The sequence below is a fragment of the Rhinatrema bivittatum genome, chromosome 2 (assembly GCF_901001135.1).
Source record: "Rhinatrema bivittatum chromosome 2, aRhiBiv1.1, whole genome shotgun sequence".
Classification (NCBI taxonomy): Eukaryota; Metazoa; Chordata; class Amphibia; order Gymnophiona; family Rhinatrematidae; genus Rhinatrema; species Rhinatrema bivittatum.
Genome location: NC_042616.1, coordinates 37,193,424 through 37,429,618, shown reverse-complemented (window position 1 = coordinate 37,429,618; position 236,195 = coordinate 37,193,424). Strand labels below are relative to the sequence as shown.

At 45.0% G+C, this 236,195-nt stretch overlaps 3 protein-coding genes and 5 non-coding genes across 10 annotated transcripts; 4 read left to right on the top strand and 4 right to left on the bottom strand.

The window, feature by feature from the left end:
* Positions 1-12,379: 12,379 nt before the first annotated feature.
* Positions 12,380-21,367, bottom strand: LOC115083842 (oocyte zinc finger protein XlCOF6-like). Of its 2 annotated transcripts, XM_029587872.1 has the most exons (3): positions 21,115-21,367; positions 20,841-20,967; positions 12,380-15,386 (listed from the first exon to the last, which is right to left on the bottom strand). In XM_029587872.1, the coding sequence occupies exons 1-3, from the start codon at positions 21,136-21,138 to the stop codon at positions 13,210-13,212; spliced, it is 2,328 nt and encodes a 775-aa protein (XP_029443732.1). In that variant the 5' UTR covers positions 21,139-21,367; the 3' UTR covers positions 12,380-13,209. The 2 variants fall into 2 exon arrangements, with proteins under 2 accessions (XP_029443732.1, XP_029443731.1); XM_029587871.1 differs by having other exon boundaries at positions 20,841-21,367.
* Positions 21,368-67,445: 46,078 nt separating this feature from the next.
* On the bottom strand, positions 67,446-85,792 carry LOC115083841 (oocyte zinc finger protein XlCOF6-like). 2 transcript variants are annotated; one of them, XM_029587868.1, is made up of 4 exons: positions 85,555-85,792; positions 85,083-85,209; positions 76,150-76,269; positions 67,446-70,221 (listed from the first exon to the last, which is right to left on the bottom strand). In XM_029587868.1, the coding sequence occupies exons 1-4, from the start codon at positions 85,576-85,578 to the stop codon at positions 67,808-67,810; spliced, it is 2,685 nt and encodes an 894-aa protein (XP_029443728.1). In that variant the 5' UTR covers positions 85,579-85,792; the 3' UTR covers positions 67,446-67,807. The 2 variants fall into 2 exon arrangements, with proteins under 2 accessions (XP_029443728.1, XP_029443730.1); XM_029587870.1 differs by lacking the exon at positions 85,555-85,792 and having other exon boundaries at positions 85,064-85,186.
* A 14,938-nt stretch (positions 85,793-100,730) lies between these two features.
* LOC115083187 (zinc finger protein 268-like) lies at positions 100,731-228,271 on the bottom strand. Its single transcript, XM_029586994.1, has 8 exons — positions 228,016-228,271; positions 225,889-226,015; positions 222,841-222,960; positions 216,247-218,171; positions 150,106-150,258; positions 149,635-149,761; positions 140,889-141,008; positions 100,731-103,546 (listed from the first exon to the last, which is right to left on the bottom strand). Exons 1-8 carry the CDS (start codon positions 228,037-228,039, stop codon positions 101,034-101,036), a joined length of 5,109 nt encoding a protein of 1,702 aa, XP_029442854.1. The 5' UTR covers positions 228,040-228,271; the 3' UTR covers positions 100,731-101,033.
* TRNAV-UAC lies at positions 188,109-188,181 on the top strand. Its single transcript has one exon. It is a non-coding gene; the product is annotated as a tRNA-Val (tRNA).
* TRNAV-UAC lies at positions 202,954-203,026 on the top strand. The gene has a single exon. It is a non-coding gene; the product is annotated as a tRNA-Val (tRNA).
* TRNAV-UAC lies at positions 207,955-208,027 on the top strand. Its single transcript has one exon. It is a non-coding gene; the product is annotated as a tRNA-Val (tRNA).
* On the top strand, positions 208,538-208,610 carry TRNAV-CAC. The gene has a single exon. It is a non-coding gene; the product is annotated as a tRNA-Val (tRNA).
* A 2,923-nt stretch (positions 228,272-231,194) lies between the features above and the next one.
* TRNAV-UAC lies at positions 231,195-231,267 on the bottom strand. Its single transcript has one exon. It is a non-coding gene; the product is annotated as a tRNA-Val (tRNA).
* Positions 231,268-236,195: the final 4,928 nt, after the last annotated feature.

Genomic DNA, 236,195 nt, shown 5'->3' with positions numbered 1-236,195 from the left:
GTTAGCTGCTGGGACAAACCAGGCAGGGCAAGGCACTGGGTGTTACATTAAATGTTTACTGATTCTGAATTAAAGTCCATTTTCCAAAAAAAAAAAAAAAAAGATAAAATTACAGCTCACTGATGTACAAAGGCGTTTTTCTCTTCTCTGTAGGTGTACCATTATCTCAGGTAACTGGGTAAAGCTTCCCAGATGGTGATTTTAAAGTGCACAAAGCTTTCCCAGCAGGCCAAACTGGAATCCTATTGGAGGGGTCCTGTCAAACATGGAAAAATCCTGAGTCCGGTTTATTCACGATCACTGAGCCTGTCCTGGTCCCAGGGGGTGGAGATCCGAGCGGGAACTCCCAGAATCCCGATCCTTCTTTTCGATGTTGGTGCCGATGACGTCTCTTGCAGGTAGAGTCCTTAGAAGGTGGGAACCAGGCTATGCCAACCCTGGAACCCTGTGGTAGAAGGTAAGTCAAAACCAAAATCCAAATATACTTGCTTTCTAGAAATTCTCTCAGTGACTGCTGCTTTACTATCACTGCTGCTTGCCCCATCTAGGGTGTAGAGTAAGGCCCGCAGGTTTTTAGCCCTTGTCCTTTGTGTCAGGGGCGGGATCCTTCTCCAAAGGGTGCAAGGTTTAAACAGGAATCCCTTCTGAATAAAAGTCTGGATACATCTTGGCCATCACAAATCTCACACAGGATCTGTCACTAGTGCTTGCCTCACCTAGGGCATAGAGTGGGCTCACAGGTCTTCAGGTCTCTGGGTTGAAAGCCCTTTTGCCCTAAAGGGAATCCAGCAAAAATCTCTCTCACTGCAACTAAATACAGGACAACCCTCTGGCAGGATGTGCACAAAGAGGAGCTCCTTAAAAAATATAAAGTTCCTGATGATGTAGGGAGGCCTCACCAGAGAGTGGAAAAAGCTAAATCCTCACTGCTCTGAAGCTAAATCAAAATGACTCCAAGGAGCACTACAATGGTGGACTAAATAGGAGCAGGCAACCAATTTAGACCTTCCAGGTTGGAAGGGGCAGAAGGGGATGGAAGGCTCATCCTTGTAAAGTTCTAAGCAGGGACTTAGTGACATCTGGTGGCCTGCCCATAGGGGTGCCGCAGATTCAATACTGAGTCCATATAACTAGGAAAGTGTGATATTATAGAGTCCCTGCCCAAGTCTGCTCTTTGGCACACGGAGGGGGTGGGGGGAGTGAGGATACTGCACCAGAATGTTAGGTCCCTGGGCCTTCTCCTAACTCAGATGAAATGAAAATCACGCCCGAGTTTACTGCACTAAGTATTACTGCTTTATTGATGAGTGCATATCAAGAGAACCTCCTGCCATAAACAAGTCTCGCCAGAGTTCTAAAAAATCACAGGAACAGCATTTCTCTTAAACCCTAATCGTTAGCATGAATTACAGATCTCAGCATTCTTAGCTCATCCTGACCTGTAAAATTTCCATTTCTCTTTTTTTATTTTAAACAAACATACATATTTACTTTTTGGCATATATTTTATCTTTCCATTGGTAAGCCTGTCAGAATATCTCTCCTCTGTAATCTTTCACTGTTTTTCCTCTTATCATCCTGTCCAAGACATCTGATGTTAAAAGCCTTCCTGTACAGCCGTAAGAAATCAGACGCGCTAAATATCTTCTACTGATTGCTTCTCTCTACATTGTGCAATCACTGACCTCTGGCCCACTTCTGGTAACTAAAACTGAGCAAACTGAAAACATGGCTTGGCTAATCATGACAATTCCTCCCTGGTGTGGATATCAGAAGTGAGTCAGCAGTTACACTCTAAAGGTTTCTACATCAAGACCTTCCATAGTAAGTTCATCTAATTCTTCTATCTGAGGATAGAAGATGGTAGGTGAAGCCGTAGGCAATTCAAAAATGTGTTAGTACCATAATAGTAGACACAGTGGACAGGTTTCTTCTTGTTAGGGAAAAAAATAAATTGCCCACACATGCAAAAAAAGTAATATGCTCACTAGAAAGACTTCTATTTCTAATAGCCAATCTGCGACCCGCTTGCCTAACCCCCATACCTTGATCCTATTCCCAAGACGTCCCAGTTTCATTTTCCCATTCATATAAAATATTTCTGGAATACTAATCCCAGCATGGCCATTGTGTTGCTTGGATGAGTAGGGGGATACGCAGCCCATTCATACTTAAATTATTCATAGCACTGTAGACAAATAAGAAGCATAAGTCATGAATGTTCAGCAGGCGAGCAATTACATGTTGGTACAATTGTATTTGGTAAGGCTAAATAATTCCCAGAAGGAATATTGACCGTAAGCTTCCTTATGTGAGTATACATTAACAAAAGTATCACTATAATATATGTTCACTGGCAAAAGTAGCCCACTAGTACTTACAGCTGTTTCCAATGAACCAGAGTAGAGGAAGTATAAAGGGAAGCTTCATCTGCTCATTCCTTAACTTGGCAACGTCTCTTGTAGTGCTGTTTAGTCTGCTTGCTTCGGTGAGTCTTCTAGTGCTTTGGATCCTTGTTCCTGTCTCGTCTTCGTGTTCCTGGTTCCTGACTTCGGACTGGCAAGCAGCGATCCCTTGATGTGTGACCTCAGACAGGTAAGCGACGACCCTCTGGCACTTGACCTTGGACTTCTTCTGGACCATCGTCTCCAAGGGCCCACCTAAGTCCCAGCGGCCCGGGTCCCTACGGGCTCCTCCCGGGGGGACCATGGGCTTCCAGGGGTGAAGCTCCAGTTAGCCCTTGCACCAATCTCTCGACTCCTTGACCTCTCAAAGGTCCACCTAAGTCCCAGCGGTCCAGGTCCCTACGGGCTCCTCCTGGGTGGACCGTGGGCTTCCAGTGGTGAAGACACAGTTCCTCTCCTTGACATCACGACTCTTCGTCTGCCTCAATCTCCAGTGCAGAGGGTCAGCTGGCCACCTCTTCTGTTCTGCCTCGCCACCCGATGAGAGAACCTACGGATCTTCTCCTAAGGTATACCATCCTCCCGTCGGCCCAAGGGTTCACAAGCCTGAGCATAACACCTGCAAATGTTTAGTAACATTCAAGGGTATTTTGAATGGCTTCTATTTGCCATCTCAATTGTCTCAGTTCTTGTGTGACAAAGTAGCACAGCAACCAGAGGGTGTAAGTGTTTTCTCATCAGATTCACTTAGGACTGGCTGATTGTTCTCAATAATAATTGAAATCTCCATTTATAACTACTATTTCCTTAATTTTCCTTTGGGATGTTCTTAAAATTGTGTAAAGGGATCTCCTTTTGTGGACTTTGGAATTTTTTTTTTTTAAATTTTATTTTTATTAAACTTTATAATATTTCAAAAAGATATACACAGATATATGCAGAAAATATTCAAAATGAGAATTAAATTTACAAATCTAATTGCATATTATCTGTGAAACCTAAGAATAAGACAACAAGTAATACAGAACCTGTCTGATAGAAAAAGAGCAGTATATTACCAGAAATTATCATATAGATATAAATAAATGTGTCTGAACCGTATATAATTGCATTTCCTCCTTATTACTAAGGTGTAAGATGGATATTAGGAGTCAAGGTATGCCCGTAGTTGATCTGGATAATTAAATACATATCTCGTATTTTGACATATTAATACACATTTACAAGGAAAGCGTAATAAAATTTTTGCTCCTCTTTGTATAGCCCTTTCTCTCATAGTCAAAAACTTTTCTCCTCAATTGTTATTTAAAGATACATCTGGGAAAATTCTAATTGGAAAGCCATGAAACTGAGAATTCTGATTTTTAAAATATAATCTAAGTACAAGATCTCTTTGAGAGATATCTGCAAACTGAACAATTAGAGTGGCACGAGTTTTTATTTCCATATCAGATGACTTTTCAAGGAGCTCAGACAAATTTGTATCATCTTTTAAATCTCTTTGACTTTGTTCTAACATATCTGCACCCACTGCTATTTGAGTAATATAATATATTCTAGATATTATAGGCAGTGTTTCTTCTGAGTATTTCAAAATTTCTATGAGATAACTTTTAAATAATTCTCTAGGAGACAATAAGTGAGTCCTGGGAAAATTAAGAATTCTCAAATTAGCTCTTCTAATTTGGTTTTCTAACTGCTCAATTTTGTTTGATTGTAATTTTTCTGATTTAATTAAGTTTAATTGCACTTTTTCTATCTCATCAGTTTTTTGTTCTAAATTAATCACTGACTTCTCTAACTTCTCAGTTTTTATCTGTAGCATTTTATTATTATCCAAACTTTGTTGAACTGTCTTAGCCAGATCATTAATAGACTTTTGAATTGAGAGAATCATAACACCAATTTCTTCCATAGTGAATTTTGTAGGAACAATAACAGGTATACCAGTTAGTATACCTCCCTGCCCTCCTTCCATCTCTTTCACCTTAGAGTCCAATACGGTACTAATTTCCTGATTTTGGTTTGCCACCGCCCGAGACTCGTGGGTCTGTTGTGGGAGATCTAATCTCACTACTCCCCCCTTCTCTGGAGATGACAAAGAAACCAAAGTCTGGTTGGGATCCTCGAATGTAAATTCACCTCCTCCTCTTCCCGTTGGTGGATCAGGTGTTAAAGGGGCTCCAGGACTTAATGATGTTTCACAAGTCAAGGAGTTGAGTCCCTGCTCCTGGACTACAACTCCAGCGACTTCTACTCCTGGTGTTAATACAGTTCTGCCAAAGATATCCTGAATTCGAGGTTGATTACTATCAACAACTGGTGTCAAAGTTGTTATTTTCCTCTTCCTCTTAGTGTGTGGCATTACCAAGAGGAGAGGGCAACACAGTACAAAAGAAAAGAAAAGAGGAAATCGTTCCTATCGAAAATAGGATCCTTTGGGGGGACAGTCTATATTTCAGACAAATTCCGCTGGCTGCCGTTGATAAGAAGAAAATTTTTAACTATACCTCCATGCCTCTAAGATCTTCTGCTTATACTCCTGCGATCTCCGGCTGTGAACCGCAAGCACACTAACCAAACCACCCATGCTTCCAATCTGTTGATGTTCCTCTACTGCTCCTTTGCATTCCAGCGACCTTGAACCATTAACTCCTGACAGTGAGACCCCAGTCCAGAAGGCTTGCATCTGTCATGAGAACTAACCAATCTGGCATCTCCAGGAAAACTCTGTTCCCGAGATGACCCGCCTGTAACCACCAGTTCAACTGACACCTCACCTCTAATGGTAGGAGCAGCCTCAGTGCATAGTTCTGTGATTGTGGGTTTCAGTGGCAAAGAAACACACACTGAAGAGGTCGCCTATGTGTCCTTGCTCAGGGAATTTCTTCCAAAGCGGCAGCCATCAACCCAAGGACCTGCAGATAAGACCGCACGGTTAGGCAAATGGCATTCATCAGGGTTCAAACTCGAGCTATCAACTGTTGGATTCAAGTCTCCACCAGAAATACTCTGCCCTACTTTGTAATGAAGCGAACCCCGAGATACTCCAAAGTCTGAGATGGCTGCAAATTGCTTTTGGCCAGATTCACCACCCAGCCTAGGTCCTGTAGTAATGAAACCACCTTGCAAGAAGAGCAAAGACTCTCTTCAACACTTCTGACTCAAATCAACCAGTCGTCCAAATAGGGGTGAACTAGAATGCCGTCTTTGCATAGGGCCGCTGCTTTCACCACCATGACTTTGGAAAAAGTCCTGGGCACCATGACCAGCCTGAAAGGCAAGGCCTGAAACTTGTAATGAAGATCCAGAATGGCAAACCTAAAAAATCATTGATGTTCTCGTTAAATGGGAATATGCAGATATGCCTCAGTCAGATACAGAGACATCAAGTATTCCCCTACTTGAACTGCCATGATGATAGATCACACTGTTTCCATTCTGAAATGTGTGACTCATAAATGACAATTGATGCCCTTCAGATCCAGTATGGGTCACAAGGACACTTCCTTCTTGGGTAAGACAAAATAAATGGAATAATGGCCCGTATTTTGCTGTGATTCTGGAACAGGATCATTACAAAAGTCTTTGTAATGTAGCTTCCATATTCTATCCTCTTCTCAGGGGAGTTGCATGAAGATATCATAAAGGCATCTGGAGGAATGCAAAGAAATTCTAGAGCACACCCATTTCAAACTACTTCGAGGACCCATTGATCCAAAGTAATCTGGATCCACTTGTGATAAAAGTGAGATAGGCAGCCACCTATCTCCTGCACCAACAGGTGAGCCCACAAATCCTCATTGAGCAGATCGAGGGGCTCCACTTCTGGTGCCCACATCCTTTCGAGGCCCTCGGGGGCAAAAGAACCGATATCTATGGTAGGGACAGATCTCTGGGAAGAACCTCTCCTATAAGATCAAAAATGCTGGTAGTCTCGAGGGTGGCCAGTCACTCAAAAGGTCTGGGAAACCAGCCTCTTGTCCTCTGGTAAGCGAGGAACCTAAGTTTCTCCCCATTTTCTCCAAGTCACTGCTAAATAAAAGGGAACTCTTGAAGGGCAGCTTAGTAAGAATGGACTTTGAAATAGTACCTGCTGACCAATTCGCAGCCACAGCAGTCGTCTGGTCGCAGTAACAGAAGTAGCTCCTCTGGCAGCTATGCAAACCAGGTCACAGCCCACATCAGCTAAGAAGGTAGCCCCAGCTCTACTATAAGTCCGTTATTGGAAGCAGCTCTGCCAGATTCTTGAGAAAGATGCAAAGTAGCCTGAGCTACCAGGGCATGACAAGAAGCAATTTGTAATTTCATTGCCACTGCCTCAAAGGCTTAAGGATAGCCTTAATTCTTCTATCCTGAGCATCCTTCAGTGTTGCACCCCTCTTTACCGGAATGGTGGTTTGTTTCGTGACAGAACACACCAAAGCATCCACCTTAGGGAAATGCAACTGCTCTCTGGCCTGTGGATCCAAGGGATATTTATTTATTTAAACCCGGCAAGGCACGCCCTCCTTTAAAGGACGCCTCTGACGTGGTCCATTCCAGATCAAATCTTGAATTGCATCCAGGAGGGGAAAGAAACATAAAGCCTTACATAGGGTGGCCAAAATGGGACCCCTTCTTCTGCACCCTAGAGGAGTCAGTGCCATCCACTCTGAGTGTCTTCACAGTTTGAGAGATCAAGCTCATCAATTCATCTCTATGAAAGAAACGGAGAAGAATTCTATGCAGCTCCCAATCTGGGGGAATCTTTCCGTCCTCATCAGGGGAGCTACCAGTGTCATCGGTGTCATCTTGATCCACCTGCATTCAAACACTGTCAGGCTGTGCTACACCATGGCACTTGACTCTGGTAGCAGACACAGGAGAACTCGGAGCACATGGACCTAATCTAGTAGGTAATGTCAACTCAGAAGACCACCTCTGAGGAAATGTCTGTAATTCCTGGATGAAATCCAGCCAGGAAAAGTATGAGGAGTCCAACCTAGACCCCACAGGCCCAAATCTGACATCCTGTAAGTGAGTTTCGCCTGACAACTTAGCCCGTAGATCAACCAAAGGAGAGGACATCTGTGTCGTGTCACCCTCAGTCCCACACCCCTCAGAACAAGGAGATGGACTATCGTCAGCAAAATCAGAAGGGGGTAGATCTCCATGAGTATCCAGGCAGCGCTGACACAGGCTTGAAGAAAGCTCTGGCTGCATTGACCTGATGTGGCATGCAGCACAAACAGATAAGCGCTTAGATTTCTTTGCTGGCAGCACCATGGTTGTACTGCACTCAGGCAGGTACAGACATGTATCCAGCTAGATGCACTAAAAAAAACGGTCAGGTACCCACACGTAAAAGCCACGCAGAAAAAAATGTGCATCCAGGTACACGCTCTTAGAACACTTCTGCAAAGTAGACATCCAAACCCAGCATCCAGGTCAATCTAGGTGCACAAGGTGTGCGTCCAGAAGGAAGGACCCCCAAGATGTGCGTCCAAGGGACCATCCAGTCACACACACGCACCCAAACAGGAGATGCGGCTGGAGCATGCCGACGGCACACAATGAAAAACATGCAAAATTCTCCTTGCGGCCTACCACGTGCCAAACAAGGAGAAGCCTGAGTGGGGCCTAACCAAAAGGCTGCTCAACCCGCCACGCCTGAACTACCTCCATACCTCATAAAACCCCCCAGAGAAATGAGCGGGAAGGTCAAATGTTGAGGAAAAATGGATCCAGAAGGAAAACTCCTCTCTGTCTTCTCTGACAATTTTTTTTTTTTAATAAAGTAAAACTTTTACCTGAGCTCAGCCCTCCCTGGCTGAGAACAGGAACAGGTCCTGACTACGGGGGGAGAGGGTGAAAGCCTTCACTGCCGAGACTCTCTCAGCCTGCAACCACTAATTAAATTTTAAATCCACTCCACCCAAGGCTACCAGACTGAAGGCACTCTACTGAGGGAGGGACCAAACGTATCACCTCAGGAAGCAAGTGGTACTATATAAATGACTCATCCTGCTAGCTCCTTTAGTAATTCTTTCTTCCCTTCTTCTTTAATTTCTTGCTCACAAGCAATCCCCCATAGGGAAATGCATGTCCACCATCTACTGTAGATGGAGCATACTGACTGACTGTTGTTGGGGCGGGGCTAAATACCCGTGACATCAGCTTTTGCTCTGTCACCATCTGCTGGCAGAAGTGCATAATACACTGGTAGGGACTGATCTGCCAGAATGCAGAGGAATGGTACTTTAGTGAAATTTGAACGAACTTGGGATCCATTTATAGTACGGAAGACTTCTCACTTCTGAATAGATAGAGGTTTTGGATATGCTCTTTAGATATATTGTTTAATATTAAGCAAGGTGTTGAATATATTTAGACAGACTTATGATTATCAGATTTCCTATAAATAAGATTATGAAGTTCAAAATGCTATCCATTGAAGTAATGGTTTTTGCTCTAATGCATTTATATAGCAGATGTGTGTATTTGAGATTGTCTTATCATTACTTGTGTTGTTATTGATGTTGTATATTGAGGGTATGGGAGGTTTGAGGAGGGTTGAGAGAGTGGGATTATGCAGTGTATTGAAAATCGTTTTGCTCAACAAGTATGATGCATGATATTGTATTTTTGAGTTGATGTTTTGTGCTGTTGTCGACACAATAAACTTTAATTTACAAAAAATATGTTCTTGCAATGGATGATTTTGATGCACCCCATTGTATTTCTCTCTCAAGACCCAGGGAATGAAGTGTATTAGGGTGAGAGGATGTAAAGTTATTTTGATGTTACATGAGATGGTCAGAAAGCCCCAAAATGAGAGAGAAATTCAGCATAGCGGTCTGACCTGATCCGAGAAATGACAGCAGCACCACATTATAATAGTGAGTTTCAGCTGAGTCCCTCTGTTGCAACAAGATTATATATATATAAAAAAAAAAAAAAAGCTGCAAAGTCCCTAGCAGCTCCATTGCAGGTTAAAGAATTAGGAACTCCTTTGAATGGAAGAAACCCTGTAGGTTAAAGATAAGAAACTCTCTTGAAATATTATATCTAAATTACAGAAACTGTTAAATATATATTTTAGGAGAAAATGCTTTGCTTAAGTTGTAAGAGGAAGTAGCTACTGTAGCTGAGAATGAGGAACTATCTTCTTGTGCCTCAGCAAAGAAAAATATATTAAAAATGTGTATATGACTTCTAACATGTAGTTGCTTGAATCCTGTCTTCCCTCCCTCTCCCATATTTTATGATTGGGGTGGTGGCTTGATGGCCCTGAGAACAAAGAAATAAGACTGTGCAAGCCAGATCTGGACTGGAAAGCACAAAAAGGGGATCACTGCAACACCAAAGCAGCACATGTCAAGCACTGATCACAAGACTGCTTGAGTTGAAACCTGTGCTCCAGAGCATGGACCATCCCCCACCAAGACCATTCTTTCCAAAGATATTGCTGATGGATCCAGGGAGATAACTGATCTTTTTATTCTCATGTGCTAGCATATACATATTTAGTTATTGACTAAGCTATTATCTGATGCTTTCCTATTACATTGCTAGTTATATTACTTCGGATTTTGGGACATGTTTATTGTGGCAGTCACGATCCAGGAAGGGGGGGGGGGGGGGGGGAGCGCAAACCAGCACCATTGGCTTTCAGTCCCTCTCCGCTACTAGGGCCCAAGCAAAATACAGGGCACCAATCTCCTGCTCAGTCCTACAACACCAGGGGAGTGGTCCCATTCCAGGACCTAACATCCCAGGGAGCAATATCACTCTTCCAATCTGACTGCAGGTTCTGCACCTCTTCTATCTGCTGGAGACTTAAGAGGTCCACATTCAGAAGCGTTTAGCTGGCTAAGTCATACATGCTCCTGTCAAGTATAACTGTACAATCCCCTTTATCAGCAGGCTTAATAAAAATGTTTCTATCAGCTGCCAACATTCAAACAGCCGGATTTTAAATGCCCTGCGCGCGTAAATCCAGCCGGATTTACACGCGCAGGGCCCTCGCGCGCCGGTGCGCCTATTTTGCAAAGGCCACCGGCGCACGCAGAGCCCCGGGACGCGCGTAAGTCCTGTGGCTTTGTAAAAGGGGCATGTCGGGGGCGTGTCCTAAAATGACGCGGCGTGATGCGGCGTTGCGGGGGCGGGCCCGGGGGTGTGGTGCTGGCCCGGGGGCGTGGTCGAGGACCAGCCCCTGGGTTGGGTGATGGCGCGCCAGCAGCCTGCTGGCGCACGCAGATTTATGTCTACTTTTAGCAGGCGTAAATCGTGCAACAAAGCTAAGGGGGGGTTTAGTTAGGGCCGGGGGGGGTGGGTAAGGGAGGGGAAGGTGGGGGGAGGGCGAGGGAACAGGCAGCGCGCGCTGGGCTCAGTGCACTCAGGTTGCACAAATGCGCACCCCCTTGCGCGCGCCAACCCCGGATTTTATAAGATACGCGCGGCTACGTGCATATCTTATAAAATCCAGCGTACTTTTGTTCGCGCCTTGTGCGTGAACAAAAGTACACACTCGCGCAATTTTATAAAATCCGGCCTAATGAGCATAGCGTGCATTCTAAGATAAATTCATTGATCCAAAATGTGAACTCTAAGGTCTTCAATTCCTTCTCCACTAAACATTCAAATGCTAACACCAATGGATCACCAGGGCACAGTTATCAGACTTATCCTGAAAAAAACCCCTTAAATTTAAAGTCCTTATATATTTTAAGGGAACGGTGCACAATGTGAATGGCTCATGTAAGGAAGTTGATATAAATGATAGATCCTTATTAAGTATCTGCAATTCATGTGGGAGATAGGTTGAGAAAATAAATTCATGAGAGACCAGAGACCACAAATCTTCATTGTTATTCCCTCTCTTGTATGTTTCATAAAATTCTTTTGCCTCATGTTCTTTCTAAAAAAAAAGAACCAGTCCCAATTTCACACCAGGAGATAATGTTTCAGCGCTAAAGAAGGTGCACTGGCCAGATGCAGTCTCTCTGCATAAGGGAGAACTGATTAATGCCTTTATTTAAATGGGATTTCTATGGGAGTGCATTAAGCAGTACTCCTGTTAAGGAATGTACATTTTCTGCATGCAAAACTCCTTGCTGCATTGGTAGTAAGTTTTGCGCCCAGAAAATGTGCGCTCCAGTGCAAGCAAAAAGGTGCATTATTTATTTATTTATTTAGCATTTTTTTTATATACCGAGGTAGAGCAGAGTAGCCTTCACTCCGGTTTACAATTATAACAACCTGTTACATAAAACTATTGAAGACATTGAAGAAAAACAACATTTAACAATCTGCCTCAGCCTGTCAGAGTTGTGTTCCTAGTGTGTTTCTGCTAAAGTGATATTACACATTTTACTCAATTTACAGTGGATTAGATGTGCAACTTCACTATGCCATCCTATATTTGTGGTGCTTGAAGAGTGGAGTTGGCCACTCCTGTGCTATAGTACTGTTTAAGTATTTTTTCTCAGTAGCTTGTGCTGAATGGGGTAGATTTTCAAAGGAGTAGGCACGTAAGATACGCATGTACCCCCCGAAAACCTACTCCAAACCCCCCCTGCGCGTGCCAAGCCTATTTTGCATAGGTTTGGCGGCGCGCGTAAGTCCCGGGGCTTGCATGGAGGGGCGTGTCAGGGGGCATGTTTCCGGCCCAGGGGCGTGACAGCGGCCCTTGGACCAGCCCCTGGACCCAAAATTGGAGCGCGGCAGCAGGCCCGGCGCGTGTAAAGTTACGCCTGCTTCCAGCAGGCATAACTTTTGGGATAAAGGTAGAGGGGAAGTTTAGATAGGGCCGGGGGGGGGGGGGGGTTAGGTAGGGGAAGGGAGGGGAGGGTGAAGGAAAGTTCCCTCCGAGGCCGTTCCGATTTCGGAGGGCCTCGGAGGGAACGGAGGCAGGCTGCGCGGCTCGGCGTGTGCAGGCTGCCGATTTTGGGCAGCCTTGCGCGCGCCGACCCCAGATTTTAATGGATACGCGTGTATCTATTGAAATCCCGCGTACTCTTCTTCGCGCCTGGTGCGCGAACAAAAGTACACGTGTGCGCAGATTTATAAAATCTGCCCCAATTTGAGCACCTTCATCAACCCCTATATATTTGAATATGCTGCTCAAATTATTTTATGCTATAATCCTCAGTCAGAGAGAGTTTTTTGAGTTTTGCTTATTTTTCATTTATGGAGCATCATCTTTGTGTAGAATCTCTGGAGGCTCTTGCTTTTTGTTTTCTCAATGAAGCTTTTACTCCGGTATGGTATTTTGAGGTAAATTTTTAGAATGGACACGACTGAAGCTTTCACAACCCTCAGGGCATATTAATAATTTCACTTAACTGTGGATTGTGTGAAATATTGGCTTTACCACAGTCAATACTTGTAAATGGTTTCTTTCCAATATAGATTCTGATGGATAGTTAAATCACTTTTGTAACTATACCACACTCACTGAATGTAAATAGTGTTATTCCTATGTGGATTATAAGATTGATCTTCTGTCTAAAGCTGCTACCACATTCGGTACATATAAATGGTTTTACTCTACTGTAAATTCTCTGGTGGATTGTGATATTTCCTGTGTGACTAAAGCTTTTACCATAATCAGTGCCTGCCTTTCCAGTCCATTATTAATTCTCTGGTGATTTTACAGAGATTTTGTGTATCGGAATCATTCACCATACTCAGCACATACAAATGGGTTCATATTACTGTATATTCTCTGATCTACTGTGGTTTGCTTTCAAAATGAAGCCTTTACAACATTCACAAGTTAATACAATAACCTGACCTTTAGCTTCCTATATGCTGAATTTCAGTGCACAGTTTTAACACATAGATTAAAACTGTGGTTTGTGAGATAGCTCTTCCGACTGAAGCCTTTACCACACTCAGTACATGTAAATGGTTTCACACCAGTGTGTATTCTCTGATGGCTTGTAAGAGATGCCTTCCAAGTAAATGTCTTACTACACTCAGTACATATAAATGGTTTCACTCCCATGTGAATTCTCTGGTGCACTGTGAGGTTTGCCTTACAAGCTAAGTTTTTACCACACTCTTTACATGTAAATTGTTTCATTTCAGTGTGGTTTTTCTCATGGATTGCAAGGTATGGCTTACAAGTGAAATGTTTACCACACTTATTACATATAAATGGGTTCACTCCTGTGTGGATTCTCTGGTGCTTTGAGAAGTCTGTCCTATGACTAAAGCTTTTATCACATTCAGTACATGTATATGGTTTCACTCCAGTGTGGATTCTCTGGTGGGATTTTAGGTATGCTTTACAACTAAATGTTTTACCACACTCAGTACATTTAAATGGTTTCTCTCCACTGTGTATTCTCTGATGGATTGTGAAGTCCGACTTATGGCTAAAACCTTTACCACACTCAGTACATGTAAATGGTTTTACTCCAGTATGTATTCTCTGGTGGGATGTTAGGCATGTCTTCCGATTAAAGCTTTTATCACACTCTGTACATGTAAATGGTTTCAATCCACTATGGATTCTCTGGTGGCCTATGAGGTTTTCCTTTTGACTAAACCTCTTACCACACTCACTACATATAAATGGCTTCAATCCAGTGTGGGTTCTCTGGTGGACTGTCAGGTTTGCCTTATAAGTGAAGCTTTTACCACATTCTTTACAGGTAAGTGGTTTAATTTCTGTGTGGATTCTCTGATGGACTGTCAGATTTGCCTGCCAAATAAAGCTTTTATTACATTCACTACATGTAAATGGTTTTACTCCAGTGTGGATTCTCTGGTGGTTTATAAGGCTTGCCTTCCAATTGAACCTTTTTCCACAATCAGTACATTTAAATGGTTTTATTTCAGTGTGGATTCTTTGGTGGACTTTGAAGTTTGCCTTCCAATTGAAGCTTTTACCACACTCAGCACATGTAAATGGTTTTACTCCAGTATGTATTCTCTGATGGCTTGTGAAATGAGTCTTATGATTAAAATTTTTACCACACTCAATACATGTAAATGGCTTTACTCCAGTGTGGATTCTCTGATGGATTAACAAATTTCCCTTCCGACTAAAGCTTTTACCACATTCAGTACATGGAAATCTGTTTATTCTATAGTTGATTCTCTGCTGATTTGAGTGCTTTGTATTCTGCTCCAACCTTGTATCATGTTCTGTAGATGTAATTTGTCTTTTTCCTTTGTGAACTGTCTGTTGTGGGAAATCTGCCTTCATGCAGAAGTGTATTTCAGACTGAGTACTGGACAATTGTGTCACATCAGTATGGGTTTTTGTTTGCTTTGAAAAAGCTTTCCTCCTATTGAAGCTTTTATTCATTTCAATAATTGCATTTTGTCTCGTCCCATTACAGAATTCTGGGTGTTTTGTGATGTTTTCTTTCTGATTGAAGATTTTGTCACTATCAGTAGAAGAAATTGTTCTTTCTTCTGTGCAGCTTTTCTTGTATTTTGTGAGGCATGCTTTAGTAATAAAGCTTTTTGAATGCTCTGCTCTTATACACTGTCTTTCTCCTTTGTTTATTTCCTGGTGTTGCATTAGTTCTTGCTTACTACTGAAATCTCTTCCACACTCAGAACAGGTAAAAAGTGTCCCTCCTGTGCATGTTTTCTGTTGTACTTGTACCTTCTGACAGATGTCTGCAGATGTAGATGGTCTCTCTTCAGTGTGAGATCCCTGCTCTGATTTCAGAGTCACAGGATCCCTGAGGAATATCCCACATGCATCACATACACATCTTTCTTCTGTTGTCAGGTTTCTCTGCTCTTCCCCTGTATGTGGGATATTTCTGACATTTTGCTCACTCAGAGCCGAATCTAGTGTTGAATTTCTTTGCTTCTTTTCTTTGATGGATTGACTCCTGCATTTTTTACCCCACTCAGAACAGGAAGACATAGTCTCTGCATCTCTTTCTGATAAAATCTTGTTCGCCTCTGGATTCTCATTGAGCTCTCCATGATGTGTCTCTGTGTTATCGTATCTGGGATAATCAGTTTCTAGATAAAACATAAACAGTGGGTATTACAGCAGAAGGACAGTTTAATGAGTTCAGTAACACAATAATATTTCTTTATTCTTGTTGTGTTATTGCTATCCTATTGAAGAGGAACAGTGTGAAAGTTTTATAAGTATTCTGTCCTAACATTGGCCTGTAAAGTTATATCTTGTCCTCTTGCATGTGAAAGGAAGGAACAGGATGCAGAAATATTTTCTATCTCAGGTGACCATGGTTGACAATTTTCAAGGCAATTCACCCAGGTAAGACACAATTTAGACAAATTGGATGTTTGTACATTTCCCTCTCTCTGTGTATATAAATGTATGTGCAGACTGAGCAGAAGCATTCCTAGAGGTGGTTTTAGATTGGGAAAAGGCATTTTAAAATCTTTGGACATTATTATCCATTCCAAAACTGCTCGCACTGGGTGCAAGGGCAAAAAAACATCTACAGGAAAGCTCCAGAACTCAATGACGTCCATATTCAGACACAGTCCGGCTAGCAAAGTTAGCCAGATACATTTATCTGGCTAACTTTGGAGGCATATTCCTAAGCTACTCTGCCTCCTCGGACTTACCAGAGGTACCCGCTCCTTGGGGGCCTCATCTTTCTTTACTTTCAGATTACAGATAGGAACTGGTACTCGCTCGAGGGCCCATGTTCCTGGACACTCTGAAGATTCTCTACTGCCTGGAAGCTATTGCAGATACAGACACTTGTGAGTTACCATCGCTCTCTCAGAGCTTTCCCTGGAACCAGGTACTCGCTCCTCGAGGGCCTAAACCTTCTAGTTGGATGAGAATGTGAAGATACACCTCGGTCAGATCCAAAGAGGTCAGAAATTCCCCCGACAGCATAGCCATTATCACAGACGCAATGTCGCCTTGAGAAAATGCTTCACTAGTAGATGATGGTTGACGCCTTTGAGGTGCAGGATGGGACAAAAAGAGCCTTCCTTCTTTGGCACAATGAAATAAATGGAATATCGCCCCATATTTTCTTGAGATGTGGCCACTGGGACCACAGTCCTCAGACTGAGGAGCCTTGCCAATGTACCCTCCACTGCCTGCTTCTTCTGCAGGGAGTGGCAGAGATTCAATCAACACATCCCAAGGAACACTGCGAAACTCTATCATCTACCCTTCACCTCCAGGACCCACTGATCCAATGTGCTTTCGATCCACCTCTGATAAAAGAGAGAGAGGTGTCCCCCTATCTCCTGTTCCCAGGGGTGGGTTGGCAAACCTTCATTGGGAGGTTCCACCACCTGAGCCTGCCCCTCTTCTGGGTTGTAGGGGACAAAAGGACTGAGACCTATCGAAGGGTCGAGTCCTCTGAAAGGTCGCTCCTCTATAGGGTCAAAAACATTTGGATCCTCTAGCATGACCTCTCAAGTTAAGGGAGCGCTGCGCCTGCTTCTTATCCTCCAGCAAAAGAGGAACCAGAGATTTGCCCCACCTACTGGCCAGTTTCTCCAACTCGCTGCCAAACAAAAGTGAGCTGTTAAAGGGCAATTTGGTGAGGTTAGCCTTGGAGGTCACATTGGCCGACCAATTTCTCAACCATAACTGACGCCTGGCCGCTAATATCGAAGCCACCCCTCTGGTTGAAGTGCGGACCAAATCATAGCCCGCATCTGCCAAGAAGGCAGCAGCTGGTTCCAAGGAACAAAAAGAAGCCGCCAAGGAACAACAGGATAGTCCCAATCTTTTAATCATGAGCATCCTTCAAGACTGCTCCTCCTTCCATGAGAATAGTGGTCCGCTTGGAGCCTGCGCACACAAGTGCATCTACCTTCGGAAAAACATAAGCGATCTCTTACCACTGGATCGAGAGGGTACAGGCCTTCTAAAACCCAACCTCCTTTGAAATTAGCCTCTGGGGTGCCCCACTCAAGCTCAGTTAATTCCTGAATGGCCTCCATCACAGGGAAAAACAAGAAGCTTTACGCAGAGAAACCAAAATGGGATTTCTCTTTGACTCAGACACTGAATCTGCTCCAGGGACTCCCAGCATTTTCAAGGTTTGGGAAATCAGAGCTGGCAGTTCATCTCTATGAAAGAACAGTAACATAGTTTTATACGGTTCTAATCCAGGGGGAATTTCTCCATCCTCAAGAGAGGCAGGATCGGTGTCATCATCTGTGCCATCCTGATCTCCATCCAGAGGTTCTGCTGCTGCTCTAGAAGTACTCCAGTGCTTAACAGAAGGCCCAGGCAAGGTTCCTACCTGCACCTCTGCTCTAGGAGCATTGGACAGGGTTGAGGACTGCGCCTGAAGAAAGGATTGCAACCCCTGAAATTATTTTACCCATGAAAAAGGAGAAGTATCCAGACCAGGAGGTGTCTGAGGCATACTCACTGAGCTACCTTCCCTTGCTGAGGAACCAGTTAGGGGAGCTCCAAAATCAGGCGACCCCACCAGAGTCGTCGTTACCCAGCTCCACATCCAGCTGGGAAGAACTAGGCTTAGTGAAATCAAAGGAAGACAGTTTTCCCTGAGCCTCCAAACAGCGCTGGCACAAATCAGTGGGCACTCCTGGCTGAGATGCCCGAATATGACAAGCAGTGGAAACAGAAAGACACTTAGGCTTCTTAGGTATAGGCGCCATTATGGCCAACAATGTGCTAAGCGGTGGCCAGAGGCGTGCGTCTAGCTGTCTTACTATTTTCTATATGCGCTCAACTAGGCACCCAAAAATTATCCATCCAACATTTAGGAGCACACACCCAGGCACTTACCTAGGCAATAAAAAATAAGCACACAAAAAACTTAAGTACACAGTACCACTTGAGCACAGAGATAAGCATGCGGCCACCACAGTGTCGCTTTACATGGGCGCATAGACTATAAGCCTTGACTGTGTGTCCAAAAACTGGGCCGCAACCTGGACACACAGCTAGATGCTCACGCAAGACCGACAATCTTGCATGAAGGCAGCCTTAGAAAGCATGCAAAATGCCGTTGCAGCTTAGTACATGGTCTGCAGCAAAAAGACTCAGAGCGGGGCCTAGCTCAATCCGCTAGGCTGCCCATGTCCCTTGACTTCCCCCGGAGCGGGATGAACATCGGACCGGCACGCCAAGCTTGGAGACCGGGGGAGGAGGAAGTCTTGCACAACAAAAAAACCCCTCCTTCTAAGTCTCTGTATTTTTTTTTAAACTTACCAGAGCTCAGCCTTACCTGGCTGAGTATAGAGACAGTCTCCAACTACAGGCGGGGGAGGGCGTCTGCCGACACCGCCACGCTCTGCTTTCTGCACCTGCTGCCTTTCACCTGCTCAAGCAGCTAAGTCCATGCCAGCTGAAAAATCAGCTAACGGGCCAAGGCACTCGTCCGAAGGACCATGGAAATCACCTCAGGAATTCTCGACTGGGGGAGGGACCTTTTGGTATCATCGCAGGAAAGCGGGGCTTTCTTTTCTTTAAGACAAATTTCAGATTTCTCCTTCAAAAAAATACGAAGCAATCCCCATAGAGAGATGCACATCCACCATCTGCTGGAGACGGAGAATACTGGCAGACTGGGGTCATTGCAGGGTTATGTATACTGTGACGTCAGCTTGCTCCGTCTCCATCTGCAGGCAGGGAAGCATAACTCAGTGGTCCTGAGCCCATCTGTCTACACACTAGGATACGATATAATAAAAACAGCAAAAATTAAAATAAAAGGACCCAAACTTATCTAATAGATCTAATTAATCATGAGTAGTATTTAAATGTTATAACTGATACGCTTGTGTAAATAAATAGGCCTTTTACACCTGTAAAGTAGAAGACTGGGGCAAATAAGGAGAAAAGAGGGAGAACAGATCCAAAGCATCCCCAGCACCCACTGCTATTGAGGCAGGACAAGACTAGATTTGGCCAGGAGATTGGAGAGAGGAAATACCCTGCCTAGGATCTGACAGTGGCACGAAGTCTGAGACAGCCAAGAGCGGAGAGAAGTCCGGCAGCTCAGCCAGTACCAGACCAGGAAGTAAGCCTTCTCCTTCAGACGGTTCTCCAGAACTTGTCAAAACCTGCTTCAGAGATAAACAGAGGGAAACCGCCTGAAGTTGGGGCTGGGGATAATAAGCTAGCCATAACTATTAATCTAACGTGCAGGCTAAGGACCATGGCATGTTTAAACCGCTAACAGTAAAGAGCTGTATTTAGAATAAACTGGTGTCCAGTAGCAAGGATGTTAGGGACATGTGCTGTTATCTTCTAAATACTAATCCTGCAAACTCTAATAAATAAATGTCTAATTCTGTGGATAAAAACTTTGTCTTTTTCTGAACTTAGGGTCGTGAGGTGACATAGGAGGAAAGAGGGAGAACTGTCTGTAGCAGGAGTAAACCGAAGTGCCCTGTAGCAGACAGGTTCCTGAACTCCTAAACTTACCTACAATATGAAAGAAAAACAAAAATTGTCTTCATTTTTCATTATCATTTTCCAAAGAAAAACAGGCAGTAGCAGCCAGCCCTGGGACCCTCCACCATGGAGATCCTCTCAGCCCCAAAAATATTTGCATGTCCCCATCGCCACTGTCTCCACCACTTTGCACCTCCTCCTTGTTATCCAGCTCCATTGGTCACTCCTCTGCTGCAGAATCTTAAATGACTTTGGCTGACCCGAGGCCTGCACCATTATCAGCTTCTTCCATATAAGGAAATGGCGCTAGTGGGGGAAGAGAGACTGGGAATCACTCCTGTGCCATGCAGACCCCATGGAGGGGGGAAGACACTGAGCAGGAGATCTGGATGCATGCGGGGAGGATGAAGGGAGGGTGGGTGCATGGTCCCAGAACTCCTCTTTCCCCACTCTCCATTTTTACATTCATTTTATTTTTTTGGTTCTTTTTTAAAATTTAATTTTGTTTGGGAGAGATCAGAGAGGGGAAGGATTAGAAATGGCTGAAAGAGGAAGACTGGGTCTGTGGCAACTGAATACTCATTTGCTGGCCAGTCTCATTTGCTGGCCAGTTGGGGAATGTGGACATGGCCATCACAAGCCATCAAGGGGCTGGGAGTGGAGGGGTTCAACAGCAGCATGTGGGCACTTTAAGATCATGATCGATTGCACATTCTTGCGAGCAACAGCAGTGCCAGATTTAGAAATGTGTAGCACTCAAGCTCTACAGTTTAGTAAAATCCACAGGAATGTTCTGTTTTACCACAGCTTAAAATGGCCCCAGTGTGATCACAGCAGCACTCGCACATTTTTCACCCAAATCTCATCAGGAAACTGTCTCATTCAGAACTGTCTTTATCCTGATGTCCCAAGCTGCTAATACACATTTAGTTGGATTTATTACCCATGCCTTAGAATAAGAAATTCACCCAAATCAGAGTACAACATACTAAAATGGCAACATACAGTCACAGACTAAACTTGAAAATAAACATCTCAGCACAAGAATAGGCTGCAGCAGCAAGCTCGAGGCACTCATAGATAAAATTGTCCCTTACCCAGTGATCTGAGCATCTGATAATTCTCCTTCATCACTTTCTTGTGAAGCTCCTTCTGCCATTGTTCTAAATCCTCCCACTCCTCCTGGGAGAAATAGACAGCGATGTCCTCAAAGGTTATTGGGACCTGAAACACAAACACACTCGGCACCTTCTGCATCTCATCCATCAGGAGACCCCCTAGTGCTGGGGCTCAGCACGACAGGGAGAGTTTTCTGGGTAGAAATAGCTCACATAAAACAGCGCAGGCAGGAAATTGGGGGCAATCTCCTACCTGAGCAGAAGCTCTTGCTGGCATTTTCCTCTCTGCTTTTTGCTGCTTTCAAGATTAGTAATAAATTGGGGGCTCTTTCTCGGGTTGGGGAAGAGCTGAGTGTTTGCCTTTTGCAGTGCAGCTCAGGGGCGGGAGAAGGGATAAAGACAGGCAGAAGCTGAGATTTAGGGCAGAGGGTTTCTGATTTCCAGCTCTAAATCTGGTAATAAAAGAATGAAAGGGGGGGGGGGAAAGACTCTGCATCTCTCCTGCCTCCAACATCACACGGAAGCCCCGCCTCCTACTGGGCGCAGCTTGATGACATCACACAGGAGCGAGAGAAGCTTTACACTAAGCCCCGTCAGTGCCATTTCTGATTCTTTATGAATATTCATTGGCTCATTCTTCCATCTGGGCTTTTACATAAAGTTACTAAATCACATTCTGCTCCCCCGTCTTTAATATTAAACCTTTCCTTGCCTGCAAGCAACAGCATCTTAATCATTTATTTGTCTCAAGCTTTTCCAGCAGAAGCTTTCAACGCATGTTATAGCATAGTACAGCATGGCATGAGGTCTACGACAGACACAACCTACGTCTATAATACAATACTGAGTCTTTATAAAAGAGTGGTAAATATGTAATCCCTGTCCTGGTCAGCTTTTTGGCACAGGACAGTGGCGAACCGAGAGTCTCTGGCACCTGGGGGCCAATGTATTTGTGTGCTTCTCCAGCGCCCCTTCTTGTATTAATACTAGTTGCATCTCTAGACAGAAGAATTTGAGGGTGGAGGGAGCCAAAATAAAATGTCCTCATATTACACTCACCTCCATTTCATGGACCCCTGCTTTAAAATTGACTATAAAAAAAAGTCTCCATAAGAAAGTCCAAAGGGTCTTCTGCGTAATTTTAAAAAGCTGACCAGTTTCACACTTCTAGTAAAACTACTCTTAAAATTATTTGATGGCTATGAAAGTGAAGTCTGAAATGTATATAGGAAGGGACAGAATGTCAATATAAATCTTGCACTTCCAGTTCTGTAATACATTGTGCATCCACGAAAATTCCTCCAACAACGGAACTTGCATGTTTCCCTTACAACACATCATACAAAAAAATATTTTCAAATTCTAGTGTCACCTCACAATAATAGCAGACACATAACGCCCGAATTTTCAAAGCCCGTCGTGCATAAAATCTGGGAGAAACGCCCGTGGCCGAGCCAAGCACATTTTAGAAACAACCCAGCCATGCACATATCTCCTGGTACGTATAGACGTGCCGGGCCATCGAAAAGGGGCAGGGCGGGGCAAAGGAGCAGTAGGTAAGAAAACAAAAAAATTTACGCTAGCTCGGTAGGGGTTAGGGAGAAGAGGGGAAAAGAGAGGCAGAGTAAGAAGGGGAATAGGAAACTGGGAAAACCCTATTTGCGACGCCGCTCATATTTTTGTAAAATCGCCCCCGTTGCGCGCGTGCGAGGTTATCTGCCCGCACATGTACGCCGATATTAAAATCGGACACTATCAAGCTAGGTCGAGAGTACATTGTACAAATCTTATTTTTGTGTACCTTTCTTCACTCCAAATCACATCAAATCTTTCCTGATGTATATTGTGCCGTTCGTACTTCTGACTGTGCATGTAAAACTGGCCACTAAAACCTAGGCCACCACCAGACCCTCACCTCGAGTTACTAGTTGCCCCTCCTACAGTGGTATAAAAAGTTGACTAATATCTGTGGCACCCCAGAGGCTCGCTCTCTCTCCCCCTCCAGCCATCATGGATGCAAAATTTATAGCAAAATAATAAATCTAGGTCTAAGTGTGTAACAATGGAAAAACAGAACCACCATTCCTCATGAAATCAAGAAACATAAGGCATCATTTATAATAGTAGAACCATTCTAATAAAAGGATATTCTAAAAGTACTGACAAATAGAATAACTTCTTTTAATTAAAATCATATATCTTTTTTTTAAATTTCCCAAGCATCAATAAAATATTTCAAAACAGTACACATTTCAAATAAAACCCAATAATTAAAACTGATAAGGATTTTAAAAAGCCTCTTCTGTCCATGCCTGGGAACTCTTGATTTCCAATCACCCTGAGATTGTTGAGGATTAGGGGGTAAGGAGATAAGGAGGGGGGGGGGGGGGGCGCACAAACTTTATCCTCTCTCTCTCACACATACTCGCATGTCCATTCTCTCTCACACATACACTGTCACATATACATACACACATGGCTGCCCATAGTGAAACGCATAGAATACAAATTACTTACCATAATACACAAAACCATATATTTATTTATTTATTTATTTAGAGATTCTTATATACCGCGGTACGTATAGTTATACATCACCTCGGTTTACAGTAAACATTAATTTTAGCAACAGGCTTTACATTAAACAGTTTATACAATAAGTAAACAGTAAAGTAAATATAAGTTAGTAACAACTTTACATATAACAGTTTATAGAGTAAGTAAAAAATTCGCAGCTTGAGGCTTTATATGAATAATGTTTCCATAGACCAAGATATAATTACTGTAACTATAATCAACCATGTGTGTTTCATTTAAGTAATTAAACGCAAGAGTAACTTAAGCCATTAATCTGTTGGAGGTAACATTAAAGTCAAGTTCAAGTTGTTTCACAGAAATTGTAAACATGGGAAGGAAGGGGAAAGGGGAACAGTGGGAATCTCAGGGTAACACAAACATAGGGAGTGGGAAGAACATGATCAGAACATGGATCAGGTGAGAAATAATACAAGGAAACTGAATTTTAACAATTTTACAACAATTTTACAACAATTTTACAACAATGAAAAAGACTGAAAAAGAAATTTTACAACAATGAAAAAGAATGCTTAAATTCTATATTCCAGAAACATATCCCACAGCACAACACCAGATCAGCTAATAAGGCTCTGCTCACCATACCATCAGTAACAACTGCTAGCCTAACTACAACTAGAGAAAGAGCTGTTTACAGTGCTCCTGCTGATTTTTCCCCTCATCCATCCCCGGTTGAGGAACAGTCGTTCCCTGTAAATAGTTACCCAGTTTCCATATGTTCATGTTTTTCTCTTGTATGCATAGTTTACTGTTCTATGTAATGTAATGGCACTGCCAAAAAGTTCTATGTAATGACACTGCCAAAAGGTTTTAAGTTATCTGTAAACCGACACGATGTGCAAACGGTTGTCGGTATATAAAAATCTATAAATAAATAAATAGATAGATAGAGAAAGAGCAGCTTCAATAGCCGGACCTCGCCTATGGAACTCACTACCTGAAAACCTCAGGTTACAAAACGACACGAAACTATTCAATAAACAACTCAAAAAAACATTCCTATTTAAACAAACTTACAAAGACGGCATCTGTTAATAAAATCACCACCAAATATTCACATCAAGATTAGAAACCTTAGCACTGAAAAAAACTCGGACAAATAAATATTATCAATGCACAACAGTAACCATCAACTACCTAAACTGCTAGTACAGTTAAATGTATCCAATAACTACCCTGACTGTTTGCAAAGTTAAATGAAACCAAGCTACCTTTAACAAATCAAAATATCACCATGTTACTTATAGTAAAGTTAAATCTTAACTAGTGTACCTGTTTTTAACTGCTATGACACCCTTTCGGGCTGATACAGTAAAGCGCGGCTGTAGTTACCCTATTTTTAACCCGCTTTGAACGCATATTTTGGACGCGTAAAGCGGACCCCGCAATTCAGTATCCAGTTTTAAGTGTCCTTACTCCTTGCCGAAATGGACGCGAATCCATCTCCGCCCGCCGCATGTTTATGATATGTTAATGATCGATTTAGCTATTCCCTCCGATACAGTAACATGCGCCCAGATTACCGCCTCTTTAACCTGAATATTTACCGCCTACCCTGACCCTGGCGTTAGTGTGGCGTTTAGTCAGCTTCGCCCGGCCGAAGGTCCAAGCTGCGACCTTGGACGTCTGACCTTGAACATCCGGCCGGGTGCTCAAGGCAGCGGGGCCTACAGGCGGGAAGGTCCATGGAAGGAAGCCACGCCTCGGACTTCCAAGGTCGCGGCGTCCGTTCATGGATCTTCCCACCTGTATCCGGGCATCCATGATCGGAGGCCCCGCTGCCTTGAGTGCCCGGCTGGACGTCCAAGGTCGCGGCTTGGACGTCCGGCTGGGCGCTCAAGGCAGCGAGGCATGTAGAAAAGAACTATCCACTTACCTGGTGGAATGACATTTCAAATGACAGGTACCAGCGCACCCTGGATACTGTATAGGCGCTGCATACCGCTCTATACAGTAAAACTGATTGCGAACACCTACCGCTTCATTGACGCACTTTGGATGCTGCTTGGATTTGCGTCTAATTTGAATACCGAATCGAGCGGCTTGTGAACCAAAATGTGCGCGCGGCAAACGAGCGGGCGCCCGGCCCTGCCGCACTGTTTCTTACTACGCGTCCTTACTGTATCGGCCCGACTGTAAGAAGTTGTTATATTTATATTTGCTGTTATATCTGTTATGACATTCATTGTAATAAGTTGTTTTACTTGTAAACCGGAGTGAAGGCATGTACCAAACTTCGGTATATAAACACACACAAATAAATAAAATAAATAAACATGCTCTTATACATACCCAGAGCCTCTCTTTCTCACAGACACAGACACACTCTCAGGCTCTAAGACCTTCTTTCTTCCCCCAATGCCCACAAACATGCTCTTACCCCCCCCCCCCCCCGATTCTCTCATACACCCACACACAAGCTCTCAATCTCACTGGCTCCTTCATAAACACACACACATTCTCTCTCTCTCTCTCATACTCTCACACACACACACACACACACACACACACACACCCCTATTCTCACACAAACTCTAGGAAGGCACCCATTCATTCTCATATACAGACACACCCCCAGGCAGACTCCCATTCATACACATGCACACACAGAAGGCAGACCCCCTCCTCTTTCTTTTGCCAGCAACCTCAGAGCCTCTCTCATTCCTCTGCTGCTGCTGTCACTGTTGCCGTGTGTATATTTGGGGAAGTGCCAATCGCTGTTACTGGCATTGAAGGTAGGAGAAATGGTATTGTATTGGAAACTTGTAAAACAACCAAACATCGTACAAAAAGCTACGGAGAAATTCAAGACCAGTGCCAACAGGAGATGTGCCCCGGGCTTCAATTTCAACCAGGGATAAAAAGTGTGGTTGAGCACAAAAAAAACATTCATTTAAAACAGATTCCACAAAGTTCATGTCCAACTTTATAGGACCTTACCCTGTCACCTGACAGTTGGGACCAGTGACTAACCACTTATGTCTACCTCCATCTCTCCAAATACACAACTCCTTTCATGTGTCACTCTTAAAACCTGTGGTCCTAAAATGAAAACAAAAGAAACCACCCACTTCTACTCCTGTAACCATGGAAGGGACAACAGAGTTCAAAGTACAGAGAATCCTGGACTCCAAGCGCTCCCAGGGGAGGATTATTTACTCGACACATTGGAAGGGCTATAGCCTTGAAGAGAGCAATGTGTGGAGCAAGATGAAGAAATAGCAGAAATATTAAATATTTCAGTTCAGTGTTTGCCAAAGATGACCCTGGAGAACGACCGTTGCTGGTTGTCCAGAGCATGGATATGAGTGGGGTAGATGCAAGCCCATTTACAGAATAGAATGAATGGGAAGAGCTAGGAAAACTGAAAGTGGACAAGGTCATGGGGCCGGATGAGAAGTATCCCAGGATACTAAGGGAGCTCGGGGGTAAGCTGGTAGGTCCGCTGAAAGACCTGTTCAATAGATCCCTGGAAATTGGAGTGGAGCAGCAAGATTGGAGAAGAGAAGTTGTGGTCCCACTTCACAAAAGGTGATAGCGGGGAAGAGGTTGGAAACTGCAATCCAGTCATCCTCACCTCGGTGATGGGAAAATTAATGGAGACTCCGCTAAAGGAGAGTGCAGTGAACTAAAATCCAGTGCGTTTCTGGATCTGAGGCAGTATGGATTCACCAGGAGGAGGACCTGTCAGACAAATCTAATTGATTTTTTTCATTGGGTGACTAGAGAATTGGATCAAGGAAGAGCACACAATGTGATTTACTTGGATTCAGCAAAGTTTTAATACGGTCTCACACAGGAGGCTCAAGAAAAAAATTGAGAAGATTGGCTGTTGGCACCAAGGTGGTAGAATGGACTACAAACTGCTAAACTGACAGGAGACAATGTATAATGGTAAATGGAACCTGCTGTGAAGAAAAAACAGTGTTAAGGAGAGTGTCTCAAGTATTCTTTTAGGACTGGTTCTGTTCAATATCTTCATGGAACGTCATCGCGGAAGGTTTTAGACGGAAAAGTTTAAATTTTGTGTGGATGATACTAAGATCTGCAATAGAGTGGACAAGCCCGAAGGAGTAGAGTGAAGGAAGTGTGATTTATGAAAGCTTGAAGAATGGTTGAATATTTGGCAGCTGGGATTCAATGCCAAGAATTGTAGAGTCAGGCACCTGGGGTGCAGTAATCCAAAAGAGCTGTATGCTATAGGGGAGTGAAAGACTAATATGCACGGACCAGGAGAGGGACCTTGAGGTGATTATGTCAGGTGATCTGAAGCCAGCAAAGCAATGTGACAAGGTGATAGCTAAAGCCAGAATTATGCTGGGCAGCAGAGAGAAATAACCACCAGCAGTAAAAAGGAGATAATGCCTTTGTACATTGTCCTTGGTGAGGACTCACCTGGAGTACTGTGTTTAGTTCTGGAGACCCTATCTCAAAAAGGAATGAGACAGGATGGCAGTGGTCCAGAGGAAGGCAACCAAAACAGTAGACAGGAGGTGCAGGGGAGATATGATACAGACCTTCAGATACCTCAAGTGTACTAATGATGCACACACATCAAATCTTTTCCATTGGAAAGGAAACTGTACAACTAGGGGTCATGATATTTATTTATTTAAAAGTATTTCTACACCATTTTTACAAATAAAATTTTATCAAAATGGTTCACAAGGGTAATATTAAAAATCAAATCAAAATAAAAAGAATAAAAATTACACAAAACAGGTATAATAAACAAAGTAAGCAAATTTACAAAATTAAACTACTCTTAAAAAAGCAAAAGAGAAAGGAGACAAAAAGACAAGTGCCATTAAATTACCCTAAAAATAGGGAAGTATGAGGGGTAAATTGGTATAATGAAAAAATAAAGAAGCAGAGGGGAGGGGGAGGGGATATGAAACTCAGAACCAAAATAAGGAAATATTTCTTCACAGAGAGGGTGGTGTACATCTGGAATGCCCTCCTGAAAGAAGTGGTGAGGACAAGAACAATAAATGAATTAGAAAGGGCATGGGACAAACACTGAAGATCCTTAACATGTTGAGTTTGGAAATGAAGAAAAGGAGCAACCTTTGTTATCATTAGGTGTTACATTTCTGCAGGGGGATAACCTGCATAGAATGGCATTTATTACCCTTAATGGAATCTATAAAAGTAAACTCCATGAAGCAGCTTACTATCATCAGTAGTTACCTCAATAAGCAACTTGCTGGGTAAACTGGATGGACCATTTGGTCTTTATCTGCCATCATTGCTATGGTTACTATGAATTCTGGGTAAAACATAAACAGAGTACCCTAGGAGAATCTGCAGCCAAAAACGTTGCCTCCTTATCAGTGATGAAACTTTGCATAAGAGCTGACAAAAGCAATGATGAAATTTCTTTCATTAGAATTGGAATTATTCAAACACTATTATTCAATTGATGACAGACCACCATCACTATCGGGCACCCTGCAGCACCCACATCCAGGAGAAAAAAAGAAAAACAAAGTAAGAATTCACCTGGAACTGAAAAGGAAGGGCCATGTAAGAACCCCGATTGGGAGACCCGCCCCCCCCTGACATCACTGATGACAGCGCTGGACCGTTAAACGGCACCGGAACACCAGGCGTCCCGTGCCGTGCGTCGCGCGCCGAAGGGACACCCCCCCTTTGTGCCCCCCTTCGTGCAATCCATAGTGCTAGTTCTAGTTAATATCTTTGTAATCGGAGGTCTCTCATGTGTGTTTAATATGCATCCTGTTATACTTTTTGCTCAATTGTTAAATGTATTGCAAGTTGAACCTTGTAAACCGTTATGATGGCTTTTCTGAATGACGGTATATAAAACTCAACAAATAAATAAGTTCAATTGATGACAGACCTCAACTTTATACATGCTCTTGTCAAGTAAAACTGTACAACCTCTTTTATCAGTTTGCTTAATAATGAAGTTTCTATTAGCTGCCAATATTCAAAAAGTATAGCATTCATCCCGACATAAATTCATTGACCAAAATTAACATGATCACCGGGGGCCAGAGGGCCCCAAGGGAAGCATTTACATGCCACCGACTGATCTGCCTCAACCAAAGTATCAGACTTATCCTGAAAAAAATAATTATGTAAGGACTTTTAAGTTAAGAGAAAGGTGCAAAATGTGAATGGATCATGTAAAGAGTTAGCATAAATGATGGACCCTTATTAAGTACCTGCAATTCATAAGGGTTGATAAATCGAGAAGTTAAATTCACAACAGACTAGGAGATCCACGAACCTACCGAGGATGAGTCCTCAGGTATACCGGACTCCAAATTCTCCATCGCTGTACCCTCTTTTGTGTTTCTTAAGCCTCTTTTGCCTTACGTACCTTCTAAAGAGGAGCCAAACCCAAGTCCTCACCACAGAAATTGTCAGAAGAGAAAGAGTCAAAGGTCACAGTTTGTTTACCATGTCGATTAGACATCCAAGGATATACAAAACCTTGGCAATAATCATCTTCATCTCTTCTAATTTAATTTTTTAACGTCAGTTGTTTTAATTCATTACGGAAAAGATTCATGGAATGAGTGAACTCAACAAACTTTAAATTAAACGCATCCTCATCAAAACCCAATTTCAAGGATTCCATACAGTTATCGCTGTTACTTTTGGTCTCAACCATGGAAGCCTGGGTGATTTCAATTAATAAAACCATTAAATCCATCCCACACCAAAAAAACTGAATACATTTATCTAAACATTAAAAAATAAGACAAACTAAAGCAAATACAAAATTTAATAAATCTCATATTATACAAACACGGAAGCACCTGCAAAGAAATAAACACAAAAACACCACAAACATCAAAAGTCAAACAGAAAAAACCATCTAAAAAATAATGGTATTGCCAAAAAGGGGTCATAATGAAGACCTCAACAAATGTAGAGATCATTGTGGCTTAGTAAAAACCCTATAGTCAGCCCCAATTTAAAAAAAAAAAAAAAAATAATAGAGGAATCGTTCAATTCACCATTCTCAAGGGATTCACACATTTCCCAGTTCTTGACATGCAATTGCCCATGGATCTCTCTCATATTATATTAGGTGGAAGACATCATTTAAGAAAATAAGCAATGACCTCATTCAAGTAGGTGAGCAGCAATTATATTAACCTAAAATGCTTCACTCCAAGCTTCATAGAAAATTAATAAACAATTCCTGAAGAGAATTAGGGTGGGAAGCTCACCGAGACCTCATATATCGTATACCCTGTGTCAGGGTTTAATGAGAGCTTATAATGATGCAAGCTGCTGATAGTTCATTCACGGCACAGCGACTGACCACAGCTTTTTGACAAGAGTGTTCACAGAGACGCCATCCGGTTCAGCAAATTGTGTCAACGTTTTGCACACATAAGCAAAGTATCTGCGGTAAGAAATACAAAGCAGTCACCAGTGGTACCCGACCCCCTGAGGAAGGAGGTTTCCTCCGAAACACGTCGTGTCGGTAATAAAGTCGGATTCGACCACTTTATCACCTTCATCTTCAGCTTTCTACAACTTCATGCCGGATATCAAAGCTGCAAGTTGCAAGTTAAGTACAACTCTCCAGCACATTTAGAGACCTTAAGTGCGTCGGGACAGCTCTCCTCACAGCGTCCCACAATAATTAGCCCACTGAGACCTATGATTATAATATTACGAGAAGCTTGCATCATTATAAGCTCTCATTAAACCCTGACACAGGGTATACGATATATGAGGTCTCGGTGAGCTTCCCACCCTAATTCTCTTCAGGAATTGTTTATTAATTTTCTATATTGGTTGTTTCCTGGCATTAGTGGATTTTGCAATTTTTTGTATTCACTCCAAGCTTCTTCAGGGGAAGAAAACACTGCCACATTTTCATGGTCTCTAATTGCATCATTTGATATTTGAGGATCTTCTCTCTCTCCATATGATACACAGAATAGTTTCCTGGTACTGACATCTCTATCAGCAATGACATTCTTGTGGTTTTCTCCTCTATCACAATATCCAGTTTTGTTGCATCAAGCTGCTTATTTATTGAGATGCGGGAAGTCCCAGATCACAACTTCTTTATTCTCTACAATTCTCTCAGGGTTGTGTTCCCAGTGCTTTTCTGGCTCAGTGTTACAATATTTACACAAATTCCAGTGGATTAGATGTGCCACTTCATTATGCCATCTTGTATACAAGCCTTCTGACAGCAACACTAAACATAAGGTGTGTCACTGGTAAACAAAGTTTTTGTTTCCTTCAGGCTTTTTGTTGTTCCAAAAAGTGTTTTTTATGCTGATCACAGATATTACTTCGAAATTTGTACATCACGTAAGGTTTTTGAGAAACAGTCAATTTTGTGTTACAATAATTGTGAAATTTTAAAACATAATCTCGCGTACATATATTTTCTTGCTAGACAGTAGTTTTTATGATTTTTAACATTGTCGTATTTTTGACGACCATAAGTAACGTAACATGTAACAGAGACTAACCTTTTAAAAAATACACCAAGAAACTCTGCCTGATCATGCCAGAACTTGCTCAGCCAAGCCCCAGCTCGGCTGCAAGATTCCAACTGGTTTCCATGACGAAGCAGTCTTATGTAAGCAGCAGCAATGAGTCGTCTCCTATGCAACATCTGTGTGAATGAGCGAATCGTATTGCTAAAACTGTTGAGTTTAAAGCTCGTGGATTTAATTTCATATACTTTATGAAATGTCGCGCCAATGTCGTAATAGCCGTGACACGTTTTGTTACATCTGTGGTGAATTTACTCTGAAAGCACAGAAAAGGAGTATGATTGTACTCATTAAGAAGGCATACGAGGCAGCTGTTTGGATTTAATCACGCCTGCATTGCCAGAGAAAAGAACTTTTACCGTGCCTGTGGATACAGAGTAAAGAACTTTTTCCTTGGTCCCTGGACCCCGTGACGCTTGGAGGAGGAGACCGCCTATAAAACTGGCGGGGCTGTAGCAGGAAGCTGCAGCTGTTTGGATTTAATCACGCCTGCATTGCCAGAGAAAAGAACTTTTACCGTGCCTGTGGATACAGAGTAAAGAACTTTTTCCTTGGTCCCTGGACCCCGTGACGCTCGGAGGAGGAGACCGCCTATAAAATAGGCGGGGCCGCGGCGCATCATCGCCACCGGCACTTCGCCTAAGGGGCGCGTGCGGCTTTGTCCGGCTTAGTCCGAGCGTGGACGGAGTGGAGGCGGAGAATATAGGTCCTCTCAGCTGTCCTAGAACCAAAACGTGAGTTTAATTTCGAGGGAATAATTACCTGGGAATTTTCTTGAGACTTATGCCCCATACAAAGAGAAAGGGGAAAGTCAGAGGGGACCCTCCAATCCCTCCGACCAGTACCCCCTCGCAACTTACCATAGGAAAATTTTTCCCACGAACTGGTTCCACATATCCAGGAGAGATGCCAGATGTTGGTGAAAGTATAGAGCAAATACGATCACCTCTGGATTTTAACATCTCATTGAGCCCTGGAGAACCCGTGACCCCTCCACCGCCTAGCCTTGCACAAGCTCCGCTTTTGGGAGGTGGTTCTCTACCTACTGGGTTGAGTGAATCTACCCCTAATGGAGGAGAAACGGAGAGAGAAGGTGCGAGGCCCAAAATTGGGGGGAGTATAAAGGAACCCCTCACAATTTTACCATCACTAGCGTTGGAAGGGAGGGCAGAGGATTTGGAGGAGAGAAGTAGACTCTGCCCTTTAGGATCAGTAAGTTTAAATAACCCTTTAGGTTCACAGTCACACCCGATAACGCTGGAGACTATTTGGTCCACCCTAACTGATTTGAAAGTATTAATTTTGTCCTTAAATGCATCCGTTAATGGAACAAAAGATCAGATATCTAAAGTTGAACCCTTAGTGGTACAACATGAGGAGAAACTAGTTAGTATCTCCACAAAATTAGAACAAGTGGAGAAAATTCAGACTACTCTGATACAGGGAGACCCCATAAATACAAAGAAAATAGAAAATATTGAAAACCTTTTGAGGTATAACAATCTGAGAATACTAAACTTCCCTAAAGTGAAGTTAATTTCCCCTTATGAGCAGTATAAACAATATCTTATGGAAAATTTGAATTTAAAAATAGGTGAAATTCCAATTATTGAAAAAATCTTCTTTGTTGTAATGGGGAAAAAGAAAAATGAAGTAAGTCAACATAATGTGCAACAATTAGAAGCAGGTAATTTGACTGCTTTTCTGGAACAGTCAATGACTGAACAAGTAGAATATCGAGGCACATTGTGTGTGAAATTTCAGAATAGTGGAGATAGAGATAAGATATTAAAACTTGCATTAATAAATAGGGAAAAATTATATTTAAATCAAAAAATCTGGACATATCCTGATATAACCAGGATGACTCAGTTACGTAGAAAGCATTTCCTTCAAATGAATCCTGAATTAAATTCTATTGGTGCTCAGCATATGTTATACTATCCCAGTACGTGTGTGGTAAAATACCAGCAGGAAAGGTTTGTGTTCTTTGAACCCCTAGAGTTACGTAAGTTTCTTGATGCCAGATTACCTGTTACTGTACCCTGTCCGAGTTGAATTATTATAAAAATAGGAACCATAAATATTTCTTACAAATAATTTACTTTATTTTGCTCATATTATTAACACGCAATGGTTCTATTTTCTTTATAACAGGGATAATACTGTATACGTAGAGTGGTAAAATAATACTATCTCTTGTTTTGTTCTACTTATTTCCTGTACCTGTTTCAAATGGCAAGTGGATATTGCTGTCTGTATTGTTTAAAAATTGTATAAATAAAGAATTAAAAAAAAACAAAACAAGAAGGCATATGAGCTATTCTTTGGGTGCAAAATTGGTGACCAGGACAGAGAATGGGCTCCTCATATATGTTGCGCATCTTGCGCCAGTAGTCTGCGAGCTTGGCTGAAAGGTGTGTGACCATCCATGCCGTTTGCCATCCCAATGCTATGGATTGCCATTATAGCTTATGTCACTACAGACCAGTAACAATGCTTAATGTGTATCGCACTTTTCTGGCAAACGGTACGTGATACAGACATAATAAATGCATATTTGTGTTCAGCTTGTTAAAATCTACTTGTTTCACCGAAGGTTGTGGAGGAAACAAAATGTTCCCAGAAATTTGTTTATCAAATCCCACAAGAGTGCAATAAACTCATAGGTCACTTAAGTCAGACTAAACCAGTTCGCTTTCAGGACCCTCATTTCCTCACCCTCATTTCCAGACATCTACGCGCAAGGCACCAGAAAGATATGCGCACAAATCGAGACTAAACCAGTTCGCTTTCAGGACCCTCATAGCGAACTGGTTTAGTCTGACTTAAGTGAGCAATGGAGTTGCCGTTTTGGATTTAAAATAAACTTTTCTGGATGAGAATTTAAAGGAATTTTGGACCTATGAGTTTATTGCACTCTTGTGGGATTTGATATTGCTATATCTGGAGTGTTTATCCTGCTCCTTCTTGTGTGATTGGATTTCCCCAGAAATTTGTTTACCAGTTTCTTGTTCTGTTTTACAGAATCTAAATTAATCTGTTTTATCAATTGTTTCTATGCTGGCTGTAAACCATTTCGTCTGTAATCTGTTATCTTGTGCAGCAATTATTAATCTTTCATCTTCAGATGTAAGATTACCTCTCCTTAACCATTCATGAGTCTGATCTTGAACATTGTGGTGTCTCTGAAGCAACTCTCTGTATTTCCTACTGCAGGATGGCCCATGGAAAACATAGCCTGCCTCCAATGCACTAGTATTGGAGGCGGGCTACTTTTCCATGGGCCACCCTGTATAATGTACCTCATTCTAATCTACCTCATTGTAATGTAATGCACCTCCCTCTAATCTACCTCACTATAATATAATGTGCCTCACTCTAATCTGCCTCTCTGTAATGTGCCTCACTCTAATGAAATGCACCTTCCTCTAATCTACCTCTCTGTAATGTAATGCACCTCATTCTAATCTACCTCTATAATGTACCTCACTCTAATTCACCTCACTGTAATGTAATGTGCCTCCCTCTAATCTACCTCTCCATAATGTAATGTACCTCATTATTATATTTATGTACTTGCCAATTGATTTTCATTGGCAGCCATCATTTTAAAGAGTTTATCTTGTTTTGAAAATTCCGTTGCCTCTTTCCCAACATGAGCTAGTAAATTCTCACTCATTCCTTCCTCTTGCTGAAATGATCATCCAAGTTAAAGGAAGGACACTAGTATTGGCCATTTACTTTTGTACTTCAGTACTTTTTGAGTACTGGGATCTGATGATGCTGTTAGGTATGCTTGAAGGTCTAAAGTATGAAACAGATTTGCATGTACTGCCTCTGTTGTATACAAATCTCATGCATATCCTTAAAACCAGGCCTACTTGTGGCTCTTGTGGACTGGAATTGGCCACTCCTGCTATAGAAGACTAAAACTGATTTTGAAAAATGCTTTTAACACAAAATAATTTATAAGCTATTGATCAACTTGCAAATCCTTCACTGTCCTATAATTTTGAAATACTGTACTAGATTGACCAGATAAACAATTTAAAACATTGGATGTAAGAACAAGAATATTTCTTCATACACATCATATAATTTGTAAGAATAAGCATATGCTGAGATTGTATATCCCCAGAGTTGAAGGCAGTATGGACCTTATAGAAATAGATTATACATATAGAACTGCTCATATTCATTACAGATCTCCTGAAAAACCCAGTGTACTTGTGAATCTTGAGGACTGGAGTTGGCCACCATTATTCTATAGTGCTCTTTACTAGATTTTTGTCTTAGTTACTTGTGCACCTACATCCACCCTTAGATATTTGTCTGCACTACTCAAGTTCTTTTATGCTACAGTCCTCAGTCCAAGAGAGATTTTTTAGCTTTGCTTCATTTTTTTTTTTTTACGGAAAGTCGCCTTTCAGTCCTGTGTAGAATTTCTGGAAACTCTTGAATTATTACTCTCAGTGAAAGCTTTTACTCCAGTATGGTTTCTTAGGTGAATTTTGAGATATGACACTTGAGTAAAGCTTTTCCCGTTGATAGCAGGGCAGAATTAGCCATGCTGTCATGGGATCTGTCAATCAGGCCCAGGAGGCGGAGCTTTACCAAGCAGAGATTAGATTTTAGCTCTCTGCGGCTGCGCGTGTGTTTCCGCGCAGGAAAGTAGCAGATTCTCCTCAGCTGTTTTTTCCACAAGCGGGATCACACGCGGAGCTGACTTCTCCTCAACGTTTTCTCAAAAATCTAAAATGTCTAAGAAATCGGGGTTTAAACCCTGCACTTGCGGCAAGGTAATGTCAGTCACGGATGGCCATGATTGATGTTACCGATGCCTAGGGCCAGATCACGATCTCCAAGCCTGTCAGTTCTGTGCCCGAATGTCACCGAGAGCCCAGAAACAACAGGCCTATCGAATGAAAGAACTTTTTAGCCCATCACAGCCATCGGAGGCTCATTCATCGCCTGGCCCTTCAAAAACAATGCCTCCAACACAGAAACGGGCATCTTCGTGGAATCCTCACTCCTCCACAGTAGGAGATAAGGACTCGCCACAAAGGCATTGGCCATCGGATTCGAATGAACCAACAGTGCCAGAAGTATCGGTGCAGGAAGCAACGGTGCCTAAAATTCCAGTGCCTAAAATGTATGCGTCTAAGATGCCTTCTGCACCTAAATCGCCATTGGTGCACACAACTTCTGCGCCCAAGACTTTATTGGCGCACAAGATGTCTGCGCGCACGGTGCCATCGGTGCGCACGTCGGATGTGCGCACGGCGTGGGATGTGCACACAGCACCGGAATCAACGGCAATGCAGACATCTACATGCAAGGCGCCAGAAAGATATGCGCACAAGTCAAAATCTGCATGCAGAGCGCCGGAAACATCGGCGCACATGGCGCAGAAGACATCAGGTACAGTATACAAGATGGCACAGCATCGAGAAGTCCGACGCCTATACAACACGTTACAGGCCTAACGATGCATAAGCTTACGGTGTCGCAAGAAACACCACAAGAAGCTGGAGACAAATCCAAACAACCATCTCATTCAATAAAGCATGGCCTAAAACAACGACATGAGTCCTCAGAAAGGTCTCGTTGCACCTCTCCAGCTGTAACATCATACTGCTCGAGCTCTTCCTACTCTTCGAGCTTGACAACAAAACATAGGAAATGATCGCCTTCGTCACGTAAGGACCATACAGGATCTTCATCACACCATCATAATAGACATACACATCACTCACACCATAGGAAACCTATGAAGACGAGTGAAACATGGCAAGTAAGCCCTTCTACTTCTGCGTCGTTGCATGCACAAGCTGCAACACCCTTATCTCATAGAGAAATAATACAGGTCACTTCCTCTGATGCTTCTACTATCTCAGATGATTCCATGGGAACAGTAGACAACAAGATGGAGAGAGAATACAACATGCCAAGTACTTTACCTCAAATACCTATGATGCACCCCAAAACATGTGACTTACCAAAACCATCTATTCGTTTAACAATGCCTCCTCACACAAAAGAGGCATTTCTACAATTATCACAATCATTGGCAGGATTTTATGAAACTCTTCAATCATCCTTTAAGATGCCTAATGATCATTCTATGAGTTCCCCAGAACATAATAATCATACCTCTAGGGGTCAGTGGAGCCTCCGGCATCCCCAATAACAAAACGACCAGTTTCACCAATTCAAAACCAAACTACACCTATCGATACCCCATCTCCACAAACCTCCCCATCATCATCTACTCTGTTTCCATCGGACCCACAGGAACCACCGAAAGAACCATATTCCCCTCCAGAGGACCTTGCGTACCCCAAATGTTTGGAGAAATTGGGTACCATATTACACCTAGAGGTCCAAAAGGAGACAGACCCTAGATTAGAGACCTTTGGTCTTCTGACAATGTTCGATACTCCAGGAGAACCTACATCTCTTCCACCACAAGAAATTCTACATACAGTCTTAAAGAAATCGTGGGAAACACCTTACTCTCTGTCAGCGGTCTCAAGGAAAACGGATATAAAATTTCGCATGCAGAGAGGAGGTCACGTGATGCGGTGAACCAGGCAGTTCGTGTACTGCTCAGCTCCGGGTACCACTCCCCCTAAAATCGGGCCTCCCCGCTTACAAACCGAAGATTGTGCGGTGCCGACGACGGGATCCGACCTCCAAACTGCGGCGGATCAGTTCAGGCACGGTGCCGAAGCCGGTGATGTCCAGTAAAGCGGTGCGCAAAGACAAAACAAAATCCACCGAAGCTGAAAACAAAATGGCGGCTGTGCGGGGAGGCCCGGAGGCCAGAGGGCTGGACGAACAAGCTATATCCTGTCTAACCACGGCGGTTATCACGGGGCTGGAGCCTAAATTCGCTGGGATTAATGAAAACCTTCAAGCCCTGAAAGAATCGATGGGAGAGGTGGGACGCCGGCTGGACATTGCAGAAGGGAGGCTTTCTGCGGCGGAAGATGACAATATGGCGCTGGCTTCACGAGTCTCAACGATTGAGAAGGCGATCACAGCGGCAGAAAGTAAGCTGGAAGACCTCGAAAACCAAGCCCGTAGGAACAATTTAAAGTTTATGGGACTCCCTGAACTTATTCCTGACAGTGACCTTAAAAGTATACTGGAAGAATGGCTTCCCCGGGCTCTCCACCAGCCCTGGAAGGAAAGCTGATTGTGGAGCGGGCCCACAGACTAGGTCCCAGGAGAGAATCCACTAACCGACCGCGCCTGGTGATCGCCAGATTCCTTGATTGGGCACATAAAACCCAAATCCTAGCAGCATTTAGAAAGCTGAAGGAACTTGTCTATAAAGAAGACAAGGTAATAATTTTTCAAGATTTCTCCGCGGCAGTGGCAGCTAAAAGAAAACTTTTTACGTCTACATGTAATGTTCTATTTGCAAAGAACATTCGCTTCGCGCTCCAATTCCCAGCAATGGAGGGATGGGAAGATCCTGCAATTTGAAGCTCCAGAGCAGGCGGGAATTTGGCTGAATAGTTTGAACAGGTGACTTAACTTGAAAGCACCTTAGACACAGTTACTGGAAAAAGGATGCCCGCTGTCGGGAAGACGACCGGAATGGGATGGAGGATGGCCTGGGAGCGGTTAGCATTGTACTAGGGCTCTAATGGACCGTCCTCAAATATAAAAATCTTTTTGTTTCATGTGGGCACTACTGTTAGTTCATAAGTGCCGGATAAATGTTTTTGATGTTAATGTTGAGGATATTCTTCTAAGAAAGAGGGGGTGGTACCCGAATGCATAATTCCACTGACCTCGAGCCCCAAATGGTTTGGAGTGGGACAATTATTTCTATTTGGGGGAGAGTTGATAAGGGGAAGGAGGGAGGTTGGGGTGTTTCTGGGAAAGCAGGGAGGGCAATAGGGGGATGAGTGGTTAAGGAGTGGCTGAAGGTTTTGTATGTGGCACGAAGAGCGCTACAAGGGGAAGGACAACAAGTGCTAAATGAGTGTTGGTGGGGAAGAGTACATGCTAGAGGCCTAGGCTGGGGGGCCTTCCAGCAGGCATTAAAATCTCTGTTATGGAAACAAAACTTCGCTAAAGGAATAGGATGGGTCACCTACGCATTGGTACTTGGAATGAGGGAGGCTTAGGCAACCCAGTAAAGAGGCAAAAGATTCTGAGCACCCTGCAGAGAAACAAGATTGAGGTAGCTGCTATTCAGGAAACCCACCTCACTACAGTGGAAAGTGAAAAATTAAAGAGGGGGTGAGTAGGGCACTGTTTCTTTTCACCGGCAATAGGGCGGAAGGCAGGTACAGCGATATTGATCCATAAAAATATACGGTTCAAACTCATTCAACAAACCGTCGATACTGAGGGACGGATTATTATAGTTATGGGAAAGCTGCAAGGCCATGAGGTCACTATATGTTCTGTGTATGCTCCTAACAATTATTCACATTTGTTTTTCCAAGACCTGGTTGGCAAGATATTGCCTGTGCTGAAAGGCCCTCTTATCCTACTGGGTGATTTTAATGGTGTTCATGATCCACTTTTGGACAGGTCTCATGCTAATGTTATGGGGGGATATGTAGAACATAGGGGGGTTCCGTATGTCTGTCAAGAGCTCCAGGCAATTGATATCTGGAGATTCCTGCATCCTACAGAGCGTGACTATACCCACGTGTCTAGGGCACATGCGACCATGTCGCGGATAGATTACATCTTGATCTCTGACTTTCTTTTTTCAAGGGTGACTGAAGCTCGGATAAGGGCTATAGCGGTCTCCAATCATGCTGTTTGGATGGACTTGCTAGATAGGAACTTAGAGCCAGGGGAAAAAGCTGTGGCGCTTTCCAGGTCATTTAGCAGAAGACAAGGACTTTCAAAACTTTTTACAAGAACGTTGGACGGAGTATGACAGGCATAACAAGGCACACCTCACCACTCTGGGGCTTTATTGGGAAGCCAGTAAAGCTATTATGCGGGGAGAAATCACGTCCTACATGATAGCTAAATCCAAAGCGCTACACAAAACCATATTGTCTTTAGAATACCAATTAGGGGTGGCAAAACAAAGATTAGCCCAAAAGAATGATAGCATGAACCGCACTGCATACTATGATATTTTACGGGCTTTAAATGCCCTCTTACACACTAGAGCCCAAAAGATGTTGAGAACCGGTGCTCACAAACTTTTCAGATTTGGAAACAAAGCAGGTAGGCTCTTAGCTAATATGGTCCTTATACACAGAGGCAAAACCTATATATCTAAATTACAGGATGGGAAAGGCTGACCACTTACCTCTGGTAAAGATATCTGTGCCCGCTTCCGGACATTCTATGAAGCGTTATACCAGGAAGATAGGGCGGGGGGTATGCCAGAAGAGGAGGAATTCTTTAAGGAATTACAGATTCCACGTATCTCAGGGGAACAGCTTGAACATCTAAATGCTTCCATTAGACTGGAGGAATTAACTTCGGTTATAAAAGTTAGTAAAAATAGCAAAGCTCCCGGTCCAGATGGTATGACGGCCGAATATTATAAGATACTACTTCCACAGGCAGGAGAGAGAAGTGGATCAACAGTGGACCAATCTAAAAGGAGCAATTGCCAAGTCAACTAATCTATATGTTAGAAAAGTAAAGAAAAGCAAAAGAAAAATGAAACCTATCTGGTTCTCAAAGGAGGTGGCTGACAAAATAAAGGCTAAAAGAACAGCGTTCAACAAATACAAAAGATCCCAAAGAGAGGAGCACAAAGAAGAATATCTGGTAGAACTGAGGGAGACGAAGAAATTAATCAAGAGAGCAAAAAGTCAAGCAGAAGAGAGGATTGCCAAGGAAGTAAAGAGAGGTGACAAAACATTTTTCAGATACATCAGTGAAAAGAGAAAAGTTCAAAGTAGTATAGTGAAATTGAAAGGTGGAAAGGATCAATGTGTGGAGAGAGACGAAGAAATGGCAGAAATATTAAACGAATACTTCTGTTCTGTGTTCACGAAGGAGGACCCTGGAGAAGGACCGTCCCTAGTTAACAAGATACTGGAGGGGAGTGGAGTAGATGTAACTCCATTTACAGTAGAAAATGTATGGGAAGAGCTGGGGAAACTGAAAGTAGACAAAGCCATGGGACCTGATGAGGTTCATCCCAGGATACTGAGGGAGCTCAGAGATGTGCTAGCGGGTCCGCTGTGTGACCTGTTCAATAGATCCCTAGAAACGGGAGTGGTGCCGAGTGATTGGAGAAGAGCTGTGGTGGTTCCGCTTCACTAGAGTGGGAACAGAGAGGAGGCTGGTAACTACAGACCGGTTAGCCTCACTTCGGTGGTGGGAAAAGTAATGGAGTCACTGTTGAAAGAGAGAATAGTGAACTATCTACAGTCGGGAGAATTGCTGGACCAGAGGCAGCATGGATTCAGCAGGGGAAGATCCTGTCAGACAAATCTGATTGACTTTTTTGACTGGGTAACCAAGGAATTGGATCAAGGAAGAGCGCTCGATGTCATCTACTTGGATTTCAGCAAAGCTTTTGATACGGTCCCGCACAGGAGACTGGTGAATAAAATGAGAAGCTTAGGAGTGAATGCTGAGGTGGTGACCTGGATTGCAAACTGGTTGACGGACAGAAGACAATGTGTGATGGTAAATGGAGCTCTCTCTGAAGAGAGGGAGGTTTTAAGTGGTGTACCACAAGGATCGGTGTTGGGACCGGTCCTGTTCAATATATTTGTGAGCGACATTGCGGACGGGATAGAAGGTAAGGTTTGTCTTTTTGCGGATGACACTAAGATCTGCAACAGAGTGGACACGCCGGAAGGAGTGGAGAGAATGAGACGGGATTTAAGGAAGCTGGAAGAGTGGTCGAAGATATGGCAGCTGAGATTCAATGCCAAGAAGTGCAGAGTCATGCATATGGGGAGTGGAAATCCAAATGAACTATATTCGATGGGGGGAGAAGGGCTGATGTGCACGGAGCAGGAGAGAGACCTTGGGGTGATAGTGTCTAATGATATGAAGTCTGCGAAACAATGCGACAAGGCGATAGCAAAAGCCAGAAGAATGCTGGGCTGCATAAAGAGAGGAATATCGAGTAAGAAAAGGGAAGTGATTATCCCCTTGTACAGGTCCTTGGTGAGGCCTCACCTGGAGTACTGTGTTCAGTTCTGGAGACCGTATCTACAAAGAGACAAGGACAAGATGGAAGCGGTACAGAGAAGGGCGACCAGGAAGGTGGAGGGTCTTCATCGGATGACATACAAGGAGAGATTGAACAATCTAAATATGTACTCCCTGGAGGAAAGGAGGAGCAGGGGTGATATGATTCAGACTTTCAGATACTTGAAAAACTTTAATGATCCAAAGACAACGACAAACCTTTTCCGTCGGAAAAAAATCAGCAGAACCAGAGGTCACGAGCTGAGGCTCCAGGGAGGAAGACTAAGAACCAATGTCAGGAAGTATTTCTTCACGGAAAGGGTGGTGGATGCCTGGAATGCCCTTCCGGAGGAAGTGGTGAAGTCTAAAACTGTGAACGACTTCAAAGGGGCATGGGATAAACACTGTGGATCCATCAAGTCTAGAGGGCGTGAATAAAGAGGAGGCATTCAAACACTGCATGGAGCGGCAGTAGCCACAGAGGCATTCACGGAGCAGGATGCCAGTGGCCAGTAGTTGGTGTTCCACCTTCACGGAGCAGAAGGATGGAGGGCTGCTATCTCAAAAAAAAAAAAAATAAAAACAGGGGTGGGTAAGAGTATGGGGTAAGGGTGTGGCCTGCTTGTTACAGCGGTTGCTACCCCTAATTGAGCTGGACGTTCACTTGGATGCAGATACGGCGCTGCTCTCTAAATTGGTGGTGGGGTGGAGGGGAATTAGGGCTGGAGGGTACTGGAAGCCAATAGTAACAGGTGGGAGAGAAAAAAAGGGGAAAAAATGGATAAAATGCGTAGCTTGCTGGGCAGACTAGATGGGCCTGGAATGCCCTTCCGGAGGAAGTGGTGAAGTCTAAAACTGTGAACGACTTCAAAGGGGCATGGGATAAACACTGTGGATCCATCAAGTCTAGAGGGTGTGAATAAAGAGGAGGCATTCAAACACTGCACGGAGCGGCAGTAGCCACAGAGGTATTCACGGAGCGGGATGCCAGTGGCCAGTAGTTGGTGTTCCATCTTCACGGAGCAGAAGGATGGAGGGCTGCTATCTCAAAAAAAAAAAATAAAATAAAATAAAAACAGGGCTGGGTAAGAGTATGGGGTAAGGTGTGGCCTGCTTGTTACAGCGGTTGCTACCCCTAATTGATTAGGGCTGGAGGGTACTGGAAGCCAATAGTAACAGGTGGGAGAGAAAAAAAAGGGGAAAAAAATGGATAAAGTGCGTAACTTGCTGGGCAGACTAGATGGGCCGTTTGGTCTTCTTCTGCCGTCATTTCTATGTTTCTATGAGAGGCTCTTCTGAATTTCTATAGGGAAGCTCAAGCAAACCGCAAGTTCCCAGAAGGATTGACCCGGGCATATATAAATAAGGTGTTAGAAAAACCGGGAAAAGACCTCGCATCCCCGGCGTCATATAGGCCCATATCCCTACTAAATTTTGAGGCCAAAGTTTTTGCTAAAATTATGGCGGACCGTTTGAGTAGTGTCTTTCCCCATATAATCATGCCACAGCAGGCCGGGTTTGTTAAAGGCCGAACCATCAGTGCCAATCTAACCACTCTTATCACCTCCATGGAAGAATGTAAAAGACGAGAGAGAGACTGCAACCATGATAGTCGGGTTTGACTCCGAAAAGGCGTTCGACTGGGTATCCTGGCCCTACCTATTCTCGGTCTTGGAGAGATATGGCTTTACAGGGGAAATTGTTCAATGCATTCACATGTTATACCACGACCCCAAGTTGGCGATCCTGGCCAATGGGCAACTTTCAGCAGACTTTCAATTGTTTAGAGGTACGAGGCAAGGGTGCCCGTTGTCCCCATTATATATACTGTCCATCAACCCACTCTTACGTAAAATCGCATCAGACCCGCAGATCAAGGGTTTCGAGATATGCTCGCATGAGTTTAAGGTATCGGCGTTCGCAGACAATGTTATGGTATTTTTAACCAAGCCACAGACATCCCTAGATAGGGTGCTAGCGCTACAGCGTAGTTTTGGGTCCTTTGCGGGATTAAAAATCAATACCGATAAGTCAGAGGAGATGGCTTTAACCCCGTCTGTCCAAAAAGATTGGGTTGGCTCTTTTCCCCTAAAATGGGTTGACAATGAGATGAAATACCTAGATATCCTGCTCCCAAAAGATATAAAAGACTTACGTAGAGCAAATATAGACCCCTTAATGCACACTATGGAACAAAAGTTAAAGTCCTGGACTCTGTTACCCCTAAATCTCAAACAACACATATCACTAAAGGTAAAGGAAGGATACGCAAAACTACTGATACTCAGAAAACTTAAACCATTACTATCCCTGCCAAACTTTCGCACTGTCCTTCAATCTCTGATATTTGCCAGCACAGACTACTGCAATGCTTTGCTACTAGGTCTACCCAACACTACACTAAGACCACTTCAGATTTTACAAAATGCTGCAGCCAGAATTCTCACTGGAAAAAGCAAAAGAGATCACATATCTGATACACTTGCCGCCCTACATTGGCTACCCATAGAACAAAGAATTCAATTCAAAGCACTATGCCTAATACACAAACTCATCCACGATGAAAAAGCAGAGTGGCTAAACACAGCACTTAAAGTACACGTCCCACACAGAAATCTAAGGTCAGCAAACAGAGCACTCCTACCCATTCCATCTGTAAAAACAGCAAGACTTACCCAGGTGAGGGAACGTGCATTATCTCTAGCTGGTCCCACTTTATGGAACTCCATGCCCCTTGACCTCAGACTTCAGAGCAATCATAAATTTTTCAAAACACAACTCAAAACCTGGCTCTTCAAACAAGCTTTCAAGAAGGAGAGCGATACAGGCAATTAAAGAGAACAAATTAATTAAGGTTAAGCGGCTTAAAGCACCTAGCGCCCTATTTCCAGCGCTCAATGGAATTAGTTCAACTTAGTTTTAACTGTAGTCAACCAGCGAGACTAATTTCTATTAAACACCCAACCACAATTAATGTCTCTTGAAATAAACTCTCATATGTTACCGAATTCTAATGGCACCACCCATGTTATTTATGAACTATATTTTACTTTGTTATAGGTGCCCATCTGTAAACCGTTATGATGGTGAATAACAATGACGGTATATAAAAACTCTTAAATAAATAAATAAATAAATAAATAAATAAATAAATATCGCTCTCAGGCAGAATTTTTCTCTTAAAAATGATGGAACTGCCTAGATGGCTTTATGTGTTACAACAAGTCCCCTTGTGGCTCTCAAAAACTGAACTAAGACGAATACACAGTATGATAAGAGTATTTCTATGGGGGGGGGGGGGCCATAAAGCTTGCAGTCCCCTTCAGACTTTAATGTTACCTAGAGATCAAGGCAGACTGGCGTGCCCCAACCGGAGGGAATAGAACCTAGCCTGCCTTTTACGTCACATATATGACTGGGTTCATGGAACAAATTTCTGCTCCCCATACACATTCCTAAGGGAATGGTTACATCCGTTTAGGCCTATCAACCTGATTCAGATTCCGAGCGCTTCCATACCTAGTAAATATAGGAAAAGCCTACTCATACATACGGGTCGACAGGCGTGGAAGCTATTATGTAAAAAAACGTGTGGGCTGAGTTCTACAGTGACACCGTATCTTACGCTTCTGGGGAACCCGACATTTCCAGGGGGGTTGGATTCAAATGTGTTCCTAAAATGGGAGGAAGTGGCGTCACCCGAGGTGAATGGCAGCATAACTGCGGAGCTCTGTGTAGCTGAGCGTTCTATAGGGAGAAAACTGTGTAGATGAGCGTTCTATAGGGAGCGAAACTGCCCTCGCTGCAGACCTGAAACGCTGCCTACATCGGGGAAGGAGATGGCGACTCGCCGACGAGTAATTGACCTGTCGGAGTTTTCATATAGCGGCTCAGATGCGCGCCAAAATAAGCAGCCCAGCGAGGAGGAAGACAATATGGCGGAGGAGGAGGACTCGGAGACGGGGAAAAAAACAGACGAGAGTAACTGCGCTCCAGGAAGCAAAAAAAGAAATTATACAGCTCGGTGAGAGGCTCCACGTGGTCGAACAAGGCGCCGATGAGCATGCGGAGGCCATACAGCAGCATGGCAAAGAAATACAGAACCTGCAATCAGCTAAGGAAGATCTGCTTTCTAAAATTGAAGATCTGGAAAACAGACAGAGGAGGTGTAATATCCGCATCAGGGGGGTCCCGGAGAAGGAGGGGACCACTGACTAAGTGGCCCTGGTACAAGATATATGTCAAGCAGTGCTGGGAGCTGAGACACAAAAGCCATCTGAGGAGACCATAGCGATAGACAGAGCGCACAGAGCTTTAGGTAAGCCAGTTAATAATAAGCCCAGAGACATTGTGGCATGCCTCCATAACTTTCCAATAAAAGAATTAATAATGACAAAGGCACGCAGCCTGGGACAGATTAGATAGAGGGGATCGGCGATACAAATTTTTAATGATTTATCTTCAGTCACGTTACAAAAAACGCAGAGAGATGAAAAATATTACAGAGACACTGAGGGCCGAGAATGTACGATACAGATGGCTGTACCCGTTTGGGATCCTATTCAATATAAGTGGAGATTCCTGTGTGGCTAAACACCCAGAAGGTGCAGAAAAGTTTTTGAGACAACATGGAATCGCAGTAAAAGGACATGAGGCGGGAAGCCAGACGGGAAGAGCAGGACCAGGACCCAGATGGCAGCGTGCGGGAAAAGGAGGGAAACGACTGTGCAGACAGGAAGGCACTAAGGAGCGACGAGAGGACACTGAGAACTGATTTGTGCCTGGAATTGGGAGAGTCTGGGCATTAAAGGATCATATCGCGAGCTGAAGATTTATATGAATGGTCTCTTTAAGTGAGATATATAGTGGCAGGGAGTCCAGTACGCCGCTGAATGCAAATTTGATGGAATAAATAGGATTATGATCTTGGGGGAAATATTGCATTGAGGGTTGGGGGCCCGGAGAAGGGCTGTTTCTGAATTTGCACTAGCAGTTATCACGGTTATTAAGGTGTAAAGTTAAAGCTACACTGGATGACGTCATTCCATCCAGATGGAAGAATTGAGGGTGAATACCTCATTATTGATGGTTGGGGTTGGGGGAGGGAGGGGGGAGAATTACAGGGTGGCTATGTGGTATGTAATGGTATGATAACCTGGGGTGATTACAGAAATATATCTGGCTTATTGAAGGGGATATCATCCAGAAAAGTGCAGATGTATAGATATGATGGCTGACTTAAGGATTGTATCCCTGAATGTGAAAGGCTTGAATCATCCCAGAAAGCGCCAATTGTTATTTAATGAAGCAAAAACACTTAAAGCCTCAATTTATTTTATACAAGAGACACATTTATTGAGAAAAGATGAGAAGTTATTGCGAGATAAAGCATACCCACATATTCTGGTAGCTAAAAGCCTCCGAATTGAGATATTGGATTGTAAGAAAGATAGAAAGGGCAGATTTATTGCGGTGGTGGCTCAACTAGATAATGTTCTAGTTACACTTCTGAATATATATGCCCCAAATCAACAACAGGGGGAATTCTTTATTCAATTGGAACAAACTTTGAGTGGTTTCATACAGGGCGCTTTATTAATGGGAGGAGATTTTAATACTATCTTAAATACACATCTGGATCACAGTAATTGGAAAGGGGGGGCAGCAATACACATAGGGCAAGATTAAAACTTTTGATGGAGCATTGGGGATTAGTGGACATCTGGCGTATGCAAAATACAAATTACAGGGGCTACACCTTCTATTCTAGAGTTCATGAAACTTATTCTCGAATCGACCTGTTGCTGGGAAGTAAGCATTGGTACACGTGCTGTAAGGACTCTAAGATAGGGAATATTATGTGGTCCGATCACACTAGCATCCAAAGCACTTTCTGTCTTGTGCCGGATGTACCGGGGCCTAAGTTCTGGCGGTTAAATAATAGTGTACTGGCAGACTCGCAATTCTGCGAGTCCTTACTGCAGGATATCACGGAATACTTTGATATAATGATAATGGCACAGTCCCAACAAGGACAGTGTGGGACTGCTTTAAGGCGGTAATCAGAGGAAAGTTAATAGCCAGAGCAGCTACTAGGCGCAGGGAGCAAAGAAGGGCGAAAGATGAGTTAACCTGGGAAATAGAGAGGCTGGAACGGAAACATAAACAATCTGGAGGGTGGCGCATACTTCGAGAATTAGATAAGAAGAGACATGAATTGCAAGTCATCTTAGATGGGGAGATAGTGGACAAACTGGATAGGCTTAAGGGAACATATTTTCTGGAAGGCAATAGACCGGGAAGATTGCTGGCCAGACAATTAAAACAGCAAATCGCACAGAGTACTATACTTAAAATTAAAGACCTTAAGGGCCAACATATCTGGGACAATCAAGGGATACGGAGTAGGTTCGCTCAATTTTACAAGGACTTATATACAGCAGGGCCGCAGGTACCACACGAGCGGATTGTTGAATATTTACAGGGGGTTCAGATGCCGGCTCTTACTGAGGTGCAATCTCAGATTATGGATAAACCTATCACTAAAGGGGAGATAGCGGACGATATAGCTACCCTCAAACCCCATAAGGCACCAGGCCTAGATGGGATTACGGGTCTCTTTTATAAGAAGTTTAAGAAGATCCGGGACCGGAGGGAAGCGCCGAGGAGAAGGAAAAGGAGTGTGCCTGGAGCGGACACGGCCCTTTAAAGGGCTTAGAATCGCCGGAAATTGACGTCAGCGAGTGGTAGGCGGGCTTACCGGCTCCCTTCTTTGTTTCTGTTTCAGCCGGGGTTCAGTTCCTTATTTCGGCGCTGCGATTTTTTTTTATCGCTAAAACAAAAAATCGCAGCGCCGAAATAAGGAACTGAACCCCGGCTGAAACAGAAACAAAGAAGGGAGCCAGTAAGCCCGCCTACCACTCGCTGACGTCAATTTCCGACGATTCTAAGCCCTTTAAAGGGCCGTGTCCGCTCCAGGCGTCGCGCGCCTAAGGAGCGCAACAAAGGGGCCAGCCCCTTTGTGCGCCCCTTCGTGCGCACCAGACCCTAGCAGTGGCAGACACTATAAGAACCTCATAGAAATTCCCACACACATCTAACAGAAGCTCTCCCAAGAATCCTCCAGACACCTTAGTATTTATCCAGGATCCTCAGCACTCTTCCAGTGTCCTCAACACTCTTCCAGGATCCTCAACACTCTTCCAGGATTCTTCCAGGATCCTCAGCACTCTTCCAGGATCCTCAGCACTCTTCCAGCATTCTTCCAGCATTCTTCCAGGATCCTCAGCACTCTCCCAGGATCCTCAGCACTCTTCCAGCATTCTTCCAGGATCCTCAGCACTCTTCCAGGATCCTCAGCACTCTCCCAGGATCCTCAGCATTCTTCCAGCATTCTTCCAGGATCCTCAGCACTCTTCCAGCCACCATCTGCTATCATCCACTCATCCCATGATCTCAGTTAACCAACACTGTACATTCCAGTCTCCCCATTACTCATTCAGCAAAAACCAGCACCGCCATACTACTTAATCATTTTTCCCTCTAAGATTCCTCCTCAAGTCTTCAATTCCTTTACGCCTTAGAATATCATCTGCTGGCAAATCACTTCAAAGTGTTCTTTTATGCCCAACATGATGTCTGCATACCCGATACACACATTGCCCCACAACATCTGCTTCAAGACGAAGACTTTGCTACGTTATCAACCAATATCTCGCAGAAACCTCACTCCGGTGATGATCTCTCCCTTTACACAATTGCTGGGACTGGCCCTCTTTACCTTAACACTTTTCAATGCTCAGTCAATCACCAAAAAAACTCACATACTTCACGACTATCTGCTCGATGCTAAACCTGACATTTGTGCCATCACGGAGACCTGGCTGAAGCCAACTGACACAGTCTTAATTAATCAACTTCCTACACAGATATATGATATCTTCTCTCTACCTAGAAAAAAGAGAAAAGGGGGAGGTCTCCTCATAGCTGCAAAAAAATCTCTCAACTGTGGGAAATATGCGCTTGCCAGCAAGCCATTTCATCAGGGTTTAAACACTAACTTCCCTTCTCCCTGACATTTGCCTGAATAAAAGCATCACTTGTGCTTAAGCCTCTCTGCCTAGGAAAGGATACCTGACATCATGTATTTCTCTGGCTTGTGCTTAGCCCTGAATTCCTGGGGGAGGGGCTGGGTGTTCCCTAGTCAGAGGCAGGACAAAGTCAGGAGGTATAGATTTCAGCAGCCAATGAAATGATCCGTGCACACCCCCTGAGCCAAAGCCAATAGTGTAAGGACTCGTCTGTTGCTATGGGAAAGTAGCCAATCATGTAATGACACATCATCTGCCTTTGTATGAATGTACAATAAAAGAGAGTGCTACACTGTGCTCAAGTCCTTTTGCTGCCTACCATGAAAGCTGTCTGATGCCTCTTCATTACTCCTACACTCAACCTCACTCTTCAATCTATCAATGCAATTCCCAAACTGGAGATAGGTTTTTTCAAATCTAAGTCACTCCAAATCCTCCTCACTTACGCTCCACCTGGATTTTTAGAACAAGATGCCTCCTCCATGGTGGAAATTGTAGCAAAATATGTAAATCCAGATTCTCCAGCCATAATCCTTGGAGATTTTAATTTTCACATTGATGCCAATCCTCGATCTTCTAACTGCGAAGCCTTCCTATCAGCCCTTTCAGATATGGGCTTCAAACAACACATCAACCAACCCACACATAAAGCAGGTCATACCCTGGACCTTATCTTCACAAATTCCAACCTCACCCCAGTTACACCCCCTTTATGCCTCCCGGTTCCATGGTCAGACCACTTCATGATCACCTCCACCATTAAACCATTGACAGGATTTTCTGCCCCACATCAAGCGACCACTCTGCACTACAGGAAACCATGTCCTTCAGAAGACCTCGGCAATTCTCTAATCAAAGAACTTCCTAAGCTGGATCTATCTAACCCCAACTCTGCTATCACCTCTTGGCAAACTATTACTGAAATGATAGCCAATAGTTTATGCCCACTGTCTAAAAAAACTATAGACCCTTATCGAAAAAACAAACAACCATGGTTCTCTAAGGAACTCCGTACCCTGAAGCAAAACCTTAGACGGAAAGAAAAAGAATGGAGGAAGAACCCCAACCCCCAATCTCTAACCACATATAAAGCCGCTCTCCACCATTACAGAAAGACAACGCTTCGAACAAAAAGAGATTTCTATGCCCTCCGTATTCACGATATGATCTTCGATGCGAAGGCCCTTTTCTCGTACGTATCGGAACTTACCAAAACTGCTCCCCCTACTATTCCAGACGATACAGCCCAATCGAAAGCCAATGATCTGGCCTTATTCTTTCAGAATAAAATCTCAAACACCCTAGCTAAATTACCTACCAACCCAAATTCACTGCCTCTGGATACCCTTCACAGACCAAACACAGACATAAGCCTGGAATCCTTTGATCCTACCCACACTATAGAAGTGGAAAATCTGATTAAAAAAAATGAAACCGGCGGGGTTGGTGGGAAAACAGGTTATTCTGGTAAATTGGTTAAACCCGGACCCTCCAAGCCAGGAACATTGGTTTCGGAAGATGGTGCAGTTGTGCTCTATGGAATATGCCATTTTGACGACAGCAGAGCCAAAGAGATCTGTACGTATCCCGTTAATATGGTTTGCTTTCACTGAATACCTTCGCCCTAAAATGTGCCAGAACGTGGATCCGTGGTGCTGAGGCTCGGTTTTCCTTTCCTGTCTACATGACCTGGGGGAGCCATGCCAGTGGACGCTTATCGTGGTCATAGACTCATCGTGAAACAGGCTGGACAATGCCATACTGAGGGGGGAGGGTGGGAGGGGGAGGGGAGGGAAGGGGAGAAAACTATTGTGGGTTCTCAGTTTACTGGTTAAAGTTGTTTCATGTACTTGAAAAATGTTAATAAACAAAATATTAAAAAAAAAAAAAAAAATGAAACCTTCGACCCATCCGCAGGACCAAATCCCTTCCAAATTCCTGATTCTCATACCAGAATACATTTCCAAATATCTAGCTGATATTATCAATTGTTCCCTCTCACAAGGAATTTTCCCAGACGCTCTCAAATTAGCCACACTTAAACCCATTCTAAAAAAACCGAACCTGGATCCGGATGACCTCAACAACTACCGCCCCATCTCGAATCTCTCGTTTATAGCTAAGATCATGGAGAAAATTGTAAATAAGCAGCTTTCAGACTACCTGGAGGACCATAATATTCTACACCATTCACAATACGGCTTCCGAAAAGAACACAACACTGAAACCCTCCTCATCTCTCTCCTGGATCAAATTCACATCGGCTTTGACAAAGGTCAATCTTTCCTTCTAGCCCTTCTTGACATCTCTGCAGCTTTCGATACCGTAAATCACAATACCCTACTAAACCGGCTGTCAGATATAGGTATTACTGGATCAGCTCTCAGATGGTTCGACTCCTTCCTTAGCAATAGAGGCTATAAGGTTAAAATCAATAATAAGGAATCCTCGCATACCAATGCCCCATTCGGAGTTCCTCAGGGTTCCTCCTTATCGCCCACCTTGTTTAACATCTACATACTCCCTCTCTGCCATGTACTCTCAAACCTAAATCTTAAGTTCTATATATACGCCGATGATGTACAAATTTTAATCCCCATATCCAGGTCACTGGACTCTACACTCAAGTTATGGAACTCTCATTTACAAACGATCAACTATCACCTTTCAAGCATTAACCTGGTTCTCAACACTTCTAAGACTGAACTACTGCTAATAACCCCTGAAGGCAGTCCATTTCATAACCAACTGTATTCTAACATTCAAATATCCCATGCCCGAGATCTTGGAGTTATAATACATAGTCACTTGAATTTAAAGCAGTTTATAAAACACACAACAAGGGAGTGCTTCTACAAGCTACAAGTACTCAAAAAACTCAAACCGTTACTATTCCACCATGACTTCAGATCCGTCCTTCAAGCTATTCTTTTCTCCAAGATAGACTACTGCAACTCCATCTTGCAAGGTCTACCGTTTTCCACTATAAAACCCCTCCAACTGCTCCAAAATGCAGCGGCGAGAATTTTAACAAATACTAATCGGAGAGCGCATATCTCCCCCATCCTAAAGGACCTCCACTGGCTCCCAGTAAACTTCAGGATCCTTCATAAATCTCTGACAATTATCCACAAAAATATTCACCATCAGACTCCTGTAGATCTTTTACACCCCTTCAAACTACACTCGACGACCAGACCCTTAAGAGATGCCTACAAGGGATCCTTAAATGTTCCCCCAATCAAATCTGTACAACACGCTAACATCAGAGACAGGACATTCTCCACCGCAGGACCCTCCATCTGGAACGCTATACCCCCGGACCTCAGACAGGAAACCTGTCTACTAACTTTTAAAAAGAAACTGAAGACTTGGCTATTCTGCCAAGCCTTCCCTGCCAATAGCCCAACAGTCTGATTTGAATTATCATGCCTGCCTCCCATTCTCTATTGTAAATATTAATTTATTTATTGTATATAGTAATCTATCTTCGTTCTCCCCCTCTTTTTTCCTTCTCCCAGTTAAGGCAACCTTGTTAGAATGTAACTTTTATGCTCCTTCAAATTGTCTCTTGTTATATGGTTGGTTATAGTTCTGCTTTCGTTTGATGTAAACCGAGTTGATTTGATCTGTATCAAGAAAGTCGGTATATAAAAGCCTTAAATAAATAAATAAATAAATAAATAAATAAATAAACAAAATAAAGATATTCTGGTTCCGCACTTACAAATAGTATATAATGATCTACTTCGCACGTCTACCTTACCAGAAACTATGGAGTTGGCCGGCATAACGGTGATTCCTAAGCCTGGTAAAGATAAAACAGTGTGTGGGTCATATAGGCCTATATCGCTACTTAACGTTGATTTAAAGATTATGGCCAAGGTCTTGGCTCACAGACTGAATTTGGTTTTGCCAATGCTTATACATCCAGATCAGGCTGGGTTTATTCCGGGTCGACAGGCTGGGGACAATATTCGGAAAGTAGTCAATTTAATATGGACAGCACAGATGCAGAAAATCCCATCAGTGTTACTCGGGGTAGATGCAGAAAAAGCCTTCGATAGGGTAAATTGGGATTTTTTGTTTGAGGTATTGAGAAAGGTGGGAATCGGGGACAATTTTCGGAAATGGATTAAGGCAATGTATGCATCCCCGAAAGCATGTATAAAAGTCAATGGGTCCTACTCCCCTACCTTTGCTTTGGGAAGGGGTACGAGACAGGGCTGCCCTCTCTCACCCCTATTGTTTGCGCTATTCCTGGAACCTTTTGCGGTTCGGATACGGCAGCAGGGGGATATTAAAGGAATCCCTAGTGGGGAGGAACAATATAAAATTTCGCTGTTTGCGGATGATATATTGTTTTTAATTGCTCACCCACAGCTGACCCTACCAATTTTGATAAAGGAACTGGATTGCTTTAGTTCTATTTCTGGCTTTAAGGTTAATATGTCCAAATCAGAAATTCTGAACCTAACACTCACGGAGGCTCAGAAAAATAGCTTACAAGCCCACTTCCCTTTTAAGTGGGCTAGACAGGGCTTAAAATATCTTGGTATTACATTACACGCGAACTGGACGAATTTGTTTAAGTTAAATTATGTACCGTTGATGGTTAAAATGAGTAGGGATCTAGAAATATGGAGCCCATACCGACTAACATGGATGGGGAGAGTGGCCACTATTAAAATGAATGTGTTGCCGAGGTAGCTCTATCTATTCCAGACATTGCCAATTGATTTACCAACAAAATTTTTGAAAAAATTGCATACTAAGATTTTCCATTTTATTTGGAGGAGGAGACCCCCTCGCATCTCTCGACAGGTATTATGTAACTCACGAGAGAGGGGAGGGCTGGCGGTCCCGAATTTTATTCGGTATTTTCAAGCTGCACAATTACGAGTTCTATATGAATGGAAAGGGGGACAGGAGTTGAAGCAGTGGGTGAGGATTGAACAAGCTTCGGATAAAGAGGAGCCCCTGATCCATAGAATATGGGGATGCCATGGAAAATTCCTAATAAGGAACTGAGTAATCCTTTTACGTTAGTTACAGTAAAGACGTGGCAGAAATGTAGACCCTTACTGTCTGGTGTAAGCCAGATTACACCTTTGTTGCCCCTAGGCTTGTATAAAGATAATACTTGGGTATGCCATGAGGGAAATAGACCAGATAGGTGGGGGAAATGGGGAGTATGGTATTATGGACAGTTGATGCGGTAGCAGGGTATTCTACCTTTCGAGGAACTTCAGAGACTTTATGGACTACCAGCATCGGAGTTCTACTATTATTTGCAGTTACGGCAATGTATACAGGCAATGCATTTAGATAAGGCGTTGAGTCGAAAGAAGACTGCTTTTGAAGCAATGTGCAGTCCCCACATGGGAGCGAAAGAGGTCATTTCCAATATATACATCTGGTTGATGGAATAGACATCAGTAGAGGGACGTTACCAGGGGCAATGGGAAAAGGACTTATTATTACAATGGACACCTACACAATGGACGCAATGCTTTGAAAATTTGTCACAAAGATCCATTTCTGCCAAAATTAAGGACACGGTGGAAGGCAGCGAGGAGGAATTGGGATGGGACATTAATATGAGGGTGGACTTGCTGGAGAAGGGCCGGCAGAAGATCCTTGGTGTGCTGAACAGTGGCTCTCTTAAGGAGCTAAAGTGTCTGCATATGATTGGAGACAAGAAAGCCAAGCTTATTATAGGCTGGAGGGAGGTCAATGGACCCTGTGCCAAGGTGGAGGACTTACAGAAAATAGGAGGCTTCTCCGAAAAGTTCATTGCTTCCTTGCTGAAGGCGAACATCCTGACCAACATTGCATCTTGAAGAATCAGCTTTTCCTTTTTAATTACTCTCATTTTTCTTACCCCCACAACTCCATTTTGGAGCTCTTACTATTGATCTCCATCCTCTGTTTTCAATATTGGAATGACCATCTTTTTGGGATGCAGACAAACTGTGATTGGAAGTTGAAGCTGACCCTTTCTGCAAGCAAAGAATTTTGGGGACTCGAGAAAGGAATCCAAATGCAGTTGGAAGAATGGGAGCTTCTAAAGATCCAGTTTAGCTCAACCCATGACCTAAACAGAACTGTGGATACAGGATGACTAGAACTTTCTCTCCAAGCTAAGCTTGGAGTCAGTATCTTATGAGATCCCCAAGAATTGAATCAATATTTAAATTTTAAAAAAAAGGATAAAATTGAAACAAATGCAATGAAAGCGAAGAATCCTAGCCTTCTCCTCTACATTATCTATGGACTTGAACATTTCCCCTTGCTTCTCAACAAGCATTTGATCCTAGCCCACGGCATGCCTCTTTAAGACCATGTTGGGCCCTTAGGGATCGTGCAGTCACCCATGAGAGTTTCTCCTTTTACCAACCAGGACCCAAGTATAGCACAAGGAAAAGACAGCAATTCCAAAATGTAATAATGTTAATTTTACCCACATCTAATATCTCAAAGATTTTCTCCCTCCTAAATATTTATTTTTTTAAATGAAAGCTGTTTCCTAATTTTACAGTTTTCTTTATTTTTTTTCATGTTCTTGGTTCTATTGCCTGCATATTTTCTTGTAAAATATCATCTTTTATCCCAGCCCATTCAATACAGTATTTGTTCAACAAGCTAAGCCTGGATTTCTGTTTCTTAATGATTAATTTTGATTAATTTTGACTCAGCCCACAACTGGTTCAAGTCCTTCCTCTGCAATAGAACCTTCAGAGTCAAAATTAACAATAAGGAATTACCCCTGACAAATTCCCCATTGGGTGTACCACAAGGATCTTCCTTATCTCCCACGCTGTTCAACATCTACCTCCTCCCCCTCTGTCAGCTGCTTACCGACCTCAATCTAATCCACTATCTCTATGCAGATGATGTGCAGATCTTGATCCCTATAACAGATTCCATCTCAAATGCCCTCACTCACTGGAACAACTGCCTTATATCTATTACAAACCTTCTCAACAGCTTAAACCTGGTCCTTAATGCCTCTAAGACGGAGCTCCTCTTCATCTCCTCAAACCAAAACAATTTCCACCATCAGACCACCCACAATACTCTTTCCACTCATCAATATATAAGAGACCTCGGGGTATTTCTTGACAACCGCCTAAACCTGAAGAGAATGGTCAATACCACAACCAAAGACTGCTTCTACAGACTCCAGGTTCTAAAACGCATCAAACCCCTCCTATTTTTCCAAGATTTCAGGACAGTTCTCCAATCTTTGTTGTTCGCCAAAATTGATTACTGCAGCGCCCTCCTTCTAGGCCTCCCTAAATCTACCACCAAGCCATTACAGATGATACAGAATGCCGCAGCGAGACTACTGACCAATACCATCCGTGGAGACCACATATCACCCATCCTCAGGAACCTACATTGGCTACCAGTGAATTTTAGAATCCTACACAAATCAATTACTCTAATTCACAAATCCATCCACCACCAACTTCAATTAGATCTTGAAATCCCTTTCAAACTACATTCTCAAAACAGACCAATGAGAGAAATTCACAAAGGAATACTGCAACTTCCCCCTACCAAAGCCACACGCCTTACCTCGACAAAAGACCGAGCCTTCTCGATAGCAGGCCCAGATATCTGGAATAACATCCCCGCAGACCTCAGATTGGAACCCTGCCTCCTACCTTTTAGGAAAAAACTCAAGACATGGCTCTTCAGTCAAGCCTTCTTTGAACCCCCTGACATTCATTAGTCTGCCCTTACTCTAGACTTGAAGGACATGAGTGAATGTTTAGCCTATCTCCTGCCTGGACAATAGACTCCGATTCTCCTAAGCGCCTTAAGCATTATCTTAATAATAGTATTATAGTTATAAACTTCAGCATGCTATAACCTATCTTTCCAGCTGATTAAGCTTCCAAGTTCCATTTTCCTTGTTCAATGTAACTTTGCCTCTTCCACACTTTTGTTTTAAGTTTGTTGTCACTTCAGTTGTTTACCCTTGTTCGATGTAAACCGATCTGATATGGCTTGCCCATGAAGGTCGGTATAGAAAAGTGTTAAATAAATAAAATTATGGAAACCAACTAAAAAATCCTGTCGAGGTGGTACCTCACACCATATAAACTGCATAAAATCTACCCCAGCCAGGGGGCACAGTGTTGGAGGAACTGCGGTGACGAAGGGACTTTTCTACACATTTGGTGGTCATGTCCTAAAATTATGCCGTACTGGCAACGGATTCAGATATTGGTTAGGCAGATGTTGCATATCCAGGTGGTATTAAGCCCGGAGATTTATCTCTTATCTGCATATCAGGATAATTGAACAGGACCCAAGCGGACTTTGTTGCATCAAATTCTCAGTGCAGCTAGGCAGGAGCTGGCTGCACATTGGAAAACAGAGCGGCTGCCAACAGTTCTTACAGTCACGCAGAGACTCTGGCAAATGCACTATTGGTATTACCTTAGAGCACAGCAGCAAGATAAGATGGACAAGCATGTTTTGATATGGGAACCGTTTTTGCGGTGGTACAGGAACTCTTAAGGAAGTTGGATTAAAGAGAGGGGAGTATAATAAGGATTGGGTTACGGACTGATCTTTTCCTATCCCTGAATGGATGAGTAAGGGGGGGCCCAAGGGAAGTTAATCAAGAGAGGGTTGAGGATGAACACCACACTTTAGAAGCTCAAATATATAGTTGCAAATGGGAAATTAAGGATACCACTAGGGGAGGGGGAGGGACAGAAAAGACACTGACACCATGGTAAAATGTATGAAGTTTATTGTAATTTGTTCACATACCAATCCATGTTTAGAATTCTTGCACTGTTTGCCTGGAATGTGTCAATAAAATTTCAATTAAAAAAAAAAAGTGTTCCTAAAATGGGCTGATCTGGGTCTAACTCATGTGTACCAATTTTTTGACTGGGGGCTGAGGGAGATCAAAAGCTTCCAAGATCTAAAGGGGCTCTATGAGCTGGACAATAAAGATTTTTATGGTTACTTGCAGGCCAGACATTTCATCCAGTCTCTGAAGATGTTGCCAATAGATTTGCAGAAATTTGCAGACTTAAGAAGAGTATTTGCCCTCAGAGGACGTAAATATAACTCTTGTGCAGTGTTCTCTAAAACTCTTTGCAGCTTTCCCGATACCTCTGCCCTGAAATCAATACAAACCAAATGGCTAAAACAAGCGAACATAGATCTAACTTTGGAAGAAATTGTTCGGGTTTTGAAAGGATGTCATACAGTGTCTGAAAATGTGTTGTTGAAGGAAATGGGGTACAAGGTTTTACACAGTATGTATATGTCACGTACAGGAATGTTCGCTGCCAAGTTATGCGACTCTGCCTTATGTATCAAATGTGGGAAAGTTATAGGTTCTTTCTATCACTGTTTATGGTCTTGTGAGGTGCTTAGTAAGTATTGGACGAATATATTAACGGACATCCAGAAAGCCTTGGGCACCTCAATCCAGAAGGACCCCCGGATCTACTTATTCCGGCTGTATGAAGGGCCTCTGAAGCTCTTACCGGAGTCAAAGAAACTATTTCTGAGCAAGGCTCTCTTGACAAGTCTACAAGTCATTTTAGCGGTCTGGATAACCGATACCAGGCCACAGATATCACACTGGAGGAACAGAATGGACACTCTGCTTCAATTTGAACTCATGACCGCTAGTAAGCAAACTCGCCGTTTACAAAATAAGTGTGAAGAGATATGGCGTGGATATTACGCTTTACTTCCACAGACCAAGAAAGACTTAATTCAACAATTGAGATTTCAAACCTATAAAGCTTCTTCCCAGAGACCGCACTCCTTGTAGTACACTCCACCTTGAGGACAATTAGCTCGTCCTGACCAAGGGAGGGGGAGGGGGGTGGGAAAAGGGAATACCTATTGTTCATTGTACACTGGTTGGTGTTGTTTATTACGAATGTTTTGATATGTGATAGTTGACAATGTTTACCATATGGGTTTCCTTTATTGTGAAAACTCTAATAAAGAAATACTTAAAAAAAAATTTAAAAATTTGTATGCGGAAAACACTGCCTTGCTCTCTGCCACAATTACCGCATGCTTCAATTATGGTAGAGTCTGCGATGCAAAGATTCAAGAAAACAAAGTCGCACACCTCATATCCACCAGGCAAGGAGAACAGATATTTAGATGAGTTTGGCAGGAAGATGTACCACAACTCCATCTTGAACGCCCGTATTATGCACCATCAATTCTACATGGTACAATACCTATATGAATGCATACAAGCCACAAAAGGTATGCTTTCCTCTACGGCAGATCAGGTACCACAACCTCTTCACGATATGGAAGAGTGTTCTCACCACCTTCTGCAGTCAATATATGAGGGTTTCGAAACATCTTCTAGGGCATCTGCAATAGCCATTGCAGCCCATAGAATGGCATGGTTACGTTCCAGTACAATACGGGAAGACTTGCATGAGAAACTGGCGAACCTCCCATGTACAGAAAGGTGGAAGGAAGGCAAAACGATTACCGTCATGGTTAAAGGGTGAGGTGAAAGAGGCTATTTTAGCCAAAAAAACATCCTTCAAAAATTGGAAGGATCCATCTGAAGAAAATAGGATAAAACATAAGCATTGTCAAGGTAAGTGTAAAACATTGATAAGACAGGCGAAGAGAGAATTTGAAATGAAGTTGGCCACAGAGGCAAAAACTCATAATAAAAACTTTTTAAAATATATCCAAAGCAAGAAACCTGTGAGGGAGTCGGTTGGACCATTAGATGACAGAGGGGTTAAAGGGGCTCTTAGGGAAGATAAAGCCATTGCAGAAAGACTAAATGAATTCTTTGCCTCCGTGTTTACTAATGAGGACGTTGGGGAGATACCAGTTCAGGAGATGGTTTTCAGGGGTGATGACTCAGACGAACTGAACGAAATCACTGTGAACCTGGAAGATGTAGTAGGCCAGATTGACAAACTAAAGAGTAGCAAATCACCTGGACCGGTGATTGTATGCATGGTATGCATCCTAGGGTTCTGAAGGAACTAAAAAATGAAATTTCTGATCTATTAGTTAAAATTTGTAACCTATCATTAAAATCATCTATTGTACCTGAAGACTGGAGGGTGGCCAATGTAACCCCAATATTTAAAAAAGGCTCCAGGGGCGATCCGGGTAACTATAGACCAGTGAGCCTGACTGCAGTGCCGGGAAAAACAGTGGAAACTATTCTCAAGATCAAAATCATAGAGCATATAGAAAGACATGATTTAATGGGACACAGTCAACATGGATTTACCCAAAGGAAGTCTTGCCTAACAAATCTGCTTCATTTTTTTGAAGGGGTTAATAAACATGTGGATAAAGGTGAACCGGTAGATGTAGGGTATTTGGATTTACAGAAGGTGTTTGACAAAGTCCCTCATGAGAGGCTTCTACGAAAACTAAAAAGTCATGGGATAGGAGGCGATGTCCTTTCGTGGATTACAAACTGGTTAAAAAACAGGAAACAGAGAGTAGGATTAAATGGTCAATTTTCTCAGTGGAAAAGGGTAAACAGTGGAGTGCCTCAGGGATCTGTACTTGGACTGGTGCTTTTCAATATATATATAAATGATCTGGAAAGGAATACGACGAGTGACGTTATCAAATTTGCAGATGATACAAAATTATTCAGAGTAGTTAAATCACAAGCAGACTGTGATACATTACAGGAGGACCTTGCAAGACTGGAAGATTGGTCATCCAAATGGCAGATGAAATTTAATGTGGACAAGTGCAAGGTGTTGCATATAGGGAAAAATAACCCTTGCTGTAGTTACACGATGTTAGGTTCCATATTAGGAGCTACCACCCAGGAAAAATATCTAGGCCTCATAGTGGATAATACTTTAAAATCGTCGGCTCAGTGTGCTGCAGCAGTCATAAAAGCAAATAGAATGTTAGGAATTATTAGGAAGGGAATGGTTAATAGAACGGAAAATGTCATAATGCCTCTGTATCGCTCCATGGTGAGACCGCACCTTGAATACTATGTACAATTCTGGTCGCTGCATCTCAAAAAAGATATAGTTGCGATGGAGAAGGTACAGAGAAGGGCAACCAAAATGATAAAGGGGATGGAACAGCTCCCCTATGAGGAAAGGCTGAAGAGGTTAGGGCTGTTCAGCTTGGAGAAGAGACGGCTGAGGGGGGATATGATAGAGGTCTTTAAGATCATGAGAGGTCTTGAACGAGTAGATGTGACTCGGTTATTTACACTTTTGAATAATAGAAGGACTAGGGGGCATTCCATGAAGTTAGCAAGTAACACATTTAAGACTAATCGGAGAAAATTCTTTTTCACTCAACGCACAATAAAGCTCTGGAATTTGTTGCCAGAGGAGGTGGTTAGTGCAGTTAGTGTAGCTGGGTTCAAAAAAGGTTTAGATAAGTTCTTGGAGGAGAAGTCCATTAATGGCTATTAATCAATTATACTTAGGGATTAGCCACTGCTATTAATTGCATCAGTAGCATGGGTTCTTCTTAGTGTTTGGGTAATTGCCAGGTTCTTGTGGCCTGGTTTTGGCCTCTGTTGGAAATAGGATGCTGGGCTTGATGGATCCTTGGTCTGGCCCAGCATGGCAATTTCTTACGTTTCTTACAGGAGACAACCTGTTCGGAGAACGTTTTCAGGACACAGTGGGCAAATTGAAGGAGTAAGCTCTAGCAGTTCAATCCTTAACATCACAACCTCACTACTCGACCACACACCGTTATGTCGGAGCCACTCGTCAACAATCATATGCCCGTAGACCTTACAGGAATTATCAGTCCTTTCGTACACAGCTGTATCCATCTTACCAGCGTTGTACGCCGCAACAGCATACCCCGAACCAACATAGGGGCAAAGCACGTAACCAAAGACAGCAGACACAATAACTGGCTGCTGCAGTAAAATCAACGCTATCTTTTTAATAACCCAGCCACCACAACACCAAGCACCACCTGGCAAAATCCATTCTTGCCTGGCAGCCTGGGAAAGAATAACATCCGATCAATGGGTTTTAGAGATAGTGCGACATGGTTACCAACTCCAATTTATCACAAAACCCATGCTACCTCACCTTTTCACTCTGAAGATTCAAAACTTCCAACCGCAACAGGGGAGGAAATTGCTTTGCTTCGCAAACAGGCCATTCGACAGATTTTCCCGAAAACCCAACAGGTGGGGTTTTATTCCCCATACTTCCTCATACCCAAAAAGTCGGGTGGCCTTCGTCCCATACTAGACCTGCGAGAATTGAACAAATTTCTAACCAAAGAGAAATTCAAGATGGTATTGCTGAACTTGATCCTACCTCTGATTCAACCCAACGACTGAATATGTTCTATTGATCTAAAGGATGCTTACACACATATTCCAATCCATCCATCCTCCTGGCGATACCTGTGCTTCTGCTACAAGAGTCACCACTACCACTACCACTACCAGTACAAAGTTCTTCCCTTTGGACTATCGGCTGCACCCAGGGTTTTCACCAAATGCATAGTTGTGGTGGTGGCGCATCTCAGACAACAGGGTATAATCATATTTCCATATCTGGACGATTAGCTGATAATTGCCTCGACTCCGGAAGTCTTGATCGATCACCTCTGACGAGTGATGCAGTGCCTACAGGAGTTGGGACTAGTGATCAATTTCCAAAAATCACATCTACAGCCAACACAAACATTACAGTTTATAAGAGCATGCCTGGACACCACTCGCAACCGGGCACACCTCCCAACCGAGAGAATAACACAAATGCGTCATCTTCTCCAGGTATTGGAACATACTCAGAGACCTTCAACAAGACAAGTTCTAGTAGTCCTAGGCCTCATGGCAGCGGCTATTTTCACGGTTCTCAATACCAGGCTACACATGAGATGCCTGCAATGGGGACTAAAACGTCAATGGAAACAACACTCACAACCGTTGACACAGAAGTTATCATTGACCGCCAAGATGAGACAGGACATAACATGGTGGCTCCTAGACTCCACCCTGTCCAAGGGGGCATTATTCAGTTCCCCTCCTCACAACGCAGTCTTAACCACAGATGCGTCTCATAAGGGATGGAGAGCACATCTCGAGATTTACGAAACGCAAGGTTTATGGACAATTTCCGAGCAGAACCTGCAGATAAATTTATTAGAACTCAGAGAGATTCGAAATGCACGGCAAGTGTTTCAAGACCACCTAAAGGGTCGCAGGGTCATGATCTACATGGACAATCAAGTGGCGATGTTTTACATCAAACAAGGAGGGTCTGGTTCATGGTCCTTTTGCAAGGAGACCCTGCAAATCTTCGAACATGCTCACCGAAATTGCATACATCTACAAGCAACTTACCTACCAGGAGTGTCAAATACAAGAGAGGGCAGGCTAAGCCACATTTTTCATCCTCACAAGTGGGCACTCAATTCGGATGTAGCCCAAGACATCTTCACACAGTGGGGAACGCCTGCGATAGATCTATTTGCAATGGAGATCAACGCTCAAGTTCCCAAATTCTGCTCGATAAGACCGAGCCAGTTCAGGATCTCTCAGGATGCCTTCCTCATACCGTGGACGACAGTCCTCCTGTATGCCATTCTTCCTATACCACTCACAACAAGGACAATTCAAAAGTGCATAATGGACCAAGCTCAACTGATAGTCATAGCCCCGGCCTGGCCGAGGCAACTGTGGTACAGTTTCCTTCTCAGACTATCCATAACTGACCCAATTCGATTACCGAATCGCCCAGATCTTCTCTGCCAAGATCAGGGGACGCTCCTACATCCACTACACTCGTCTCTCCATTTGACAGCATGGAGATTGAGAGGCTCCTTTTAACAGAGCAGGGAGTTTCCACTTCGGCACAGTTCATCTTGTTAGAATCCAGGAAACTCTCAACGAGGAAAAATTATAGCTATAAATGGAAATGCTATTCTACCTGGTGCATTTCCAAAGGCATACCACCATTGGACTGCTCACTTGAAATACTTATGGATTATCTTCATACACTATACGTAGCTGGTCTCGCTACATCATCCATTAGAGTTCATATCAGTGCCATAGGCGCCTATCATAGACCAGTTAACAATATTCCTATATTCAATCATCCATTACTCTCTCGTTTCATTAAGGGATTAACTCACCTTCGTCCTCTGATCTCTAAGCCTCCAGTTCTGTGGAACCTCAACATAGTTCTTGAACAGCTCATGCTTTCCCCGTTTGAACCCATAGACTCCGCACACATCAAATACCTTACATGGAAGGTGGTATTTTTGGTTGCAGTAACATCAGCTCGACGAGTCAGTGAATTACAAGCCTTGGTCCTTTACTCTCCATATTTACAGTTTCATCACCAAAAGGTGGTTCTCCGAACTCACCCGTCCTTCCTACCAAAGGTGGTTTCTCAATTTCATCTCAATCAAACCATAGAACTACCCATCTTTTTCCCTAAACCTCATGAAAATGATAGGGAAAAATTACTGCACACACTGGATTGCAAAAGAGCCTTAGCATACTACAAAGAGAAAACAAACTCGGACTCCCGTGTTTCTCAACTCTTTGTCTCTTTCGACCCGAAGGCACCTGGACTACCAGTGGCTAAACGCACCATCTCCAGCTGGATAGCACGATGCATCACGTTCTGCTACAACAAGCAGAAACTACAACTACATTCTACTCCTAACGCTCACCAAGTCAGAGCAGTGGCGGCTTCCTTGGCACATCTTAAAAATGTACAGCCCATAGACATTTGTAAGGCAGCTACATGGTCATCGCTCCATACCTTCACATCTCACTACTGCCTTGATCAACAAGCAGCCACTGATGCGAAGATAGGACATGCAATTCTGCAATCTCTATCCTCTCGTTCACGGTGACTGCCACACTGTTAATGATCACGTACAAACATATATATATATCATAAACAATGTGATCGGGAGTTTGGGACTCCCATGACAGCATGGCTAATTTAGCCCTGCTATCAATGGGAAAAAGCAAGTTTGCTTACCGTAAAAAGTGTTTCCGTAGATAGCAGAATGAATTAGCCATGCTGACCCACCCACCTCCCTGGCAGTCGCCGTCTCTTCGATTACACTACAGCTTAATCACAGACTGAGGAGAATCTGTTACTTTCCTGCACGGGAACACACGTGCAGCTGCAGAGAGCTAAAATCTAATCTCTGCTTGTTAAAGCTCCGCCTCCCAGGCCTGACTGACAGATCCCATGACAGCATGGTTAATTCATCCTGCTATCTACGGAAAAACCGTTCACGGTAAGCAAACTTGCTTTTTCCCACACTCAGTACATGTAAAGGATTTTACTACAGAATGGATTCTCTAGTGGATTTTGAGAGATTTTGAGTGTTTGTATCTTTAACCATTCTCTGATGCCTTCTGAGACTGCTCTTCTGACTAAAGCCTTTAACATACTCAGTGCATGTAAATGGTTTTATTCCAGTGTGGATTCTCTGATGAAATGCGAGAGATACTCTGTGACTAAGGCTTTTAAAACACTCAGTGCACAAGAATGGTTTCACTCCAGTATGAATTCTCTGGTAGATTCTCAGATATTCTATGTGAATAAAGCTTTACCACACATATGAGTCTTTATAGTCCATTGTGAATTCTTTGGTGAATTTTGAAAGATTTTGTGTATCTGAATCCTTTACCACAATCAGCACATTTAAATGGTTTCACATTACTGTGGATTCTCTGGTGGACTGTGAGACTTGCCTTCCAACTGAAGCTTTTACCACATTCAGTACATGTAAATGACTTCATTCCAATGTGGATTCTCTGGTGGCTTTTGAGATAGCTCTTGCGACTGAAGCTTTTACCACACTCAGTACATATACACGGTTTCACATTACCATGGCTTATTTGGTGGTCTATGAGGCTTATCCTCCAACTGAAACTTTTACCACATTCTGTACATTTAAATGGCTTAATTCCAGTGTGGATTCTCTGGTGGCTTGTTAGATGGGTCTTCCGATTGAAGCCTTTACCACACTCACTACATGTAAATGGTTTTATTCCAGTGTGGATTCTCTGATGACTAGTGAGAGCTGACTTCAGAGTAAAGCTTTTGCCACACTCAGTGCATGTAAATGGTTTCATTTCACTGTGGATTCTCTTGTGGAATGTGAATTTTCTTTTCTCATTAAACCTCTTACCACACTCGTTACATGCAAATGGTTTCAATTCAGAATGCAGTCTCTGGTGGCTTATGAGGCTTGCCTTCCAACTGAAGTTTGTACCACACTGAGTACATGTAAATGGTTTAATTTCAGTGTGGATTCTATTGTGTACTGTGAGGTTGGACTTATAACTGAAGCTTTTACCACACTCAGTACATGTATATGGCTTTAGTCCAGTGTGGATTATCTGATGGCTTGTGAAGCCTGTCTTACGACTAAAGCTTTTACCACATTCAGTACATGTAAAAGGTTTCATTTTACTGTGTATTCTCTGGTGGACTGTAAGGTTCGCCTTTTGACTGAAGCTTTTACCGCATTCAGGACAGGTAAATAGTTTCACTCCAGTGTGGATTTTCTGGTGAATTTTGAGAGATGTTATGTAACTGAAGCTTTTATCACATTCAGTACATGCAAATTGTTTTATTCCAGTGTGGGTACTATGGTGGCTTGTGAGATGGCTCTTCCGGTTGAAGCCTTTACCACATTCAGTACATGTAAATGCTTTTACTCCAGTATGTATGCTATGGTGCCTAGTTAGAAATGTCTTTTGACTAAAGCTTTTACCACAGTCAGTACATGTAAATGGTTTCATTCCAGTGTGGATACTCTGATGGACTGTGAGGTATGCTTTCCGACTAAAGGTTTTATTACACTCAGTACATGTTGGTTTCATTCCAGTATGAATTCTCTGGTGGTCTGTGAGGTATGCTTTCCGACTAAAGGTTTTATCACACTCGGTACATGTAAATGGTTTTATTCCAGTGTGAATTCTCTGGTGGCTTGTGAGAGATGCCTTCTGACTAAAATTTTTACCACACTCAGTACATGTAAATGGTTTTACTCCAGTGTGGATTCTCTGGTGGATTGAGAGGCTTCCCTTCCGACTAAAGCTTTTACCACACTGAGTACATGCATATGGATTTAATCCTGTGTTTATTCTCTGGTGATTTGAGAGTTTTGTCTTTTGACTGAAGCTTTTTCCACTTTCAGTAGATATAAATTGTCTCTCTCCTTTGTGGATTGGCTGTTGTGGGAGTTCTGCCTGCCTACTGAAGCCTTTTACAGATTGACTAAAGGAGAATGGTCTCTCAACAATATGGGTTTCTATTTGTTTTAAAAAGACTTTCCTTTGATTGAAGCTTTTATTGCATTCATTATTTGAATTTTGTCGTCTTTCTCCTTGGTACAATTTTGGATGTTTTGTGAAGTTTTCTTTCTGATTGAAGATTTTGTCACCATCAGTAGAAGAAACTGTTCTCTCTTCTGTGCAGCTTATCTTGGATTTTTTGGGGCTTGCTTTATTAATAAAGCTTTTTGAATGCTCTGCACTTGTACATTTTTTTCCTTTATTGATTTCCTGGTGTTGCCTTAGTTCTTGCTTACTAATGAAACCTCTCCCAGACTCAGAACATGTAAAAGGTGTCTCTCCTGTGCATGTTTTTTGTTGCACCTCTAGTTCCTCCTTATGACTGAAAGTTTTCCCACTGTCTGCAAATGTAGATGGTCTCTCTTCAGCATGAGATCTATGCTGTGATTTCAGAGTCACAGGATCCCTGAGGAGTATCTCACATACATCACATACACACTGTTCATCTGTTGTCTGCTCTTCCCCTGTATGTGGGATATTTTTGGTACTTTGTTCACTCAGAGCTGCTGAAGTTTTTTGCTTTTCTTTGATGGATTGACTCTGGCACTTTTTTCCCCACTCAGAACAGGAAGACTTATCCTCCACCTCTCTTTCTGATAACATCTTGTTGCCTTCTAGATTCTCATTGAGCTCCCTGTGATGTGTGTCTGTGTTATTGTATCTGGGATCTTCATTTTCTAGATAAAAAAAAGTAAACACTGGGCATTAGTGTAGGAGAAGGACAGTGGAAAGAGTTCAGTAATATAATAACATTTACATTTTCTTGTTGTGTTCTTGCTATTCTCCTGAAGTGATTACATTCAGGTACTGTAGGTATTCCCTGGTTCTCAGCACGGTACTCTAACCACTAGGCTACTCCTCCACTCCACCTAACATTGACCTGTAATGTTGTGTCTTGTCCTCTTGCATGCAAATGAAAGGGACAGGATACAGAAATATTTTAAGTCTTTGGGGATCATGGAGGACACAATTTAGTTATAAATTTCCCTTTCTCTCGGTCTAAATATATTTGTGAAGATTTAAACTAATTGAGCAGAAACATTCCCAGAGGTGGGTTTAGATTGGGGAAAGATTTTTTTTTTTTTTTTTTAACTTTTGTACTTTTTTTTCCATTTCAAAAGTGCCTGCACTTGATACAAGGTCCAGGGGTAAAAAGTAGCTGCAGACTGTCCCCCAGTGTGGACACCATGAAATTTCCCCATGATCTGCAGTGGGAGAGTCGAGATGGAGGAGTGAGCCTGGGACGCACAAGAGGTAACCCAGCACAGGAGCGACTATTACAGCTAAAGAGTGGGGGCAAAGGGGAGAGCGATGACACAACTGCCTGTCTACCCAAGACAAAGCCTACTTGATCATGATGAATAAGACTAGGTAATATGGTTTTCAATTGTTCTGCAAAAAGTTTTGCCAGCAACTTGCTATCTTGGTTGATCAAGAGAACAGGTCTATATGACGAAGTTAAGGTAGGATCTCTTCCTGCATTTTGTAGAATTGTTACCAATTCTAAGTTGGTTGTGGTGCATAAATTCCCAATTTGCAAGTTTTGGTAGTGTTAAAGAATGGTAAAACTCATCTCTATCAGTCATTGAATCAGAAATTGTGAACTAAAGATGTTCATAAACCCTGCAAAAAATGTCTTGTATTTAAGAACATAAGAAATTGCCATGCTGAGTCAGACCAAGGGTCCATCAAGCCCAGCATCCTGTTTCCAACAGAGGCCAAACCAGGCCATAAGAACCTGGCAATTACCCAAACACTAAGAAGATCCCATGCTACTGATGCAATTAATAGCAGTGGCTATTCCCTTAGGGGTAGATTTTTAAAAAGTGCGCCTTCGCGTACTTTTGTTGGCGCATCAGGCGCCAACAAAAGTACGCTGGATTTTAGTAGATACGCGCGTAGCCGCGCGTATCCGCTAAAATCCTGGATCGGCGCGCGCAAGGCTGCCGATTTCGTGTAGCCGGCGTGCGCCGAGCAGCCTACCTCCGTTCCCTCCGAGGCCGCTCCAAAATCGGAGCGGCCTCGGAGGGAATTCTCTTTCGCCCTCCCCTCACCTTCCCCTCCCTTCCTCTACCTAACCCACCCCCCCCGGCCCTGTCTAAACCCCCCCCTACCTTTGTCGGGGGATTTACGCCTCCCGGAGGGAGAAGTAAATCCCCGCGCGCCAGCGGGCCGCTAGCGCGCCGAGACGCAACCCGGGGGCGGTTCCGGAGGGCGCGGCCACGCCCCCGGACCGCCCCAGGCCAAAACCACGCCCACGGGCTCACCCCCGAAATGCCACATCCCGCCCCAAAACGCCACGCCGATCGGCCCCGCCTCCGACACACCCCCGATACACCCCCCTCGAAAAACCCCGGGACTTACGCGAGTCCCGGGGCTCTGCGCGCGCCGGCAGGCCTATGGAACATAGGCGCACCGGCGCGTAAGGCCCTGCTCGCGTAAATCCGGGCGGATTTACGCGAGCAGGGCTTTTAAAATCCGCCCCTAAGTAAACTTAATTAATAGCCGTTAATGGACTTCTCCTCCAAGAACTTATCCAAACCTTTTTTGAATCCAGTTACACTAACTGCACTAACCACATCCTCTGGCAACAAATTCCAGAGCTCTACTGTGCGTTGAGTGAAAAAGAATTTTCTCCAATTAGTCTTAAATGTGCTACTTGCTAACTTCATGGAATGCCCCCTAGTCCTTCTATTATTCGAAAGTGTAAATAACCGAGTCACATCACAGAGACTTGGTTTGTCTGTATAGATTCCCTTTCTTATCCTTCATATCAAGAATATAAGTTTGTTTCCTTTTTTGCTGTACTAATCAAGCTAGGAATTTACCAGCATGATTACCATATTTGTACAGCCTTGCCTTATAGTACAGAATGGATGCTTGCATTTTTTCTTACAATCAAAGATTCAAGTTTAGTCTACATGTCTCTTTTGGTGTCAAAGATACTATTTCTAAGTTGTTCTACCTTCGCAACAATTAGCTATTGGGAAAGATGTTTCCAAGGCATTTAAAAAATTGTTTTTCTTTCTGAACATATAGGAAATTATATCACCCCTGAGCACAACATTGATCATTTCCCAAAATGCCCTAGCATCCATTTCCTCACACCAATTGTTGGATTTATATAGGAGTAGCCCAGTGCTGTTCCTTGGGACTTTGGGCAAGTCTCTTTACCCTCCATTACTTTAGGTACAAACAGACTGTGAGCCCTCTGGGGACAAGGAAATAATCCGCTTTGACGTGCTGAAAAACATAATACAAATAAAATAAAAACTTGTAATGTAAAACCAGGGGGAAAACAATCAGCTATAGGATTCACTCCTATATTAGCACACAAGATGTATGCATATAAAGACTGTGATATCAGGAAATAATCTATCCTGGAAAAAGAACCGTAGACATGAGAGAAGAAGGAATATTCACACAAGCTTTCCCGGATGCCAATTGATCGAACACCTCCAAGCAACCCCTAATCTCCAACTATACCATGGTTAACTAATCTCCAACATGGTTAACTAATCTCCAACACGGTTAACTAATCTCCAAATACACCATGGTCATCCTTATCTTCTATCGTTTACCTGTGTGAATTTAATAACCTTTCCTTTCTCTTCCTTCTCAGCCAAGTTCTTATCACCCTGTTATATGTAACTGCCTTTTCAACACCATTGTTATAGTTATGTTTACTATGCACCCCTGTTTTATGTGAACCAGCACGATGTGACTGCTGTCTCGAATGCCGGTATATAAAAATTTGAAATAAATAAATTCTATTTCATCTGAGTGTAACCTTCTTCAAATATCGACCAAGTTTAATAACACTGGGAGACGCTATAAATGCGTTGGCCAAGACCCTCACCATAAAACGATACAAATGGAGGCTGCAGCTTTATTGTAAACATTAACAACCTATTCCAGTACTCGAGCCACGTGGTTACCCATGATGCCAGCTGTGCCAACATCACCTCGCCTTCCACCAAGCAGGACGACCTTCAAGTGCAGGCCTCCACAGTGTTTTCAAGCAAGGTGGCCGCCCTACGGGAAGCTTGCTGGCTCAAGAACCTGCCACAAGCTATGAAGCTGCAACAGCTTTACGAGTACACGTTCCACAAAGAAACCTCCGCTCAGCAAACAAAGCACTACTAACAATCCCTTCAGTAAAGTCAGCAAAATTAACCCAAGTGAGAGAAAGGGCTTTATCATTGGCTGGGCCCATACTATGGAACACGATGCCACCCGAACTCAGATTACAGAATAATCTCAAAACTTTTAAGAAAAATCTAAAAACATGGCTCTTTAAAAAAGCCTTCACTAAAGAGTGTGGAGGGTAGAGAATGAAAGTACAAGGTAATGCAGATGAGAATGAATTTAATCAATCCTACTTTTAAGAAGTAATATTTCAAAGCGATAGTAACTCAATAATATACCTGGACTTGACCAACATTACTCAAATAATGATTTTATTTATGAAATTGCAACCGAACTTTATTGGCACCTGTTAGAATGTAAGATATCCTACATTTACTTACCTTAGTCTATGTGCCTATTTGTAAATCGTTGCGATGGTATATAACTTAGCGACGGTATAGAAAAGTTTTTAAATAAATAAAACAAACATGTACAATAACGAGAATAATCAACTAACATGAACCGACTAACTACCATATGACAGTAACAAAATGCAATGACCATTAAGCAAGAGAATTTCTCATCCCCTCTCTGTTTTTTTACTTTTTTTTTTTTTTTTTTTAAATAGTTCCACAAAATCGGGAGGATGGATGGAAATGCCTGAGATTCAGCTCACCTTACAAGTTTCAGAGATCCCTCCCTCCACACTAAACATCCACTCAGCTACCAAATCTGAAAATGAGGATTTGAGTCCATGACATTTCTAGAGCAAAAATGTTTGGGTATCTAAAATGGCTGTAATGGACCCAGCTGCTATTTACCCCCGATCCCTGCCAGCAGGGGCCCTCATTGAGCTATGCTCAGGCCCACTCTAGCTGCCGTCTTACAGGCTACATGACTCAGCAAGGCATTCCCTATAAGAACCTCCTTCGTAGTTCCCTCTGTGCCTTTTAATGGAGTCACCTCGCCTCCTTGTTTTGGCCATCCTTGTGCTGAAGTGTGTCCTTAAGGACTCTTGGCCTTCATGTCTTGCCTTGCCTTAATTCCTGTGTGGCCCATGCGGCCCTTCTGCCTTGCCTAGTCCTGTTCCCACAATGGCCTGTTTCGGCCTACTTGTTTTTTTTCTGTCTTGTCCCTGTATTTTTCCTCCCTTGCTCTTTGTTCATGAATCCTTGGCTAATATACCTTGCCATCCCTCTGCGATGAACCCTGCCCTGTTTGGACCTCCGGCCTGCCTGCTCTGCCTTGGCTTCTTTCTTGTTCATGATCTTTGTTTTGTCCTTACCTTTGTGGGCCTTTCCCATCTGCATGTATTTCATGTTCTGTCTGGTCCAGGCCCAGCTAGCTTGTCTCGCTCCTGCCTTGTACCCCTGGTACTGTTCCTGCCTGTGTGTTACACTCTGTTCCAGCCGTGTTTCTCAGTGTTCCTGCCCTGCCTTACCTCTCAGCCCAGCCTTCTGTCCCTGTCCTACCTTACTTTGCCTTGCAGTCAGCCTCCCATGGACTGATCTCCTGTCCTGACTCAGACTCACCTTGCTCTTGTCTTGCTGTTTTCTATCAGCCCTGACCTCGGCCTAGACCCAGACTTTGTATATTCTATACCTGCCTTGAATTGGACCCAGACTCCCCCTTGTATTCGACCACTGCCTGCTTGTATTCTATGAGGAAAGTCCTGCCGGTTACCAGAATTTGCGGGCTCAACCCAAGGGGGAAGGTGGCTGGCCAGGCAGAAGACCCTGCCGTGCTCCACTGTAGAGCCCTGGACTGTGCCTGCTGGGGGAGTGTCCAGCCTGCCTGACAGTGCCATGGACTTTACTGCTTTCTGATATAATATATGGTTTAAATGCTTCCTTACGCTATCCAGATGTTCTTTATTTGCTAAAATCTTTGAATTAAGATTCTGCTGTTTTACGACTTAACTAATCAGTCAATTTTAATATTTTATCATCTCTGGCTTTATTTTTCTGTACTACAGAGACAACAATGTCTCCTCTTATCACAGTTATTCTCTTCCCCTGCTCCGAGTGATCCTTTATTAATTCCCACTTCCCCCTGGCCAGCAGGAGGAGATCAGCACTTTGTGCCACTTCTGCTTCCTTCTCTACAGGCTTTACTCTTATGTTTCAATGCCCAGAGATGGGGGTACCCCAGGTATGATGGAGCCCCATGCTTTCAAACATTGAGAATGAAGCCAGAAGAGGTGGCAGATGGGGCATGAAGTGCTGCTCTCCTCCTGTCAGTGGGATTAGGGGAGAAGAGCACTGAGCCAGGTCTGTTGCTACTGCGGCACAGAAGACTTTCCCCACAGTGCACCAGTAAACAAGCTCTGTCTCTGACTGGTGCCTGTAACAGAAACCCTGCAAGTGATTACAGAGATCTGCAGAGGAGCTTGTGCAGGGGTCTCTGCAGTTCTCAGCTGCTCCTTCTACTCTGCATCTCAGCAGTTTTACCCCGGTCCCTCTTATTCCTGCACTCACCTGAGCAGCTGCTTCTCCCAGTTCCTCTTTCCTCTGATCCCGGCTCATCCCTGATGTACGGCTCTTCCCCTCGTTCAATGTGGGATATAATATCAGGGGTGACAGTCGGAGAGCTTGATCCTGGAATAAGAACCATGAATTAGGTTTCTCATCATCACTCTGGGTGAGATTCCCCCAGATTGGAAAACTTTTCAGCACAAAGATATTCATCAGCCACAAGGAACAAAAATATTCAAACCCTCAGTTACAGAGGAAGAGTTTTGGGGTCCTGCAGGTCTCAGAAATCTCACATAAAATTCCTCTTCTCAACTTTTCAATCTAGCTCCCATTAAGAATAGCGTAATATATTATCTGCCTCATAATATACCCAAGCCTCATTATCCTTTATTCAGATATAGTAATCAGGTCCCTACCAAATAGGATTTATAACGGAGGTCCCCAAACTTGGTCCAGGAGGGCTGCCAACCAATCGGGTTTTGAGGATTTCCACAATGAACATGCTTTTGATCTATTTGCATTCTCGTCCTCTATTGTATGCCAAGAGATCTCATGCATTTTCATTGTAGAAATCGTGAAAGCCTGGCTGGGCTACAGCCCTCAAGGAATAGAGTGTGAGACTCCCTGGCTTACAATCTAAGTTGGTACCTAAAGGCAATGGAGGGTAAAGTGGTTTGCCTAAAGTCACAGGGAGCATCAGTGGGAGAAGTGGGATTTGAACCCAGGCTTCCTTGCTTCTGAGCTCGCTGCTGTATATTTAGCCCTACTTTTATAACTATTCCTCTGCCTTGAAGTCTCATCATCACAGCACCATCCTGTGGCAAGGATCACACAACCATCGTTTCCTAGGCATGTCCAAATGTGATCCCACCGTCTAGACACTAGGTGTCACTGCAGAGCAATGACAGAGGCTTCCCTCCCTGTGGGATGAGAGCTGCGGCTTACAGCCAAATGCACTGTGCAACAGATCAGCAAACCACAACCTGCTGTATATACAATAGCACCCCCTCATTTCCCAAAAACATTCACCACTTCTCACATTGCCCGCAAGCATTCGTAGCTTCTCTCCATCAGGTTTCAACCCCTTCTTTCCTCACTGACTTTCAGCATTCACCCCTCTTCCAGGCCCACAAATCATTCTTGCCAGACTGGAGCTCTGTGTGAATCCTTCCTCCCTTCTCAGTTGGAGCAGACACCACCCAGCAGAGAAGACAGGAGGGGAACAGAAGCTATTCTCTACTCTGTACTTCAGCTTGTCAGCTCTAGTTACAGTCACAGGACAAAGAGTAAGAGAAAGTCCGGGGCCAAGCTGAGGTCAGGGCAGGCAGCAGTCAGTCACTGGGTACATGCCAAGAGTCGGGACAGGCAGTGAGCAAAGCGTAGTCCAGATCCGAAGGAATGGTCAGTGGCATGCAGCAGGAAAGAAAATAGTCCAGGACCAAAGCGAAGGTCAAATCCGAGGAGGCAGGCCAAGGCAAGTTAAGAAGCAAGGCAAGGAGGATGGACTAGGCTGGATGAGGCAAGGTAGGAAGCAGGAACACAATGGCAACAAGTACTGCATGGAAAGCTGGAGATTTGTTGCTGAGGCATCAATGGAGTGCCGGGCTGGCCTTTAAATAGAAGAAGCTACTGACGTCATCTAAAGATGCCTCTACAAGCTTTCCCACTGCTGGACTTTCAAAGGCTAGCACACGCTCCTAGAAGCAGTGCCGGCAGGAAGGAGGAGGAGTGAGTAGCACCATCCCTGCCACAGCAAAGGAAGCCTTGCATCGGGGCAGGCCGATGGCAGTATAAGGTGAGTGTGGCTGGTCGCAGGATCACCTCACAACCAGCCAGACAATACAGTACCCCCCCCTCCTAAGCCCTCTCCATAGGCTTCTTGGCTTTGGCTGATGGAAATCTATCATCATTTGGGGGGCCTTGGAGAATGGATACAGGTTCCCACGAGTTCTCCTCGGGTCCAAAACCTTTCTAGGATATAAAATATTCAAGACAGTTTCGGCGTCAAATGGAGCGCAGAACTTTTATTTATCCTAAAATTCAGTATCAGTCTTGCATACGGCTTCAGAGAGGCTAGGAGATTGTCGTGATGGACAAGAATGGACAGTGTGAGTGGAAGTTTAGTTGGTACGCCATGGCCCCTACCTGTAAAAGAATAGGGAATGGCTTAATAAACCTGGGTGCGAACTTGGTTGATGGCATCTTTAGGCTCAGTGTTTTGGGTGCTTAACCATACTAGTTCTCCTGGCCTGAACTGTCACCTGTTTTTTGAATTGGCTAGTTGCTGTGGTGAGTGGCTAATTCGTCTTTTTCCAATGGTTCTTAAGATCTCGACTCATGGCATTAGCTGCCGGGCAAGATACAGAGAGTGGGACTAGAAGAGGTATCTTGATGCCATAGATGATTTGAAATGGTGATGATCCAGTGGAACTTCCCACATGTTTGTTGTAGCAGAACTCTGCCCATGGGAGGAGAGGAGCCAAGTTGTCTTGGTGTTTCTGGATATATGATCTCAGGAAATTCTTGAGGATCTGGCTGATCCTTTCCATCTGCCCATTATTTGCGGATAATAAGTGGATATGAAGTCCAGCATGATTCCAAACTTCTTGCAGAGGCCTCTCCAAACTTGAGCTGTGAATTAAACTCCTTGGTCCAAGAGGATATGGGAAGGGTCGAAAGTCAAGCTGCACAAAGAGGTGAGCTAGTTCCGGTGCAGATGGCAGACCAGATAGCGGCATGAAGTGAACCATCTTAGAGAAGCGATATACCTGGACCCATATCATGGTATGGCCATTAGAGAGAGGGAGGTCAGTGATGAAGTCAGTGGACAGGTGGGTCCAGGGTTTCTTGTGGGCCAGCAATGGCTGTAACAGATCCAAGGGCCAGCATGAGAGTTCTTTTGCTTCGCACAAATGGAGCAGGACTCCATACAATGTTTCAAGTCTTGCTTCACCTGGGACACTATTAATAATGAAAGATTAATTCCAAAGTTCTGGAAACCCCAGAGTGTCCTGCCAAATGGGAGGGACCCAAGAAGCAAGAAGGTAGGCGATCTAGAAAAGCCGTTAGGAAAGCAAAAGGATAGATTCCAAAGTCTTTTTCAATCCTTTATTGTAGTGGAGACATGTTAAAACAAACACCTGACTCAGGCTAAGTTTCGCCACTCTAAAAGCGGCTGCCTCCCATAGCGAGATATGCAGTCACACATTGATGTGAGCAGAGACTACATATCCCACTGTGGAGCGGAAAGACGCCATTAGATGAATGGAGTCTTCAAGATTGTGATTTGTTTCATATAAATAAAGATACGCTTCCACTGAGGATCACTGATAAATGACACTACATCATAAGCTTGAAGCCATTAATGGGTTTGAGTCCAAATGAGTGTTTAAGCCCTTGAGGCAGCCGCTTTTAGGAGTGGCGAAACTGAGTCGGGCGTTTGTTTTTACACGTCTCCACTACAATAAAGAATTGAAAAAGACTTTGGCATCTATCCTTTTGCTTTCCTGCCAAATGGGAGGCCTTGGCTCATTTGAGTACCTTTTCCCATATATATGTTTGTGAACCACGGTTTTTCCTGGTGGCATGAGGACTGCCGTTGTGGCTACTATCCTTGCTGGGTCTATAACGTGAACATCTTCAATCTCAAAGAAACGTGAAAAGGTGTCAGCCCATTGGTTCTTCTCCGTGGGTTGATAGCACAGCTCAAAGTCAAAGCAGGTGAAGAAAAGTGACCACCTAGCCTGTTGAAGGTTGAGGCATTAGGCCCGCTGCAAATATTTCAGGTTCATGTGGTCAGTAAAAATAGTGATCAGGTATCTGGCTCCTTTTTTAGGAGGTGACACCACTTTTTCAATGCAAGCTTCACTGCCAGGAGCTCCCAGTCCCCGATTGTATAGTTTCTTTTAGTAGGCATGAATTTCTGGGAGGAGTACAAGCACAGCAAGAGAGTCCCTTGGTCATTGTGTTGGGTGAGGACAGCCCCTAACCCAAGGACAGAGGCATCTACCACCAAGACAAAGAGTTTGGACAGGTCTGGGTGTCACAGGCAGGGTTCCTGCGAGAATTCCTGTTTGAGATGTTGGAAGGCCTGGATGGCCTCCTCTGGCCAGTGCTTAGTGTCCGCACCCTTCTTGGTTAAGGGCAGTAAATGGGGCTGCCTGTGAGGAATACCAGAGTATAAAATGCCTATAGTAATTTGGAAATCCCAGGAAATCTTGCAGCTTGGGGCCAGTCCTGGATGGCCTTTACCTTCATGGGTTCCATTTGAAATCCATACCAGGAGATAATGTAACCCAGGAAGGGAAGCTCTTCCTGCTCGAATGTGCATTTATTTTAACTTTGTGTACAGATAGACAGTGTTCCTGCAGCCTCTATAATACTTGCTTGACATGCTCTTGATATTGAATCAATGATAGATGACATCCTCATCTTCTAAGTACATCACTACGAGAGAATACAGAAGGTCCGAAAGAGCTCATTGACCAAATGCTGGAATATAGCAGAGGAATTACATAGTCCAAACGGCATAACAAGATACTCATAGTGGCTATCTTTTGTATTAAATGCTGTCTTCCACTCATTGCCTTCTCGTATGCGTATGAGGTTATACGCCCTTCATAGATCAAGCTTAGCAAAGATCTGTGCTCCTTGAAGGTGATAAAATAGCTCAGTGATAAGGGGTAAAGGATAGCAGTTCTTCTTGGTGACTGCATGAAGGCCCTTGATTCTAAACAGGGCCTAAGGAATCTGTCCTTCTTTCCAATAAAGAAGCAGCCCGCACCCTGCCAGAGACAAGGAAGACTGGATTAAACCATTTCCAAGATTTTCTTGAAAGTACTATGACATAAAAGCAGTCACAGGTGCCGATAAGGGGTAGACGTGCATGCTCTAAGCTTCAACGGCAAGAGGAAGTGTGGAAAAAAAGGATTTGCATTCACAAAAAGCGGGGAGTAGCTTGCTTGTTACCGCAGTTACTACCCCAAACCAAATAAGCCAGATACTTTACTTTCAATGCATATCCAGCATAGCTCTCTGCTTCAATGGCAGGGGAGGAAGTCTGATACTTCATGCACATCCAGCATAGCTCTCTGCTTCAAAGGCAGGGGAGAAAGTCTGATACTTCATGCACATCCAGCATAGCTCTCTGCTTCAAAGGCAGGGGAGAAAGTCTGATACTTCACGCACATCCAGCATAGCTCTCTGCTTCAACGGCAGGGGGAATGTAGAAAGGTGGATCTATATACAGACAATAACCAACAAGGACTGAGTTACATAGTCTGGGTAAACAAAGGCATGGGTGTAGCTTGCTTATTGCGGTGGTTACTACCCCTAACTATGATAGATATTCACTTGGATGCAGTTCCAATACTGCTCTCTACATTAATGGTGGGGGTGGAAGGGAAATTGAACCAAAAGGTTACTAAGAGCCAAGAGTAACAGAAGTATGGGAGAGAAAAAAAAAAGTGCATAGCTTGCTGGGCAGACTGGATGGGCCGTTTGGACTTCTTCTGCCGTCATTTCTATGTTTCTATAAGGTGGCATCTTTCCTGGTAGGAGGTCTACGGGGCAATCGTAAGATCTGTGTACTGACAAGGTCTCCAGCTGTTGCTTGTTGAAAACATTGGCGTAGGTGGCTTGCTGTGGCAGCAGTGCTGCATGACGGTGGCTAGAGCCACGGTAACAGGTGGCAGGTCCAGAGATAAGCATGCCTCGGCACACGTAGAACCCCACCGGGCCAGCTGCAGTGTGCCCCAGTGTATGGAAGGCTGGTGTCACTGGAACCAGGGGAGTCCCAAGAGAATAGGAGTTGACTGCCCTGGAGAGCACATAGAAGGTGAGGGTTTACTTGTGGAGAAGGCCCATTTACATGGCAAGAGGCAGGGTCACCTTGGTGAGCTGATCTGGGAGAGGCTCACTGTAGACTAAAGAAATGGTAATAGCATTGTCCAAGGTGGTTGTGGGCTGACAAACCAGTAACTCCTCAATAAAGTTGCAGCCTGCTCCAGAGTCCAAGAAAGCCTGTGTGGCTCATGGATTTTTTCATGGCAAGGTCAACAGGTACCAGCATCTGTGGAGAGGGAGGTATCTGAACTAAGGTTACTTCTCCAACCTAGGTGTGGAGGTTTTCCCTGACTTCTTAGAGCAGTGACTGGAGAGGTGGCCCCGGCCAGTGCAATACAGGAAGAACCTGAGTTGCCTCAGTCTCCATTTTTCCTCTTGTAGAGCCTCTAGCGCCCCAATTGCCATGGCTCCTCTGTGGGGTGGGGGGGGGGTGGCGATGGCTTCCAGTCAGGTGAGGCTGCCAGGGTCCGATGGAACCAGGGAGCCCCCCGGGAGGCCTTGCGCTCCTGAGCAAGCTCTTGAAACCTTATGACTACCCAAATGGCCAGGGCGATAAGACCATCTAAGGTAGACGGGATATCATGGACGCCTAGCTCATTCTTGATTTGGCCAGACAGCCCAAACCAGAAGATGGCTGTCTGGCTATTTTCGCCCCCTGTATCTGGTGGATACAAGGTAGTTCTGCAGTTGTGGAGGAGGTATGGCCAGGCTTATTGAAAAGCAAGTGGGAATAGTAGGAGAAAGGTATCCAGGTTTTGCAGAATCGCATTCCCATAATGGGAAAGCACAAGCAAGGGCAGTGCCGCCCATCAATGAGAGCATATACATCACTTTAGCCCAGTAGGAAGGAAACAGGGCTGACTGGAACTTAAAGTGCATTAGGCACTGATTTATAAAGCCCCTGCATTCTTTAGGAAACCCAAGATAGCTGGACAGTGGAGGCAAGTGCAGCACAGGGGAGCGAGACCAACTCAAGTGGAAGTGGGGCCATAGGGGCCAGAACTGGGAGCTGACCGGGCTGCTGAAAGGATTGGCGGTAAGGATGAAGGCCATGTCCATCCTTACTGGCAATCCTTCCAGCAGCCCGGTCACTTGATCCAAGATCTCGTGCTGCTGCTGAATGTCCTGCGCTAACCTTAGAACAGCCTGAAGAGCAGATGGTCCTGCCGAGTCCATGGCCTCAGAAATCTTGTAAGGAAAGTGAACTCTTGTGCAGTGGTGTGGTTGGCGCAGCCTAGTGGAAGAACCCTCTAGGCCCTCGCCAACAGCTGGTGAATGTGCCCTGGGATGGAACAGAGCTGGGAGTTTCATCTATAACAACCGCTTTCCTCACAGGTTGAGCTCTTAGGTTCCAGGGGCTGGCGGGACATAGGTGATGTCCCACAGAGCAAAGAGTAAGAGAGTCTTGAGCCAAGCTGAGGTCAAGGCAAGCAGTAGTCAGAGAGTCACTGGGTATAGGCCAAAGGTTGGGGCAGTCAGCTAGCGACGTGTAGTCCAAGTCTGTAGCAGTGGTCAATGGCAGCCGATAGGCAAGAGAGTTCTCCAGGTCCAAACTGAAGGTAAAATCCAAGGAGGCAGGCAGAGGCAAAGTAAGAAGCAAGGCTAGGAGGATGGACTGGAGGGCTGGATAAGGCAAGATGGACTGGACGAAGCAGGACAAGCCAATGACAAAGCAAGATATTGCAGACTGGATGAGATAAGGCAGTAAGCAGGAACACAACAGCAACATGTTCTGCATGGCAAAGCAGGAGACCCATTGCTGAGGCATCAATGGAGTGCCAGGCAGGTCTTTAAATAGGGGAAGCAGGTTTTCCCGCCACGGGGCTTTTGAGGGCTGACACACCTAAAGGTGGCACTGGCAGGATGGAGGAGGAGTGAGCTCCGAGGTCCCCGCGTGGGGACAGGCTGACGGCTTCCCAGGGCGAGTGCGGCTAGTCGCAGGAGAACCCAAGACCAGCCAAACAGTACATCTCTGGGCAAAGATTACATCATTTTTGCCTGCCACAGCAGTGCAGTATTTAGAAACATGTAGTACTCAGGTTCTGCAGTTTATTAAATTCCACAGGAATGACCCCAAAGTGATCACTATATAGGAAACAAAAGAAGAGGCACAAACATATAACTTTTTTAAGATATTCTCTAAAACATTTTAAATCAAGATCTCAAACAAATCTAAAACATTTTTTTTTAATTTATAATTTCTACTCAAAGTCACAGCCTCAGACACCAGGTGTTTAAAATTCAATAACCCATCTCTTGCCTTGCAATGGGCTACAAACGGAAGTCAGAAAACACCGCTGATGTAATCAATCAGCGATGCCGGGTTAGTCGCAAGCACTGATTACAAGGAGTCCCTGAGGCAGGCAACGGGTGGTTACCGAAACACTGGCAGGTGTCAGGTTACTTTTGGATAAAGTACAAAAAGGAATACAGTGTCCACATTATTGGTGTTCTAGTCGGATTGAAAAGCCAGTCTTTTTTCATATAGAGAACAAGCCAGTCATATTCAGTTAAGTAAAAAATGTTCTAGTAGAATAGTTTAGGCATAGCCGACTAGCAGATGATTCATACATTGGTGTTGTTTCCGACACCATTTGTATCCCATTGCAAGGCAAGAGACAGGCTACTGAATTGTAAAACACCTGGTGTCTGATGCTGTGGCTTTGATTAGAAATTAAACATTACATTTTTTTTTAGATTTGTTTGAGATCTTGATTTAAAATGTTTTAGAGGATATCATAAAAAAGTTATATGTTCTGTGCCTCTTCTTTTATTTCCTATATGTTGAACAATATACAACCCAAAGCGATCACTACAGCATTCTCCCACTTTTCAGTTTTTTGTTAACCAAATCTCACCAGGAGAATCTCACATTCAGAAATGTCTATCATGATGTCCCAAGGCTTCTAATACAAATGTAATTATTTGGGTTTATTACCAACCTCTTTGAATAAGAAATTCATTTAAATCACGGTACAACATACTAGAATAGAAAGATACAATCACAGAATAAACTTGAAAATAAACATCTCAGCATAAGAATAGGTTGTAGCAGCAAGTTCGAGACACTCACATGTAAAATTGCCCCTTACCCAGTGAGTTGAGCATCTGATAATTCTCCTGCATCACATCCTTGTAAAGCTCCTTCTGCCTTTCATCTAAATCCTCCCACTCCTCCTGGGAGAAATAGACAGCGATATCCTCAAAGGTTACTGGGTCCTGAAACACAAACCAGAAAACACACTCAGCTACTTCTGAATCACATCCATCAAGAGAACTCCTAGTGCAGGGGTTTAGCCAGATGGGGAAGAGTTTTCTGGGTGTAAATAATACCCAGTCCCAGAGCAGGATTAGATGAACTGGAAACCAGTTACACACAAAATCTTACTTTATAGGACTCTTGAATTCTCTCCTTACATTCAGGAGGATCCCATAGGGTCTTTTCTGCACCCCAGGTCTGCTCGGGGTCTTATTACAGTCAGGGCTGACTCTGCAGTGTCCCAGGTTAGAAAGCTGCAGCAGTGCTTGTATAGAGAGGGCAAGACGTTGGGGGCAATCTCCTACCTGAGCAGAAGCTCCTGCAGGCATTTTCCTATCTGCTTTCAGGATTAGAAATGAGTTGGGTGCTCTTTCTCGGACTGAGAAAGAGCTGAGTGATTTCCACTTGCAGTGCAGCTCAAGGGCTATTACAGGGGTAGAAGCTGAGACTTAGCGCTGGTTTCCAGCTCTAAACCTGCAAATGAAAAGACGAAGAGAGAAAAGACTCTGTGCCTCAGTCTCCAGCACATAGCAGCTCCACTTCCTGTTGGGCGCAGCCTGATGACGTCACACAGGAGAGGGCAGGGCTTTACACCGAGCGCTATCACTGCTGCTGAGAGCCTTTTCTGGTTCTTTATGAATATTCATTGTCTCCTGCTTTTAGATAAGATTACCAGATCACACTCTACTTCCCCTCCCTTTAGCATTAACCCTTTCCTAGCCTGTAAGCATCAACATCATTATCTTGTATTTGTTTCAAGCTTTTCCAGGAGAAGAGTTCAAAGCGTGTTACAGCAAGGTATGAGGCTTACAATGGGCACAGCCTTTATCACTAATACAATACTGAGTCCGTCTAAATAGGAATGAATGGTAAATTTGTAATCCCTATCCTAATCAGTTCTTTGGTTCAGGAGGACCATGAATGGCCCCCATGACCCTCCCGGGTTCCCGCATGGGGGGGGGGGGGGGAACAATGTCTTTTCATGGCCCTTAAGGTTTGCTCTCTTTCTCTGGGGCTCTTTTGCACACTGGTGTAGTCACATTAATGAAACCAAGAGCCATTTTTGATTAACAGTAAGCCCTTAGTTGACCAGATAGTATAGGTTAGTGTGTGGGGGAGGATCTTTTTCCTTTCAGCCCCTCCCTCTGTGGGATCTGAGAATGGCTGTTCCCCCTGAAAGGCTTTATAACAACTCTCTCCTGAGATCCTAAGAGTTTTTGGAGAGTTAGGAGGCGGTGAGTAGTGTTACCTTTTTTTGTGTTTTCCATGCCCATTCAGAGGAATCAGGCTAACCCAACCTGGGGGGTCCTGACCAAGGTCAGGGGAGACTTTCCTTCCAGTCTACTCACTAGCTGGTTGGGATATCCCTCTGTGTTGTTTTCTGGTTTTAAGATATTTCCTGGTAGGAGCCCTACTGGTAACCTGGCCCTTTCTTGGATTTGGGGTATGGGGCACCCTGTGTCTGGGATGCCCAGGGATAGGGAAGACCTGCCCATCAGAGGTGGTAATCTATTGTAAGGAGTAACTCCATTTTTTTGGGGGGGGGGGGGGGGGGGGTTAAAGGAAAAGGACATTAAGTTGGAACATCCAGGAGGAAGATTGCTTTTGGCTGCCCCCTACCTTCCTGCATTGGAGTAGAGTAAGAACCATTATCCAGGGATCCACAAGAGAGACTGAGCTGAGTAAGGAGCTAAAAGATCCTGAGTACAAGAACTGTGATTTCGTTGAGGATGTCCATCCTGTGCCTTAATGCCTGGGGAGAGAGAGGTTGGGGGACTCTGCGAGGACGGGATTTTTACTATCTTTGGAGCGGCTTTACCCACCCATCTTAGGGATACCCTGCCCAGGGGGGACCTCCACTTCACCTAATTCAGAGGGTGGCCGGATCCCTTGCCCGCAAAATAGATTCCTGCACAGACAAGAGTGCAGGATTGTAAAGAGAGCCAGAAAGACTATGGTGCTGGATTCCTATTTATTGTGCCATTATTTATCAATGTTTACAGTTAAGACTTTTCTTTTGGACACAAATCCAGTGAGTCCAGTGTGGTGATTTGGCACTAGCACACACAGTGAAAGTAAATACCCCTATCCCAGGGACAAACTGAAGGGTCCTGAAAGATAACTCTAATCCCCCTCCCCCCATAAAAAGGATGCACACTCTGGGAAAAGAGTCGCAGAGAAGAGCTAGCCAGGGTCCCTGCCTCAAAGAGACAATACATTCTTTTATGGTCCCACCCATGCAGGACAGTCACACCGGTGTGGGGTTACATAAATAAATTACTCTTCAGACCAAATCTGTTCTTCAGAACAAAATCTTTACTGAAACTGCTAGCAGGAAACACAAAATCCAGCACAAGTACATCTGGGGCAACCAACTCCTGGATGGCTTCCAGTATCAGGAAATAGCAAGAGGCTTTCTGTAGAGACACCAGGATGGGATTCCTTTTTGGTTCCGATGTAGGGTCCATACCAGGAACCAGAGTTTTCAAGGTCTGGGAGACGAGAGCTGGCAATTTATCTCTGTGGAAAAATCGTAACATGGTCCGGTATGGCTCCAGGCCTGGGGGAATTTCCCCATCCTCCAATGAGTCTGCATCCCCATCATTGTCCGTGGTGTCTCCGTCCCTGAAAGAGATACCTTTGGTGAGGCGGAGGCATGTCCCGAGGCATGCTGATAGGGCTGGGAGGATGAGGCCTTCCCAGCTGGGGCTCAGACTGGGCAGGTGCAGCAGCTGACTGCGCCTGGACAAAGGCTTGAAGGCCCTGAAAGAATTCCACCCAACGAAAGGTTGCCAATCCATACTTAGCCCAGGAGGAACTGGGGTAGGGGCCACTGAACTGCCCTCTCCCGGGGAGGTCGCAGCCCAGGGTTTGCTCAGATCCAGGGTGCTACCAGTTAAGGTCGTGGCTGACCCATCCTCTGACTGGGAGGGGCCGGGCTTGGAGAAGTTCTGAGAGTCCAGCCCTCCCTGGGCTTCCTCTTCTAGGTCAGACTGTGCAGCCTTAATATGGCAGGCAGCACAAAGGGAGTGTCACTTGTGCTTCTTTGTTGCCAGAGCCATAGTTAACTGTAACTTGTGCGTTCATCCGGTTAGCGCCTGAGCTGGAGCTCACACAAATCCGCCCCGACCCCTGTTAAGTATAAGCATCTGGTTGTGCATGAATGTATGCGTGTGGTTATGTGCGGTTATGTGCACAGGTGTGCACACACTTTTGCTGGCGTTAGGCGCACAATAGGGCCAGCCCGCACCGCTCATACCGACGGTCAACTAGGGAAAATGGCGCCGCACCAAATTGTGCACAAGATGGCACATTTGAGACCTGCCATGTGGAGTGCCTACCGAGTCTGAAGCGGGGCCTAGCCCATCGAGGGGCTGCTCGACCTGCTCGGAAACCCCCTTTCCTTGCCCTAACGGGATCGGGAACATCGTCGGTACAGCACGCCAAGCAAGGAGTCCAGAGGAAAGATTTACTGAAGCTATTCCACGTCTCTGAATCTTTATTTACCTGGGCTCAGCGCTTACCGGCTGAGTACAGAGATGGTCTCCGGCTGTGAGGGGAGAGGGCTAAGACCGTCACCGCCGCTCTTGGCTTTCTGAACTCGCTATCTTTCAGCTGCTTCCGCAGCAAAGTGCATGCTGGGAACTGGCTACCGGACCAAGGCACACCTCTGAGGGATCTCGGAAATCACGTCAGGAATTCTCAACTGGGGGAGGGACCATTAGGTATCACCGTAGGAGAGTGGAACTCGAACTTAATCCAATTTAAAGGTAAAATTTCCTCTTCTAAAGAGTACTGTGTTCCCGATAGGGAAGGCACAATCCACTTCTGCTAGGAGACAGAGAGATATTAGATGGCTCAGGTCACTGCAGGGGTATATATCTAGGGTGACTCCGTCTCCATCGGGGAGCACATAACCCATTGGTCCTGAATCCAGCTGGCTACATGTTAGGAAATACTGAAATAATATCTGCCCCAGAGAGGAAGAATTAGTACATCGCATAAAACAATAGAAGAATGGGCATCCTCGGCGACAAACTCCTTGGCAGCACTAGAAAAGCAGGTGAAAACCCTTGACGAGGTGGTGGTGGACTTAGATAGATCCCACTGATCCAGTGTAAGAGTGATGATGGTTTCGGAGAAGTTGAAGGGTCAGAATGTAAGGGAGTTTCTGGAGAGATTTCTCCACGAGGTGCTCCATCCGAGAGAGAGCGATCCTCGTTTAGAAACTGACAGAGGCCACCGCATACCAGGATAGGGTAGATCTTTATTATTAAATCTCAGAGATATCAAACCATGGAGTGGGTTCTGAGAAAGACATGGGAGCTGGGTCCTCTGTCCTATCAAGGGAACTGTGTGGCCATATTTCTGTTGCGTCCGTCGGTCTCAGACGGCTCCGACCTCTGTGCCTCACCTTTTTTCCTTCTCTCTCCTCAAGCCTTGGGAAGATGGCTGCTGCTACATCTTCATGCTGCTCTCTCCGGCTTCCCCGGATCAGCAACGGCAACAGTGTTCACCATGATTTTCCTGAAGGCCTCCTAGGGTGTGTGTGCGCATGCCACCCACGCCTATATCCACGTCATGGCGGGAACCTCGGGGGCGTCCCCTCCGAGTGACATCATCACATCCTGGTATTTAGCCTGCCCTTCGTTTGCTAACAAACTGAGAAAAGGACAGTCATGTGCACCATGGTTGGATTGTGGTGAAGAGAAGCAACCAAAACAATACTATATATCGGTTTTACTTCTGACTGACAGTGAGACGGAGGAAGTCTGAACATAAATCTGCGGGCTATCCTATATCCTTTTATTTATTCATAACGCATATTTACAAATATTATGACCCTTAAGTGTGGTAAACCAGTGAGTTCAATAGGGAAAGGAGACAGAAGAGTATAAATACACATGTACTGGAAGACCCCAAGAGCCTGAGGGAGCAAATCCTTAAATGGGGATATGACTCCAAGCTCACCAGGCATCCTGGCATAAGAAAGACCTTGGAGTTAATTTCCTGTAACTATTGATGACCCCAATTAACCCAAGATGGAAAGAACTATGTATCGTCTTGTGAGAATTTTGCACAGAATAAAACATCTTATCTCTGGACCCTGGTGATTTCTCCAGCCTCTGCTAGTGCCCGTCCATCCATGGTCCCCCATCGCTGTGGGCAATATAATGGAAATCCCATATTCCATGGATCACACTATGATTTGGGTCATGTTAGACCTATTTTAAAAAATGGCACATTTTGTCCTACTGAAGTCCTTGCCCTCTGCTCCAGTATTTGGATAACTATTCTTCAAACACATCTTCAATGACAGACTAATGCGTATGGACCAGGACCTTGATGTTACTGTGTCTGGCGATCTGAAGGCAGCAAAGCAATGTGACAAGGTGATAGCTAATGCCAGAATTATGCTGGGCTGCAGAGAGAAGTGACCAACAGTAAAAGGGAGGTGATAATGCTCTTGTACAGATCCTTGTTAAGGCCTCATCTGAAGTACTGTGTTCAGCTCTGAAGACCCTATCTCAAAAAGGAATAAGACAGGATAGAAATGGTCCAGAAGAATGGAACCAGTGTTATGGCATCTGTTTCAGAAGACCTATGAGGACAGTGGACAGGAGGTGCAGGGGAGATATGACATAGACCTTAGGATACCTCAAAGGTATTAATGATGCACAAACATCAAACCTTTTCCATTGGAAAGGAAACTACAATTAGGGGGTCACAATATGAAACTCAGAACCAACATAAGGAAATATTTCTTCACAGAGAGGGTGGTGTACATCTGGAATGCCCTCCTGAAAGAGGTGGTGAGGACAAGAACAATAAATTAATTAGTAAGCTTTACTATCATTAGGTGTTACATTTCTGCAGGAGGATAACCTGCATAGAATGGCATTTATTACCCTTAATGGAATCTATAAAAATAAACTCCATGAAGCAGCTTACTACCATCAGTAGTTACTACCATAAACAACTTGCTGGGCAGACTGGTGGACCATTTAGTCTTTATCTGCCATTATTGCTATATTACTATGAATTTTGGGTAAAACATAATAACAGGAGAATCTGCAATCAAAAAAGCTGCCTCTTTATCAGTGATGAAACTTTGCATAAGAGCTGACAAAACCAATGATGAAAAAAAGTTGGATGTAAGAGCAAGAACATTTCTTCATACACATCATATAATTTGTAAGAATCAGCATATACTGAGATTGTACATCCCCAGGGTTGAAGGCAGTATTCATTGCAGATCTCCTGCAACCCAGTGTACTTGTGGATCTTGAGGACTGGAGTTGACCACCACTGTCCTATAGTGCTCTTTACTGGACGTTTGTCTTAGTTACTTGTGAACCTTTCATTAGAATTGGAGTTGATCACCCCCCTGTTGTCCATAGTAAACTCTGTTATTCAATTGACGACAGACCTCAACTTCATACGTGCTCCTGTCAAGTATAACTGTACAACCTCCTTTATCAGCTGGCTTAATATCGAAGTTTCTATTAGCTGCCAATGTTCAAAAAGAATAACATGATTACTGACAGTCAGAGGACACCAAGGAAAGCATTTACATGCCACCGACAGATCTGCCTCAACCAAAGTATCAGACTTATCCTGAAAAAAAAATTTAAAAGTCCTTTTATAATTTAAGAGAAAGGTGCGAAATATGAATGGATCATATAAAGAATTAGCATAAATGATGGACCCTTATTAAGTACCTGCAATTCGTAAGGGTTGATAGATCGAGAAGATAAATTCAAAACAGACTAGGAGACCCACGAACCGACTGATGATGAGTCCACAGGATGTGCCCTCCCTTGTGTGTTTCTTAAGTCTCTTTTGCCTCATGTACCTTCTAAAAAAGGAGCCAATCCCATTTCTTCACCACAGGAATTGTCAGAAGATGAAGAGACAAAGATCACAGGGTTCTTTTTGTTTACCATGTCAATTATTAGACATCCAAGGATATACTAAACCTTGGCAATAATTACCTTCATCTCTTCTAATTTTGTTTCTTAACGTCATCTGTTTCAATTCATTATGGAAAAGATTCATGGAACGAGTAAACTCAGCAAACTTTAAATTAAACATCTTCTCATCAAAACCCAATTTCAAGGATTCCATACAGTTATCTTTGATACTTTGGGTCTCAACCACAGAAGCCTGGGTGATTTCAATTATTAAAGCCATTAAAATCCATCCCACATCAAAAAACAGAATAAACTTTTCAAATCATTAAAAAATAATATTAACAAAAACTAAAGCACATACAAATATTTAATAAATTTCATACTATACAAACACGGAAGTATCCACAAACTCTAAACAAAACAAATAAAAACACAAATATCAATAATCAAACAAAAAATAAATCTAAAAAACAATAGTACTGCCACCCAAAAAAGGGGTCATAATGAGAGACCTGTGGCTTACAAAAAACCCCAAAGATAGTCCCAATTTAAAAAAAACAAAAGGAATCCTTCAATTCACTAGTCTCAAGGGATTCACAAATTTCCCAATTCTTGACATTCAATTGCCCATGGATCTCTCTCATATCATACTAGGAGGGGCCTGATTCAAGAAACTAAGATATGACCTAATTCAAGAAGGTGAGCAGCGATCATATTAACCCACAATGTTTCACTCCAAGCTTCTTCAGAGGATCCTTATCGCTGCCTCATTTTCATGGTCTCTAATTCGATCATTTGATACTTGAGGATCTACTCTCTCTCCATATAATACACAGAATAGTTTCCTGGTACTGACATCTCTATCAGCAATGACATTTTTGTGGTTTTCTCCTCTATAACAATATCCAGTTTTGTTGCATCAAGCTGCTTATTTATTGAGATGGGGAAATCCCAGATCACAATGTCTTTATTCTCTACAATTCTCTCAGGGCTGTGTTCCCAGTGCTTTTCTGGCTCAGTGTTACAATATTTACACAAATTCCAGTGGATTAGATGTGTCACTTCATTATGCCATCTTGTATACAAGCCTTCTGACAGCAACACTAAACATCCAGCGATAAGGTGTATAACTGTTTCTTGTTCTGTTTTACAGACTCTGCATTAATTTGTTTTATCAGTTGTTTCTATGCTGGCTGTAAACCATTTTGTCTGTCATCTGTTATCTTGTGCAGCAATTATTAATCTTTCATCTTCAGGTGTAAGATTACCTCTCTAGAATGTAATGTACCTCCCTCTAATCTACCTCTCTGTAATGCAATGTGCCTCATTTTAATCTCACTTTAATGTAATGTACCTCACTATTATATTTATGTACTTGCCAATTGATTTTCATTGTCAGCCGGTCAGATCTTTTAAAGAGTTTTTTCTCTTGTTTTGAAAATTCCGTTGCCTCTTTCCCAACATGTGCTGGTAAATGTTGTGCCAGGAAGTGGACCCTTGGCCTGATGCAGGATAGGTAACCCCTCCGGTCGGACCCGGAGAGTATCTGCCACCAGGAGGCGGAGCCCAAGAGAAGATAGAGGCTGTCAGGAGTTTCACCAATAGCAACCTGGGGTTCCCTTGGGTTAAGCCCTCGGTTACCTAGGCCACCTGGTCTTAGGCGGGCCTCGCAGGGTCTCCCTGAGAGGAGGCGCAGGGGCTTGCCCATCAGGATCAAGGGTACGCAATCAAGACTCAGGTTAGAATGTCCAGGAGCCACAACAGGCCAAAAGAGAGAGTCCGAGTGGATAGCGAGGATCAGGGCCAGACTAGAGAGCGAAGGGGTCAGCCAAAGCAAGGGTCAAAACGGAAGTCGTTCCAGGCAGAGGTCAGATCCAGGCGGCGGTCAAGGAAAATCAGAGTCAAAGCCAAGGTCAGTACCGTAAGATCAGTCCAGGGTACTACCTGAGAAGGCAGGGCAAGGAAGCTGGAGACACTGGAGAACACTGGAACGCTGGACAGAAGACACTGAACAAAAGACACTGGAACCGAAGACCCAGGAGCAAGGTACAGGAGCAAGGGTACATGAACGCAGAGGCAAACTAGAGACACCGAAGTGCAGACCCGATTCCCAAGGCCCCGAGCTAGGGGCCGGGCTGTGATATAAGTACCCGGAGTCGGTGACATCAGAATCGGGTGTCGCCCGATGGTTTCCCGCGCTCGGCCCTTTAAAGCAGCGCGGGTTCCGTGCATGTGCTAAGAGCGGGGCCGACGCAGAGGAGGACGCCGAACCCCGGCGCGAGGAGAGTTGTGACGAGGTAGGCTGTACGGGAGGCGGAGAGGCCTGAGGATGCTGTGAGCCGTTGGCGGAGAAGGGAGCAGTGCTGGAGCTCAAGGAGGGAAGTGCAAGGTGAGCAGAGCCAGCCGCGCAACAGTAACCCCCTTCTAGGCCTCCCCCTTAGCAGCCTAGGCTTCCCTGAATGGTCCCTGTGGAAGTCAGCAAAGAGTTTCTTGTTGTAGATGTGATGGGAGGGCTCCCACGAGTTTTCCTCAGGGCCGAAGCCCTCCCACGACAGGAGGTACTCCCAACAGCCATGATGGCATCGAACATCCAGGACTTCATGGACTTGCATGATGTCCTCCGGTTTGGCCATGTGCTGAGTGGGAGCTGGAAGCTTCCTGGAAGGCCAAGATAAAACCAATGGCTTGATGAGTGTGCCTGAACAGAAAACCAACATGGAGAAAAGAAAATGACCCAGAATTCTTGGTTTTTTTAGCCTACCTTGGCTGTATGAACTCTTAAGTGACTTATTGAGAATGACTTGCAGAATTCTCAGGACATCTGGACAGGCAGTCAAGCTGGCTCCATAAGGTTACGCCTCTTCATAGGGTCACACAAAGCAGAAACCAATGGCGGGACCTTCAAGCTATCCTGCCACAATAAAAGGCACTATTCTCAGAAGTATCTGTAAACACAACTTCAGATGTGTTAATTACCCTGACCAGCAAGATTCTAACAGAACAAAGGACTATCTAGAGAGTGATGGTAAATGGGGTCCACCTGGGAAAAGTAATCAGGGCAGTTTTACGGATAATCACATCATGCTGTTGACATGACAACCTATGTAAATGATTCTTTGGGCAGTCATGCAACTCTCTAGAATCTTCTACCCTTGTACAATGTGGAATGTTATCTATAAAAGAAGGATCACTTCCTGTATATGATGAGATGCTGGTGGACAGTTTGTAAGAGAAATGGCATCAGCATCTCCCAAGAATACTTAATAAAAAATTATGCTTTCTACAAAAATCTAAAAATTCTTGTATTCCTGGACATAAGGTCCATAAAAAATGGCATGGTGCTTAACAGGCTTGAGCAGGGACACGTGGAACGTGTTGTGGATGCCCATTGATGCTGGGAGTTAGAGTTTGTATGATACCGCTCCTACACGCCTGGTAACCGGAAAGGGCCTAATGAAACGAGGTGCCAGTCTCTGAGAGGGTAATTGGAGATGAATGTGCTTGGCACTCAGCCAGACCTTCTGTTCAGGTTGGAATACTGGTGCGGCCCGTCGGTGAGCGTCCGCGAATTTCTTGGCCCTTTCGGCTGCATGGGTCAGCTTGGCCTTTACTTGGTCCCAAAGTCTACATATGGTTAACGTGGTGGACTGCGCTGCCGGTGAAGGAACGGAGAGAAGGATAGGAAGTGGTAGACGTGGCTGACGTCTGAAGACCATGGAGAAGGGCGAGACATCGGTGGCAGAGGTGACATGGGTGTTGTGGGACAATTTCGCCCATAGTAACAGGTCAGCCCAGTTGTTCCGCTGGTCATTCACATACGATCTCAGGAAGGTCTTTAAGGAACGATTTGTTCTCTCGGCCTGCCCATTGGACTGAGGATGGTAAGCTGAGGTTAAGTTCAGGGTAATGTTAAACTTGGCACAGAGGGACCTCCAGTATTTGGCTGCAAACTGAGATCTGCAGTCTGAAATTATCTCCTTTGGAAGCCCGTGGAGACAGAACACCTCTTTGAGAAAGAGTCTGGCGAGTTCGGATGCAGAGGGAAGGCTGGGCAGCGGAATGAAATGACCCATTTTAGAAAATCGGTCTATAATGACCCATATGACTGTGTTTCCCTTGGATGGAGGCAGGTCTATGATGAAGTCTGTTTATATACTGGACCACAGTTCCGAAGGGGCCGGAAGCGGCTGAAGAAGGCCCCAGGGACGGCCTGTTGGCGGCTTCTGCTGTGCGCAGGTGGCGCAGGAGTCTATGTAGTTGCGAGAGTCCTTGGCCATGTTAGGCCACCAGTAGTGATGGCTCAGCATCTCAAGGGTTCGAGCACAGCTCGGATGGCCGGCCAGTTTGGAGTCATGGGCCCATCTAAGGACGCGCTCTCGGAGGCAACGTGGTACCACGGTCTTACCTGCTGGTACAGTATGGGTGACAGCAAGGGTGACACATGCTGGATCTATGATGTGCCTCGGAATCTCAGGGATATCTTCTGATTCGAAAGATCTTGACAGAGCGTCCGCCAGGGTGTTCTTTGCAGCGGGCCGATAGCGTAACTCAAAATGAAATCATTCGAAGTACAGCGCCCAGCGGGCCTGCCTGGGGTTCAGGAGCTGAGCATCTTTCAAGTGCTCGAGGTTCTTATGATCCTTAAATCGTGAACTTATGCTGCACTCCCTCCAACCAAGGTCGCCACTCTTGGAGAGCTAGTTTTGTGGCGAGGAGCTCACAATCCCCGATTGTGTAATTGTGTTCCGCTGGGGAGAATTTAGGCAAGTAGAAGGAGCAGGGTACCAGTGCCCCCTTGGTTGAGTACTGACTTAAGACGGCTCCGGCCCCAATGGCGGAGGCGTCCAGCCCTACTTCGAAGGGCCAGTGAGGGTCAGGATAACATAGGCAAGGGCTGGAGCAGAACGCTTCTTTCAAAGCTTGGAAGGCTGCCAGTGCCTTGGGACTCCAGGTTCTGAGGTTACATCCCTTCTTGGTCATGGCCGTGAGTGGAGCAGCCAGTGTGGAATAGTTTGCAATGAAGCTTCTATAATAGTTGGTAAACCCTAGAAATCTCTGAAGGGCACGGAGGCCCACTGGTTGGGGCCAGTCACGTATGCCTTAGAGCTTCTCAGGGTCCATGGAAAAGCACTTATTGGATATAATGTATCCTAGGAACGGAAGACGGGTTTGCTCGAATATGCATTTCTCCAATTTCGGATAAAGCCGATTGTCGCGGAGGCGCTGGAGCACTGTGTGCACATGAGCTCGGTGGGACTCGAGATCCCGGGAGAAAATAAGTATGTCATCCAGGAATACTATGACCGAGGAGTACAGGAGATCTCGGAATATCTCATTCATCAACCGTTGAATGATCGCGGGGGCGTTACACAGCCCGAAGGGCATGACGACGTATTCATAATGACCGTCCCGGGTATTGAACGCGGTCTTCCATATATCTTCCGGTTGGATTCGCACCAGGTTATAGGCACCTCGGAGGTCCAGTTTTGTAAAAACCTGTGCACCTTGTAAGCGATCGAAGAGTTTGCTAATGAGGGGTAGCAGATAGCAGTCCTTACGGGTCACGGCATTGAGACCCCTATAAGCAATGCAGGTGCGTAACCCGCCATTCTTCTTCTTCACGAAAAAGAAGCCGGCTCCTGCCAGAGAGTCTGAGGGTCGGATGAACCCCTTCTCAATATACTCGGACATGGCGTGAGTCTCAGGTAAGGAGAGCGGGTATGTCCTGCCCTTGGGAGGTGAAGCACCAGGCAGGAGTTCAATAGGGCAGTTGAACTTGTGTAATAGAGGCAGAGTGTCAGCATTCTTCTTAGAGAAGACATCTTGGATCTCAGTGAACTGGGTAGGCAACCCCGAGAGGGTTTTGGAGTTCACCATGGTGACTGCTGGGGTCACCCATCGTAGGCATTGACTCTGGAAATGGGACCTCCACTGGACCAGTTACAGGGATTGCCAATCAAACTGCGGTCTATGGATCTGGAGCCATGGAAGTCCTAAGATCATAGGATGGGTCGAGCATTGGAGGACATAAGAGGGAAATCTCCTCCTCATGCAAGGTGCCCACGGAAAGGCGAAAGTTCACCTTGCGATGGGTGATGCGTCCTGGGAGGTGTTCTCCCTGGATCGACGCAATCCGCAGTGGAACTTAAAGTGTTTGAAGCGGAATCTTGAGTAGTGTGACGATGCCTTCTAGGATGAAGTATCCATCATCGCAGTGGTAGCGAAGGAGCATGCCCCTTGTACGAGGGATACAGGTAGCAAGAGTAGGAGGCCAGATACAGTGACGCCCAAGCTTGGGACCCCCGCCGGGCTTAGGCTCTACAGTTTCCCCGGACGCACCGGGCATGCTTGTCGGAGATGTCCAGATCCACCGCAATACAGGCAGAGGCCCTCCTTCTTGTGGCGAAGGCGTTCTTCAGGAGACAAGCAGCCACGACTTATTTGCATGGGTTTTTCGGAGGAAGATGGAGGTGCCGGTAAGGCTTTCACGGAGGGGCTCACAGTGCGAACCGGTCGGTTAGCGACTGGTCAAAAAGCCTTTACCTCTTGATGTCTCTGGCGTAAACAGGGCAAGGAAGCTGGAGACATGGCGAACACTGGAACGCTGGTGGAAGACACTGAACAAAAGACACAGGAGCAAGGGTACAGGAACACAGAGGCAAACTAGAGACACCGAAGTGCAGATCCAATTGTCAAGGCCCCGAGCTAGGGGCCAAGCTGTGTTATAAGTACCCGGAGTCGGTGGCGTCAGAATCGGGTGCCGCCCGATGGTTTCCCACGTTCGGCCCTTTAAAGCAGTGCGGGTTCCGTGCTCGCTAAGGAGGCAGGGCCGATGCTGAGGAGAACGCCGAGCCCCGGCACAAGGAGAGTTGCGACGAGGTAGGCCGCGCGGGAGCTGGAGAGGCCTGAGGAGCCGCGAGCCAGCGGCGGAGAAGGGAGCAGTGCTGGAGCTCGAGGAGGGAAGCGCGAGGTGAGCAGGGCTGGCCGCAGAGCGGACGTTGCTGGGATGCGCAACAGTAAATTCTCACTCATTCTCACTCACTTGCTGGTTAAAGTTAAAGAAAGGACACCAATATTGGCCATTTACTTTTGTACTTCAGCACTTTTTGAGTACTGGGATCTAGTGATGTTGTTAGGTATGCTTGAAGGCCTGTAAGCATGAAATAGATTTGCATGTACTGCCTCTGTTGTATACAAATCTCATGCATATCCTTAAAACCAGGCCTATTTGTGGCTCCTGCGGACTGGAATTGGCCATTCCTGCTATAGGAGACAGAAATTGATTTTGAAAAGTGCCTTAACAACACAAAATAAGATACAAACTATCAATCACATTGCAAAACCTTCACTGTCCTCTAGTTTTGAAATAGTAGATTGGCTTGGTAAACACCTTAAAACTTTGGATGTAAGAACAAGAACATTTCTTCATACACATCATATAATTTGTAAGAATCAGCATATGCTGAGATTGTACGTCCCCAGTTGAAGGTAGTATGGACCTTATAGAAATAGATTATACAGAACTACTCATATTCATTACAGATTTCCTGAAAACCCAGTGTACTTGTGGCACTTGAGGACTGGAGTTGGCCACCACTGTCCTATAGTGCTCTTTACTGGTCTATTCTCTTACTTACTTGTGCACCTTCATCAACCCTTAGATATTTGTCTACACTGCTCAAGTTCTTTTATGCTACATTCTTCAGTCCAAGAGAGATTTTCTAGTTTTGCTTCATTTTCCTTTATGGAAAGTCACCTTTCAGTCCTGTGTAGAATTTCTAAAAGCTCTTGAATTTTTACTCTCAATGAAATTTTTACTCCAGTATGGTTTCTTACGTGAATTTTGATATATGACTCGAGTGAAGCTTTTCCCAACTCAGTACATGTAAAAGATTTCACTACAGTAAAGATTCTCTGGTGGATTTTGAGAGAGTTTGTTTATTTGAATCTTTAACCACACTCAGTACATATAAATGCTTTCTCAACTGTGGATTCTCTAGTGCCTTCTGAGAGTGCACTTCTAACTAAAGCCTTTAGCATATTCAGTGCTAGTAAATGGTTTTATTCCAGTGTTGATTCTCTGATGGAATGCAAGAGATAAACTGTGGCTGCAGCTTTTACTACACTCAGTGCACATGAATGGTTTCACTCCAGTATGAATTCTCTGGTGGATTCTCAGATATCCTATATGACTAAAACTTTAACCACATATAGGGGTAAATTTTAAAAGGGTGTGCACGCTACCCGGCGCGCACACATGTATGCCCAATTTTATAACTTGCGCGAGCAAGTTATAAAATTGGGAATTGGCGCGTGCAAGGGGGTACACACTTGGGCACCTTGCCCACGCCAAGCCGCACTGCCTTCCCCCATTCCCTACCCCCCACCTTCCCTTCCCCTACCTCCCCCGCCCTTTCCCCCCTACCTTTTCTCTCTTTTGTTTCACAACTTACTTCAGCCCTGAGGCTGAAGTAAGTTGCGCGCGCCGGTAGTTGGCCGGCGCGCGATCCCTGGCACAGAAGCAAATGGCCGCTGTACCTGGAGCCTCTGACCCCGCCCCTGCTCTGCCCCATCCCTTTTTGCAAGCCCCAGGCCTTACACGCGTCCCGGGGCTTTAGGCCTGGCATGTGTAACCCTTTGAAAATCCGGCCCATATAATTCTTTATAGTCCATTGTGAATTATCTGGTGATTTTTGAAAGATTTTGTGTAACACAATCCTTTACCATAATCAGTACATTTAAAATGGTTACACATTTCTGTGGATTCTCCGGCCCATATAATTCTTTATAGTCCATTGTGAATTATCTGGTGATTTTTGAAAGATTTTGTGTAACACAATCCTTTACCATAATCAGTACATTTAAAATGGTTACACATTTCTGTGGATTCTCTGGTGGAATGTGAGGCTTTTCTTCCAACTGAAGCTTTTACCACATTCAGTACATGTAAATGTCTTCATTCCAATGTGGATTCCCTGGTGTCTTTTGAGATAGCTCTTCCGACTGAAGCTTTTACCACACTCAGTACATATATATGGTTTCACATTATTGTGGCTTATTTGGTGGTCCATGAGGCTTATCCTCCATCTAAAACTTTTACCACACTCAGTACATGTAAATGGTTTCTTTCCAGTGTGGATTCTTTGGTGGCTTTTGAGATAGCTCTTCCGACTAAAGCTTTTACCACACTCAGTACATATACATGGTTTCACATTACTGTGGCTTACTTGGTGGTCTGTGAGGCTTATCCTCCATCTGAAACTTTTACCACACTCAGTACATTTAAATGGCTTCATTCCAGTGTGGATTCTCTGGTGGCTTGTGAGATGGTTCTTCCAATTGAAGCCTTTACCACACTCAGTACATGTAAATGGTTTTATTCTGGTGTGAATTCTCTGATGACTTGTGAGAGCCGCCTTCCGATTAAAGCTTTTACCACATTGAGGGCATGTAAATGTTTTCACCTCAGTGTGGATTCTCTGGTGGAATGTTAATTTTTTCTTCTCACTAAACCTCTTACCACACTCATTACATGCAAATGCTTTCAATCCAGAATGGAGTCTCTGGTGGTTGATGAGGCTTGACATCCAACTGAATTTTGTACCACACTGAGTGCATGTAAATGGTTTTATTTCAGTGTGGATTCGGTGGTGTACTCTGAGGTTGGACTTACATCTGAAGCTTTTACCACACTCAGTACATGTAAATGGTTTTAGTCCAGTGTGGATTCTCTGATGGCTTATGAAGCTTATCTTCCAACTAAAGCTTTTGCCACATTCTGTACAGGTAAATGGTTTCATTTTACTGTGTATTCTTTGGTGGACTATGAAGTATGCCTTTTGACTGAAGCTTTTACCACATTCAGGACAAGTAAATGGTTTTACTCCAGTGTGAATTTTCTGGTGGATTTTGAGAGATGTTTTGTAACTGAAGCTTTTGTCACACTCAGTACACACAAATTGTTTTATTCCAGTGTGGGTACTAAGGTGGCTTGTGAGATGGATCTTACGATTAAAGCCTTTACCACACTCAGTACAAGTAAATTGTTTTACTCCTGTATGTATGCTATAGTGCCTTGTTAGAAATGTCTTTTGACTAAAGCTTTCTCCACAGTCAGAACATGTAAATGGTTTCATTCCAGTGTGGATACGCTGGTGGATTGTGAGGTATCGCTTTTGATTAAAAGTTTTATTACACTCAGTACATGTTAATTTCGTTCCAGTATGAATTCTTTGGTGGTCTGTGAGGTATGCTTTCCGACTAAAGGTTTTATCACACTCAGTACATGAAAATGGTTTTATTCCAGTATGAATTCTCTGGTGGTTTGTGAGATGTGCCTTCTGATTAAAGCTTTTACTACACTCAGGACATGTAAATGGTTTTACTCCAGTGTGGATTCTCTGGTGGATTAAGAGGCTTCCTTTCTGACTAAAGCTTTTACCACACTCACTACATGCAAATACATTTAATCCTGTGTTGATTCGCTGGTGATTTGAGAGTTTTGTCTTCTGACTTAAGCTTTTACCACTTTCCATAGATATAAATTGTTTATCTCCTTTGTGGATTGTCTGTTGTGGCAGTTCTGCCTCCCTACTGAAGCCTTTTTCAGACTGAGTAAGGGAGAATGGTCTCGCATCAGTATGGGTTTTTGTTTGTTTTGAAAAGACTTTCCTCTGATTTAAGCTTTTATTGAATTCCTTTCTTGAATTTTGTCTCTCTGCTGGGTAGAATTTTGGATGTTTTGTTAAGTTTTCTTTCTGATTGAAGATTTTGTCACCATCAGCAGAAGAAACTGTTCTCTCTTTTGTGCAGCTTTTCTTGTATTTTGTGGGGCTTGCTTTAGTAATAAAGCTTTCTGAATGCTCTACACTTGCACACTGTCTCTTTCCTTTGTTGATTTCATGATGTTGCATTAGTTCTCGCTTACTACTGAAACCTCTCCCACACTCAGAACATGTAAAAGGTGTCCCTCCTTTAAATGTTTTCTGTTGTATCTGTAGTTTTTCCTTATGACTGAAAGTTTTCCCACTGTCTGCAGATGTAGATGGTCTCTCTTCAGTGTGAGATCCCTGCTGTGATTTCAGAGTCACAGGATCTCTGAGGAATATCCCACATGCATCACATACACATCTTTCATCTGCTGTCTGGTTTGTATGCTCTTCCTCTTTATGTGGGATATTTCTTGCACTTTGCTCACTCAGAGCTGAATCACCTATTGAATTTCTTCTATTCTTTTCTTTGATGGATTGACTCTTGCACTTTTTTCTCCACTCAGAACAGGAAGTAGTACCCTCTGCATCTCTTTCTGATATCATCTTATTCCCTTCTGGATTCTCACCGCGCTTCCAGTAATGTGTCTCTATATTACATCTGGGATCATTTTCTAGATAAAAAAAAAATAAACATTGGGTATTACTGTAGGAGGACAGTTGAATAAGTTCAGTAATACAATATCATTTGCTTTTTCATGTTAGACACCTGAAGAGAACACAGTGTGAAAGTTTTACAAGCGATGCGTTTGATTTATATTCCGCTTTTTTTTCCGCACTTCAAAGCGGATTACATTCAGATACTGTAGGTATTCCCTGGTTCTTAACCTGCTGCTCTAACCATTAGGCTACTCCTCCACTCCACCTAACATTTACCCTTAATGTTGTGTCTTGTCCTCTTGCATGTGAATGAAAGGGACAGGATGCAAAATTATTTTGTCTGTGGGGATCATGGTGGACAGTTTTCAAAGGAAATTATCCAGCTAAGACACAATTTAGATATAAATTGGTATTCTGTAAATTGCCCTCCCTATGTGAAGATTTAACCACATTGAGCAGAAACATTCCTGGAGGTGGGTTTAGATTGGGGAAAGATATTTTAAAACTTTTGTACTTTATTTTCCATTTCAAAAGTGCCCACACTTGATACAAAGTCCAAGGGAAAAAGTAGCTGCAGACTTTGCCCCAGTGTGGACACTGAAAATTTCCCTTCTTCTGCAGTGAGAGAGTCGAGATGGAGGCGTGAGCCTGGGAAGCACAAGAGGTAACCCAGCACAGGAAGGAATATTACAACTAAAGAGCGGAGGCAAAGGAGAGAGCTATAACGACACAACTGCTTGTCTATCCGAGTCAAAGCCTACTTGATCTTGATCAGTAAGACTAGACAATATGTTTCTCAATCATTCTGCCAAAATGTTTGCCAGCAACTTGCTATCTTGTTTGATCAAGGGTATTGGTCTATATGAAGAAGGTAAGGTAGCATCTCTTCCTGCGTTTAGTAGAATTGTTATCAATGCTAAGTTGGGTTTGGTGGGTAAATTCGCATTAATCAATATAGATTGGAAATTTGCCAACAAATGGGGAGAAATTGGAGAAACTACTTACCTGATAATTTCGTTTTCCTTAGTGTAGACAGATGGACTCAGGACCAATGGGTATAGTGTGCTCCTGACAGCAGATGGGAGACGGAGTCAGATTTCAATCTGACATCAGCCCCTAGTACATATACCCCTACAGGAAGTGCAGCTCTTCAGTATTCTCCTTGAAAAGCATTGTGGATATATGTGTGACTGAATGATTAACTTAATAATTTGGTTAACTTGGCTAACTTCATAACTTGGTTAAACGTTAAACTTGATTAACTTGAACTGGTTGATTGACTATAGCTGGAGACCGCCAGTGTACTCAACCGGAAAGCGTCGACACCCGGCAGGGTGGATGCCCTAGGTAAATGAAAACATGGTTTACCCTTGAATCATTTGAAAGACCATGCGTGACGGCAGCCAAGGGTGGGATGCTGAGTCCATCTGTCTACACTAAGGAAAACGAAATTATCAGGTAAGTAATTTCTCCATTTCCTAGCGTGTAGCAGATGGACTCAGGACCAATGGGATGTATAAAAGCTACTCCCGAACCGGATGGGAGGCTGCCTGTGACCCACTTAGTATTGCCCTTGCAAATGCCGTGTCCTCCCGAGCCTGAACGTCCAGTCGGTAGAATCTGGAGAAGGTATGGATGGAGGACCATGTAGCTACCCTGCAGATCTCGGCAGGTGACAGCATTCTAGTTTCTGCCCAGGATACTGCCTGGGCTCTGGTAGAATAGGCCTTGACCTGTAGAGGTGGTGGCTTGCCAGCTTCTACGTAGGCTGCCTTGATGACTTCCTTGATCCAGCTGGCGATGGTTGCCCGCGATGCCATTTCCCCTTGTCTCTTTCCGCTGTGAAGGTCGAAAAGGTGGTCCGTTTTTCGTACAAGTTCGGACATTTCCAGGTATCTGGATAGGAGTCTGCCGATGTTGAGGTGGCGTAGACTACGGGCTTCTTCCGAATTCTTCAAGCCATCCGTCGCTGGTAGCGAGATGGTCTGGTTCAGATGGAAGTGTGAGACCACTTTGAGGAGGAAGGAGGGGACCGGGCGTAGTTGGATGGACCCCGGGGTGAGCCTGAGGAACGGCTCATGGCAGGACAGTGCTTGTAGTTCCGATATGCGGCGGGCTGAACACAATGCCAGCAAAAACACCGTCTTTAAGGTTAACAGGCGGAGGGATAGGCCTTGGAGGGGTCTGAAGGCGGTTCCCGCTACAAAGTCCAAAACGAGATTGAGATTCCACAGAGGTACCGGCCACTTTAGTGGTGGGCGAATGTGTTTGACTCCTTTCAGGAAGCGTGACACGTCCAGGTGAGAGGCTATGCTGTCGCCTTCGCTCTTGGAGCTGTAGCATGACAATGCGACCACCTGAACCTTGATGGAGTTGAAGGACAGACCCTTCTGTAGTCCGTTCTGTAAGAATTCCAGGATCACGGGAACTGTAAATGAGCGTGGCTTGATGTTGTGGTCTTCACACCAGGCTTTAAATACTCTCCAGATCCTTATGTACGTTAGCAATGTGGAGAACTTGCGTGCTCGGAGGAGAGGGTCGATTACCGCCCTTGAGTATCTGCTCTTTCTCAGGCGAGCCCTCTCAATGGCCAGACCGTAAGAGAGAATTGAGCTGGGTCCTCGTGGAGGATCGGACCTTGTTGTAGCAGATCCCTGTGTGGGGGCAGGGGTAGGGGGTTCCCTGCCAGCAGTCTTCTCATGTCTGCGTACCAGGGTCTTCTTGGCCAGTCTGGATCCACCAGAAGAATTAGTCCCTTGTGTAGGTGTATCTTGTGAATGATTGTGCCCAATAGGGGCCACGGCGGGAAGGTGTATAGTAGAGTCCCCAGGTGCCAGGGCTGTACCAGGGCATCGATCCCTTGGGACTGCGGTTCCCACCTGCGGCTGAAGTATCTGGTTACTTGGGCGTTGGATTTGTTTGCCAGAAGGTCCATGTCCGGTGTCCCCCACTGATCCACTATCATCTTGAAGGCTGCGGATGACAGCCTCATTTCTCCTGGGTCTAGACTTTCCCTGCTGAGGAAGTCTGCCGTGATGTTGTCTTTCCCGGCGATGTGGACGGCAGAGATCTCCTGGAGGTTTGCTTCTGCCCACGCCATCAGGGGGTCTATTTCTAGGGACACCTGTTGGCTTCTGGTTCCCCCCTGCCGGTTGATGTAGGCCACTGTTGTGGCATTGTCCGACATTACTCTGCCCGCTTTGTTTCAAAGTCTGTGAGCGAACCGCAGGCAGGCTAGTCTGACTGCTCGCACTTCTAGGCAGTTGATGTTCCAACCTGCGTCTTCTGCGTTCCACTGCCCTTGGGCGGTTAGCTCCTCGCAGTGTGCTCCCCATCCTCGTAGACTGGCATCTGTGGTGAGTAGAGTCCAGGTTGGGGAGAATAGTCTTGATCCCCGGCTCATGTGGCTGGCCTGCAGCCACCACCGTAGCTGGGTCCAAACTCTGCCCGGGAGTGATAGACATACGGTGTAGTTGTGGAACCTTGGGCTCCACCGTGATAGGAGTGAGCGCTGTAGGGGCCTCATGTGGACTCGCGCCCATGGCACAACTTCCAGTGTGGATGCCATCAGCCCGAGGACTTGCAGGTAATCCATTGCTGTGGGACGAGGATCATTCAGCAAGGTTTCAGCCGGTTCCACAATTTTGATCTCCTTGTGGGGGTCAGGCTGACCTTGTCCTCTTTGGTGTCGAATCGGACTCCTAGGTATTCCAGCAACTGTGAGGGCTGTAGGGAACTTTTGTTTGTGTTGACTACCCATCCTAGGCTTTCCAGTAGTGTTATGACTCTGTTGGTTGCTTGGCGGCTTTCCTCCGGTGACTTTGCTCTGATCAGCCAATCGTCCAGGTAAGGGTGAACGAGGATTCCTTCCTTCCTCAGTGTTGCCGCCGCCACCACCACTATTACCTTGGTGAACGTCCGGGGTGCTGTGGCTAACCCGAAGGGTAGTGCCCGGAACTGGTAGTGACGGTTCAGGACTTTGAAGCGTAGGTAGCGCTGATGTTCCTGATGAATGGGGATGTGCAGGTAGGCCTCCGAAAGATCCAGGGATGTGAGAAACTCTCCTGGTTGTATTGCCCTTATAATGGATTGTAGGGTTTCCATGCGGAAGCAAGGGATCCTGAGGTAGCGGTTGACCGACTTGAGATCCAGGATATGCCTGAATGTTCCCTCTTTCTTGGGAACGATAAAATAAATGGAATAATTGCCAGAATTCATTTCCTGTGGAGGTACCTGGGTTATGGCCTCGAGGGCCAGTAGCCTGCACAGTGTAGCTTCCACTGCCGCCCTCTTGGACGGGTCGTGACAGGGGGAGTCCACGTACTTGTCCAGAGGTGTTCGAAGGAAATCCAGCTAGTACCCCTCCCGAATGATGCTAGGACCCACTTGTCCAAGGTTATCTCGATCCATCTGCGGTAGAATAGGGCTAGTCTGCCCCCTATGGCTTCTTCCCTTGGATGGGTCGGTTGAATCTCATTATGGGGTGCAGCTGGGGCCCATACCCGAGCTGGCTCCCCCCTCTTGTTGTGCTTGGTCCGAAAGGACTGGTTCCTGCCCGTAGGGCGGGGCGCTTGATAGTTGCTCCTGTAAGGATTGAAGCGCTGCGAACTTCTGCCCCTGGAGGACCTGGGGAAGGGTCACTGGTTTCTCTTCGTCTTATCTTCCAGCAGTAATGGCAATGGGGACTCGCCCCATTTGTCAGCCAGTTTCTCTAGTGCGCTGCCGAACAGGAGGGATCCTTTGAAGGGCATCCTTGTGAGGCGCATTTTGGAAGATGCGTCGGCCGACCAGCTTCAGAGCCAGAGTTGCCTCCTGGCAGCCACCGCAGATGACACTCCTCTGGCCGCTGTGCGCACTAGGTCAGAGGCAGCATCCGCTAGGAATGATAATGCTGGTTACATGTCTTCTCCCGGGGTGTTGTTCCTGGTTTGTGATAGGCAGGCATGTGTCACCATGGTCAGCAGGCCGCAATTTGTAGAGACATAGCGGCAATGTCAAATGACTGTTTGAGGATGGACTCCAGACGTCTGTCATGTGCATCCTTGAGCGCAGCTCCTCCCTCCACTGAGATAGTGGTGCGCAGACCATGGCATCCACTCTTGGGCATGCAAGAAGATCTTTGGTTGCTGGGTCCAGGGGTTACAGGGCTGCCAAGGCTCGTCCCCCTTTGAATGCGGACTCCGGAGCATTCCATTCCAGGTCAATCAGCTGTTGTGCTGCTTGTAACAGAGGGAAATGGCGAGAAGTCTGTCGAAGACCCTCCAGTAGGGGGTTCAGTTTAGGTTCCCCCGAAGTGCCTGGGATAGCAAGCTCCGTCAGACATTGACTGACCAGGTCCGGGAGCTTGTCCTTTGTGAAGAAGCGTCTCATGGTTCGGTGAGGCTCTGTCCCCAGGGGGAGCTCCCCCTCTTCTAGGGGTTCGGCTTCCTCCTCAAAGATGTCCGAGTCCCTATAGGTGGGGCTTCTGGGTAATGGGAGCCTGTGCCTAGGTCTTGAAGGGCCTGGGGCATGTGGGTCCTCCGGTGGAGCATGTGGCTGGTCAGCCAGAGGTTCAGTTTGTATTTGAACAAAGGCGTGAATCCCCTTGAAGAACTCCACCCATGATATCGACGCTGGATCAAAGCCGAGGGGCGCTGGTTCCTTGGGGGTCCCCGTCTTTGGGGGGGTCTCCCTGGCTAGGTCCAGGGTACCTACTGAGGAGTTAGAACTCTGCCCTGGGTGGGACTGGCCCTGAACTGGATCTCCCAGGGCCTTCTCGCACTGCGTGCACAGGGCATCAGCCTCCTCGCTTTGTGCGGTTCTGATGTGGCATGCTGGGCAGAGGCCTTGCACTTTAATTTCTGTTCCTGTGGGTGCCATGGCTGTCGGCGCGTAATCTTATGCTCTCCGGTGCGCTTAAAATGAGCGTGTAAGTTGTGCGCGCGGCTGTGCCGTAGATATGCGCGTTCAAGTTATGAGCACAAGGATTTGTGCGCGCGTAAGTCTATGCACACAAGTGCTTTGTGCGCCTGACTCGGAGATGTGTGCTCGGAGGCGAACGGCGCGGCAAGTAGGCCAAGATGGCGACGGCGAGCACGCGGGCAATATGGCGACCCCCTCGGAGAGTCTCCACGTGGGCAGACTCTTAGAATAGCCGGGACCTGGCCCTGCTAGGGCGGATCAACCCGGTGGCACTGGTCCCGGTCGGTGACCTGTGCTCCTCTCGATCCTCAGAGACCGGATTCAGGTAGAAGATTTCTACCTTACCTTGTCTTCGGCGCTTCCCGGTTTCGTCCCAGGCGGTCTCCGGCTGCGGGGGGAGAGGGCAAATACCTTCACCGCCGCGCTCGAGGGTACACCCGCTGCCTCTCAGCCGCGCCTGAAGGATCGGGGGCTAGGTCCTCGGTGCGATTCAGCCGCCGGACCGAGGCTCACCTCCGAGGGACCATGGAAATCACCTCGGGAATCTCAACTGGGGGAGGGACCCGAGGGTATCACCGCAGGAGGTTGTCTTCTTTCAATTTTGGGTTTTCTTCTTTGAATTTGATCTAACGCTTGAGAGCGTGCAGATAGTCCCTAACTGCTATGGAGACAGAAAATTTATTTTATTTATTTATTTATTTAAAAACTTTTCTATACCGTCGTTTAGTAATGTACCATCACAACGGTTTACATTTAGGCACAAATAGGTTTGGTTTCTAGGTTATCCATAGTGTGCCAATATTTACGGTTACATAGATCAATAATATAATCTAAATGACAGGTGGGATGAGGTTACCATTTATATGATTGTCAGGATAATCATATATGTGTATACTGTTTCCATTTAATATTTAATTGAGTAAATAAAATAAAATAATTCTACTTTTTTATGTATATATAGGTGACTTTCAGCTGGAAGTATTTGTTGCTGTTATTCAACGCTCTCACTGTGAAATGCTTTTTTGAATAGCCAAGTTTTTAGGCTTTTCTTGAAGAGTTTTAATTCTTTCATTAGTCTTAGTTCAAGTGGTAATGTGTTCCATAATAATGGTCCTGCCAAAGATAGTGCTCTCTCTCTAACTTGGGTCAACTTTGCTGTTTTGACTGAGGGTATGGTCAGCAGTGCTTTATTGGCTGACCTGAGATTCCCTTGAGGGACATGTAATCGTAGGGCAGTGTTTAGCCAGTCAGCATTTTCATCATTTATTAGTTTATGAATTGTGCATAGTGTTTTAAATTGCACTCTTTGTTCTATTGGGAGCCAGTGTAAATCCGCAAGTGTTTGGGTGATATGATCTCTCTTGCCTTTTCCAGTAAGTATTCTGGCAGCTGAGTTCTGTAGTATTTGCAGTGGTCTGATTGTGGTGTATGGTAATCCTAGGAAAAGTGTGTTACAGTAGTCTGTGCTAGCAAATATTAGTGCTTGTAGTACTGTACGAAAGTGTTCTTGAGTTAACAGGGGTTTTAGTCTTCTAAGTACCATTATTTATTTTATTTATTTATTTATTTAGTTTTATATACCGGCAACCGTTTGCACATCGTGCCAGTTTACAGATAACTTACAACCAAGAATATATAGGCAAAGCCTTTACAAAGGAACAGTTTGAATAGCCTTCTCTTACTTTAATTGATATGTGTTGCTTAAGGCTGAGTTCAGTGTCTATAATTACTCCTAGATTTCTAGCTTTATCAGTTAACTCTACTGTTTTATCATTTTTAAGTTTGATAGGATTCTGGATTTTTACAATGTTTTTTCGTTCGAGGTGTATGAATTCTGTTTTTTCTATGTTAATTACTAGTTCCATTTGGTTTAATAGTTGTTTAATTATGTCTAGGTATAACATTGCAAAGTTTAGTGTTTTCTCAATAGATTCCTCAACTGGTAGTATGATACCTAGTCCTGCCAGTAGGTGGCAGAGGGGGAGATTGTATGTTAAATAGAGTTGCTGAGAGTGCTGAGTCCTGGGGGACTCCTGTTTTTAGGTCGATCTTGTCTGATATTGTGTTTTTTAACTGTACCTGGTACGTTCTGTTTGAAAGATAGGATGTGAACCATTCAATTGTTTTCTTTTGTAGTCCTATTTCTTCCTGCAGGGGTATATGTACTAGGGCTGACGTCAGATTGAAATCTGATCCGTCTCTAACTGCTATCAGGAGTACACTATACCCATTGGTCCTGAGTCCATCTGCTACATGCTAGGAAAATTCTGTTTAAGATGTTTCTAGAATTCACTCCCAAAATCATCAGGTCCAGGGGTTTTATAAGTAGGAAGAGATAATTACCCTTTCCATATCTTCCATCATAATAGATACATTAAGTTTTTGAAGATCTGTATTTGCGAGTTTGGTAGTGTTAAAGAATGGTAAAACTCATCTCTATCAGTCAACGAATCAGAAAATGTGGACTAAAGATGTGCATAAACCATGCAAAAAATGTCTTGCATTTGCTGTTTGTCTGTACAGAGATTCCCTTTCTTACCCTCCATATCAAGAATATAAGTTTGCTTCCTTTTTTACACCTACTAATCAAGCTAGGAATTTACCAGCATGATTACCATATATGTACAGCATTGCCTTATAGTACAGAATGGATGCTTGCATTTTTTCTTACAATACAAGATTCATATTAAGTCTACATGTCTCTAAGTGGGGGTTTTTTTTATGTCAAAAGTACTATTTCTAAGGTGTTCTACTTCACAACAATTAGCTCTTGTGAGAGATATTTCCAAAGCATTTCAAAAATCTTTTTCTTTCTGGACATATAGGAAATTATATCGCCCCTGAGCACAACTTTGATCATTTCCTCACTCCAATTGTTGGATTTATATGTCTTCCATCGAGCAAGCAGATATTCTTTAAACTCAGGGTCTTGGAACCACACTGGATCAAGTTTCCAAGAAAATGGTGATCTATAGTGGAGGAGTAGCCTTGTGGTTAGAGCAGTAAACCACGAACCAGGGAAATCAAGGTTCAAATCCCAGTGCTGCTCCTTGTGACCTTGGGCAAGTCACTTTACCCTCAGGTATAAACTTAGATTATTTCCCTGTCCCCAGAGGACTCACAAACACAGTACCTTATTGTAATATGCTGAAAAGTGGAATACAAAAAATAAAAACTTGTAATGTAAAACCAGTGGGATTCACTCCTATATTAGCAGACAAGATGTATGCATATAAAGACTGTGATATCAGGAAATAATCTATCCTGGAAAAAGAACCGTAGACATGAGAGAAGAAGGAATATTCTCTGCTCTGCAAGCCTGGGGGACTCTGCAAGCCAGGATCCAGGGCTTGGATTGAGCTGTTTCCTGCACCCAGCCCTCCATTGGACCCTCTCCTCCTCCTCCTCCACCTCGTGGCTGTTGACCCCTCCCCCAGCTGGAAGACTGCCCTGCTTCTAACGAATGTGCTTTTAAATCTCCGTACAGGTACTTGCCTTTCTTTTCTCTGCTCTGCAAGCCAGGATCCAGGGCTTGGATTGAGCTGTTTCCTGCACCCAGCCCTCCATTGGACCCTCTCCTCCTCCTCCTCCACCTCGTGGCTGTTGACCCCTCCCCCAGCTGGAAGACTGCCCTGCTTCTAACGACTCCGCTTTTAAATCTCTGTGCTGGATGCTAAGACCCATATTGATGACATCACTTTTGAGCGACACAAAAAAGAATCATCTATAAAAATCTAACCTGGTCAAGCGTCACGCGCCGAAGGAGCGAAACAAAGGGGCCTGCCCCTTTGTTTCGCCCCTTCGTGTCGCCCCTCGCTCTCCCCGAGCAGTACCCCACAAGCACCGTACCAGTGCTAACCCAGCGCTCACCCTGCAGCAACCATCCAGCGCTCACCCTGCAACAACCATCCAGCGCTCATCCTGCAACAACCATCCAGCGCTCATCCTGCAACAACCACCCAGCGCTCATCCTGCAACAACCACCCAGCGCTCATCCTGCAACAACCATCCAGCGCTCACCCTGCAGCAACCATCCAGCGCTCACCCTGCAACAACCATCCAGCGCTCATCCTGCAACAACCATCCAGCGCTCATCCTGCAACAACCACCCAGCGCTCATCCTGCAACAACCATCCAGCGCTCATCCTGCAACAACCACCCAGCGCTCATCCTGCAACAACCACCCAGCGCTCATCCTGCAACAACCATCCAGCGCTCATCCTGCAACAACCACCCAGCGCTCATCCTGCAACAACCACCCAGCGCTCATCCTGCAACAACCATCCAGCGCTCATCCTGCAGCAACCACCCAGCGCTCATCCTGCAACAACCATCCAGCGCTCACCCTGCAGCAACCACCCAGCGCTCATCCTGCAACAACCACCCAGCGCTCATCCTGCAACAACCACCCAGCGCTCATCCTGCAACAACCATCCAGCGCTCACCCTGCAGCAACCACCCAGCGCTCATCCTGCAGCAACCACCCAGCGCTCATCCTGCAGCAACCACCCAGCGCTCATCCTGCAGCAACCATCCAGCGCTCATCCTGCAGCAACTATCCAGCGCTCACCCTGCAGCAACCACCCAGCGCTCATCCTGCAACAACCACCCAGCGCTCATCCTGCAGCAACCATCCAGCGCTCATCCTGCAACAACCATCCAGCGCTCATCCTGCAACAACCACCCAGCGCTCATCCTGCAGCAACCATCCAGCGCTCATCCTGCAACAACCATCCAGCGCTCACCCTGCAGCAACCACCCAGCGCTCATCCTGCAGCAACCACCCAGCGCTCATCCTGCAACAACCACCCAGCGCTCATCCTGCAACAACCACCCAGCGCTCATCCTGCAACAACCACCCAGCGCTCATCCTGCAACAACCACCCAGCGCTCATCCTGCAGCAACCACCCAGCGCTCATCCTGCAACAACCATCCAGCGCTCATCCTGCAGCAACCATCCAGCGCTCATCCTGCAGCAACCATCCAGCGCTCATCCTGCTAGCAACCACCCAGCTAACCATCCAAAATGTATCCAGCTCTTCCAATACCAATTTTGCAACACCACCTCCTACCTAAAAGACCATCTGCCAGACAAGCCCTTCACTACAACTTGAAAACACTCACCCCTATTCTGATTGCACCAATCACCCAGCTTTTAGGCCTCACCCTCTTTTCACTTTCACTCTTCAATGCACAATCCCTAACAAAAAAATCTCTAATTTTCAATGATTACCTCACCGACGCCAAGCCAGATATTTGCGCTGTAACCGAAACATGGCTCAAGCCCTCAGATACAGCTTTAATAAACCAACTCCCTACGCTGACCTATGACTTCTTCTCACTCCCAAGACTGAAAAAAAGAGGAGGGGGAATCCTTCTGGCTACCAAAAAAAGCCTTAACTTCTCCCAACACCCATTCAGTTCTAACACAAAACTGGAAGTCGGTCTCTTCACATCACAACATCTTCAAATCCTTCTTGTCTACGCCCCCCCAGGGCTCCTAGAATCCGATGTCTCCCCCATCCTTGAAATCACCACTACGCTCATCAACCTGGATTCTCCAGCAATCATCTTAGGAGATTTCAATCTGCACATAGACAATCCTTCACCTTCTAACAGCTGCGTAACCCTCCTCACAGCCCTGTCAGCAATGGGATTCCAACAATTAGTCAACGAACCCACACACAAAGCGGGTCACACTCTGGACTTGATTTTCATCAACAAAGGCATTACTACTACATCCAATTTGAAGAACATAAAGGTCCCATGGTCGGATCACACTCTCATCTCTACCTCTTTCGCTCTGAAAGAAACCAACTCTCCTAATATCCGCTCACCTTCATTCCAATACAGGAGGCGATGCCCCCCAGAAGACCTTCACAACCAGCTGGATTCACAGCTCCCTCTATTAGATTTCACCGACCCGAACACTGCCATTCGTTCCTGGAACAACATAACAGAAAACATAGCTAACAAGCTCTGCCCTTCAACTATAAAAAAATCTCACACCAACGCCTCCAACAGACAGCCTTGGTTCACCAATGAACTTAGAAAACTAAAACAAAGCTTAAGAAAGAAAGAAGCGACTTGGCGTAAAACCCCTTGTGACAGCACCATTTCTTCATACAAATCCACACTATATCAGTACAAAGCCCTCACCTCAAAATCAAAAAAAGATTATTTTGCATCTAAGATTCACAACCTGGTCTTTGATGCTAAAGCTCTCTTCGCTTATGTCTCCAGCCTCACTCAAACCATACCGCGAGAAATCCCCTGCGACATGGCACAGTCTAAAGCTGATGAACTCGCTCAGTTTTTCCAAAATAAAATCAACAATCTTTTAACTCAACTGCCTTCCAATACCGCTGACGCCTTTCCATTATATCAACACCCAACCTTCAAAAACTCCAGCCTAAACACTTTTGAGCCCGTCTCTTCCACTGAGATACATGCCATCTTGAGAAGAATGAAACCTTCGTCTCACCCCGCAGACCACATCCCTACCAAACTACTTCTATCCATTCCAGACACAATAGCCACATCATTGACAAACATCATTAACTGCTCTCTAGCCCAAGGATCCTTCCCAGATGATCTCAAAATGGCTTCAATCTCACCACTCCTAAAGAAACCCAACCTTGATCCGAAGGACCCTAACAACTTCCGCCCCATAGCTAACCTTCCATTCATCGCCAAGATCATGGAAAGACTAGTCAACTCTCAACTTTCAAACTACATCGAAGACAACAATCTTCTCTTCGCCCCACAACACGGATTCCGAAAAAATCGAGGCACAGAATCCCTCCTTATCTCTTTGACAGACCATATCCTACTGGGCCTTGACAAAGGAAATTCATACCTATTGATCTTGCTGGACCTGTCCGCAGCGTTCGACACGGTCAACCACGCTATCCTCCTTAACCAGTTGTCATCCATAGGAATCAGCGGCACCGTCCTTTCCTGGTTTAAAACCTTTCTCAACAATAGAGGTTACAAAGTTAAACTCCAAAACAAGGAATCCTCAAGATTCAACTCTGCCATAGGAGTCCCACAAGGTTCGTCTTTATCTCCGACTCTATTCAATATTTACCTTCTTCCTCTCTGCCAACTTCTCACCGACCTCAATCTAAAGTTTTTCCTATACGCAGATGATATTCAAATCATCATCCCTATCAAAGACACATACTCTAATACTCTTGACTACTGGGAATCATGCCACAAAAAAATCAAACAACTACTCAACAGCCTACACCTCATCTTAAATTCCTCTAAGACTGAAATCCTACTCATCTCTCCTGAGAACAACACCTCCAACAGTTCTCTTCCTACCAATCTGCCTACCACACAAGCTAGAGACCTAGGAGTAATAATAGACAACCGGCTAAACTTCAAGGCACACATCAACAAAACAACCAAAGACTGCTTCTATAAACTTCAGGTCCTGAAAAGGATAAGACCTCTTTTCCACGCTCAAGACTTCAGAACGATCATCCAAGCAGTCATTTTTTCGAAACTAGACTATTGCAATTCCCTATTGCTAGGTCTACCATCATCATACTCCAAACCCCTACAGATGGTTCAAAATTCAGCAGCCCGAATCTTGACAGGCGCAAGGAAAAGAGACCACATATCCCCCGTCCTGAAAGAGCTTCACTGGTTACCAGTCTACTTCCGCATCATGTACAAAGCCATAACCATCACCTACAAAACTATACATCAACTTACCACTCTCGATCTTCAATTCCCTCTCCAAACACATAATTCTACCAGACCTACTAGAGATGCTTATAGAGGCTCCCTCCAAGTTCCCCCAGCGAAAACGACCAGACACATCACCATAAGAGATCGCGCCACCTCCACAGCTGGCCCTCTTTTGTGGAATTCCATTCCTACAGACCTCAGACAGGAGCCCTGCCTCCCAACTTTTAGGAAAAAACTTAAGACTTGGTTATTCAAACAAGCATTTCCGGACACAACCCAATGACACATTCCAATGACTCCTAAAACACCACTCCTCTTGTATATAACATTTATTCTGTATACTATATTTAAATTGTATATTGTTTAACCATCTCTTTTCTCTCCTCTCTTCTTCCTTCTCCAAGTTCGGCTACCCTTGTTAAATGTAACTGTACTTTCGGACACCACAGTTCTAGTTTTTGTTTATAATGCACTCCTGTTCGATGTAAACCAGCAAGATATGTTTTCATGATTGCCGGTATATAAAAACTCTAAATAAATAAAAAAATAAAAATAAATAAATAAATAAATATCATCTGGGTGTAACCTTCTTCACATATCGACCAAGTTTAATAACACTGGGAGACGCTATAAATGCGTCGGCCAAGACCCTCACCATAAAATGACACAAATGGAGGCTGCAGCTTTATTGTAAACATTAACAACCTGTTCCAGTACTTGAGCCACGTGGTTACCCTCGATGTCCACCAAGCTGGGCAACCTTCATGTGCAAGCCCACACCGTGTTTCCAAGCAAGGCGGCCACCTGAACTGTCCTACAGGTGGCCCGCTGGTTCGATAACCAGCCACAAACTATGAAGCTGCAACATGCAATAACACAAGTACAATAACGAGAATAATCAACTAACATGAACCAACTATCAAATGACAATAACAAAACGCAATGATCATTAACTAAGAGAATTTCAAATCCTCCCTCTGGGGTAGATTTTTTTTTTTTTTAAATATAAAGTTTTATTGACAGCAAAGTAAAACAATACAACATGATAGTAACCAGACAGTCAATAAGCATTTCAAACTATATACCCCCAGAATTCCACTCCCCCGCTAGGACGAGTACAGTAGTATCAGAGGTACAAGAACATAAAACCACAACATTATGGTATGTGGGAAAATGTGTAATACAGATATGATTTCACAAAGCATAGCAGGATAGTATGCCAAGAGTATCACAGTCCAAATAAACTCAATCAAAGACCACCCGGAAGCCTCGTAGTTTCGTCAGCGGGCTCCAATGAGGCAGGAGTGCCTCAAGTACGTCCGGCAGAGTCCCGAGCATTTAACCATGTGATAAAAGGTTCCCAGGTACGACTATGGGCTGGCAGACGATCATGACGGAGGGCAGTGAGATGTGCCATCCGGTAGCACAAGTGCAACCTATGAATCACAGCAGGTAGACGGAAGACATGGTAGTTTCCACGCTTTAGCAATTTCACAACGGGCAGCAATATAGACCTGGGTTACGAAAGATTGCATAGGTTTAGAGAGAGCCTCATTGGGTATAAGGAGCAAGACCTGAGCGGGATACAATGGGAGAGCAAGACCAGTAACATCTTGTAGCCAGGTTTGCAAAGCATTCCAGAAAGGCTGTGCCAGAGGACACGTCCACCAAATGTGGAAGAACGTGCCCACCTGCCCACACCCCCTCCAACACTGTGCTGAAACATGGGGATACATAGCATGCAAGCGCACTGGGGTCAGATGCCACCTATATAATAACTTATAACAATGTTCTTGAATGGCAGAGGAGACAGAGCTTTTAGCAGTTTGCTGAAAAACAATATCCCAGGTGTCCTCCGTGAGTTCCTCCCCCAGATCAGTAGCCCAAGCCCGCAAGTGAGAGAAGGCATAAGGGGCAGGCGCACTCAGCATAGAGTATAGTTTGGAGATAACTCCAGTCAGCTTATTAGCGTACGCACAATAGGTTTCAAATAAAGAAACAGTAGGCTGTATCGCCTGAATAGCAGACAACCCATACAGAAAATGTCGTATTTGAGCCAAGCCTAAGAAATCCTGGGGACACCCACCCAGCTGGTCTTGGAAATCCCCAGAGGACATTAAGGAACCCTCCTTCCAAAAATGACCTACAGTAAATAAGCCTTTAGGGGCCCAAGTGGAAGAGAGCCGGGAAGTGTAGCCAGCTGGGAAACCAGTATTATGAAAAAGAAAAGAGGATTGGTGATATGGAAAGGAACCCACAATAGTGCCCTTTCATTGAAACCAATTAGTAAATGTGTTTTGTAAAGCCATGGGCATAAAATCAAGAAGTCTCCAAGTGGATTTAGGTTGCCAAAATAAAGCTTGTAGTGGCATCTCCCCAATCATTGCATTTTCTAAACGCACCCATTGCTTCAGGTCATTAGTATAGTATGTTGCAACAACCGCCCTCATGTGGGCTGCACCATGATACCATTGGAGATTAGGAACTCCTCTACCCCCATGTTGACAACGTTGATATAAAACAGCCCGCGACACCCTAGGGGGCCTCCTATTCCAAATATAGTCAAAAAACTTCTTTTGCCATACCTTAAGGATCACTTTAGGAACTAAAAATGGGCAAAGTAGAGAACAAATATAATAAGCGTGGTAGAACATTCATTTTCAAAATCGCTATACGTCCCATCCACGAAAAGAACTCCCTACCCCAATTGTGGAGATCCCAATCAATTTTCTTCCATAACGGAGTATAGTTATAATTAAAGAGTTCCGACAACTTAGCTCCTATCTGAACTCCCAAATATTTAATGGATTGTTTTGCCCACCTAAAGGGAAATGATCCAGATATGCGTTCCACTTCCAAAGCTGGCAGGGTAAGGTTAAGCAGCTCTGACTTATCATGATTGACCCTGAAGCCAGCCACTTTGTGGAAGGCTTCCAACTCCTCCACGACCGCTAATAAAGAAGCATAGGGATTAGTCAGGTGAAAAGGACATCGTCCGCAAAGAGGGACATTTTGCAGTGAATACCTTCTAATTGCACCCCAGTTATTGCAGTTGAATGCCTCACCTTAGTAGTCAAGGGCTCCAAAAAGAGTGCAAATAGCATAGGTGAAAGGGGGCAACCCTGCCTCGTGCCCCTCTGAATATCAAAACAAGAACTGTAGCCTCCATTCACCTTCACCCGAGCCCGAGGTTTATCATATAGTGCGCGCACCCATTGTTGGAAAAAGGGGCCAAATCCCAATTTCTGCAGGACATGAAAAAGAAAAGGCCAGTGAACAAGGTCAACGGCCTTTTCAGCATCAATAGCCAATAAGACCGCCGGAATTTGTTTGCTCTGCACCCAGTCAACAATATCAATAACCTTCCGAATATTATCACTAGCCATCCTAGAAGGGACAAAGCCGACCTGATCATTATGAATCAGGCCCGGCAATACGGCCTTGAGGCGTTCGGCTAAGATGCGAGCCAGCAGCTTTTAAATCAATATTTATCAAAGATATGGGTCGGTAAGAACCACACAATTCGGGGTCCCTACCCGGTTTAGCTAAAACAGTAATTCCAGCAACATTAGCATTACAAGCCAGTCCTATGGGACCTCGCAAAGAGTTAAACATATCAGTCAAGGGCCCAACTAACGGTGCTAGTTTTTTGTAATAGACCCCCTGTGAAGCCATCTAGACCCGGAGCCTTTCCAGCCTTCAGCAATTTGATAGCATAGTGAACTTCCATGACTGTTATGGGAGCCTCCAACCTGATTCGTTGCTCAGGCGTCAGAGTGGGCAGGTCAACCTGCGCCAGATAAGCCTCAATGTCCCCTTCCCGTATGGTTGAGTCTACCCCATATAAAGCAGCGTAAAACTCCGCAAAACACTGGCGTATGGCATCTGAAGACGTACTGGCATCCCCTCCCGCACTCCTAATCTGAGTTACATTGTTTTGGGCCAATACTTTCTTAAGACGACGAGCCAATAGGCGCCCCGCCTTATCACCCTCTTCAAAAAACTGTTGTTTTATTTATTTTATTTATTTATTTAAAATTTTTATATACTGGCATTCATGATACAATCACATCATGCCGGTTTACATAGAACAGGGGTGTACAAAGAACAAATGAGTAACCTATTAGTGAGGAGGAAGCAGTTACAAATAACAAGGTACTAGAACTGGGAGTAGAGAAGAAAGGGAGAGGATAACATTAGATAAAGATATTTACATTAAATTAACATTTTTACAATGGGAGGTAGTTCAACAGGCTGCAAGGGTTAATCAGTGTCCGGGAATGCTTTTTTGAACAGCCAGGTCTTAAGTCTTTTCCTGAAGATTGGGAGGCTGGGTTCTTGTCTGAGGTCTGGTGGGATGGAGTTCCATAAAAGGGGGCCGGCTGTTGAGAAGGCCCGATCTCTTAGAGTGATGTGTTTAGTAGTTTTGGCTGGGGGTACTTGGAGGGATCCTCTGAGTGCGTCTCTGGTTGGTCTGGAGGAGTTATACTTTTGGAAAGGGATTTGTAAGTCGAGTGGGGAGTGTTGATGAATGGTTTTATGTATTATGGAAAGAGATTTGTAGAGGATTCTAAAATGAATCGGCAATCAATGGAGATCTTTTAGGATTGGAGTAATATGGTCCTTCCTCCTGGAATTTGTCAGTAATCTTGCCGTAGCGTTTTGTAACATCTGTAGGGGTTTAGTGTAGGAGGAGGGTAGGCCCAGAAGGATAGAGTTACAGTAGTCGATCTTAGAGAAAATGACAGCTTGAAGGATGGTTCTGAAATCTTGAGTGTGGAAGAGTGGTCTAATTCTTTTCAGAACTTGAAGTTTATAGAAACAATCTTTGATGGTTCTGTTGATGGAAGCTTTAAGGTTCATCCGGTTGTCTATTAACACTCCTAGATCTTTCACATGTGTAGTAGTGGGGGTGGTTGGAAGATTAGAGATGGAGTTGTTGTTATCTGAGGAGATGAATAGTAGTTCTGTTTTACAGGAGTTTAGTACTAGGTTTAGGTTAGATAGGAGGCGTTTAATTTCGAAGAGACAGTTTTCCCAGTGATTCAGTGTTTTTGTGTAAGACTCTTTAATGGGTATCACGATTTGGATGTCGTCAGCGTAAAGGAAATGTTTGAGGTTGAGGTTGGAGAGGAGTTGGCAGATTGGTAAGAGGTAGATGTTAAAGAGGGTAGGTGACAGGGAGGAGCCCTGAGGGACTCCTATGGGAGCGTCCATTCTTGAAGATTCTTTGTCCTGTATCTTAACCTTGAAGCCTCTGTTGGAAAGAAAAGATTTAAACCATGAGAGTGCGGTGTTTGAGATGCCTATAGAAGCCAGAATGGAAATGAGAGTGTAATGGTTGACCGTATCAAAGGCAGCTGATAGGTCTAGTAGAATCAGGAGGAAGGATTGGCCTTTGTCAAGGCCCATTAAGATGAAATCAGACATAGAGATGAGGAGGGACTCTGTGCTCAATGATTTGCGAAATCCGTATTGTGATGGGAATAGGATTTTATTTTCTTCAATGTAGTCGGAGAGTTGAGTGTTGACAACTTTTTCTAGAATCTTGGCTATAAATGGGAGATTGGCGATGGGTCGGAAGTTGTTAGGGTCTTTGGGGTCCAAGTTGGGTTTTTTAAGTAGAGGTTTGATGGAGGCCAATTTGAGGTCGTCAGGATATAGACCTTGGGTGAGTGAGCAATTTATGATGTCCGTTAAAGATTTTGCGATGGAGTCAGGGATAGCCAGGAGCAGTTTGGTGGGGATGGTATCCAAAGGATGGGAGGAAGGTTTCATTCTTCTTAAAAGAGTTTGTAACTCTAAGATAGAGATGGGTTCAAGTGTTTCCAGACCATTGTTATTGATGGATGACTGTTGAAGAGACTGGTACAAAGTGGGTTTGGTGGGGATTGTGGGCAGTTGTATTAAAAGGCTGTTGACTTTATTGTGAAAGTGAAGAGCAAGTTCTTCAGCTTTGGGTTGTGCTAGGTTGTTTGGAATCTCCTGTGGGTTGATTTTGGTGAGATTGGAGACATAGGCGAAGAGGGCTTTTGCGTCGAAGATTAAGTGATGTATCTTGGATGCATAGTAGTCCCTTTTGCATTTAGAGGTAGTAGACTTGTACTGGTGGAGTGAGGCTTTGTAGATGGATCGTGAATGGGTGCTAGGAGATTTGCGCCAGTCACTCTCTTTCTGTCTTAGACTTTGCTTTAGCTTTCTTAGTTCTTCTGTAAACCATGGTTGCCTTTTGGATGCGTTTGGCAATGGTTTTTTGGTTGCTAGTGGGCATAGCTTGTTAGCTATGGAATCAGTGATGGCGTTCCAAGAGCGGAGAGCTGTGTTCGGATTTGAAAGATCGATGGATGGTAGTTGGGAGGCTAGGTGTGAGCTAAGGTCCTCTGTAGAACAGGATCTTCTGTAAGGGAAGGATGGTAAGGGCCCCTTGGGGGTGGAGGATTTTTTCAATGAGAATGAAGTTGAGATAAGTGAGTGATCAGACCAGGGGACCTTCTTGCTCTTGAGGCGCGAAGAGTGTTTGATGCTTGAATTAATAAAGATAAGATCCAGCGTGTGTCCCGCTTTGTGTGTGGGTTTGTTAACTATCTGTTTAAAACCCAGGGCTGAGAGGGCTGTGAGAAAGGATTCGCAACTGGGTGAGAGGGTGGGATTGTCCACATGCAGATTAAAATCTCCTAGGATGATTGCTGGAGCGTCCAGTTTGATTAGGGTTGTGATTATTTCTACTAGGGGGGAGGGGTCCGTCTCAAGGAAGCCTGGAGGTGCGTAGACAAGTAGTATTTGTAATTGTTCCGAGGTGAAGAAACCAATTTCTAGTTTAGACTTTGAGGTGAATGGGTGTAGGGTGAGCCTGAGGTCTTTTTTAGATGCAAGTAAGAGTCCTCCTCCTCTTTTTTTCAGACGGGGGATGGAGAAGATGTCATAGTTTGAGGTGGGAAGTTGGTTTATGATTGCTGTGTCCGTGGGTTTGAGCCATGTTTCCGTTATGGCACATATATCAGGTTTGATGTCGAGGAGATAGTCGTTAAGGATTAGAGATTTCTTGGATAAAGATTGAGCATTGAATAATGACAGTGAGAATAGGGTGAGGCCTAAGAGTTGGGTGATAGGTGTTATCAAACTTGGGGTGAGTGATTTAAGGTTACGATGTAGGATCTGTCGTTTAGATTGTTTTGAAGACGGTAAGAATGGTATGTTAGATTTATCTATAGATGAAAGGTTATGTTGTAGTATAGGTATTGGGAAGGTAGGAGCCATTTTAGCAGGTTGTTCTTGTGTTGTGATGGTGCTGCGTTAGTGCTGACGGAGGACCGGAGGTAGAGGGCAAACGTTGTGTGCTATGGTACGTTGGAGCTGTGGCTGGTAGTAAGGTCCTCCGGGGCTGCACGAAGGGGCGCACAAAGGGGCAGGCCCCTTTGTCGCGCTCCTTAGGCGCGCGACGCACGGCGCCTGAGAGTAGCGGGATTTAAATCCCCGCTGTCCGCTTGCTGATTGGCTGCTGGAGGTGGCCTCGCTCTGGGCGGGCTATGGCGATGCGGCAGGCCGAGCTGGCAGGCTCGCGCTGAAGAGGAGCAGCGGCGAAAACGGAGCTCGCAGGCGGCGCTGAGACGGCTTGGGGTAAGTGAATATTTAGAGCCTTACCCCGGCAGGTCGAGGCGCCGATTGCGCAGGCTTTCCCGTCTGGAGCGGCAAGGAAGAAGAGATGGCGCCTGAGAGGAGCGGGATTTAAATCCCCGCTGTCCGCTTGCTGATTGGCTGCTGGAGGTGGCCTCGCTCTGGGCGGGCTATGGCGATGCGGCAGGCCGAGCTGGCAGGCTCGCGCTGAAGAGGAGCAGCGGTGAAAACGGAGCTCGCAGGCGGCGCTGAGACGGCTTGGGGTAAGTGAATATTTAGAGCCTTACCCCGGCAGGTCGAGGCGCCGATTGCGCAGGCTTTCCCGTCTGGAGCGGCAAGGAAGAAGAGATGGCGCCTGAGAGGAGCGGGATTTAAATCCCCGCTGTCCGCTTGCTGATTGGCTGCTGGAGGTGGCCTCGCTCTGGGCGGGCTATGGCGACGCGGCAGGCCGAGCTGGCAGGCTCGCGCTGAAGAGGAGCAGCGGCGAAAACGGAGCTCGCAGGCGGCGCTGAGACGGCTTGGGGTAAGTGAATATTTAGAGCCTTACCCCGGCAGGTCGTTAGTGCTGACGGAGGACCGGAGGTAGAGGGCAAACGTTGTGTGCTATGGTACGTTGGAGCTGTGGCTGGTAGTAAGGTCCTCTGGGGCTGCACGAAGGGGCGCACAAAGGGGCAGGCCCCTTTGTCGCGCTCCTTAGGCGCGCGACGCACGGCGCCTGAGAGTAGCGGGATTTAAATCCCCGCTGTCCGCTTGCTGATTGGCTGCTGGAGGTGGCCTCGCTCTGGGCGGGCTATGGCGATGCGGCAGGCCGAGCTGGCAGGCCTCGCGCTGAAGAGGAGCAGCGGCGAAAACGGAGCTCGCAGGCGGCGCTGAGACGGCTTGGGGTAAGTGAATATTTAGAGCCTTACCCCGGCAGGTCGAGGCGCCGATTGCGCAGGCTTTCCCGTCTGGAGCGGCAAGGAAGAAGAGATGGCGCCTGAGAGGAGCGGGATTTAAATCCCCCGCTGTCCGCTTGCTGATTGGCTGCTGGAGGTGGCCTCGCTCTGGGCGGGCTATGGCGATGCGGCAGGCCGAGCTGGCAGGCTCGCGCTGAAGAGGAGCAGCGGTGAAAACGGAGCTCGCAGGCGGCGCTGAGACGGCTTGGGGTAAGTGAATATTTAGAGCCTTACCCCGGCAGGTCGAGGCGCCGATTGCGCAGGCTTTCCCGTCTGGAGCGGCAAGGAAGAAGAGATGGCGCCTGAGAGGAGCGGGATTTAAATCCCCGCTGTCCGCTTGCTGATTGGCTGCTGGAGGTGGCCTCGCTCTGGGCGGGCTATGGCGACGCGGCAGGCCGAGCTGGCAGGCTCGCGCTGAAGAGGAGCAGCGGCGAAAACGGAGCTCGCAGGCGGCGCTGAGACGGCTTGGGGTAAGTGAATATTTAGAGCCTTACCCCGGCAGGTCGAGGCGCCGATTGCGCAGGCTTTCCCGTCTGGAGTGGCAAGGAAGAAGAGATGGCGCCTGAGAGGAGCGGGATTTAAATCCCCGCTGTCCGCTTGCTGATTGGCTGCTGGAGGTGGCCTCGCTCTGGGCGGGCTATGGCGATGCGGCAGGCCGAGCTGGCAGGCTCGCGCTGAAGAGGAGCAGCGGCGAAAACGGAGCTCGCAGGCGGCGCTGAGACGGCTTGGGGTAAGTGAATATTTAGAGCCTTACCCCGGCAGGTCGAGGCGCCGATTGCGCAGGCTTTCCCGTCTGGAGCGGCAAGGAAGAAGAGATGGCGCCTGAGAGGAGCGGGATTTAAATCCCCGCTGTCCGCTTGCTGATTGGCTGCTGGAGGTGGCCTCGCTCTGGGCGGGCTATGGCGATGCGGCAGGCCGAGCTGGCAGGCTCGCGCTGAAGAGGAGCAGCGGCGAAAACGGAGCTCGCAGGCGGCGCTGAGACGGCTTGGGGTAAGTGAATATTTGGTAATTTCCATAGCTAATGCTATAGCCTCAGCATCCAGAGCACTCAATTCTGCCCGTGCCTTATCTAGCTGATGATATATCTTAGGACACTGAGTGGCTTGGTGTTGCAACGACAAGCGTGTGATAGTAGCATGCAAGGAAGCCCGCTGTTCTCCTTTCTTTTTCTTACAGTAAGAGGCTTGCGAGATAAGGAGCCCCCTAGCAACAGCCTTAGAGCATTCCCAAACCACGGTGGGTGTACTTTCACTGGAGGTATTTAACTTAAAGTAGGACTGTAAGCTATCTGCTAAATTAGATAAGAACCCCTTATCCTTCAATAACGACTCATTCAGTCTCCAAAATCTTTGCCCCTGAGAAGGGGTGGGCGCACTGAGCGCAAGTGTGATTGGCGAGTGATCTGTCCATGTAATTGGATCTATCCCAGCTTCAGTCACTCTATTCAGCACATGAGCGTCCACTAAAAAGAAATGGAACAGAAACTGGTGCTCCAGATATTTATTGCTACAAGAGCAGAGATAGCTCTTCATTGGAAGCGGGAACGGGCACCGACCCTGGCGGCTATTCAGCATCGCTTACACTCTTATTACAGGCTATATCAACTTACGGCACTCCATCAAGATAGGATCGTGGACTTCAATAAGGTCTGGTGTCCTTATATTGACTGGTTGCAAGCACAGGCCTCTTGCACACCATCACCTACGAAGGCTTCTTGAGGTTTCCTAACAACTCTTTGTTCTAGGCTATATATTTTGGTTTATCTGGGTGGGTTCTTCTCTGATTCGTGGGCACTATATGATATGCTGATACATTGGTGTCTGGAGTTAGGACCTCAATCTCATAATGTACATGATTGGTCTGGTCCTGGGGGGGAGGGTGGGGGGCGGAGTGGGAGGAGGTGGGGTGTGGAGGGGGGATTTTCTAACCAGTTATTAAAATGGTATCAGTGGCAGGTTGTACTGCTCATATGTTATTTCTGTTCTGTTCACATTGTATTGGGTGAGTTGTGTTGAACTCATTTATTACCCATAGCTGTACATGTTGTGATGTTTTGCTTGATGTCCTGATTACCAATAAAAACTGTTTACAACAAAAAAAAAGAAATCAATCCTAGAATATGAGTGATGGACCTGGGAATAATATGAGTATGATCGTGAGTGAGGGTATCTCTTACGCCAGACATCGTGAAGGTCCCACTTCTCAATCAGGGAGTGCAGAGAGGAGCGTGCTATTCTGGAGGCAGAGGAAATCTGGGCAGAATTATCCAGTGGGGGATTGATGGTAAGATTAAAGTCCCCCCCCCTATTATCAGTAGGCCAGCTGCATGTTGTAACAATAAATCATCTAGGGCCTTAAAAAAAAGACCCTGGCCCGTATTTGGGGCATAAATAGATAGCAAAGCCCACACTTCCCCACCCACGCGCAGCTTAAGGAGCACATACCGCCCTTGGGGATCAGCCACAAATGAAAGAACCTCATGTTGAAAATCTTTGGCCAAGAGTATACCCACCCCTGCATACCGGGAATCCTTTGTGCTGGCTGCCATAAACTTATGAGGGAATTGTCGATAAGCAATAAGGCGCTCATATCGTTTACGGAGATGGGTTTCCTGGAGGAACCCGAGAGAGGCCCCGCTAGCCACTAACTCCCGCTCCAGGAGTGATCGTTTCTGCGGGTGATTGAGACCCTTGACATTTAGAGAAATCATACATAATATACCTGCCATTCTCCTAGCTATAAAGATTCATTGAACAAAATGTCCCACAATTCCCCAATACGAAAAGAGTGTAACCTGAGATACCTGAAAAAAACAAACACCCCAATAGTGGAAACATCCCCATCCCCCCCTCCCCCGCCCCCTCCCCCTTCCCCCCATCCAACCATCAAACGGGATGGGCAACACCATAAGTGGGGGGAGCCCCCTACCCACGAGAACAGACACCAAGCAATGCCTCCCCCCAAATCAGTACAACAGATAGCATGAAGTAGAAAATAAACCTGCAAACATGCAAACCACACAAAGTCCAGAAGATTATCTTGACTTCCAAGTCTCCAAAATAGGTAAAAATACCACGGAAGTGGTGATGGTAGACAATACTGCCTACATATCATCCAGATCACAGAAAAGGCTATTGGCTCAATAGTTAATCAGCCTTGGTTAGAGAGAGCCTCCTCAATCGCCTGCCCCCCTTGCCCACTCTACGCCAGCGCGGAGTGTCTGCCAGGCGTTGGGACTTAGGGGGTGGTTGCGCTAGGCGAATATTGGGATGAAAGCCCGCTTTTTCCAGCGCAGCCACAGCTTCGCTCTGTGTCTTGACACGAAGGTTGGCTCCCTTGGCAGTAAATTGTAATCCAAAAGGAAAGGTCCAACGGTATCGAATATTCTCCTTTCTGAGAAAGGCAGTAACATCTCTCAACTCGAACCTTTTCCGGAGTGTGGAGGAGGCTAGGTCTTGGAATACAGAAATAGAGTGTCCCTCCCACATCCACACATTTTGCTTCCTTGCGGCATCCAGTACAGCGGTCTTCTGAAGGAAACTATGGAAGCAGAGCACTATATCTCTAGGTTGAGCCTCAGATCTAGAGCCCAGGGCCCTGTGCGCTCTTTCAAGCCTGATGTCCACATTACCAGCAGTAGAGTTTTCTTTAGAGGGAGAGCCACTCGATAAAAGAAAGTGGCAGATCCGCACTGCCACCTCAGAGGCATTTAGGTAGGAGGGAGCCTCCGGTACCCCACGTATGCGAATATTACACCGCCTGGTGCGGTTTTCTAAATCTTCAAGCTTGTCTTCCATCCCAGAGATTGTGCTCTCCGTGTGATCCTGTTTTTGTTGCAACGTGCGCAGGGCCTCGGCATGAGTTTCTGTCCTCAGATCCACTTCATCAACCCGCCGCCCCAGTGCCGCAAAATCCTCCCGCAATTCAGAAATGGAGGCTAGTAGGTCTTTCTTATGCGATTTCAAATCGGAGCAGAATTCCACGAACCAGCCCCGAATTTCGTCACGGAGCTGGGAGATAAGTGCCGGGGGCTCAATTTCCGCGCGATCCGCACTACTGCAGGCGCCGCCAAAATTTACCTCTGTGCTCTCTATCACGGCCTGATCAGGCCCAGCCTCATGGACGTCAGCTACCTCCGCCGGCAGTTTAGAAAAAGAAAACTGCTTGAGATCCATGGGTTTTCGTTTTGCAGCCATCCTAATGCAGTTAGCCAGTTGTTGGCGTAGAGGCTGTCAAATTTGTCGCCGTGCAGGTTTATTTTCCAGCGATAAATCTGACCTGGGAGGGAGAGCCCGGAACTACACGTCCATCCTCGTGGAAAGCGGAACAGCGCCCCCCCCCCCCCTCTGGGGTAGATTTTATAAATGTACGCGAGGGCGTACTTTTGTTTGTGCACCAGGCGCGAACAAAAGTACGCTGGATTTTATAAGATACACGCGTAGCCGCGCGTATCTTATAAAATCCGGGGTCGGCGCGCGCAAAGGGGTGCACATTTGTGCACCCCTTTGCGCGCGCTGAGCCCAGCGCGCGCTGCCTGTTCCCTCCGCCTCTCCTCACCATCCCCTCCCTTCCCCTACCTAACCCACCCCCCCCCCCCCCGGCCCTATCTAAACCCCCCCCACCTTTGTTGGCAGATTTACACCTGCGGAAAGCAGGCGTAAATCTGCGCGCGCCATCACCCAACCCGGGGGCTGGTCCGGAGGCCTCGACCACGCCCCCGGGCCTGCACCACGCCCACCCCCAAAACGCCGCGTCACTCTCAGCACACCCCCCGACACGCCCCTCCATGCAAGCCCTGAGACTTACGCGAGTCCCGGGGCTTGCGCGCGCAGGGGGGGGGTTTGGGGTAGGTTTTCGGGGGGTACGCGCGTACCCCTTTGAAAATCTATCCCTCTGTTTTTTTTACTTTTTTTTTTTTTTTTTTAAATAGTTGCACAAAATTGAGAAGTTGAGTGGCAAAAGGACGTATGCAGATTTCAAAGGCTCATGACGACATCATTGCCCTGCAACTGTTCACTCTCCCATGCACTGTCACTTGGTCACTGGACCTGAGGAGGAGGGGAGAATGGGAATACACTGAGGTGAGGGGAAAGGGATGAGTCTGTGTCCCTGTGTTAAAGGAGGGCTACCAGGCACGTATCCTCGAATTAACACTGGGAGGCATTAGCCCATTCCCTCCCAAGACCCTCAGCAAAAAAAAAATAACACAACTGGAGGCCTCAAATGGATGTATAAGGCTGCGGCTTTATTGTAAACATTAACAACCAGTTCCGGTACTCGAGCCACTTGGTTACCCATGACGCCAGCCGTGTCAACACCACCTCACCGTCTGCCAAGCAAGATGACCATCATGTCCAACCCCCTGCTGTGGTTTCAAGCAAGGGAGGTAGCCTGCTGGCTCGAGCACTCACTACCAGCATGAGGTAGTGACTCACTTCCCTCATGCCTCCATACCCTTGCTGCGACCTTAATAAACTTAGAAAATACTCTCTAAAGCAGCGGTTCTCAACCGGTGTGTCGCGGCACACTAGTGTGTCGCGAAGCAGCGGCAGGTGTGTCGCGCACCCGGTTCTCTTCACCCACCCCCCCCTTTCATCTCAGCGAGACAAATACTGCTGCCGTTCCTGCCCGGGCTATCAGCACCTTCAAGCCCCGACGGGAACGACAGCAGTGTTTTTGTGGAAACCGGCAACAGGAACGTGACCTTTTCTTCTTCCCGCCCCTGTGGCCCGGAAGAGGAAGTGATGTCTACCGGGCACGCGGGAAGAAGAAAAGGCCATGCCTGCATGCTGCTTCTGCAGAAGGAGCACGGCGCCTGTCCTTCATCCCTGCCGCAAGTGTGAAAACAAACGTTCACTAGTAATATTAAATACGATCCAATCTGATATATGTATTAACTGTGGATGACTTCCACTGTCCAGTCCTTTGAATTGTATCTGTATGCAGACCTGCTTGAGCCACGCTGGACAGAACCCCGTGGGAACTAGCGCTGCGTCACCGTGATTCGCTCAAACTTACAAGCAGCGTAGAATGATCCGAGCTTTGACGCCAGCCCATTACCATGCGCTAATTCTAATGAGAACTTTGAAACGCATCGGGTGAACTAAAAGACAGCGCTATAATTGTGTGAATTAAGTGACAGCACTACAATTCTAGTCTTTTCCTGTGGATTTGAAGATTTGTCTGCAAGCTCATCTCCAGGCTTTCTGTCTGAAGCCTCAGGTTAAGTGTCAGCTTATTAACTTTGTTCGCTTCACCTCTAGCAAGGAGATTTTTATTTGCAAAAACAATATTGCCAAAAATATAAACCTGGGATTCATGGTCACTGAACTAATCCCGGGCCGATGATTACAAATACATAGGCTCTCTCTCCAGTCGTAAGACATAAGACACCACATTCAGTGGTGCAGTCCGTGTCTAATTATATGAGACCATTTTAAGTAAAGCGATTATACCCCAGAATATTCGCACCGCACTGTCATTCAGGGTGAAATTTTGATTTGTGTCGAGAATAGTATCTGCACAGCTCAACATGGGACCGTACTGCGCAGGGTGCCCCTAGCCTATGACATTTATTATTCTCAAAAATACCCTTGCCCGATTTCACAATATTCCTAGGGACCTTCCTGACAGGGCCAATTACCTCGCTCCCTTTTTATTCCTCTTTTTGCCGCTCCTCCTTCTCCTCCCCTCCATGATTCTGAAAAGATCAATATAAGTACGCTTTCTGATCTTCTTATGAAGTGCTCTGGGTACACTCTCCCACAACTGTGTTAGGGTAATCAATGCCAGGGGACTCCCGGATGCCTGAATCTTATCCTCATCTGGCCTACTCAGGCTAGTTTCTGAGGAACTCTCTGAATCGGATTAATCGGAAGAGATATCCGAACTAGAGGCTGACCTGTTTTCGCATGACCTTCCCCTTCAATCTACCTGGCTTTGCCGATACCGCCTCTGTACCAGAAATGTCATTGTTGCCCTCGCCTCCGGATGATTCCCCCATTGTAGTTCCAACACCAGGGTCATCCACAGATTCTCAGGAAGTGGTATCGGCTGATGTGATTCATGGTTCCGCTCTTCCTATTTTCAATGACTGCAGTGTTTCTCCACAACCTGGCGCTGAAGGCCTTGTGAGCTGAGAAGAATCCTGCACCGCTGGCTCAAGTGAGTGAACGGTTGGCCAACAATGACTCTTGTCATGCGATCCCACTCTTGATCCTGTTCCCCGAGTTATGCTCTGTGGAACAGCAAAGCTCCAGGAGCAGGAGTTGGCCAATATCCCCATGGGTGTGGAGGAGCATGGAATGGGCCAGCAGCTAAATATTCGGGTACGTTGTGGGGGCCCACTGCAGCAAGGCCATTGCCTGAGGTGTCTTGCCCGAGAGATCGCCTGAACTTGAACCCCAGCTACTGGCTATAGGAGGTATCTGCTGCATGTGGGGGGTAGGAGGCTAGCCTGGACCAGGTGCCCATTGAGCACCATGAAAGAAGGCATTAGTATATGATCAGGTCCATGTACCTGATCCTGCCCCGCTGCCGACCTGACAAGGAGTATCTGGCCCCGTCTGTACGCCACTGCCTGGCTGCCAACTATGCTCTGAGATAGCCTCAGATGGCGAAAACTGTGCCTGCCATGTATGTTCAGTGTTCTGTAATGCCTGATCGTGTTCCCATTCACATGGAAGTGTTGGTTCCAGGCCCCCACCAGTGGAGCACACTTCCCCTCTGCGCTTTCTTGCTTTTGATTGGCTCTTCCTGACTGCGGGGAGTCTTGTATCGCGCGCCGGAGCATAAACTGTGTTGCTGTGCTGAATCAGCCACATCAGCAGCCTTATCCATGAAACCAGAGGTCTTCGTGGGTCCTCTACGCTTCGACCAGACACCCTGATGCCACTTGTTGAGCCCATAATGTGGGCCTCTCTAATTGACTTCCCCCCACCGACAGCCTTAATCGTCAGCCTGGTGCTCACCTCCCGCCAAATTCCACTGCTCCATTCAATAGGTTGCAGCTACACCCATCGGATTGCATGCAGAAGCGCTGTTCCCGCGCTGGCTCGTCTCTTCAGCACTGCGCCGCCACCTGTCAGGAGCAAACCACAAGCTCTGCGACACCACCATTACCGGGCACAAAATTCGGAAGCATGCTGTTTCCACATGTGCTTTTGCCGCGCACCCTGTCGCTGGAGATCGAGCCGTGATAGAGGCAAGACCTCACATTGCAATGCTAGCGAAGCAAAAGAATGTGTGCTTGGGGATAGCAGGTTCAAAAGGACCGTAATGATGTCATTGCCCTGCGACTGCTCACCCTCCCATGCGCAGATGTCACTTGGTCAACAACATAATAACAAGAACAGTTAAAATAACCCTGGATTCATGTTCCGCATGTGACCTGCAGTAAACAGCATCTTCACATTCCTGATCATACCCAGATCAATCCAGACAAGTGGGTTTTGCCTCCTTACCAGCAGATGGAGTCAGAGAAACAAAAGTTTGAGGCACAGCTGCATAACAGAGAGGGCCACCTGCAGTCCCCTCAGTATTTCTCTGATTCCAGCAGATGGTAGAGGTGTAAACCTGAAGTCTGAGATTAAGAAAGAGAGAGAGAGAGAAATTGAAGCAGGAGAATTTTGGAGGAAGCACCCTGAGGTGTTAGGCTCCTGGGTGGACCATCCCTCAGGTTAAGCTGGGTGTCCGGGGTGGAGGGGGGGGGGGTTGGGAACCCCTGCCTTGTGCTCGCCCATATCGTGTCGGGAGCCCTGAAAGCTGGGGGACTGGTTCCCTCAGGGCCTCTGTCTGCAAGGCCCTGGAATCAGGGAAGTACCCCTGTGTGTGGGGCTGCAGGCCTTGGCAGACAGAAGGTAATTACTGCACTGGTCCACATGTGTCATGGGGGGGAGCGGCATTAGCGGCCAGGCCTGCAGTGGAGAAGGCCTGTGGAGGATTCTGGACCGTGCTGAGGCCGGAGAGCAGCGGTCTTTTCCGAAGGCGGTGCCCGGCTGATTTTTCCTGTGCCGCGGGAAATGGCGCGGCACGGTTAAAAAAAAAAAAAAAAAAAAGGCATACACCAGAGCGGCGACTGAGGCCGGCAGTGTTTGCAGGCTGCGAGGCGGCCAATGGTGCGGGAGCACGTGGTATGGCACCCGAACCGCGCAGAGAAGTGAGCCGCGCGTGTGGGGCTGCGGTCTACACGCTTGAATTCTCGTTCCCTCTGTCCTCAGCGGGGGCGCATCCCGGGGGACATGGATTTCCCGCCCTTCGGGGGGGGGGGGGCCGCAGGCAGGAGTCCTTTTTAACTAGGGAACGCAGAGATTTCCCTCCCCCGTTTTCTCCTGTGGTTCAGGGGGACTCCGACGACAGCCTGGAAAAAGTCCCTACGATGTCTTTCCGATAGCCATTTGCTTGGCAAGGCGTATTTCTGAACCCCAGGGTACCGCCAGGCATAAGAACATAAGAAAATGCCATACTGGGTCAGACCAAGGGTCCATCAAGCCCAGCATCCTGCTTCCAACAGTGGCCAATCGAGGCCATAAGAACCTGGCAAGTACCCAAAAACTAAATCTATCCCATGTTACTGTTGCTAGTAATAGCAGTGGCTATTTTCCAAGTCAACTTAATTAATAGCAGGTAATGGACTTCTCCTCCAAGAACTTATCCAATCCTTTTTTAAACACAGCTATACTAACTGCACTAACCACATCCTCTGGTAACAAATTCCAGAGTTTAATTGTACGTTGAGTAAAAAAGAACTTTCTCTGATTAGTTTTAAATGTGCCCCATGCTAACTTCATGGAGTGTCCCCTAGTCTTTCTACTATCCGAAAGAGTAAATAACCGATTCACATCTTCCCGTTCTAGACTTCTCATGATTTTAAACACCTCTATCATATCCCCCCTCAGTCGTCTCTTCTCCAAGCTGAAAAGTCCTAACCTCTTTAGTCTTTCCTCATAGGGGAGTTGTTCCATTCCCCTTATCATTTTGGTAGCCCTTCTCTGTACCTTCTCCATCGCAATTATATCTTTTTTGAGATGTGGCGACCAGAATTGTACACAGTATTCAAGGTGCGGTCTCACCATGGAGCGATACAGAGGCATTATGACATTTTCCGTTTTATTCATCATTCCTTTTCTAATAATTCCCAACATTCTGTTTGCTTTTTTGACTGCCGCAGCACACTGAACTGACGATTTCAATGTGTTATCCACTATGACACCTAGATCTCTTTCTTGGGTTGTAGCACCTAATATGGAACCCAACATTGTGTAACTATAGCATGGGTTATTTTTCCCTATATGCATCACCTTGCACTTATCCACATTAAATTTCATCTGCCATTTGGATGCCCAATTTTCCAGTCTCACAAGGTCTTCCTGCAATTTATCACAATCTGCTTGTGATTTAACTACTCTGAACAATTTTGTGTCATCTGCAAATTTGATTATCTCACTCGTCGTATTTCTTTCCAGATCATTTATAAATATATTGAACAGTAAGGGTCCCAATACAGATCCCTGAGGCACTCCACTGTCCACTCCCTTCCACTGAGAAAATTGCCCATTTAATCCTACTCTCTGTTTCCTGTCTTTTAGCCAGTTTGCAATCCACGAAAGGACATCACCACCTACCCCATGAGATCCTCACTTGAAGTTTTTCGAAACGGGGGTTCCCCCTTTTTTAAACCTAAGGTGGTTTCATCTCTAAAGACTTGCTGAATCCTGAGAGTCCTAAAACTGACTCCGCTGGGGGTCAAGCAGGTACCTGTGCTGAGTGTCAGTTGCTGTCAGCAAAAGAAATATACAGGGCAACAACATGGTCCTCCTTGCACACATTTTATCACCTTAATAGGTTGGACGTCCACGGTTAGACACTTCTGCCTTCGGAGCAGGCATTTGACAAGGGAATCCTTCAAGTTCCCTCCCAGTTTGTTTGTTTGGTTTTTTTTTCTGCAATTGAAAATTTTTATTGAATGTCACAATACACACGGAAAAACAAAAGTTATACAAAGTGGACGTCCCCATTTCCCGTAAGAAACTCCCTCAGCCGCACGCCCATATCCCTCCCAAACAGTAGCTAGCAAATACATACAAAGGGGAATAGCAAAATCAGTCATCATTTGCAATGTGCAATAAAAATAATCCGCTGAGAACCAGAAAAGTAGTTACAGAGACAAGATGAACAATACTAATACTGAGGAATCTCTCCTAAAAGTCCAACTCCTCCCAGAGAACCACGAAAAGGCGAACACAGGAGAAAAATGGAAAAGTAAGACAACCAAGCTGAGAAGAAAAACAAAACAGTCAGCAAGCTAAAAGCAACACTAAGTCTTCGAGTATTTGGAATTCCGCCATATGACGTAAGGCCTCCACGACTTCTCAAAAGATGGCGACTGGTTAATTTGTGAGACTGTAAGATACACCGTGCGATAAGGAGTGCAACACTGCCTGGGATAGTGGGTACCTCCAGACGTTTTCAGAAGGCAGAAAGTTCACACCGTGCTGCTGCAATGAACAACTGATGACAATTTCTGACAGTATTTATCAAGGCCCTTTACCGGCGTATTAAGGAGTACATCGCAGGCATCGTACACATTCCCCCAATCTATAACTTGCTTCCTGAATGAAGAGACTACCCTGCACTCCCACCAAATACGAATTAGAGTGCCGATGGCCCCACAATTTCTCCAGCTAGTGGCATCTACATTAGCATACCTATGATGTAATTTAGCTGGAGTCATATACCAGCGAAACAGGAGTTTGTAACAATTCTCCTAGAAGAGAGCAGATATAGAGCATTTACTTGCTTGCAAAAAAGGCTAGGTCCCAATCGCCCATACTTAAGGGTTCCCTCAAGTCCGCCTCCCAAGCGCAGATGTGTTTAAATGGTTCGGCTATTAAGAACATAACATAAGAACATGCCATGCTGGGTCAGACCAAGGGTCCATCAAACCCAGCATCCTGTTTCCAACAGTGGCCAATCCAGGCCACAAGAACCTGGCAAGTACCCAAAAAGTAAGGAGTAGATTTTTAAAAAATTCGTGTTCGCGTACTTTTGTTGGCGCACCAGTCGCAAACAAAAGTATGCTGGATTTTAGTAGATACGCGCGGCTTCGCGCGTATCTTCTAAAATCCAGGATCGGCGCGCGCAAGGCTGCCGATTTTGGTCAGCCGGCGCGCGCCAAGCCGCGCAGCCTGCCTCCGTTCCCTCCCCTCAACTTCCCCTCCCTTCCTCTACCTAACCCACCCCCCCGGCCCTATCTAAACCACCCCCTTACCTTTGTCCACAGATTTACGCCTCCTGGAGGGAGAAGTAAATCCACGCGCGCCAGCGGGCCGCTGGCGCGCCGAGACGCAACCCGGGGGCGGTTCTGGAGGGCGCGGCCACGCCCCCGGACCGCCCCGGGCCGAAACCACGCCCCCAGGCCCGCCCCCGAAACGCCGCGTCCTGCCCTCAAAACGCGTCGATCGGCCCCGCCCCCGACAAAAACCCCGGGACTTACGCGAGTCCCGGGGCTCTGCGCGCACCGGCAGGCCTATGGAAAATAGGCGCGCAAGGCCCTGCTCGCGTAAATCTGGGCGGATTTACGCGAGCAGGGCTTTTAAAATCCGCCCCTAAGTCTATTCCATGTTACCATTGCTACTGGCAGTGGCTATTCTCTAAGTGAACTTAATAGCAGGTAATGGACTTCTCCTCCAAGAACTTATCCAATCCTTTTTTAAACACAGCTACACTAACTGCACTAACCACATCCTATTACTCCATGAAGGCCATAGATTTTTGACACCAATTCCCGCATCCTATTAACCTGGTCACAATAATGTTCAAACATGGATCTGCCCTGATTCAGGGATGCAGCGAGCTTCTGGGACAGTATAACGTGTCTCACTTGGCCATATGCCAAAGATTCTGTGGGCCCCAAGCAATATTTAGCCATTAAATCATGGAATTGCATTAGAACCCCTTGGGATAGAAGGTATTCAAGGCGGTCAATACCGTGAGTCTTCCAGGTCTCAAAGTTTCCAGAGTGTAAACAGATCAGGAAGGCCACATTATGAAAAAAGAAGTGTGAGAAAGAAATAACTCCTTTTGCCAACCAATTTAGTTTTCCACTGGGACCAAACATGCAATGTATTTTGCAGGGTAAATGGTAAACACAAAAAAACGGTCACCAGGTTGATGTGGGTTGCCAGGGCAAAGCAGAGAGAGGCATCACTACCACCAATGACCGTTCAAGGGTGACCCTTTGTTTCAGAGAACTCTTCCTGTAAATATCCAACGGGGCTCTGAGTTGAGAAGCTGCAAAGTACCAGGTCAAATTGGATGCTCCCAATCCTCCCCTCACTTTAGGCTGAAATATAACCATCCGAGATATCCTTGGGGGTCGGTGTCTCCCAATGAAGTAAAATATTTTCTTCTGCCAAGAGCATCAAATGGCAGTGGATAAAAGACTGGCAAAGTTATAAATAAGTATAAAAAGCAAGGAAGAATATTCATTTTAACAAAAGATATATTGGGGGGAGGGGGGGAGGAAGTGACGTCGCCCACCGGGGCTTTATCGGGGCAAAAAGCGTGCTTACCCGTGTGAATCCAGCTGGCACGAAGATTTTGAAAGCGGAAACCTCCCTGCTCATGGTGGCGAACAAAAAAAAACCTGTAGATTTCAAAAAATTCTCCTATAATAAAAGCGGGGAGGATTTAGACCCAGACGGGCACAAGATGGCGGCGGAAGATGACGCTGAGGAGTCGGGGGATGCGGAGAAGACGCGCGGAGGTCAGAATCGGAGCCCCCATCCCGAGCCGAGCTGCGCAACTGGCTCACTGAATTACGCCAAGATATTAAAAATTTCAAAATGCTACAGGAAATCCGAAGAATGCGCGGAGCTAGGTCGCAGAATCGAGGAAGCTGATACTAGACTCGACGACCACGAGGAACGGTGGGAAAAACAGCCACAAGGTCTGAAAGACATGCAGTCTACTCACAATGACCTGGCTGATAAAATTGAGGACTTGGAGACCAGGTCCAGGCGCTGTAATCTGCGCTTCAAAGGCATCCCTGAGAGAGAGGAATAAGCAAACTGTATGCCAGTGATCCACAAAATATGCAGTATGTTGCTGGGGGAGGCGGACTCTGCCAGCGATGACTCCCAGCCCAGCTCGCAGATCGAACGGGCACACAGATCTCTCAGGCCCAAGACAGGGAATAAGCCTCGTGATATCATTGTCTGTTTTCAATCCTTCGCCTATAAGGAAAAAAATAGCAACTGCGGCGAGGAAACAAAGATCCTGGCGCTGGGAAGACAATGAAATAGCTACCTCCGCGGACTTAGCAGCTACTACGCTACGGAAGAGACTAGACTTGAAACCTGTAACTACAGCACTGACCATTGCGAAGGTCAGATACAGATGGCTTTTCCCCCTTCAGCCTGTGGTTGCAGCTGGAAGGGAAATCGTACAGGACCCGCATTGGTGGAAGAAGCAGCGAAGGCCTTGAAGGAGGCAGGGATGGCGGTGGAGCTACCTGCTCCCACCAACACAGCATCTACAGGACCTAGACCCGAGACACCAAGATGGCAACGAATCACTAAAGGCGGTCGCAGACTCCGGAGGAATACCGGTGATGAAACGAGGGATACTGCAACCACTGGAACTACTCAGCCTGCCAGAGTTTGCTTGAACAACACATGTGATCCTTCGACCTGATTCCATCAGATGGTTCCTTTATGGACCCCGTGAGAACATTCACTGGCCATACTTTTTGGTAGGGTCTTATTAATCTGCGTTTATCAAAGTATTGTAAGATAGTTTACCTTTTAGCTGCTCCCGGGGGCGGGAGGCTCCGTTTATCAGCATGGGTTCTTCCTCCAGTAGTTACTGGTAATGACTGGAACTTTCCCAGGTGGTTATGAGGAGGGCTGGGGGTGGGGGGAGGGTACTTGGGTCTCTACACATGTGTAAGCTTTTCAATAGAGGGGAAAAGAAGGGGATCTGTCTGCATTGAGCCAGGTCTGTTGCTACTGCGGCACAGAGGACTTTCCCCACAGTGCACCAGTAAACAAGCTCTGTCTCTGACTGGTGCCTGTAACAGAAACCCTGTGAGTGATTACAGAGCTCTCCAGAGGAGCTTGTGAAGGGGTCTCTGCAGTTCCCAGCTGCTCCTTCCACTCTTCCTCTCATCAGTTTTACCCCGGTCCCTCTTATTACTGCACTCACCTGAGCAGCTGCTTCTCCCAGTTCCTCTTTCCTCTGATCCCGGCTCATCCCTGATGTACGGCTCTTCCCCTCGTTCAATGTGGGAGATAATATCAGGGGTGACGGACGGAGAGCCTGATCCTGGGGTAAGAGCGCTGCATTAGTTTTCTCATCATCACTCTGGGTGAGATTCCACCACATTGGACAACTTTTCAGCACAAAGATATTCATCAGCCTCAAGGAACAAAAATATTCAAACCTTCAGTTACAGAGGAAGAGTTTTGGGATCCTGCATGTCTCAGAAATCTCACATAAAATTCCTCTTCTCAACTTTTCAATCTAGCTCCCATTAAGAATAGCGTAATATATTATCTGCCTCATAATATACCCAAGCCTCATTATCCTTTATTCAGATATAGTAATCAGGTCCCTACCAAACAGGATTTACAACAGGAGGTCCCCAAACTTGGCCCAGGAGGGTTGCCAACCAATCGGGTTTTGAGGATTTCCACAATTAATATGCTTTTGATCTATTTGCATTCTCGTCCTCTATTGTATGCCAAGAGATCTCATGCATTTTCATTGTAGAAATCGCAAAAGCCTGGCTGGGCTACAGCCCTCAAGGAATAGAGTGTGAGACTCCCTGGCTTACAATCTAAGTTGGTACCTAAGACAATGGAGGGTAAAGTGATTTGCCTAAAGTCACAGGGAGCATCAGTGAGAGAAGTGGGATTTAAACCCAGGCTTCCTTGCTTCTGAGCTCGCTGCTGTATATTTAGCCCTACTTTTATAACTATTCCTCTGCCTTGAAGTCTCATCATCACAGCACCATCCTGTGGCAAGGCTCACACAACCATCGTTTCCTAGGCATGTCCAAATGTGATCCCACCGTCTAGACACTAGGTGTCACTGCAGAGCAATGATAGAGGCTTCCCTCCCTGTGGGCTGAGCGCTGCGGCTTACAGCCAACTGCACTGCGCAACAGATCAGCAAACCACAACCTGCTGCATATACAATAGCTCCCCTCTTCATTTCCCAAAAACATTCACCACTTCTCACACTGCCCGCGAGCACTTGTAGCTCCTCTCCATCAGGTTTCACCCCCTTCTCCCCTCACTGACTTTCAGCATTCAACCGGAGTTCTGGGTGAATCCCTCCTCAGCTGGAGCAGACACCACCCAGCAGAGAAGACAGGAGGGGAGGAGCTGGAGCAGGGAACAGAAGCTATTCTTTGCTCTGTACTGCTGCTGTGTCAGCTCTAGTTACAGCCACAGGGTAAAGAGCAAGAGAAAGTCCGGGGCCAAGCTGAGGTCAGGGCAGGCAGCAGTCAGAGAGTCACTGGGTACTTGCCAAGGGTCGGGGCAGGCAGTGAGCGAAGCGTAGTCCAGATCCGAAGGAATGGTCAGTGGCATGTGGTAGGCAAGAAAATAGTCCAGGTCCAAAGCGAAGGTCAAATCCAAGAAGGCAGGCCAAGGCAAGTTAAGAAGCAAGGCAAGGAGGATGGACTGGAGGGCTGGACGAGGCAAGGTAGGAAGCAGGAACACAATGGCAACATATACTGCACAAAAAGCCTGGAGATTTGTTGCTAAGGCATCAATGGAGTGCCAGGCTGGCCTTGAAATAGAAGGTGCTACTGACGTCATCAAGAGGCACTCTTGCAGGCTTTCCCACCACTGGGCTTTCAAAGGCTCAAGCGTGCACCCAGAACCAGTGCTGGCAGGAAGGAGTAGGAGTGAGTAGCAGTGTCCCCGCCACAAAGAAAGCCTTTTGTCGAGGCCGGCTGTCGTCATCCCAGGATGAGTGTGGCTGGTCGCAGGACCACCCCACAACTGGCCAAACATTACAGTACCCCCTTCCTAAGCCCTCTCCTTGGCTTTGGCTTCTGGGAGAAGTGCTGATGGAAGTCTCATCATTTGGGGGGCTTGGAGATTGGATGCAGGCTCCCATGAGTTCTCCTTGGGACCAAAACCTTTCTAGGTGATAAAATATTCAAGACAATCCCGGGGTCTACCTCAAATTCAGTGTCAGTCTTGCATACGGCTTCAGAGAGACTAGGAAGTTGTCATGATGGCCAAGAGAGAATCAGAAGCTTCAAGAGTGAGATGTGGAAGATGTTATGTATTTTCAGTGTGAGTGGAAGTTTTAGTTGGTACGCCATGGCTCCTACCTGAAAAAGAATGGGGAACGGCTCAATAAACCTGGATACGAATCTTTAGGCGCAGGTTTTGGGTGCTTAACCATACTCGTTCTCCCGGCCTAAACTGTCACCTGCTTTTTGAATTGACTAGCTGCTATGGGGAGTAGCTGATGTGTCTTTTTCCAAAGGTCCTTACGATCTCGGCTCATGGCATTAGCTGCCGGGCAGGATACCGAGTGTGGGACTGGGAGAGCTATCCTGGGGTGCCTGCCATAGATGATCTGAAATGGTGATTTGGTTTGGTGGAACATCCGTTTGTTGTGGCAGAACTCTGCCCATGGATGTTCGTTGATATATGATCTTGAGGATCCGGTTGACCCTTTCCATCTGACCACTGCTTTGTGGATGGTAAGCAAATGTGAAGGCCAGTATGATTCCAAACTTCTTGCAGAGGCCTCTCCAAACTTGAGCTGTGAATTAAACTCCTTGGTCCTCTACTGAACTTAACAACCATGACCCCCCCCCCTCATCCCCGCCCCCTCCCACATCCCTGTCCCCCTTCCTCCCACCCCCCCCTCCTCCTCCTCTTCCCATTTCAACAGCCCCATCCTCCTCCTCCCATTTCAACAGCCCCATCCTCCTCCTACCCCTCCATATCCACCCTCTTACCTGTCACTTTGTGAATAGTTAAAGAACCTATTTTTCTTCTACCCTCCTAAGAATTACCTCCCCTTACCCGCCCATATTCCAATCACCTTTTCTCTTCTACTCTCCTTATTAGTTTATCACGTAACACCTGACAAACCACCTATCCCAAGTTGAACAGTTGTCATAATGTTTATCTATTCTAATCTATAGTAAAGCTAAATAATGTTTATCTATGCTTATCTATTCTAAATTATTGTAAAGCCTGTTGCTACGTTACGTTACAATGTGAACCGGGGTGATGTTTTTAACGTGCCCCGGTATATAAAAAAATTCTTAAATAAATAAATAAAATTAATATGGGAAGGGAGTCCACAGAGACAAAAGACAAGCCGCACAAAGAGGTGAGCCAGTTCCGGTGCAAATGGCAAACCAGATAGCAGCGTGAAGTAAGCCATCTTGGAGAAGCAATCTAGCATGACCCATATCATGGTATGGCCATTAGAGAGAGGGAGATCGGTGATGAATTCAGTGGACAGGTGAGGCCAGGGTTCCTTGTGGGCCAGCAATAGCTGTCACAGACCCCAAGGGTCAGCATGAGAGCTCTTCTGCTTGACACAAGTGGAGTAGGACTCCACATAGTGTTTCAAGTCTTGCTTCATCTGGGACCACTAATAGTAGTGAAGGATTAATTCCAGAGTTCTGGCAACCCCAGGGTGTCCTGCCAGAGTACTTTTTCCCAAAGACATTTAGGAACCACAGTTTTCCCTGATGGTACGAGGACTGCCTTTGTGGCTACTGGGTCTATAATGTGAACATCTTCAGTCTCAAAGAAACGTGAAAGGCCATCAGCCCATTGGTTCTTCTCCGTGGGTCGATAGCACAGCTCAAAGTCAAAGCAGGTGAAGAACAGTGACCACCTAGCCTGTCAAAGGTTGAGGCGCTGAGCCTGCTGCAAATATTTCAGGTTTTTGAGATCAGTATAAATAGTCATCGGGTATCTGGCTCCTTCTAGGAAGTGATGCCACTCCTTTAATGCAAACTTCACTGACAGGAGTTCCCAGTCCCCAACTGTATAGTTCATTTTGGTAGGTGTGAATTTCTGGGAGAAGTACAAGCATGGCAAGAGAGTCCCTTGGTCATAGTATTCGGCGAGGACAGCCCCTATCTTAAGGGCCGACACATCTACCACCAAGACAAAGAGTTTGGACAGGTCTGGGTGTCGCATGCAGTGTTCCTGAGAGAATTCCTGTTTGAGATGCTGGAAGGCCTGGATGGCCTCTTTTGGCCAGTACTTAGTGTCTGCACACTTCTTGGTTAAGGACAGACAATGGGGCTGCCTGTGAGGAATACCTGAGTATAAAATGCCTATAGTAATTTGGAAATCCCAGGAAAAGTTGTAATGCCTTGAGTCCCACAGGATAGGGCCAGTCCTACATAGAAACATAGAAATGACGGCAGAAAAAGACCAATCGGCCCATCTAGTCTGCCCAGCAAGCTTCCACACTTATTTTCCCATACTTATCTGTTTCATCAACTACCAAGTTCAGGGCCCTTGTTGGTAACTGTTTGATTCAAATTTCCTGCCATCCCCTGTCATTGATGCAGAGAGTAATGTTGGAGTTGCATCAAAGGTGAGCATAAGGCTTATGGTTAAGGGTAGTAACCGCCGCATCAAGCAAGTTACCCCGATGCTTGTTTACCCAGACTGCACAGATCGATGCCTTGTTGGATGTTGTCTGAATGTAAATCCTGTTTTCCACATTTCCCCCTGCCATAGAAGCAGAAAGCAGCGCTGTATATGCATTCAAAGTGATATATCAGGCTTAATTGGTTTAGGGTAGTAACCGCTGCAATAAGAAAGCTACCCCCACGCTTATTTGTTTTCCCAGATTGTGAAGTTCAGTCCTTTTTGGTTGTTATCTGAATGCAAATCCTCTTTTCCACATTTCCCCTTGCCGTTCAAGCAGAGAGCAATGTTGGGGTTGCATTAACCCTGCGAAGGCTATTTGAGTAAGGGTAGTAATCACCAACATTCCAGCAAGCCACCCCCATGGCTCTACTCTTCATTCCTATCCTCTAGCCTTTATGGATCCACAGTGTTTATCCCATGCCCCTTTGAAATCCTTCACAGTTTTAGTCTTCAGCACTTCCTCCGGAAGGGCATTCCAGGCATCCACCACCCTCTCCGTGAAAAAATACTTCCTGACATTGGTTCTGAGTCTTCCTCCCTGGAGCTTCAAATCGTGACCCCTAGTTCTACTGATTTTCTTCCATCGTAAAAGGTTTGTTGTTGACCATGGATCATTAAAACCTTTCAGGTATCTGAAAGTCTGTATCATATCACCCATGCTTCTCCTCTCCTCCAGGGTATACATATTTAGGTTCTTCAATCTCTCCTCATAAGTCATTTGATGAAGACCCTCCACCTTTTTGGTTGCCCTTCTCTGGACCGCCTCCATCCTGTCTCTGTCCCTTTGGAGGTACTGTCTCCAGAACTGAGCAAAGTACCCCAGGTGAAGCCTCACCAAGGCCCTGAACAAGGGGGATCATCACTTCCTTTCTCTTACTCAATATTCCTCTCTCCATGCAGCCCAGCATTCTTCTGGCTTTAGCTATCGCCTTGTCACATTGTTTTGCCGACTTCAGATCATTAGACGCTATCACCCCAAGGTCTCTCTCCTGCGCAGTGCACATCAGCCCTTCACCCCCCATCAAATACAGTTCTTTCGGATTTCCACACCCCATATGCATGACTCTGCACTTCTTGGCATTGAATTTCAGCTGCCATATCTTCGACCACTCTTCCATCTTCCATAAATCCCGTCTCATTCTCTCCATTCCTTCCGGCATGTCCACTCTGTTGCAGATCTTAGTATCATCCGTAAAAAGACAAACCTTACCTTCTATCCCATCCGCAATGTCGCTCACAAAGATATTGAACAGGATTGGTCCCAACACCGATCCTTGAGGAACTCCGCTTAACACTGCTCTCTCTTCAGAGTAAGTTCCATTTACCATCACACATTGTCTTCTGTCCATCAACCAGTTTGCAATCCAGGCCACCACCTTGGCACCGTATCAAAAGCTTTGCTGAAATCCAAGTAGATGACATCGAGCGCTCTTCCTCTATCTAATTCCCTAGTCACCAATCGAAAAAGTCAATCAGTCCTGGATGGCCTTTACCTTCACAGGTTCCATTTGAAACCCATACCAGGAAATGATGTAAACCCAGGAAGGGAAGCTCTTCTGCTAGAATGTGCATTTATTTTAACTTTGTGTACAGATGGTGTTCCTGCAGCCTCTGTAATACTTCTGTAAAAGGGGGGGGGGGGGGGGGAAGGGGTGGATGACTGATGGGTTGTCACAGAATACACAACACACTTAATTACAAGTATAGAAGCTTTACTTAATCTGAGAATAAGCAATCAAAACTGAATTTGTATTAAAGAATATGTACACAAAACACTTTCCTCACAATTCCCAATGTGATGTATTTTGGAAAATCCAGGACAACGTGGTGGGAAATCAGCAGCAACTCATTGGTCACTTCATTAACCACTGATAATGTGCAAAAAGCTTTTCTCTACTCCAAGGGTCACTTCATTAACTACTTGTATTGTCCAAAAAGCTTTTCCTCTGAGCTGTTGGTTCTCTGATTCCAAACAACCTGTCTCATGTTACTCTTTTTAAGTTAATCCTTCTGACCTTTGTCCTAGTTTCTTTCTCTGGACCATTCCCCATGTGCTCGCTGAGACCCCAACTATCCGCTATCCGTTATTGTTATCGCATCAGTAATGGACAACATGAGATGAGGCCCAGAGGCTAAGTCCTGTTCAGATATCTGCAGTTAGCCTGAGTAACGGCGCTCCAATATTTCTGATCTCAGGACTTGTTTTATTACAGTTTTTTGTTACAAGCAGGCTAAGAAAAATGGCCTATGTATTCTCAGACCTTATAGGCCTTATATTAAATAATTACACTAATAATATTAGTGATTTTCTCTGCTTCATTCCTGTCTATTGCGGCACAATACTCTTCCGCACGCTAACTTCTTCCTTAAAATAATTTCCCACACTTGCCCGACATGCTCTCGATGTTGAGTCAATGATCATGAGAAGACGAAGATATCATCTAAGTACATCACTATGTGGGAATACAGAAGGTCCCAAAAGAATTCATTGACCAAATGCTGGAATATGGAAGAGGGATTACATAGTCCAAACAGCATAACAAGGTACTCATAGCGGCCTTCTTGTATGTATATGAGGTTATTCGCCCTTCGTAGATCAAGCTTAATAAAGATCTGTACTCCTTGAAGGCAATAAAAAAGCTCAGTGAAAAGAGGTAAAAGATAGCAGGTTGTCTTGGTGATTGCATGAGGCAACATGGTAAAAAAAAATAGTAACTCATCAAGATAAACATGAAATGAAAAAGACAAACCTATTAGAGAAATTAGCCCCTGATGCAGGTCTCGAAACACGGCTCCGTGTCAGGGAACTGTTGTTACCAAATAAGAAAGAAAAGTGCATTTTATTTGCAATTTGAAAAAAAACCACACAAACGATCTGTTGACCTATGATTAAGCATAAGGCAATGAAGGTGTAAGCGGTACCAGAAGTGCCTATTATAATTGGCCATTTTGATGGCTAAATATTCATAAAAAGGGACTTTGTTGTTCATTCCATATTTGATCTTTTCCTTACTTTACCTTTTATTGTTTGGGCTCCTGTAATCTAAACAGGGCCTAAAGAATCCATTCTTCTTTCCAACAAGGAAGCAGCCCACACCTGCCAGAGATGAGGAAGGTCAGATTAAACCCCTTTCCAGGTTTTCTTGAATGAACTGCGACATAGCAGCAGTCACAGGTACCGATAAGGGGTAGACCACCTCAAGATGGCATCTTCCCTGGTAGTAGGTCTATGAGGCAATCGTAAAATCTGTGTGGTGACAAGGTCTCCAGATGTTGCTTGTTGAAAACATCGGCACAGGTGGCGTGCTGTGGCAATAGTGCTGCATGACGATGGCTAGAGCCACGGCAACAGGTGGTAGAACAGGAAATAAGCGCACATAAGGCCACCTGCAGTGTGCCTCAGTCTATGGAAGGCTGGTGTCACTGGAGCCAGGGTAGCCCCAAGATAATGGAATTGACTACCCTGGATAGCACATAGAATGTGAGGGTTTCCTTGGGGAGAAGGCCCATCTGCATGGTAAGAGGCAGGGCCACCTTGGTGAGCCGACCTGGGAGAGGCTTATCATAGACTGAAGAAATGGTAATAGTGTTCTCCAAGATGGTTGGGGGCAGCTGTGCTGACAGACTAGTGACTTCTCAATAAAGTTACAACCTGCTCCAGAGCCCAAGAAAGCCTCAGTGTGGATCATGGATTTTCTGTGGCAAGGTAGGCAAGAACCAGCATCTGTGGATAGGGCGTGCCTAAAGGTGGCACCGACAGTAGGGAGGAAGAGTGAGCTCCAAGTCCCCACCGTAGCAAAGGAGGCCCTGCATCGGGACAGGCTGACAGCGTTCTGGGGTGAGTGCGGCCGGTCGCGGGACAACCCAAGACCAGCCAAACATTACATCTCCTGAGCAAAGATTGCATAATTTTTGCCTGCCACAGCAGTGCAGTATTTAGAAACATGTAGTACTCAGGTTCTGCAGTTTATTAAATTCCACAGGAATGACCACAGCTTAAAATGGCCCCAAAGTGATCACTACAGCCTTCTCCCACTTTTCAATTTTTTTTGTTAACCAAATCTCACCAGGAGAATCTCACATTCAGACATGTCTTTATCTTAATGTCCCAAGGCTTCCAATACAAATTTAATTCTTACCAGCTCTTTGAATGAGAAATTCATTCAAATCACAGTACAACATACTAGAATAGAAAGATACAATCACAGACTAAACTTGAAAATAAACATTTTGGCATAAGAATAAATTGTAGCTGCAAATGTGAGGCACTCGCACGTAAAATTGTTCCTTACTCAACGAGTTGAGCATCTGATAATTCTCCCGCATCACATCCTTGTAAAGCTCCTTCTGCCCTTCATCTAAATCCTCCCACTCCTCCTGGGAGAAATAGACAGCGATGTCCTCAAAGGTTACTGGGTCCTGAAACACAAACCAGAAACACACTCAGCTCCTTCTGAATCACATCCATTAAGGAACTCCTAGTGCAGGGGTTTAGCGGGATGGGGGAAGAGCTTTCTGGGTGTAAATAATAACCAGTCCTAGAGCAGGATTATATGAACTGGAAACCAGTTACACACAAAAGCTAACTTTATGGGACTCCTGAACTCTCTCCTTACACTCAAGAGGATCCCATAGTGCCTTTCCTGCATCCCAGGTCTGCTCGGAGTCCTATTAAAGTCAGGGCTGGCTCTGCAGTGTCCCTGGTTAGAAAGCTGCAGCAGGGTTTGTACAGAGAGGGCAGGAAGTGGGGGGCAATCTCCTACCTGAGCAGAAGCTCCTGCAGGCATTTTCCTCTCTGCTTTTGCTGCTTTCAGGATCAGAAATGAGTTGGATGCTCTTTTCTCGGACTGAGAAAGAGCTGAGTGATTTCCTCTTGCAATATTCCTCTTGCAGTGCAGCTCAGGGGCAGAAGCTGAGATTTAGCGCTGGTTTCCAGCTATCTGCACATGAAAGGATGAAGGAACAAAAGGCTGTGTGCCTCAGTCTCCAGCACATAGCAGCAATTCTTCCTCCTGGGCGCAGCCTGATGCCATCACACAGGAGGGGGAGGAGCTTTACACTGAGCGCTGTCACTGCTGCTGAGAGCCTTTGCTGGTTCTTTATGAATAAATAACCCTTTCCTTGCCTGTAAGCATCAACATCATTATCTTGTATTTCTCTCAGCTTTTCCATAAATGGTCCCATGACCTTCCAGGGTTCCTGCATAGGGTGAATAATGTTTCTTCATGGCCCTTAAGGTTATTTTTCTTTCTCTGGGGCTCTTTTGCACACCAGTCCAGTCACATAAACATACCTGGGAACTTTTGATTTCCAGTCACCCTGAGATAACCGGGAGGGGGGGGCAGGGGTGACGGACCACATGTGCACAAACTTACTCTTTTACACACACACATTAACACATGTGATCGTTGGAGACTTTAATATGCCAGATGTAGACTGGATAATCCCATCTGCAGAATCTAATAATAGTAGAGAAATAGTGGATGCCCTGACCATCATTCTCAAAACCATATATCAGCAATCCTCACTCCAACTTACCATACCCCTTTCATCAAGGCCAACCAGATCTGCATACAGAGGCTCCCTCCAGGTGCCCCCTAGCAAATTTGCTATACACAACTCCATTGAATAACGAGCACTATCAACCGCTGGCCCGCATCACTGGAATTCTCTCCCCCCAGATCTACGCCAGGAACAATGTCATCTCACCTTCAGAAAAAAATTGAAAACCTAGCTGTTCGCCCAAGCATATCGCTGAAGAAGCCTTACGGTAACCTGCACGGCCCACCACCCCTCGGTTGCGTCCACTTTCCGCCTCACAAAGGAACTGTTATGCTAGAACTGCTCACTCAAATAACTTGTTAAATCTGCATCTCTATGTTAACCGTATATGTTTTTACTATTTAAGCAATTGCTTTCTGCTTATTTTTGCTTTGCTTTCCAGTTAGAAATTGTTTAATCTATCCCTCTTCTTCAAACAGCCTTGTTCTACATTCCCTGTTTTAATGTAACTTTCGCTTTCTGTGTTAATTGGTTTTTCCCCCTAGTTTATTGTAAATCGGTACGATAAGACATGGTCTTGAGCATCGGTATATTAAAAGAATTTAAATAAATAAATAAATAAATAAAAAGTAGCTTTGTTCAAACAAATGGTAATGGAACCCACGAGAGAAGGTGCTATACTCGACTTAGTGCTCACTAATGGAGATAATGTCTCTGATGTCCAGGTGGGCGCCCACCTCAGCACCAGTGATCATCAAACAGTACGGTTTCATATCACAAAAAGGGTACGGAAAAGAAGCACAAAGACCCAATTTTGCAGTTCAAAAACACGGACTTTGATGAAATGGGGAAGTACCTGGAGGAAGAACTAAAAGGCTGGGAGAACGAGAGAGATGAGGATCAACAGTGGACCAATCTAAAAGGAGCAATTACCAAGGCAACTAATCTATATGTTAGAAAAGTTAGCAAAAGCAAAAGAAAAATGAAACCTATCTGGTTCTCAAAGGAGGTGGCTGACAAAATAAAGGCTAAAAGAACAGCGTTCAAGAAATATAAAAGATCCCAAAGGGAGGAGCACAAAGAAGAATATCTGGTAGAACTGAGGGAGACGAAGAAATTAATCAAGAGAGCAAAAAGTCAAGCGGAAGAAAGGATTGCCAAGGAGGTAAAGAGAGGTGACAAAACATTTTTCAGATACATCAGTGAAAAGAGAAAAGTTCAAAGTGGTATAGTGAAATTGAAAGGTGGAAAGGATCAATGTGTGGAGAGAGACGAAGAAATGGCAGAAATATTAAACGAATACTTCAGTTCTGTGTTCACTAAAGAGGACCCTGGAGAAGGACTGTCGCTAGTTAACAAGAAACTGGAGGGGAGTGGAGTAGATGTAAGTCCATTTACAGTAGAAAATGTATGGGAAGAACTGGAGAAACTGAAAGTGACAAAGCCATGGGGCCTGATGAAGTTCATCCTAGGATACTGAGGGAGCTCAGAGATGTGCTGGCGGGTCCGCTGTGTGACCTGTTCAATAGATCCCTAGAAACGGGAGTGGTGCCGAGTGACTGGAGAAAAGCGGTGGTGGTCCCGCTTCACAAGAGTGGGAACAGAGAAGAGGCTGGTATCTACAGACCAGTTAGCCTCACTTCGGTGGTGGGAAAAGTAATGGAGTCACTGTTGAAAGAGAGAATAGTGAAATATCTACAGTCGGGAGAATTGATGGACCAGAGGCAGCATGGATTCACCAGGGGAAGATCCTGTCAGACAAATCTGATTGACTTTTTTGACTGGTTAACCAAGGAATTGGATCAAGGAAGTGCACTCAATGTCATCTACTTGGATTTCAGCAAAGCTTTTGATACGGTCCCACAAAGGAGATTGGTGAATAAAATGAGAAGCTTAGGAGTGAGTGCCAAGGTGGTGGCCTGGATTGCAAACTGGTTGACGGACAGAAGACAATGTGTGATGGTAAATGGAACTCTCTCTGAAGAGAGAGCGGTTTTAAGTGATGTACCGCAAGGATCGGTGTTGGGACTGGTCCTGTTCAATATCTTTGTGAGCGACATTGCGGATGAGATGGAAGGTAAGGTTTGTCTTTTTGCGGATGACACTAAGATCTGCAACAAGAGTGGACACACCGGAAGGAGCGGAGAGAATGAGACGGGATTTAAGGAAGCTGGAAGAGTGGTTGAAGATATGGCAGCTGAGATTCAATGCCAAGAAGTGCAGAGTCATGCTTATGGGGAGTGGAAATCCGAATGAACTGTATTCGATGGGGGGAGAAAGGCTGATGTGCACGGAGCAGGAGAGAGACCTTGAGGAGGAATAGCCTAGTGGTTAGAGCAGTGGACTATGAACCAGGAGACCAGCGTTCAAGTCCTGCTGTCGCTCCTTGTGACCTTGGGCAAGTCACTTTACCCTCCATTGACTCAGGTACAAAAACTTAGATTGTAAGCCCTATGGGGATAGAGAAATACCTACAGTACCTGAATGTAAACCGGTGTGATATCTTGATTGAGATCAAATGTCGGTATATAAAAATAATAAATAATGATCTGAAGTCAGCGAAACAATGTGACAAGGCGATAGCTAAAGCCAGAAGAATGCTGGGCTGCATAGAGAGAAGAATATCAAGTAAGAAAAGGGAAGTGATTATCCCCTTGTACAGGTCCTTGGTGAGGCCTCACCTGGAGTACTGTGTTCAGTTCTGGAGACTGTATCTCCGAAGGGACAGAGACAGGATAGAGGCAGTCCAGAGAAGGGCAACCAAAAAGGTGGAAGGTCTTCATCAAATGACTTATGAGGAGAGATTGAAGAATCTAAATATGTACACCCTGGAGGAAAGGAGGAGCAGAGGTGATATGATACAGACTTTCAGATACTTGAAAGGTTTTAATGATCCAAAGACGACGACAAACCTTTTCCGTCGGAAAAAAATCAGCAGAACCAGGGGTCACGATTTGAAGCTCCAGGGAAGAAGACTCAGAACAAATGTCAGGAAGTATTTCTTCACGGAGAGGGTGGTGGATGCCTGGAATGCCCTTCCGGAGGAAGTGGTGAAGATCAGAACTGTGAAGGACTTCCAAGGGGCGTGGGATAAACACTATGGATCCATAAAGTCTAGAGGACGTGAATGGAGAGTGGGTGGCTTGCGGGAATGACAGCTACTACCTGGAGATAATACCCTTATTCAATAAACATACACACGGTTAATGCAACTCCAACATTGCTCTAAGACTCCAACATTGCTCTAAGCTTCAACGGCAAGAGGAAATGTGGAAAAAAGGATTTGCATTCACAGAAAAGCGGGGAGTAGCTTGGCGGTTACTACCCCAAACCAAATAAGCCTGATACTTCACTTGCAATGTATATCCAGCAGAGCTCTCTGCTTCAACGCAGGGGAGAAAGACTGGTACTTCACGCATATCCAGCATAGCTCTCTGCTTCAACGGCAGAGGAGAAAGTCTGCTACTTCACTTTCACTGCATATCCAGCATAACTCTCTGCTTCAACGGCAGGGGGAATGAAGAAAAGTGGATCTATATACAGACAGCAACCAACAAGGACTGAATTACATAGTCTGGGTAAACAAATAAGCATGGGTGTAGCTTGCTTATTGCGGCGGTTACTACCCCTAACTAATTAAGCTAGATATTTCACTTAGATGCAGCTCCAACACTGCTCTCTACATTAATGGTGGGGGTGGAAGGGAAACAGAACCAAAAGGTTACTAAGAGCCAAGAGTAACAGATAAGTATGAGAAAAAAAAAAGTGCGAAACTTGCTGAGCAGACTGGATGAGCCGTTTGGTCTTCTTCTGCTGTCATTTCTATGTTTCACGATCAGTTTCCTCACACACTCATTCTTACATGCTAACTCTCATTCCTCTTTCTCTGACACATTCTCACATGCTTGCTTACAGCTTTATTCCTCTCATTTTCCCACATACATACCCATCTCACATATATGCGCACTCACTTTTCTTCTTTATCCACACACACACGCCCACTCATCCTCACACCCATGCTCATTCACACTTTCACTTCTCTTCTTCCTACACAAACACACACACTCATAGACATGCCGTTTCCACTCCCTTTGATATACTCCCTCCCAAGGGCAGATTGGCCAATTGGGTGATTGGGCATCCCCCGGTGGGCCGATGTAGTTGGTCACGTGATATTTGGCGCCAGTATTTCCTCTGCTATGCAATGTCCCCGTGCTCTGGTGTACAGAGAGAAGAACCCGAAGAAGATGGCACTGTGGGTTGCTGCTGGAGTTCAGGCCGGCGGTAGCTGAAGAGTGGAGAGAGTCTGTGAGCTACCGCCCCCGGCCAGGCCAGCGGTGGCTGGAGAAACTCTATGGGCCACTGATGGAGGCAGCTGAAGAGTGTAGATATGCTGAGGGCTGCCACCAAAGAGTGCCGGGCCAGTGGCGGCTGAAGAATGGAGAGACACTATGGCCACTGCCAGAGCCAGGCCGTCGGCAGCTGAAGAGTGCTGCGATGCTGCGGAATGCCGCTGGAGCCTAGGCCTACTGGATCGAAGAATGAGAAGAGGTTCCACATGAGACAGCTTGTGTGTGTGGGTGTGAGTGAGAAGCAGCTTGTGTGTGTGTGTGTGTTTGCACCATTCTTTCCTTGCTAATCCATGACAATCTCAGGATAACTGGAAATTAAAAGTTCGCAGGTACGGAAAGCAGGATTTTTTTCTGATAAAAAAAAATATTGGGTGTTATTTAATATAATCTACTCTTTTGAAATATTTTATTGGTGTTTGGGAAATTCTTTTAAAAATTTGTTTTGAAATATTTGTTCTTTTTATTAGTATTTATTGATTTGGTTTTAGTATTATGTTTTATATTTCTTAGTTTTTATTTGATATTTTAGAAGCAATAGTAATGTTTGTTTTTCTATTGTTGCACTGCTTACAAATCCGGCTTGTTGTATTTTCCAGTTTAGTTTTTATCTGCACATTCCTTATGGTCTCTTTATTCTGCATTTGATGAGTCTGCTTGTGTTTTGCATGATTGAGGTGAAGTTTTTTTGTTATGTTCTGTATGTCTTGCACTAGTTGTGGGCCTCTCGGTCGTGGCGAGTGAAGACTCCGCCCAAAGGGAGGAGGCCTGTGGGCCCTTACTACAACAGGCAAGGGCTCAGCAGTGATGGACAACAGAGGAAATAACTTTATTATATAGCAATGTAGATCTAAAGAGCGAAGCAAAAGAGTCAGTACTGTAGCTGGTCAGTCCAGTAGTAATCCGCAGCGGGGAGTGGTCCGGTGAATACCTTCCCTAGGCTTAGCTTGTGCTGGCAATCCTGGTAGTGGTCCGCAGCGTGGGGTAGGCTGGAAGCCACTGGTATAGTTGCACAAGACAAGAGGGATCCAGTAGTGGCCCGCAAGCGGGGTTGCCTGAGAATCCATGCCACAAAAGTAGTGTACTCGCACCGGTACTGTAGACGCAGATGGAGAACAGACACCGAGGATGACTGGAACAGGAACAGCCGGAGTCTTTTGAGAACAATGCAGGAACTCACAGAAACAGAGAGAGACAGAGAATGGCTCTCCAAGGAGCGGATAGCCCTGAGTGCAGCAAGGCCCCCGAGGAGCGGGTACCTAGGTCACCCAGAAGTCAGTGAGGCGAAGTCCCAGAGAGGCGGAACTAGCAGATCGAGATTCCTTGCTAACTCGTCTTCCAAAAAGTCAAGTGAGTTTAAGTATGGTAGGTGGATGACGTCATGTGGTGGTGATGCCCCCAAGGTTCCCGTCATGACGCGTTTAAGAAGAGGGCAGGCGCACATGCGCGTGCCTTAGGTAACCCTGGATGTAAGATGGCTGCTGGGAGCGCCCATGCTGTCCCGGGCACGCCATGAGGGTCGGCGTGTGGAAGCGGAGGCCACCATTCTGCCCAGACTCGGAGCTGCATAGAGAAAGGAGGTGAGCAGCACAGGTCACAGCCGCCTGCGACCAACAGGCACAACAATTTTTTTAGTGTGTAGTTGCTTTGTAGGGATCTTTAGAAGCCTGGCTTGCTCTGTTTTCCTAATAGGAGGTGATTTGAGGTTTTGCAGTGTTGACTTTTCATAGGTAGGGCTGTTACTGTTTAAGTGCTGGCAATTAGTGATGTTTTGGAATGGGTGGTTTACTATTTTGTAATTTAGTTAACTCATGGCTTTCTGAGGGCCAAACCTACACCCAACACGTGCTACAATAAGACTAATATCACATGAGTTCCAATTGTCTTGCTTACTTTATTCAGAGTTTTCTGGTTGGTGCCACAGCAATGCATGTAAATATAATATACATGTGATGTTTTTGTCCATTTTCATGTAAAACCTTAATATAAATGCATAACTTTTAACTGTGTGTGGAGAGGTTGGGGCTGGGTGTGTATGTGTGTGTGCAAGGCTGTAAGGTTTGCCTAGGTTGCCCAATACCCTTGCACCAGTCTAGCTCTGGCTGCACTGGCTCCATGTGGGAAAACAGGATTCCATCTGGAGCTGTGCTGCTTTGAGCCAGGCTCTCCCCAGCCTCACTCTTGGCCAGGGTTTAATTTAATTTTCTTTTTCTTAAGCCCTGAAGGAAGCTGGCATCATGGGTCACTTCTGGTTCCCCCTTCAGTGGAATTAGTTGGCAGAGCAGAGCCTACGGAACCATAAAACCAGCAATTCTGTGAGGCACCCGGTCAATGGATGTGCTGGGGGTGTGGCCCTGAGAGGTGGAGGCCAGCTACTATCATATGCAAAGGGAGGGGTGAGCCAGAAAGAAGTGCCTGTGCAGTGTTGGTATATCTTCTGTCAGAGGTGGCTGGGCTTTGAGAGGAGCAGCTGGCTATGGAATCAGTGAGTTTCTGGGAGAGAGAGGGTGCTGAGAAGAGGTGAGAATGGGAACGAGAAGGGGCTGAGGAAAGGCTGGCAACAAGCAAGAATTTTTACATCATGATGTGGCATTGCTGGGGCAGAATGGCACATGCTAAGTGAGCACATAAGCAGCAGCACAACAGCAAATGTCTTTGTGTGTGTGTCGGAGCCACAGTGTGGCAGTGTGGTTGTCTCATTACTTGGCAACTGCTTCAACAATTGATTGTTGACAAGCAACTTTAACACCAGACCAGGATATATATATGAGAGGTGTAACCAAACTTGGGGGGGGGGGGCAATAGATTTCATGGATGGAAGGGGGATTGCAGGTCTAAGGTGTGCTGTAGTTAGTTGTTTAGGAAAAATATGAAATTTGTTGGAGATTTTTTTGTCTCAGCCCTGCCAGGCTCCAACTCACATGATGTACTTCTTAAGGCAAGACGGTGTGGTTTTGGGAGCTGGTGAAGCATGTGCTGCACAGAAAGGTGCAGGAATGAGTCACAGCTATCCGGTGGGCCAGTTTTGAAAAATATCCCCCGGGCTAGGTATTTTCTTGCAATCTGCCCCTGCACACAGAGTCAGGAAAAAGGGGGGAGGCCTACCATTGGTCCGCAGGCGCAGGAAGAAGAAAGGAGGCCTCTGGTCACAGGGAAGGGAAAAGGAAGGAGGTAGTCATTTGGGCCCGTGTAGGCCAATCAGACGCCTTTCTGGTCTGGCTGAGAGAGTTGCAGCTCGGTAGCTCTGAAACCTTTTTTGGAGAAAAACTGCTCTTTTTCCCTGCCTCTACCATTTTTTCTCTTTCACCTGTGGTTTTTCAACTGCCGCACCGGCCTCTTGTTTTTTCCCCCTAAAACAAGCTGTCTTGCTTTTTTTTCTCTTCTCCCCTTCACGAAACCAGAGAGGATTCGGGCGGCGGTCAGGGGCTGTTACTCGACCCTCTTCTCTCCGGTTCCCAGTTAACCCCAACAACTGCAGGATCTTGTGGGAGGGGCTTCCCACCGTCAGTCAGGGCAGCAGGAACAAGCTAGATAAGCCAGGTATCAACGGTCTGACTGTAAAATTTTTCCGCCACTTTTTTAATCTGCTGGGACCTGATCTCCTGCAGGTCCTAGAGGAAGCCCTAGAGACCGGAGAGTTACCGCTGTCATGTCGCCGTGCAGTATCAACTCTGCTCCCCCCCCAAAAAGGGGATCCATGCAACTTGCAGAACTGGCGCCCGGTCTCGTTACTCTGCACGGAGTACAAGATCATAGCCAAGGCACTCTCGCTAAGGCTAGGTTTCTGGCTGTGAGGGACAAATGTTGGAGGGAGTGTGGGAAAAAAGTTCCTTCTACCACATATGGTAGGAGTGTGCCATTATTCCTCACATGTGGGAGGAGTTGTCAGCTTTAATTAAGACAGTTTTAGGAGTGGACATGGTCTGTTCCCCCAAAAGTGTCTTGCTTTATATATTTGACCCAGACCAGCTCCTGTCGATTCAGAAGCTCATTCAACGGTTTTCTCAGGCTGCTCGATGCGAAAAAGCTCTCTGTTGGAAGCGGTATGCAGCTCCATTCATGCAGGACATTTAGCATCGTATGGAAAGAGTCGACCATTTTAATAAGCTGACAGCTATGAGAAGAAGGACGATGGCCAAATTTGAGAAATTACTAGCTGGCTGCTTCCAAGAGTTGCCAGGCTCTGCGGGCCCTGACAGAAATAGGACTTGTGGAAACTCCTGTGGTTTTTCTTTTCTTTTTCATGTCATTCCGCTCCATTATTTACCATGACAATTTGGCTGTGGGGGGAGGAGAGGGGTGAATGGGTAGAAAATTATAAAAAAAAATGTTTGCCTTCTTTCTCTCTTTTTAATATTTCTGTTGGATTGGTTATTCTATTTGAATACTTGCTGCCTTTATTATCAGTATAAGCATAATAAAAATTTTCAAATTATTTATAAAAAAAAGAAATATTTTCTGTATCTAATTTCATGGCGGACAATTTTCAAATTAGAAACACCAAAGAGCAAATAGGTAACCCACAAGGGTTCATCCAGAAATAACAAAGAGAACCAAAATGAAAGTTCAAACAGAAAAATGGGTCAATCAAACATAATATGCAATTTAAAAGTGAAGGTGTCAGCTTCATATTATGTTTGATTGACCCATTTTTCTGTTTGAACTTTCATTTTGGTTCCCTTTGTTTATTTTTGGACAATTTTCAAAGCCATTTACCCTACTAAGACACAATTTAATTTAGAAATAAATTGGCTTTCTATAAATTGCCCTCCTTCCATATGTCAAAATAGATGTGCGGAGATTTAACCACATTGAGAGTGTTGCGACCCCGGGGTCGGCACTCACCCGTGGCGCGGCCCAGACTCGTCCCCCGCCCGGGCCCGGGGTCGGCACCCGCCCGTGGCTTGGTCGGGGCCCGTTCCCGCATGCTCAGCCCTGCAGGGCCCTCTGGCGCCGCGTTCCTGCCTCGGAGGAGCAGCCGGCGTCTCGGCGCGGCTGGCTCTGCCCCCTAGTCGCGCGTGCGCGCGCGCGCGGCTGAGCTCCCTTCTTAAAGGGGCCAGCGCGGGAGAACCCGGGACTGCCTCCGATGACATCAGACGCTGCAGGGCTACTTAAGCCCTGCAGTTCCTCCTCTTCTCTGCCTTGCAACGAGGTTCCCAGGTTTCCCTGTCTCCAGTTGCTGCGTTCCTGTGTCGTTTGGCTTCTGCTTGGCTCCTGACCCCGGACTGGCTTACGTTGGCTCTTTGGCTCCTGACCCCGGACTGGCTTACGGTGATTCTCTGGCTTCTGATCCCGGACCGGCTTACGTTGACTCTTTGGCTCCTGACCTCGGACTGGCTGACGGTGATCCTTTGGTTCTTGACTCTGGACTGGCGAGCGACGACCCTCCGGCACTCAACCTTGGACTCCATCTGACTCGGCCCCCGCGGGCCCTCCTAAGTCCCAGCGGCCGGGTTCCTACGGGCTCCTCCTGGGGGAACTCCGGCTTCCAGGGTGAATCTCCTAAGTCCCAGCGGCCGAACTCCTACTGTTACGGCTGCCAGGCAGATATAGTGAAACCACAGTTTAGACCGCTTACCTGGTGTAGTAGTATTCGGAATGCAGGAGATCAATAATATATCGGAAGGCAGTCCGAGTCGGGGCAGGCGGCAAACAGAGTAATCCGAGGCACAGTCCGGGTCGAGGCAGGCAGCAAGCAATCAGAATCACAACGGAAATCCAAAGGGCAGGTGGCAGGCAGCGTAGTCCGAGGCACAGTCCAGGTCAGAGTCCAAGCAGACAGCAACACAGTTCCCAGGCGAAAGCAAAACACAATCGTGGCCGAAGCAAAGGGTTGGAGACCTACTCTCTTTAAATAGCCCCAATTTCCCGCGCAATTGACTCCGTCGGCGTCTGACGTCAGGGGGCGTGGCCAGGATCGATCGCGCGGAACTCCCCTCTAACTCGCGCGATACTGGCGATTCCCAAAATGGAGGAGATCTCCCAGCACTGCTAGTCCCGCGCTGCCGATGCCGCGGAAGCTGCCCGAGTGCGACCCAGACCCCGAACGGATCCTGCCTCGTGCCGTGCTGCTCCGGACCGCGAGAGAACAGTAACACCTACGAGCTCCTCTCGGGGGAGGATCGGCTTCCAGGGCGAAGATCTTCCCACTGCTGCGCCAGCTCCATCGTCTCCTTCTTCCTCGCCAAGGCCCTTGGTCGCATAGGGCTTCCAGAGTCCCTCCTTCGGCCATCCACGAGTCTGTCCTTGCCGCCTCCCGATCGGGGCCACTGCTGCAACCACCTTCAGCAATTCATCCTTTGGTTCCGATCGGCCCAAGGGTCCACGAATCCAACAGAGAGGAAGCATTCCTGGAGTTGCATTTAGACTGGGGAAAGGCATTTTACATTATTTTCCATTTCAAAAGTGTCCACACTTGGTGCAAGATCCAAGGGTAAAAAGTAGCTGCAGACTTTGTCCCTCATGGGGCAATTTCTACAGTTGAGTTTCTTTTGCGCATATCTTGACAGGAGTAAACCTCTTCCATAAGTCCTGGCATGTTGGGGATGATCTCAAACTCTCAAATTTACTACTAATGCCTTTCTAAGTACTTACATTGTACCAAAGAGAGCCTCCTCCTGGAGTTCAGAAGGTGTAATCTTAACAGGCGACATCAAGACGCGCTTCAAAATTCTTCTTAATCAGACCAGCGGCGCCCAATATGACTATTTCTGTATCTTTCTCTCATATTTTCTTGGCCTCCAATTGCATCTCTTAGTACTTAAGCATCTTTGCTTTCTCTATACGATCTGCCAAATAATCCATGTGAAATTTCCCCCATGTTTTTCAGTAAGAGTCGAGATGGAGTGAGCCTGGGACACACAAAAGATAACCCAGCTCAGGAGGGAATATTACAGCTAAAGAGCGGTGACAAAGGAATGAGCGACAAGGATTGGAGACAATTTACAGGGGGAAGTCTAAAGAAATTTATAAAATCATGAAAGAAACAAACCATTAACCAACATGCCCAAGGTTCAGCGAAGGGACTGCTTACTTTTGAAATCTCTGAGCAGATTTTACCCTGTATGGACACGGGTTAAAGAATCCTTACAGATGGCATCTGATTACAATGAGTAAAATAATCCCATATTCCCTGTACGTACCTGGATCAGTCCAGACAGTGGGTTGGAGCCTCCTGTCCAGCAGATGGAGCCAGAGAAAAACTGAACAGGTATCCTGTAAGAGGCCAGTGCTCACCCTGCTACCCTCAGTATTTCTCTGGCTCCAGCAGATGCAGACAACGAACCTACGGTTCCCTCTTCTTAGTGATATTTCTTTATAGTAAGAACAAATTTTCCTATATTTCTAATAAATGATGAAGGCAATGTGGTAATATAGGCCACTTGTGCTGGCATTATGCAAAGGCGAGTGCATTTTGGAAATTGATACAACATGAAATTAAATATGTTGCTGGTATCAATATTCCCAGGTACATTTATACTTAATTTCTTCTTAACAGGGAACAGGTGCACAACAAAACTTAGCAAGCCATTGCTTGATGGTTGCTAGATGTGTCTTACTTGAAATAAGAGATCTTGACTCCCATATGGGTTCGCTTTATTAAATTATAGGACGTGTATGACGTGGAAATGATAATTAGATAATTGCACAGTGGAAGAATAAACTGCAGAATTTCTGTAGAGTCCAGAAACCCTTTCATAAGGTCTATGGGAAGACCTGAATTCTCTCTATCTTCTTATTTTTCAAATGTGTATGAAGGGGTGTTCGTGTGAGTATTTGTTGTGCTGATTAAATTCATAAATGATGTATAGAGGGAAATTAAGAAGTACTTTCATCTAACATGTTTTTCTTGGTGCATTACTTAGTGATTGTGTACAAGTGCTCTCCTCTGATCTAATAAAGAACCTCTGTTAAATAACTAAAAATAAGCCAGAAACCTGACCACCTGTTATGAACCCTCCTGTAGCAGTGCTATGGGAGGCTCCTTAACTCTTCCTGGAGGCCACTCCAAAGCCGGGGTCTCGCCTACGAACTATCCAGGATTTGCTCCAGGGCCTGGGAGGCCTCAATGTTCTTGGGACCTGCCTGAGGCTTGCTTGTGTCTGCATGGACTTCCTGGTTTGGGCCACGCCCTTTCCCTAGGGGCCGGCCCACAGCACTCCTCCGTAGTTATAGGGCCAGCTAGGTGTGGGCTTTCCAAACTCCTCCCCGGGAGTCGCCTGTCTATAGCCCTATAAAAGGACTTCAACTTCCAGTCAGCCTTGCCTTGCATCGGAGTTACTTCGTCTCTGGAAGCTCTTGCTATCCAGCACTCTGACAGGCCCTTGTCTTCTTCATGGAGCTCCTTGTCTCGTCTGTGTCAAGAACCATGTCTTCATTGCCTGAGGTCCCCGTCCTGGTGTCTGATCTTCCTGATGTCAATCAGGAAGATCGACATCAATCTTCCTGCAATGTTCCAGCTCTCCTAGTCCTCCAGGTGACCTCCATGAGGGTAAATCCATTCCGTCTGGTTCCTGTTCCCGGTCATTGGAGCCTCTGCCAGCTGGATTCCTTCCCTGCGCTTGTCCCGCTCTCCGCGTGGTCCGTGACCAGTCTCCTTAGGCTGTGCAGGGCGCGCAGTGGGACAGGGTGGTCCGTGACCAGCCCATTGGGTCTGCCCGTGAAGGTGGGCTGTGTAGGGCGCCCTGAGAGACAGTGCCAATGTCTTCCTTCCCAACTTCTTGTCTCGTCTGGACTTCGTCAAGTTCCTCATCTCTGATGCCGTTGCATCCGCCTTGGTGTCATGTCTTTGCTTCAACCCTCGTCTGTGATGCTGTCGCATCAACCTTGGTGTCATGTCTTCGTGTCAAGGCCTCCGTCTGCCCTCATCCTCAGGCCGGCCTGCTGCTTCATGCCGTTTCTAGCGGCAGGTCCGAAAGGGCTCGGAACAGTCGGAGGACCGTTTCCCTACCAACATCATCTGTTGTTGGCTCTGGGAGCTTGCAGGCCTGGCAGAGGGTAAGATCCTGTTCTGCCATGCTGGGACATGTCGCCAACCCTCGGTTCGGTCCTGGATCCGTCTGGGGTCGGGCTGAGGCCCAAGAGCACACTAAACACCCCCCCGTTTCTAACACCACCACATTCAAAACTCCTCATGCAGTTCTCGTGGGCTGAATATCTCTGACCTCAACAAAGTCCTGATAACTATTGTTGGAACATTTTACAGAACAGTTCCTGTTAGTTTGTTGGGAGTCGGATTCAATCTGTCCATGAGAACTGGGAGGAGATTTGATTGAGGTCCTCAGGAAGATTGGTTGGGAATGAATGAGCTCCCCTTTAATTCATCAGCCTGAATAGAGTCCGGCCTTTTGGATCCGCTTACTTTTGGCAGGGAGGTGGGGGAAGGGAGTGTTTGTGGTTTTGGATGGAAGGTTTAGTTAATTTCGAACATGGATGTGCTCAGTAAATTCTTTATGCGCTCTGACTTGTGGTCACATTGCTAGTTCTGAGTTCTTGGTTATGACTGGACCAATCGATGATACTGCCGTCCTTGAGGAATTCCCGTTATCAGGCAGAAAAGCCGGGCAGGCTCCCTCATGAGTGAGAAGTACATACAGCTCTACTTCAATGTTTATAGGCAATGAATGGATTCAGATCATCTTTTCATCTAGTTTGCTAGTTCTAAGAAAGGCAAGCGGGCATCCAAGGCTACTATCGCCAGATTTTATGAATTAAGCAGGTGATTGTATCAGCCTACATGTCTAAGGAGATTGCTGAGAGTCTTAAAACTCACTCCTCAAGGGGTCAAGCAGGTTCGTGGGCTGAGGGTCAGTTGCTATTGCAGCAAGAAATTTATAGAGTGACCACATGGTCCTTGATGCACATGTTTTCTCACCACATTCACGCTTCGAATACTTCTGCCTTCAAATAGGGCATTTTGCAAAGGAGTCTTTCAGGTTCCCTCCCAGTTTAGTGGGGTTTGGGTGTATTCCATCTGTCTGGACTGGCCTGGTGAACAATGAGGAAGGAAAAATTGGTTCTTACCTGCTGATTTTCTTTCCTTGAGTCCTATCAGACCAGTCCAGAGTCCCACCTTTTAATTCTTGTGCCACTCTTCTGTGTGTATATACTGTACAAAAGGAGTTTTTATTTTAACTACAAGTGTTGATCATTTGTTATTTTGGAGCATTTATACCCTCTCATTGGAGGGAGTCAGGACTAGTTTAGTATTTCATTGGCAAGGTTTCTCATTTTCCCTCTGCTCGTGGGGGTTGTTTAGAAGCTTTGTGAATGCCAGTAATAAGCAGTGGCTATTCCCTAAATCAGCTTAATAGCAATTTATGAACTTCTCCTCTAGGAACTTTTTTAAACCCAGATATTTGTGAAAAATGTTTATGATGCTTGTACCACAATCAAGGAGGAGGGTGCACTGATCCAGACTGAGATCACTTGGTAGTATTAAGGAAAAACCAATTGATCTACTTTTCTTCTCTGCTCCGACACAAACCGGTCAGATGATGGCCAATTGGCCAGTGGAATAATCTATTGGCTGTTGACTGTCACAGAGATTACTCATATGGTCAGAATAGTCTGCTGTGGCGAACTGCCAGCATGTTGGTGACTTCTGGAAGACTGCTGGCTCTCAGGACAATTTTTAACACTTTCTTTCAATGAGGTCATGACACTGAACCTCCCTATATGCTGACATTAAACATAAGAACCTAGTAGGTTTGAAGATGCTCATCCCCAAAAGAAGATGCATTCATTGACAGAACATATCTGACCTGTATTGATTCCAGAAGATTGATATGAAAAGTGGTTTACCTCATGAGACCAGGTGCCTTGGGGTTGGAATGATCCTGTGTGAGTGCCCATTCCTTTCAAGTTGGTGTCCATCACTAGTAAAACTTGATGAGGATGAGTGCAAAGAAGCACTGCTTCCTGTCACACAGGCCGATTCAGTAAAATTTGCGGGAGAGCGAGTGCCTGCAATCCTGACGCGCGCCCAGGCCACTCTCCTGGGCGAACGATTCTGTATTTAAATGAGAGCCTGCAGTAATAAGGAGGTGCTAGGGACACTAGTGCGTCCTTAGCGCCTCCTTATTGACAGAAGCAGCGGCTGTCAGCGGGTTTGACAGCCGATGCTTAATTTTACCGGCATCGGTTGTCAAACCCACTGACAGCCACGGGTTTGGAAAATGGACGCCGGCAAAATTGAGCGTCCGTCTTCCAACCCACGGGCAGATTTTTTATTTTTTTAGAATTTTAATTTTAATTTTTTTTTTGGGGCCTCCGACTTAATATCGCTATGATACTAAGGCAGTTTTTTCTGCTTTTCTGTACACTTTCTACTTTTCTGTACACTTTCCCGGTGCCGGCCAAAATTAACTCCTGCCTTCGGGCAGGCGTTAATTTCTGAAAGTAAAATGTGCGGCTTGGCTGCACATTTTACTTTCTGTATCGCGCGGGACTAATAGGCTCATCAACATGCATTTGCATGTTGCGGGCGCTATTAGTTTTTGGGGGGTTGGACACGCGTTTTCCTTGCACTATTACCCCTTACTGTATAAGGGGTAATATTAGCGTGTGGAAAATGTGCGTCTAGACGGGAGCTAACGGTGCGCTCAGCCTGAGCGCACGTACTGAATTGACCTGACAGTGGGCTTATGCCAGCAGTGTAAATCTTGCTTTGGAAACTTTGATTTAGGTTGATAATGGCTAAATCATCTGATTCCAGTAAAAGAGACCCCAGTGTAGAAAATGGATATAATGGCAGCTCACTGGACCACATGCAGTGGTTACCATCATATAACCTGAGGCATCGTGAATTGCTCTGGTTGCCACGCTGAGAAGTCAGTAATTTGTGTATGAATAAAAATCATGTCACCCGAAATGTCTCTCTCCTGCAGTAAGACTGTCCCTTTGCCAATGGATTTCACTCTCTGAGCAGGTGGTAAATTTGACTCTTCACAATGGACTAGAAAAAAAGCAAACATCGTAGAAGATGGAGCATTGTATAGGGAAAACAAAAAAGCCTTTTCTCGAGAGTTCACTGTGACTAGCTAGTCATCCAGGCACAGGAAAACTTGAAACCCTTATGACACAGGTGTGCAGCTAATACTGTAAGGCACTTGGTAAAGATTGGCGGAGTTACCAGGAAGGCTAACAGGAGTACCTTGTACTGGAAGTGAAAGAATCCACCTTGAAGTGAAGACAGCACCAACGGGAAAGATGAAATGGTATATGAACATATGCATCCCTCGGATTGAGAGTATACATCTATTCTTGCTTTGGATTTAAGGGAGAATCATATCGAGGGAATGCATTAAGAATTCTTGTCAAAGTATACATTTACTCAAGAGCCTGAGACCTAGAAAGGGCTTCCATCCTGATTACTTGGTGATGAGGAAATATTGAAAATAGAAATCTTATCTGTACTGGGTCGCAGGTATCCATTCTACTATTAGCGAAAAAGTGATTGCACTACTTGGCACAGCCGCGTCAAATGAGACAGATGAGTCTATTCCATGTTACCACTGCCATTAGCAATGGTTACATGGAATAGACTTAGTTTTTGGGTACTTGCCAGGTTCTTATGGTCTGGATTGGCCACTGTTGGAAACAGGATGCTGGGCTTGATGGACCCTTGGTCTGACCCAGTATGGCATTTTCTTATGTTCTTATGAAAATCAAAATTTGAGCAGCATGGAGGGGATGGTAGCTGGTAGAATTGCAACTGGTAACCAGACTCCATAGTTTGGAGGACTTGGAGGTCCTTGGTAATCTAGCACCTTGATCTAAGAAGATTTGGCTTCCGAATGGAGACTGGAAGAATAAAAAACATGGGACCGGGTATATGTCAAGAGTAGTTTTAGGCTGATGGCACTTACACTGAAAGGGTCTGACCAGAAGTAGTTGCTGACATAGGGCTGGAAGAAGCATCAGTTGGTACTGCTGAAAAGGTCAGAATCGATTTCTGTGAATACATGACTGCAAAAGGTGGTTCAGGGCCTTTGAGAGGGTAGACTGCTAAATTCCATTCCGTGCCCAACTGTCACCAACACCTGTGTGGAAACCTTCCGTGGAACTCGACTCAGCTGCTACTCGCCCTGAGGTGCATCACATGCCACACTCCAATTGAAGCTGAGGAGGTATGTGAAAATGGAATCCAAGAAAAAGCTCACACACACAATGGAGAAAGTGACAAACATACACTTCCACCTCTAAAAGCTGTGAGTAGAAAGTCCAGAGAATATAGCAGGAGGATATGGCACCCTATAGAACTGGCACTTAGAGATCTGGGTAATAAGCATGGTGCTTTGGAAGATTTCTTGGCAAAATTGTCTAGAAGCCTTTTCCTGTATAGTTACTCTAGGGAGGGGAACGACTTCGACCCCCAGATGTTATCACAGATTCGCCTGTTATACAGTCTCCTCATGCCAAGGTTCAGCAAGCCTCACCTATGGCCTTGCCAAGTATTTATTTATTTTACAATATTTATCACTCACTCTTCCAAAGGTTATAGCGATTTACAAATGATATCAAAATAAATTTAAATTAATAAACCAAATTATATAAAAACCTATATAATACAATCCAAAGATACAATAAAAATAAAATTATGTAATAAGTAGAAGTACCTCCTCGCTGGTCACCCTACATCCACATTCGAGATGTATTTAACCCTGCCTTGGGAAGGTCCAATGAAACAAACCAGAAGGTGGTCCCACGTAGCCAAGGCAAAAAAAACAGAAGGGACTACCTTACACCGTGGAACAACTTTTATTGGAAAAGCCCGACTCAAAATTAAAGCTGAGTTTCGCCAAAAGGCTGCATCAGGGGCTAAAACAATCAAGAACAATAAACATTACCACAACCATATTCTATAAAAACTTATTACGCAATGTGCTAAAAGTTATTAAACAATCCACTAGAAGGTGATTGCTTGTTACTATATCCATCCGCCAATATAGTCTACAGTCATAATATACATACATACCATACATATTAACATCATCGGTGTACAACACAACCCATTTATTCTATTTAAACCTGATAAAATTTTAAAACAACAATATTTTTAACACACCCAATAATTTTTAAGAGAACATTCTTATAAATAAAAATGTATTTCTTTAAAATAAACTGGAGACATTACCTTTATACTGTAACCTTGTACTCACAGCTACATACAAACCGGGGTGATATGTATATTATACAGGAACCTCTGGTATATAAATTATTTAAATAATAATAATAATATATCGGTATATCAATCTGAGCATTAAATGTTGCAGTGAAGCTAAAAAATAAAGCTGTTAATAAAAATTATCATTAGAAAATGCCAAATATTAAAAATTGAATTAGAAAAGGCACCAACATATCAGTAAGTAGTTATAAAAGGAAATCTTTTGTATATCGAATCTCACACAAGGACTATAAATGATGTACATTTAAAAAGGCATGATACACTTATCTAAAAATCAAAATTATGAAAACAATCAAAAGGTTATAGTGTAGTCAATATCACTATCCAAATGGTAACATCAGAGCCTTATACTGAAACTCACAGGATATATGTGTAAAAATTGTAAACTTAAGCATAATAGGACTAAACAACTTTTAGCGCTACAAACAAATTTTTACCGCTGAAACTTGACATGAGACATAATTAAAAAGCAAATCCTTTAATAATCCCTAAGTTATTATAATATATATGAGGTAATACTATTTTACAAATAGATAGAAAGAACTTCCGAAGTATTAATTCAAAGATCGGCTAAGGGCTATCTACTTTACCTTGTCAGTCAGTGAACAACTCACGGAAAATGGCACTGCAACTAAGGAGCGTTCCCCGCTAAGTAGTCATTTAAATAGCGTGTTTCAAAAGCAGACCGCGCCAAAACACTATCACATCATTTCCTGTGAAATGTGTCAATCATGTCAGAAATTACAATATAAAGCCAAGGTATAATAAACAAAACATAAAATCAGAGAAGGATTTGTATAATAATTAGAGACACCACGTCAAAAGCGAACCACAGTCATATTACAGCATGGTTATTGTGTAAACACCTAAACATGAAACTAAGTTAAAAGCAATTGGAGATGTTTATATCATGGACACTAAATCACCACAGAGTCACTATGTAACGTTTAGAGTGCCTGAAAACATTTGTATCAAGAACGTAGCACTTTGAATCAATACTGTGTCTATATCAAGTTGGAACCCCTAAATAATGTTTAAACCAACAGAGGAGAGACTAATGAAAACAGGGTCACAAAGTGACGTGCGGAACATAAAGGAAGAGAAAATATTATTAAGTGTAAATAATACATCTTCATCAGACCATGGTCAATATTTGACAATTGAAACGCAGGAATACCATTGTTTTTATATAAGTGACAGCAGATCAATTGTATATAGGTGTTTCTAGCCAAAGGCAACTTCTTTAGTACTCCCTAAGTTGTTTTAATATATATGAAATAATACTCAACAGATTATTTTATAGAACTTCCGAAAATATTAATTCAAAAGTCAGCTAAGAGCCATCTACTTTACCTTGTCAGTCAGTGGATATCTCGCAATATTGGCACTGCAACTAAGGAGCGTTCCCCGCTAGGAAGTCATTTAAATAGCGTACTTCAAGAACAAACCGCGCCAAAAAACTATGACGTCATTTCCTGTGAAATGTGTCAATTATGTCAAAAATTGCAACGTAAGGACAAATAATAATATAAAATCAAAAAAGCGATTGTAAAAGACCAATTTGTATAGTGATTATAGACATGACTATTTAGAGACGTGACGTCATTCCCTAAAAGAACCACAGTCATGTACAGCATTATTATTGTGTAAACACCTAGACATGAAACTAAGTTGAATACAACTAGACATGATTATATCATGGTCACTAAATCAACACAGAGTCACTATGTAACGTATAGAGTGCTAGAAAACATTTGTATCAAAAACATAGCACTTTAGATCAATACTATGTCTGTATCAAATCAGAACCCCTAAATAACATTTAAACAAACAGAGGACAAACTAAATGTATGAAAACTGCATATCTATTAAAACAGGGTCACTGAGTGACGTGCGGGACATAGAGGCATGATCACTATTAAACGATTGGAACACAGGAATATAACTGATTTTATATAGGTGACAGCAGATCAATTATATATATTTTTTTATAAAAAAAACAGAAAAATCTATTTCTTGATTTAAACCTGCCGGTTCTACAGTATTGAATTTAAAAATGAGACGTTGTTCCATGCGTAATAAGGTCTTATCCAAATCTCCCCCTCTCCAATTAGAATTTGGTTTGTATAATACACAGAATTTGTAGTCTTCAAAATTATGGTTAGCTTGATTGGAATGCTCGACCATTGGTTTCCCTTCTAACTTCCTGTTAATTGCACTCCTGTGTTCAATCAGACGTTTGTTGAGGGGTTGAATGGTCTTCACAGAGCACACTGAGCAGTGACCACAAAGACTTGAGACCTCCTGGTCACTACCCTTGTGGTCACTGCTCAGTGTGCTCTGTGAATCCGAAGGCTAAACAGGTTTTGTTCAGTAATCAATCAGAACCATACAAACTGACGAAATTCACTAACTGCAAAAGTGAGGGCGTAGTTTATGTAGCATACTGTAATTGCAATAAATTTTATATTGGGAAGACCATTCGACCCCTCAACAAACGTCTGATTGAACACAGGAGTGCGATTAACAGGAAGTTAGAAGGGAAACCAATGGTCGAGCATTCCAATCAAGCTAACCATAATTTTGAAGACTACAAATTCTGTGTATTATACAAACCAAATTCTAATTGGAGAGGGGGAGATTTGGATAAGACCTTATTACGCATGGAACAACGTCTCATTTTTAAATTCAATACTGTAGAACCGGCAGGTTTAAATCAAGAAATAGATTTTTCTGTTTTTTTATAAAAATATATATATAATTGATCTGCTGTCACCTATATAAAATCAGTTATATTCCTGTGTTCCAATCGTTTAATAGTGATCATGCCTCTATGTCCCGCACGTCACTCAGTGACCCTGTTTTAATAGATATGCAGTTTTCATACATTTAGTTTGTCCTCTGTTTGTTTAAATGTTATTTAGGGGTTCTGATTTGATACAGACATAGTATTGATCTAAAGTGCTATGTTTTTGATACAAATGTTTTCTAGCACTCTATACGTTACATAGTGACTCTGTGTTGATTTAGTGACCATGATATAATCATGTCTAGTTGTATTCAACTTAGTTTCATGTCTAGGTGTTTACACAATAATAATGCTGTACATGACTGTAGTTCTTTTAGGGAATGACGTCACGTCTCTAAATAGTCATGTCTATAATCACTATACAAATTGGTCTTTTACAATCGCTTTTTTGATTTTATATTATTATTTGTCCTTACGTTGCAATTTTTGACATGATTGACACATTTCACAGGAAATGACGTCATAGTTTTTTGGCGCGGTTTGTTCTTGAAGTACGCTATTTAAATGACTTCCTAGCGGGGAACGCTCCTTAGTTGCAGTGCCAATATTGCGAGATATCCACTGACTGACAAGGTAAAGTAGATGGCTCTTAGCTGACTTTTGAATTAATATTTTCGGAAGTTCTATAAAATAATCTGTTGAGTATTATTTCATGTATATTAAAACAACTTAGGGAGTACTAAAGAAGTTGCCTTTGGCTAGAAACACCTATATACAATTGATCTGCTGTCACTTATATAAAAACAATGGTATTCCTGCGTTTCAATTGTCAAATATTGACCATGGTCTGATGAAGATGTATTATTTACACTTAATAATATTTTCTCTTCCTTTATGTTCCGCACGTCACTTTGTGACCCTGTTTTCATTAGTCTCTCCTCTGTTGGTTTAAACATTATTTAGGGGTTCCAACTTGATATAGACACAGTATTGATTCAAAGTGCTACGTTCTTGATACAAATGTTTTCAGGCACTCTAAACGTTACATAGTGACTCTGTGGTGATTTAGTGTCCATGATATAAACATCTCCAATTGCTTTTAACTTAGTTTCATGTTTAGGTGTTTACACAATAACCATGCTGTAATATGACTGTGGTTCGCTTTTGACGTGGTGTCTCTAATTATTATACAAATCCTTCTCTGATTTTATGTTTTGTTTATTATACCTTGGCTTTATATTGTAATTTCTGACATGATTGACACATTTCACAGGAAATGATGTGATAGTGTTTTGGCGCGGTCTGCTTTTGAAACACGCTATTTAAATGACTACTTAGCGGGGAACGCTCCTTAGTTGCAGTGCCATTTTCCGTGAGTTGTTCACTGACTGACAAGGTAAAGTAGATAGCCCTTAGCCGATCTTTGAATTAATACTTCGGAAGTTCTTTCTATCTATTTGTAAAATAGTATTACCTCATATATATTATAATAACTTAGGGATTATTAAAGGATTTGCTTTTTAATTATGTCTCATGTCAAGTTTCAGCGGTAAAAATATGTTTGTAGCGCTAAAAGTTGTTTAGTCCTATTATGCTTAAGTTTACAATTTTTACACATATACCCTGTGAGTTTCAGTATAAGGCTCTGATGTTACCATTTGGATAGTGATATTGACTACACTATAACCTTTTGATTGTTTTCATAATTTTGATTTTTAGATAAGTGTATCATGCCTTTTTAAATGTACATCATTTATAGTCCTTGTGTGAGATTCGATATACAAAAGATTTCCTTTTATAACTACTTACTGATATGTTGGTGCCTTTTCTAATTCAATTTTTAATATTTGGCATTTTCTAATGATAATTTTTATTAACAGCTTTATTTTTTAGCTTCACTGCAACATTTAATGCTCAGATTGATATACCGATATATGTAGCTGTGAGTACAAGGTTACAGCATAAAGGTAATGTCTCCAGTTTATTTTAAAGAAATACATTTTTATTTATAAGAATGTTCTCTTAAAAATTATTGGGTGTGTTAAAAATATTGTTGTTTTAAAATTTTATCAGGTTTAAATAGAATAAATGGGTTGTGTTGTACACCGATGATGTTAATATGTATGGTATGTATGTATATTATGTATATTATGACTGTAGACTATATTGGCGGATGGATATAGTAACAAGCAATCACCTTCTAGTGGATTGTTTAATAACTTTTAGCACATTGCGTAATAAGTTTTTATAGAATATGGTTGTGGTAATGTTTATTGTTCTTGATTGTTTTAGCCCCTGATGCAGCCTTTTGGCGAAACTCAGCTTTAATTTTGAGTCGGGCTTTTCCAATAAAAGTTGTTCCACGGTGTAAGGTAGTCCCTTCTGTTTTTTTGCTTTAACCCTGCCTTGTCAGTACCTCAGTGCCTCTTCTTGGAGTCAACCTTGGCTCTCTGACCTGGCCGTACTTACTTTGTTCCATGCATTCCACCTTGTACCTTGTCTTGCAGCCAACTCAGCCCTTTCCTTGACTTTACTTGTGGCCTCTGGGCCTGCTCTTAGCTTGTACCTTGTCTTGTGGCCTACTCAGGCCTTTCCTTGTCTTGTGGCCTCTGGGTCTTTTGCCTCACCTAATGGCCTCCAGGCCTTAAGCCTAGTGGCTTACAGACCTTCTGCCTCACTGCCTTCGGGAAGAAAAAAAAAACACCTTACTGTGGATACAGTTCTATCTTCTTGCCGGCAGATGACATCATCCAGATCATGGCAAATTCACGCTGCTTCAGGGGTCTGTAGTGGGATCTGTGCTATGTAGCATATTCATAAATGATTTGGAGAGAGGAACGAGTGATGTGACCAAATTTGCAGATGATACAAAATTGTTTCATGTCATTAAAGCAGCAGAGGATTGTGAAGAACTGCAGAAGGACCTAGTGAGATTAGGAGACTGGGCTTCTAAATGGCAGATGCAATTTAATGTGGGTAAGTGCAAAGTAATGCACGTGGGGGAAAAAAAATCCCAACTACAGATTCACGATGCTGGGTTCTGTGTTAGGAGTCACCACCCAAGAAAAGTCCATTATTAAGGTGGAGTTGCAGAAATCCACTGCTTATTCTTGTCTTAAAAGGACCTCGGAGTCCTTGTAGATAACAGTTTTTGAAATCTTCAGCTCAGTGTGCAGCAGCAGTAAAAAAGGCAAATAGAATGTTAGGAATTCTTTGGCAAGGAATAGAGAACAAACCTGAGAATGTCATAATGCCCCGGTACAGATCCATGATACAACTGCACCTTGAGTACTGTGTGAAGTTCTAGTCACTCCAGCTCAAAAAAGTCATAGCAATCAAATAAAAGATACAGGGAAGAGCAACAAAAATGATAAAAGGGAGTGGAAAGGATCCCTTATGGAGAAAGGCTAAACAGGTTAGTGCTCTTTAGCTTGGAAAAGAGACTGAGAGGGGATATGTTGGAGCCAATTGGCAATATTGATTACAATATTATCAAATTTGACTTAATAACTGGGGCGGGGAGTGGACGTGGAAGTTCGGGGGCGGGGCAGAGGCAGGACCGAGGCCTCCGGCACAGCAGCCGTGCCGGGGAATCATGCGCCGGCACTTGGCCGGCATATGCACCTTCACCTGCCCAGAGGCAGGCGTAAATAAAAAAATAAAGGTAGGGGGGACTTAGGTAGGGCTGGGGGGGCGGGTTAGATAGGGGAAGGGAGGGAAAGGTGGGGGAGTGGAAGGAAAATTCCCTCTGAGGCCGCTCCGATTTCGGAGCAGCCTCGGAGGGAACTGGGAAAGCCATCGGGGCTCCCTTAAGGCTCAGCGTTCGCAAGGTGCACAAGTGTGCACCCCCTTGTGCGTGCCGACTCCGGATTTTATAATATGCGCGCAGCTGCACGCACATGTTATAAAATTGGGCATAGATACAAAAATCTGGCCCTAAGAATTTAGCTCAGGCATGGACAATCCTGAAAGCCAAAACCAGATTTATTCCTCACATTAGAAAAGGTGGAAGGAAATCTAGATGTCTACAAGCATGGTTAAAAGGTGAGGTGGAGAGGCTATAATATCTAAAAGAACATCTTTCAAGAAATGGAAAAGGGATCCAAATGAAGAAAACAGGAACCAGCATAAGCACTGGCAAGTCAGATATGTTTATAAATTATCTTGAAATGGGAACAAAATGTGAGGTGATCAAATTTGCCGAAGACACAAAATAATTCAAAAATTTTAAATCAAAAGAGGATTGTGAGAAATTGCAAGAGAACACTGCAAACTGGGAGACTGGGCATGCAAATGGAAAATTAAATTGAATGTGGACAAAGGCAAAGTGATGCACTTAGGGAAGAGTAACCCAAATTATAGCTACACAACGCAAGGTTCCACATTAGGAGTCACCACTCAGGAAAAGGGTTTAGGTGTCATTGTTGAAAATACATTGAAATCTTCTGCTCAGTGTGCAGCAGCAGCCATGAAAGCAAATAGAATGCTAGAGAATAAAATAGAATATCATAATGCATCTGGTCACTACATCTCAAAAAATATATAGCAAAATTAGAAAAGGTACAGAGAAGGGTGACCAAAATGATAAAGGGGATGGAACAATTCCCCTATGAAGAAAGGCTAAAGAGGTTAGGACTCTTCAACTTGGAGAAGAGACGGCTGAGGGGAGATATGATAGAGGTCTATAAAATAATGAGTGGCATGGAATGAGTAAACATTAATTAGTTGTTTATTCTTTCACAAAATACAAAGACCAAGGGGCACACAATGAAGCTACTAGATAATACATTTAAAAATAATAAGAGAAAATATTTTTTTACTCAATGCATAATTAAGCTCTGGAAGTCATTGCCAGAAGATGTGGTGAAAGCTATTACTGTAGCTGCATTTAAAAATGGTTTGGACAAGTTCCTGGAGGAAAAGACCATTAACCATTATTAAGGTAGAGTTGCAGAAATCCACTGCTGATTCTTGGGATAAGCAGCTTGGACTCTTATCTACCCCTTGGGATCCTGCCAGGTACTTGTGACCTGGCTTGGCCACTGTTGGAAACAGGATGCTGGGCTTGATGGTCCTTTGGTCTGAATCAGTATGGCAAGTCTTGTTATGTAACAACCAAGTCTTTACCAGTTTCCTGAAGGTCAGGAAGTAAGAGGCAAGCCCAATGTGAGGAGGGGGAGGAAACGCCATAGGGTTGGGGAAGCACGTGCAAAAGTTCTCTTTCTGGTTTTCACGAAGCACGTAGCTAATGGTCAAGGGATCTCAAGGCAGCCCTGAGACAGCAAATATAATGAGCATGAAGTCCCAGAGGGGGGAGAGGGGGCTGTTGAGGGAGGTTGGAGTTAGGTCTTTGAGGAATTATTCCATGCTTGGATCACTCATTATTCAGACACTGAATTCACAGGGCAAAGAGAAAATGGGCAATCAAATGAACCAAGGATTGCATTTCTTTTATGAAAACAGTATCTGCACAATAAAGACTGCATACAAGTCAGAGTAATGAGGATTTCAGGGATGGCTGAGACACAGGAACACGATTACTGAAACACACTTTACTTCCACGCATTTGCTCTAGATAGAGGCGAACGATGACTTCACGTCCCCAGGTAGTCACATGAATTTTGCACCAATGGAAAGCTCTTGATTTGGAAAATATGATTCCTAATTTGCCGAGTGATACATATAGGAAAGAATAAAATACTCCTATTTGATATTTTTATTATAACCCCCCCTCCCTTATAGTTCCTTTGGCCATTAGGGTCAGCCATCCTAGCAGTCAAAGAATTAAGCCTGGATTGTACCTACAATTGGACAGATTTCCTTTGGCAGTTTGCACATGTTGCAATTGTAGAACATATGTCAAGTCTTGCTTGGAAGTTTTTATTGAGCTGCATCAAAGACAGGTGGAACCACTTCTAAGTCCTGGTGTCTGATGACCTTCTGTCTCCCTGCACGTGATATGGGATAGTCATGAGCAAAACCCCGATCATCTTGTTTCATGGCACACCTGGCACAAGGTTCACTCTGTTGTGGCACACCAACCACTTCCCCATCATCACTTTTTCTTTTCTTCCCTCTCCCCCCCCCCCCCCCAAATCCCTTGGTACCATTACATTTCTCTTCTCTTCTTTCTTCATCCAGCCCCCTGGCGACATCACCTTCTCCCTTTCCCACCCCCCAGCATCATCATCACTTTCTCTAGACCTCCACTTCTTTCCCCCCTGGCATCATCATCTCTCCTCTCCAACCATCTCTTCCTTTCCCCATCATTATCACCTTCCCTCTCTCCCCTACCTCTGCATAATTACCACCTTCTTGATCCCTCCATCTGTTCTCCTCACCACAAGCAATATCATCACCTTCCCTTTCCCACTACCCTTCTCCTCACCCCCTGGCATTATCACCTTCTCTCTCCCTCCTTATCTTCTGCTCCTCTCCTGCCATCATCAAGTCTTTCCTTCTACCCCTCTTCCCCACCCCCTGGTATCATCACCTTCCCGTTCTCCCAATCCCTGATATCATCATTACCTTCCCTCTCCCCCATCCCCTAACATCATTACCTTCCCTCTCCCCCACCCCCTAGCATCATCACCTTCCCTCTCCCCCACCCCCTAACATCATCACCTTCCCTCTCCCCCATCCCCTAGCACCATCACCTTCCCTCTCCCCCACCCCCTAACATCATTACCTTCCCTCTCCCTCCCTCTTCTCCATCCCCTGGTATCATCACCTTCCCTTTCCCTCACCTTCAGGATTCATCACCTTCTCTATTCCTCCACACCCCAGAAGCATCAACGTCCCACTCCATCCACCTCTTCCTCCATGCTTGAATCATCATCATCATTACCTTCTCCTCTCCACCTCCTCACTACTGGTAACATCATTGTCACCACCATCCCTTTCTTTCTACCCTTCTCCCTCACCTCCTGGCATCATCATCACCTTCTCTCTCCCTCCATCTCTTTTCCTTGCCCCAGCATCATCATCATCATCAGCTTCCCTTTTCCTCTATCCCTCTCCCTCACCCCTGGCATAAGAACATAAGAACATGCCATACTGGGTCAGACCAAGGGTCCATCAAGCCCAGCATCCTGCTTCCAACAGTGGCCAAAACCAGGCCATAAGAACCTGCCAAGTACCTAAAATTTAAATAGATCTCAAGCTAATATTGCTTATTAATTAATAGCAGTTTGTGGATTTTTCCTATAGGAACTTATCCAAACCTTTTTTAAACCCAGTTACACTAACTGCTGTGACCACATCCTCTGGCAATGAATTCCAGAGCTTAACTATGCATTGAGTGAAAAAGAATATCCTTTTGTTTTAAATGAGCTACTTGCTAACTTCATGGAGTGTCCCCCTCTGCCTCCACCTACTGCATCATCACCTTCCCTCTCTCTCTACCCCTGGCATCATCACTTTCTCTTCCCTCTCCCTCTCCCCCCCCTCCAATCACCTTCTCTTCCCTTCCACCCTCTGGCATCACCTGCCCTCTCCCTCACTTCCTGGCATCATCACCTTCTCCCTCTCGCTTTCCACTCCTCTTCCCCACCAACATAATCATCATCATAATCTTCCATCTCCCTCACCCCATCATCAACTTCTTTTCCCTTTCCCTCTACCCCACTGGCATCACCTTCCCTTTCCCTCCACCTCTCATTCCCATCCCCATGAAGCTTACTTGTACAGAAGTCTGTACAGGGCCCGATGAAGTTTCCGATGCTGAGGAGAGCCAGCAGAGGGAAAAGCAGGAGCAGCTGCAGATAAGCACTGCTCTGACTCGCCCTGCTGGTGGAAGGACATCCTGGGAGCCAGGAAGGAAACAGGAAATGAGACGCAGCTGCAGCACACCTGCACTCTTTTTCACTCAACGCACAATAAAGCTCTGGAATTTGTTGTCAGAGGATATGGTTAGTGCAGTTAGTATAGCTGGGTTCAAAAAGGTTTGGATAAGTTCTTGGAGGAGAAGTCCATTAATGGCTATTAATCAATTATACTTAGGGAATAGCCACTGCTATTAATTGCATCAGTAGCATGGGTTCTTCTTAGTGTTTGTGTAATTGCCAGGTTCTTGTGGCCTGGTTTTGGCCTCTGTTGGAAACAGGATGTTGGGCTTGATGGACCCTTGGTCTGACCCAGCATGGCAATTTCTTATGTTCTTATGTTCTTCTCCAGCCACCACATGTAGGTTGGGAAACGCTGTCAGAGCAGGAGATAGAGTAAGAGATCTGAATATTCAGCCTCTCCTCATAAGGTTTCCAATACCGACCCCACACCATTTTGGTCACCCTTCTCTGGACCGCCTCCATCCTATCTCTATCCCTTATGAGAGACGGTCTCCAGAATTGAACACAGTACTCCAGGTGAGGCCTCACTAAGGACCTGTACAAAGGCATTATCACTTCCTTTTTCTAACTGGATATCCCTCTCTCTATAAAGCCCGGCATTCTTCTGGCTTTAGCTATCGCCTTGTCACATTGCTTCGTGGCCTTCAGCTCGCCAGACGCTATCATCCCTAGGTCTCTCTCCCAGTCCATGCACTTTGGAATTTCACCCCCCAACACAGCTCTTTTGGATTACCGCATCCCAGATGCATGACTCTGCATTTCTTGACATCGAATCCCAGATGGCAAGTATTTCACCACTCTTCAAATTTTCTTAAATCACTTTTCATTCTCTCTACTCCTTCAGGCATGTCCACTCTTTTGCAGATCTTAGTAACATCCACAAATAAAAGGTACAGAGAAGGACAGCCAAAATGATAAAGGGGAATGGAACAGCTCCCCTATGAGGAAAGGCTGAAGAGGTTAGGACTTTTCAGCTTGGAGAAGAGACGGCTGAGGGGGGATATGATAGAGGTGTTTAAAATCATGAGAGGTCTAGAACGGGTAGATGTGAATCGGTTATTTACTCTTTCGGATAGTAGAAAGACTAGGGGCACTCCATGAAGTTAGCATGGGGCACATTTAAAACTAATCGGAGAAAGTTCTTTTTTACTCAACGCACAATTAAACTCTGGAATTTGTTACCAGGGGATGTGGTTAGTGCACTTGGTGTAGCTGTGTTTAAAAAAGGATTGGATAAGTTCTTGGAGAAGTCCATTACCTGCTATTAAGTTCACTTAGAGAATAGCCACTGCCATTAGCAATGGTTACATGGAATAGACTTAGTTTTTGGGTACTTGCCAGGTTCTTATGGCCTGGATTGGCCACTGTTGGAAACAGGATGCTGGGCTTGATGGATCCTTGGTCTGACCCAGTATGGCATGTTCTTAACTTTATCTTTGTTGCGACCGTCGCTGCCCGACATCTCCACTCCACCCACCTTACCTCTTTGGCGACTCCCTCTTTGTTTGAAGAAGTTTGGCTGCTGCGGCGTCATCTTGCCGACCTTCTCCAGCGTCCCCATACCGGCTTGACACTGCCTTTCCGCCATGTTCTCCTGAGGGCTAAGGGCGCGCGCGTGGCACGGCCCCAACTCAAGTACCAGCTGTGGCGCAAACCTCAGGGGCGTCCCCCTGAGATGACGTCATCATTGCCAGATATTTAAGGTCTCTTGTTTTGCTAGCTATTCGAGTTAACAAAGGTTAAAGGGTTTACTACCTAGCTGCCTCCAGGTATCGCTGCAGATGCGATTCGCTTTCCGCTTACCTTGCTACTCTGCCTCCTCGGACTTTACCAGGGGTACCTGCTCCTTGGGGGCCTCGCTCTCTCCTTTGCTTTTTAGGTCGCAGTCTGGAACCGGTACTCGCTCCTCGAGGGCCCACATTCCCGGACCTGCTACTGAATGTAACTTCTGCCAGGAAGTCACCGCTGCCTACAACACCAGTGAGTTACCATCTCTCTCTCAGAGCTTTCCCTGGAATCAGGTACTCGCTCCTCGAGGGCCTAATTCATTCCAGCTCCTGGGCTGTTCTAAAAGGATATCTTGTGAGTGTACCATCAAGGTTCTGTTCCTGAACTCTGCATACTCCGTCTACTCACTATCTCAGTTTCTCTACAGCTCAGCCTTCCTGGGATTGTTATTCCAGTGCCTGAGGGACTACAGCCCAGCCGGGCTTCTCCAGCTCACTACTGCCACCTCTGGTGATTCTCAAAAACAGTTTAATAAAAGAACTAGTGCGTGTCTGTCTCCCAACTCTGAGCCTGACCAGTGGTCCCTCTCGGGATCTTCCCCCGGGGGCGTGGTCATCTGCCACTGGCCAAGGATCCATCCACAACCATCACAAATAATAACAATCTTCCCAAAACCGATCCCTGTGGTACTCCAGTAAACACTGTTCTCTCTTCAGGGTAGGTTCCATTTACCATTACATACTATGTCCTGTCAGTCAACCCGTTTGTAATCCACTTCACCACCTTGGCACCTACTCCCAAGCTTCTCATTTTATTCCTGAGCCTCTTATGCAGGACCATATCAAAAGTTTAGCTGAAATCCAACTACATCACATCGCGCGCTCTTCCTCAAACTATTTTCAACCTAGTCCTTAGTGGAACACAGTATTTGGTGCAAGAGGTAACTATGTTGGAGTCACTTGGCAATAGTGATGACCACATAATCACATTTGACTTAATAAATAGACAGACTCTAATTGAAATCTACTGTGCCAGGCTGTTGCAGATGTGAGTAATATCCACAAATAGACAAACGTTACCTTCTACCCTTCCACAATATCACTTACAAAATATTGAATAGATCTGGTCCCTAAACTAATCCCTGTGGCACGCCACTTAACACTATTCTTTCTTCAGAATAGGTTCCATTTACCATTGTACGCTGTCTCCTGTCAAGCAGTTTGTAATCCACTCCACCACCTTGGTGCCAACTCACAAGTTTCTCATTTTATTCACAAGACTGCTATATAGGACTGTATCAAAAGCTTTGCTGAAATCCAAATATATCACATTGAGCACTATTCCTCAAATCAATTCTCTAGTCACCCAATCAAAAAAAATCAAATCAGATTTGCCTGAAAGGACCTTCCCCTGCTGAATCCATGCTGCCTCGGATCCAGCAACTCGCCGGATTGTAGATAGTTCACTATCCTTAACTTCAGCAGAGTATCCATTAATTTTTCCATCACCAAGGTGAGGCTAACCAGCCTATAGTTTCCATTCTCCTCTCTGTGACCACCATTACATAGTGGGACCACCACCGCTCTACTCCAAGCACAGGGCACCAACTCCCGAATCCAGGGATTTGTTGAAAAGGTCATTCAGCAGAGCTCCAACATATATCTGAGCTCACTTAGTATCCTAGGATGTACCTCATCCGGCCCCATGACATAAGAACATAAGAAATTGCCATGCTGGGTCAGACCAAGGGTCCATCAAGCCCAGCATCCTGTTTCCAACAGAGGTCAAAACCAGGCCACAAGAACCTGGCAATTACCCAAACACTAAGAAGATCCCATGCTACTGATGCAATTAATAGCAGTGGCTATTCCCTAAGTAAAATTGATTAATAGCCATTAATGGACTTCTCCTCCAAGAACTTATCCAAACCTTTTTTGAACCCAGCTACACTAACTGCACTAACCACATCCTCTGGCAACAAATTCCAGAGCTTTACTGTGCGTTGAGTGAAAAAGAATTTTCTCTGATTAGTCTTAAATGTGCTACTTGCTAACTTCATGGAATGCCCCCTAGTCCTTCTATTATTCGAAAGTGAAAATAACCGAGTGACATCTACTCATTCAAGACCTCTCATGATCTTAAAGACCTCTATCATATCCCTCCTCAGCCGTCTCTTCTCCAAGCTGAACAGCTCTAATCTCTTCAGCCTATCCTCATAGGGAAGCTGTTCCATCCCCTTTATCATTTTGGTTGCCCTTCTCTGTACCTTCTCCATCGCAACTATATCTTTTTTTAGATGCGGCGACCAGAATTGTACCCAGTATTCAAGATGTGGTCTCACCCTGGAGCGATATAGAGGCATTATGACATTTTCCGTTCTATTAACCATTCCCTTCCTAATAATTCCTAACATTCTGTTTGCTTTTTTGACTGCTGCAGCACACTGAGCTGACGATTTTAAAGTATTATCCACTATGATGCCTAGATCTTTTTCCTGGGTGGTAGCTCCTAATATGGAACCTAACATCATGTAACTACAGCAACGGTTATTTTTCCCTATATGCAACACCTTGCACTTGTCCACATTAAATTTCATCTGCCATTTGGATGCCCAATCTTCAAGTCTTGCAAGGTCCTCCTGCAATGTATCACAGTCTGCTTGTGATTTAACTACTCTAAATAATTTTGTATCATCTGCAAATTTGATAACCTCACTCGTCGTATTCCTTTCCAGATCATTTATATATATATAGAAAAGCACCGGTCCAAGTACAGATCCCTGAGGCACTCCACTGTTTACCCTTTTCCACTGAGAAAATTGACCATTTAATCCTACTCTCTGTTTCCTGTCTTTTAACCAGCTTGTGATCCACGAAAGGACATCGCCTCCTATCCCATGACTTTTTAGTTTACGTAGAAGCCTCTCATGAGGGACTTTGTCAAACGCCTTCTGAAAATCCAAATACACTAGATCTACCGGTTCACCTTTATCCACATGTTTATTAACCCCTTAAAAAAAAAAGAAGCAGATTTGTCAGGCAAGACTTCCCTTGGGTAAATCCATGTTGACTATGTTCCATTAAATCATGTCTTTCTATATACTTTACAATTTTGTTCTTGAGAATAGTTTCCACTATTTTTCCCAGCACTGAAGTCAGGCTCACTGGTCTATAGTTACCTGGATCGCTCCTGGAGCCTTTTTTAAATATTGGGGTTACATTGGCCACCCTCCAGTCTTCAGGTACAATGGATGATTTTAATGATAGGTTACAAATTTTAACTAATAGATCAGAAATTTCATTTTTGAGTTCCTTCAGAACCCTAGGATGCATACCATTCGGTCCAGGTGATTTGCTACTCTTTAGTTTGTCAATCTGGCCTACTACATCTTCCAGGTTCACAGTGATTTCGTTCAGTTCGTCTGACTCATCACCCCTGACCTTATCCACTTTCAGTTTTCCTAGCTCTTCCCATACATTCTCTTCCATAAATGGAGTTTCATCCACCCCACTCCCATCTACAGTTTTTATCAACCAGCAATGGTCCTTCTCCAAGTACTTCTTTAGGGAACACTGAGCTTTTTGTTTAATATGTCTGCCATTTCTTCGGCTCTCTCCACACATTATTCCTTGTCTCTTTTCAATTTCACTACACCACATCAGGGCTCCCTTCTTTCTCTGATATATCTAAGAAAATGTTTTGTCACCTCACGTTACCTCTTTGACAATCCTTTTTTCCACGTGACCTTTTCCTTTCATCTCCCTCAGTTTTACCAGGTATTCTTCCCTGTGCTTTTCTTTTTGGGATCCTTTATACTTCTTGAACAATGTTCTTTTTGCTTTTAGCCACCTCCTTTGAGAACCAGACCGGTTTCATTTTCTTACTTTTATTTTTTTTACATATAGATATGTTGCTTTTGTAATAGCTCCTTTTAATTTGGCCCACTGTTATTCCACCTCATCCACTATCTCCCAGTCTTCCAGTTCTTCCTTCAAGTACATCCCCATGTTGACAAAGTCCATATTTTTGAAATTCAAAACTCGGGTCTTCGTGTGAGTTCTCTGTATTTTATTTTCGATATCAAACCACACGTAGAGATATTATCCCCATTTGTAAGCATTAGATCAAGTACCACACCTTCCCTCATGGGTTCCATTACCATTTGTTTGAGTAGAGCCCCTTGAAGTGCATCCACTATCTGCACAAGGGATACAACAATCCACATCAGGCAGATTAAAATCTCAACTGGCAACGTCTCCCTTCTTTCCAACCTTTTGGAAGTCTTTGACCAGATCTCTGTCCAGTGCATCTATGAGTCAGAGGCCTGTAGACCACACTGATGTAAATGGAAGCACCATCTTCTTTTTTTAGGACAGCCTATAATGTTTCTTCCCTACCCCACATCCCTTGCATTTCAGTTCGTGAATATTGTTTTTAACATAAAGCACTACTCCTCCCCCTTTTCTGTCCTTCCTTCACAAGCTATAGCCTGGTATGGCTGTATCCCAATCATGAGACTCAGTGAACCAGGTTCTCTGTAACAGCAACGATGTCCAAATCCACTTCCAACATTAAGGCCTGCAGGTCTGGGGTTTTATTGCCCAGACTACGAGCATTTGTGGTCCGAGCTTTCCAACTTTTTTCCCTTGATTTGCTGCTCTTCCTAGTCACCTTTTCTGCTGTTTTGAACTGATTGATGTTGATTTCTCCTCCCAATTACCTTATTGTTTGGGGTGATATGACAGTTTCATTGTCCACCACTTGCCACCCCCAACCTCTAGTTTAAATGGCTGATAATGTATGTTCTGAATTTCTCACTTAGGATCCTTTTTCAAGCTGGTCGAAAGCTGAGTACAGGCACAGACTGAATGCTGGAACTTGCGGGGGCTGGATACAGGTACAGATAGAATGCAGGGATTAGCTGGGACTGGATACAGACACAAAGTGGATATTGGAACTGGCTGGAGCTGGATACAGATAAACTGAATAGTGGGACTGACTGGGGATGGATACATTTTGGTTTTTACCTGCCGGTGCCAGTGCAAAAGTGCGCAATTTTGGACACATTTAAAGTTACTTCATCTGCTCTGCCTTTCCCTCTCCCTCACATCATTGTATATATGTCACCGGGGATGTTAAGATTACTACAACGATTTAACATTTTTCTGTGGTATTATAATGCCCACTGCCTAGTGCCCACTGCACACACTTTGCCTTCTGCCAGGCAAACAGTGAGTGTCATCCTGTCTGCTCTGTCTGCACTATTTCTCTGTCACAGACAGGCTTCACAATACAGCCTGTTATGCTGCACTTTCTGGCCTGCCTTCACTGCTTGCTTATGCCCAGTACTACCTAGCTCCCACTGCCCACAATGTGCCCACTGGCAGTCATACAGAGAATAAATAACTAATCTGAAGAGTAGCTAAGGCTTCAATCACGAAAAAGGAAAAACAGAACAGCAAGCAAAGCAACACAAATCTACAATGATGCAGAGATATTGTGATGCCATGCTGCCTCTATGGTTTGTTTTCCTGTCTTGTGTTAATGGGCTGCCACAGCAAAAATCCTTACCAAGAACTCGGAGAGAGCTCAGTGCTATGCTTTCACACAGACAATGTCTAGAGAAACAATGCAGAGCAAGGCTGTGACATGCTCATTCTTCGAGCTCAGCATCACTGTAACACGCTCTGCGGCATTATAGGAGACTAGGAAAATGCACCGCTGCGATACATCATAACTCTCCTTGCTTGACGGAATGCCAATCCGTCCCTTCTCTGCAGCCTGCCCGCTCCACAGTGTATGAACCTTTCTCCATACATTTGCAACTGTTGCTATGCCTATGATTTCCATGGGTCTTTTGACTATAATTGCTTATAGAAATCATTCTGTTTGACAGAAATGAAACAAGTAGGATTCCTTTAGTTCACGGGTCCCTTCAGCTCATTTTGGACCCTAAGAGTTTGGAGTCAGAGTTTAAAGCTTTTAAAAAAGCTCTAAAAGCATGGCTGTTCGAACAGGCTTATATTGACTATCTTGAAAAAAAGGACTAATTGGTTTAAAGAAACATTATTTTTATCTTTGTTTTATGATCATTTATTAATAATTGATTAACAATTTTATTTTTTATCATATTTTACTGTACCTTTTAGATATTTCAGTTTGATTTTATGATTTTGTAACATGTAAACCGTTGTGATGTATATTATGAACGATGGTATACAAGAATTTTTAATAAATAAACTAAATAAATAAAAAAGAAACAAGTTGGCTCCACTGATTTCATTTTTATATTTTGTTTTCAATGAATGCACTTCTCTAGCTGAGCTGCTTGTTCAATTAGTCCTCCTTTAGTCTGGCATCAAGAGTTCAACAGTTGCTTACAGGTTAAAAGAAGGGGTCAGTTGGTTCCATAGTGTAGTGGGTATCACATCTGCTTTACACGCAGAAGGGCCTGGGTTCAATCCCCAGTGGAGCCATTTTTAACTTGCTGCAGAAACAGGCATGAGTCTGAGTGCAAGGATAACTTAGATACCGAAAAAGCAAGTTGAAGACCAATGGGTTCCATATATGTGCAGTGGAAACCCCACCTGTCAGGTTTTCAGGATATCCACAATCTATATGCGTGGGATAGATTTACAGGCCCTTCCTTCTATGCTTGCTACTTGATCTCATGCAAATTCATAGCAGATATCGTCTTCCCCAGAAGAAGTGTGGGAATGGTTACTGGAGATGAAATAAGGAAGCTTTAGGTAAACTCCTAAACCAACACCTTGTGTGGTAAAAAGAATTGAGTCTCTCACAGGCTTTCTGCTTTGGATATATTTAAAAAAGGTTTTACTGTGAGTTTTTGCCTCTACAGCCAACTTCTTTTCAAATTCTCTCTTAGCCTGTCTTATCAATGTCTTACATTTAACTTGCCAACATTTATGCTTTATCCTATTTTCTTCTGTTGGATCCTTCTTCCAATTTTTGAATGAAGATCTTTTGGCTAAAATAGCTTCTTTCACCTCCCCTTTTAACCACGCCAGTAATCGTTTTGCCTTCTTTCCACCTTTCTTAATGTGTGGAATACATCTGGACTGTGCTTCTAGAATGGTATTTTTTAACAATGACTACGCCTCTTGGACATTTTTTACTTTTGTAGCTGCTCCTTTCAGTTTTTTTCTAACAATTTTTCTCATTTTATCAAAGTTTCTTTTTTGAAAGTTTAGCACGAGAGTCTTGGATTTGCACTTTGTTCCTCTTCTAGTCATTAAATCAAATTTGATCATATTATGATCACTATTGCCAAGCGGCTCCACCACCGTTACTTCTCTCACCAAGTCCTGTGTTCCACTGAGAATTAGATCTAAAATTGCTCCCTCTCTCGTCGGTTCCTGAACCAATTGCTCCATAAAGCTATCATTTATTCCATCCAGGAACGTTATCTCTCTAGCGTGACCTGATGATACATTTACCCAGTCAATATTGGGGTAATTGAAGTCTCCCATTATTATTGCACTACCAATTTGGTTAGCTTCCTTAATTTCTCTTAGCATTTCACTGTCCGTCTCACCATCTTGACCAGGTGGACGGTAGTATACCCCTATCACTATAGTCTTCCCCGACACACAAGGGATTTCTACCCATAAAGATTCAATTTTGTATTTAGTCTCATGCAGGATGTTTATCCTGTTGGACTCTATGCCATCCCGGACATAAAGCACCACACCTCCTCCCCAGTGCTCCTCTCTGTCATTGCGCTATAATTTGTACCCCGGTATAGCACTGTCCCATTGGTTATCCTCTTTCCACCAAGTCTCTGAGATGCCAATTTAGGGGTAGATTTTAAAAGAAGCGCGATCAGCCTACTTTTGCTTGCGCATCAGACTCAAGCAAAAGTACGCTGGATTTTAGTAGATACGCGCGGAGCCGCGCGTATCCACTAAAATCCTGGATCGGCGCGCGCAAGGCTATCGATTTTGTATAGCCTGCCTCCCCCCGTTCCCTCCAAGGCCGCTCCGAAATCGGAGCGGCCTTGGAGGGAACTTTCCTTTGCCCTCCCCTCACCTTCCCCTCCCTTCCCCTACCTAACCCACCCGCCCGGCCCTGTCTACACCCCCCCCCTTACCTTTGTCGGGGGATTTACGCCTCCCGGAGGGAGACGTAAATCCCCGCGCGCCAGCGGGCCTGCTGCGCGCCGGGCCGCGACCTGGGGGCGGGTACGGAGGGCGCGGCCACGCCCCCGGGCCGTAGCCACGCCCCGTACCCGCCCCCAAAACGCTGCCGACACGCCCCCGGAACGCCGCGACGACCGGGCCCGCCCCCCGACACGCCCCCCTCCGAGAACCCCGGGACTTACGCGAGTCCCGGGGCTCTGCGCGCGCCGGGAGGCCTATGTAAAATAGGCTTCCCGGCGAGCAGGGCTCTGAAAATCTACCCCTAAGTATGTCATCATTCACTCCTATACATTCTAATTCTCCCATCTTACTTCTTAGACTTTTTGCATTAGCATACAAACATTTCAGTTTGCTTTTTGTTTGTATTTTCATTCTGCTTTTTAATTGATAGGGATAAGTTAGAAATTTTTAGCTCAGGAGAGGTTTTAGTTACAGGCACTTGGACTACTTTTCTAATTATTGGAACCTCACTGTCAGGATGCCCTAATTCTAATGCATCATTAGTATCCTTTAAAGATACCTCTCTCCGAACCATGCACTGCTGAGCGATTGTCGGCTTTCCCCTTTGTTCTAGTTTAAAAGCTGCTCTATCTCCTTTTTAAAGGTTAGCACCAGTAGTCTGGTTCCACCCTGGTTAAGGTGGAGCCCATCCCTTCGAAAGAGACTCCCCCTTTCCCAAAAGGTTCCCCAGTTCCTAACAAAACTGAATCCCTCTTCCTTGCACCATCGTCTCATCCACACATTGAGACTCCGGAGCTCTGCCTGCCTCTGGTGACCTGCGTGTGGAACAGGGAGCATTTCAGAGAATGCTACCCTGGAGGTTCTGGATTTAAGCTTTCTACCTAAGAGCCTTCCAGAACCTCCCTCCCACATTTTCCTATGTCGTTGGTGCCCACATGTACCACGACAGCCGGCTCCTCCCCAGCACTGTCTAAAATCCTATCTAGGTGACGCGTGAGGTCCGCCACCTTCGCACCAGGTAGGCATGTTACCAGGTGATCCTCACGCCCACCAGCCACCCAGCTATCTACATTCCTAATAATCGAATCACCAACTATGACGGCCGACCTAACCCTTCCCTCCTGGGCAGTAGGCCTTGGGGAGATATCCTCAGTGAGAAAGGACAATGCATCACCTGGAGAGCAGGTCCTTGCTACAGGATCCTTTCCTGCTGCACCTGGTTGGTGTTCTCCCATCATGAGACCTTCTTCCTCCAAGGCAGCACCAGGGCTGCCAGTCTGAAATTGGGACTTGACTACTATGTCCCTGAAGGTCTCATCTATATATCTCTCTGTCTGCCTCAACTCCTCCAGGTCTGCCACTCTAGCCTCCAGAGATCGGACTCGTTCTCTGAGAGCCAGGAGCTCTTTGCATCGCATGCACATGTACAACTTCTCACCGGTGGGTAAAAAATCATACATGTGACACTCGATGCAAAAGACTGGGAAGCCCCCCTCTTGTGCTGGACTGCTGTCTTCATCTCAATTTTGATCAGTTCCTAGTTAAGTTTTAGGTTGCTATGGGAGTAGGAATGTGTCTAACGTCCTTTAAATATATTAGTGAATTCACTATGTGTCTGGTAGTGGCCTACTGGGCTCTGATCGAATTCTCAATAAAGGTTTTGTTGGGTTTTTTGTTTTTTTTTTGTGAAAGTGGCACTTGCCTATAAATTAAGGGATGACCTGGGGGAGGGGGGAGGGTTGGGAAATACAAACAGTCTTAACTTCAGTTAGTCAGCCTGAGTGACTCACTGCTCTCTTGATTAACAAATGTTGGTGCCTATTCAAACCCAATCACACTACCTCAACACCTTTCCAAGGTGAGTAACTGAGCTGAACTATTCAACTTTTCTACTTAGGTATATACTGCTCCTAGCTTATTTCTAGCTTCTGGATACTTTTTGGGTTGGTTGTTTTTTTTTGTGGGTTTTTTTTTTCAATACAAACACTCAGTTTGTATTGCAGACTTTTAAAAATAAACACACTACCTACTGCTACCTTATTGACTGACTATTTAAAAATACAGTCTAACTTGTTTATTCACTGCCTTTCTGACTATTAAAGGCACAAACACACTAAATAATATTCCCAAATAGTTAACTTTGCCCCAATACTTTTAAAAAAAGACAATGTCCCAAGCAAAAACGTACTGATTCCTTTCAGCCACCAGCAAGGTGATCCTCTCCTCTCAGGATTTGGTGAGAGAGGTAACAGTGGTGGGGCTGCTTGGCAATAGTGATCATAATATGATCAAGTTTGAATTAATGACTAAAAGGGGAACAGTATGCAAATCCACGGCTCTAGTGCTAAACTTTCAAAAGGGAAACTTTAAGAAAATGAGAAAAGTAGTTAGAAAAAACAGGCATGGGCCTTGTTTAAAAGTAGCATCCTAGAAGCACAGACCAGGTGTATTCCATGCATTAAGAAAAATGGAAGGAAGGCAAACTGATTACCAGCATGGAAATGTTCCCAAATTTAGCTTAGCCGGTGCAGCACTGAGAAGCCTCCAGAAGATCTAACCTCACTGAAGGGCCTGTCCCTTAATCTAAAAAAATACCCACCTCTACCCTGACTCCCAATCGCTCGGTCATTTTTAATGCAGGCTTGTCTTCGTCTGTTAAAGAAAGGTTCAGACTTTAAAATGTGTAAGGCTGAATGCACATCACCATTATATACAGGGAGGACAATAATGAAAGCCATTTCTGGGGGTAAAGCGCTCTTTTATCCACAGAAATAGGCTGTTTGATTACTGTCCATCCTCTACACAAGTAAAGGTAGGAGCATATAACAAGGCATATTTCTGGTTTGGAGTTCGGACAGGGGGAAAACTATAGCCAGAGAGCAAAGTGTTAGGTCCCTTTAAGGGCTGCAGCTGGAGAGCTAAACCAGCTCGGGATTATGATGTCTGATTATGACATCACCATAGTAGAGGTTTGAAACCAGGCAACTCCTTTCTTTCTTGCTCTTTGCAACAGACATCCTCTGTTGCTCCTAGGCTGTGATCCCTGTGCTTCGGTGCCGTGCCTCCAGTGTCTCCTGTGTCATCGTCCCTCCAGCGTCTCCTGTGTCTTCATGCCTCCAGAGTCTCTTGGGTCTTCATGCCTCCAGTGTCTCCTGTGTCATCGTCCCTCCAGCGTCTCCTGTGTCTTCATGCCTCCAGCGTCTCTTGGGTCTTCATGCCTCCAGCGTCTCCTGTGTCTTCATGCCTCCAGTGTCTCCTGTGTCTTCATGCCTCCAGCGTCTCATGGGTCTTCATGCCTCCAGCGTCTCATGGGTCTTCATGCCTCCAGCGTCTCCTGTGTCTTCATGTCTCCAGCATCTCCTGTGTCTTCATGCCTCCAGCGTCTCTTGGGTCTTCATGCCTCCAGTGTCTCCTGTGTCTTCATGCCTCCAGCGTCTCTTGGGTCTTCATGCCTCCAACGTCTCCATGTTCCTGTGACCATCACTTCGTCTCTTCACTATCTGCCACAGACCTTCTGCCTGGACTACGCTGTCTCTTCAAGAGATTGGTTCCTATCTTGCTGGGTGAACGCTCTATATCTTCCTTCTCTTTCCTCTCTGCCCACCTGCCTTTGCTGTTCTTTGCGTTTCCTTCCCTTTCTCTGTCTTGTTTATGCTTCCCCTTTTCCTTTCCCTTACTTCTCCTTTTAGCAAAACAGTTTTAGTGGTTAATATTATTTCCCTCCCATGTAAAATTCCCTTTTATTACCATTAGAGGGTCCCTGAGGGAGAGATAGAGCTGTGGGTTAATAGGGACAGACAGGGAGAGTTTGTAAAGCTAAAGAAGCCCAGCCAGTTGTACAGTCTGAGCTGATCCTATCAGCACCCTCAGAGCCGACTGAGACAGGTGCAGCATTCACTAAAAACCAGTTGGAGTTACTGTGAAATTCCTTTTCTTCTTGCCCTGCTTGCAATACAGTCTTCATAACAAGCTCTGTTTATTAGCACTGTGGATCCTAGGTAAGTGAGTTTTTCAGTGATTCTTGTATTTTTTGGATGTGCCTTCTTTATTCGTCTGGATACTGTGAAACCCCAGGTTTAGGGAGTCACAATGTCCTCAGAAAGCCCTCATGAAGGAGCAGGTGGTAGGGTACTTGGGAAACGCAGTTGGTGGGTGGGAGGTTGTCAGGAGAGAGGCACAAGTGCAGGAGCAGGCAAGGCCTCTGCAGTGCTTGCTGGGATCTTCAAGGTCCAAGCAAGTGAGCAAGGGTTTAACCTCCGAGTGTCAGGTGAAGCAGCTTTTGCTTTACTTCTGCTAAGAATGTTTTATTCCAGGGAGGTAAAGGAAGAGATGTGATGTGTGCTCTTCATTCCTGCCAGGAATATTTCATTCTGTGTGGCAGGGGCAGAGCCAGAAGCAGCACAGCTCTTGCGCTGTTTTCCCTGTGAACATTTAAGTGAAGGCTAAGCAATCTTGTATTGCTTAGCAGATAATAACGGGGGTTAGCGAGCGGTAGGATAGGGTTAAATTATAAGTTAGGAGGGAAAGGGGAGGGGGAGAAAGTAAAGCTAAGAGGCCAATGAAAAGAAAGTATTTTGAATTGAGGAGCTGGGATTGGTTGGGGTAATAGTTAGTTAGGGCAGAGAGCCCGTTCGCGCCTCAGTTGGGTGGGAGAGGGCTGAGGGAGCAGGCTGGAATAATTTCCCTCCTCCCTCCCTTATGGTAGAATCATTGGATGTTATTCAATGTGTGTTGTCTCTATTGATTGTCACAGGGGCGGGTAACCCCAGCCCAATATGGTTGATTTTGTTATGTCTTGTTAAAAGGCATTTGGGGGGAGGGGGGGTATCTCGTGTAGCGTGGGGCTGCCACATGAGGTGGCCAATGAGCAAGAGGGGGGCCGAAGCTCAGAGGCCGGGGTACTTACCCACGCTGGTGCGAGGCGGGGTAAGGAAATGGACTCTATGGGTGCAGCTCTACCACTGGGTCCAGGTGGGGAGCAAGTTGTTAAGAAGGGGATAAAAGGGGGGGGTGTATATGTTGAATAATGTATTAAGTGTTAGGGGCTCGGGTCATGTTATAATAAACTGCGGCCTTTATTTAACCAAAACAAACATTGTGTGGGATTATAAAGGGGGAGGGGAAGCAATTGAAAGCGAGCCTTGCCTCTCCCAGTTTTTCTTGGGGTGGGAGGCTGCAGGAAGGAGCCAAGGATGAGGCAGGAGCTCTCCTGCCACTCTCCAGTCCTTATGAATATTTCATTCAAGGACAAGGTGGGGAGATGAACCCAAGCTGTGGCAGCAGATCCTGCTCGCTCCTGCCGTGAACATTTGATTATGGGGGGGAGGGGGGGAGTCAGAGACACGGAGCAAAAGCTCCCTCCATGAACCTCTGGTTTGGGGCTCTGGCAGTGGCTGCCTGGGACTGAGCTGTGGGTCTCATCTGGGTCTGGATGTTTCCCAGCCTTGACCTAAATAATCAAAGTATGCAAGGTCTGGCCAATCCCATCTGAATTTTAACCTGAGGTGATAAGGAATGCAAAAGAACACATCTAGATTTGCTTTGTTTATTGCCCCCTCTAAAATACCCCTGCCTGCTTTTTGTGAGGGCTCGGTGTTAAAGGAAAACTCTGCATATAGTTTTCCCCCTGTCCGAACTCCAAACCAGAAATCTGCCTTGTTCTTTGCTCCTACCTTTACTTGTGTAGAGGATGGACAGTAATCACGCAGCCTATTTCTGTGGATAAAAGAGCGCTTTACCCCCAGAAATGGCTTTCATTATTGTCCTCCCTGTATATAATGGTGATGTGCATTCAGCCTTGCACATTTTAAAGTCTGAACCTTTCTTTAACAGACGAAGACAAGCCTGCATCACAAATGACCGAGCGATTGGGAGTCAGGATAGAGGTGGGTATTTTTTTTAGATTAAGGGACAGGCCCTTCAGCAAGGTTAGATCCTCTGGAACTGCTCAGGCTAAGTTTTCAGGAGGCTCCTCAGTGCTGAACTGGCTAAGCTGAATTCCCTGTACGTACCAGGATCAGTCCAGACTCCTGGGTTTTGCCCCCCCTCTAGCAGTTGGAGACAGAAGTTTATCAAACAAACCTCTGCCTTATCTAGGCTGGTGCCACCTGCAGTCTGGCAGTCTTCCTCTGTCTCCTAGCAGGTGGAGGAGGTGCAGAACCTACAGTCTGTGCTGAGGCCTAGTTTTTCACTTCTAGATAGTATTGTTAGCTGGGTAAAGAGAAGGATAAAGTTAGAATAAGGTATAGGAGCGCAGTGGTTTGCCTGCAGGTCCAGTCTCCCGCCTCCCGGGGGGTTGTGAGGTCCGGAGGGTTTCCGAGGCCGCTGAGGTGTGGGGTGCTTTGCCCTCCTGCCAGCGTGAATTCGTGACTGGGGGTGATACCGGGGAGCCCGGCTCACTCCCCCCAGTAGGTCCAGGACCCGGAGACTATTGGGCGAGTATATTTAAAAAAAAAAAAAAAAGTTAAAAATTTTTTTGTGTGTGTTCTGTCGGGGCTTCATTCTCCTTCCCTTCCGGTCGCATTTGGGTGCTTGCGCCCCATTTTCGCCACCTTCTGAGCGATTCTCGGGGCTGTTTTTTGCTGCAGCTTGCCGCATCGGGCCACTTGTAGAGCCTGCGGCACCGCCCAGGCGCAACTGTCCTGGGACAATTTGTGTTCCCATTGCCTCTCCGGAGCCAAGGGAGTCTCTGCGGCCACGGGCAGGGACCTGGTGAGGGTCCAAACAGTGACCAGAGCATTTGGGGACTTACATTCTTCAGGTGCTGACCCGCTCCCGTGGGAACGCCCCAAGGTGCCAGCGGCACGGGGGGAGGACGAGCCTCCACCGCGATTCTCACCACAACGCAGAGTCCCTAAGGGGGACAGACCTGCGAGACCCAGCTGTGCTGCCAATCCAGAGGTCCCTGAGGGGGATCAGACAGATTTGTCTTCAGACTCTTCTTTTTCGTCTGATTTCGTGTTGCTTATGCATAAAGCCTTCAAGACCCGCAAAGATTGCCATTTAAATACAGTCTCGAGCGGTATGTGATCCAAACTGTGCGTGCGGCAAACGCTGGTGCGCCCGGCACTAATGCACCTCTTTCTACCGCACCTTACTGTATTGGCCTGTTTGTGATAACCAAGATCAATGCCTGTAGCTCAGATGGAAAGTAGGACATCAGGAAATGCTTACATATCTCCTTTCTTTCTCTTTCCGGTTCCACTCATCCTGCAAACTTCAGCACCGGTGCAACTCCTCCCACCTTCCTTCCAATGCTCTCTCTGCTCTCCCTCCTCTCCCCTAGCCCATGGCTCCCTTCTTTATATCTCCCTCCTCCTTCCTCTCTATCCACCTGCCTTTGCTGTTCTCTATTTTTCCTCCCCTTTCTCTGTCTTATTTATGCTTCCCCTTTCCCCTTTTCCTTTCCCTTACTTCTCCTTGACATCCCGTGTGTGTTTGGTCTGATTGCAGTGCATGCTCTTCGAAGAAAAAAAACCGGTAAGGAGACTTTGCAATCATCGCTTTGTACCCTATAATACTTTTAAAGGTCCTTGGTCAGTGGATTTGTCCGGCTGAGTTCAGAATTTAGCTGGACAAACCGCAAAGTGTTAAAATTGTGGGCCAATGAATGGCTAACTTACCTGGATAAAACGAGATGACTGGGTATGGGGCTTATGTTTAGCTGGGTAGCATATAGTTTTCCCCCTGTCCGAACTCCAAACCAGAAATATACCTTGTTTTATGTTCCTACCTTTACTTGTGTAGAGGATGGACAGTAATCAAACAGCCTATTTCTGTGGATAAAAGAGCGTTTTACCCCCGGAAATGGCTTTCATTATTGTCCTCCCTGTATATAATGGTGATGTGCATTCAGCTTTACACAATTTAAAGTCTGAACCTTTCTTTAACAGACGAAGACAAGCCTGCATCAAAAATGACCGAGCGATTGGGAGTCAGGATAGAGGTGGGTATTTTTTTTAGATTAAGGGATTCAGTGAGGTTAGATCCTCTGGAGCTGCTCAGGGGAAGTCTTCAGGAGGCTTCTCAGTGATGAACCGGCTAAGCTAAATTTGGGAATATTTCCAGCCGCCAAGCTGTGATTGAAAATTTATCCAGTAAACGGAATCAACTCTTGTGGTCACTTAGCAGCTCTTCTGAAAACTTACCCCTTACTTTGTATACAGAAATGGGCACAATTAACTTTGTGATAACCAAGAACAATGCCTCTACCTCAGATGGAAAGTAGGACATCAGGAAATGCTCACATATCTCCTTTCTTTCTCTTTCCGGTTCCGCTCGTCCTGCAAACTTCAGCACCGGTGCAGCTACTCCCATCCCTCTTTCCACTGCTCCCTCTGCTCTCTCTCCTCTCTTCTACCCCATGCCTCCCCCTCCGCATCTCCCTCCTCCCTCTCCCATCAATCTCCCGGCCTTATCTCCTGTTCCCCCCTTCCATCTTTTTCTCCTTTGCTCCTTCCTGTTATTGTATCAACTCCTCCCACCCTCCTTCCAATGCTCTCTCTGCTCTCCCTCCTCTCCCCTAGCCCATGGCTCCCTTCTCTATATCTCCCTCCTCCTTCCTCTCTGCTCACCTGCCTTTGCTGTTCTCTACTTTTCCTCCCCTTTTTCTGTCTTATTTATGCTTCCCCTTTCCCCTTTTCCTTTCCCTTTCTTCTTCTTGACATCCCGTGTGTGTTTGGTCTGATTGCAGTGCATGCGCTTCGAAGAAAAAAAACCGGTAAGGAGACTTTGCAAACATCGCTTTGTGCCCTGTAATACTTTTAAAGGTCCTTGGTCAGCGGATTTGTCCTGCTGAGTTTGGAATTTAGCTGGACAAAGCGCAAAGTGTTAAAATTGTGGGCCAATGAATGGCTAACTTACCTGGATAAAAAGAGATGACCTGGTGTGGGGCTTATGTTTAGCTGGGTAGCAGCCCTGAAGTGAGATAGATAAACTTACTCCACTGTCTTTGGGTCTATCCAGCGGGAACCCGTACCTGGGTAAGTACAGCTAACTTCCTGCTCTCAGCACCGCTGAATGGACCTATTAGTTTATAAATATAAATGAAGAAACATTTTGTTGGTATTCAGGCATTTCACAGTGCTAATCAGTGATTTCTCAGAGACGAGGAGTCCCTCAGATCACAGGGAACTGTCTGCCCTCTATAGTTACTCCAGTGAGCCATAGCAAATGGTTTAGTCCACTCACTACCCCTAAACTAGATCCTCCTCTGAGAAAAAGGGACCCAGAAAAGGCAAAACAATAAACATAACAACTGAGGAATCACTAAATAGCAGTCAAATGTTTATTTATTAGCACAATCTGTGGTCAGAAGACCTCCTCACTGATTCAGATGCTGGTTGGTTACTCCAGCTCTACCTGACACAAAAACCTGAAAGAACTGTGTGAGACTTGGTGCAGGACCCTGCTGATACTCAGTAATAACCTGTCACTAATCCTTCACAGAAACAGTGCTAATAAATGAATGTTATAATATATAAGAAAAGGATTTACAGTTAACTCAAAAGGCTTGGAAAACTGCAAACAGCAAAGAGGAAAAAAGGAAAGGAGCAGTAACTGCTGGTACTTAACAGTTTGTCTGCAGAGTGAAATGCTGCTTCCTTCCCAGTTAGATATGAGGGTCCTGTGCAACCTTTTCCTGTCACCCCACAGCTGTACTTCCCAGCTGAAACAGGTCTCTCTCTCTCTCTCTTTCTGCTAATTCCAACTCTCATTCTCTCAGCCCGTACTATCCCTCTAACAGATCCTCAGCAGCAGTGCAATGTCTGCTGAAACGAGCATCTCTCTCTCAGTGTTACAGTCTCTCTCTCTCAGATCCTTAGCAGCAGGGTGAAGACATCGGTCCTGGGATTCATCCCCTCAGCTCCAGCTCCTGGTGCCAGTGGAACTCTGCGCTCTTATGCTGCTGCCCGGCTGAAGATCATCTGAATAAAAAAACCTTCTCTCAATATACCAGACTAGGAAAATGCTCCGCTGCGATACATCATAACTCTCCTTGCTTGACGGAATGCCAATCCGTCCCTTCTCTGCAGCCTGCCCGCTCCACAGTGTATGAACCTTTCTCCATACATGTGCAACTGTTGCTATGCCTATGATTTCCATGGGTCTTTGGACTATAATTGCTTATAGAAATCATTCTGTTTGACAGAAATGAAACAAGTAGGATTCCTTTAGATCACGGGTCCCCTTCAGTTCATTTTGGACCCTAAGAGTTTAGAGTCAGAGTTTAAAGCTTTTAAAAAAGCTCTAAAAGCATGGCTTTTCGAACAGGCTTATATTGACTATCTTGAAAAAAAGGACTCATTGGTTTAAAGAAACATTATTTTATCTTTGTTTTATGTTCATTTATTAATAATTGATTAACAATTTTATTTTTTATCATATTTTACTGTACCTTTTAGATATTTCAGTTTGATTTTATGATTTTGTAACATGTAAACCGTTGTGATGTATATTATGAACGATGGCATACAATAATTTTTAATAAATAAAATAAATAAATAAAAATGAAACAAGTTGGCTCCACTGATTTCATTTTTATATTTTGTTTTCAATGAATGCACTTCTCTAGCTGAGATGCTTGTTCAATTAGCCCTCCTTTAGTCGAGCATCAAGGGTTCGACAATTGTTCACAGATTAAAAGAACTGGTCAGTTGGTTCCATAGTGTAGTGGGTATTACATCTGCTTTACATGCAGAAGGTCCTGCGTTCAATCCCCAGTGGAGCCATTTTTAACTTGCTGCAGAAACGGGCATGAGTCTGAGTGCAAGGATAATTTAGATACCGAAAAAGCAAGTTGAAGACCAATGGGTTCCATATATGTGCAGTGGAAACCCCACCTGTCAGGTTTTCAGGATACCCACAATCTATATGCATGGGATAGATTTACAGGCCCTTCTTTCTATGCGTGCTACTTGATGTCATGCGAATTCATAGCAGATATCGTCTTCCCCAGAAGAAGTGTGGGAATGGTTACTGGAGACGAAATAAGAAAGCTTTAGGTAAACTCCTAAGCCCAACACTTTGTGTGGTAAAAAGAATTCAGCAGTGACTCTAGTAAAACAAATTTTTCATGGTAGATGGGATGGCTCCTGGAAGATCTATTTTTTCCCAAGAGTAAAAAATGTTAGAATGTGAATGGTGGCTGAGGCGATTATCCCATGAATTATTCAAACAGTATACTAAAATAACTGGATAGGTGTTTGAAAGTGTAATAAAGAAGTGCTCACTCAAGGAAATGGTTGCATGGTGTAGATGTTATCACATCTGTTTCACACACCGAAAGTTTTGGGTTCAAGTCCCGATGGAGCCAATTTATGTTTCTAGCAGTAGATGAGCATTTTATAGATCTTCAGCCATCAGCTGTATTGGTGAATGTTTGCATTGTTATGGGACCTTGTTAGGGAGAGCTTGGGAGCAATCCTACAAAGATCTTGCAAGCACAGCTATCCAGGAGGGTTGAGTGCAATAGAAGACAGTGACAATAACTGTCTTGCACTAGTCCTGTTGGCATTTGAAACATCGTTAGCCCCAGGTGCCCCAGAAAAACCGGTCCCACCGTCTGCAAAAACCGATTCTGATTTGAATTCCTCTATGCAAGGTTCCTTGGTATCCCATAGGAATATCGTGGAAACGACTAAAATTCTGGAGGACATAGAAAAACATAGTCCTAGGGAATCCAAGGACAAATTGGTAATTAATGCAGATATGATTGATGGGACATTGCAACAGTTAAGAGGATGTGATGTTCAATTAAACTTGAATGGTATTGAGAATGTCTCTGTTATTACCCCAAAAAAATCTTTCAATGGAAGAATTAGGAAAGATGATGATAAATATGCAAAAATCAATAAATAGCTTGGGTAATACTGTGCAAGAAGCCTTCAAAAAGAATACTCAGGTACAAGAGAAAGTGGATATATTAGAAAAGAATATTACTGTAATGGATAAACATTTGGGGGAGGTTCAAAATATTCAGCTAAACTTAATTAAATCAGAGGAAGATCATGAAAATAAGATTGAGGTATTGGAAAATCAGATGAAGAAATCAAACCTTAGGTTATTAAATTTTCCAAAAAGTCATCTGATAACACCCCTAGATTTATTCTATAGTTACCTTAAGAATATTCTGAAATTTTCACAGGATAATTTACCTAAATTAAATAAAATTTACTATTTGCAACAAATGGAAGGGGTGAGAAATGGAAAAAATGGAGAGATTATTGAAGATCTAAATTTGACTGACTTTCTAGAAAATCCTATGAATCAAAGATTACTACCACAGCAACATTAGTAGTACAGTTTGTTTCACAAATAGACAGAGATGCAGTATTAAGACTGCATTTTAAATATCAGAAGTATGATTTTTATGGACAATCCATAAGGATTTTTCCAGACATAGCTCGTTCTACCCAGTTAAGACGAAAGAAATTTATTGTAATGCGACCGGAAGTTATATCAAGAGGTGCACAATTTTATTTAAGATACCCCTGCAGATACTTAATCAAACATTTAAATAACAGATATATTTTCACACAGCCAGAACAGTTACAAATATTTTTTGACACCCACTCTTAGGAAACTGTGCAAATAAGGGAAAAGAGTTAAGTGGGATAAGTCAAGCATCAAGTATGATTTAAATTTATATTTTTTCTTGTTAGTAAGTGCTCCTAGATAATTGGCAACTCATAGATCTCTATCAATTACTTTATTAGATTACTTTGTGGAGAGAAGATTTGCTTTTGTATTACTTACGATAATTTTGTCGTTATTATGATGTATCAAGTATTCTGTATTCTGTATTAAATTGAAATTTCAATAAAAATAAAATTAAAAAAAATGATTTTTTATCATATTTTACTGTACCTTTTAGATATTTCAGTTTGATTTTATGATTGTGTAACATGTAAACCGTTGTGATGTATATTATGAACGATGGTATACAAGAATTTTTAATAAATAAACTAAATAAATAAAAAAGAATCAAGTTGGCTCCACTGATTTCATTTTTATATTTTGTTTTCAATGAATGCACTTCTCTAGCTGAGATGCTTGTTCAATTAGTCCTCCTTTAGGCGGACATCAAGGGTTCGACGGTTGCTCACAGATTAATAAAAGAGGTCAGTTGGTTCCATAGTGTAGTGGGTATCACATCTGCTTTACACGCAGAAGGGCCTGGGTTCAATCCCCAGTGGAGCCATTTTTAACTTGCTGCAGAAACAGGCATGAGTCTGAGTGCAAGGATAACTTAGATACCGAAAAAGCAAGTTGAAGACCAATGGGTTCCATATATGTGCACTGGAAACCCCACCTGTCAGGTTTTCAGGATACCCACAATTTATATGCGTGGGATAGATTTACAGGCCCTTCCTTCTATGCTTGCTACTTGATCTCATGCGAATTCATAGCAGATATTGTCTTCCCCAGAAGAAGTGTGGGAATGGTTACTGGAGACGAAATAAGGAAGCTTTAGGTAAACTCCTAAGCCAACATCTTGTGTGGTAAAAAGAATTCAGCAGTGACTCTAGTAAAACAAATTTTTCATGGTAGATGGGATGGCTCTTGGAAGATCTATTTTTTGCCAAGAGTCAAAAATGTTAGAATGTGAATGGTGGCTGAGGCGATTATCCCATGAATTATTCAAACAGTATTCTAAAATAACTGGATAGGTGTTTGAAAGTGTAATAAAGAAGAGTTCAGACAAGGAAATGGTTCCATGTTGTAGAAGTTATCACATCTGGTTCACACACAGAAGACCTTGGGTTCAAGTCCCAATGGAGCCACTTTATATTTCTAGCCGTGGATGAGCATTTTATAGATGTTCAGCCATCAGCTGTATTGGTGTCAGTGAATGCTTGCATTGTTATGGGACCTTGTTAGGAACAGCTTGGGAGCAATCCTACAAAGATCTTGCAAGCACAGCTATCCAGGAGGGTTGAGTGCAATAGAAGACAGTGACGATAACTGTCTTGCACTAGTCCTGTTGTCCCTGAGGTGGTCATCCCCTGTGATGGACTGCAACAGTATATCCTTGGCAGTATGGACTGGAATGACAGGGCAGAATGAATGCAAAAGTTGGTCATTTCCCTGCAGTTACTCTCTGAGAGAAAATTAGCATTTGTAGAAAGACCTCAGGTGCTAGTGGAGGATCCTCAAAACATCTTGCTTCACTTTTATCCTTGTAGTTCTATTTTCAAGCCCTCATTCTCTACTAGCTGCAGGGGCTGGCTATCAAGGGCATTTATTTCAGAACTGCCCCTTTTTCTAACTTTGACTGCTGCTTCACTCCTGTCCTGGGGCATTGACTCTGGGAATCGTGACTTCCTTTGTTCCCGGGCGCTCGCCCACCTGCAGTGCTTAATGACCACTCAAAACGTATCTTTGGGTAAAACTGGCCGCAGCTTTTATTTAACCATAACAGCACACAATGTAATAACAACCCACCACCCCGGGCCAATACATATATATATCTATTTATTGCCACACATTCTGCCGGGACCACGCCCACCCACGCCGCCTGCCGCGCTCCAAGCAAGGCGACTTCCGTTCACCGGCCCCCCGCCGCGTAGTAAGCAGGGGGGCCCTGCCTCCGGGCGTGGTCCCCCTTTTCTTCCGGCAATCTGCTTGTCAGCCCGCGGCTGATCCCTTTACCCTAAGTCCTATTGGCCCGGGTACCCGCCCCCAGCTGCGACATTGCGTTGCTCCCTTCTATCTCCGTCTCCTATCTCCATTACACCCTACAACTCATTACAGGGTGGGAGGGTGGGGAAACGGCTCTCCAGGGGAAAAAGGGCCGGCTGCCTCGAGGCACCGGCCCTTTAAACCCCGGTCGACGTCATCAGGCCGAGCCGGCCCCTTCTGATGACGCCGGCCGCAGGAACGCCCCAAAGGGGCGGGATCCGGGCTTTGGCGTCATCGGGGCCGATGACGCCGGCCACAGGAACGCCCCTTGGAGGGGCGGCGTTTCGCATCGGCGCCGCCCCTCCCTCTGATGCTAGCCCCCGGAACGCCCCCACTGGGGCTGGCTCATGCCCCGACGTCATCGGGACGCGACACGCTTCGCGGCGCGCCCCGATGACGTCGCGTGACGCGCCCGGCAGTCCAGCCCTCCCCCAGGTAACCCGTGGGCTCCGATTAAATATCGGGCCCACCTATTCCTATTGAAACCTGTTCCATTTCTTCCATCGTAGCTTTTCACTTCTCATGTTTGGCAGGGGTCTGCTTGCCTCTTACCTGAATGATGGAAAGGGTTGAGGGCATGGGATCAGATTGGGAAACACTTTTCCTCTTTTCTGCCACTTCCAAACTCCCCAGATGCTAGTCCTAAGGGCTGCTGCTTCTGTGGCTTATAAAGCATGCCAGTGTTAGTTAAATGCCCCATTTGCTTGCCAGGACCTGTGTCTTTGCCATGTGCTTGCATTTTGCAAAGCGTGGGCCTTCCCTTATTTAGAAATGTCTCCAGATCTTCCAAGTCCACTCTGATCCCTTCTCTACATACTTAGCAGAGGATGCTGCCACTGGAGCTGATATAGTGGGTGGACTCTGAGGAACAATGCCAAGGGCATCAGATGTGCTCTCTAACTGTGCTGCCTGCTCTTCAGCCACATCCTAATTTTGTCCTGCCTCCCCCATCAAAGAACTGGATAAGGTGGCTAACACACTACTATAAAGGCCTCCCAAATTTTCCCCTTCTGGTACATTATCAATAGCTTCTATTTCAGGGAAAAAAACGTAATGACTCTTCATCTGAATAAAAAAGCACTAGGAGTCGAGTGGAATCATTTAGACTAACTGTTTTATTAAAGCATGAGCTTTCGAGGACACAGTCCACACCATCAGGTGCATGAAATGATGTACAGTTGATGTGTACAATATATACAGAACAGTGAGAAGACATGGGAAAAGGCAGGAAACGGTGTGGAGAGAGTGTGAATAGGATTGTAGTTTAGCCTACTGACAACTGAGGTAAGTGTGAATAGACAGAATGATCAGACAACAGTTCAGTTTATGCATATTTGTAGTGAGTCATGAATCCATTGCTTCTGTTCAGCCCTTGGGTGATGGTATTTAGATTTTTAATGAGTTCCAATTCAGCAGTTTCAGGCTGGAGTGCTCCTTTGAAGTTTTCATGTAGGAGTATGGCAACCTTAAGGTCAGATAGAGAATGTCAAGGAAGGTTGAATGTTGTCATTTCTAACCTCAGGTTTAAATCCTTTTACCTTGTCCTTATAGATTGTCCCGTTTGTCCTATGTAGACAGAAGCGGGACTTTGCTGGCAGGTGTTGGCATATATTAGATTGGAAGAAAAGCAGGAGAATGTGTCCTGCATGTTGCTGATGATGTTGTGTCCAGTGATGGCATTGTCTGGGATAATATGTGGAAAGTGTTGGCATCTCCTTTTCTGGCAAGGTCTGGGTCCTGGGTTGTTGTCCTTGTACTATTTGCAGCGGCTGATGAGTATCTTTTGAGGTTGAGGGGCTGCTACACCAGACTAGCATGGCTATCCCTCTGAAGATTTTTCATGTAAATCAGTGGAGGAAAATTTGGCTTTCACTGCAACCTCTGCAGCAACATTTTCTCTCTCGCTGAACACAGAAGATTGGAGAGAAAAACACTCACTGTTATCTGCACTCTGCAGCAGTGACACATCATCAAGCTCGTATGCCAGTTTCTTTAGCGTAAAGCTGGCTCCTGCTGTTGTAGTAGTCCAGAAGAAATCTCTCTTCAGTTTCAGGGCAGGACCTCATTTTTGGTTTTTACCTGCCGGTGCCAGTGCAAAAGTGCGCAATTTTGGACACATTTAAATTTACTTCATCTGCTCTGCCTTTCCCTCTCCCTCACATCATTGTATATATGTTACCGGGGATGTGTAAGATTACAACAACGATTTAACATTTTTCCGTGGTATTATAATGCCCACTGCCTAGTGCCCACTGCACACACTTTGCCTTCTGCCAGACAAACAGTGAGTGTCATCCTTTCTGCTCTGTGTGCACTATTTCTCTGTCACAGACAGGCTTCACAATACAGCCTGTTATGCTGCACTTTCTGGCCTGCCTTCACTGCTCGCTTATGCCCAGTACTACCTAGCTGCCACTGCCTACACTGTGCCCACTGGCAGTCATACAGAGAATAAATAACTAATCTGAAGTGTAGCTAAGGCTTCAATCACGAAAAAGGATAAACAGAACAGCAAGCGAAGCAACACAAATCTACAATGATGCAGAGATATTGTGATGCCATGCTGCCTCCATGGTTTGTTTTCCTGTCTTGTGTTAATGGGCTGCCACAGCAAAAATCCTTACCAAGAACTCGGAGAGAACTCAGAGCTATGCTTTCACACAGACAATGTCTAGAGAAACAATGCAGAGCAAGGCTGTGACATGCTCATTCTTTGAGCTCAGCATCACTGTAACCCGCTCTGCGGCATTATAGGAGACTAGGAAAATGCTCCGCTGCGATACATCATAACTCTCATTGCTTGACGGAATGCCAATCCGTCCCTTCTCTGCAGCCTGCCCGCTCCACAGTGTATGAACCTTTCTCCATACATTTGCAACTGTTGCTATGCCTATGATTTCCATGGGTTTTTTGACTATAATTGCTTATAGAAATCATTCTGTTTGACAGAAATGAAACAAGTAGGATTCCTTTAGTTCACGGGTCCCCTTCAGCACATTTTGGACCCTAAGAGTTTAGAATCAAAGTTTAAAGCTTTTAAAAAAGCTCTAAAAGCATGGCTTTTTGGACAGGCTTATATTGACTATCTTGAAAAAAAGGACTAATTGGTTTAAAGAAACATTATTTTTATCTTTGTTTTATGTTCATTTGTTAATAATTGATTAACAATTTTTTTTTTTACTGTACCTTTTAGATATTTCAGTTTGATTTTATGATTTTGTTACATGTAAACCGTTGTGATGTATATTATGAACGATGGTATACAAGAATTTTTAATAAATAAAATAAATAAATAAAAAAGAAACAAGTTGGCTCCACTGATTTCATTTTTATATTTTGTTTTCAATGAATGCACTTCTCTAGCTGAGATGCTTGTTCAATTAGTCCTCCTTTAGGCGGGCATCAAGGGTTCGACGGTTGCTCACAGATTAAAAGAAGAGGTCAGTTGGTTCCATAGTGTAGAGGGTATCACATCTGCTTTACACGCAGAAGGGCCTGGGTTCAATCCCCAGTGGAGCCATTTTTAACTTGCTGCAGAAACAGGCATGAGCCTGAGTGCAAGGATAACTTAGATACCGAAAAAGCAAGTTGAAGACCAATGGGTTCCATATATGTGCAGTGAAAACCCCACCTGTCAGGTTTTCAGGATATCCACAATTTATATGCGTGGGATAGATTTACAGGCCCTTCCTTCTATGCTTGCTACTTGATCTCGTGTGAATTCATAGCAGATATCGTCTTCCCCAGAAGAAGTGTGGGAATGGTTACTGGAGACGAAATAAGGAAGCTTTAGGTAAACTCCTAAGCCAACATCTTGTGTGGTAAAAAGAATTCAGCAGTGATTCTAGTAAAACAAATTTTTCATGGTAGATGGGATGGCTCTTGGAAGATCTATTTTTTGCCAAGAGTAAAAAATGTTAGAATGTGAATGGTGGCTGAGGCGATTATCCCATGAATTATTCAAACAGTATTCTAAAATAACATTATAGGTGTTTGAAAGTGTAATAAGGAAGAGATCAGTGCAGGAAATGGTTCCATGGTGTAGAGGTTATCACATCTATTTCACACACAGAAGGTCTTGGGTTCAAGTCCCAATGGAGCCACTTTATGTTTCTAGCAGTAGATGAGCATTTTATAGATCTTCTGGTGTCAGTGAATGCTTGCATTGTTATGGGACCTTGTTAGGAACAGCTTGGGAGCAATTCTACAAAGATCTTGCAAGCACAGCTATCCAGGAGGGTTGAGTGCAATAGAAGACAGTGACAATAACTGTCTTGCACTAGTCCTGTTGTCCCTGAGGTGGTCATTCCCTGTGATGGACTGCAACAGTATATCCTTGGCAGTAGGGACTGGAATGACAGGGCAGAATGAATGCAAAAGTTGGTCATTTCCTTGCAGTTACTCTCTGAGAGAAAATTAGCATTTGTAGAAAGACCTCAGGTGCTAGTGGAGGATCCTCAAAACATCTTGCTTCACTTTTATCCTTGTAGTTCTATTTTCAAGCCCTCATTCTCTACTAGCTGCAGGGGCTGGCTATCAAGGGCATTTATTTCAGAATTGCCCCTTTTTCTAACTTTGACTGCTGCTTCTCTCCTGTCCTGGGGCATTGCTATTGAAACCTGTTCCATTTCTTCCATCGTAGCTTTTCACTTCTCATGTTTGGCAGGGGGCTGCTTGCCTCTTACCAGAATGATGGAAAGGGTTGAGGGCATGGGATCAGATTGGGAAACACTTTTCCTCTTTTCTGCCACTTCCAAACTCCCCAGATGCTAGTCCTAAGGGCTGCTGCTTCTGTGGCTTATAAAGCATGCCAGTGTTAGTTAAATGCCCCATTTGTTTGCCAGGACCTGTGTCTTTGCCATGTGCTTGCATTTTGCAAAGCGTGCGCCTTCCCTTATTTAGAAATGTCTCCAGATCTTCCAAGTCCACTCTGATCCCTTCTCTACATACTTAGCAGAGGATGCTGCCACTGGAGCTGATATAGTGGGTGGACTCTGAGGAACAATGCCAAGGGCATCAGATGTGCTCTCTAACTGTGCTGCCTGCTCTTCAGCCACATCCTAATTTTGTCCTGCCTCCCCCATCAAAGAACTGGATAAGGTGGCTAACACACTACTATAAAGGCCTCCCAAATTTTCCCCTTCTGGTACACTATCAATAGCTTCTATTTCAGGGAAAAAAAGTAAGGACTCTTCATCTGAATAAAAAAGCACTAGGAGTCGAGTGGAATCATTTAGACTAACTGTTTTATTAAAGCATGAGCTTTCGAGGACACAGTCCACACCATCAGATGCATGAAATGATGTACAGTTGATGTGTACAATATATACAGAACAGTGAGAAGACATGGGAAAAGGCAGGAAACGGTGGGGAGAGAGTGTGAATAGGATTGTAGTTTAGCCTACTGACAACTGAGGTAAGTGTGAATAGACAGAACGATCAGACAACAGTTCAGTTTATGCATATTTGTAGTGAGGCATGAATCCATTGCTTCTGTTCAGCCCTTGGGTGATGGTATTTAGATTTTTAATGAGTTCCAATTCAGCAGTTTCAGGCTGGAGTGCTCCTTTGAAGTTTTCATGTAGGAGTATGGCAACCTTAAGGTCAGATAGAGAATGTCAAGGAAGGTTGAGTGTTGTCATTTCTAACCTCAGGTTTAAATCCTTTTCCCTTGTCCTTATAGATTGTCCCGTTTGTCCTATGTAGACATGAGCGGGACTTTGCTGGCAGCTGTTGGCATATATTAGATTGGAAGAAAAGCAGGAGAATGTGTCCCGCATGTTGCTGATGATGTTGTGTCCAGTGATGGCATTGTCTGGGATAATATATGGAAGTGTTGGCATCTCCTTTTCTGACAAGGTCTGGGTCCTGGGTTGTTGTCCTTGTACTATTTGCAGCGGCTGATGAGTATCTTTTGAGGTTGAGGGGCTGCTACACCAGACTAGCACGGCTATCCCTCTGAAGATTTTTCATGTAAATCAGTGGAGGAAAATTTGGCTTTCACTGCAACCTCTGCAGCAACATTCTCTCTCGCTGAACACAGAAGATTGGAGAGAAAAACACTCACTGTTATCTGCACTCATCAAGCTCATATGCCAGTTTCTTTAGCGTAAAGCTGGCTCCTGCTGTTGTAGAAGTCCAGAAGAAATCCCTCTTCAGTTTCAGGGCAGGACCTCATTTTTAGGGATGTGAATCGTTTTTCAACGATTAAAATTATTGTCCAATAATTTTAATATTGTCTAAATCATTATAGAACACAATACAATAGAAATTCTAACGATTTATCGTTAAAAATCGTTAAATCGTGTTAGTGCGCACTAACTCCCGTTAGTGCGCACTAACAGAAAATGATACAAATTGACACTTTCCAGGTCAGTAAGGAATGAATATGTATTCCTATTGGCTGGCTGCCCTCTTATCTATTGATGTTACCAAGGTTGCCACTGAGGTGATGGTTGGGGGGATGGGAAATGGAAACTCAGGAACACTAACAGAAAATGATACAAATTATTGACACTTTCCAGGTCAGTAAAGGTCAGTTAGGAATGAATATGTATTCCTATTGGCTGGCTGCCCTCTTATCTATTGATGTTACCAAGGTTCCAACTGAGGTGATGGTTGGGGGGATGGGAAATGGAAACTGTTGGTAGTTGACAAAAAAAGTAATGTGATCAGTCAATATGACTAGAACTTGTGCCCTATTCCTGATACCAGGGGTGTTGTGATCTTCCTGCACACAGTACCCTAACCCTGACACCAGGGGTGTTGTGATCTTCCTGCACACAGTGCCCTATCCCTATTAATACCAGGAGTGTTGTGATCTTCCTGCACACAGTGCCCTAACCCTGATACCAGGGGTGTTGTGATCTTCCTGCACACAGTGCCCTACCCTGATACCAGGGGTGTTGTGATCTTCCTGTACACAGTGCCCTAACCCTGATACCAGGGGTGTTGTGATCTTCCTGCACACAGTGCCCTATCCCTAATAATACCAGGAGTGTTGTGATCTTCCTGCACACCGTGCCCTAACCCTGATACCAGGGGTGTTGTGATCTTCCTGCACACAGTGCCCTAACCCTGACACCATGGGTGTTGTGATCTTCCTGCACACAGTGCCCTATCCCTATTAATACCAGGAGTGTTGTGATCTTCCTGCACACAGTGCCCTAACCCTGATACCAGGGGTGTTGTGATCTTCCTGCATGCAGTGCCCTATCCCGCCTGCATTACTAGTGAGAGGCTGGCTTCACAGACAGGGGGGGAGCTGCCTGACCCTCAGTCCAGACTTCCCCCATGTCCCAGCCAGTGAATGGTGTGTGGGTGAGGGGGGGGGAGGATGGTGAAGTCTGAGACAGCTCCCTCCCTGCATTACTAGTGAGAGGCTGGCTTCACAGACAGGGGGGAGCTTCCTGACCCTCACTCCTCCCCTCCCCCATGTCCCAGCCAGTGAATGGTGTGTGGGTGAGGGGGGGGGGAGGATGGTGAGGCTGAAACAGCTCCTTCCCTGCATTACTAGTGAGAGGCTGGCTTCACAGACAGGGGGGAGCTGCCTGACCCTCACTCCTCCCCTCCCCCATGTCCCAGCCAGTGAATGGTGTGTGGGTGAGGGGGGGGGAGGATGGTGAAGGCTGAGACAGCTCCCTCCCTGCATTACTAGTGAGAGGCTGGCTTCACAGACAGGGGGGAGCTGCCTGACCCTCACTCCTCCGGGGTGTTGTGATCTTCCTGCACACAGTGCCCTATCCCTGATACCAGGGGTGTTGTGATCTTCCTGCATGCAGTGCCCTATCTCTATTAATACCAGGAGTGTTGTGATCTTCCTGCACACAGTGCCCTATCCCTAATACCAGGGGTGTTATGATATTCCTGCACACAGTGCCCTATTCCTGATATCGGGATGTGTGCAAGAAGATCACAACACCCCCGGTAACCAGGAATAGGGCACTGTGTGCAGGAAGATCACAACACTCCTGGTATCAAGGATAGGGCACTGTGTGCAGGAAGATCACAACACTCCTGGTATCAAGGATAGGGCACTGTGTGCAGGAAGATCACAACACCCCTGGTTTTAGGGATAGGGCACTGTGTGCAGGAAGATCACAACACCCCTGGTATTAATAGGGATAGGGCACTGTGTGCAGGAAGATCACAACACTCCTGGTATTAATAGGGATAGGGCACTGTGTGCAAGAAGATCACAACACTCCTGGTATTAATAGGGATAGGGCACTGTGTACAGGAAGATCACAACACCCCTGGTGTCAGGGTTAGGGCACTGTGTGCAGGAAGATCACAACACCCCTGGTATCAGGGTTAGGGCACAAGTTCTAGTCACATTGACTGATCACATTACTTTTTTTGTCAAGCTACCAACTGTTTCCATTTCCCATCCCCCATATGGATCTCTCTTCAGACAGCAGAGATCTAGGAGCATGGCTTGACAACCAACTTAACTTAAAAAAATTTATAAACACCACCACCAAGGACTGTTTCTATAAACTACAAGTCCTAAAAAAGCTAAAACCACTCCTACACTTCAATGACTTTCGCCTCGTTCTACAATCCATTATTTTTTCTAAACTCGATTACTGCAACGCAATCCTACTTGGCCTCCCCGCCAACGGCATCAAGCCTCTACAGATGGTACAAAACGCCGCAGCCAGAATCCTAACTAACACTAATAAAAGAGACCATATCACCCCCATCTTGAGCAACCTCCACTGGCTACCCATCAAACAGAGAATCCTATTTAAAACCTTAACCATTATTCATAAAGCAATTCACAACATCGCACCTATATCACTACAAACTCAACTTCGTCCACACTTATCCTCCAGACCCATCAGAAGCGCCTACAAAGGCACTTTAGTCGCAGCTCCAGCTAAATCAACACTAAGAAAAAGAGCACTCTCAACTGCGGGACCACACCAATGGAATGCTCTCCCACCAGACCTACGCCTAGAACCCAGTCTACCAGAATTCAAAAAAAAGTTAAAAACCTGGCTCTTCAGGCAAGCTTTCCAACTTCCAGAATGTAACTAGGCACCTTTCTGACCTCTTTTTAGCTCCTTTCACTGTATCGTGTCACTAACACCATAGATACTTAATTTATACACTTACTTACGCGCAGTTTTATTTAACAATCATTATTCTTATACTATATAACTGTATAGTTATTTATTATTACTCCTTTGTACCCCTGAGAATAAATTGTTCCTAGTTTGTCCCCTTCTCACTGCAACTATCATGCACATGGTCTTAACCCAGTCAATCCACATAACTTGGATCATCTTTATCCAACTGTTAATTTGCAAAGTTTAATCCGCTAACTATATTCAGAACAAGAAGGCGTTTGGTGGTTCGGTGTCGCTATTCAAAGATCCTTGTAAAAAGTTGAACCCACATATTGTTTCAAAATACGAAAAATGTTAAATGGTTTATTGTTACTGTTCAATGTTCCTTGTAATAAGCCCAGGTCGGACCGCTCCAACCAGGGTAACTTACTGTTTATTGTAAACCGGATTGATTTGTATTGTATACAGGAATTCCGGTATATAAAAATTAAAAATAAATAAATAAAATAAATATATTGTCAGTGGGAACCTTGGTAACATGAATAAATAAGAGGGCAGCCAATAGGAATACATATTCATTCCTAAACTGACCTTAACTGACCTGAAAAGTGTCAAATTGTATCATTTTCTGTTAGTGCACACTAACTCCCGGTTAGTGCGCACTAATCGGAAAAAACGATTTTTTAACGATTTTTTAACGAAACAATCGTGCCAAACACGATTTTCTTCTCCTGCCATACGATTTCAATTGTTAAGACGATAGGGGACACGATTCACATCCCTAATACAGACACAGACTGAGCTGAACCAGGTACAAGGATAAGGACTGGGAAATGAAAAGAAGCTGGAAAGTGACACAAGACAGAACAAGTACAGGACTAGACAGGTAACAAGAGAACAAGGAATAAGAAAATCCAAAAGGGCAAAAGACAGATCTAGTAGGCCAGGAGGCCACATGGAAGGGTAGGTAGACCCAAAGGGTCATAGAGCAATACAAGAAACCCAAGAAGGCTCCAGAGCAACACCGGGAGCCAAGCTAGGTTAGTGAGTAAAGCAAGAAGTCAAGAGAGGCCACAAAGCAAGGAAGAAGGTCCAGGTGGGTCACAAGGAAAAATTGAAGGCCTAGGTAGGCCACAAGGCAAGAAAGGTGGCCTGGGTGGGCTGCAAGCAAGGTAAAAGTATAAGGTGAGGTTTGCCAGGTCAGAGAGCCAAAGTGACTCAGTGAAGAGGCATGAGGCACTGGCCATGTTGGGTTAAGTAGGGCTGAGGCTTGGGGACCAGGTGACTGGAAAAGTAGTGACTTCTGCAGCTGAGGGCCCCTGGTGAAGAGAGGACTGCACAGCAGGCTGAACCTTGGCATGGGGAGACTGCACAGCAGGCAAAACCCTGACGCTTGGCTGTATGTTTAATCGTCTTCCCTAGATTTTGGAAATCTTTCTGTATTGCAAGGATAACATTTCTACCAAGGTCCTTGGTCCCCTAATGTATAACACTGATCACACTGGAGTCTCTACTTTCTTCTGTAATTGCACTGACTATCTGGTTTGTATTTCTACTGGCTGAGGATCCTAGAAAGCATTTAACTGTGCGTCACCATCAAAATGATTTCCCAAATTGGTTCCTCTGATGATCGAGTCTCCCAGCAGAAACACTTCCTTTTATGAACTTTGATAATGTTTAAGGGATTCTGAGTACACTGGGTGATTATATCCCTTTCAGACATCACCTCATTTTCCATTCCTGGAGCTTCTTAATTATCCAATGCAGAAAAAGTATTATGTAAGGGTAAAGGCATGGAAAGAGGGTGCCTCTTCATCACAGGCCTTATTCTCCCAGAGCCAACTATAACCCATTCATTCCTGGGTTTCTGAATCCTGGATGACTGAGTTCCCTGTGGGAGTGGGGGTGGATATTCAGGATGCTGCACAGTTGGGGGAATTGAGTATTGTATGGTAGCTTGTCTTGTTCTACCAGAGCACATTGTAAACCACGTATTCTTGGATTTTGGAATCCTCTGTGGGAGATGGGAGAGAAAGGGGAGCTGTTTTTAAACCTCAGCAAGTCCTCTTTCAGATGAATCAGCTGCTTTTTCAATGTAGACAGCTGAAAGCAAATTGAACAACCCTTAGGTCTCCAAATGTCAGGCATTGGGACATAAGCACCACAATTATTACACTGAATCAAAGAAATTCTGCTAACAGTGACTAATATATAAGTTGTTAGGTTGCTACTTTAGTCTTATTCACTTAACCTAAGTCAGTGGAAGATCTATTTAAGAAAAAACACCATACAGATGGGTGGGTGTGAGACAGGGTAGAAGGGAACAAAATCTTGAAGATTATCAACTTTTTAAAAAATTAACAAACTGAATCATCACTTCTATACAGATTAGTAATATATATAGACTGGAAAAATATATGGAGATTTCAACCAATACAGAACACAAAAAATGCAGAAGAATACATTTCTGCAAGAAAGCAATCTATATTATGCCTAACTTACAATAAAAATCCAATTTATATAGCCACAAGGTCAGGACATGTAAATAGTTTCACTTAGTACATATAAATGGATATATTCCAGTGTGGATTCTCTGGTGACTTGTGTGAAGGCTCTTCCAACTCAAACATTTAACTCAATCAGTACATGTAAATAGTTTTACTCAAGTATGGATTATCTGATGATTTGTGAGCAATGCCTTCTGATTAAAGCTTTTAGTACAATCAGTACATGGAAATGGTTTTACTCCAGTGTGGCTTCTCTGGTGGGATATAAGATATGCTTTCCGACTAAAACTTTTATTACACTCACTACATGTAAATGGTTTTACTCCAGTGTGCATTATCTGGTGGAGTATGAGGTTTTTCTTCTGACTAAACATATTACCACAGTCATTACATGTAAATGGTTTCATTCCAGTGTGGATTCGCTGGTGGTTTGAGAAGTTTGTCCTATGACTAAAGCTTTTACCACACTCAGTACATGTAAATGGTTTTACTCCAGTGTGGATTCTCTGGTGGGATGCAAGGTATGCCTTCTGAGTAAAACTTTTACTACACGCATTACATGTAAATGGTTTCACTCCAGTGTGGATTCTCTGGTGGAGTATGAGCTTTTTCTTTTGACGAAACCTCTTACCACACTCACTACATGTAAATGGTTTCAATCCAGTATGTATTCTCTGGTGGTTTGTGAAGCCTGTCTTACGACTAAAGCTTTTACCACACTCAGGACATGTAAATGGTTTTACTCCGGTGTGAATTCTCTGGTGGGATGTCAGGTATGCCTTCCGACTAAAGCTTTTGTTACACTCACTGCACATAAATGGTTTCACTCCAGTGTGGATTCTCTGGTGCAGTCTGAGGTTTTTCTTCAGACTAAACTTCTTACCACACTCGCTACATGTAAAAGGTTTCAAGCCAGCGTGGGTTCTCTGGTGGTTTGTGAAGTCTGTCTTATGACTAAAGCTTTTACCACACTCAGCACATGTAAATGGTTTTACTCCAGTGTGGATTCTTTGGTGGGATGTGAGGACTGCCTTCCAACTGAAGCTTGTACCACACTCAGTACATGTAAATGGTTTCACTCCAGTGTGGATTCTTTGGTGATATGTGAGATATCTCTTCTGACTGAAAGTTTTACCACACTCCGTACATGGAAATCTTTTCATCTCAGTGTATATTCTCTGATTGCTTGAGAGGTGTGTCTTCTGACTGAAAATTTTACCACATTCAAAAGATGTAAATAGTCCCTCTCCTTTATGGATTGTTTGTTGTTTGAGGTCTACCTTCCTAGTGAAACATTTTTCAGACTGAGTACTAGAGAATGGTCTCAAATCATTCTGGGGTTTTGTTTGTTTTGAAAAGACTTTCCTCTGACAGAAGCTTTCATTGCATTCAATGCTTGAATTTTGTCTCTCCCCTTGGAAGAATTTTGGATGTTTTGTGAAGTTTTCTTTCTGATTGAAGATTTTGTCACCATCAGTAGAAGAAATTGTTCTCCCTTCTGTGCAGCTTTTCTTGTATTTTGTGGGGAATGCTTTAGTAATAAAGCTTTTTGAATGCTCTGCCCTTTTATTCTTTCTCTCTCCTTTGTTGATTTTCTGGTGTTCCATTAGTTCTAGCTTACCACTGAAACCTCTGCCACACTCAGAACATGTAAAAGGTGTCTCTCCTGTGCTTGCTTTCTGTTGTACCTGTAGTTCTCCCTTCTGAATGAAGGTTTTCCCACAGTTTGTAGATGGAGATGGTCTCTCTTCTGTGTGAGATCTCTGCTGTGATTTCAGAGTCACAGGAATCCTGAGGAATATCCTACATACATCACATACACATCTTTCTTCTGTTATGTGGTTTCTCTGCTCTTCCACTTTATGTGGGATATTTCTGGCATTTTTCTCACTCAGAGATGAGTCTCCTGTTGGAATTCTTTGCTTCTTTTCTTTGATGGACTGACTCCTGCACTTTCCCCCCCACTCAGAACAGGAAGTAGCATCCTCTGCATCTCTTTCTGATAACATCTTGCTCCCTTCTGGATTCTCACTGAGCTCCCAGTGATTTGTCTCTGGATTATCGTATCTGGGATTGTCATTTTCTAGATAAAAAAGTAAACAATGGGCATTACTGTAGGAGAAGGACAATTTAATGAGTTCAATAATACAATAACATTTGCTTTTTCTTGTGTTCTTGCTGTTCTCCTGAAGAGGTCACAGTTTGAAAGTTTTACATAACTATTTATTTATATTCCATTTTTTTTTTGGAACTTCAAAGCAGATTACATTTAGGTACTGAATATATTTCCCTGTCCCCAGAGGACTCATAAGATAAGGGCCTGACTTACTAAAGCTCTTCTCCCATTCTATGTCAATGGGAAAAAATGTTTAGTAAATGAGTCCCTAAGTTTTTACCTGAGGCAATGGAGGGAAAAGTGAATTGCTCAAGGTCACAAAGAATGGCAGTTGGATTTAAACCCTGGTTTCCTTGGTTCTCAGCCCCCCCTGCTCTAACCACTAGGCCTACTTTTCCACTCCACAGAACATTGACCCGTAATGTTGTGTCTTGTCCTTTTGCATGGGAATGAAAACGACAGGATGCAGAAATATTTTCTGATGCTGTCATCAAGGAGGCCAATATTCAAAACCATTTACCAGCAGACACAATTAGGATAAATAATTGGCTTTCTGAAAATAGCTGGATAAATGTGATTTACATGGTTAAAACTGCTAACATAACCAAGGAGCTATCCTAAGGTTAGCCAAATAAACGCATCAGGCTAACTTTAAGAAAACCAGGCAAGGCCGCTTTTTCCTTGGGCCCTGCATTAGCACACCGGGCTCTGCTCTGACGACTATTGGCCATTGCCCTGAATCTGAGGTAACAGAGCAGCCCTCTGCTTCCTGCTTCAGCCCCTCCTCTCCCAAGCGGCAAAAGGGAGTGCAAGCCTGGTATAGACAACTGAGCAAAGAAGAATTCACTTTCTGTCTGCATATATTTGTGATTCTAATTTGTGGTCATTTATTCTGTATTTGGTGAGTGTGCGGGTTCTATGTAATAAAACCAACCAATCTACTTTTTAGCATGGATTCTCGTTTACTCTCTCTCTCTCTCTTTTTTTAATGTGTTAATATGGGTAAGGAGAATCTGCAGGAACAATTATATTTTATCCCATGGGCTCTCCATTTGGGATGCTCCATGCACAGTGTTGGGGGGTAGGAAAGAAATAATTTTCCTATTGCAAGACTACATTAGAGCCCAGCAGTATCTTTTGGGATATCTGCGTAGGCTGTAGCTTCCCAGGAGGAAAAGGGACACAGATACGTGCAGTACAGATGGGACACTGGAGAGAGATTCCCTTATGAGGATCTTAAGGTTAACTTTGATCTGCTTACAGATTCCCATTTAAATACAAAGAACTGAAAAAGTCCCTGCAATGTTTTAAAGATGGAAGATGGACCCCACACCTAATTTTCTAGAGTCCTTGATTAGTAGGAAGGATCATAAGAGGAGGACAGCAGCAGCCATCTATAAGGGAAGGATTATGGGAAAATGCCCTCAGTATTTCTTTCTGCTCCTGGCATTCTGAACTGATGATTTGTTTGCATCAAAAAACACAGAGATTTCTTCTTTTCTCTCATACAATTGATCCTTAATGTAACCCATACTGTTGGAGAGCTTGGGGACATTACGGTGCACATTTACATGCAGGGGGAATGCGTTCTAAGATCCAGGACTTTTGGAGCTGTCCCAAGTTACTGGGGAACAATTGGATCTGTCACCAGGACTGGGCCTACGAGACCGATGGCGGGGAGATAATACTGTACCTAAACATTCCTATTCTTCCTAGACTTGAGAAGGAAGAGAGAGCCATGTAATTTGGAAAAACATTGGGTAGTTAAGTGATATGCATTTTGATTTTGGAACGTTTGCAAAGTCTGGCTTGTCAGTGATACTGTCCAATTGTTCAAGAATTAAAGAGGTGCATGATGGGACGTAAACAATGGTACTGGGAGCAGCAGTGATCACAGAGGCCCTCCTGTTTCTCTCCCAGTGCTGCTGCCCCCTCCCCAGAGTTATCCCAGAACCGCACAGCATGCAGTCCCTAAAGCTGAATCTTCACCTTCTGCTTCCAGTCTCGAGTGTTACGCCACATGGTTCAAAGCACAGGGAGTTGGCAGAAGAGGTATTTGCATTCATCAGTTCTAGGCGGGGATGCCTCACGTGGATGTGGTGGCATCAAAGGTGAATTCCAAGGTCCTGCAGTTTTCAGCCACAGAAGGGCTGTAATGGCAGAGGTCCTGGATGCCCTCTCACAGCCTTGGCCTCCAACCTGCCATCTGTCTGTGCTTCCCTTGTGGCCTCCGATAGGGAACACTCTTCAGCAGATAGAGAGATATCAGGGAACAGTAATTCTGACCATCCCAGAGTGGCCTGGATGTCATGAGTTCATGGATTTGATCAGACTGCGGGTAGATGGTCCTCTGGGTCTCACCCATGTTCCAAATCTTCTATGACAAGGTCCCATTTGCTTGGAATAGGTGAATCGCGGCCTGGCTCTTGCAAGAAGTTTGAGAAGTAAAGGTTATGCAGAGGAGGTTATTGCATCCTTGTTGCAGGTTGGGAAATCTGCTACTTCCTTGGCTTATGGTCATGTGTGAAAGCTGTTCGAGACCTGGCGTCTGAACGCTGGATTCTCTCCATTCACGACGTCAGTTTCTATCCATTCTTTCTTTTCTGCAGGCTATGCTGCAGAGAGTTTTAGATCTTAATTCCCTTAGGGTACAAGTTAACGCGCTCTCTTGTTTCAGAGGTAATGTGCAGGAACGAATATGGCTTCTCACACACACGTGGTTAGGTTTATGAAAGCCATGAAGCAGTTACAGTCTCCTTGTAGGAACTTGGCCCCTTCCATGGAATCTGAATTCCAAGGCTTTGTCGTGCAGAGATCCTCAGTCCAGATGGCTCACCCTTTTTATACCTTAAGGTGGGTTCATCAATCTATTCTGAATCATGCAGGCGAGTTGTCTTCTTTGAGGAGTTTCAGTTACGTGACAGAAAAGCCGGGCAGGCTCCTTCCTGTGCGGGGAAAGTACGTAGGGAACTGCTTCAACGTTTATAGGCGATGGACAGATTCGGGAGGTCGGATCAACGTTTCATCTGATTTGCTAGATCTCAAAAAAGGCAAGCAAGAAGCCACAGCTACTATCCCAGATGGATTAAGCAGGAAATTGCCTCAGTCTACATTTCTAAGGAATAGCCCTACTTAAGGGCCCTCCAGATGACCTTACTTCGCCTCAGCAACAGGTCTCCTCGTGTCCTTATGTCTCCGTGCGTGTTGCTCTTCGTGTTTGCTTTGCCCTTGCCTTGTTTGTTCCAGCCTCGCCTGCCACCTGTCCTGCTTGTTCCTTGTCTTGTTCGTTCCTTGTTCCTGTCCCATCTTGACTTGTCTTCTTTGATCCTTGTCTCCCTGTTCTCCCTTGGCTTTACTTCCTGGATCCTGACCCTGGCATGGACTTGGACGTTCCTTGATTGCTGCCTGGACCTGACCCTTTGCTTTGGACCTGACTTTGCTCTGTCTGCCGCTTGCCCCAACCTTAACCTTAACTGTAACTTAATCATCACTCTCCCTCCTCAATCTTCACTCTCTATGACACTCATTTTTAACCTTTTCTCTGTTATTGGTTTTTGCAATTATTTATAATGTTCATTGTAACTTTTGCTCCTTTCTCTCTCCATATTTGCTGTAAGTTTACTGTAAACCGATGTGATGTACACAGGAACACCGGTATATAAAGCATTAAATAAATAAACAAACCTCTGGCCTGTTCTCCATTTCTGCTGCCTACCTCGGCCCTTGGCCTGTTGTCCATCTCCATTGTTTGCCACCTTCCCCAACCTACGCTCGGCTTTGAACTCTCGCTCCTGGACTGACCTAGGAACCCACCTAAGACCTGTCGGCTGCCAGAACCCGAGGGTTCAACTTGTGGGGAAGGTGATTGGTACAGGTGAAGCTTCAGCCAGTCCCGTCTCAGGTCTCCTCTGCCAGCTGTCGGTGTGGGCCTAGTGTGCTTGCTCACTAGGCAGTGCCAACCACATCAATCTTCCAGTGAATCTTGCAATTCTTTGTTGTAAAATATGGTTCTTCCTTACGCTATCCAGATGTTATTTGTGAAAACCTTTGAATTAACGTGCTGCTGTTTTAAGACGTATCTTATTGGTCAATTTCCATATTTCAACATTTCCAGCTTTATTTTTCCAAACTACATAGGCTACAATTTCTCCTCTCATCACTGCTATCCTCTTCCCCCGCTCCCTGAGTGATCCTTTATTAATTCCCACTTCTCCCTGGCCAGCAGGAGGAGATCAGCACTTTGTGCCACCTCTGCTTCCTTCTCTACAGGCTTTACTCTTATGTTTCAATGCCCAGAGATGGGGGTACCCCAGGTATGATGGAGCCCCATGCTTTCAAACATTGAGAATGAAGCCAGAAGAGGTGGCAGATGGGGCATGAAGTGCTGCTCTCTGCCTGTCAGTGGGATTAGGGGAGAAGAGCACTGAGCCAGGGCTGCACCTACTGCGGCACACAGGACTTTCACATAGTAAACCAGTAAACAAGCTCTGTCTCTGACTGCTGCCTGTAACAGAAACCCTGCGAGTGATTAAAGACCTCTCCAGAGGAGCTCGTGAAGGGGTCTCTGCAGTTCCCACTGCTCCTTCCACTCTTCCTCTCAGCAGTTTTACCCCGTCCCTCTTATTCCTGCACTCACCTGAGCTGCTGCTTCTCCCAGTTTCTCTTTCCTCTGATCCCGGCTCATCCCTGATGTACGGCTCTTCCCCTCGTTCAATGCGGGAGATAATCTCAGGGGTGACAGTCGGAGAGCCTGATCCTGGATAAGAGCACCGAATTAGTTTTCTCATCATCACTCTGAGTGTGATTCCCCCAGATTGGAAAACTTTTCAGTATGAAGATATTCATCAGCCTCAAGGCATAAAAATATTCAAACTCTCAGTTACAGAGGAAAAGTTTCAGTGCTCTGCATGTATCAGAAATGTCACATAAAACCCCTCTGCTCATCTTTTCAGTCCAGCTCCCACTATGAATGGTGTAATATATTACCTGCCTCATAATATACCCAAGACTCACTATCTTTTATTTAAGAGGAGTAGATAGGACCCTACCCAAGAGGACTTACAAAAGAGTTTACCAAACTCAGTCCTTGGCCACAAACCAGTCAAGTTTTCAGTATTCCCAAAATGAATATGCATGAGATCTAAATGCATGTTCTTTCTCTATCGTACATCTCATGCATATATATTGTGACAATCCTGAAAACCTGGCTGCACTGTGGCCCTCAAAGACCCCGTGGCTTATAATCTAAGATGGTAACTGAGGTAATGGAGGGCAAATTGATTTGCCTAAGCTCACAGGGAGTATCAGTGGGACAGGCAGGATTTGAACCCTGGCTTTCCTGGTTCTCAGCCTTTGCTTTTGCCACTAGGCTAGTCCTCTGCTCCTCTCTATGTGCTGTATATTTAGCCCTAGTGTTATGGCTCAGGTGTAGATTCTTTGGTAAACGTTATAACATTTTGTGGCATAGATGTTCTTTCGTGAGCTTTCTTCGGGGGTGGAAAAGTGATCTTCTCGATAGGTGTGGATTTGAGAAGAAGAAAAACCGATCTGGGAATTGGATCGCAAATATGGAGGAGGAAAGATGATGATGATGGAGGGGAAAGGAGAACCCCCTCAGCATGTCCCATTGCCACTTTCTCCCCTCCTCAGCATCCTACCCCATCTACGGGGTCTAAACAGGACAGTAACGTCCCTGTTCACTCCTCCGCCGTACAGAATCTAAAGTGGCACTGGCTGACCTGAGGCCTGCACCATCATCAGCTTCTTCCATACAAGGAACCGGTGCTGGTGGGGGAGGAGGGACTGGGAATCCCTCCTGTCTCATGAAGACTCCATGAAGAGGGGAAAACTCTGAGCAGGAAGTCTAAATGCATAAAGGGAGAGTGGGGATGAGGAGGGATGGTGCATGGCCTGAGACCAGACACCATTTTTTAATTCATTTTGGGGGTTTTTTGGTTCTTTTTTTCAAATCTCATTTTGTTTGGTTCATTTTTAAAAAATGAAACAAAGAAAGAGAAATCAAATGAAAACATTTGCAGTGCCTAAGCCTAGGCAAGAGAAAGGCAGGAAGAGAAACAGAGGGAAAAGAGGGAGGGATGAGCGAGGGGGAAGATTAGAAATGGCTCAAAGGAAAGGAAAGAGATAAAATATGGAGGCTGGAGGAGATAAGAAGTTGCTATTTGACATTTGAGGCATTGGCCAAGTTTTGGGGGCCAGATGGGAGTTAAAGATTCTGTCACGATCCTGGCTGCTAGGCAGCCTTCCCACCAGCAGAGGTCCTCGCAGAGCCACACTCTCTTCCACTGTAACCAACTCCTTGATGGTCCTATGACTCTGCAAGGCCAGCCCTGTTTACCCTTGCCTTTCCCACCACTTGGTGCCTCTTCATCGAACAACCTTGGCTCCTTGCATTGGCCCTCCTTGCTTTATCTTGCTACTGCATGGCACCTGCGGCCTTCTTACTTTGCCTTGTGGCTTTCCTGCCTATGTTGTGTGGCCTCATTGATCTTCCTGCCTTGCCTTGTGGCCTCCCTGTCCTTCCAGCCCTGTCCTCTGGCTGCCTCGGCCTACTTCCCTTGTTCTGCGGCCTCCTTGGCCATCTCGCCCTGCCCGGTGACCTTTGTGCCTATCTTTGCCCTGCTTTGTGCCCTACTTGGGCCCCCCTAGTCAGTGCTGTCTTGTTTGCTTTCTTATATGTTCCTTACTGTATTTTAGTTCCTCATTACATATGTTTGCATTTCCATGGCCCTGTTCCTGTGGTCCTGTCCAGTCCTAGCCTTAGTCCTTGTCTTGACCTGTGGCCCCTGCTCCCAGTGGGCCTTCAGTCCTAGCTCTTGACTGCCATTACCGCCTTTCCTCCAGTTCCAGTGCTTGCCTCCTGCTCCTGCCTGTTGCCAGCTCCGGCCTGTCTGCTGTTCAAGCACTGCCTCCAGTTCCTGTCCTGCCTGACCACTACCATGTACTATGCCATGTACTATGCCGGCCCCCAGAACCTGCAAGCTCAACCCAAAGGGGAGGGGGCTGGTCAAGCAGAAGACCTTGTCCTGCTTTGTCCTGAAGATCTGTACCTCTCTCCTGTTGGGGGAATACCTGACCCCAGCCTGCCTATGACAAACTGGGACTCTGGTTACTGAATATTTTTAAGCTAGCCAGTTGGGGGAAGGGGGACAAACCACTACAAGCCATCCAGGGGCTGGGGATATAGGGGCTTTCAACAGCAGCTTGTGCGCCTTTTTAAGATTAGAGTCCATGGCTGTGACTGAGTGTTGTTCCAAACAGTGATCGCACATTTTTTGCCAGCCCCAGCCATGCAGGATATCGAACCATGTACTACTTAAGATTCTATGGTTTAGTAAATTCCAGGGGAATGTGCTGTTTTACCACATTTCAAAAATGGACCCAAAGCCATCACTGCAGCACTCACTCATATTTACATTTTTAACCAAATCTCATTAGGAGAACCTCATTTTCAGAACTGTCTTTATCATGATGTCCCAAGGCTGCTAATAGACATTTATTTAGATTTATTACACACTTATTTGAATACGAAGTTCACCCAAATCAGGGTACAACATACTAGAATGGCAATCTACAATAAGAGATTAAACTTCAAAATAAACATCTCAGCAAAAGAATAGGTTGTAGCTGCAAGTTCAAGGCACTGGCATGTAAAAATATCCCTTACCCAGTGAGCTGAGCATCTGATAATTCTCCTTCATCACCTCCTTGTAAAGCTCCTTCTGCCCTTTATCTAAATCCTCCCACTCCTTCTGGGAGAAATAGACAGCGATGTCCGCAAAGGATACTGGGACCTGAAACAGAAACCAGAAATACACTCAGCACCTTCTACATCACATCCATCAGGAGAACTCACAGTGATGGGGCTCAGCAGGGCAGGGGGTGAATTTTCAAAATGTAAATAATTCACAATCACATAACATAGCCCCAGAGCAGGATTACAACAGTAAACCAGTTACACAGAGAACCTGGAATACAAAATCTCACTTTGTAGGACTCCTGATCTCTCTCCTTACACTCAGGAGGGTCCCAAAGTGCCTTTTCTGTGCCCCAGATCGGCTTGGGGTCCTATAAACATACCTGGAAATTCTCAGGATTTCATCTGGAGTCTCAGGGAATTTGCATCAGTTGCAGGTTCTCAGGAGAAACCCTAGGAGGCCGATGTGATAAAGTGTGCCCAGCCTAGCGCACAGGTTAATGAGCAGTTGGACACGCGTTTTGGACTCATGTCCATAACCCCCAATGCAATACTGGGATCAGCGCCTCCAAAACATGCGCCCAGACAGAGGCGTAGTTAATAGCACTCATCACATGTAAATGCCATGTAGATGAGGCTATTAGCTATTTAACCGGTCAAATTTTACACCTGCCCCAGAACAGGCATAAAGTCTTGCCGTGCGTCAAGGAATGTACTTAAAAACAAACAATACTGCTTTTCCGTGGTTCCTCCTACCTAGCATTATCGCAATACAAGTGGGAGGAACCACAGAAAACAGCATACTAAAAAAAAGGCCTGAGGGGAAAAAAAACAATTTCTGGGCGCAGAATACACACACACAATATACCCACTGCAGGCCGTGTATATTGTGCATGTATATTGTGCTGGCAAATTTGTTGCCGTGGGATAAAATGGATGCTCGTAAATTGAACATCCATTTTTCTAACCCACACAAAGCCACATCTCCTGGCCAAGGATGTACTATTTATTTTTTTTTTTTTTATATACCGATGTTCCTGTATAGAATACATATCGCACCGGTTTACAAGGAACTGAAACAGTCGCCTCCAGGGCGGAAATACATTAACATAGGTGGAACAGGAAAACTTTTAAGGAACATTCATAAACTCGATTAAATGTAACTGGGTACCAAACTCGGAAACATATGTACAGAGGTAAGTAAATCGTCTATCGCTTCATCAGGTTTTAGCTAGGGACGCACAATTTATCCCTAGCACGTCCGTTTTGGCGCAGCAGCTCATTTACATATTGCACTGGGCGCCCAGGAGAGGTGGATGTGCGCACGTTAAAAAACAGGCGCCCACTTTGGACACAACATTTTTTTACATGCACTTAATTGCATCGGTCTGTAGAAATCTCAGGGCCTCTCTGTATACAGCTCAGCCACTCTCAGAGGCAGATGCAATAAAGTGCGCCTAGCCTAGCACACAGGTTGACGCACGTCCATAACCCCCGATGCAATAAGGGGATCAGCGCCTCCAAAACAAGGGTCCAAACAAAGGCGCACATTAATGCATTGGCCTGTAAGTAAGCCTGCAGAGAAAAGGAGAAGTAGGGTGAGTCTGGAGCACACACTGTAAACAGCATGTGAGGAGAAACTGGAGAGGGGCTGCAAAACACAAACTCAGTCTGCAGCTTGATTTCAGGACTTGGGACTCACTCAGCCAAGGGCAGAGTGAGGATGCATAAGTCATGGAGCTGTGACTTACAGGGGGTGGGAGCAAAGAGAGTGGTGTGGACAGGTAGAAGAGGAAGGTGAAGGTTGCTGGGATCATCTCTGGAGAAGGGACAGGTGATGGTGGTGGGTGGAAGAAAGAGAAAAATTGTAGGGGTGGGGAGGGGGGTGGAAGAGAGAAAGCTGATACATATTATTACATTCCTCCCCACCCCCCCAACCTGGCCATCTGATAATCGACAGCAATCTCAGGGTGGCCACAACTCAAAAGTTTCCAGGTATGCCTATAAAGTCAGGGGTGAATCTGCAGTGTCCCAAGTTAGGAAGCTGCAGCAGTGTTTGTACAGAGAGAGGGCAGGAAGTTCGGGGCAATCTCCTACCTGAGCAGAAGCTCCTGCAGGCATTTTCCTCTCTGCTTTTTCTGCTCTCAGGATTAGAAATGAATTGAGGGGGTTCTGTCTCGGGTTGAGGAACAGCTGAGTGTTTGCCTCTTGCAGTGAAGCTCAGGAGCTTTTACAGGAACAGCAGGAGAGAAGAGAAGGGCAGAGGGTGAGACTTGGGGTTTTTTCCAGCTCTAAATCTGCAAATGAAAGGATGAAGGGAGAAAAGCCTCTGCACCTCTCTGTTTCCAGCGCAGAGTAGACTGTTCCCCTTCCTGCTGGGCGCAGCCTGATGACGTCACACAGGAGGGGGCGGAGCTGTACACTGAGCACTGTCACTGCTGCTTGGAGCCTTTTCTGGTTCTTTATGAATATTCATTGACTCATGCTTCTGTCTGGGCTTTTAAGGTTACCAAATCACACTCTGCTCCATCTTCTTTAATATTAACCCTTTCCTTGCCTTCAGGCATCAGCATCTTAATCATGTATTTGTCTCAAGCTTTTCCAGAAGAAGAGCTCAAAGCATGCTACAGCATAGTATGAGATCTACAATAGGCACAGCCTACATCCATAATACTACACTGAATTAGTGTAGACAGGAAAAAGTGGTAAATATGTAATCCCTGTCCCAGTCAATTCTTTGAGAAGAAGGTGCAAGGGGAGGACCATGGATGGCCCCATGACTTCCCAGGGTTCCCACAGAGGGTAGGGAGGGGAATGTCTTTTCAAGGCCTTTAAGGTTTTTTTCTCTCTCTCTCTGGTGCTCTTCTGCACACCAGTCCAGCAACATAAATAAATTACTCTTCACCCCAAAGCTGATCTTCCAAACAAAATCTTCACTGACACCAGTGGAAGGAAATACGAAGTCAAACATTAATACACCAGAGAATACTGCATTACAGTAAAATAAAGTCCAAACTTCCAAAAGTACAGCTCAGTCTCTTCCATACACGTTTCCCCACAGTTGTAAGCGCAGTGGGAGCACTGAGAGGAGAGGATCACCTTACTGGTGGCTGAAAGGAATCAGTAAGCTTTGCTTGGGAAATTTTCTTTTTTAAAAGTATTGGGGCGAAGTTAACAGTCAGTAAGGCAGCGAATAAACAGAAGTTAGATTTCTAAATATCAAAATCACAGAACATAATTCAAGGGGGTTTGGGTATGCCTAATCTCATTTGCTATCAAGGAGCTGCTCAACTTAAAGCAGCAGTAGAATGGCATAATTTTAAGCATCGAAAACCTTGGGTCCTGTTGGAGCAGGCGATTTTAGGGAATTTTCCTCTTAACTGCCCTCCTATGGCAAAAACGGGCCACTTGGCTCCCGATGGTGAGATTGCCGGAGACCGTGCAACTCCACCTTGTCGGTTTGGGAGCATTGGAAGAAGACTTTAGTGGGACCACAAACTTTCTTCCACAGCACACATCTGTTTCACAATAAGGCTTTCAGACCAGCAGGGCACCCATAAGCTTTCAAAAGCTGGTCCGCTAATGGTGTCACTCAACTCGCTCATATTTGGTCCCCGGGAGGATTGACTCCATTCCCCACACTCTGCGATAGACACCATTTAGACCCAGCGGACCTTTTCAAATACCTGCAAGTTAGACATTTCTTTATCCGTAATCAGATTGAACCCGATCTAGTCAGGGGCATATCTTCTTTTGAACTTATGTGCAGACACGCAGATAAAGTTGGTAAACATATCTCTAGAATATATGGATTACTTTGTGGTGGTTTTACTATGTCAGCGACTTATATTAAAGCTTGGCAAACAGACCTACAATGTGACTGGTCACCAGAGGATTGGAAGCGAATGTTCCAATACATGAGAAAAGGATTAATATCTGCGCTGCATAATTTGAAAATGGATACAAAATGTTCTTCAGATGGTACATTACTCCCGTCCACTTGCAGCATATTTCACTGGGCTCAACAGGTCTGTGTTGGAAACTGTGCCAAGAACGGGGTACTTTCCTCCATCTATGGTGGTCTTGCCCCAAAATACAACAACTTTGGAGAACAGTCTCCTTTTGGATATCTACAATATTGGGTGGCACCATATCACTTACCTCATCGCAAGCACTTCTGAACGCTGAACTCGCAGACAGATCCAGATTCCATAACTATTTTATTAAATATGTGGTGACAGCGACGAGATGCGCCATCGCACAATGTTGGAAAGACACTCAGGTGCCCACATTACAAACTGTACAAACCTCGGTCTTGAACATGCATACACTTGGGCGAATAACTGCACATAAAAATAAGTCTATCCACAATTTCGAGAAAATTTGGGGTTGTTACGACCAATGGTTACAAAATCCTACTGCTTAACCCAAGATTACGTACTCAACCTGCAACGGCCTCTTTGGGTGTCCTGGGAACATAAGAACATAAGAAAATGCCATACTGGGTCAGACCAAGGGTCCATCAAGCCCAGCATCCTGTTTCCAACAGTGGCCAATCCAGGCCATAAGAACCTGGCAAGTACCCAAAAACTAAGTCTATTCCATGTAACCATTGCTAATGGCAGTGGCTATTCTCTAAGTGAACTTAATAGCAGGTAATGGACTTCTCCTCCAAGAACTTATCCAATCCTTTTTTAAACACAGCTATACTAACTGCACGAACCACATTCTCTGGCAACAAATTCCAGAGTTTAATTGTGCGTTGAGTAAAAAAGAACTTTCTCCGATTAGTTTTAAATGTGCCCCATGCTAACTTCATGGAGTGTCCCCTAGTCCTTGTACTATCCGAAAGAGTAAATAACCGATTCACATCTACCCGTTCTAGACCTCTCATGATTTTAAACACCTCTATCATATCCCCCCTAAAAAAATTTGTTTTGTTTTTTTATTAGAGTCACTGCTGAATTCTTTTTACCACACAAGATGTTGGCTTAGGAGTTTACCTAAAGCTTCCTTATTTCGTCTCCAGTAACCATTCCCACACTTCTTCTGGGGAAGACGATATCTGCTATGAATTCGCATGAGCTCAAGTAGCACGCCTAGAAGGAAGGGCCTGTAAATCTATCCCACGCATATAGATTGTGGGTATCCTGAAAACCTGACAGGTGGGGTTTCCACTGCACATATATGGAACCCATTGGTTTTCAACTTGCTTTTTCGGAATCTAAGTTATCCTTGCACTCAGACTCATGCCTGTTTCTGCAGCAAGTTAAAAATGGCTCCACTGGGGATTGAACCCAGGCCCTTCTGCGTGTAAAGCAGATGTGATACCCACTACACTATGGAACCAACTGACTTCTTTTATTAAAGAGGGAATATTAACAATGCCCTTAGATATATCTTTCCCTTTTTCCAGGAGGCACCGGACTCATGGATTATTCAAAGAGGAACTGGGTGGTTTAAAAATTAACCTCGGTATGACTGGCACATATGCCTCATTGTTATGCTTTCCCTATTTCATATCAATTGTATTATTTGTATCATTGTGTTAACCTCTAAGGGGGGGGGATTGGGATAACTGGGAGTCCACATATGTAATGGTGTCTGATTTTCATGTTGTGTATCTGCAATGGTATTGATTGTTCACATCAGGTTTGATAATGGCTACTGTGGATTGCAATATTGTGTTAAAGTTATTTGCCAATAAAAAGTTATAAATGAAAAAAAAATCACAGAACATATAGAAAGACATGGTTTAACGGAACAAAGTCAGCATGGCTTTACCCAAGACAAGTCTTGCCTCACAAATCTGCTTCACTTTTTTGAAGGGATTAATAAACATGTGGATAAAGGTGAACCGGTAGATGTAGTGTACTTGGATTTTCAGAAGGCATTTGACAAAGTTCCTCCTGAGAGGCTTCTAGGAAAAGTAAAGAGTCATGGGATAGGTGGTGAAGTCCTTTCGTGGATTGCAAACTGGCTAAAAGACAGGAAACAGAGAGTAGGATTAAATGGACAATTTTCTCAGTGGAAGGGAGTGGGCAGTGGAGTGCCTCAGGGATCTGTATTGGGAACCTTACTTTTCAACATATTTATAAGTGATCTGGAAAGAAATACGACGAGTGAGATAATCAAATTTGCAGATGATACAAAATTGTTCAGAGTAGTTAAAATCATGAGAGGTCTAGAACGGGTAGATGTGAATCGGTTATTTACTCTTTCAGATAATAGAAAGACTAGGGGGCACTCCATGAGGTTAGCATGTGGCACATTTAAAACTAATCAGAGAGAAGTTCTTTTTCACTCAACGCACAATTAAACTCTGGAATTTGTTGCCAGAGGATGTGGTTAGTGCAGTTAGTATAGCTGTGTTTAAAAAAGGATTGGATAAGTTCTTGGAGGAGAAGACCATTACATGCTATTAAGTTGACTTAGAGAATAGCCACTGCCATTAGCAATGGTTACATGGAATGGACTTAGTTTTTTGATATTTGCCAGGTTCTTATGGCCTGGATTGGCCACTGTTGGAAACAGGATGCTGGGCTTGATGGACCCTTGGTCTGACCCAGTATGGCATTTTCTTATGTTCTGCACAGGTGACCTTCCACCCAGGGCCCTCCAAGTACCTTTTGGTTCTGTAGATCCTCTCTGTTCCTTTCTCTCTTCTGTTAGGTAAACTTCTGGCAGATTTACTCAATCAGCCAAACACTGTGTAGATTTTCTCAAACAGACCATTCGCCCTTAGTACTCCCTGGTGTACTCATCCATGACTGTGCAGGATTCTGGAATGAATCCACCTGGAGTTTCTCTAAGAAGAAGATAGTTAATGCTGTAAATTAGAACCGAGACTGAGCAACCCAAGGGAAAGCTGTTTGAGATCCAGTGACCAAGAGTGGAGGGTAGGGGAGACCTACTGTTCTCCAGCGCTGTGTTCCTCAAGCTTAAAGGATACATTCGACTCACAATGGGGAATTTTGAGGGGACGTATCTGTATTATATATATGCTAATGCTATTTGTATTATATTACATTCTAATTCTTTGTGAATTGTTTTTTTTATCAATATACTGCTCTCCAGTAAACTATCTTAACTATATTTGTGTTATTCTGTGAGACAGCGATACCACTTTGGTCCAACCATGACATTTGGTGACACCTTAACAGGATTGATTTGTCATAGAATATCATTTTAAGTTTTTCTAGAATGTTTAAGAAAAATAATAAGAGCGGAGGGAGGGGGTGTATGAATCTAGGCTGGTTCCTGGCTCAGGCCCTGGTATTGTGTAGCTGATCAAATTGTGCAATCAAATGATATTTGTGATTAGTGGGAGAAAGAATTAGATAAGGAAAAGGGACCTTTGGAAATAAAGGTGTCAAATATTTTTGGAAAAAATAGGTAGTAACGGCTGGCAAGCTTGTTGGTTATGTTAGCGCTGTGGACCCTTGAGCCGGCACGAGAGCTGGAACTCCCACTGAGAGAAGGCCCTCGGTGGACCTCGTAGCCGGGAGGAGGTGCAGGACCAGGAGACCCCACAGGAACTTCACCTATACCAGCCCTTGTTCCCCTCAGGTTGAGTCCTTGGGTGTCGGGGCCGGCAGGTCTTAGGCGAGGGTCTCCTGGCGCAGAGATATCCACGGAAGGAAGCAGAGTTGACGGTCTGTGTCGAGGCTGGCGGAGGTCCGGATGAACGAGGACGGTCCAGGGGTCAGGGCAGGCAGCGAAGATGCAGCACGAGGAACCAGGCCAGACGTCGAGGCAGGCAGAAGGCAAGCAGGTACCGGGAACACGCCAATGGTCAGGACGGGCAGCTGACAGATGAATCAGGAAGCCAGGCCGAGGTCAGAACCGAGAAGACAATCCGAGGACTAGGAACCAGGAGAAGGAAGCGGAACCACGGGAACAGGAGCAGGAGGTCAGGAACACAGAATCAAGCAGGAACAATGGAACGCAGCAACAAGGAACTCAGAGGAGCAAACCCATTGCTAAGGCAAGGAATGGATGCAAGGAGTGGGCTTAAGTAGCCCCAGCTGATGCCGTCCTCATTGGGGGCCTGGCTGAAGGTTCCTGCCGCGGTCCCTTTAAAAGGCTGTCCTGGCCGCGCACACGCGCGCCTAGGGAGGCAGATCCTAGGAGGAAGTCGGCGGCGTCTCCCTCATGGGGAGGACACCGCAGCAAGGCCCCAGAGCGACCTGCCTCAGAGCGCCGAGGAGAGAGGCTGAAGCCAGCGTCTGCCAGCACAGGTAGGGGGATTGCAGGGTCAGATTGCCTTTTTGGAAAAACAGAATCGGGACTCTGAGGCACAACTCTTAACTCTAAGATCTACCCTTGAATCTGCACAGTCCCAGCGGGATCTTGCTTTAAAACAGGCTGCTCTGACTGTTCAGGATTCGGCAGCTTGTCGCACTCAAGTTTTGGCACAGCGTATGCAGCAGGGTCTTCAAGTGTCTACTTCAAAAGTGGCTGCTATTATTAGAGGAGATGCCCCGGCTGCAGACCCTGATATCTGGAAGAGCAGTGATAGTGATTATGAGGAGGAAGGGACATGTGAGCTGAGGAGACTATGCCCACTTGTCTCTGTTAAATATTTATAGGATGAAGGCTGCCAGAGGAGGAGGAAATGGGGGAGGGGGAGGGGCAAGTTCCCAGAACAAGTGCAGATTACACTGCAGGGAGAAAGGGATCCCTGCTTCAGAGCAGGCAGACCATTACCACAATTTATACTCCCAAACAGTTAGTGCAATTGGCAGTAGATTTCACCAAAAAGAAAAGGAGAATTTGGGGGATTGTGCGTTTGTCAGAACAGGGAGCTGGGTCAGTATAGCTCTCAGAAGAGGAGCTTGCTGTGATGGGCCCTATCTGCCAAGAATGCTTTGTACAGGATTGTGCACGCCACATACTTCCTGCTTTACCTGCTGAGACAGAAATACCTGGTCTCCTTAATGTAATTGGGGCAGTGCTATGGGAGAAATATAGAGATCCCGGTGATTGGCCAGGACCTTGTAATGCAGAAAAGTGGAATACAATAAATGAGGGTGCTGGTGTACTACGTAAATTAGGGTTACAATTAGCTATCCAAAAAGATTTACTTCTTGATGATTATGGAGAAGTGCATATTACTATCAGGGATATGCACCCTTTTGTACAGACTGCTGGGTCATCATGGTCTGGATTGGCCCTTTCTCTTGTTAGGTAGGAAGGTGACACAAGAAGTAAACCTTAATACAATTAAACAATTGATTTCTAAATTGGAAGACCTATATGGCCTGGGGTTAGCTGAGATTAGTGGACACGGTCATGAAAGAGGGAAGCCCTGTAAGGGCGTTCTTCCCATGGAGACGAGAAACCCAGGTGGACAAGCTCCTCCACTTCCCTATTCAGTGCAGGATTGTTTGCAAAAGCCATCCTTGTGTTAGTGTTCGTGGTAGTTGTAGGTGGATCCTTGGGCCGGTGGCAGATGACCACGCCCCCGGGGGAAGATCCCGAGAGGGACCACCGGTCAGGCTCAGAGTATGGAGACAGACACGCACTAGTTCTTTTATTAAACAGTATACTGAACCACCAGAGGTGGCAGTAGTGAGCTGGAAGTGCCCGGCTGGGCTGTAGTCCCTCAGATACTGGAACAGCGATCCCAGGATGCTGAGCTGTAGAGAAACTGAATATAGTGAGTAGGCAGGGATGCAGAGTTCAGGAACAGAACCTTGATGGTAACACTCACACAATAGTCTCTTAGAAGCAGCCCAGGAGCTGGAATGAATTAGGCCCTCGAGGATCAAGTACCTGGTTCCAGGGAAAGCTCTGAGAGAGAGATGGTAACTGACTGGTGCTGTAGGCAGCGATGACTTCCAGGCAGAAGTGGTATTCAGGAGCAAGTCAGGGAACGTAGACCCTCGAGGAGCGAGTACCAGTCCCAGACTGCGATCTGAAAAGCAAAAGAGAAAGCGAGGCCCCAAGGAGCGGGTACCCCTGGTAAGTCCGAGGAGGCAGAGTAGCTAGGAGAGTAACCTTCCGTATCCAACTCCTTGCTAACTCGATACGTTAGCGTTTACAGAGACCTTAAGTATCCGGTGAAGATGACATCACCTCAGGGGGACACCCCTGAGGTTCGCACACTTGATGGTACTTGAGTCGGGGCCGCACCGCGCACGTGTCCTTAGGCTGCTGGGAAACATGGCGGTGTGCAGCGTCTAGCCGGTCCGGAGACGCCGGAGGAGAGCGGCAAGAGGATGCCGCGGCAGCCAAACTTCCAACAGGCAACGAGGGAGTCGCCAAAGGGGTAA

What these genes read in the sequence shown, in the direction of transcription:
- LOC115083187 (XM_029586994.1), bottom strand. Translation starts at nt 228,039, where the DNA reads ATGCCTGCAGGAGCTTCTGCTCAG. An exon ending in CTGCAGGAGCTTCTGCTCAG is followed by an intron (nt 226,016 to 228,015) that starts GTAGGAGATTGC and finishes TTTCTGTTTCAG; the next exon opens with GTCCCAGTATCCTTTGCGGA. An exon ending in TCAGATGCTCAACTCGTTGA is followed by an intron (nt 141,009 to 149,634) that starts GTAAGGAACAAT and finishes CTCTTACCCCAG; the next exon opens with GATCAGGCTCTCCGTCCGTC.
- LOC115083842 (XM_029587871.1), bottom strand. Translation starts at nt 21,009, where the DNA reads ATGGATGAGATGCAGAAGGTGCCGAGTGTGTTTGTGTTTCAGGTCCCA. An exon ending in TCAGATGCTCAGATCACTGG is followed by an intron (nt 15,387 to 20,840) that starts GTAAGGGACAAT and finishes TGTTTTATCTAG; the next exon opens with AAACTGATTATCCCAGATAC.
- LOC115083841 (XM_029587868.1), bottom strand. Translation starts at nt 85,578, where the DNA reads ATGCCTGCAGGAGCTTCTGCTCAG. An exon ending in CTGCAGGAGCTTCTGCTCAG is followed by an intron (nt 85,210 to 85,554) that starts GTAGGAGATTGC and finishes TTTGTGTTTCAG; the next exon opens with GACCCAGTAACCTTTGAGGA. An exon ending in TGGGAGAAGCAGCTGCTCAG is followed by an intron (nt 70,222 to 76,149) that starts GTGAGTGCAGGA and finishes TTTTTTATCTAG; the next exon opens with AAAATGAAGATCCCAGATAC.